General features: G+C 42.8%; 3 protein-coding genes across 15 annotated transcripts; 1 reads left to right on the top strand and 2 right to left on the bottom strand.

The window, feature by feature from the left end:
- Positions 1–61,161: 61,161 nt before the first annotated feature.
- On the top strand, positions 61,162–152,536 carry CDC42BPB (CDC42 binding protein kinase beta). Of its 8 annotated transcripts, none has more exons than XM_030239678.2 (37): positions 61,162–61,501; positions 89,775–89,866; positions 102,179–102,262; positions 105,831–105,926; positions 110,232–110,380; positions 112,344–112,437; positions 113,739–113,939; positions 114,801–115,049; positions 116,005–116,084; positions 117,062–117,228; positions 117,318–117,437; positions 119,279–119,412; positions 121,100–121,342; positions 122,913–123,023; positions 123,476–123,720; positions 123,903–124,008; positions 124,516–124,640; positions 125,407–125,512; positions 127,068–127,216; positions 127,856–127,950; positions 128,038–128,117; positions 130,690–130,779; positions 131,218–131,292; positions 131,694–131,799; positions 134,197–134,333; positions 134,908–135,047; positions 136,597–136,678; positions 140,233–140,449; positions 140,836–140,898; positions 143,130–143,726; positions 146,665–146,762; positions 146,874–146,958; positions 147,108–147,225; positions 147,316–147,433; positions 148,528–148,636; positions 148,727–148,797; positions 150,803–152,536. In XM_030239678.2, exons 1-37 carry the CDS (start codon positions 61,324–61,326, stop codon positions 150,932–150,934), a joined length of 5,142 nt encoding a protein of 1,713 aa, XP_030095538.1. In that variant the 5' UTR covers positions 61,162–61,323; the 3' UTR covers positions 150,935–152,536. The 8 variants fall into 8 exon arrangements, 6 of the variants coding, with proteins under 6 accessions (XP_030095538.1, XP_030095537.1, XP_050831673.1 ...); XM_030239677.2 differs by having other exon boundaries at positions 147,105–147,225; XM_050975716.1 differs by having other exon boundaries at positions 131,203–131,292.
- A 5,774-nt stretch (positions 152,537–158,310) lies between these two features.
- On the bottom strand, positions 158,311–179,291 carry AMN (amnion associated transmembrane protein). 2 transcript variants are annotated; one of them, XM_009101729.4, is made up of 12 exons: positions 179,205–179,291; positions 177,117–177,235; positions 176,959–177,003; positions 167,684–167,771; positions 165,977–166,212; positions 164,322–164,459; positions 164,134–164,242; positions 162,999–163,081; positions 161,917–162,103; positions 161,001–161,175; positions 158,856–158,958; positions 158,311–158,602 (listed from the first exon to the last, which is right to left on the bottom strand). In XM_009101729.4, exons 1-12 carry the CDS (start codon positions 179,263–179,265, stop codon positions 158,507–158,509), a joined length of 1,440 nt encoding a protein of 479 aa, XP_009099977.2. In that variant the 5' UTR covers positions 179,266–179,291; the 3' UTR covers positions 158,311–158,506. The 2 variants fall into 2 exon arrangements, with proteins under 2 accessions (XP_009099977.2, XP_030096669.1); XM_030240809.2 differs by lacking the exon at positions 176,959–177,003.
- Positions 179,292–184,998: 5,707 nt separating this feature from the next.
- TRAF3 (TNF receptor associated factor 3) lies at positions 184,999–254,936 on the bottom strand. 5 transcript variants are annotated; one of them, XM_050975721.1, is made up of 14 exons: positions 254,825–254,936; positions 254,460–254,594; positions 253,800–253,855; positions 233,775–233,918; positions 219,131–219,387; positions 215,921–215,972; positions 213,596–213,700; positions 212,545–212,712; positions 208,189–208,269; positions 205,463–205,537; positions 203,590–203,682; positions 199,027–199,167; positions 193,976–194,150; positions 184,999–192,763 (listed from the first exon to the last, which is right to left on the bottom strand). In XM_050975721.1, exons 5-14 carry the CDS (start codon positions 219,370–219,372, stop codon positions 192,192–192,194), a joined length of 1,704 nt encoding a protein of 567 aa, XP_050831678.1. In that variant the 5' UTR covers positions 219,373–219,387; positions 233,775–233,918; positions 253,800–253,855; positions 254,460–254,594; positions 254,825–254,936; the 3' UTR covers positions 184,999–192,191. The 5 variants fall into 5 exon arrangements, with proteins under 5 accessions (XP_050831678.1, XP_030095578.1, XP_030095580.1 ...); XM_030239718.2 differs by lacking the exon at positions 233,775–233,918; XM_030239720.2 differs by lacking the exons at positions 233,775–233,918; positions 253,800–253,855.
- Between the last annotated feature and the right edge of the window lie 33,422 nt (positions 254,937–288,358).

Raw genomic sequence — 288,358 nt, 5'->3', positions numbered from 1 at the left:
GTCTCCTGGACAGAGTGCTTGGAAGTTGCTGGAAGGAACCTAGTTTTCCCACTGAGTCACTGAGTTTATGCTACATCTCATTTTGGTTTGATTTTTTTTTTTTTTTTTTTTTTTTTGCCTCAGTTGGCTATCACTAAAATGTGGGTGGTAACACCTTCTCCCAGAGGGGAAAGGTAAAAGAGCTGGGGGAAAACTCTGGAGCATATGATCAGAGACACCATAGAACAGCCCTGCATAGACAGGTGAAGTCAGGGCTGGGACAGAGTTTGGGCAGAATACACTAATACAACACTGAAAACCTGGAACTTGGTGAAGGAGAAAAAGAATATTGAAAATATGCTCCTTGAGTGAGCAGCATCCATCCTGTGCACCTCTGAGGCACAGCAAAGCCCATGTGCTCTTTAAATACACAAAGCCTTTCACCACATGAACAAGTGATCCAAAAGGAATTTGCAATTTTCTGTTCTGACTTCCCTGGCTTCCAAATGCCAGATTTTCACCTGCAAGAGGCTTCTCCTGCAGTAGCACTCTGAGTCTGCTTCCAACGTTACACACTGTGTTGAGAGGCAGCTCAGGTCCACCAGGACACATTATGCAGTTTGTCCCTGGTAGTGACACAGAGTCATGAGCACAAGCACAGAGCACAAACTGTGATGTGGGCGCTGCCACAAGGGGGGCTTGGGACATCGTGATCCCTCCTGCTGCAATGAGCAGCATGGGTGGGTGCTTGAGTGGGTGTGTGGAACTGCCTGGGGACAGAAAATGCTCCTGCACCTGCCAGCAAATGGCCCTGACCAGTGGTGCTGCTGTGATGCCACAGCCATTTCTGTGAATCAGCCAATCATTTCAAATGGTCTCTGTTCTAAAAAGGGAGCTCCCTCTGAGCCTAAAGAAACTCAGTTCATTTCAAGGGTGGCTGTATAAAAGCATGGCACAGTATTGGCTGGATGCCTCCATCGCACAGTAGTTGCTCAGATCTGAACTCCTGCTGACAAACAGCCTCTGTGCCTGCATCCCTGCAGGATCTGGGCATTGCTGTCCCTGTGCCCTGCAGACCTGGCACCCCACTAAACACTTCAGCCCAACTCTTAACTTTTAATAACAGAACCTAAGTAGGATCAAACACGTATTGCAGGGCTTGTTCTTCTGGCAGCAGTGCTCAGCAATTCAACACCTACCCTAAGGACAGTTATTGGCTGCTTTAAATCACTTTTGTCAAACAACTCAGGACACTTCTCAGTTCTGCTGAAGTTACCTGGCTTGAGGGGCCTCCTTCCTCCTCAGGAGTCTGGCCGAGCGCAAATTCCTCCATCACCGGCTCGCGGGTGTTCATCACCTCTGTCATGCTGGGAACATTAAAAGAGAATGGGACACCTCAGCTCTGAGCTTTGGCCCCACAGCTAATTTAACAAAAAGTATTGGCTTTTCATATTGGTTAAATACTTGTGCTACACTGTCCTTCCTGAACTGTCAAAAGAAATATTTCCTTGGCCTCCAGGCTAACTGTAGCTGCTGCATGTTATGATGCTGAGCAGGGCATCGACCCCAGCTGCCCCTGGAACAGCAGAGAGGACCCCCACAGAGTCCCAGAGGCATCATCTGGAAACTGGTGTCCTCCAATGTTATCAGCAATCAGTTTATTACTGATAGATGAGCTCAGAAATTGCATCTGTTGACCAAAAAAAGTAACTGGTAGAAATATAAGCCTTGAATTAAATTCTTATTCTGATTCTTCATAATGTTTTCAATATTTGCTCTTCCAGATGTCTCTTCCATTTAGTCATGAGCCAGCACTTCTATTTATGCTGTTAATTCCAGACACACCAGCTGTATTGGTGTCTAAGGACCAGATTTTCAGCAGTCTTTACTTGCCTGAGTGTTTGGAGAGGTGTTCGTGGGACTTCCAAATGCATCAGGGACTGTGTGGCACCTAAATCTCCTTCAAATCAGGGACTTAGGAACCTAAGGTGCCTATGTGCCCATTGAGCATCACCCTGTTCCACTTGGCACTGCAGGCAGTGGTGCTGGCCGTGGGGCTGGCCCGGTTCTGCTGGGCATGGCAGCATTCCAGAGCCAGAGCCAGAACCAGAGCAGAGCCAGAGCCAGGGCCAGGGCAGAGCCAGGGCAGAGCCAGGGCAGAGCCAGAGCCAGAGCAGAGCTAGAGCCAGAGCCAGAGCAGAGCCAGAGCCAGAGCCAGAGCCAGAGCCAGAGCCAGAGCCAGAGCAGAGCCAGAGCCAGAGCCAGAGCCAGAGCAGAGCCAGAGCCAGAGCAGAGCCAGAGCCAGAGCCACCGCCAGAGCCAGAGCCAGAGCCAGAGCCAGAGCAGAGCCAGAGCCAGAGCAGAGCCAGAGCCAGAGCAGAGCCAGAGCCAGAGCCAGAGCCAGAGCCAGAGCAGAGCCAGAGCCAGAGCCAGAGCCAGAGCAGAGCTAGAGCCAGAGCAGAGCCAGAGCCAGAGCCAGAGCCAGAGCCAGAGCAGAGCCAGAGCCAGAGCAGAGCTAGAGCCAGAGCCAGAGCCAGAGCCAGAGCCAGAGCAGAGCCAGAGTCCTCGCTGCAGAGCTCGGCCCAGCCAGGGACCGGGCAGCTGCAGGTTGGGATTTTCCTCCATTTGCCATTTATAAATACAGCATTGCATTGAAAAATCTGAGGATGCCTGAAATCTCCAGAATGCATATTAAGCGTGCAGGGGCAAACAGAGCCATGCTGAGCTGAAGGGGCCATGTTCATTTCAAATGTTAATACATCAGCCCTGGAGAGATTTGGAATGGGGCTTTCAGTCTCTTTAGCTGGCATTCATCAGGTAGTGTAGTTGGTGGCTGCTGGAGCCTCCTTCAGCATGCAGAATGAAGGCATCATCCATCAGGCTGCCCTGCCACCTGCCACAGCAAACACTCCTTCAGGCACGACTAAATGCTGCCATTAATTCTGGTCCTGCTGCACACACAAAAGCCTTCTTTGTAACTGCTGCACCTTCTGAGAAATGCCAACTAAAACATCTTAAGGTTAACTTGTTTCAGGCTTACATTACTAATTACTGGACACAACTAAATTTTACAATTACTAAAAAACCCTTCACAATGACTTTTATTAGCTGTAGCATGGAGCAGCATGATAGTGCAGAGACTTTCACTCCCACTGCATCACATTTAAGAAAAAGCATGGCAGAACCATGGACACTTGAGCTCAGCTGAGGACCAGGACCCAAGTCTGTAGACATTCATCAGCACAGGGAAAAGCTCTGAAGGGTCAGCCTTGGACCCAACCAACACTGAATTAATTCACACACTTCCTGGTGCATGCACAGAACAGGAAAGTAGAGCCAGGCTCTGAAATCCAGCAAAAGGCTGAACGAAACCCCTGATCTGAGCACGCTGCAGCTTACACAGCTTGAATCCTCCCAGAGCCATTGCACAGTAGAAGATGGACAGATTCTGCCTGCTAGGAAGAGGGTTTTGAGCTCCCAGCCCTTGCTTGGACCTGTACCACTCCCCAGGGACAGCACAAACCACCCAATCAGTACAATACATAGGTTTTCCGGACACATGCTTTTATTCCTGCAGCATCCAGCAGGTCATACCACTGGGCACCTATGGACAACAGCACCAAGGGAGCAGCAACCTGGAAATGGGAGACCCCTCCCAGCAGTGCTGACTGTGGGCCCTGCTCTGCCAGCTGTTCCTGACACCTTAGACAGCATTCAAAAGAACAGAGATGTGCCCTTAGACCAAAAGGAAAGTAGCACTCCCTCTGATATCTCCTCCCTCTGAATCACCACTGGTGATCATTCCATTCCTGCCTTTTTTCTCCACTCTGGCTCCAGTCTCTTCCTTGTTTCCAGAGGGGCCTTTTCACCCCTCCTGCTGCCCCTCTGGGAATGACCACACTAGGCAACAGCAGGACCATGCTCTCCCAGCCCAGGTCTTTGGGAAGAGCTGCTTTGTAGGGCTTTCACATCCTGTGTTAGCCAGAGCCAGCCGTGAGCCTGCAGGAGCACTGGGCCCACCACTCTGAGCATGTCTAAAATGAACATCTTTCTTTTTTGGGGTTCAGCACCCTAAGCCCAGCTGTCCTGGATTGCAGGGAAAAGGAAATGAGAAAGTGTGTGTCTAGATGGAAATAATCTTGGAGGCTTTGCGTGGGGTCAGTATTTATGAAGTCTTAGTCTTGGCAACCACAGAAAAGCCTCGCTCCACTGCTGTGTCCTGGGGGTTGATCCCTGCTAGCCAGCAGCAGACTCCTGCAGTCACTCATAGCTGGCTGGTTTATTTTAGCAGCCATTCAATACATTGCAAATGTTTAAATATTTCTCTGTCCTCATTCCATGGGAAATTAGAGATATACATCCACACATGTACTGTCAAATGTGTCATACGAGCTCAAAGATGTTAAGACCTCACGAAATTCTATTATTGAGCAATAATGGGCTCCGTGCTTCCCTAAGACCACAATATACCCTGCAGATTATTTGTAAATGACAAAGACAAATGATTTGGGCTAGAAAAATGGTGACAGTCCTGCCAGTGTTACAGCAGATGCCTCAGTGAATCAGCTCCCAAGCTGTTGAAGCCCAGGCCATTTCAGAAAATCTGTGCAACTTAAGGCTTTGATTGAATAGGACAGCAGAAGTGATTGTACTTGATGTGTTTCAGAATAGAACATGGGGCCATGCAATTGCCAAAATAATTAAGCTTTAACTGGAATAGATTAATTATTCCCAGTCTTCACTTTGAAACAGTGAAGGAAAACAGAAGAATCTATACGGGCTGTGAAAGCAATGATGTTTCTAACGAGCTTAACGAGCTCTTTAACAGTAAATGTAACTCGATGTAAAATAATTGAGAATGTCACTGCAAATCAGTTCACTGAAACTTCAAAATCACCTGTAGGACATCACTGAGTTGTTTATAAAGCCATACAATCTGAACAATGGGCTTGGTGGTGCTGCTTAGGGCTTTTCAAACTGTGCTAACATTTACGCACAGGACAATTTTTTGCTTTTCAGCCAGTATTGATGGAAAATATTAAGCCACTTTTAGCGCTGCTTTTACGTGAGATCTACTGACTGACACACAACAGAAAAGTGGCTGATTCAAACAATTATAAGAACTACAGCTCTTCAATTCAGTCTTGCATTCATTTTATGTATGGTAGATGCTGGTATCACCAATGACATACAGTAGCCATAGTGATGCAAAACAAGGCAATAAATAGCATTTACAAACAAAGGATAAATTCTGTTCTGGTGGATGAGTCATCTACTCTGAACCTTAAAATGCTCGTGTCAGTGAATTAAGAGATACATTACTTCCCCTAGTTTTAATTAAGCACAAATATACCAGTGGGGGAGGGGGGGGGGAAGTGAAATTTGTTCTTGCATTTCTATGAGAAAACAACATTTAGAGAAGATTATTTTAAATGCAGTGCTAAAGTGCTACAGTCCCAGGACCACACTATGCTGATCTTTTTCCAGGGGCATGGAGCAAAAGCACAGATCACTTTCTGCTGCTTGTGGTGGCACTAACAAGGTCAGTAACATACAGAGCAATATTTAGCCTGACAAGTGCTAAACCACCTCCCATGGGAAAGGCCTCAGAAACAATGCACACACTTTTATTTTAGGTTTTGAACAGAGGGCAAAACTGACCTGTGAAATTCATGGGGAAAAAACAGTATCTGAATGCAGACCAGCTTCAGGACTCAAAAATGTGCAGCACTTATGGAAAATAGGCAGGTCATGTGATGCAAGGAGTATTTCCTTAACAACAGGGGCACAAACACATCTTATAGGACAAGCTGAGCCATGGTTAGGAAGAGCTGTTACCTGAAGCAGGGATCAGTCTGGGGGATTCTCAAACATGCAGTGAACTGAGCCTGATCCTGCACTCACCTCCCCAGCCAGGACAGGCAGCAAAGGGGAAGCCAGCCAGAGCATGAGGCTCTGTGGAGGATAAGCAGCAAGTACAGGGCAATGACAGAAGACAGCACGTTACCTTCAATCACATCAACAGTGTCACTTCCAAAAACTGTCCTTGCTGCAGGCGTCTGCGCCGCTGAGGGAGTGTGGTGCAGACTCAGTCAAACCCTAGAAGTGCCTGGAAGAGACAACAGAGCAGAGTCAGAGCTGATGACCAGAGGGACAACGCTGGCAGGCACTGGTGTGAAAGAGTTCTGCTGAAAGCTTGCTGCAGAAAGTCCCACTGTGGAGGTCTGAATCATTTTCTGTGCGAGATGGGATTTGATCTTCATAGAGCACCTTCTGAATTATTTAATGTACCAAAGCCACCTAAAGCTAACTGAAACACCTCACAATCTGACTCTTTGTGATGCTAAACCTTACTCCTTAGTGTGAGTTACACAAAAACTGCTGAAACTTGGACACTCTGAAATCCTCCCATATAGAAATTGTATTGATAGTTGGAAAATTGGAAAATAAAAAATATATTCCCTAATATGGCAGGATCAGTTTGTTTAGTGAGAGACAGTTCTACTGATCAATACACAAAGAAGACAACATATGCTCAAAGAAGGATCCATTAACATTGCATTACTGCACAGTTCTTTTGGAAGCCACAGGGGAAGTGATTTTTTGAAAGATCTACTCCAATTTGAAGATAATATGTTGACTGGTATCAAGACAGGGAGCCTACTGAGCAGGGGTGAGGATCCCACCATTTCAAAGAGTGAATCACTGATTTCTGATGACTTCTCTGTCAGAAAGCCTTAGCTGATGAGCGTCAGGAGTTACAGTGTGTAAATATAGTCAGTATCTAGGCCAGAGATGATTTTCTGAGAAATTTGTTTAGCTCTACAGCTTTCCAAATATATATTCATGCCAGCCACAGCTATTTCCTTGGATGGGAAAACGGTGTTTTCAGTGAAGTTAATGGTACTAGTATATATATTTTATATCCTCCAGTGGTTTGGATTCCAGCCCAAATGATTAAACAAATCTACCTGCTCTGGAAGCCTTCCTACCAAGATTTATTACACTGGATTAACTGCACATTGATTTTATTCAAAAACAGTGACAGAGGGAAAATTGTGTATTGCATTCTGGAGTTTCTTCTCGTGCCACAGGCCATGCTTATTGAAAATTAGGGAAGCAGGAAATCACTTCTCTATTCCCAGGATTCAATCCAGAAGGTTTAATTCTCGTCTGGCAATTCTCCTTCCTAACCAATGATCAAACCAACATCAGGGTTTTAACATCTTTAATGTTTTGTCCCTTAAAAATTCATGACTACACTCAATGTTTGTCTCTTATAAAAACAAGGGAGCATCTGATACCATGCTATCCAATGCTCTGGGAAGATTTTTATCCCACTACCCATTACAAAGCTGCTGCTATTAAACCTATGAAAATTCAACTTGAATTTGTCTATCTTCAATGTCTCCTTCAGAAAAGACTGATTGTAATAAGAACAATTATTACACAGAGTAATTATTACACTGCCAATGAGAGGCAAAAAGGTGTAAGAGATAAGGAACCAGGCACCACATGGTCACTGGTTGGAATCCAAGCCAGGCCACTTCCTATTCAGAGTTATCTTCAGTTGACTGGTTAGTGGTATACAAGGACCCATACACTATGAATTAATTAAACCCACATCCATTGCTTTGCAGTCTCAGCAAAGGACTTCTGTATTCAATTGACCCAAGCCCCTCTCTGGTGTTTTGGGCAACTCTGTCCTATGGTGCATACAGTGGTGGACAGGGGATGTTAGCCCCTGCTGCTCAGCTACTTGAAACCTCTAATAAAAATTTAAAAAATCACTTCAGGACCACAGCATGGAAAATATCCTTTCTCCCAGTCACACAGCCATACCTAAAACCAGAAAATCTTCTTCCCAGTCAAGACTGTTGTAGAGTTTTGCGTTTCCTGTGTACAGAACTACCAGAATGCATTTACTCTCTGAAGAGAAAATACTCACTTCACCTGCCTAATAGATGTGATTACCTTCTGTGGCTGACAACAGAGGAAACATAAACTAAGCCTCTTCCTTCTGTGAGACTGCCTAATCTTTTAGAAACAAGGCACAGCTACTGAGACCATGCAAAGAGCTTTTACTGCAAAGGAAACCATCTGGAAATTACCCAAGTAAAGCCTTTTTCTGGTTATCTCTTTTGTCCCTTATTTTTACCCACTTTTGCTGCTTTCCAGCCTAGAGCCCATTTGCTCAATGCATTCTCTTCCAACCCATCCATCTTCTGCTACCAGAATAACTTGCCCTCCTTTGCCTCATCTTGATAACCAACCTCCTCTCTGGCTGCTGGAGCACCAACACAGCTGTACTGTCATTAATAGGAACCGAGTCAAGCCCCAAGTCTCAGAGACCAGTGGTACTGCCTTGGCCACCCCTGGTCTGGGCTTGCAGAGCCTGGCTGTACCTCCCAGCAAAGAGCAATTAATTTCGGTATTACTCCAATGAGCAGGTCATGTCTTTCTTCTTTAGGAGTCATAGCATCAAGCAAGGAAGTCCTGAGATGTTCCAAGCTTTCACTAGTGAGACCAAGGAATGCTTCTGTGGTGGCCTCTTTGCCCAGACCCAGGGCCCTCAGCTCACCCAAGGGGATGAGTCTCCACCTGTGCTGGTGGCATGGGTCACAAGCCCAGGCACTGAAAGGTGCTCTCTGGGCTTCTCTCCCACGTTGGAAAGCATCTGGAGCAAACTGCATTTTTGGAGCTTCTACAACCTGAGGGCACAGCCTGTTCCAGTGGGGTGGTCTCACCACCCCTGGGAGAGCAACTGGTGTCAGAGCAGATGCAGGATATTGGGCAGCAGCTCTGGTCAGCTGCAGTGTATGGGAAGCGCAGCCTGGCTGTCTCTCCTGAGGCTGCTCTCCATGGGGACAGAGGACTCCACCAGGCACAGCAGCAGAGTCCTCTCCTTGGGATAAATCCACCATGAATTGCAAAGTAGCTGTTTTTAAAGCAAGTGTGCTTTATCGGGCAAAACAGAAACAGGAACTGGGCCACAGGCTGCAATCCTAGCAGCCCACTTGATAAATGAGCATGTTTCGGAGGCTCTGAGCCCCAAACATTTCTCCCACAGACAGCAGCACCTCCAAAATCAGGGCACTTCTATTTAGAGATTCCTCCTACTCTGGAACATCATCCCTTCTCCCTGAGCTGCCCCAGAGCCGGAGACAACTGGGTGGCAAAGTGAGACCTGACCTCAGGATGCCAGGGCTGCTGCTAGATTAGCAGGGACTGCAAGACACCCTCTTCCCTTCCCAGGCTTCCCAAAGTAATCATTTCCCACTGAGCATTCATGGAAATATTATGATAACAGCCTAACAATACCACATTGAAGGTGCACCTTCTAACAAAGTGTAGATATGAGGCAGAAATTGGCCTTGAACCACAGCTCCATTTGCAAACCTGTCATTTTTCTGGCATGGAAGAAACAGGAGACCTCCCCTCTTTATTTCAGTGGGTCAATCCCAAGGGCTTTTCTAGCCCTGTACTTAAATTGTGCTGGATGGACCCCCCCCAAGGTGGCTCTGCAGCTCAGCCTCATGCCAGCAGGACGGAGCTCTGGGTGCAATCACAGCACACACGTGGCTCCCACTGACTCAGACACCTCCGCAAACAAACCCGGAGCTCAGCCTTGGGCTGCCAGCCCCACCTCCTGCCTCATCCCACCACAACCCCTGCATAAATGCAAACTATTCTTCATTCAAGGACTCGAGCCTTTGTGTGTGCTACAAAAAGAAACCCCTGCTATTGATTACAAAGAAAAGTGGGACAGGCAGTGCATAAGAATGGTGAGAGGTGGGAGAAGCAATGGTCTGCTGCTTGCATTTTGCAGAGTGGAAAATTTTGATGGGTCACAGGAAACCCCGCTCAGCAAGTCCCAATAAACAAACAGGTCAAAGGAGGTTTTTCCACCCAGAAGAAGAAAGGGTCCCTTATTCAGGCCACTCTGCTGCAGCAGAGCAGGCTGTCAGTTCATCCAAGGTGGAGGAGTGGGCACTCCATGACACAGCTACAGTTGCAGTGGTGGATGAAGCCATGAAGGGGCTGCTCACGTGGGACAAGAAGGTGCATGTCCCTGCAAGGAATGCCAGTTGACATTTTCCATGGCCAGATGTTTCTGTAGATCAAATTCCTCCATATCTCAGTCTTTTGTTAGTCCTAGGAGGATGGAACTATAGCTGAGAACCACGCAGGTGGCCTGGGCCATCCACAGGCAGGACCATACCCAATACCCTACTGAGGGTGGGACAACGACTTCAGCATCTCAGTACAACCCAAAACAAGCACTTACATCAGGGACACCCCACAGCCTTGCTTCCCTGACTGCACCTCAGCTCAGCTTTTGGATACTGCAGGTAGGAACTTGGACAGAGTCTTTGTTTCCCCTGGTTGCACGTTTGTAATGAAGGCACTTCATGAAGTGTTGTGGATTCCATGGGACTAGCAAAATGTAAATCACCGCATGGACCGCAGAAGATAAATGTATGAACTCCTATTTAAACCTCCCACTTCTTTTTGGATGCAAATCTCTTTCCTAAGCAACTGAGAGAAGTGAGATATGTGTCAGAGTCTGGAGATTAGAGATCTGTTCTGTTCCCTCGTTTCAGAAGCTCTTGTCTTCGGCCACCCACGCAGTACTTGAGTTCTGCTCTCCGCAGGCCAAAGCTGCCTTCCTCTCCCCGGCAGCGTGTGCTCCACAGAAGATGTCGATCTCTCTCAGGAAGCAGAGAGATGAAACGGCTCTCGAAGTGGAGGAGCCGAGGCATTTCAGCATGAGACACAGCACGTAGTTTGGGAGAGAGAAAAGGGGTAGGAGGCTGCTATTTCCAGACCATGCTGCCTCTCACCGCTAACTTTGTGGCAAGCTGCAGTTTTTCCTGTTCCTGCTCCAAAGAAACTCCTGGGGTAAGTATCACCCTTGGGAATTTCTCAGACACTCATCTGTGGACTCACAACACTACAAAACACAGGCTTGCAAAGAGCCAGTGCTGGCAGATGACTCTAACTCAGCCTCCTCGGCTCCTGGTATTGCACAATCAGCCATTGGGGAGCCACTGTTCTTCTGACATCCTCGGATCCTGGAGCACCATTGCTACACACAAACCTCAACTTCCAGCTTGCTGTAGCTGCCCAAGTTCCTGCTGGCCCTCTTGGCAAAAAGGAGCTAAAAACTAGATTCATTAATGGTCAAAGAAGAAGTAAAAAGAACTAAAATGTTCCTGTGTTTAACAATTTTTAAAGCAAACTCATGATTTGGGCAACGTTCAACTCAAAGTTTTTTCAAATTATTTTTGCTATGCTGCTTGCTATGGGTACTTCCTTGGTGGATTCTTCCTTTTGCTTTTTCTTTTCCCCTGGCTGTTTTAAAGCAGCTCATTTATTTCAGCTCTTTGATCTCAGCACTAAACTACTTGAACTTCCTCATGGAAGATGCCACAAGGGATAGGTACAGCAGGAGGGGGTCGGGGCAGCCAGACAGGATGCTTGGAGATGGGGACAGGGAGCAGCCAGCCAGGAACCATTTGTAGAGCAGTGGAAGGAGGAAGAGGTAGAGCAGATGGGAAGAATGACTAAGCCAGCTCCTCTGAATGCTGGTAGACCTCAATATCATGGAAATCTCCACAGAGCCCTCATGGAACTGTGTGCCAAGAGAAAGTTTGGATTTATTTTTTTAACATCAGATTTGTAGCTAATTGATGTGAGAGGAACTCATTAGGAAAACACCCCATCAAAAGCAGAGATAAGCCTCAACAAGCTGTTAAATGTTTTAGAGGTATCTCTTCTGGTACTTGCTGTGCAAATATTCTCATCTGAGAACTTGCTTTTGGGATCAGGAACACCTGTATTGAGCATAGGCTTTAATTTCCCACAACTTACAAAGCCAGCACCTTACAAGTAACTATATTGTTCATTTTAACTCAGAGTAATCCTTACTAAAGGTTTTTAGAAGGAAATGGTTTTGTTTCTGGGATCTGCTCTGGAAGATGATGATTCTCTCATCCCTAATACTTCATGCCACAGTTGTCCCTCACCTTGCAACACCCATGGGAATCAGTGACAGATTAAAATTGGCTTCATGTGCTTCTTTCTACCATTCCCTAGGTATTTTTAGGTAGTTCTGAATTCAAGCAAGGGAGTGGGGGAAAAACATCTTAGAGCATCAACATAGAGTACATGATTCTCAGATAGAAATGTCATGGGAAATGGGTTGCAAAATGTTTGATGTCTTTTTGGCACCGTGAAAGAATACTCTGGATAGTCTATCACTGGGCTCATTTCTAGGCAACACAGTAGGGTAAGGGTTAGGTGCAGTCAGATAGAAAAGTATTTACTTAAGAGACAAATTAGTTATTTCCTTGTAACTTTGGGAAAATTAGAATACAGTGCTATCAGTGTTATAACCTGATATAATATTGAGCATTTAGTTAAGGCAAACAAAGCAAAAGTGGTAAGATTTTATAAAAACAAGCAAACGAAAACCCACCAGAGACTCCTAAGAGAACAAAGACAATGAAGTGGCTATTAATAGTCCTTCTTGGAAATTACCAGCACAACCACAGGTGTCACGATATCACAACCTAACACCAGAGATGCAGCTGGTTTTGTCCACAAATTAAAACTCCATCACCTCAATTGAATTTCCAAGCATGGGAAGCTGCCCTAGCCCAAGATGGAGGATATGAGAACACTATGTCCTACCACAGTAAGAATGGGGAAGATGGAGGGTAAGGACAACACACAGCAAACAATAAAGAAATCACTAAAAACCAAAAAACTCAGTATGCCTTTTTTTTAATGAGTCATTAACACTGAAAGCAGATATGCATTAACAAGACTGTGAGTCTTCCTTCCAATCAATTAATATTCACTTTCTTAATCTAGAGGTCTACTAAGTATTTGCACAGAGGCAGTTTATGTGTGTGCATGTCAGAGACTGAACTCAGCTGAAAATTCAGGTTACATCTTACACAAGCTGCAGTGGTCTCAACGGAGGAGCTGGACTTGGACTATTTTCTTCTAGTCCTATGGGGACATGGGCACTAGGGGGTAGAACACTGTGGGATTAGTTAATGCACACTTATGAGAGAAGGGGATTATCCTGCTGGACCACAGCTTCTTCCAGCACTGGCATCTGCTCTGCAGGGGACTGGTCATGCTCTTCCCCAAGGAGAGGTGGTCCCAGACCCTGAGGACTTGCAATCAAAGAGGGACAAAGACTGAGATGAAATTTTAAGGACCTGTTGGTATCAATCAGTCTGCTTCATTCTAGCTGAATGTTATTGGTTGGCAGCTTTCCTGGGGTTTGCAATAAAGCCTTCCCCTGAAGACTGAAAATTCAGGAAATTGATTATTTTACAGAATTTTCCAAAGAATGTGCATGTTTAAGAAGCAAAAGGAAGGGCTGTTGCTGAGGCAGATACTGGTCTCCTTGAAGTCCTGGCAGAGGTCTTCCTCCTTGAATGGCATAGGATCAAGGCTTCCCTGACCAACTTCTCCTAAATAGAAATGGTTAAATGGGCTCAAACACAGGGGCATAATTTCAGAAATGAGAGAGAGAGAGCCTGTGACACTCTGGGGTTGGTACCTGATCTATGCAAAAGCCTGTTGCTTAATACAAAGAGATCATTGTGAGAAGGGAGGGAAAGTAGTAACTATATTTGCACATTATTTCTTCTGCTGAAGCAATGTACCAAAGACGCTGGAGGAAATTCCACCTGATTGACAAATTGTCAGGCTAGAATGGGAAAGTGACAAAACCGGGTCAAGTTATTCCCTGTTTGCTTGTTTTCTCTTTGTAATCATAATGTTGACTCTGCAAACATGTTTTTTAAATGGCATATTAATTATCCAAATCCTGAGCTGTGAGCTGGATTCTTTTCTGGGCAAAAAATTTGTTGCTCATTAAAACTAAGAGAAGGAAAACACTGGCTTGAGCCTAGCTGTGCGTAGGCAGAATTTCCCCACTTCACCTTCCTTCATAGGCTACTCATAAGGAGGCATTGTGCTGTGAGCCAGGCAGGCTGCAGGGCAGGTGTGAACACCAACCCTGGATCCTTCAGTAAGATGTGAACCCACAGCCTGAAGGGCTTCATTGCTGTACTGTCTGTACAACTGCAGTAAAGATCTCAGTCAGGAAAAGACTAATGGAAACAAATTTCTCACTGTGTGTTGCTTATTGTGGTTGGAGGGGTTAATGCTATGTCCAGGCTAACCCAACTCCCCTCCACAACTGTAGCCATATTCAGAGATGCACAAACACGGCTCTGTCCCAGATGAAAAGAAAATTTCTGTGGTATGTTCATTTGGCAGATGGAAAATACTCTCACCCCTTGCTCTGAGTGAAACATAGTCCTCATTTACAGAGCAAAGTAGGTTCTTTCATTCTCTAAAAGTAATCGTATGTGTGGTATTTGCTACCTGATGGGAAACGCAGGATTTCAGTGTTCACTTCAGCTCGGCTGCAAGCAAAAGCATCGTCTTAAACTTGTGCTTTGTTAGTCGCTTCCTCGCCTCAAAAGTTGTCTTGGGAAAAAAAAAAGGCATAAACAAATAGCTGAGGCGATCGCAGCCCACAAACCAACAACTCCCTCAGCGCTGTGCTCATTCATCAGGATTCCTTCACACAGCCCTTTCGGCTGCCGAACGAGTTGGGTGGTGTTTTTGTAAACGAGAACCCTTTTTCTCCGTGAATTCTCCGTAACACCCTTTACTCGAACAAACAAGCATGTGGAGAAACAAGCTGCGGCAGAGGCGCGTGTTCCGCTTTTCCCTCTCTCCCCGTTACCCCGCGGCCGCCCGTGGGACTGGAGCGCTTCTCCCCGCTCCGCGCTCCCCGCTGCACGGCCCCGCAGCGCTCCGACCCGCGGCACCGTGCTCCGAGGCTCCCGTGCCCCGCACAGACCGGACCCGCACCGCACTGATCCGCACGGTACCGACCCGACCCAACCCGTACCACACAGACCTGCACACACCCGACCCGCATGGCTCCGACCCGACCTGCACCGCACTGACCCGCACGGCACCGACCCGACTCGCACGGCACAGTCCCGCACCGCACAGACCCGCACACATCCAACTCGCACGGCACCGACCCGACCCGCACGGCTCCGACCCGACCTGCACCGCACTGACCCGCACGGCACCGACCCGACTCGCACGGCACAGACCCGCACCGCACAGACCCGCACACATCCGACTCGCACGGCACCGACCCGACCCGCAAGGCTCCGACCCGGACCTGCACCGCACTGACCCGCACGGCACTGACCCGCACGGCACTGACCCGCGCGGCACCGACCCGACCCGACCCGACCCGACCCTCACGGCACGGACCCGCACACACCCGACCCGCCACCTCTGCGCCCACTCCGGTCGCCGGCTCTGCCACGGGCGCGCTGCCCGGGTCCCGGGGAGCTGCTCCCGGCCGCGGCGGGGCTGCGAGCGGGGCACTCACAGGTGGCAGCTCTCACCCTCTCCGCACCCCCCGAGCCCGCCAGAGACCCCCGGCCTGGCTCACCGGCGCGGCAGGAGAGGCGAGGCAGGCGGCAGCCGCCCGCCGCCCATGCACGGCGGCAGAGGGGAGCCGGCAGCTCCGTCAGCGCGTCCGCATCCTCCCGGGCCGGGCGCTGGCACCGCCGCCGCGGCACCTCCCCGCCCGCAGACCGGCCCCGCCGCCGCCAGCGCGGGAAAACCACTCCCCCGGCAGCGCCGGCGGGGCGGCGCGCAGGCACGGCCCGGCCCGGCCGCCCCGCGGGGAGGGGGCACTTTCCGCGGGCACGTGTGGGTACCGCACGGCCTCACCCACCCCCGAGCCCCGCACGGTGCCGGGGTCACACAGCGCGCCAGGCGTGGGACGGAGGTCCCGGAGGGGTCACTCCCCCGGAGCAGTTCTCCCTCTCCCCTTGCTTTGCTCACGGCTGTCCCGAGCCTTCCCTGCAGCAGTCCTTGCTGAGAAAACGTCGAATGCGGAAAGCACAAAATTTTTGGGGTTCTTTTTGGAAGGGTTCTTTTTTTTTGCGGGGAGCGGGCACTCCACACCGAAGTGAGTTTCCCATCTGCATCCCCGACCCGTGGCAGGGACATGCTCTGCGGTGCGCAGCATCCCACCACCTTGTCCCGAGGGGCTGCGGAGCTGGGGCTGGCAGGCAGTCTGTGCCAGGGCTGGGATAAGGGGCTCCCCCCTGCCAGGGGCTCACTGCAGACAGGCTGTCAGGAGACATCTGCAGCTCTGCATGTATTGGTTATGCTGGTGAAAGAGGCAAAAAACACACGCAGTGGCAAAAGTCACACTAGTGGCAACAGTCTGGGGAGCAGTGGTGGAGGAATGTGGATGTACAAAGAACCCATGTCTGTGGCTTCAGCCTGCAGACGTGCAGCCCCTGGGGTCCCCTCTTTGCCAGGCTCAAAGGAGGGACATGCACCCTGGCTGCTGGAACAGGCCTTTCCTTAAGTGCCTTTTTCCCTAGACTGATGCTTCCAGCACAAGCACACAAGAGCTCGATGGAGCACAGGAACTCTGCAAGGGAGATGGGTGTCAACGAGAGGAGACCTTCCAGCATTTGTTTTATAGGAGGTCCTGAAAAATGACCCTATCAAGGAGGTATCCTATCAGGGAAAGTATCCCTTGTGCAGTGCAGTGTTGGGTGGGACAGGGCAGGATCCAGACCTGGGGCTGGACAAGCTGTTCCACCGGTCTCCAGAGAAACTGCTGCTACTGTTTCTGCCACCTGTATCTAAGGGCACCAGAATCTTGCAGGGAGGTCGGTGGGGAGAGTGCAATCCCTCCAAGGGACTTTTCCCCTGCTTTCACCTACTCTCCATGAGCAAGTTCCTGCCTATGCATTTTCCCAAGCTGCTTCACCATGAGCTGCAAAAGGCAAGGTGGAGAACAGAGACAGGCAGTGACTACTGTCAAGGAAAACAATGGTTTAAAGCTATTTTGAGCTTTGTGGAAACAATTTATTTTGGTTTTGTGGACCTAAAGACGAGCAAGCTTCTGTCTCCAACACAGGATCTGTTTAGTCTTGAGCGCCAGATAAGCCTCAGAGGCTGCACCCAGCCTGGTGGGCACTGTGAGACATTCTGTCTTCTGTTGGCCCCCACAGTGATCTGTAGAGTGTTGTGGAGCTCAAGATGCGTCTGTGGAGCTAGAGTAAACATTCAGAAGCAACTAACATCTGCCTGGTGCTCTCCAAGACAGCTTTGGAGTTTTATTTCCAACCCTTGAGGTCTCAAGCGGGAAATTCACTTTGTTCCATGGGCAAATTGATCAGACTCCAGTTGGGAAAGCAGATGATATGGGTGGAATATCCTCTGTGTGGGCTCCTGGAAGTCCCATAATGGTAGTTTCTGAAGCCTACTGCAGTTTCTAAAATAGGCTGTATGGCAAAGGCGCTCTTGATGATGAACAGGATAAGTGCCAGTCAACCAGTGTTATTCCTGTGTAACTGATCTAAACATTACACAGACCGAATTTAATTTCATGATTAGTTATGCCAGGAGACCACAAGTATTGGATAGGTGCCTTTGTTAAATGAATCTCATGGAAATAATTACTGGCTCCAAGAGAAGGGGGCTGCATTTTCAGATGCAGATACAACTGGGAGGTGTGGGAAGGACACTCATCCTGCACACCAAATCCAGATGAAAACCCATGGCCAAGATGCTTGGTGAGAAGTGCCAATGCTGAGGCCAAGGATGGCACCCCATGCATGTCCCCACCTCTGGGATCTTGGGAAAAGGATCTGTACAAGCCCCCATGTGCTAGAACTGCTGCATAAGAGGTGTCCCTGCCTTGAGCCTTAGCCAAAATCGGACTTGTTTTTATGGCCAAAGACAAGCAGGCTGGACATGCAATTTCCAGAGCTGGATGTCTGCAGCAACACTTGTACACAGGTGTGTCCATTTTCCTATGCAGCTCTCACCTTGCTTCTTCAGGGCTTGTGTCCTGCTGTTTCCACATGCCTTGATAAGTCAGTGCATCAGCTGAGCAGAGGCAACTGCCCATCTACACTGCATCTATACAATATGCATCTCTTACCATAAACCTTTTCTGCCATAGAATAAAAGGAACCAATTTCTTTTGCCTTTGTTGTAGGGAAATGTCAGACTACAGGGACAGCTGGCTCAGCTGAAGTGAAGGAGTCAGATGAATATGCATGATGCTAAGGCATTATTAACCTTGTGAATTTAATGTTGGAAATTTGACCTTTCTCCTCCCACCTCTCCCCCATTTGTGGATCGCTGTCCATGCTGGACACACCTCTCGTTGGGAATTGAGAGATGTCACACTGTGTTGTTCACTGTGCATGTCAGCACGTGAGTGCTCTGAGACAATTAATCACTCCAGTCCTGATTGAAAATTCTCAGTCCTTCAATTTTCTGGATGCATTTGACTGAGTAACATCCTTGCAGAGACAGGGGAAAGAAGAGTTTCCAATTAATTTGCAGATATTTGATTATTTTAAAAGCTGTTTTTGTGAAGCACCTCATAATGCATAAGGTTGCATGGCTCCATATCATGAAGGAAAACCCAGGCAGCACAGCTTTTCAGTCCAAACAGGCATAAACAAGCTGGCCAATGACAGGCTCAGCTCACACAAATCAGGCAGCAGCTAAAGGGATCAATTCTCACCTGATACAAGGCTGTTTGGGTCAGAGAATCTGGTCATGCTGGGGCTCTCTTTGAAGCAGGGGACCTGAGGTATATTAACTTGCACTGAGCATGGGAATCAAAGAGGCTTCAGTTGCCAGGGCTCTTTGGGCTTCAGGCTGGAGAAATAATAAAGGATCACATAAAGCATTCTGATATTAAACAGCAAAAAACTTACTGTAAGGAAAAGCGTTACTTTGTATTAAAACACCTGCTGTTCCTTGGCTGCAGAAATTCTGCTTACATCCTTTTCCCATCCTCCCTTATATGCTTTCCCCCTCCTCAAGCTTCACTCACTGATATGCTTTCGAGGCCACACATCTTCATTCCTTGCTGCTGTGCAGGGAATGTGGCCCTGCCTATCCCAATATGGGTGTGCTGTACTGCAGGGGTTGCTGGTGCAAAGATTGCTGTAACAAGAGGCCTCCCACTATAATACAAATGTCCATTTAAATTCTTATGCTAAATGTTGGCTATCATAATGAGCTACTTTGTATTACAGTACTGGCTTAATTTCCTTCTCTGAATTTGGTCCCTTCTGATGCTGGAGCAAGGTTTTATCTGCTTGAATCACTGCATCATCATCAGATGTGGTCTATAGGCACCGACTGTCCTCCAACAGCCCATCTCCTCACCTGGAGGCTGTAGTAAGGGGTATGGTTGCCATGGCGGTGGCAAGACAATTAAAATGGCTTTATAGTCAGCTGAAGGTACTGACTGTTTCCAGGATACTATATATCCTAATCAATCTCAGCTCCAACAGACCTTGCAGCAAAGCCAGATCCAATGACAGCAGTTGGTGGCGTTTAATTTTTTTTCTTTCTCCTCCAGCCCCCTAGGGTTAGCTTTCCTGCATGGGTTTGTAGCTGCAGTTCAAGGTGAAAAAAAACCTCCATCATTTCTGGCTGTGGTATGTTTTGTCCTGCAGCCTTTGACTGGGGCCATGCAGCACAGAAAATGTGTGAAGTTACCACCATCCTTCTGAACTCCTGACCTGCCAGAAGCTGAACTGGCTGCTTTGCATTGCCCGATGTGGGTGCTGCCTTTGTGATGAGTGCAGGGAATAAGGGATCTCTTTGTGGAAGGCTCCTCCTAACAGGCTGTGCTTCTCCCCTTGCCAGGCCATTCCCTGTGGGTGGTGGGGGCTGGAAGCAATATGTTGGAAGTCACACTGTATCCCAACAGCTTGGGATTCAGAGCTGTCAAGCAGTGGCTCATTGTTAGCACAACTTCTTCCAGAATGCCAGAAAAAGAAAAGGAGACTTGAAACTTTTTATGACCTGCTGACACATGAGTCTGGTAGGAAACTGACTGTGAATCTGGAGAAGTAGTGGAGGGGTTTGGAAACCTGCTGCTGCTGCTCCTTACAGGGCTGTGTTTTCCTACAGGTAGCAATGGAGCCAGAGGGCTCCTCCAATTTACATCTGGTTGTTCCAGCTGGCTTACATGGATCAATTTTGTGGTGTAGGTGCTGCCCTGTGCTTGGTCAGCACTTCTTGGGAGTGTATAGTATTTTTGTGAGGGGTTTTTGTATTTTTGCCATGGTTCAAGAAAAGTTGAATTCCCATTTTAGAGAGTTTCTGACCTACGTGAGCCCTGAGGAGACTGTGTAGTCCCAGGTAGGAGGCTGGGCCAGCTGTGCCCTGCAAGTCTGGATGAGTTTGCCATGTGAGAATACAGGATGGCACAAAATGCCACTCCTGATTGCTGCTACTAAGAAAACTTAGCTCAGGGCTGCTCTGTGTGGCACTGGGCATTTCCCCTAGTGCAGGTGCTACAGTGGGTTTCAATTTCAGGGCTATTCTGCACTTTGTGGTGACACTGTCTGGCTCTGTTCTTAACTTTTTCTTGTATCCTCACATACAAACCAAACGCTTAAAGCCTCAACAACTATCAGCATTAAAATAAAATTAGCTTGAATCTAACTTGGGTTTATGGCCCTGCTTAAACCTTCTAGAGTTGTGATCCGTGTTTTGGAAGCTGTGATGTCTTTACAATCAGTCAATCAATCAATCAATCAACCAGTCAATCAATCCCATGCCATCAATGACTGTAATGCATTTGCTTTAGATAATCAGATTCTGCACAAATCTTCTGAATTTCTAGCATGCCCATAGATTTTCTAGCTCTGCACTCTGTTGGGATTCACCTGATCCTTCCAGCTGGAAGAGTCTACCAACAGCCTCCACTTCACAGAGGGGACCCTCCACCCAGGCCACCACTCTTGGCATCTGCTGAAACAACAGATTTGGAAGCATTAGCCTGCTCCATTAGGCTCCAGGTCAGAGGGTCAGTGAAAGTCTCCAAGATATACCAAAAACCTTGTCTGGAGACTCTCTCTCCCTTAACGAGCCTGCTACCTTCAACACTTACTCAGTGACCAAAGACAATAGCTTGAAACACCCCTAATTTCCAAAGATAAGCAATGTAGTAAATGAAAAGTTGCAGGTTTCCTTAAAGGCTCTGTTTGAACATATTTTTTCCATGACTCCCCTTCACACCATTAGGTCTTTCTGGCAGCTCATTTTGGATGATTTTGTTTCAAAATATGTTTAGAAGCTTAGGTTCTAACAAAGGATAATAATTGCCCAAGTAACAATAAACTTAACCAACCACCCAAGGAGTTGGAATGATTTACAGCTTTCAAAGGAGCTGATGCTAGCTTGCCTTTTGTCTTTCTACTTAATGCCTCTCTAATATTCTTCTCTGGACACAATGCCTTTATGAACTGTTTTTTCTCCATCTTTTTTTTTTCTTCAATAGATTGCCAAGTCCCTCCACCACCTAATTCTCTGCATACAAAAGAAGATTTAATATCCTCTAAATGACTATAAAGAACAAATCTACCAGATGGCAGACTTCATTGCTCAAGGGGGATGCGGGCTGCTTCTCTTGGAGAAGCATTTCAATGTGGTTTCAAAAGAGAGAGTCATTAGATGTATTCATATTTTCCTTAATGGGATGCTGTGATGTAACTCAGGAAAGGTATAAGAAGAGGGAAATACATTTTGTGATCCAACAGAGGAAACAAGTGGAGCTACATGAGATGCCTTGTTGCTAATTTCTTGAATCTCTCTGAGAAACATGTTGACTGTGATCTTGAGCATCTCTGCAAAACTTTTGAGATGCTATGTATGATTTTACAAACTCAAAGAAAAGTTTAAGAATGTTACTAGCATTCAAAGACTTCTTCTCCAGATTTAAAACAAGGATGTTGCTGACATATAATCAATGCTCCTCAGGAAGAAACTGTTCTGCTTCATTCTCTTTCCATTTTTCCTATTTCAGAAGCTGACAAGATTAGTTGATTAAAAGGACTTCTTTAAGAACAAATGTTTGCATCTCACTTATTTTCCAAGTATTTGGCTGAATAATTCATCTGACACATAGCTAAATCATTTTTCTTTGCAGATTATCTGAGAAGAGATCACAATATTTATGTATGGACCTATTTCTCAGACTTCTTTGCTAAATAATTTATTGGAATAATCTGTGCTTTGTGTCTTATTTGTGTCCAGTTCTTTGGAAGATGATGGCATTCTGATGATGTGATGTGTTTCTGTTCCCAAGTGGGTGAGTGTAACTTTCTGGAATTATTTTATGATGTAAGTGGCTGTTATTATAAGTCTGAAATGTGTTTTCATGCTAAATTCACACTTGGTGAGTATTCCTTCCAGAAAATGTGTTCCCTAGGATAACTGTGGAAAGCAAACACAAAAAAAGGAAGGAAAGCAGTCAAAGCAAATCCATAAAAAGATTCAGATGCACAGAAATGTGTTTGCAGGACACACTTATCTCTGCTGTGAAGCAATGTGATAAAGGAGACCTCAGATTTACAAGGCAGAGATGGTTTTATGCCAACCAGCTACATATCCTGTGTGGAAAGTTTGAATGGTGATCTGCAACCAGGCCTGCTACCAAACAAATGTGACCCACGGTCACATTTGTCCTCTTTGGAATGTAGGTTACACAGCAAAGTACCAAGCACAGCAAAGTGTAGCATTACACATCAAATGAAAGAGAAAAGATAAAAATGGCATATTAATGGGGAGGCCACAATCTTGGTATTAAGGGTGAAGAAAATAGGGTATTTTATGTGTCTCCAAACTGACACAGTAGCCTGTCGTAACAGCCACTACCTGATACTTGAAAGCAAGAGAAAAAATTTCCATCATGATTTAGTGATCAGCTTTCACGCTGAATTTGGAGATCTGATCTCCTTATCTTCGCAAGTGCTACTGGGAGACCTGCTTGGTAACAAGAAAAGAATTCAATCTAACAACAGCCCATTCATCCTGCTGTGTCAGGCAAAACCCAAGCCTTTATCTAGAATATTAATTCTCTACAGACCTTTCCTTCAAGTCGTATTTGCTGTGCACTGGAATGTATTTTAGCATAGCCAAAGAGAGGCTTTCCTGTCACAGAAATTCAGTTGAATTGTGTTTCTCCCCACCAAGAAAAAGTAGATTCAAATAATATTCTTGTCACAATATAGTCATATAGCTCCATGGGGAAAATCAACTATTCTGGATTTAATCCCAGCTACTAATCGGGAAGACAGCTTGCAGTTTTCTCCCCCTCTGGTACCCACATATATTTCTAGATTTTAATGATGTCTTTGGGCCATCTATAGAAAAGACATTAACCGTTTTAGATCTTTTGCCATGTCTATACAGGGATGGTATTTTTCAGTACATAAATATGTACACTGTACACTCTATGTCAAACTCCCTGGTGCATCCTACTTATTACAGTCTAAAGTGCTTCTCTTGACAACCCTTGTGCATATGCTGTTTTCTTGGTACTTGGGAGATATCCTGAGGTTCAGTGGTCCCTTCCTCTATTCTGTACTCTACAAATTTACTGGCAGTAATTTGTGGGATGCCTTTCCAAAACTACAGGAATACTGGTCTGGAGGCGTAAGTGTATTAAACGGCCGAACTCCCGTGATTCACATCCTTCCCTGATACCCATTAATGTTCCTGGCACCATTTTCAAATTACTGTTTGGCAGATGGAGGACATGCTGCTAAGTGCTGTGATTATGAGATTCATTAATATGGACAGAATTATGCACATGCATTTGTATTTGGGCAGGCAGAAGAATTTACATCTGAGGTTTCCAAAGACACTGGATACTGAGGTGATACACTGCAGGAAACGATACCAGAAGATGAGATAAAATTTTGTGGAGAAGTTACATGAAGCTGTTTTGCTAGATGAAATTTTTGTTTTGGGGATCACCTAGGCAGCAACAACTGGTGAGAATAGGTAGTGGTTCAGAACTGGATGGTCACTGGCAGTGGCAAAGCTTTTGGATGACAAAGACCAATTAGATCTGTAAGCAGAGCCCAGAGCTACAGGAGAGGAGCGTGAATGTGTCCATCCAAATGGGCAACCACCATTATCTCTGGGATCTTACTGCCGATCAGGAGCTCACCAGCCAGGCTTGGGAGATCAGCTACACAAATGTCACAGGGATTGAAATGGGGAGATTTCTACTCTGTCATGTTAAAAGCCTGGAAATGTGCAAGAGTTGGAGCTGGCTTTAAGGGTTGTAAATGACAGACACACATACCTGATCTTTTCCAGCACGACCAAGTATTTTCCATGGATTTTCAGAGGCTGACTGATCACTTTAAAATATTCACTGAGAGTAATGGGAAGTGGAAAGGTCTGTGATGCTGTGTCGTTGCAAAAAACAGGTCTGGGTGCTGGAATGGAGAGGGTCTATTTGCTTCTAGAGATATGAACATTATAACTCTTCTTGTTCTGGGCATCTGGATTCAGTGTATGCTCTGTTTCCCTGGCCAAGGAGGCTCTTTGTTGGTGGTTTCAGCATGAAGGAAGAATTATTTAGCTTTGTGCAGAGTGGCTGCAGATGATCACTGGCATGTACTTCAGGAAGATGGATAGGAGGGAGGTGGTACTTCATGAGAAGGGTGGGTGTTTCTCATCATGATGTGCTTCATGTGATAAGTGCCTGCAGTTTTTTTTGCACATCCATAAGAAGATTTCCTGAAGGAAATGTTGGAGGAGGAATGTGAGTGGGAGCAGGAGGAAGAAATTTAATGTTTTAGGCAGATGGGGAAAGCAAAATGACCAAAATAATCATGACCACAACATACTGGGTTTTTGGTGTGCTGAGGACAGAGAGTGATTTTTGGCCTATGAATGCATTGTAACCAGGGAAATGTCTTGCTCTTTGGAGTATTGATTGTGTGTGGGCATGATCTGTCATTTAGGGGTTGATCTGGATCTACGTGACCTTTTCCAGTCAAATGCACCAAAATTAATTTGAGTGATGAAAGTAATATATGATGTGTTGAATAAAACCTCAAAGAGTGCAATGAGGAAGCACACAAACAGAACAGCTGCAAGTGAGATGCCTGGCTGGACTGAGGACATACAAGATCACAGAAAAGTGCCAAAGTGGGGCTGGCAGTAATGACAGCCCAAGGGTGGCATGTGCCCTGGATTTCCATGGGATTCTCCATGCCAAATCATATCTCCCCAGGTGTTTGTCTGCACTGCCCATCCTTTCAGGGTACCTCATTCCCATTCTTTGGCAGCACCTCAGGAAGGGCCGTCGCCCTACTGTCTCTCTAGCCCCTCTGCTGGAATGCATTCTGCTGGGATGCCCTGGTAGAGATTTTCTCACTTTTTTTTTCCTATTCAGATACCTGTCAGCCTAGCTGTACAGGATAATGCTTCTTTCCACACAGGTTGCATGCTACAAGTGCTAAGGGACATGATAAAACATCTAAGTGCTTATTGTCCATTCCCAGTTTCCATGGCAACCATGATAAAATGTTTCTTTTCCCACATTTCAGGAATGTCATTCATCTCCTTTCTTCCCACTCCTCAGTTCCCTTCAGGAGGAGGCAATGCTCCCTCTGCTTCCTCAAGGACAGACAGCAGCGGCAAAGGCTCAGTGCTGCCCACACCCCCACATCTCCAGGACAGATGTGACAGGGCATGGGGCAGCACTGGGTACCCGGTACATCGCTGTGTCCCAAACTCTCAAGGACCAAACAGGTCTTGTCTGAAGATGCAATAGTCAGTCCAGGACCACACCAAGAGCCAGCTTAGCCCTCCTTGTACCTGCAGGTGTGAAAAGGGGAAGCCAGCTCTCTCACAAAGGAGCACCTTTGCCTTGCAGGGGTGTGCTGTGCCATTTGGGCTTTGATTTCCCCTATAAAGGACCTACAGAGCAGCACAAGTGCACTTCAGCTTAACTGAGCTTCCCAGAGGTCTTCCTAAGCACTTCACAGCACCCTAAAATCTGCCTGCACCTTGGTCAGCCTTGGGAGCTCTGTTGCAGGATCTCAGTGCTGACGGCTCATCTTCTTAATCAGCTGAGTGGAACAATGAGTTGGAGAGCCTTTTCTAGAGAGTTTTTCTGCCTGGGATGTACTACTGTTATACACATACTGGTTTCACAGTGTGCTTAACTGTTCAATCAATGTGTTGTTGGTCCCTGACCCCTGCGTTGTGTGAGCTGCTGCAGGTGTGCTGAGCTGAGCAAACTGCTGGCCACGTGGGAATGGGATGTGAGGGTAGCAAGCCTGGATAACAGCTACAGGGTGGTGATAGGAAGCAGAAAACCTGAAAGTCTTGGCTGACATCATTTTGAGTTGTGCAATGCATTTGGTGTCTTCTCAGTTAACAAAGAGAAAATGCCCTGAAGTTGCACCAGGAAGAGGTTTAGACTGGATATTAGGAAACATTTCTCACTGAAAGGGTGGTCAAGCACTGGAAAGTGGTGGAGTCTCCATCTCTGGAAGTGTTCAAAAACCATGGGGTGTGGTACTTGGAGGCATGGCTTAGTGAACACAGTGGTGATGGGTTAATGGGGGGGACTCAATGATCTTATAGGTCTTTTCCAGCCTTAATGATTTTGGGATTCTGCGTACAGCAGGAAAGAGGGTTGAATGTGAAATGAATGAAATAAGGAGTCAATACCTGGAGAACAGAGGTTTTATGTATTATCCTAGTATTTGAATACATATTATATAGTTTACATGTCTTTATACTTATCTGCTACTGGAGGCTGTCTCTGTAGCATGTTTGATGAAGCTCTTCTCAAGGCATTTGAGTGCACTGCTCAAATCTGGTGGGTCTCTGCCCTTCACTGGCTCCCTCTGCTAATGTCCACCTTAGCAGATGCTGGAGGTAAATTTTGTCTTGTTCCTCACTGAAAACAGGGTAGTCTGGGAAAACAGTCTGTTCCACCACTGTCCTTAACTTGTTCAGCACACTGATAATGTCAGGGAAGATACCTACAGAAATATAGTCCAGCCCCTCATAAGCTGAATAAAGAGTGGGACCACTGCCTGCCTGCCTGCCAGAGAGGTCTTGCCTTCCTGCAGCACTGCACTGGCTCCAGGCCTCTTATTGTGCTTCTCTCCAGATGGAGACTGAATGTGCAGCTCTGGAGAGGCAGCCTCCTCAGGCCCCTGCAGGGTGCTGAGGGTGGCTGTGAGTGCTGCTAAACCAACATGCTGCTCTCAAGCACTAGGAAGTGACAGCAGCAGAGAACTGGCACCCAGGCAAGGTGTCACTGAAGCTGTGCTGTGCCCACATGGTACCAAGGAGGTCAGTCTGATAAGGAGCAATCACTTGGCTAATATGATTGGAAACATAGCATAGATGGCAGTGTTAGTACCAGAGATGGCTGAAGATCAAGAATTCTGGTTCACCCAAAAGGAACATTTTCTTCCTTCTCCCTCCCTCTGAGTTTTAGGAAATTGGGGCCAGACCCTTAACCTCAAGGCTTCTTAGCCAGGAAAAGACTTTCCAAATACATCTTTCTGATTCCCCAGTTTGCAGCACCCCCAGCCCAGGGATTTTAGGGATCCAGAGGAAAGCACCCCAGAGCCTTGGCTGAACCTAACTCATTCTATATGAGACCTTCAAGTCCTGACGAAAGCAGCTGCTGGCCTGGAACTTTGCTGGAAAGTTTCCAGCCAACTGGAATGAGTTGAAATGAGCCTTCAGGAGTCCTAGACACCAAATGGCTTCACTGGGAAGTCAACCAGCACCTGTTCATGGAGGTTTCTTATGGGTCCTTTGGTATGAGCAAAAGGCCCCAGGTGCTGGCCATCATTTATGCTCTTTAGTCATTGTTTTCCTCCCTGTCCTGGTGCCAGTCAGTGCCCTGGCATGGCAAGGAGGGCAGTATGCACAAGGACTGTTCCCAAATATGAGGCGGGGGGAACAGACTGCACCAGTTTCAGCACTATCCTCCCCATACAGTGCCATATTTTTCCACAGCCCTGTTTTCACAGAAATAAAATATCACCCTGCTCAACTGAAAAACTATTTCAGACACTTAGAAGTGGAGGAAAAAGTTAAATAAAAAGATAATTCTAAGAATACTGTATTAAGGCCATAGGGACAACACAGGGGTGAGATGAGACCCAGAATCAGACATACCATGGGCTGGAAATGGCTGATCTCTGCTACTTGGCTTCAGAAGCAGAGAAAGGTCCCTGTTTTGATTTCATATTCATTTCAGACCTAGACCAGCCAGCAAATTTGGTATGGAAGTGAACAGCATGAGAACATCAGGCACTTCTTGCGCAAACTAACTTAGTCCCTCTGGTGTAACATTTCCTTAATAAAGGTTTTGTGGAAGCAACAGGAGGTAGAGGTGTTGTTTTGCTTGCATAACAGGCTCATAAGGGTGCCCAGGATGAAGTATGCTACATTAGAGGTTCTTCAAATTGCCAAGATGAGCAAAATCCTGAGAGGAGCACAGCTCTTCTGTATGTATTGGTGGTCATTTCAGCGATGCTGTTATAGACAGTCCATAATTTGCCTGCTTCCTAGCTGTGGGACATTTACTACATGGATTTATCCCATAGATGTTCAGTGTACAGAGTGGGGAGTGGGTGTGATCCACGGTTGGAGGATATTAACTAATATTAGTTTGGATTTTCCCTCCTCTAGTTGACAAGTAGTTCATTGGAAATGAGCCCAAGATCCCAAGATTTACTGAATGAAAGGTATTAGGAAAAGGATTTTAAGAAAAGGGCTAAAGAAGGGGTTGGTTACACAACTAATTCCACATCATAGCCATGAGCATCTAATCTATCTCCCAGCCATTCCTATTACATCTAAATAGACCTGCTGTAATGAAGCATTGAGAGGTGAAAGAGAGGTTTAATATACTACTCTGTCGCTGCTGAAGGTATCACTTACAATTTGATGGAGGTCACACAGGAAAATAAGCATGGTTGTCTCAGTTGATTCTTCAGGGTATGTCCAATGCTGAATTTTCCTGACATCTGCAGATTTTGCATTTGTTAGAAAGCTGCATAAATGATGTTGACAGAGGAGATTGTAATGAAACTGTTATGCAGGCAAAACAACACATTTGTACCTCTTGCTTTTATTTAACACTGGACCCTTTTTACCTGGGGTTTAACATTCTGGTGTGATCTGTTTTCCCCCTGTCAGATAAAGCAAAGTAATAGCTATCCAGGGGCCAGTGAAATATATGAATGGGGCTGAGTTGGAAAGGGCAGCCCTACAGATATGCTGGACTGGACCAATGAACAAGGTGAGCAGATTAGGCTATATAAATATTTAATGAACTATAATTAGGACTAGCATGGCCTTGCTCCCAAGGTTCATTATTATACATGCACATGGCAGAAAAGCAACTAATCATGATCTTTCTCCACTTGCTTTTTCCTATGTTTTTAACAGAGTGTTTTTCACTCCTTAAGGTGTTCCTGGCTGGCACTGCCTGCCTAGGAGGGGAGAGGAGATTTGTCATGGCTTTCTGTGAGACCAGGAAAAAATCCCAGAAAACTTTCATAAAAAAGCAAGGGGGTGATGTTTTCTCCCACCCAGGCATCACCTTGTGCTGTTGGGATATGGGGCAAGGAAGCAGAGGTTTCCCTGCATGGTGAAAGCTCTCATCCAAAGCCCAGCAGGACTTGAGGAGCCCTTGCTGAGGACACCCTCATCCAGTGTCACAGTCACACAAACACCCTCCTCCTGTTGGGATGACTCCAGCTCATCCTTGGCTTCAAGACCATGTATTTGCAGCTCCAAGGCTCAGCTGTCACAACTGTCCTGGAGGCATGCAATCTCCCAAGCTACAAACACTGCAGTTGATACAAAGCACAATATCCTATTTGCTTAGCAACACACGTTTCCATGAACACCTTACACCATGAGGCTTGCTGTTGTCCCAATGCTCTTTAACTGAGCCTAATGCAAAGTCTCCTCCTGGGATGGAGGTCACAGAGACACAAGGGCCAGTGGGACAGCCATCCTGGGTGTTATGCTCCTTTCAGTGCAGCTGGAGCTCACCACCACCAGTCACTGAAGGAGAGTTGCCTTCTCCTCCAGGACAGCACTGAGTTGTCTTCCCCAGAAGAAGAGGATCAATGAGTGTCAGAGGTTCTTTCCACATTGCCCACAAACAGACCCTGATGTTGGATGAGGAACACACCATAAATTCTGTCTGCAGCTTCCATCCCATGCAGGGTTGCCCTTGGTGGGGACCAGCCTCTGCAGGGTTGGTGGTGTGGGTCAGGGCTCAAGGCATACACACACCCCACATTTTTAGACCTGCAGCTTTTCCAGACATAGCATTTTAATTATCTGTTTGTGCCCCTTCCCACCATGCACCCAGCTCAGTTTGGATGACATTTCCATTGAGAAAGACTTACTGGTCATCTGACCCAAGAGAAAGACAGAAAGAAGGAGGTGGAGTGGAAGGGAACGTGTTCCCAGAGAGTTGGGAAGCTGGTGAGCACACCTGGGTTGCACTGGCCAGCAGCTTGCACTCAGGTACACTTCTCTGGAAGTAGCCACAGAGCAAGAAAACTCACATACAAGCACAGGAGAGAAAAAAAAAAAAAAAAAGAAAAGAAAAAAAAAAAAGGAAAACAAGAAAGGAAAAAAGGTTGTTTGCTGCCCTACTCTTCCCTGTGGCTAAATTAATTAGGTCTTACTCTTGCCGTCTGTATGCCGGCAGTACTCCTACAGCACTGACTTTAATAGGAGTGCAGATTGCAGGATCAGGCCCACGGTGTCTTGGAAAAGATGAATAATAATCACTACATGGAGAAATACTGCAGTTTGCAACTCAAAGAACACTTTAAATCTGCTTAGCAATTTGTAACGCCCACAGTAGCACACTGTGTAAAGCTGCAGTTATGAGACAAATCACTTTTCCATTAAGCACGGCTCCAGGACGTTCCTTATGGCAGCACACAGGGAGCAGGGAGAGATGGAGGGGAGGGGAATGCTGTGCATGAGGTGGTGCAAGAAGCCAAGAGGTTTGCTTTTTCCAGCAGCAGCTGTGTTATCCCTTTACGGTTATTTTCTGGGCTTGCAGCAATTAATCCCCACACAGCCTGATTCCAATGTCCATCCATCTGCAGACCGTTGTGCCGCCTCTCACATCTAACCATCCCTCAGTACTGATGACTTTCCTTCAACAGCGAGCCTGGAAACAGCAAATTATATGAATTTTTTCAAATTACAGTATTTTTCCCAGATCTCAATGTTGTTTGATGAAGTCTGACCTGGCCACCCAATGTTCTGCCAGCAGTTATCTGACCTCACCTCTGCCTGAAACATCACTCTGCCAAGCCAAAACACAACAGTGGAGCTATGAAAGCTCATTTTAAGGGCCTTCCTCTTTCTTAAGCCTTTGAAATCCTGCTGATCTTCTGGAGGCAGAGAACATCTCCAGATGCAATGTGTCCTCATTTGACTCAGGGCTGTTTCACACTAGCAGGAGGCACAGAGCTGCTTGGGATGGGAGTAAGTGGCAGGTCCCAGTCTTGGCCACCACAAACTGTTTTAACTGGTAGATATAACCCACCCTAGCCATCTCTGATCCCATGTCCCCAAACTCCCCCACACTGTCCAGTTATAATTCAGTTAGTACCAGATGATGACAAAAAGCACCAGCAGAGACAGCACCTGAATCACAATCATCAGTGGCAGGAAGCCACTTGCAACAAATTCTTCACCAAAGGCTTGGGCAGGGCTGGCTCTGAAGTGCCATGAGAGCAGAGAGGCCTGCTGAGCACAGATCTCTACTGAGAAAAAAGACCTTGGACACACTGGAAATAAAAGTGTGGTTTGAAATGCAGGGAGAAGGAGGACAATGAGCTATCCTGAAGCATCTACACAAAAGTACAATGACATTTAAGCCTGTCTAGGCCAGTGAGGAGGTCCAGGCAGACTGGGGAATTAGACAAAACAGCCAGGGTCTCAGTGCAAGCTTTTATCTCATTCTTAGAGAAGGTGTTTGGAGACCTTGAATGAGAAAAAAGGGTAGCAAGATAAACAGAGCAGGCAGCTGAATCCCTCAAGATTTTAAAACAATGATCAAAGGAAAATGCAAATGAGAAACCTGCCCCCAGAAAGTCAGAGGAAAACGATTCACAGCTCAGTGGTGGGAATCAGGTATTAGAAGAGGTATTTCAGCTCCTCCAGGGAATCCAGCCTGTCCCACACCCAGAAAGCATGGTTGTGCTGTAGGGAGAACACAGGCAAGCCTTAACAGATCAGCCAAGTTTCCTTCTGCCTGGATTACGGAAAATGCTGCAAGTCCCAAGTGGTGGATGTAGGATGGCATGGAAAATAAGATATTATATGTAAAGGAAAAAATATTCCTGGCAAGGATGGTTAGATGATGAAACAGAAGTCAAACTTCCCCAGTTTTCTCTCAGACTGGGGTCAGCGCTGCCATTGTGAATGTGAGGGATTTCACCTGCCGCTGAACAATGCATCTCCGCTTCCAACAGAGCAAAAGAACCTCTCTACTTCTTGCAAGCAGTCAGATATTTTTACTTTACATCCCAGCTCAAGACAAGTTTTACTGCTGGGTTTGGGTAGTGATGGGGAGAAGCAAGAAGGTTTCATACACTCAAGGTCTCTTTGCAGACTTCATCCTGCCAGCCTCAGGAGTGTTTGGCCATAATGTGTTTCAAGAGTAAGCCCTAGGTCATGAACCCTGTAGCCCTGACTCAGAGCAGAAGCTAGGCAAATAAAAATTAAAATAAACCCAAAAAATAAAAGTGGAAAAGAAAAATCACACACAGATTCACAGAATTACTATGTTGGAAGAGACCTTCAAGATCATCAAGTCCAACCCAGCCCTAACACCTCAACTAAACCATGGCACCGAGTGCCACATCTAGTCTTTTTTTAAACACATCCAGGATGGTGATGCCACCACCTCCCAGGGCAGACAATTCCAGCACTAATTCCAGTAATCCCATGACACAGACTAGTTCTCAGTGACACCAGTGGCAACATCTGATTTCAAGCTGGTTGTGACTTGGTTATTGAAGCATGGCCAGGGTGCCTTACCTTGCAGTTGTCAGTCACTCAGGGCTAAATACTCCAAACACATCACACCTGATCATTACTTCTTCAGAAGTACCTTGAAGTTTCCCTATAGGACAAAGAGTCTACAGAACTGAATACCATGCACACAAAACACACTGCCTCCCTCCATCATCATAGTGAAATTTTCCATCTCTTTTCCCCCTTGACCCACATTTTTGTAGTAGAGTCAGTGCTTTTAAATGAAGGAAACAAAACGAGGAGCAGCTGTTTGATGGCTACTGAATGGCCTGGGATGGCAGCAGCAGCCTGAGCTGAGAAGGATTAATGGGCAACATGCGCACGAGGAGGTCAGAGGTGGCACATAAATGCCATTTATCAGAGAGTTACAGAAATAAAGGAATGAATCACATTGCTTGCATCACTATAGATGAGGTATAAATAGAGTTAATCAGCACTGAAAGTATATTAACTCAAGGAGAATTATTCATGCACTGCAGGTGTTTTCCCAATCTCTGTCCATGGAAGTAATAAGTGGGAGAAGCAATTGGTGTCCAGCCCATCTCTAGCCAGCAGCTATTGCCCCTTCTGGACTGAATTAATCTTCCAAATTGCTATGCTGCTTTACAACACATATTTCAACATAATGATCTTTTACTTATTATTATTTTTGGGAGCTTGTGAGTTATAGAGATTGATAGCATCCTTTGCAAAAGAAATAATGAACCCAAGGGGAACTGATAATTCATTGAACTTTTGAACTGCCTCCGAGTCACCTCTCCGGGACTTGAAAATTATGATGTATTATTTATTCAGCCCTGGCTGTGCCTCTCTCAGTGTGGTAGGAAGCTTTGGGAGAGTAATAACACCACATGCCTGTACACTTTCCCTCAACACTTGCTAGACAGAGCCTGCTACTAATTTGCCTTTCAACAGTGGCTGCATTTTACCTTTGTAGCCACTTATTAAAATGACACTTTCTGTGTGTCGGTTTCAGTGCAGACTCAAGAGTCTCCCTCTCTCTGGCCAGCTGAGCTGCTGCTCCCCATCTGCGGCACAGGAGGCGTTTGAGAGCCCTCACAGGGAGGTTCACAGGCACTGCTGTCCTCCCTGCTCCCTGGGCTAGCACCCTCTCTTCCCACAGACTTCAGCAATGCAAGAACAGATCCCCAAATAAGTGGAGGTACCTGCTCTGGGTTCAGATCTCCCCCTAAAAGGTGCTCAGCTCTGTAACCAGACTCAGCAAAGGCTTAAACAAAGGCTTATCACAAGCATGTGCTCACCTTCCTTGGGAGCTTAGAGCTCAAAGGATCATCCCTGGGCAATTCCAAGCCCCATTTATTTCCCATTGAAGTTATGAGGTGAAGACTTCAGCGGGTGCTGAGAAAGCAGCTTTCATCCACACCATCACTGCTGAGTTTTCTCACCCTGTCCTCCTCATCCTCCCTTCACGGTGTCAGGGAAGATGCCGGCTTTAGGAAGGCTGACGGGACCATCCCCAACCCTTTGGGCCCTGCACCGGGAGCGGGGCCATGGCCACGGGCCTGAGATGGCGCCACTCTGCCATGGCAAAAGCCCGTTTCTCTGAACTCCTGGAGCACAGCAGCAGGAGGAAGAGGGGCGAGCACCAGAGACATTCACCTGTGTCCCGTATGTCAGGTTTAGCTTTGACGGCAAAGCTTACCTACAAAATCTCTCCCTGAGGTATTCACGTGGGTAAAGGTGCTGTTAACCCTTCGAGGGCGGCGCAGGCCGCGGCTGGCGCGGTGCGGCGCAACCGCCCCGGATCCCCCGCGGAGCCTCCGCGAACCCTCCCCGGGCACACTCTGGGCTCGGCGGTGGAGGAGCCGCCTTTGCTTTTCTCCTGGCTCCCTCTCGTGGGCCTTCCCGAGCAGCGCAGCTCCGGCCGCCTCGCAGCGCCTGCCTCGGAGCGCCCGGGCCCCGCTGCCCTCCCGGCCGTGTGCAGCCTCGGGTGCGTGGGTACACAAGCGGAGTCTGGGCTGGGGCCCACGGCTGCCAGGCAAAAGGGAGCAGTTTGGGTTTTTGCTGACTTCACAGCTGTGTTCATGTTCCCAGCTCTCGGGGTCTCTAGTTAGTCAGAGTGACCCCCAGATAAGTTAGAAAGTCTCTTTTCCCAGCCCAGCGGTCGAAGAAAGAGCCAGAGCTCTTCATTTCTCGGTCTCACGGTTGTTCATTGTTTCTTATCTATAAGATAAGAAAATTTTTTTTCTTCTGTCCAGCAGAGGTCCGCTCAGCAAGACAGTCAGAGGCACTCTGCCCGCCTCCGGGTGGTGTTATCTTTTTATACTAAAAACTACGTGTACAATATTTGCAATTGCTTTCCAATACCTATCACCTATGTTAGACAGTGAGCTTCTACTCCAAACCAATCTAAAAGTGCCAGCATCACAGCAGAAGATGGAGGCTAAGAAGGAGAAAGGCTGGACATGCCCGCATCCCTCCATCTTGCCCCCTGAACCCGCATTCTAAAAATTTCAAAAATCTATTTTTCACTCCATGATACATTCACTATCATTCTACTTAAACTTTCATGGCTTGTAATTCTTCATATAAGGTTAGTAATTGTTTTTTCCAAGGGCTAAATCAAAGGCGCAGGGGTCTTGGGCTCTGTGCCAAGGTCTCTGAGCCCCCTGGGCAGGGGCTTGAGTCCTCCAGGGCAGCCAGAGGATTCCAACACCCAGCAAGAGGGGTTTAATGCTCCTGCCTTCATGACTTAGCACTAGTTTTAGGGACAGATGTGCTTTCTCCCAAGCAAAAAGATCGTTCATAGTCATCCCTTCTCTGCCTTTTGCTGAACTCCCTCAAGCTGAATTCTACAGTAACTGTATTGCTGGATATGTGGCTGCAATTCCTTTTGCTGGTGCTACCCATGGGATTGAGCCTGCTTGCCCCTGTGGCATCCTCCATCTACCCTGCAACCTGGTTTAAATCTTCATCTATGTCTTCAGCTTGCAGCACTTTCAGAGAGCTGTCACCTTCCTCCTTCTTCCCAGCCTGTCTGCAAGCTCCTCTGGCCCTTCTTCACCCCAGCTTTCACCTCTTTTCACCAGCCATGACCCTATGCCTGCTTGGCAGCCCTTTCCCCTCTCTTGCTTCTCTCTAGATGCCTTTCAAACTGTTCTCTGCCAGGGCACTGTCAGCACTGCTGTCTGCTTCTGCCAGCTGACCTCTTCTTTTCATCCCTGTGAAGGCACACCACCTGAAAATTGCCTCCTCTCTTTTTTTTTTTTCCCCTCGTGTTTCAGTCCCAGCTGTATCCCTTACTCCATAGCTCATTCTGAGACACAGAGAGTGACAAGCCATGCCACCCAAAGCATGGGTGAGGATCAGGATATCCCTGCAGCTCCAGGGCTGTGAATTAGGGTCTGATGCTTTGCTGAATGATCTCAGGCAGGTAACTTAACATTCCCATGCCTTTCTTTCCCCCTTTCATCTGTTCTCTGTATTTCAAACATAAGTTGCCCAGTGCAGGACAATTTCTTAATAATCTCTCGGTGGTAATGTGTCAGATTCAAAGAAGTTCTGGTTTTGAAAAATTGAAATCTAAGGCCTGATAAAATTTGAATCTAAGGCCTGATAACATGAATAATATTACAGCATTTAGCACTTCTGAAACAGTTCTTTGCCAAATGAATATTGTGGAATTGAAGGGATGCTTTCTAGTCTTTTAAACACCCACAAGTCTGCAGCTGCCTCCAGGCCAATTTATTTCAATTCCACCTCATTTTCCTGTGAGATACTCCATGAGATTTAGTGACAGTATGTGACAAAGGAGCTAGAAAACGTTTTGGTGTAGAACAGCCACTGGGCCATCCAATATGCTTGATGTGCTTTATTCAGAGACATGTCATTAGGTATTGAAAATTTATGGAGAATTATACCACTTGGCAATGTGTCTGCCTTTCCCTTTTCACTGGTTGGGTTCCTTTGGGCTTACTGGAGCATTTAGCAAGGAGGAGCTTGCCCTGACAATTGATCCAAGAGCTCCTCTGCCTCATGGTACAAAGAGTGTAAGTGAAGTGGAAAGCACATATTCTTTTTCTGTGAGAATCACTGTTTACTTGTCACTTTCTCAGAAAATTTTGCAAGGATTGCATGTGTTAGAAATGTCTGAAGGCTTTGGAAAACAAAGCAAAGCTATTTTGAAATGGTATCATTCAGACTGGAGGGTTTTTCCATTATGATGGAACTTCGGTATTAGATAGTAAGGTAGTTCACAGCTGAGAGAGAAAATAAAGTTTAGAGTCCCTTTGGTCTGGTCATCCAGGTCTCAGTAACATCAACTGCACATGAGTTGTCCTGGTACCATTCAATATTTTGGGTTGGGACTGTTAAAGTCCATCTAGTCTATCTAGTCTATCTAGTCCTAGCCCCTGCAATGAGCAGGGACATCTTCAAGTAGATCAGGCTGCTCAGAGCCCTGTCTAACCTGACCTGGAATGTTTCCAGGAATGGGGCATCTACCACCTCTCTGGGCAACCTGTTCAATTGTTTCACCAACCTGACTGTTAAAAAGGAGACAATACAAGGTGCTGGACAGAGGGCAGCAAAAGCATACCTTTCCAACCACCCTAAAGAACAATCAAAGAGGTGCAGGAGGTAAGAGAGGTGAACAGAAAGACTCAGCTTTCTTTCATAGTCCCTTGGTGCTAGGCCTTTTTCTCCAGCAGATTCTTAAGCACCACTGGCACCACCAAGGAGAGCTGACTTCAGGCAGCACAGCACCAGCCACTGCCCAGCCACTGCCATGTGCAAACCCTTTCCACTTGAAGCAGGGCTGGGATGCCTCCCATCTCTCATGAGATGCCATCATGAGGTGGGAAAGAAGACCCTGCTCCTGCTGTCAGTGCCACCTGTGTGATAGAGTGCCTCACCTGTGTGAGGCATGTTCTCAGTGCTGATGGCATGGGGTCCAGCACAGAGCTGGCCATGTTAGGGGGCTCAGGCTACCACCTTAAAGCAGCAGTTTGGCTCCCATGGAGTCCAGCTACCAGATTCCCACTGCAGTCTGCAAACTCTGGATTTGACCCTTGCTGGAACAAATGCACTGAGGCACAGCCCCTTGCAAGGCCAGCAGCTGCCAAACCCATTTCCTTGCCCTTGTTCCCAATGCTCACCATCCCCTCTCAGAGCCCTGTGTGGCTCAGACATAACAGAAGGTGTGTGACATTTGTTTGCCAGCATTTTCCAGAGACAGCACCTACTGTGACTGCCACCTCCATCCTGGCAGCTTGCAAGCCCCTTCCTGACACATTCTTTTATCAGAAGGTTAAATGCTGGTCAGTGCAGTTAAAATTTGGGATGTGCTGCTAAATGAAGCAGCATTTGTTCTCTGTCTGCCACTCCCCATCTCTTTGTCTTCAGTAGGAATTATTTAATGCCCAGGAGCAGCAATGAGGGACTGGGTGTTGGTTTCACAGCTGGAGAAAGGCCGCTGCCTAGGCTGAGCTCTGCCTTTTGATTCCCTTGCTGTTGGATCTATTTTTATTCCAGATGAGCAGATATTCTCTTGATGTATAATAGAAATGAGTGAAGACATAGTTCTTACCCTAGGATCAGTCTCTATGAATTCGGTTTTTGATCAGCAGATGAAGGGGCAGACAGGAGGTGAAGAAGGGGACATCACAGGACCATAAGGGTCCTGAGGAAGCCCACCCATCTTTGTGCTGGTTCCATCAGCATGGGAAGGGCAGGGATTTTGACTCTACTCATCAAAGGTGAAGGCAAGTAAATTAAATTCATTAATTTCTAATTTGGGCAGTAAGTTTACTCATTCCCCACCAGGAGCCTGGAGCCCCAGGCAGGGTAAAGTGCTCACTTTTATTCACCACTCTAGCACTGATCCTGGTTCAAAGACAGCTTACTTTTAGGTTTTTTTCTCTTCATTTTTCAACTTTATATTACATAAAATGGCTGAACAAAGTCCTGTACCCTGGAGAGGAAACCAGCTGTACTTCAGGGAGACGCAAGCTCATGCCTTCCTTGCCTCACAGCTGCAGGACTTTGTCTATGGCTGTGCACTGAGACCCCCCCTTGGTCGTACCTCTGAACCTACTGAGTGTGCATGCCACCTTCACTGCACCTTGGGGGCTCCTTGGTGGGTCATGGGGGTGAAGTGCTGTGCAAACACCCTCCAAGGGTGGTGTGCAAAACTCCTTCCACACCAGGTACTTTGGGACAGAGGACTTCAAATGCAACAAAGCAGAAGGCAGCAGCAAAACCATCCCCTTTGCTGCCCATGGTTAAACTCCTCCCCATTCATCCTCTTTAGAAAATTTTGAACATGACTTAAGAGAGACCTCTGCATTCTGATTTGGGAAGGGATTCCTCGTAGCTGCTGAGGGGGGAAAACAAAAGTTGTAACCACAAGCAGCAGGAGACCACAAATCAATATTGCCTACCCAGGGGAAGCAGAATGGCCAGGGGGGACAAAGCAGGGTGAATGACTTTAAGACAGAGCCTGGGGTCTGATTGGAGGAAGGTTTCTGAACTGAGAGGGAAAGTGGCATGACTTTGGTGTTATGCCAATCTTATGATGCAACATGAAAGTTACCTTTCCTTCCTTTTGAAACTGACTTTTTCTTAATTATTTGCAAAGGGAAGATAGGGAAAGTAAACAGTTTTGGCTTACATCTGGCAAGCTGCAAAGCTGAACCATTATATCTATAAATGCAGGGCTACTTAGGGGAGCTGGTGGCTGCAAGCTCGGTGCCCTGCTCATCCCCACAGCCAGGCTTGTGCTCACTTGTCAGCTTGCACAAAACCAGGAGTGGCATGGTGACTTGGTCTGCAGCAAACCTGAGTGCTGGAAGCTCTGACACTCCCCAGGGACTCAGGGCTGCTGACTTAGAGGAGCTTTTGCTGTTAGTCAGATTGGAGAAGTCCAGTCACAGGCAGCAATGTGGCATCTTATTGCTCAATTAATTAATCTTGTTTGTTAACTCTTACAGAGGGAGAAAGATCCTGGAAGGACATAGTGTCTGACAGGCAGGGAGCAGCCAGAAGCCCTGCCAACACAATTCCTGCTGCTGCAGTTACAGCACAGGGCTGTGGTTAACATCCCCATCACGGTTAGAGGGCATGGTTATGGTCTTCTGCTGCAGCAAGCAGAATCTTCAGCACTAAATTTGGATTTAAGGGAGGGGAGAATGGCACTTTGGAAAGAGGGTTCTGGCTGGAAATGATGGTGAAATACTACCACAAGCTCCTGTCCCCTCCCTGGGCTGCTGCTGCTGGGGTGATTTATGAGCTGGTTTATGGACTGAGACATGCAGGAGTGATTGCCTGTTCCTCTGCAGTGCAACACAGGCTGCAGCCAGCATCAGCTAAAGCACTGCTATGCAGTCCCCACAGCTGGGAAGAGATAGACCCCCACTCCTGACCCCCAAGAGACCCACCCTGGGGTCCTCCTCCAGGATAACATCCAGTCCAGCAGGCACAGCAGTCATACCCTGGCTTCTCACAGCTAGTCAGGGCTTGAAAAATCATATTCACAAGGCATCTGCAATATTCAAGGGTCAGAACTGCTCCTTTATAAATCAAGTGCAGCTACTAGCTACATCTTCCCAATCAGAGTTCCCAGGGAAAAAAACGGCTTTTTGTCTGGAATTAATGTTTGAGAGTTTGCTTTATAGTTCTAAGTCAATATCTTTAAATGCTTTGCAAAAGAGCAATGGAAGAGAAAAGCTCTGCAAACTGGCCATGCATATTAAAAGCCTCATCCTTCAGCAGTCTAAAGCCAAGTAATAATCCACTCAGCTCTCACTTATTTCAAGCTTGCATTGCTTTTAAAACAAAATCATCAGAATACTTGGAGGCATTAGACAGTCCAGTATCTCTGACTGAACAGGTCACAACCTGCAAACTTTCTTAAGGCCCCGTGTGTGGCTGATGTGAACATTCCCCACCTCCTGTCACTGTGCAGGGCTGTGTGCTGGGATTGGAGTCTGTGTGGGGCAAGGACAGCTTATGGGATCAGATCAGTGGCATTTTGTTCTGGTCTTGCTTTGCCACAATAAACACAATCATTACAATCAGCGTTATCACCCTAGCTATTTATTATTGTTATTTGATTTACAATGATAATTTGCATTATTGCATGAGAGCTTCTTTCTATTCCAAGCAGCCACATTGGATCAGGAAGATGTATTGGCAGTCAGGCTGCCCATTTGAACCGACTCCCTCTTGCTAGCAATGGCAGTGCCAGTCCAGCTGCCTGCCTGCTGAAGACACCAGCATTTTCCTCAGCTGTGTGTTTCCTCACTTCACTTATTCAGTAAACAGATTTTCACCAGAAAGCCAAGGAACAAGTAGGCTCCCACCTGAGCCTATTGCAGTTGCACAAATGTGAATGGACAGACACAGCAAAGCCATGGCAAAAACCAGGGAGTTGGCTGGGACAGGTACAGTCCCCAGGCCGGGAGAGCTGGAGGAACAGAGATTTCTTCACCCTGGCTGCGTGAGGGCTGAAAGAAGGGAGGGAGAGGAGAGAAGCCTGGCTCAGGGCAGTGGGGTTTGGCTCATAGCGCCGCTGCTGTTGGGGCAAGGGGAGAGGGATGAGAGATGACACCATCCCTTTGCTTACCTCGTTTCTTTGAAAGGGCAGCTGATGAGAGAACTGCGACGAACATTTGTCTGTAACTTTATCACTGGTTTCCATGGAAAATATTGTGTCACAGGGGAGTTTATGAATTCAAGGCAGGAAAAAGCTAAAGGACCAAAGAACCTGGGTAACAGGACTGGGAAAAGGCAGGTCAGGGACTGTGCCTGTACCTTTACCAGTGGGCTGTGCACGTGGTCATCATACTTGTACACTCATACCCCAAGCTGCACTGCTGCCACAGACAAACAGGGTTTCCAGCAGGCTACAATGACAAGGCCATGAGTTATTTTCATAAATCCACACCCTTGCAAGGGTCTCTCCCCCAGATCACCCCTTGGGCTCCCAGCACCTCCCTCAGGAAGCCCGGTGCCCCAGCAGCCCGGCACGGCTCCGGGCCCGTGTCACTAGAGGGCACTCGGGTTATTTTTTCCACCGAGCCTTGACTATTAATATTCATAACATGCACCGCGCTCTAGGGGTGGGTTGGCAATATTCTCTTATGGCAGCAGAGGGTTTTTTTCAGCTGTTTTGCAGGGAGCGGGAGCGACCACAAAGGCAGCTGCTGTTTTCCATGGGGATGCCACAGGGTCTGCCGGCAACGCCGGGACAGGGGCGTGCGAGGCGTGGGCTGCTGCGGCCGCCACGCGTGGGAGCGCGTCCTGCCGCACCTCCAGGTAGTGCTGGGGAGAGATGGGTCCTGGGAGCGCGTCCTGCCGCACCTCCAGGTAGTGCTGGGGAGAGGTGGGTCCTGGGACCGCGTCCTGCCGCACCTCCAGGTAGTGCTGGGGAGAGATGGGTCCTGGGACCGCGTCCTGCCGCACCTCCAGGTGGTGCTGGGGAGAGATGGGTCCTGGGACCGCGTCCTGCCGCACCTCCAGGTGGTGATGGGCTAGAGATGGCCTCGCAGGGTGTTCCATGAAAATGAGCACTCCCAGCCTTCCGGAGCTCCAAATAAAATAAGAGTACATCTGAAGCTAGATGCCCAGCGAAGGATGAACTGGCATCATGGGCCTTTGTTTTCAGCCTCTGCAGCAGATTGCAATGCAGCAGTGAATACTAGGGGCCTAGAAAGGATCCTGCAGAAAGAGATGAGAGTTGTGATCTGCATAGACCAAGGGGTTGCACTTGGTGCCTTGTTTGGATGGGCTTTTTTCCTCTATTTTGACCTGACACTAAGGCTCCTGATGTCCTGTCCTGACTCTGGTGTCCCCAGCAGAGCAGAGGACCCAGCCACTGCCCACACACATGGGGCACAACTCCAGGGATTAAGGCTGTGAGAGAGGGCCATGGAGGGTCACGGCTCCTGGGTTCCCAGCTGATCAGATCCTCCCTGACTCAGGGATACACAACCTGTAGCAGATTCCCTGATGCCTCCTCCACCAAAGGCTGGAAACAAAGCTTTTGCCTTCCTGCCGGGTGCTGGAGCTTGCACACTGCTGTCACAGAGGGGTGGGTCTCACTGTGACCCTCCAGCCTTCCCAGCAGCAAAGCACATGCCTCGCCTCTGATGAAGCACATTTCTCTCTCACAAACCACACCTCATTAACAGTAATTCTTTCTAAGCTGTAACTGCCATTCAAATCGAAGTAGAGTATTTTCCCTTATTTACTGCCACTTTATTTGTGCTGGAGTAGCAGCTAGAGGCTCTGATTGGGACCCCCTCGTGCAAGACATAATGAAAAGATGGTCCCTGCCCCAAAGAGCTTCCGGTTTAATTACAGAATGAGCGACAACAGATGGATGCCCCATACAGACAGGGAGGAGCACAAGGTAACAGGGAGACAATTATGATTAGCTTAATAACCCACGGTCACAGTACAGCAGCTGCCTGCCATTCTCACTAATTGTCACTCCAATTGTTACGAAACAACTCTTGCAGTTTAATCTCAAATTGTTCTCTGTCTTCCAGGGGGAGAAAACCCAGATATTTTCCAACACCTTGTGCCTCACCGCTCTACAGAACTGCCCCACCAGCCCTGAGAATGCAGGACACGTGTCCCCAGCAATTGTGCTTTTAAAGGTCATCCCTGCCCCTCTTTGCTTCCCACATGGCCCTGAGACATGACAGCTGTTCCTGTCCCCTCCACTCCTATCCCTAAAATGGGTGGAGGAGCTACAAAGAACAGCACCAGCAGGAGTGCAGACAGAGCACCATGCACCCAGCTCACACAGGAGCAAGCAGCAGGAGGAATTCTTGCTGCTGGAGGTCTGGCACTGTCCAAACATAGCCTGAGGGTCTAGCTCACCTTTCTGTTTTTCTCAGCTTTTCTCACCACCGTGACTCAGCTACACGTAAGTCCTCACTCCCAGCATCCCTCCTATGCTCTAACACTGTGGCTGTTGCAGTGTAAGAACAAATTGCTACCTTTTGTGATTGAACTAATCATCACAATTTAAGTTGTATTTAATTGAAAACTACTCCCCTCTGTATCTCTCTTGACTAGGTATTTTCTATGTATTTCTGTATATTTTCTTCTATTTTCTTCTTTCTGTATATTTTCTTCTTCACTGACTTCATCAGTGTTTTTATGTCTACTTCCAGATTTTGACTATTTGGATTCATGTTTGAAATATTTCCAGGAATCTGGCTTGTGTCAGACACAAATACACATGCACTTATTGCAGGACTCCTCCATGCCCAAAGAGAAGTAGGGGGCACACTGGCCACCCAGATTGGATTTCTGCTCTGACTGAGCCCTAGTCAAACAGAGAGAGTCTCAGGAGACTGAGGCTGCTCCTAAGCTCAGGCCCCACCAGGCACAGCTCCCTGCCTCCCCCATTTCTACAGCCACCAACCATCATCCCTTCATGTGCACAGGCATGAATCCTTGCAAGGTGAGCTGGGCATGAGGTGACTTGGATCATCCCATCTCTCTTCTCCACATCTGCACATCTTACCTCAGACTTGAAAAAACAGCCTACAGTGCCTGCTGGGTTACACCCTGGCCCTCAAGCATCTCCACTGGAGTGGGGTCATGAGCTCATGTGGCCATGCCAGCTCTCAGTAGTGTCTCCTAAGGAGGAGCAGAGCTGTGAGCATTGCCCTTGCTGGCTGCAGTGGTCACTGTGTTACAGGGACCTCAACCCAGCTTGCTTTAAGCTTTGGTTTCCTCTGCAGCTCTCCTCAGGCTGAAGTAGAAGATACCTGTATAGAAAGCATGGCCCTGGGAGGGAGGATGCACTGGTCTGCACCACAAAGGGCATGGCCCCAAGCTCTCCAGGGCTCAGGGGATTCCTGCAGCACCAAACTTGCTGCTGCAGTGTGGCAAAGTGACAGCCAGCAGTGAGGAACAGAGGCTGGGCTGGCATCTCCTCAAAGACTTCTCCAAAACAGGACCATAAGGCTCTTCCAGCCAACAGAGCCCATGGGGAGCCAGGAGAGGCTCTGGTGGCTGGGCCAGTCTGGGCTTGGCAGTGAGCAGTGGGCTGCAGCCCACCCCCGTGTGCCAGCACAGTGTGGCAGCCACACACACCAAAACTGCTGGCTGCCAGCACTCTGCTGCGGCTTGCTGTGCCACAGGCCTGGAGATAAGGGGGCTGACAATTTACCAGGTATGAAGAAGCCTGGCCAGCTTTGAGGGAACTAAGTGGGAGCACTCCCTTAAAGCAAAGGTTAAGTTCATGAGTGGGCAGCTGCTGGGCAGGCCTGGCTATGTCCTGCCTGTAAAAGCCATTTCAGGGTACTCCATCCACTTTGCAGTGTTCTAAAAGCAAGAAATAAGTTGCTTGAGCCTTCAAGTGACTCAGATCACTCTGCGTCCTTGGATTCTCACATCAGGTCAAGCGTGAATTAATTGTACTTGCTGCTTTCCTAGATATATTGCTTTTGTTGGAACAGCAAACTGCCAGGTTTACTAGCAAGCTGAAGAAAATCTCTGAGATTGGGTTTATATTTTTATCCCGAGCATTAATAACTTGTTATTTATTCCACTATTATTAAAAAAAAATTATTAAAGTATGCAAAGATTTTATGGCAGCTCCTGCTGAGTCATTTCAAAGTGGAAAAACTCCTTCACTAAAAATTAGCCCATAACATTTGTTAGCTAGGTTATCTGGGGTTACATTCCTTTCCTTTTCCTACCTGGTAACTATTGACATGACAAGTACAAGCAAGGTACAAGACAAAGGGTAAATGTAAATTTAAAATAAAACCTTCTGTGTTGAAAGGTGGGAACTGTGTTCCAATCAATCTGCTGCTACTGTTTTCCTTCCGTTGAAGTGGATATAAGTCAGGGAAAAGGAAAATGCCACAGAATGTGGTGATGTGCTTGCTGCAGCCCAGGCTGCTGAACGAGGTATCTCAGGGCCTTAAAGACCTTGAGATTTGGAAATGATTTGCTGGCATATTTTGCACCATATGTCCCCGCAGTTGAAGTACCTACAAAGTGTACTTGAGCAATGATATGCTGCCAGGATGAAGGCTGGTGTTCCTCAGCCTTTCAGCAGCTCTGCTGAGGGAAATTATTACAGAACCTGCAGAATCTGTTGATTTTTCCTTGTGTTGGGATTGCTGGTTGAACTTGCCAACCAGCCCAGTAAAAAAGGTGAAAGTCATCAGAGGCAAATAAAGGCAAGTCAGTGTAGAATTTGCAGAGTTCAAAAATCCTTGAACCAATCCTGTCAGTGAGACAATATTCCATAAATTGCAGTCAAAAAAAAAATGCAGTCAAATAGAGCTGAGGGGGGGAACCCAATTTAAACATGTATTAGGAAGAAAATACTGTTATTTCTGAAGGATGCAGTAATCTGTTTGAGACAGGTCTTGGTAAATCAGTGCTTCAGTGCCTTATTTGCAATGATGAGACAGATGATGTGAAAGGATAAGAAGTCTTGCATAACTAATTCACTGCAATATTTCAGAGCTGTTAGTGGGATGATAGTAAGAGAAAACAGAGAAGACATTTTGTGCCAAGATTTTTAAAAGCACTTCATAAAGAGAAAAGTTAAAGATTAATTGACTTCTGGCTGTGGTATGATAATGCAGTAAAGCACTGAGTTAGACAGACAACTGGCTTAAAAGCAGCTTATGATGGGAGGCTAGGACGTGAGCACCAGCAAGCATTTGATTTTAAGACTTTAATTATCTGTAATGTCTTGTATTTTTAAATGGCTAGGTTGGGATATTGAAATATTAGTTACAAAATTTGCAGGTTAAGACAACAGTCGGATTTAATAAGCAGGAAGGGAGTTGGTATGTGTGCAATACAGCTCTGCTCTGAAAGGTGACTGTGAAAATTACAGACTGGAATTTTTTTAACATGGCTCTATTTCATGGAAAGGCAAATGATAGTTTCATAACCACCTGCTCTGCAAACTGAATGGGAGATCCTTGAATGTCAGTAGGTATATTTGCAGAGTTGGGTGCTTCTCAAAGTGAATCAGGGCATCAGTCTCTGACCTGAAGCCAATAAAGGAGCGATGGGTTTTAAAGTTGATGACCAATGTGAAACAATACATCAGGGAGAGGTGCCAAGTTGCAAACAGCACTGTCATGCAATACACTGCCAAGTATTTCTGAGTCCTATTCAGAAAAGTTTTGAGCTCATCAGCATTGTGTGTCACTGCAATAAGACTGGGAGAAATAATGCTGTTGCTGGGGGTACAGAATGCAGAATCTCTGCCATATGGCCTGTGGTAGGTGCATTTTGCTGAGACTACAGCACAACCCAAATGCAGTAGTTCCACAAATGTTGGTTTAGGACTTGTGTTACATTGCATGAGCCATGGTAGGTTTCAATTCTGCTTTTCCATTTAAGGAATCTTTAGGATGAAGTAAACATATGCTTCATTCAGGGGAGGCTGCTCAGGAATTCAGCTGTTCTGGGTAGTGTGGTTTTGTCTGGGTAGTGTTTGAGGCTCAGTGACAAGTGTTGAGAGACAGAGAAGAAACTCACAGGCCATCCAGAAAGAGTCACAAGAAGATATATTAATAGCATAGCCTCAGTAGTCAGGAAGAGAGTACCTGCCTTGTATGTCCCTGTGTCTGTCCAGCCTGAATCCAGAGAGCTGCTCATTTGGATCAGGGTACTGACTGAAGCCTTCAGGGATGTCAGCAGCAACACTGACTTGGACTGTCTTGAGTCCTGTGTTTGGGAAGGCCTGGCTAGTTCCCTGGCATGAGGGGTCTGACTCTTTTGAGCATCACAGTTACATTTTTACAAGCCTTAAAGAGCAGCTTCTGATGTTCCCACACTCTTGTTTTCCTCCCTTCTCCAAACTGGGCATGCAATTCAGGTCATAGTCAACCCTTCTATTATTGTTTCAATCCCCCAAGCCAGTAAAAATAGCTTGTAAATGCTTTCATGTTATCTCTACCACCCATTTTTTAGTAATTCTGCAGGAACACTGAGCCCTGCTCCCTTGTTGAGCCTGAGCCTTCCAAGTAAGTGTCTTTTGCATCTTTTCTTTTTCTTTTCTTTTTTTTTTCCAAAATCTTGCTGCAAACAGCTCAGCTATCTGGAAAATGGCCCCTTACTCTTCACCTTTGCCCACTTCTCTGTTAAGAACCTCATTAAAGTGTTCCTCTGCCTTCCTGCAAGTTGAATTCTTTAGAACTAAAGGCTTCCATTTTTCTTCTTTATCAGACTCACTCCCACTTCCTATCTTCCTTTCACTGCCACTTTTATAAAATGCTCACATGCTGTTAGGACTCCTACTCTGCCCCATCATGTCCAGAAAGCCACAAAAGAAATATCTTTTGCCTCATCCTGTCAGCTTTTTGTACCCACTTTCAGCAGTATCATATGGCTCTGCAAGAGGTTGAGCTGGATTTTGAATGCAAACAATCAGTCACACAGCACATTAATCCTCAGATGCATTTGTGTCATCCTCCCCATGGTGGGTGTATCTTGTAGATACCAGGATCTTTCACAACTCTCATACAGCACTCTATCAAACCTTCAAGTTCTTAGTATTTCTGTGATGTCCCTTTCTGGATTTGTGTTTCTCAAAGCTTCTGGGGTATTTCTATGGCCGTTCTGCATCTACTTCTTCATCATGCAGGTATTTATGCTATCAGCATTCTTACAAGTCACTGTCAGAACTCCTCAGGAGCCTGGTGTTCCAGGTTTCTGATTTCCTTAGCAACCGTCTCCTGGTTCTGTGTCTGGTGCTCTCCCTGCACTAGTACCTATGGAACCTGATTTCTACCAAATTTGGCAAAAGCATAGAAATGGCAAAGATATTGTCATCCTGCAAGTTCTCTGTCAATGGGTGATTTAACAGAGGAGGGTGAGAAGGCTGCACTTTGACCCTCCCAGAGAGAAAGGCAAGACTGCCTCCAGGCCTTACTTACTGGGTCTGGCAAACAACACAGCCAGGATCCTTGTGGCACTCTGTTGAGAACCCACAGAAGGCAGGTAGGAAACAGAAAGGGGGCTGCAAATACTGACATGAATGAGAAGGAAGTGGTAAACACTTTGGCATACTACAGGGCTGGAGGAAAGAGGCATGTGAAGCATGGGTGGGAAAGGCAGGTAGAGGCCTGAGTGCTGGACACAGAGCAGTTCTGAGGGTGCTGCTATGGAAACACACAGAATGAGTAGAAGAGTGATGGTTAGTGCACAGGGCACAGATCCACTGGGAAAAGGTTCCTTTGTTCTGCAGCTTGTGAACACTCTCCATCCTGGGTCACTACTGACAAATGCAATGACAAGATAAACAGTGACCTGATCTCTGGAGTTCTGCATCATATCTCTAGGTGTGGCACTCTTAGAAGATCTCATCCCTTGTAGTTATTCACAGCCCCAGGACTCTTTGAACATGTGATTGGTTTCTTCCTCTATTTTAGCACTTAGTTCTCTTGCCCATTTCTTATGACAAATTTGACAAAACCAGCATGTATCTGGGCAGTTCTTCGTGGACTGTTCCTGTTTTTTTCATCATTCACTTCTGCAGTGACTACTGACAAAGCAGATACCATGCTCCCATTTTTATCCTGAAACAGCAAATTTATTCACTGAGGGCTTCGAAACTGGTGACTGCTAATAACCCAGGCTCATCATAATACATGCTCACTCTGCATATCCAGCTGGCTTGCTTCTCCTACAAAACAGTGGCTTTGCTCATTTTTAAATGAGAGTGTTCCAGCTCTCTCAACTTTTGCATGGCTGTGATATTCCTCTGGTTGCAATTTTGTATTTTGGGGGATGGCCTAACTGCATAGGATCAAAACATTTCACATTCCAAGATCCACTTGAACATATTGTTGTTAGGTGATTCCCCAATATGTGTCTGAGTTTCATACAAATCAGGGTTTTTACAGGATAAATGTTCAGCATATGCCCAGCCTACAGTCTAAGGAACCAGGCTTCTTCACCTGACCACTCTCATTGGTGATAAGCAAAGGAGCCTGCAAACAAAAGCTACTGAAGGATTAGCTGTGTGCCTATGGGAATACTAAAGTTCTTCTGCAGGGTCATACACTAGCTAGAAAGGGCCATTAAAACACCATTAGAGCTCATACTTTGTGCTGAATGAGGCCCACAGCCCTGCCTCAGGGTAGTGAAAATGAAGCAGACCTTCACTGGAGCCTCAGGAGTTTTCTCAAGGGGAAAGGCAGCAGGCAGAAGGAGATGCAGGCAGAACAGGACAAGCTGTAAACTTGCAGTGCATCTGGGTCTAACCTGAGCTGCAGCCTGGTGGCTGCATGCCAACTGCATTAAAATCATGTAAGGATTTAGGCTGGAAAAGATCTTTCATTTCATCAAGTCCAGCTGTAAACCTAACACTGCCAAGTCCACCAGTGTCAAGGCCTGTCCCACACAGACAGAACAGCTACTCACAGCCAGGAGGGAGATGGTCACTCTGACCAGGCTGTGTCTCACCAGCCAGGCACATTGGATACGAGAGCCTGCCTAAATGCCATCAGGGACCAAATCCTGGAATAGCTGTCCAGCCAGGGCTCAGAGTGGCTCAGATCTTGGGTTGCTGCCCCAAATTCCTGTGTGCACCTCCAGCCAGTGGTATCCTCATGCTTTGGTAGGAGTCCAGCAGGACCCCACAACAGGAGCTGCACACCACCTTGCTCAGTGGTGGCTGCTCCAGGAGGAGGCTTTCACAGTAGTAACACACCAGATGGTTTTGGGGCATGGGTGGACACAACTAATGAGGACCTCGAAGGGTAAATCCATCAGTTAGCTTAGTGCACTCTTTGTCACATTCAGAGGAGAGACCTGTCAGCCCTGCTGAGCAGTGTCTCTGCAGGTTCCCTAACTGTGAGCCCTGGCTGATATCACCTCCCTTCTGCACAAAGCCCATTTGCCCCAGAAAAAAAGGCAAGTACATAAATCAGCAGCGCTTCCCTGTGGCACAGCAGGCCGAAGGTATCCTGGGTTGTGTTGGGAGGAATGTTGCCAGCAGGGAGAGGGAGGTGATCCTCTCTGCTCAGCCCTGGTGAGGCCCAGCTGAGCACTATGTCTAGCTCTGGGCTCCCAGTACAAGGCAGACATGGACACAGTGGAGAGTCCAGGGAGGGAACACTACAATGATTAAGAGACTGGACCATCTCTCTGATGGGGAAAGGCTGAGAGCCTGTTCAACCTGGAAAAGAGAATGCTCAAGGGGACCTTACCAATGTGTAATAAAATAAAAACCTGAAGTAAGAGTGCAAAGAGAATGGAGCCAGACTGTTTTCAGTGGTGTCCACTGACAGGACAGGAGGCAGTGGGCAGTGGGAAACCTGAGACTTTCCATGTGAACCTTCAGAAAAACTTTTTCTCCCTGAGGGTGACTGAGAACTGGCACAGGTTGCTCAGGGAGATTCAGGAGTCTCCACCCCTGGAAATATTCTCTCACCCTTATAGATACTGCCCTGGGGCTCTAGGTAGCCCTGCTTGAGAGGGAGTGGGATCAGATGACCTCCAGAGGTCCCTTCCAACCCCAACCACTCTGTGATTCAGTAACAGAAACAGTGAAGAGCATGTGTAACACCTGGACTTTTAAAAAAGGTGACTTCAACTTTCTACTATGACAATGAGTGATTACATTTGGAAGCTGTCCCTGAGATTCTGCTTGAGCTGAAGCCCGCTGTGAGTACTTTGCATTTACTGGTAGAAACTACACCCAGGTGGATGGTTCAGAGAACAAATGTATTTAAATTAGGCATGTGGATTTGCATCTTAATCATGTTATCATGATTAAGTAGTACCTCAGCGTTACCTGAGGCAACCATAGACAACACACCTAAATGAAACCTGAAACAGTCAAAGCCCTTCTGCTTTACATATGTCAGTGCAGATTTTCACATCTGCAGGGCAAATCATAGATTGGCAAGCAGCATTTTAATGATTGAAAGAGACAGCCTTGTCCGGGACAGGCCCCAATTAACTTCAGTAACGATGAATGCTTGAAATAATGTATCCTGTTCCTGGACCATCACAAAATTAAATTTAGGCCTTGTCCTACTCCTAACATAATCAATAACAAAACCTCAGGATCAGATGGATGTCAGTGGATTTCCATGAAGTTATGACCGATTCTATCAGCCCTGGGGAGTTTAGTTATTGACAGAGTGAGTCTGTGCAATTTGCTATTGACTCCAATGAAGTCATGGCAATTTACTGTAGCTGAGGATCTACCACCCCCCACCACCTGCTTAATATCAAGAACAAAAGCACTATCCATTTAGAATGAAATAGCATAGCATAACATGAATAGAATAGAATAGAATAGAATAGAATAGAATAGAATAGAATAGAATAGAATAGAATAGAATAGAATAGAATAGAATAGTTTCAGTCTGTTAGGAAGAGACCTATAGTGATCCAAGCCCTTTCTAGTGTTTGACCACCCTCTCAGTAAAGAAATGCTTCCTAATGTCCAGTCTAAACCTCCCTGATGTAGCTTTGAACCACGTGTTATGTCACTGGATCTCAAAGAGAAGAGACCAGCATCTCCTTCTCCACTTCCCCTTCTCAGGAAGCTGTGGAAAGCAATGAGATCACCCCACAGCCTCCTTTTCTGCAAACTAGACAGGTCCAAAGTTCTTAGCCACTCCTCACAGCACATTCCTTCCAGCCCTTTCACCAGCTTTGTTGCCCTCCTCTGCATGCATTCAAGGTCCTCATACCCTTCTTAAATTATGGGGACCAGAATAGCACAAAATATTCAAGAAGATCCTCTCAGAAAGAGAGATCACAACTTCATGCTCTTCTGCATTGCCTAGCCTGAGCCTCTCAGCCTGTGACAATGGCCACTTCAATTTTAGAAAAGTCCCCATTTCTCCATCAAAGCTAAGACACAGAACAAGTGATAACCACAGCAGCTGCCTCCTACACCATACATCTGCTCTCATATCTCATGTCAGGGAAACAGCTCTTGAACCCCAGGCTCCTTAGGGAATCCTTTCTTGCTGTTCCTCCTATGGTGTATGCTGGTCAGAAGACCTCCTCACATGCAACTATGGACTCCTAGCACCATGTGGTAATCACTGCCTGGTCTTTTACCTCAGAAAACAGGGCTTTGGTAAGACATTTGTGATGCCATAAAATGGATTTTTGACACTGTCACACACTCTAGCAGACACAGCCTCTACCCCCATGTTAGTGGGAATTGCACCCACACCTGCAACATGGTGTTTGGTCTTGTCTGGGAAGCTGAAATCCAAACTGAAGCAGCTCATCACAAATTGAATTTTCAGAACTTCAGGTTGCTCTAAAATGTGGGGAACCTCTCAACACTATATGGAGAAAGCTAAAAAGAGAACAAGACTAAAGAGTTGGGGCTGCAGATGACTTTATAATGCCAGGAGTGGTTGAGGGCTGGCAATTACAGAGCAGGCTGGCAACCTGTGTGGGACCAGCAGTTGTCCTCTCCTTCACTGGAGAGCCAGCCTTGCTGCTACTCATTCTGAAGTCAGGTGAATGGCCTACTAGGGGCATTGCCAGTCACCATACAGCCCCCATCTCCAAATTAGCAGATGCATGTCCAGCTCTTCAGGATCCTCCCTGGCTTTTTGTCTTGTCTTCTCCTTGATTCCTTCATAGACTTCTGAAAACTTGAGGTGTGTGCCATTGGAGGATGAGTAACTCATCACTCTACTCAAAAAGAAGGGGATCAACATGGGGAATGTCAGAGAGCCAGCTCTCAGCAGAGATGTAGGAAGTGGGTAAATCCAATATTTCTGGTGGGTGGTGTGCTGGTGGTGTCTGGGAGTAGGGGAGCCAGGCAGGGGTAGCACTCACCCTTGCCTGCAGTGCTGTGAAGTCCAGGTCTCTCTTGAAGTGCTGTCAGTGTTGTTACAAATCTTTGTAATTGCAAACATGTGAGATGAGATGGGGGCCTTTAGCACAGCCCCGTGCTGTGGAGGGGTAACTCTGCAGATCCACACTGAGTGCCTCTGGATGTGCAATGGTGCAGTCAAGATCAGCCTGAAGCTTGGCTGAAATCTTTATTCAGAGCAAATGAAGAGGAGCAAAATGTCTTCTTTGCACATTGTCAGAAAAATCACTTTGGTTTTGGATGAGGTTTTATCGAACAGAAAGTGAGAATTATCAGGAGCAGTCTTTCAGGATATTTGATGCTGATGCTGGTACTGTTATTTTTTCACTGTCCCTGGATACTGTGAATTTTGGTCCCACCTTTGTTTTTCTGAACAGTGCTCAGAAATTTATAATAAAGAACCATCAGCTGGGAATGGCTTGCCAGGTCATCATTACTGAAGAAGTAAAAGCATTTTTCTGCACAGTGTCTCCTGCTGCTTTTAGGGCAGTGTACAACTGCATTTCTCCTGCCTGCTATTTAGGTTCTGCCTGTATCTTGGAAAGAGATTGGAATATTTTCTGATTTCAACTTCTCATTACCACAAAATTATTATCTATGGATTGTCCATTGTGGAGAGGGAACCAGGGAAGAGAGTACAATAGAACTTGCTCTTTATTTTGATTACACATTTTCTGAAAAATCAAAGAGCACTTTGTCAGAGAAGAATGAAGTATGTATTAAAGTAACATTACTTAAAATGCAAAAATATTTCATTCAAAGCAGATTAGTTCTATTCCTTTTAGAGAGACTTAGTTGTGTTTATCTCCATGGGAACACTACTATTAAAGTCAGTGACAGATTTTTAAAGGTTCAAGAGAGAAGATGGGAGAAGTTTTATTTTTCATCTCCTATCATTCCTCTCAAGACATAAAAAAATTACTAAAATGCAGTATTAATTTAAAATGTGGTATGAATAACACTGCTACTCTCAGCAACCCAGAAGAACTAATCCTACAGATTAGTTAAGAAAAAGGAACATATTTCCTATATATTAATTGCACATATCACCTAAAACTCCCCTTATTCTCTACAATTAACAGTACAACTGTCAGCTTGGTTGAACCATGGTGCCAGAGCATCTAGCAAAAAACAAAAAAGCCCACAAAACAAAATCAGATAATCTTAGTCTAGCGTCAACCCAGGCGCAAAAAATTGCCTCCAGCAACAATGCTTTTCACACTTTGTACAAAGATCGATCTGACCAAGTCTGGCAGATGTGAAGTTGCAGTAACAAACACTATTAAATGACAAAATGGCAGCTGTACAGAGAGCAAGACATGGTGCTGTGACTTGCAAGACATCTTAATTGTTGAGAAGTATTTAGGGGGTTTTAACATCATCTCTGTGCCACTGCTTCCACCTTCTTGGGAGATCCATGAAGAACTACGAGCCTAAGGAGGGTTTTATGTTTTGTTTTGTCACTCTTTCAACACTGCCATGTGCCTAAACAGATTGGATCATTAAGCCAGTGTTTTCCTTAGGATACTGTGGACTTGAAATCAGAATTGAAATAAAAATGAGCTGTTGTCTTGCCTAAACGTGGTGATGACATTCTGTTCCAGATGTCCACGACAATGACCTCATCTAAACTCATAGTTCTCTACACTTCAGTCTTTTTCAGACAAATACTAGGAGGGAAAAAAAAAACAAAAACCAAGACAGAAAAGAACAAGTGATCTCATAATGATTTTGATGTAAGCAGCTGCCCACTTCAGTTAATGCTGCACTCAAAGTGTGAATGGAATGGGAAGCTTTTTAATTTGATGGGATCCATTTCAGGCTCCTCAAGTTAAACTGCCTGTAAGGAGGACACAGAGATCAGTAAGACCAATGGCTTCCTGAAACACCAGCAGACAGGCAAGATCCCTTCTTTCAGGGGAACTTATATGGGCATAAATTATTGAGTAAGACAACTATATGAGCATGAAAAAATAGATAAAATTATGTGTTTGGGAACCTGCTGCAGCTAGACTGGGGGAACTGAGGGGTTAGCATGGTTCCTTTGCTTATTAAAGAGCTATGCTCCCTAAGTCCTGTAAAGCAAACCAGGCAGAAGTGACACTATCCCTAAAAGTCTCTACTAATTCACCTAATAAATTTTTGCTTCTTTGTTTTTTGTTCTCTTTAAGGAAGCATGCAGCAAGTACAAAATCTTTTCACAGCCTAGTTTGCTTCACTTTCAGTCGAAATATTGGGTTATACCATCACTAAAATCTAGATGCTTACAAGAGCAAAACAGAAGCACTGCCAACAAATGCACCCAATGGCAGAACACACTTAACAGGAGGTCACTTGCCAAGCAGTTTTGTTGCTCTCCTTTTTTTTTTTTTTTTCTAATTTATATTATGGGAAAGCATTTTAGTGAGAATTGGAAATGACCGGACTCTCAGCCTTTCCCAGCACTTTGCTGTGAACAACTGCCCGTTCTTTCCTCCCACTTCACTCATCATCATGTGCAAAGGGAAGAGCATTAGTGAAACTCAGATATTGCATTACCAGAGAGCTGAAACAGACAGAGCTCCCTGCAAGCTGAAGCACAGTTCTAGCATTCACCAACAAAAGAGCAGAGACTATTTCTTCTTTGAGAAATTTCCTATGTACTTGCTATCATGGCTAACAAACCAGTGGTGACTTTGCTGTTGTTTTTAATATTGACTGCATTAGCTCAATGTTCAGGCTTACATGGTGCAATGTCATCAAAGACAGCCCCCACTGATAGATTATTTTTGGCTCCCAGTATAGATGACAGCTGTATATTTACACTGCGTTTGGCAAGAAGGGATTTTTTAGAATGTTGCCAAATACAAACAGAGCTGGAAAGGTGACAGTTTCTAAAAAATAATTCCAGGAAGGAAAGTCCATGATAACAACAAGATACAAAGCAGTCGTGTGACTTTTAGACATACTTAACTCTTTCTATATTCTACCTTTGGAACTCATTACTATGAGCTTTCTCTGATTTTAATTTAATTATATTTTGCATTCTGGATCCTTAGAAAACTTCTCCCTTGCTGCACATTAGTCATCGTCTCTCTCAGTTAAAAATTTTATCTAATTTCCTTAATGAATAGAATATATTTAGGTCTTCTAGCTAGGTTTTCTAGCTATTTAGACTCCCCTTTGTTTCTTACTATAAAAACAATTTAGACAAAAATCAAATAAAATATTGTAACTTGAGGCTTTTTTCCTTTTTCTAGAATTATCTGTCTGAATGTAACAAAGGAGATAGCTGCAACTTCTTCACTTTTTATTTTTAGCATGGTGTTTCCCTAGTTAATGAGCTATGCTTGCAATTTCTGTCCATACTCTCTATTTCTTCATTTTCCTAAATTCCAAAATGATCTGTGGGTGGATTTTCCTGAAGTCATAAAGCAGTGACACAGCTATTTCCTGTTGCCATCAAAATTCTGTAACAGAATTTCTCCCTCTACAAGTTACTAAGTTACTTGGAGTACAGCCACCAAAAAAAAAAACCAAAAAAAAATCACAACCCAACAAAAACAAAACCAACAACCAAACAAACAAAAAAGTAAACAAAAAACACCTAAGTTGATTGAGTTCATTGGATTCATAAAAACTTTTTTGTAGCCACATGGATTTTGTGCCTTCAGTTCTGCAGATCTACAATGATTGCAGATAAGTGAGAAAACTGAGAACCTGTTCACTTGCCAAAAAAACCCAAAAAACCCCTAAACAAACAAACAAACAAAACCCTTAAAATTTTAAAAACAGATCTGTTCCAGAAAAAGTGGCTGTATTTTTCCACTTAAATATGCCATAGGAAAAAGGAACTGGTAAGATGGATCATTTAGTTCATTTTAGCCAGATCACATTTATTTTTAGCCTTTGGAATTGGCACAGATGAGTAACAGAAGCAGAATACCTTCAGCTACATTTCCAAGTTTACATACAATTCCTAGTAGGAATACCAAATGTCACCTTTTAGCTCAAGAGAGTTTTTTGTAGCTGAAACCCTTGCTGTTAAGACCCAGAATTATTTACAATGCACACAGCTTTTAACTCTTTGCAAGGGTTTTTAAAAACAAATTTCACCTAATTTTGCAATACCTACAGTATCGCTCATAAATAATCCTGCACGTGCTGCTCTGATGTGCTAAAGCTTCCATAGCTGTTAAAGCCGGGTTCAACATCATCTGTCACCCATCTGTCCTTCTCCCAGCACTGGACCCAGCTCTTCCCTGCTACTGGTGCAATTTAGGAGTAGCTCCCGAAACCCCTGAATTCTGCTAATGCAAACCAGACTGAGGATACTGGAAACAACAGAGCAGAGCGGTTGGTAGGTGGAGATGGCTATTTCTTCACCGAGCTGCAATCTCCTTTATCTCTTCCTTGCTGAAGGAGGTGATGATAATCACCACCTGCAGGAACAGATAAGAAGGGCAAAGACAGATATTGTAACAGGATCTTTAAAATTCTGTTCTCCCTGGCCGTTACTCTCATCAACTGCGTGAAAATTACTCTCCAAAGTGGTAATAAGCTGAAAATGTTAGGCTCTCTTTTTAAATAAAGGAACAGCATCACAAGAACAATTGTGATTGTTAAAATACCAAGGCTCCTCTAAATGAATGTATCTGTGATATGACACAGTATGAGGTCAGATGAAGCAACTGTAACCAAGGAGGAACACCTCGAGAGAACAATGAAAACTTCGAGATCTGCTGCAAAATACTTTTTTTTCAAATGGATGTTTGCAGAAGGAAGTACAAAAAGATAGAAGTTTTTCAGGAAAAACAAAAGATTTTTGTTTTTCAGGAAAAACAAAACTATTTTAGTCTACTGTGGGTTTTCTTTGTTTTAAAATTATAGGTTCTCTGTGTGATTCATAGGATCTTCTATCAACTTGCATTTTTAAAAATTAACAGGTCCCAACACGCCTGTATCTTCTTGACCCAGGTACTAGGTCCAAATGCAGAGGATGGTATTATTATGAACTGAGTAGCTTTCAAATGTAACAGATATCTGCTGCCAAAGAGATATCAAACATTCCTGAGGGCCAAGGGATCCTAGGAACAGGTATTTCTGTAATCAGCTGCTGTTCCTCTGTGTCACATGGTCTGCTCCACAATAAATATCCCATCGCTCTGCTGAGCTGTGCTCCCGACCCTTGGGAAAGGGCAGCTCCCCGTGTGCAGCTCGGCTTGGGTTTGGCCTCGCTATTGGCCCTGGAGGTGACAGATGGGACCGTACAGGTCTTTCGGCAGTGACTGCCATGTCACGTCTGACCATGAACAAAGCCCAGTCTGGCTCCTGCTGCCGGAGGCAGGCTGTTCCCAGCCCAGACACAGCCAGCGCTCGGCTGCCTCCTTTCCGGTGCGATGGTTTCTAACGCACAGCACTTCAGCTACCTGCCGGGGGAGACAGGCAAGGAAATAGCATCCTTGCCAGTTCAGCTTTGCATCAGGACCTGACTGGCTACATTCCTGCAGAAGTAAACTCCCATCCCAAGCTACTCAGCATCTTGCCTTGAGGTGCTGTAGCTTCCAGAGAGAACAGTTCTCAGAATAAGCTGTGATGGGAAAAAAAGCAGTGCTGAGGAAAGGTTTGAGTGCCTTACACCCAGCTCCCTGCTCCTTCAAGGGATCAAGGGCAGCAGCTGTGAACACACAGGGCTCTTTTTGCCCAGGCTAGTTGCTGCTGGGAAATAAAGTCCAGTCACCAGGGAGGTTCTAAAAGGCATAAAAAGCCACAGCTTCCAGACACCATGTCCTGCTGCAAAGCCATGCCTACCCTACCAGTCCCATTGAGGCAAGACACAGAGCAGGGAATATGAACAAGGTTGGGAAAGAGAAGGCCCCACTCCAGGTGTGGTCAGAGAATTCTCCCAGTGGCCACAGCATCCAGTGAAGACCTGTAGGGCTGGTGGCCCTGGGGTCACCACATCCTCCACGGGAACCCATGGTCTGGCATGGCCAGGTGTGGGGCTGGGGGCTCAGGCAGGCTGCCTGGTCCTCAGGGCCAAGCATGGGGATGGGAACTTTGCCCTGCAGCCCTGTCGGGATGGCACAGGCCAGGGCACACACACTGGACACAGATGTTGTCCATGAAATGGGAATCATTATTTGGTGTGCAACACTCCAAGAATTTCACACTTGAGAGAGACATTGATTATTTATTTCAGGGTTGTGCAAGCCTGGGGGCTCAGTGTTATTGCACAAATCAAGCACAAGCCACCAGAGTTTCTGCACCATTATTCAAAACAGAAATTCAGAGTTAGCAACTTCCGAAGCTCAGCCCCTCTACTAGGACTGTTTAGTTATTTCCATAAAAGTTGCATAACTCCAGCTAACACTGAGCTACACATGCTCAGAGAAAGAGTCTTCATCCGGGCAGGAGTATTTCTGACCTGTAGGTGTGATCTTTAGTATTACACTTAATCGTTCACCAATAGGATACTTGGACCTAAAGTATTTTACCCAAGTTAGCAATGGAGCCCCTTGAGCAGGTCCAGTGGAAAACAGGAAGGATAACTGGGGGACTGGAGCATCTCTCTTATGAGGAAAGGCTGAGGGAGCAGGTCCTGTTCAGCCTCAAGAAAACCTGAGGAGGGACCCCATCAATGTCCACAAGTATCTGAAAGGAGGGTGGCAAGAGGATGGAGCCAGGCTCTTCTTGGTGGTGCTGAGCAACAGAACAAGAGGCAATGGGCAAAAGCACACAGATGCACAGGAAGTTCCACCTGAACATGAGGAAGAACTTCACTGTGCAGTGACCACACACTGCAACAGGTTGTCCAGAGAAGGTGTGGAGTCTCCCTCGCAAGAGCCATCTGGATGCCATCCCGTGCCATGTGCTCTGGGGTGACTCTGCTCGAGCAGGGAGGCTGGACAAGACTCCCCATTGTGGTCCCAGACCCATTCCAAGAGCCTGTGATTCTCTGCACGTAAACAGACACCAACAACACCATGAAGCTCGCTAGAGCCAGCAGGTGAGGGAGGGATGCTGCCTGTGCCACTGACTAGGGCTCCTTCGTCGTGCTTGAAAGCACACACAGATCTGACACCAAAGAACCTCCTGACTGGGGATAACACACAGACACACAAACACGAAAGTGCCGACGCAGACGCGCAGCCCACACCGCCCCTCACACTCTCCGCGGCGAATCTGCCGCTACGGGGCGCCGCCCGGCCCAACCTTCCTGCGCGCGGCCCTGCCCACGTCGGAGCGCGCGGGCGCCGCGCGGTGGGCGTGGCCGGAGGCGCTCCGAGGGACGCACCGGGCCCGGGGAGGAGGAGCGGGATCAGCAGCGGGATCGGCCCTTCCCCGCCGCCGGGGCGAGGCCGCAGCGGAGCGGGGCGGGGGGTGGCCGGGTCCGGCCCATGGACCGTCCGTGCCCGACGCGGAGCCCGTGGAAGGAGCCGCTCGGCCGCGGGAGGCGGCACGGGGCGGCTGAGAGCGGCTGAGCCCCGGGGCCTTCGCTTCGCCCCCTCCCGTCCGCGCCCCGCGCCCGCCGCCCGAGCGGCACCATGTCGGCCAAGGTGCGGCTGAAGCGGCTGGAGCAGCTGGTGCTGGACGGGCCGCAGCGGCACGACAGCGTGCTGAGCGTGGAGACCCTGCTCGACCTCCTGGTCGGCGTCTATGCCGAGTGCAGCCGCGACTCGCCGCTCCGCCGCGACCGATACGTGTCCGACTTCCTCGAGTGGGGTGAGCCCGGGCGGGGGCCGCTGGACCGGGTGGCGGGGGCTGCGCGCGGTGCCCGGTGAGGGGCGGCGGGCTGGCCGGGGGCGGCCCGGCCCCGCAGTGCGCTCCCACCGCCGCTCCCGGCAGCGGCCGGAGACGCCGCCCCTGGATGCGGCGCCTCCCTGGGGAACACCCCCGCCGCCAGCCGGGCCTTGACCCTCCAGGTCTCCTCCCTCGGTCCCGGGCGAACCGCTTGGCAGCCGGCAGCAGGAGCAGCAGCGGAGTGTCCTTGGCCTGAAATCGTGCTCGGCTTAGCCTGAAACGTCAGGCTAATCCAGTGCTCCTCGGAGGGTTTCCTACCTGGGGGAGGGGAGAGCACCAGGCTCAGGCTTTGAAATGTTGCTCTGGTGCCGGCTCCTTGCTTTAGTGAGGGCGTGTGTGTGTGTGTGTGTGGCTCGAAGAAACAACAGTTCCCGTTCATCATGCTGTCTTTTAATTTGGGCATGCCCCCCAAGGACAGAGTATTTCTAGGCAGCCTTTCTAAGAGCTTTGTTTAATGGTTCCCTACTGTTAAGCAGCCTGATAACGAGAGACCTCCAATAGTCCGGAGCATGCTGACAAAAGAAGATGTGGATACTTTTGATGGCACTTAGGATAAAAGTTTTCCATCCAATGTTGGTTAGTTAAGGCTCTTGACTAGAGGTATGTGGAGAGTAGAGATCCTTCCCTGCTGCATGTCTAAATGAATTTATGTTAAGACGGCCATGGTGGCTGACTGGTTTATTCAGCTGAGTAAGTTATGAATAATAATGTATGACGAAGGTGACTTAACTTCTCCATGGAATAAGAATTGGAGGGGAGGGAGGAATGATCATTGCTCACGAGAAGGTTGCCCCGTTTATCAGCTGTTCCATGCATGTACAGTTAATTAGGCTTTAAAAGAGCACTCTTAAAAATTCAAAAAACAACAAAAATCCCCCAACCAACAAAACAAAGGATATCCTAAGGGAGAGGGAGGGGCAGATTTACTTCAGTAAATGCAAATGTGTGTCTTTAGCACTAGAGACCAGAGCACCAACATGAAGGGACAGCTGGTTCTCCTTAATTTCTGTGGGGACCACCACTCTTTGTCATACACTAACAAACTAAGAGGATTCACTTCCTGGACTCTTCTATTGACGTCAGTAATGCGATTGCCAACTGAATAATTAACCACTTTATCACATCTGCCCCGCAAGGCTGCAGCCTGGGGAACATTGATTATTTGTTTTGTCATGGGAGCTTTGTATGTCTTCTGCAAAGAACATTCAGCCTTTTTGTTTTCATGCTGATGGCTTAAAGGAGTGAGCACCAACAAATAGTTAAGTGTGATAGATCAGACTGCAGCATACTTTGAAAACTGAAGTTGGAAGGATTTGGGGCAGGCCAGAGAATGATATGCTTTTTCTATAGCGCTGCTGGTGGTTGTGTCTTACTGATTGATCCCAGCGTTGTCATTTTTTGTGTCATGGAGAGGCCGATTATCCAATTGTTTATAAAATCGCTTCTTTTAATTCTATTTATTGTGTTCACTGAATGTGAAAAGGTTACTGACTTGATGAAAAGTATAGCTTGCAATAAAAACAGTGTGTAGGTTTTACTGCAGTGTGGGATTACCCTGGTATAACAAAGTGCCTATTCAATAAATAATTGAAATGTATGTGAGCTACCATCTGGTGCTGCAGAGTAGGGATAAAAGTTTATAATCCAGACTCTTGATGGTAAGGGGGTGGACCTAAGTCTGGACTGTATATTTGTGTTCCATCAACAAGGGATACCCTTAAAACCAATTACAGTTGATACTGTGTGTTCCTTCCTTTCCTTCAAGCTGTTAAAAACAAGTAAGTGCCAGCAATGAGACACCTTTTATCTGTGTCCCAATGCCCTCACAGTGTGTTTCCACTGACAAGGAACTTGTTTCTGCCTCCAGCTAATAAGGAAAATATCATGCCAAACATGCTAATCTTCCTTATGTCATGATGTGTCTTAATTACAGCCTGATTTGCTGTTAGAAGATATTCTGGATTAATGTGCACAAGTTTTCTGTGCTGTTATGTGTCTGTAGAAGCATCAGAGTGTAGTTAAATATTTGGGATATACTTTGAAGATCAGTGTTTCTTTATCAACTGGAGACAGAAGGAATTTCCTTTTGACAAAATGGAGACTTAGCACTGACAATGGAAATAAGCTGCATAGGTATTAAATTTGAATTAAGATGAGCTATATAACAAACATTTTTTTACAATTGTGATTTTAAAACTGGGTGTGAGGTATCACACCTGTAAAATTCCCTGGAAATGATTCAGCGTGGTTAATGCATTTGCTTGTCTTCTTAATTGGCTAGAGAAAATGGAGTTCAGGCGTGGTAGTTGAGGCAGGGATTTTTTCTGGCTGTGGGGTGCAGAGGAGAATGTGTAGTTGCTGAATATGGGTATCTCAGCTTTCTGACAGCATGGTGCTGCTCATACTCTGTAGTTGATGGATGCTGGAGAAATGGGGAGTCCAGAAAATTAAGCCCCATGTTAATCTTGCAAGACTTAGGCCACCTCCTCTCTATTCAACATCTGCGGAAGCCTTGCACCTTACCTGTGGAGGCTGGTAAACTCCGTATGGTGCATCCCATTGCTTCTGTCCTATTAATTCCTCTGCTGCTTCCTGGTAGTCCTGCCACAGGCTTACATCTTCTTCCTATTTGCTAACCATAGAAGAGCTCAGGGTGTGGTCCTTTGCCTTGAGGCAGCTTGTGGCTTCCATTGCTTTACAAATCTTGTAAGAATCTGCCATTTTAACCTTGTCAATTATAGCTTTCCCATGGTGAATGGAGCTTTCAAACAGACTGTTCTTTCCCTATACTGGATGTATAATACACATATCTTTATGCCAAGTGTCTTTGGAGGAGAGCTAGCTGAACTGCAAGTGAGGAGTTCAAAGTTCTTTTCTTCTAGTTATTTTTAATTATAACTTCTGTTGAATAAGCTTGCACCCAGTTGGTTATCACTGTTTATATAATAGATATTGAAATAATGCTCAGTATTCTTAGGAATTGAATCCAAGTCTGTTAGGTAACAGACCCATGTCTACATGTTCAGAAAGAACTTCCCAAATCTGTGCTTAGTGTCTTTTAAACTGGTGCTGCATCTGCTGCTCCTAGAGGGAGAAATAGCGAGGAGTCCTGTTTATTCTAGTTGGCTTTGCTCATTCCTGTCTGAAAGTGGGACTACCTGAAGCTATCAGCAGGCACCAAGGAGGCTGCCTGGACTTTGGACTTACCTGATGGACTATGGGTGCTGCAGTGTGTATTGTCCATGCACTGCAGAGGGATGTCCCAAGAGACTTTTCCTGCAGAAAATGCTGTCCCTTGTTTACTCTGACAAGGAGAAGTACAAGAGTGCTGGAGCAGCACAGTCACAGCTCAGGTGTCTGCACCACCTGTCCTTCAGCTTTCAGGTACAGCATGTTCCTCCCCATGGAGCCTCTTGTTCTCTCATACTGAGCCATCTGAGTCTTGCATAACCCTGTGCTAGAGTGGCTGCTTGCAGGGCACCTTGCTGGCTGGCATCACTTCTGTGCTGGTTTGACATCACCTGGTTTTTCAGGAGTTATCTTAGCAGGCTGTGACTGGTGCTCACTGCCCCTTCCTTCCAGTCACCAGGGACTGGTGCAACTGGCTTCACCAAACTTCTGGCAGTTTTGGACAGCTGCTTGTCACAGTTTGCAGCCAGTAGTTAAACACATTCAGAGGAGAGTCTCAGGAATGGGCCTTATTTGTATTCAAAATGATTCTGGTGCTGCACAGCCTCTCTTGCTTCAGCCTTTGTTTCTTCTGACCCTGTTCCATTCTGCTGGCCTGCTACAGAGGGCAAGGTGGCATGTGTCCCCATACACTTCATTCAGTGTTGTCTCACTCCCAGACTCTGTACTGGCTGGTTCTCACTGTGGCAGCACCTCAAACCCCATATCAGAGTAGTTTAGTAGTTTGTTGTTTTTGTTTGACACAGGCTCACAAAACACTTCTGTGGAATTTCTCCTCATTTGTTATGACCTGTCAGTTTGAATGCTGACTTATCTTCTGTGTTCTCAGTTTATGCAAGGTCTGCTACCCAGCTAGAGAGGTGTTCTGCTTTTGGATGGTGGTGGTGGAGTTTTTTGTCTCTGTGTTTGTTTTTATTTTTTCCTGAGAGGAACTCTAAGGATGCTGAAGCTGTGAGGAACATGAAGAAGATGCAGATGATTAGCACAAGTAGGCCAGCTTGGCACTTGCTGCTGAGCTCTTGAAGACAGTCTGGCATAATAGACAGTGGATGCTGTTGTAGTAACATCAGTATATTCCTAGTGTGGACTGGAGGAGAGAAAAAATGTACACACAGAGTGCTCAAAGCAACCTCTAGCCTAGCCCTGAATTGCCACTTTTGGGTATTTATTTCTTACACTTGAGTATGGACCATAGATGGAAAAAATCATGCACAGAACATTGACTGAGAAGGGCTGCTGTGCTGGTGCAGTGATTCACGAGTTTAGGTCACTGTTGGGACTGGTGTTTCGGGTTTGGATCTGGCCATTTGGAGGGGATCTGTGAGCTCTGCAAGTTGAGTCCGAGGCCTAGTCTTTCCTCCTTTCATTTCTGCCTAAAGAGTCACCTTTACCTTTCAGATAAAAAAATACCTAATTAGGTTATCCCTTCTAATTAGGGAAGGGATAACCTTGCAGGGTGGCCTTTCTGTCAGAGCAGTGTAGAGCCTGTTCTCTCAGCCTGAGAGCAGTTGTGTTCAGAAGTGTACATGTGAGCCTGAGAAAGTGTCTTTCCAGCCTGCACTAGAGGATCTTCTAAACTAGCTACAGGGTTGACCTAGTCCTGTGTACAGGTTCTGCTGTATTAGAAAAAGTACTGGCTAAGGGCAGGGGCACAATATGTGGCAAGTGTGCTGCTGGCATAGGAGGCAGAACTATCCTCAAGTATTTTTGAGATGACCTCAGAGCTGATGGACTTTTAGGGTTGCTTATGAGGATCCATTGGTCTTTTGGGGTTACACCAGGAAAAACTGTCACTTGATAACACGTCATATCTCTTGACTTGAGGGCTTAAACTCCTCTCTTCCTTCCCTTTGGCACTCCTCTCCTTCCCCTGCTTGCAGAAATACACATAAAAATTCAGGAAGGGGCCTCGGGATCTGCCAGCTCATATAACGTCCTTCTCTGTGCAGGCAGAAGCTGTGCAGTGAGAGATAAGCCTGTTGGGCATGTGTGTGAAGTGACAGTGGTTGGATAATGAAGACAGCTGATGAACAAGAAAACTGAATTTCAGGTTTTGGCTAAGTCTCCTCTACATTATCCTCTATTCACTGAAGCCTGTTACAATTCCTTATACCAGAGCTAGTGGCAGGAGGGTGGTGTGCACTGAGGGCCCACTGGGGCAGGGTACAGCTACAGGTGCCTTGCAGATGTTCTGGAGAGGTGATGACCACAGGGTTTTTTGTGCAGTGTGGATGCAGCTAGAACTCTTCCCTGCTCCTGAATGCTTTCCTGTGGTCATAGATGGGGCACCATAGCTTGGATCACCTTCTGTAAAAAGGTCATGATGGTCATCTGGCACCATAGTGTGACCCTGGCTGCTGAATCCCAGTTTCCTGCATTCTCTGCTTTGATGAAACTGGTTTTGTTCTCTTCAAGGATTGTATGTTTTGGCTACTTCAGCATGAATTAATCCTAACTGCCATGTTAGCTTTGACAGCATTGTAGTCAGGACTAGTGACATGAGGGCATGTGGTTAAAATCCCGCTGCTGTATGATGCTGGACTCTTTACAGGACATCTGTTTTAATCTGTTATTTTTAGAATGAGACAGTATCCTTTAATGACTTTTTCTGTAAAACTTCATGCTGTGAAGCATTGGGACTGAATGTTGCAGTCATGGTTTAGTAGTGGCAAAGTAACAGGGTCTGGAGGATGAGGCCCATTGGCATGTGCTGTTAAAGTGACAGATGGCCTGGGTGAAGATTGTCTTTTGTCCTATAGAAGGAAGTCAGTATTGCTTTTCTCCTGTGGATGAGGGTGCTAATAAACAGCTCCAGTCTTTAGTAAGGGCTTGAGGAATTATGTGGTGTATTGAAGGCTGTGATCTATATTTTGCATTTAAATTTTGTTTATCTATGAAAACTCAGAAGGGGGTAAATAAGCTACTGATAAGTTTGTCTTCAGACAGGAAAATGTGTGCAGCTAGTAGTTTCTAGATGGTACATGATAAAGTGTAAGATTATAATGCAGAAGTAAGATTTCGTAAGCATCCATAAATGTAACTTTTTTTCTGTCTTGTTTCACTTGCAAATCTAAATTATTTTCATATTGAGTTTTCACAGATAATATTAAGATAAAATATTTTGCAAAAAAAAGACTCAATTTACATCCTTAAAACTTGCATGGTTGTCAGAGTTAAACACTATCAGTGGAAATGTCTTGAAAGTCAGTTGAGTCAACAGATCTAGTACAATGAACTTTTTTATCAAATTAAGTTGAACTAATCTATTTTTGCAAACAATTAATGTGTGGGAAGGAGTCAGTTTCTTCCACACCTACGAGAACAAATGACTTTAATTGTATGAATCAGAACTGAAAATACTTGTTTCATTGGCTTTTTTTAGCAAGTTACTTCTACTTTATGGTTGAATATTAATATTTTAGGTTTTAGGAATGTTGATCTGTAATTGAGATTAGCTGGAATGTTAAACTACAGATTCTTTAAATTTATAAAAAATTACACTTTTCCCCTTACATGTAATTTGAGGCAATTAATGCAAGCTGGTTTAAGATGGGTATTACAAAAAGGAAGAATTATAATACTTAATAATTGCAAATTTATCTGTGTCATTAACAGAATGCAGTGCCTAGGATTATGAAAAATTTATGGGTTCATCTTTTTCATTACCAAAGTTTGAAAAAATTAGAAGGACAATGTACCACAAATAAACTGCTTAGAAAACTAGAAGGGACTTGTTAAAGCTTTTTAATGTATTTTTGCTTTTGATAATACTTTAAATAGAGTTGACATTTGTTTCCTAAGTCTCATAAGGTACACTTGAGAGTTCCAATGTATTCTTCATTTACCAAAGGGCTTGTATCATGATCACTGTTATATCCCACTGAAGTGCTAGGGGGCTTTGCATTTTATTTATTTTTTAAATTTTTTTTAAGAATTTAATTTAAAATATTCTCCAGGTCTGAGAATTTTTATGTACATTTGCTCTGTGGTTCAATGTGCTCTGTTCAGTTTTTAGCTGTCTCCTAACACTAAAAGCTTCCAGCCTATTTTTCTCATCAGCATATGCAGACTGCCAGAATGCAGGCTTTCATTTATAAAGATCTTGTTCACTATAATGAATGTAGCTTTCTTCAGTAGGAAACTACACACTGTTTTCTTAAGCCCTGCTTTTGCATAGACCTCAGTAATCATGTCTGAAGATATACTTAGAGTGCATTCAGATTAAGTGTGTGCATCCATCATTTCCAGCTGAGGCCTTAGGCATCCTGAAGTGCCTGAGATCTTAATTTCTATCATTCATGTCATCAGGGTCTTAACACTGAAACGTGTTATTACTTAACCATGGCCTAAAGCTTCAAATGTGATTAGTTCTTCTGGATACCCGACCTAAGACATCTATAAAGGAGTCTGAGCTTTAGAAAGTGGTGGGGATATTTTTACCAAGTAGTAAGACATTGAAACTGTGTGGAATTTATTAATCAGATGTGCATGAGTTAAGTCTGAGGTATAGTTCTTAATTTAAGTGCAGTGCCATTGAGGGGTAAATATGTTCTCCCCAAAAGGCTGAGAAGAGGACAGAAGCAGCACTAATTTTAAACATATCCCAAATTCTCTTCATAATTTATAATTGTTCTCCAACATGAAAATAAACATGGATAATTGCTTTGTGACGTCCTGCTTGGAATATTTATGCCAGTTTAGTGTGTCGTCTTGCTTGGAATATTTATGCCAGTTTTATGAGATGTTCATGCTCAGACTTTTGGAAAAGTCAATACAAAATTCTGTCTGGACTTTTAATTTAGCTTAAACGTGAGTTATGTTGTTCTAATTGTCATCAAAAGATTTGATGAAAGGTGAAGTAACAAGTAAAATGACACCTGTTTTAAACTTGTTTGAGTAGGTATATAGAAGTCAGTCTTAAAGAAGTGTTGCAGCAATTCTGGCAATATTGTACATTTATTTGGGACTGTGTAGTTCATGAAATGTGGATTAATTCTTTTTACAGGAGGTATGACTTTACCTAAAGCACAGCAATCACTATAGAGGTATAGGGGGTTGTCTATTATGATTTCCCTGCCAGTAATGGTCCCTTAGCCTAAGAACTAAACTGTATGCCTTTGAAATCTCTGTCCTTATCTGAGGGAGGACAAGGTTTCTAGTAATTGCATGGTAATACTCATGGGACATCTGGAATCTTTTTCCCACTCTTGAGGAATTCCTCTGTCCCTGGTTCCCCCCACTACTTCTTAAAGAGATTTGGTGTGTACCTTGGGAGTGGGTAGGGGTTGTCTGCATTGCCTTGCACACCTTAGGATTGCTGATGTTTTAACGTGGCCTCTATGATATTCATTTTGCACATCTTTCCTCAAAAGCTGGCTTCTTCATGGAGCTTTTCTACGTGCTGCCAGCCTTACTGCTGCCCATGTGACTTGGATTATCAATACAGGAAGCTGGAATGTTCTGAGTGCCTTTTATTTTAGTGTAATTAAGGCAGAGTAGAAACAGCAGGAGGGTGACTCCAGGCATGAAGATCCTATTATATCATTTTGAAATATGTTCCCAAAGGTTTGCTTTTTAAGATGCATGTTTAGTCTTTACATTTAGCTCTTTTTCTGATAGGATTAGTTGGGTTGTCATGTGTTTTTGTTCCCTCCACCTCCATTTCTGTGTATCATGACTGCATGGCTGTGGTCTGTCTCTAATGAGCCCTGAGAGATGGTCACCCAGTGTGCAAGCTCTGCAGGCTTTGTTCTTCAGGCTTCTATTTTTTGGACTCTGGATCCAAAGGACAAAAAGCAAATTTTTCCTGTTGTTAGGTGTTTTTCCTTTAGTCAGGTGTACTTGAGTAAGATGTTTGTATTAAAATTTTTGAATTAAGGATTTAGGTTTTTATGTCTAGTCTGTGATTGCTTACATTATGTCAGCATGAAATAGGAATGTAATATCTGACCACATTTTCTTTCTTTTTAGTTTGTATGCTCTTTAAGCCAAGGAGGGAATCTCATTCTGTTCTCCCTATCAGTGGCTACTTTTAGGGTGGCATTGTTGCCCTGGAATGCTCTCAAGTTACACATTTTCAAGGAAAAGACATTTTTGTGATTCAGAACCATGGGATTTCCTCCAGGAGGCTGTGAGAAGAAAAGTTTTACACATACAAGAATCTAAAAGTGATCTAGACATCATAGTGGAATAACTGATAGATGTTGGGTTGGAAGTGCAGAGTGAAGGATGGAGCCTGTGGTATTTAATATTTCTGCCTTTAATGGGTAATAAGTATTTTTCCTAAACTCGCAGAGCAGATGGTCTGAGAAGTTGCAGTTCAGCTGTGTCACAGGGAAGAAGCACACACATTTTCCTTCCAGACCAGCCTACTTGTAGTAAAACACCTTAGGTCATGTGGCATCATATCACTGCATAGAGGAGTTAAGTTTGACTGTGTTAACTTACTCTATGTAATTGAAGATTTCCATTACCAGTTAGTTCAGCCTTTAGTTTCCTGAACAGTTGATATTTAAGTTGGGAATAATGTCAATATATACACAGCTGTTTTTAAACTGTGGTTCTTCTGGCCTGGTACTCCAGATAACCTGGGACAACATAGTGTGGGGATGCCTCACTGGAGGCTGTATCAGACCCACAGATTGTCTTTATCTTACCCTAGAAGTATTTACTGGTTATTAAGGCAACTGAACTCTGGTAATCAGTGTGTGTTTACTACTGTGGGCCAGCAGGATTTACTGGATTGGATGCAGTGCTGTACCAACAGGGCTATACTGGGCAGGCTTGACCCTGGCAGGCATGACCTAGTCAGGTTTACATCTGTGGCTAGAAATAATCAATCCTTGTGCATCTTGAAGTTGACTCTGATGTGAATTGTGAAGATAAAAGCCCTGACATTTTGTGAAGGAGGGAAGTGGGAGATTTTTAATTAAGAAAATTAAAAGCTATTTGCGAAGAAGTTTTTACTGCCCTTAGGAAAGGGCTTTGCAGTAATTTTCATCCATGTTAAAGGTATGTATGTATTTGAGTGGCTCAGACCGGGAGAAGTTGCCCTGGTTTATCCTGACAGAACCAAAGCTGTATGTAGGTTATCTAGTTATTGACTTCCTGTTCTTGTGGGTAGTGTTAAACATCATAAAGATTGTATTTAATGTTTCAGGCAGGCTTTGAAGGTGAGGATAGCAGATACTACATTCCATATTCTGCCTTTTGTATATAGCATTATACTTCCCTCAGACTGTGAAACATCACAAAATTCAGCATGACATGCAAAGTCTTGCTATGTGCAGCTGGAAAAGTTGGGAATGACCATCTAGACAGCCTTACAAAAAAGGATTTGTGGATCCTGGTAAACATTAGTTGAAAAAGTCAGGGATGTATCATTGTAGAAATGGAAGCTGCCTGTGTATAGGACTGCATCTGGAGAGTGTAGCCAGCAGGCTGAGGGAAGTAGTTGTTATTCTCTTTACACTACTCTTCCAAGGCCACTTCTCTTGTACTGTGTCTAGTTCAGAGCTTCCCAGTAGAGAAGAACCACTGGGAAGCTGAAGTGACTAGGAGTAAACCACTGATGTGGCTGAGGGCCTGAAGAACGTGAGATGCGACAAAAGCCTGAGATGCCGGGAGACAGTAAATCTCATCATTAGCCTCCACTGCCACACGTGTGGTATGGGAGAACAGAGGGTCAGATGCTTCCTGGGTGCATTGCCAAGAAGGACAAACAGTGGACACAGGCTATGGCAAGGAGGATTCTGACTCTTTGTGAGAGAAAAATGAAGGTACTCCTCCTGAGCATGGTCTTGCACTGGAAGAGTCACCCAGAAAGATGAAAGGCTCTTTATCCTGGCAACAAACCTCAGCTGGACAAGGCCTTTGTCACATGATTGAACTTTGATGTTATCTCAGCTTTGAGTAATTTGGGTGGATTCTGATGTCCAGAAGTCCCTTCCAAACTAAGTTTACTCTGAGGTTCAGTATATTTTTTCTCGAGTTAACGAGTATATTTAACATCATGGCTGTTCTAATAGTAAATAGTTGTTCTTCATACTTCTCCGAATGAAAAGCAATATGTGAAGTAGCATCTTCTTCTTGTTGTAGATAAAGTAGCTAACATAACTTGTTTTTTGATAGTCTCAGGTGGTCACCTTGGTTGGCTGGCATTTTACCACAGTCTGACCATAAGTATTGACAAGCTTATAACTAGGCTTGTAAATGAAGGGACACTAAACTTTGTTCGTGTTGTTCTTCCATGTATTTAAAGAAAGCACCAGTTTCCTTGTTCCTGGCAGTGAATTTGCCAGAACAGGTTTTAAGAACTTTGAACCTATATTTTATGTTTAGTGCTGTCTCTCAAGTGTGGTTTCCTTATGTCTAGTTAGCCTTGATAGCACTTGGATATTTTAAAGCATTCCTCTGTGGAGTTGTCAGAAGAGCCTGCCCTCCCTGCATGACTGCAAGCCTGAATCATCCTTTATGAAAAGTACAGGTTTAGTTGTTGTACTAGATATGTTCTCATATCACAAAGGATCTCTATCTAGTAGAGCTCCTAATATGCTTATATCAGACACTATAAGGAGTCTAGGTAAGGAGTTGCTAACAACAGGGTGAAACAAATGTTCCTCATAAGAGGAAGATGTATTGGGAGATACTAGCTGGGGTTTTTTGTTTTCTCTGTAAACTGAGAACTCATACGATTTACATGAAGTTGGACTTGCTTTAATGCTGTTATTCTTGATTCATGATAGTAGACTCAGCTAACCAAAATGCACAACAATTCCAGTGTTTCAAAATTATATTGGCATACGGAAGTGCTATCAATGATGAGGGTAACAATGTACAAATGGGACAAAACCTAAGAAATGAATCCTTTAGTGCTGTTCTGTATTTAAAAGGTATCAAAGTGGCACTTTCCATACAGTGAATACAAATCTGTGTCTTTGAGTATTTTGCTTACAGCAAAACCCTTGCAAAATAATAACATTCTTCAAAATTCCTACATTCCTAAGTGCCTGAAAGTCTGGTAAATACCCTTCTCAGAGAACATACATTGTCAGCTACGTCATGAAGGCATTCATTGAGAGCACTATATAATGTAATGGTCCACTGCCCCTCTGGGGCAAGGACTGTGTCTGTCTGTGTCTGAGCAGTTGATAACATGTGTTCATTTTTCAGAAGAAACTTTTCTAACATGTGTTCATTTTTCAGAAGAAACCTTTCTCAAAGTGTTGTGTAGTTGTTTCAAATGCTCTGGTGCTTGCATGCTGTGGAGTTACCTTGGGAGAAAAAGAAAACATTGAAATAATGGCAATGATTTTTTTTGTAGACTGAGTCTTGCTGCTTAAAACTACTGCGAAATACCATTCTCCACTAATGCCCAAATTTCCTCTTTCATTTAATTGTTCACACTCTTCACTTTTCAATTCTTACTTATTCTATACTTTCATTTCTTATTTAGGGAAGGCACTTTGCCGTGATGTCTTCAAAGCAGCAGTACACACTTGTGCACACATGGCAGCAGTGATCTTTTGTGTCAGTGGCTGTAATATGTCATTGTGCACATTGTAATGATAGCTCTTTTCTTCAAGTATATGCTTGGTGACTGCAGAATAAATAATACAGACCTTACTGGAATATGTGCTCCAGTAATTCACCTTCAGATCTCTGTGGGTGACAGCTGGTGAAAGATAATGGATTATCTTTCTGCAAGAGGAAAGCATGGGCAAGACCTACTTCTTAGATCAATCTCCTTGCCCTCATCTCTTCCTCCCCCTCATGTCCCATATAACACTTAAGAACCTGTGCTCTCCATTTTTTGAGGGACTTGGGTGGAGATTGCTTGTTATCACTTTTGTGTTTAAAAAATAATAAAAAAAATTAATTGGCAAGGAAATAAATTTAGCTGTGCATAACAATTCATGGAAGAGGAAATCAACACTGTCTGCTTGTAATCTTTTAACACATATCCAGAAATAGATTGTTGGAGAGTCATAGTATTTGTTTTAAAATTTATAATATTGGAATAAAAAATAAGCAGATCTGTGAATTAGAAAGGAGTGGAAAAAAACATTATTTAAAGTCCAAAATGTTGGTCAATATACTACAAAAATTGGTCAAGCCAGATGTCTTTTACCTGGTGCTTCTAGAAGTTCCTGTACTTTAAAGTAAACTTTAGGTTGAGATTTTTAATTAAAATGTCTGTTGAAAAAATATTTGAAGGAGAGATGGAACTGGTGGTAGTCAGGGAAAAACTTCTCACATGAAATAAAGATTCTTACTAGACTTGGGGTTTTGAGTTGTTCAAGTATGTTCACATAAGAAAGGTGAGATTCCTAAGTGACTTCTTTGTTCCTTAAAAATACATTCTTTAGAGAGTGGCTCTTCAGAAGTGTAATTCCTTAAATTTTGGTTTCATGTAATACAGTTGTAAGTGCTCCTGTTTTCTTTCTTTCCTTTAAAATACAGCTGAATAGTCAGTCGGGAGTGAGTTTTTGCCAGCAACTGCATAAGCTACTCTGCTATTGTAAAATTTCTTTAAACAATTAGGTACATTTTTGTTCCTGTGTAAGAATAATGAGTGATGCAGTCTGAGCATAGTAACAGACATAGTGACAAAGTGACCCTTGCTGCTCATGCAGATAATGCAGTGGAGTAGTTTAACACATGACTGTTCCTTCTTTTTTATCATGACTGATACTTGTTTTGAAAGACTTACGGACCTAGGTTTTTGTTGTTTTGTCTTTTTTTTTAAATGATGCTTTTGTGGACTTGTTTTAAAATTTAAATTATATAGGAAACAAGAGTTAAACATAAAGAAATTTTTATAAAAGTGAAATTTTGGGGCTGTTAAAGTATAAACAGTCGGACAGTTGCCAGAAGTATAGTCTTCAAGGCTTTTTAACTCCTTTCTAGACAATTTGATGAACAAAAAAGCAAGTTTTATAAGCAGTCATCTTCCCCCGCAGTGCTGTGGGGTATTTGTGTCTTGCAGACCATTGCCACAGACCTGCACTGTGTGTACCTGCTCATGAGAACCAGAGTGAAGCTGTATGTTAAAGACCTTGAATCTACCAAGAGGTTTTTTTATAAATGTCGTGTCCTTGCTTGGTTCACAGTGGCAGTCCAAAGATGTAATAATGCATTACTGAGAACATTTTTCATGAGGCTGAAAAAAAAAAAAGAGCCCTAAGTGACAAATATATTGAGTATCTTATGTAAAAGAAAAAAAAAATGACAGTTCTTCCAGACTTTTACATTAGAGAATGCCAAAGAAGTTTATGGAAGAAAAGGATTACATAGCCTCAGCTCCACAATACTAGTATCAAAAATGAACCTAGCTTGTCTGAAGTACAGTATCAGTGATGAAGAGTTTGACAGTCTTTATAAGATTGTGGTTTGGGACTGAATGTGTTTTTAAAGTGAATTGATGCAAGTGGAAAATATTACTGAAGAGCTAAAACAATCATGAAATGGGTAAAGTACCCAAGGTTTACTTAGATGACACTGGAGACAAATTAGTAAAGGAAAATATTAAATTCTGTATGGGAAAAGAAAAAGGAATGGGGTATAACTAAAATGATGTGTAAGACAGTATAAGGGCAAGCATTTGGCTTTTATCTGTGTAAATATTGGCTCAATGTCTATAGTAGTTTGCAGTTGCATTGAAGTAGATTAAAACATTTTGTAGATTGACTGAAATTCCTTGAGGTTTTTTTGTGGTCACCTCTTCTGCTTGTGGGCACCTCAGAAGCTGAGTGCTACGTTGGAAGATTTCTGGAAATAAGTTAATGCATCTTAAGTGGTTCCTGCTCTGGTAATGGGAACTTGAACAAGCACATCTGCACCAGTAGGGTTTTCCAGCTCCATCTGTACTGGCATGCAGGTGCTCACCCTGGTGCTGCATAGGAGCTTCCAAATGTTTGGTTGTTATTTCCAAGTATGAGGAAAGAAAAAGGTTGGAAGCCAACAGAATGGAGCCTGAGGTATAGATGAAAACTTGAGATTGCCAGCCTACTACAAGCTTGTTGTGAATGTCTTAGTACTTGATTTTCTGTTTTGAAATCAACACACCTGTCTAGATGGACTATAAATGAGGAAGAAAAAAATTCTCTGCTCAAATGTGTGGAAATAAATCTTAAAGCCAGAGGATCATGGATGTAGTGTTTATTAAACATAGATGGCATGTGGATAATGTTACACCTTAAGTGGGGAGTGTACAAAACTGAAAACTTATGTTTAAAGCAACAAGCTTAAAACCAGAATGCTTTAAGAGACTGCACCTGATATAGAAACTTTCTGGGATGTTCCTCACTTCATACGCCTATCTTGAAAAGCTGAGGAGCAAGACATGGAGGTGAGACGTGGTATTTGCAATTGTGAGTGCAGTGATTGAACACATTTTTGTTCCCTATTGGCTTTAAGAATATGTCAGAAAGAGGAAGCAGCTAGAACCCAGGGACCTTGGCCTGCTGTTGATCATGCTGGAGTGTGCAGTAATGGGAGGTATGATCTGGACTGGAATGGTAGTGTGGAGGATATAAGATTCCAGGAGCCTGTGAGAGCTTTGGGAATGCCTAGAAGCATGTCCATTAAACAGCATGTCATGTGGGCTGGCAGTCTGTTGAGAGCTTTCCTAAAAATCATGAACCAGAAGCTGGATTTAAGAATTTCTGAAAGATACCATGGTGAAGATGTTAAGAAAAGATGGGCTATAAATACTAAACAAAACCAAAACTGTTCTTTGATACACAAAATACTGAGATAAGGGGAAGGAGCTTATTCAGTGTACTGTACATAAATTACCAAAAATTTGGGTAGGAGAGGATGATAAAAATACAGAATGAGGGGGAGAGATGAAGGAAGAACTTCATCCTGCCTGTACTAGAGAAAGCTGAATTTATAATGCTTGGAGACTTGGAAATGTCTCTAGGAAGAGGCTTGGGGTTCTATTTTTAGTTTTCTGTTCCATATGCTTTGCATACACATGTGATGTTAAAGCTCTTTAGTCATGTTCTAATTCAGTTAAATTTTAAAAATTCACTCTTTACTGTTCCAAGATTTGCCTCCCCTAACAATGACTTTTTGATTTGAAGAAGAGTTTAAAAATTTGAACCTGTATAAACTGTCATATGTCTAAAATTCTAGATTGTCATTTATCCAGAATGTTTTGTTTCATGAATATTCACTGTGTGTTAAAAAACCAAACCCTGTTTTAAATGGATTTTTTTTCTTTTTTAAAAAAATTTAATAGCAGATGTAATGGTCCTGGTCAGTTTGAAACTTCAGAATACTTCGTGATGCTTGAAAGCTAATAACTGATAGCTGGTAAATGGGCAGTATTCTAAAACAGAATTCTGCGGGCTTCTTGGTTTATTTCATTGGTAATTATATTTTTTGGCTTTTTTTTTTAAAGCCATATGCACTTAAGAAAATATGTACTGCTAATGATCCATTATCATACAGTTTGACTCTATTTTTTGAAAGCTGCATCTAAGGCCAGGGGTGGGATTTTCTCAGCTTTCCTGTAAATTCTCCCCACTCTTAGTAAAAATTTAGACCTTCTTTATCCATTTCAAATTTTAACTGTATTATGTGGAAATCCTGGAAATAGATATAGACAAATTTTAAAATATGCTGAGGCAAAATTAGACATTAAGGAAAAGTTGCACAGTGAAATTAGAAGCATGTTGCCTTATCTGGGTGAAGTTTTCATCACACATTGGAAGGCTGAGAGATGTATTTCTCTTCCCTTTCGACTCTCTTTGCATCTGTCTGAGCAAGTAATTTGTCAGGAAGCATCGTGATATGCCCTCTGGAGATATGTTTACCTTCTGAGTACCCCCAAACCCCAGTGATTTTTCTGTTGCAGGCAGCTGACCATGCTGCTGATGCCCTGCTTGCCCTGAGTTTTGTTGGTAGTGACCTTTGGCACTTGAAGTCAGTGAAAATAGTGCTGCTGTAAGTGGTCTTCTTCTTGCTTGTTGCCAGCCAGTGGTATTGGAATGAGTAGTGCAAGACAGAATAGCTTTGGCTATAGATTCTTGGTCTAGAGGGGAAAGTGAACAAGAGTTATAAATCCTGAGAGTATTTATAATAACAAAAAACTCACTCTGAGCTGTCCGGTATAATGCGTAGCAAATCTTAGCATGGGACTTGTTAGTATTCTCTGCAGATTTAAAGACAGTTCCTCTCTTCTCTGCTTCTGAGTAGCTTGAGCTGCTCCAAAGATTCTTGTGCCTGGTTACAGTAATTGCTTGTCGCATGTCTTCGTGGCCTTTTCCTACGGCAAAGATCTGACTTTCAGTGACCTTTTAATTAGATCTCAGGCTCCAGGCGAGTTTTGAAACAGGGTGAGTAATGTCTGAGAAAATGTCCTCCTGCCCGCTGCCATTTAGAAGGAAGTGAAGAGAAAGATGTGCCACACCTGTTCTTAAAGTAGCTGTTGCTACCTGAACTCTTAAAATTGAAAAACAGCTCAAGGTATTTATGTGTGTAGTGTTGCAGCCTTGAATCGTAAAAAAAAAAAAAAAAAGTCAGGTGCAGTTCTGTAGCACTGTAAGCTCACCTAATTGTTCCATCCCCTTAGCCTTGTATTTCCTAGTTGATGGTGCTGATCGGGTTGGGAACTGAAGTTCAGGCAAGAGGTAATTGTCATTTGGCTGTGCTTCCTTATCCAGCTTTCCATGGAGCCCCCTGCTAGCAGCAGGGCAGGCCAGCTCTGCAGCAGCTGGACGCGGTCCGGGCCGGCCTGGGCAGCTCCTCACAGCCGACAGCGGCTTCGGGAGGAACGCTCCGCTCCTTAACCCTCCCTGCTTCTGCTGGCATAGCAGCCTCTCCCGACCCTTGATGATTCAATTTCTTCAACTACAGGGTGATAGATGTGTTATGTGTCTTGGTAGCTTGGGATCCTGTTGGTTTAGTCAGTAGAATCAGGTCAGTGAGGTGAGGCCAGCTGGGTTTGTTGGAGCTGATGGGAGGGAGCAGATCCATGGAACTGCCACTCTGGTCACAGCGATCCACTACAGTTGGGCCACTGAACTGCTTTTCTCTAAATTTATAAGCAGAGAAAAGGGATGCATCATAAGGCTGATTTCACTCCTGTTACTGTAAGTGCATTTGTGTAGGGTGCTTTGGCAAGAAGAACTGACTAGAAACCTAAGCTATATCAATAAAGGAGGTGGCATGTGGTAACTGGTAGTTACAGGTAACTACCAGTGTAAAGTGTAAATTGTTTTATTACATAATGCACATATTGTGTTTATAGTGACTTGAGAGAAAATTTTGTGAATATCTGGAGAAAAAAACCCATGCATTTACTGTAAGTGATTGGTAAAACAGCTATATTTGCTTTCCTGTTAAGTTTTACTTCTAAGATGAAGTAAAGCATGCAGTCAGGAACTAGAACTTTGCTCATACATTGATGATGTAAGTGGTGGCTTAATTAATGTAAGTGTATGTATGCTTATATCAGCACAATGTGGTCATCAGATTGGAGTTGTTTTATTTCTTAGGATGTGCAAGAGGTACTGGGTCTGATGAAACACTGTTTTATCCTATGTTATTGAAATGCTGGTGAGCTCAGATTTGAGATTTTCTTAATATCTACTTTGGAACCATCTGAAAAATACAAAATTTTTTCTGAGTTGTAATTCTCAGGCAATTCTACAAAAAAATTACTAACTATGCTGTTGAGATTGTTCATCATGCAGTAAAACAAGTGGATTTTAGCAATATTTACGGTGTTTTTATGGAATAAAAGAAATGGAATCATTGAAATTTTACTGTTTGGAACTAATGATTCATGTAAACCCCCTGAAACAATTTTTCCATTACTGATGTGCTTCACTGTCTGTCATTTGCTGTGGCTTAAATGGCCTCTCCAATACCTGTAAAATCTGGCCCTGAACTGGGAGTATAGAAAAACTGAGGCACAAATAAAGCTAAATTAAACAGATAGTGCATTCTGTGGTGTAGCCACTTCCATGGTTTCTATGCTCCACACCACATTCACCTCAATTCTGAAAGCTATTTTGCCCTTCTGCACCCTTGTCCTGCTCCCTGCCTTGGGCTGGGACTCCAGTGTCACAGCTGTATGGGAGTCCCATTGGATGAATGGTGTGGTGGGAGGGGGTGGTGTAGGATAGACAAACTAACTTTTGCCTGTTCCTTGTTTGACATACCACATGAAGGCTGATGATCCAAACAATAGACTAGAGCATGGTGAAAAGGAATAAGGAGGAGCTCCTTCAGGAGTAGAATTAATTTCCTGGATTTAAGTTGTCGTGTAGCTCCCTATTCAGTTGTTTCAAATATCTGGGATGTCAGACAGTCCCAAGGCAAATCTGTATATGGCTTGATGTACATATGTCTTCCAGGCTGGGTACTATCCTCTTAAGGAAAGTAAAAGGACTGAAGATTGGGCTTATGAAGGCATTGGATATCAACAGTTATATAACAGCAGAAAAGTTCCTTTACTGTGGAATGGTAATCTTTTCTTTGCAGATGGTTAGCAAGACTTAAGAGGAAGGAAAGTACCATCTTTGAAAACCTTGCAAAATTTGAGTAGAAGCAAGATCCATTTGTTTTGGTCTCTGCAGAAAGCACCAACTTGCAGATATTGTTGGACTTCTGCTCAGTTTTTTAGTCTGTGATGGTTCTAAGGCTGAAGAGGCTGATGGACCACCAGGGAGTCCATGGTTGGTATGTAGTTTGATGAAAGAGTTGGGAATCTTAGGGAAAACCATAGGAAAAGGTTAGAGAAGCATGCCTTTTCCTCTCCCAAACAAATGTGGCAAGTTGGAAAGAGGTATGAAAAACTGGACTGCCAAGTGCAGTCAGGAGCACTGTTTCTCAAAGGGCTTTCTTCATTCTCCCATGAGAGTTAGGCTGGAATTTATTCTCAAATTGCTGGGTGTTTTCTGAAATGCCTTTATAAGTACTTATAAAGGTGCAGGTCTTCTTGTCTAGTCTTTCTTCCTGCTTAAAAAAGTCTGTGTCCTGACAGTGGTATCCTTAAATATTACATTTTGTGAAGCTTCACCAGGTTTTTGTGCACAGTAATTCACTTATGGCTTTCCCAAAGTCAATGCTACTTACAGTCACATTCTTTTTCAGTGTTAACATTGTTAACTACTAACAGTTTCATCTTCCAAGATCAGCTAAAATATTAAATAAAAAATAAGAGAAGCCCTGCATGAATTTGTTCTAGAAACCAAGGAGTAATTCCCTAAATTCAGATAATTCAGTGACAGTAACATGAACAAAATAAGAAACTGGGCAGTGAGCTTCACCCTCTGATACCGATGCAAGCCTCCTCTCCTTGTACTTGCATCCCTTGTAGTACTAGCACACACCATGGCCTGATTGGCACGTGGCTTTTATTTTACCTGTTATTTTTCCTTTGGCAAAGAAAGGTCTTGCATATATATGAGTAAAGCAAATAGTCATTTGGTGTGTTTCTTCAGGTGTGTCAGCCAACCATTACTTCCTCTCACCTGCTAGAACTGTTTCTGTAAAGTTCTCAAAGACACACGGTGGCCTTGGCAGGAGTTAAACTGGCAATGTGTTTTGTCACTTGGACTACTGGAAACCATCTCTGTGTTCCTCAGTGTTTGTACAAACCTCGAGTATTATCTTGGATGTCCTTTCATTGTAAGCACGGAAAGCAGTGGATGGGCTGGGCAGGCAGATAGCCAGCTATTAAGTGTTTGTGGTAACATTCATCAGCGAGCTGGCATATTGCTGCTGATTGAGTCCTTCTGTGTGGCACTTGCTTTTGGGGCTTGCCACACAAAAAGAATAACAGTGAACACAGATGATGTTTTGAGGTAAATGCCATGCTCTTCTGCTGGCAAATTTAGCAACACTAATAGGATCAACATCAGAACTACTACTTGATATTTTTCTTGAAAGCATTTCCCAGTGCCATTAGCCTTTAGCTTGGTGATAAATTTTTCATGCAGTTATCACAGAGTAGTGTACAAATGCCAAATGCCAGAATCAGTTCTTCTGTAACTGATAAAGCTGGAGCAAGATGCAGAAGCTACAAACACTCGGTTTAGGCCTAAAATTAATGTTTTTATCCTTTTAAACCTTTGAGGGGTTTTGCATGTAATTATTGAATCCAAATGTTACCAAATTCATAGTTCTGTTAAGTGTCAGCACAGTGTCTGATTGAAGGTGCTCAGATGCTCTTTTATGTATGTCAGAAAACTTTCATGAAATGAAGCAAAATCCATAACTGGCTGCAAATGGATACCTCTGTGCAACAGTTCTTCAGAAAGCTTGAAGGCTTTTTAAGCATTTTTATTCCAAATAAAGACTAACAATTTGACATTTAACTTAATAATTGGTTACCATCTTCTGTCTTGAAAAATCAGCCTCAAGAAGATTCAGACTTTCTTGCTATTGTGTCATGTATGTGTTTCTACTGGCATTTTTGTAAATGCCAGTGATACTGTTATAAGAGAACAGTACCAGCCACTGTAAAACTGGCTGGCCTTGTTCAGGGAATGAAGAGGATTCTGACAGTGTGTGAAGCAGTGTTGGAGCAACAGGCTGTTCTGCAAGGTCTACAGGGCCTGTAAGAGGTAACCAGGTTGTGCTGCTCTGGTTTTAAAGCCAGTGGAGTTTGTGTCGTTGTAGTGATAACCAAGAGTCTTGCACTACTGCATTGGTGCAGTGGATGTTAATGACTGATGAAGAATTGGATCATTGGGCAAGAGGCAGACAAAGTCAAATCTGTGTATGTATGCTGTAAAAACAGGAGGGAGGGCATGGCAAAAGCCAAAGGCCCAGCAGCAAATGTGTCACCTTGACTTGTAAACAGCAGAACTTTGGTGAAGTTTGTCTTCCTGTAAATTTGTATTTATCAACTTTACTAGGCTCAATGGAATAACTGCCTGCCCTTCCCACTGCATGAGCTTCTCTCTTCTGCTGCACACTTCCTTTCTTCCCTCTTCTGTGCAGTATTGTCCTACTGTCCCTGCATGACTGTGGACAGTGAGGTATGTCTGCTTTGCACCTGGGTGTGTGCTGGCTGCCAGCTGAGCAGATTACTGCTTTATTCCTGCTGCCACCTTCCCTTAGCAGAGGTTATACCATGGGTGTCTTCTATTCACTGCCATTTTAGAAATAAAACTTGTAGCAACTTTGTCTCTTTGGACAACTTCAGAGAAATTTGGTAAAGGGGTTATGAAGGGACTTTATTGAGATCGTACTGGGAGAGAGAAATGGCTTCAGAATGCTCAACATTGTGATCACGCATACCTTATTTCCTTAGGAAACCAGACTGAAAAAAAGCATTCACAGAGGTAGACAGTAAGAGGAAACAGGCCAGCACAGGAAAAGGGAAGCAAGGATCTATATTTGGAAAAATTAAAACTGGAGTCAGCATAGGATGGAAGAATAAAAAAATTTGCATTTCTAAAATACAGGGGAAATTTCACAATCTGATACAAGAGGATTGTACTTCTTTAAAACTCAAGTGTGGGTTGTAACAGGTATTTATCACCTTAGTAAGCAGGTTGGGGCTACCTGGGTGTGGGTATCTCCCAAGACATGTATACAAGCACTAACTTGTTAAACCTGCCAGCCTGCTGTTTTAGTAGCAATATCATAGGAGTGCTGTTTCTTTGAAAAGGGTGCACAAAGGGCACACACATTACTTGATTTCTAGAATGTAAGTTGAGGGATGGCTGAGGGAAATGGTAAAATTTGCTGCTCTTTCATGTTCTTCCTCCAAAGAAAACATCTTAAATAAAAATACTGGATCTGCCTGGTGGGCGTATGGTTCTGCAGACAGTTATCTGCGTCATTTTGTTTTTCCCTGACATTAATATTTTGCAATTCACATAGTTTCCTACCACAATGTTTTGTAGAGGGAATGAGGAGATAAAGGGAGCATGGTGGCAGATGAACTTGTGTTTGACCAGACAGTTTGGACATACCTTCAGGGTAGATCCACCTGAATGTTGTTATCGTGTTATATAATGACTTAAACCCCAAATCACTTACAGCATCAACTGTGAAACTATCTGGTGTAGGCAGTCTGTTATATAAATAGATTGTCCACAGAGCCCATGGAGTCTCCATCCTTGGAAGTTTTTGAAACCTGACCAGGCAGAACCATGAGTTACCTGGTCTGAAATCAGTATTGACTGTGATTTGAGCAGGAGATTGGATTAAAGACCAGCCTATCCCTTTCAACCTGAATTGTAAGTCTGTATTATTTTCTTGCCATAGTCACATTTAAAACTTGGAGCTGCCAGTGATACAAAACATCAGGTGTTCTTGGACATTTGGCAGCTTCAGCTAAGTGATTTTTGTGAATTTCTGGAAATCTGTATTGCCCAACAAAATTTGGACGAGTCCTTAGTAACTCCACCACCAAAGCAGCAGTGATCATAATCCAGCGGGTTGTCTTTTGCCCATTGCAGTGTAAGGGTTTTAGCTTTTGTGATTCCAGATGGTAAATTATTGACATAAATTTAATGATCCAGAGCATGAACAGAAAGTAGAAATTCAAAACATACCTTGACACTTCTCATTTTTAATTACATTGCATGTGGGAAGAGTTGACTTATTATTTTTTGAGGGTGATGTTGACAACACTGGCATCCTTCCCTAACCTGCTTTAAGAAATGAGAGAAAATGTGACATATGAGGCCAGCATGCACACATTCCTGGGGTAGCAGTGAAGAGTGCCCAGTCTGCTGTGTCAGATCATCTCTGCTGGCACTTCCTGCAGCTTTCAGTCATTCTGAAACTGCCTCCATATATTTTCTATTAGATGGCATAATACACATTGACTGCAGTGTAGATGCACCAGCTCTCAAACCTATATCACAGACCTATTTACCTGTGACTAAAGCACTTAAATTATGTTTAGAAATTATTAAAATTTATGTTTTATTTTTTTGTGTAAGCAAAATATCCTAATCCCATCTATGAGTTGAAGAAGAGAATATGATCAGAATAGAATTGGTGTGTGGAGAATTATGTCTTTCACATGTACCCTGGTTTTCAATGAGGAAATAAATGCTGGCATTTCACTTCTCAATATGAATCAAAACATCAACTGTTACTGTTTTGTATTATTTTCTTCAGAGCATACATTACTTGGCTTCTGAAAATTGGTTGTTTGGGTTTGGTTTTTTTCCTTGCCTGGTGTTATAGAAAACACCCTTCTTCCAAACAAGATTAAGTACAATAATGCAAAATCAGCTTGAGAGAAAAGGCAGTGGTGCATACAAAGATACTGCTCACAGAATGTCTATCCCAAATTCTTATTACATCCTCACAGTCATGAATAAACAAACTCTTGGAATTACTTGCAGCTAATGTTACCCTGACAACAGTGTGTGTATATAACAAAATTCAGTAATCACTGCCAACAAAACCCCTAGTACAGCTAATGCTCCTGTTTGCCAGGATGAAATATTTTCATTAAGGATTAAATCAACTCCAGATCATAAGTTCTGCCTTCAGTATTAGGATCAAAAGTAATTATTCATTCCAGTATATGGAGGTAAGTTTGGTTTGAGTTCCCTGTTTTTTAAATAGTGGTATGTAAAAGGAAGAAGCTGTACCTCTCTTTACCATTTAGGTAGTGATAAATCACTTGGCATTGTTCTGGCAAGCAGAGTCTGTCTCTGATGCTTTTTGGTGCAAGTGTCTCCTCACTCAATTTTGCCAGTTTTGTGCATGCTACTGATCAGCATATTTGCAGTTGAGGAACAGCAGCCTCCTGGGACAATTGCAGGAATGCAAATTGGAAATATTTTTTGATTTAACTTACTAAGAAATAGAAATTGTGGAATCTAGTACTTAAATGCAGCAGTTTACATCCTGGTGTAAACAGGGTTCTACTTCAAAGTGCCAATAAAGTATATATCAGTTTAAATAAATTACTGGTCTGTTGCCTCCTCTGAGCTCTGATCTGTTCTGTAACTGCTCTTGTAGTCTCTGTGATCATTAGATTCTCTTGGCACCCAGTTTTATTTTCAAGTTATATTTACTTCTAAGGAATCTTAGATGCCTTGACAAAGACTCAGGATATTTCCAGTTCAGGGGAAGTCCTGCCAAGTTTAAAATTTTTCTGTACCTTCAGATGTTCATGTTTGGTGCTTTCTAAGACAGAGACTACTGAAGCTGCAGTATTTCTGAACACCAACACTACTAAATACTACAAGCAAACATTAGTTAAGTGCACAAATGGTTTGTAAAAACAGTAACTTCCTTCTAGGAGTGAATATTTCTTTTTATTTACATATGTTAAACCAGTGATTTTATTAACTAGTACTTCAGTTGACCAATTGAGTTGGAAGAAGCAGGACCAACCTAGGACTCTTGTAGATTTTATCAGAAATGTTGGTCAAGAAAATGAGGGCTGCTCATCCTTCCTTCTTCAAGAATACAATTTCTAGAAAATGGCAATAATGCCCTTCCCTATTTCTTCTGTTTACTGAAACTTAATTATGTGCTCTGCTCAATATGTATTTATTAATATTAAAATACAAATCAAATCAAATTAACTTGCTCTTATACACATTTACACAACTTTACACATTTCTAAACTGAATTCCAGTTTCAGTGGTGTGAAGTTTGATGCACTTCCAAGTGAGTGCACTTCCAAATTTCCAAGAAATGTGTAGATTAAATAAGAAAATATTTTGTCACCAGTCAGCAGAAATGTAAGATATAAGTTTTTTGGGGTTTTTTTTTTGTTTTGTTTTTTGTTTTGTTTTGGGTTTGTTTTTTTGGTTTTTTTTTTTTTTTTGAGTGTACAGGACAGCTTGAACTTACAGGTTTGTGTCTCCTGGCTTTGAAAGTTTCTCGTGATCAATTTACAGCAGCAGAGCTTTTAATACTTAAAGCAATTCTTTTATTGCCCAGAGAAGTTGTGGATGCTCCATCCTGGAAGGGTTCAAGGCCAGGTTGGATGGGACTCTGAACAACCTGGGCTAGTGGAAGGTGTGCTTGCCCATGGCAAAGGGATTGGGACTAGATGATCTTAAAGGTCCCTTCCGACCCAAATCATTCTGTGATTCTCTAGTTTGGATATTCTGTTTACTTAGTAGAATTATTGCTAAAATATGCTATTTATTTTTAAAAAAAGTTGTTATTGGGTTAGTGTCCTTCAGAAATAAATACCAGATTTCATTTCCCCTTGAATTTTAGTAACAGAAGCTGTTGTTCTGCAAGATTAGTTCAATGCCCAGCATTCTGCAGTAGCAAACCCTTAATAGGGGAACTTGCATGTTTATTTCTTGTCTGCAGTTGTGTTTCCTCCATCTGTGTTCATTTGATGGGAAGAAGGTGAGAGAACCTTGCAGAACAGTTGATAATACCAGTGCTGACAGATGTGTTCTGTGCTTGTACAGGTGTCTGACTGGACTGGTACAGATCTCTAACTGGTTTGAGGCAGTGGTGCTGGGGAGGTTCAGTGGAAGTTGTTTTGAGTTTGAGGTAATAGTCTCAGTGACCTTGTGGTGAGGAAAGCGTGATTGGCATTTCTGCCCAGCTGAAATAGGGAGTCTAGCAGAAAATCTAGCAGGATCTCATTCTTTAAATTTCATACTTTGGATAGATAAGAAACTCTCAGTGAAAGAGGTATTACTTCTGGAGGAAGACTTTTCAGTAACACTCTCCTGAATACAAAGCAGCAGCATGAGTGTTCTTCAGTACAGCTCTTTCTTCATTATTTTAGCAGTTAATGGTGTTTTTGCTGAGAGGTTTTCAGGCATTCTTGGTTAGACTTCATAATGAAATTTTCAGTCTCTAGTTCAGACTTCTGTATCTCTGTGTGGTTGTAAGGTTTGATTTCTTTGTGTTAGCATCTGAAATACGCTGTTAAGGTAGTGACCCCTCTTGCAGGAATTCTGTTTGGCTTATAACTTACTAGCTTAATCATAATGTAAGGTGAGGTAAAACAGGAGTCTGGGCTGAATTACAAGTAGTAGTTCTGTGATATTTTATTCAGTTGCAGATAAGAAAAAATACATGTATTGGAACACTTTGGTCTTTTTAGTCTAACAGTGTTTGTGATGAGGTGAAGAGCAGCAATCTTTTTGTGCTTAGTTTGAAGAGTAAACTGCTGCTGTGCTTGTGCAAACTCATCCTTGTGCAGTTTGCTTGCACTTAGACCACTGTTTTTCATTATTGATCTGGTCTTCAGAGTCATGACTTGTAACAAAGTCTGAGTCATCACTTGTAACATTCTACCTAAATAGTAATCCAATAGTAATAGAAATAAATAGAATATTCTGAATGGGATCTGGAGAGGAGAAAATTGATGGATCTACAGGTATAGTGGAATTTAGCAGCCAAATATTTTGAGAAATGTGGGTTCACCAGAACAAAATAAGTGTAAGTTAGTTAATCACTGGACATCTTTTTAGACTGCAGCCCTTCACTTCTTGGTCTGTTTGAGATCTGGTGAATGTTGCTTAGCAGAAAAGACAGTTCAAAGTAAAAACCTTAAATTAGCCACAAATCTTGTGGGTAATGGTTTCACTGCTGTTGAGTAGAGACAGCTATCTCTTTAGACTGGGATTTTAAAGCCTTAGTTGGTACTAGCTGAAATAAAAAGTAAAGCTGCACTCCACTTAGAAGAGAATTAATCTAGTGCCTACAGGGTAGGACAGATTGTCCATAGGGTTTAGCAGTAATGAATGAGCTCTCCCTTTCACGTGGTCCTTCACTGATTCACAGAACCTTAAAGAAAGGGAGGGAAATCCTTCTGAAAGACTACTTTGCTCTATAGTCTTACTAGCAGCAAGGCAGAGCCATTCATGCGATTCAACTTCTAAAAAAATGTTAATTGGTAATTAAATAGTGTAATTAGCTTTTTTCCCCCCCTGTAGTTTTAATAGTTGAAAATCTGCTATTGCTGCGGGTATACAATGAATATTTTTGACCTCCAGTTTATGGGTTGGCTTGCGATGTTTCCCTTTGTAATTGACTTTTCTTTCTCTCTTTTTTTTTTTTTTTTTTTTTTTTTGTTAAACAGCAAAACCATTTACAAAATTGGTAAAGGAAATGCAACTCCATCGAGATGACTTTGAAATTATAAAAGTGATCGGAAGAGGTGCATTTGGAGAGGTAAGAGATTTTAACTTTCAGTTGTAATAATAAAACTTTCATTGTTTGTGCATCTGATTTCTTGTTACAGTTGACCTTAGGACAAAAGTTTCACACAGATGTGCTAAAATACTTCCAGTTGTGGGATATAGCTAGGTACCTAATGCAAGGTACCTTTGAAGCAGGTTATTCAGTGTCCAGGTGTGCCATTTCTGGGACTGGCTTTCTGACTTCAGTGTAGCCAAACAAGTGTCTCTTGGATGTGTGTATGAGTGGGGTGGTCCCACCTAGCAGCTGCACAGCTGAAATTGGGATCCCTTCTCCACTTGCCATATGTACTGCTCACTGCTGCTCTAATTTAACACAGAGCTGGGCTGCTTCTATGGTAGGAGCGTGGAGGCTGCTCCACCCATCTGCCTGTCTGTGTAGCAATCTGGTAATGCAGAAAGACGCATTTGGCTGCCTCAAAGGCTGCTCCCTGTCATCTTTGAAGATCAAAGGCTGCTGGATCTGTTTTTTGGACAGCAAGTTGAATCATGCTGGGATGATAGGAACGCCTTGTGTTTTGAGGACTCGCCAGTCCCAGGACCCTGGACTGAAGCTTTACTTCTTAATATATTTGATGAAAGTCTCATCAATCACACAAGCCTGGTAGGGCTTGCCACTGGCAAAAGCATTCACAGACAGCAGGCATGGGATACCCGAGGCTTCTGGAGGACCTCAAAGACAACCTTTTCAGCATTTAAGAACAGGTAACTAAAGTCATAGCTGTCAGCAAAACAGGTTATTAACTAGATAATTTCTAGAAGTAAAAACCCCTTCTGTTTCTTTCAGGAAACCTTTTTGAAGTAGTGCCACACTAAAGTGAAATGCAGAGACTGCCATTAGAGGCTGACTTCAGCCCATGAGCACTCAGCTGCACCTTCTGCTGCCTGTGGCTAAGGAGAAGCTTCGTGATCCCCATGTCCTGTTGTCTCCACAGAGAGGAGGACACTGCCATGCCAGGCATTCCTTCGAAGTGTGGTGTGCTCTGGACACCCCAAACTCTTTCATGTAGGGTTTGAATGTGGGACAGGGGTAGCAAAGGGCAACCACAAACTCAGCTAGAGAAACACCAGGACCCTACTTGACAGAAAACAACGAGGTTTCTGTGTGCACACTTCACTGTGGTGGGTGAAGTAATGACTTTATATCCACATAATTTTAAGCTACTTCAGAAACTGCTTTTGCGAAAAGTGGACACCTAAGACAGAAATTAATGTTTCAAGAATATTTTTCCATGTGTACCATCATTTAATAATGTAGTAACATGTAGTTTGCATGTAATCATCATGAACACTGATGCTGAAGGAAGTGGAGCATTTTAATAAAATGTCCAGATCAGCAATAACATCTTGCCCTGTAAGACAAAAGTTTGCTTTCTAGTGGATGTTGAATGCAATATTTGTTACAAAAAAGGAAGTGTTATCTGAGAGTAATGGAAATACTGCATGAAAATCACTTACTTTATTTGAGTGATTCACTTGAGTATTATTTGAAGATAAATTTTAGAGAAAAAAAGTTACTGTAAAAAGTTTGTCAGGAAAAAGCAATAATTGGGAATATATTGGTTAGTCTAAGGGAGGACTGAGAGCTACAAACTTAGTCCAGAAAAGAAGTCTAAGGAGGAAGGTTTATGAGTAGATAAAAGGCCTAAAGAATCAAGACAGTAGTGGGTACCTGTCTGTCTCTCTGTTAAGGTTTTTTTTTAAGCAGTGGCACAGTTTTGAATGCCCCCACCTTCTGCATGAGAATTTTACTCTCCATGAGCTGGGTTTCTTCTGGAGGAAACTAACCAGAACTTCCATTCCACGTGTGCACCAAATGGCCTTTTGGATCCAAGGAGTGCATAAGAATCAATCACTGGGTTTGGCTCTCCTAACAGCTTCAAAGCATGTTTGGTCCAGGAAATCAGGGTAGATACAGTCAGAAACAAAATTCCTGAGCTGCATACAGTATAGATGGGAAGGCTCAGCACAGGATACTTTGATGTTATTCTGCTCTTGCTGTGCCAAATGACTTGCTATAGTGACTGTGACCACTGATATCTAAAGAATTTTAGATTAGCATTTTGGCAGTTTGTCTTTTGGCAGGATTAGAAAAGGTTTCTGGATCTTTTCAGAACTAGACTTGTGATTGCTTTGGCTATCAAGAATGGGAGCCCTTTATAGTGACTTGCAGATGGAGTCAGTGTTGGGAATGCCTTCCCACAGTACAATATTCAAGGAAGGCTTGTTTTCCATAGTGCTTTTTCTGTTCTTTTTCAAAAGATGCTCTTCTCTACTTAAAGCATTGACCAGCTGGAAATCTCAGTACAGCAGAACATGAAGTTTTTATATGCATTTCAAGAGACTTGAGTTTATATTTGCTGGGATGACCTTTCTTAGCTTTGGATCAAAGTCTTAAGGTGCATGAAAGATACAAATGCTGAGTGGAAACTTGTGTTAATAGTGTTTGGAGTGCCAGAATCAACAATGTGTTTCATACTCTTTCATTTGGAAAAGCATGGAACTTTACGAAAGCAATTCACACATCCCATCCCCCCCCAGTGGAAATGAAATTTCACAGAAGTGAAATGAGAAGGTATCTTAATTTCATCCTTCTGTTGGAGCTGAGTGCTTGCAGAGTCAGTGGTGTCAGTTAACTGTCAATATCACATCTTGTTCATCTCTTATCTAGAAAAGTTTTAATTTATAGTTGCAGCAGCTTGAAACTTTTGATCAGTTTAAATTATACAGGAATCATTGATTTTAAGTTTGTTATACTTTAATCCCTCTTGCCACAGAATATTTTGTGCTTTTTGCTTATGAAAGAATCCTTTGACCCTTGTATATACCACACTGCTATAACTGCCAGATTTATAGGTATTATAAAATAGTAATTATGTAAAGGTTGGCATTCCATAATAAGAAAGTGAAATGTAGTTTCTTGAAAGGAACTGGTGGCATCTAACTTGTATAAAACAACACTTGAGAAAGCTGAATGGAGGAGTTGTGAGTAATTTTTCCATAATACTTTCATACATACATGGGAACTATGTTGGAAATTACTTGATGGGCTTTATGTGCTAAAAATACATTTTAAGAATAACTCTAAAATATTTGTTTAAATGTATAAAGAAATTATTCAGAATTAAACTAAACATATTCCTGTTAGAATGAAGAAGTTTAATTTAAATACTGAACAGCTAAACATGGTAGACTTCAAAATAGATGAAAATTACATTCCATTCTTTTCAGTTTTGCTTCTTTGGACTTTTTGGAGAATGCCAGGGGCTTTATTCTTCCGAAAGAACTTTTGCATAAATCAGTAGCTTTGAAGAAATACAGTTCAAACAAAATAAAAGCATGATATTAGTTATTAGTCAGGATCAGTGGTCAATTTTTGCCAGAAAAGATGTAAGCCAAGGAAGGAAACGTGGTATTTGACCAAAGAGAGGATTGAGAGCACATGGGAGCTTTTATCCCTGTGAATACAACTGCAAAATCAGTATCTGAGGCAGATTGATATAATCACCAGAACACATCTGTGTTGGCATGTCAGTACCTTTTTCTTTCTTTCTCCTTTGCAGAACTCACCTTGGTTCTTTACACTTTTTCCAGCAATATGAGAACAAAACCCAATGCAAAACCACCTTAATGAAAGTTTTTGTAGCATGGCATGTCTGAGAAAGCAAGAGAAAAATGTTTCTTAAATTGTTATTATGTTAGGGGAGAAACAGCTTAGCTTAGAGCCTAGAAATTTCCTCTCTAGCCACCTGGACTTCTCCTTTCACATAAAGGAAGCCAGCCACTTTGCAGTCAGGGAGAACTGAATGTCTGAATATTCTTTACAGCAGCATGTAAGCTTCTGACTCAGGAAGTCACTGGCTTGAGAATGTCATTTATTTTTTTCAGAAGTTTCATAGTTAGGAAGAAATAGTTAATTAGTTAGTTAAACTTCTAACTAACTTCTAACTAAGTTAGTTAGAAGTTTATTGTTAAAACCTGTAACATGTTTTACATGGTTTTTGAGTGTGTGACAGAATAGTTTATAATTTGAAATGCTGGAAGGAGGATAAAGTGCTCATAGTTCTTCCTCATCTCCTAGGCTGTAGTTGCCTGGGTATATACCCATACCCAGCTGGGCAGAGCATTTTCGTGAGTGCCCCAGTGTTGCTTTTAGCTTTTCATTTTCTGGGTCATACAGGCAGGTAACTCATTTACAGAAGGACAGCTTCCACAAGGAACAATAATAATAAGTGAAAAGCCCCCTGAAATAAATTCAGAAGTAAAATGGTTTTCTGTTATCTTAGTTCTGGTTTCTGTGAATAAAATGACTGTAGAAGTCTGTGTTTGTAGACAAGAAAGAGTATTTTGTGTAGCATGAAGTATTTTGCAAGCTACACAGAAAATACACAAACTACACAAGAGTGAAAATCACTTTTGCAAACTATACAGAAGTGAAAATACAGTCTTTAGGAGATTTAAGGAACAGCATAGAATGCAAAACTCTTTCAGATTTTCAGCCTTTAGAAAACCACACCAAAACAACAAAGAAACCAAAAAGCAGTCGAGCTGTGGTTTGAAGTTTGCCTGTGCCTGACTATTCCTTTCATCTAGAAACACCATGGACCGTTACTTGAAATGAAACGATGTCCTGAGAACCCGTGCTTGGTGGGATTGTGCTTACTGGGAGACTCAGGCCAGCCTGAGAAGTGCTTCCTGTGTGCTTGGTGTTTGGCTGCACATGCCAAATGAACTAGGGGCAATTGTGCTTACGGCAAGCAGGCTGAGAAGGATAGGAAGAGGACCTTGTATATGGGGACTGTGGTTCTAAACACTTGCATGTGCTTCTTTGTAAGGTTCATCAGCCCTCAATAATGTGCTTGTATGTCTTTAAGGTCCTATGTCCTCATTTTGTGTAAATGACCATTTAGGCAAGCTGCTGTAGATCAACACGCTCCAGTCAAAGAACAGTTGATGAAGGAAGAGTGAGTCAAAATGTACCTTGTTTGAGAACTCAGATTGTATAACGTGGCTGACACCTCCTGGAAATTTGGCAGTGTGGGACTGAAACAATTGTCTTCCTTCCCTTGTTTGTTAGCAAGGATTTCTTGAATGAGCAATACTTACTGTGGTTCCAGCAGAAGGGTGGAACTGCTTGGTCTTGCTTAGCTCAAAAATAACTAAAACTCTTAATGTGCCCCACCTAAGTATTACTGTTCTGGATGGATTAGAAATACCTTCTCATGTAAATGCTGTTGTGCACAGACTTGATCTGTGTAGTGTTTGGTAATAATACGTCACCTCAACTCGGGATGCTTAGTCACAGTCTCAGCTGGGATCAACAGACAGAAAAATGTGTTTCCAGAAGAGAATAATAGCTGACAGAGAATAAGGCTGATCCCCTGTGTACCACAGTTCTGATCACTGATGTGGTTTCTAATGAGAGAGGTACTGGCTGAGGTTGCAGTGAGAGTCAGAAGTGAATATGTAAAACCAGACCTTCCCGTGGTCAGTCGTGCTCTGCAGTGAGAGGCAGAGCTCTTTGTGCCCTCTCCATCTTGTAATCACAGCTGTAGGGTACTGAGTTCAGTGTTTTGATGTACTTCTAGAAATTTACCTGGGGCACAGGGAGCCTATGGACTGCAATTAAGGCTGTCTCACCTATTCAGAAGCTTCGGTGGTTGCTGTCAGGTGCCCAGCAGAGACTGTACCTTCCTGCACTGTAGATTAACAGAATTCCAAAGTATTGCACACACATATGACACTTTTCATTCAACTATTCAAAGAGTCAAAGCATTCAGAATACGGTGCAAAAGAAGTATTTAATTAGCTCTGCTTTTCTTTAATATGCTCTTCATGAAAAAAGAAAATTAAATCAAAGCAAGCTATTTTCTGCTTGGAAATGGATGAATAAAGAAGCTGCTTTGTTTTGAAAATGCTTCAAAAGAGCTGGTTGCTATCTCAGTCCTCCCCAGCTCCGTGTGTGTTTGTGTGGCAGCACCAAGTAACTATGGAGACAGGCAGGTTGCAAGGAGCCAGAGACACACACAGTTCATTGTGGTGCTGCTGTGCGAGCAGACATTTGTCTCTGCAAACCCCCTGATCCTGAGGAGCAGCTTAGGTGCTATTTGGGGCCTTTATTCTTCTTCAGAGTCTTTCTGGCTGGGACTTGTAAAGGATTTCTTATTTGCACAACATGAAGATATACACTGCATACTCAAAAAAAAATCTGATTTTGCTTTGGAAATCTGCACCATGGCATATGAACTCTATCAAAAGACACTCTGGTTTTTAAATTTATATGTAAAACAGACATAAAAAAAAACTGGTAGAGCAGCCCAGACCAGTTTTTCCTCGAAGATACAGTATTAAAACTGTCAACTAATGAGCTCTATATCAAAGACTTTTTCCTATCTGAAAGTGTCAGGAGGATAAAGTAGTTGCTGCAGTGTTTTTGCAGTAGCTGGTGTGCAGGGTATCAATAGCATGAGACAGAAATAGTAGAGTAAATGTGGCATGCACAAGCTTTAGCCAAAGGAAATGAATGTAATATTCAATTATAAATCTGGTAATAAGACATTACGGGTAAATTGTTTACATCTGAAATGACATTTTGTCTCTTCTCCCAGTTGAAAGGCTTGACTAAAATCTCTCCTCAAATGTCTAAAGCCTTTCCAAGTTCCCATCAAAGGTTAATTCATGGTATTTTACACTGTTTTATCCATGTAATTTTATTGTCTGTTAGACTAAGGAGATCTTTTATCATCCACTTTTATTGATGCCCTTCCTTCCAATTTTATTTTTAGATAGATTCATAGAATGGTTTTGGTTGTAAGGGGCTTTAAAGATAATCTCGTTCCAGCCCCTTTGCCATGGGCCAAGGGTATGTTGCACTAGACCAGGTTGGTCTGAACCCCATCCACCTTGAATAATAACAATAATGTATTCTTTATTTTTTCTTTTTTTAGCAAGTAAGGCTTTTTCTATTCCCACACTAGCATGAGAGGCTCTTTAGTTTCTTGATCACCTCAACTGTCCTCTTTCACACCTGCTCCACATAAAGTTTATTTTCCTGAGGTGTGGCTCTGTGTGGAGTTTCCAGTGAGTTTGTATTGCAAGGCAGTAATGTTTACCCATCCCCAGTGGTGTGTATCTGCCTGAGAATTCCAGATTCAGTTTGCCTTTTTTCTTAACTACCTGCCATTATGAGCTGTTTGCACAAGTATTATCACCTATAAGTCTGTGTTCCTCTTCTTTTCAGCTGAGGACATTTTGCAGTCCAGTTTCACCTTATTCCTGTAAGTCCAGTCCTTAAAGATAAGTTTTATCTGAAAGTTTAAGGTGCCTGAGCATGAATAGTGTCCTAGTTGAGGTTTTTTTTGTCTTTGCTTTGAAATTAATGGCAGCATGATTTTTAAGAAGGATTTGTTAGTTGTCTTAATTGTTTTCTGGAAAGCCAGTCTTATATTTAAATGATTTCTGCACTTTATTGCACCATACTTACCATTTACATAAAATAAAAATTGTAACTTGATGCTGCTTACTAATGCTGATCATGTCACTCAGAGGGCACAGTACAGTGCTGGGAAGTTCTGTCTTGTCTGTAGAGGATGACTTGGCTCAGATTTGCACCCTGTAGATTTCATTTTCACCTGGGAAAGGTGGAACTTGGCCTGGGATGGCTTTGCACAGTGCAGTCCTAAATGTCAGTATTGAAAGGGTTTTGAAGATCAAAACATAGCAAAATACTCCTATAAAACAATTCAAGAAGGAAAATACTAACTCTTGCTGAAGTCTAGAAAGCTACTTTAGCTATATTGGTTCTTTATTTTATTTTGTTGCACTACAAGTGAAACAGAGCTTTGAGACACAAAATACGGCAAAGAAATGGATGGCAGAAGCAATACAAATCTGCTGGGGTGTTGTGGCTTCTAGCTACTATAGATGGATCTCAGTTACACTTTAGCCCCACTTGTCATACTTTTTTTTTTTTTACAGAAATATGTAGAAAGTTGGTTGATGTGCAGCCACTAGGATTCATTAGGCTTTCTGAAATCCTTAAGGAAACATACTTGAGCTTTATTGCAGTTTTCCTGTTGCCTCAGTCTTGAGCATGAGAAGTCATGGTGATGCTAAAAAATCAGATGGTAATCAATCCATACAGACTGGAAGGGGAATTGCAGTGCTGGGGGAGCCCTTGCACCTGCAATTTTTTCTTATCATATTTTTAAGACTTAATAAAACAGAATCACCTAAATATCTACCAGACTATTTTGTGATTGTTGAGCATTTGCCGCCCCCCCCCCCCCCCCCCGATTCTGCATTCCAGCCTGGCATTATGAGATGCAAATTGGGAATGAGTTTTAATTTCCTTAGTTTGACACAGGTGATAGTTCTGGGCCAAAGGTGTGTGGATTGGTTAGCCCATGTCCCACCCCTTTGGCCAGGTAGAGAGATGTAGGAAAAAAACTCAAGGACAGAGCAAAGCTGAATCCTCACACTTTCCAGAGGCTGAGGGTTCAGGGAGTCCCCAGCCCACCCCTCTAACTCAGGGGTCAGTAGTCACTGAGGCCCACACTGCAGTGTGTGTTACTCAGGTATTAAGTATGTCCGTATTTAAGTACTTTCTGAATACTCAGATGGCCACAGCAGCCTGTGGCTGAGTTCCAGAACTTTTTGTGACAATAATACTTCCTTAATTTTTTTTTTTAATTTGATGCTTTTCAATGTCTGTGTTATGAGAAACAGTAAATTATTGTTCTCTGTTCATGTTCTCCATGACATTGGTGGTTTCCTGTGTCTGTCATAGCTGTTACCTCTTCCAAGCTTGGAATGTTTTAGATTATTAAATCTTCTTCTTGAGAAGCTGTTTTATCATACCTCTGCTTGTACATTTTTTCCTTGCATTATTCTTAGCATACTTCTTTATTTTTAACTTTTAATACAGTGTAAATTGTATTAGGCTTAGAAACAGAGAGTGAAAAACCAATATTAAATCCTAGTTTGTGCATAACAAAAGCACTTGTTCAGTCACTAAACTTTTAAACTCTGAAGATGAAAACAATGCTTTTGTTCTCAAAGCAGGCATTTGTAGCAGTGTACAAATCCATGTCCTTTGGAATACCTCTGAACACCAGCTGAATGGTTTTTCCTTAGGTTAGTAGATGTGATGGATCGGTATGTAGGATAAAAACCATCATATTTAAAACCAGACATCTTGCATGCTTTGCACAATTGCAGTATAAGAGGCCTCTGTTTGATCTCACAAAGTGGTCAATGTGGTTATTGTAACTGAATTTGAGGTATGCCAGAGAAGGAAGAATTAATATAAAAATAAGAAAAAACAACTCCACTGCAATGTCTCAGAAGGAGACAAAAGTAAACTTAGAAATGCTGCCACCTGATGAGGAAAGTAAAAGAAAGGTAACTCAAGGAAACGCTGAGGTATTTTATGGAAGAAAGGATCTTTTCCAATATTGTAACAGTATTCTTCCTTATAATAGCACTGAGTTTATTAGGGAATAATTTTATTTGTGCTTCCCTGTTTCAGTTCAAATATCAGTGAAGTTTGGGTTGTGCTTTTCTGTTTGTTTTCCTTAAAAAAAAAATCCTAATTATTTAATTGGTTGAGGAGTCAGGTCTAGTCAGGCAAAAATTCTATTGGTTCTGGGAGATATCTTCAGCAGTCCTAAGATTTCTTTCCAGAGGTAAAATTCACGGGGAATTACCTAATTTGCTGTGTGGTTCAATTAATTTTTCTGCTGACGTGAGAAGCTGTCCCACTGTCACCCTTATAAATAAAGCAGCAGTGTGTTTACTGGTGCCATAACTTGATAACCACTTAATGTGAAAATATGAGTCAACTTTCTTTTTATGAACTATACTTTCTCTTCCACAGAAGACAATTATCTTCCTCCAGAAAGTTTAAATTGGTCTTTTTAAAGCAGTCTTTTCAGTTGAAAATAAATAGCACTAATATAGTTAGTGACTGGGGAATTGCTAAATAAGCCCTACAGATTTGGCATCCTTTCTTCTTTTGCTTTCTTCTTTTTCCAGGCCTGTTTCATTTGCCACTTTGTTCTAACATTTACACAGCTCCTCAGCTGTGCCTGCCCTCTGTGATGCCAGGCTTCCATCGCTCTTCAGCGCTTGAGCACGCTCCCAACTTGTGATATCCTGCAGTGCCTTTGGACAGTAATGGCCTTAGATGAAGTGCAGTAGATGCTTACCTGGGTTCTGATTTGTGCACTGTGTTTGTACTCAAATGGCTGAGCAGTTCTAGTGTTGTGGTGTTATGAAACTTGAATGTTGTTACACCAGGGCTCACAGAGCTGCGCTTGCAAATTGCATCTGCTGCAGAGCGTTGGTTCATTCCTCTGCAGCAGGTAACCTTGGTGCTGCTCTGTCCCTGCACTGGAGGTGTGGGCATTTCCTGAGTCACCATATTCTCTCTGGAACAGTTTAAAAAGTGTAGTGGGTAATGTCAGCATCTTGCAGTTTCTCAAAGATTTAATGCACTGTTTGACTTACAGTGTGCCTTCAGCTGGATCGGGGTAATGACCCAGTTAAGTGTATGGAGAGAGGTTTTTACAATGACTATTAACTGTGATGAAAAGTGGAGAAAGGCTGTTTACATTTAAGGCCATTACAGAAGGTCAGCTGGACAGTTTCATATGTGCCAAGGAACCTCGTGTGTTTGGTTTGAGACTTTCTTGTCTTGCTCATCCTTCCCCTGCAGCATGAGCAGTGGGAGGTGTTTGTAGGCCAGGAGACACTGGGATTGCAATGTAGCTCTGGATATTCTACTTCACTTAGAGGAGCTGCTTCTTAGTGCTGTACCTTTCCCAGCTGTGTCCAGGGCCAGATTCCCATGTCTTTCCTGCAGTGGGTACATTTTATCAGAGCTGTGTGTCTGTTATGTGGCTGTGCAGGTGTGTGCAAGGTTCTGTCACCCACTATGTGACCTGGTGAGTGGAGCTTCACTCTCTGAGGGGGAGAGGGCTGACTGCAGGCTGTACTGCAGGCTGAGATGTCTGTGTAAATGTGAATATCCTGTTCTTGTGTTACTGGAGAAGCAGTGGTTTCCCTGACCCTCACTTGGAACTTCTTTACTGGTAAGGTGCAGGATGATACTACATTTCCCTCTTCCCTCCTCAAGACTTAAAACTTTATAATGTTGCTCTGCTTGATGCACTACTCCAACCTTTTTTTATAGTCAGCAGCTTCTTAAAGCTGCTGTAACTGAATCCTTGCTAGATAAGAGTTTTTAAACAACAGAAGAGGTGAGGTGATGTCATTTCTTTTCAAACAGCTATTCAGAGCTGTGTTGGAAGCAATGAAAGCTGGTTGGTTTTCTGCTTCTGAAATAGAGATGAGCTGAGAAGCAGTAGAAATAGCAGTAGAAATATTCAAGCAGTCCATGTATAGTCCTGTGGAATTGTTGCTGTGTTAGTCATGATGCCTGTTTTTCTGTTGCCAACTGGAAGAACTTTGTGGAAATTATGGCGTTACCACAAGAAGAATTAGTTTTGGTCTTTGAGAATACATTGACTTTGGTCAATGACAGTACATTTTCTTGGTCAAAATAAAGTCTTTGCATTCCTAAGCCTTGAAGTTTTTGTATTCTTGTTTTTTTCTTCCATTTACAGCTGTGTGCAGAACTACTGTTCATAATAGATCAGTGTAAGCAAGTCTAATACACAGCATGCATAGTAAAATGCTGTAAGCAAAATAGTGAATAAATAAATGATTTTTTTTCCTTTTAAAATATCTGCATAAGGTACAGAAAAGCATGCTAATTTGCAAATATCTTTCAAGTTTCTGAGACCTGAAATGTGAAAACAAATTAGTCAAATGTAGTGTGTTTCTATTGACAGCAGCCTTTCTTGTTTTCTCATGCTGCCCTTTTAAATGTTGCCCCACTGGCTGCAGGCATGACTACAAGCCCCACTTGTTTTTGGGAAACAATGCAGCTTTACTGCACATCTTCATATGAAAAGCTTCATGCTCCTCCTGTATCATCCCCCATGTACTTCATCATGAGCTCTTGACCACACAGGGTGCATCAAGCACATAGTAGTAATGTTGGAGGAATACAGAAAGAGCAAAGACTCAGACTGCAGTTCATCAATGTGTCAGTTGATCACTGGTGACTCCTTAGTAACTTATTTTATGGATTTGTGAAATTAAACTGTTTGAAAACTATGTTTCTCTGACCATGCTTTTGTGTGAGTATTGATCTCTTTAAATATTGTATTTTTCTGACCATGCTCCTGTTAAAGATAAAATTAATATCTTAATTTTTCAGGTTGCAGTTGTTAAAATGAAGTGTACAGAGCGCATTTATGCAATGAAAATTCTAAATAAATGGGAAATGCTTAAAAGGGCAGAGGTAAGTAATATGGTTTTTTAACACAGAGAATTTTTAAAATTACATTAGGAAGATTATATTGAAGTTCTTCTAGATTAAGAAGAATTTTTTCATGAGTATAGGAGCTTCGTTCTTTTCTCTTTTTTTTTTTTTCCTTAAGCTGTTTTAATGCAATCAAGTCTGACAGTCCCTTCCAGGCATCTGTTGTTCTCAGCATTACTGTGTATTCATTTACCAGACAGTCTGCCCTAGTTCTTACCCTGAATTTATTGGCGAGATTTTTGTTTACAGTAAAGGCAAGTTAAAGAATACATGAAAGCTGAGATTGGTGCTACTACGACATTCACAGCTGTATACAAAAATGTTATGAAAAAGGTCTTTCTTCCATTCAGAAAACATCCATTAAGGAGCTTTGCATCCTACAATTTGTAACAGGATTTATATAACTAGTAAAACCATAACTAACTATTTTGGAATCAGATTCAGATTGTAAAACAAAATGTGTGAAGAAGATAAATCTGTTTAAGAAGTGTTTTGGTGAAAGGAGGTGTACACTGTCACAACAAATTCTGTAAATGTGAAGCCAAATGGGTACTTCACACATTAGGAAAAGAATACTGAGAATGCACAGTGGGAAGCAGCTTTCTAGGATAGGTATTTCTAGGATATATACTCCTCCATGGTAGAGGAAAACCTTGTGGCACACACAAGTATTATGTAAGTTAGCAGATAAATGAGCAGTAGATTTGAAGAGAAAATACATGTATTGCATCAGGACTTGCAGCAGTTCTGTTAAGGGGCAAACAATAGCAGTTTTGCTGAGGTCTGAGCTTGCTGACCCTTCCCTGTCCCATTCTTCTGTCCCCTTCCTGACACCTCCTCCCCCCAGCCTGCCCTTCCTAGTCACTCCCTTCCTTTCAGTGAGTCAGTGCCAGGCCTTTTCCTGTGACAAAATCTCCTCCCTCTTGTTAAGCCCCTCTTCACCACTGCCTTTGCCTGATTTAGTCACAGTCTGTCCATCCATCCATCCATGCACTCCTTTAGAGGCGGCAGCAGCCGCCGTCACCCGGCTCTCCTTTGAGCTGTCAGGAGATTTCACACCCCGGGCTGTGCTGCATCAGCAGTTCTGCATTAAGCCTTGCCCTGGAGGAGGGAAATTCGCTGCCTTTTCTATGCAGATTTCAGCTGTTAATTCATTGGTCAGAATAGAATTGTTTTAAACACAAATATTTGCAGGGGTCTCCCAAACTCAAATGGAACTACAGCTATGCTGCCTTACTTCAGTCATTTTTAAAGTGATTTCCTTAAGTGGCCTAAGTAGATGCAGCTTTTGCATGTAGAGAAGACAGCTGTTTACAAATTGTGTTCTAATCATGCAACTAACTCGTCTTATCCTCTCAGGCAGGCATGAAGGATGTATAATGAGCAATAGTTTTCCCAATACAAACTTAGGCAAAGTAACAGTCAAAAAAATTTTTCTCTCTGCTGATTTTCCCCATCTACAAAGGACAATAAAGGAACTGTCTTCTCTGCAGGACCACTTTGTCTTTTCCTGATCAGTTTGCTTGCTTGATTTGGCTTTTCTGGATAAGCAGGACGTTATAACCTGCATATCAAGTTTATGCAACATCTGGGTGGTAAAAATTTCCCAAATGTGGTAAAACCTGTTAGTTTTTAAAATGAAGCCTGCAAGAATGCAGTAACCTCTTAAATGGAGTGTTCCACTGAAAAAGCAAACTTCGAGTATTTTATCAACCCACCTCACCTATTATATAAAAATATTATTATGAGTGGGTTAAGAAGCACGTTGTGACAGTGGTTTATTTTTGTTGTGTATGACATAAAATGTAGCAAGAAGTTAGCAAAATACTGCTTATTCATGTACTAGTTGCAGAAAAAAAACCCTGTATGGTTGGAAGCCACTAAAATAAAAGAAAGGTTGGTGAATATCACCTGACATCCATAAATGGGTTGGAAGCAAAAATAGGCATGCCTTTTATGCTGATAAGGACCATTTGTATTCGTTGTTCTCACAGCAAAATACAAAGTCATTAGTGTATTACTGTTGACAGTTCCAAATAAGTCCTGACTGGCTGATTAGGTAGCCTGTCATGCTTTTTCAAGTCACGTCTCAAGGCCTTTTAAGCTAGTGTAAGCAGAGGAGGAGAATTTTATGCTCTGAATTCATGATGCAGTGTTCAGCAGCATTACGGGGTTTTCAGTGTTCATGACATTCCCTTGCTATTTGAGGTTGCACAGTGAACTGGATCAGGGACTGATGTCTTCAAAAATAAACAAACTAGTTCTGTGTGTTGGCAGCCTCCTCATATCGTGGTGCCAGGAGAGCTGAGAAGTGCAGTGCTCTGGTGCTGTGGGAAGGGGATGGGATTACTTGGAGCTGCTGTAGCTGCCAGCCTTTTTTGCAGAGCGCTGCTTTGGCCTTGCATTCATAAACCGTTAAACCACTCAGTTGGCATTTAATTACAATTTACTTCTCCTTGCACCAGTGATTACTAATTTACAATATGACCACAGCATGGTCTTCTTCAGTAAAATGGTAGATTGAATTTTGCTTCCTTTGAGGGGAAAATAGTTGGAGATACATTTGTAAGGTGCAGTCAGTTTATGGTAAGGCTTGGGCTTCTCAGGAACATTTCCATAGTACATTTTTTAAGACATTTGAAGAAGTGGCAATGACCAAAAAAAAAAAAAAAAATCGGTTCTTTTCTAGAACCCAAACACTTCAATCTGTAGCTGTCAAATATCCTGATAATGCCTCTCTGGATTGAGAGTAGTGGAAGAGTCCCAAGGTCTGTTTCATGATAGTTCTGATCCAATAAAAACATTAATATATTTTTATTGGGGAGAACTCTCTTGAAGTTTATGAAAGTTGGTTTTATGTAAAGATGCTGAGAAAACCTGTTACACAGAGCTTGCTTCTATGAAGTGTTGCAGTGTGCTGTTTGAAGTTGGGGAAGGGTTATTGAAAATGGAAATGTATTATGCTGGACAAAGATAAGACAGAAATAGTAAAATCTGCTTATTTCCCGTAGTGTATTAGCAGTGTCTGGAACTGGGACTGTACTGTAAAAAAAGTATACATGAAACTGTATTCATAAAAGTCTTTATCAGAAGACTCAGACTTACTTTCTTAGAGCCATTATCTTTCTGCTGCAGATGGTAGTGACAAGTTATTATTTTCTGACTTTTAAAAATGTTTTGTAAAACAAAGATTTAGCATTGGCTTGTGGGCTTTTTGGTGTTGGGGGCTGTTGTGTGTTGGTGTGGAGTTTTGTGGAGTTTTTTGGGATTTTGTGGTGGGGGGGGTTGAAGGGAGGTTGGGGGGGTTTCATTGGAGTTTTGGGTTTGGTTTTGTTTTTGAAAGTCGCAGTCAGGATTAGAGTGACTGAATGCCTAAAACCTGCAGAGATTCTCTGGCATGTCACTTGTGTAGACTGAATTCCAATGAATAGAGACCTCTGTTCAGTAATTTGAAATAATCCCATAAAACATCCATATATATTCATCCTGTGAAAACTACTTGTTGATGTTGACAGTGGCTTTTCTTCCCCCTTCTCTCTTCCTTTAGACAGCTTGCTTCCGAGAGGAGAGAAATGTCTTGGTGAATGGAGATTGTCAATGGATTACTACATTGCACTATGCCTTTCAAGATGAGAACTATTTGGTATGTTTGATTCATCAGTAAATAAAAGCTCTGGGTTGTGAAAGAACTTTATTTTTGGTATATTTAAAAAATTTTAGTGCCTTAAATTTGTCCACCTCATGCCTCACAGCAGTGTTTCAACATTCTTGTTTTCTCCTTGAAGCAAAACTTCAAAGACTGTAACTTCAGGAGAGTGAGAAAGTTGTGAAGGACTGTAGTATATAGAGATTTAGTTAAGCATCTTAAATTAACTAATCTCCTCTTGCATAAAAAATACCATGTTCAAATTTAGTATTTTGGATAAGGTTGCAGTTAAGTAATCTGAGATGTGTTAACTCTGTGAATGTAAGAAATATTTTATTTTAAACTTTAATAATGTCTTTTAAAGATTTTGTTTTAAACTGGCAAAAATAATTTAAAAGTTTGGTATTTAAAAATCCTTAGGGGAAAACATAGCCTATTTCTTGAAAGTATTTCTATAAAATATGTCTTTAAATCAGCAGATTGGTCATCTCAGTAATTTGGGAGACTTTAGCAAACGCTTATAAAGAAAATCTGTACTCCTGTGACATTTCTTTATGATGGTTACTACAACTGTGTCATACAAACCTGTTTACTTGAGTCACAGAATACAGCAGAGTACTGCTTAGGAGCAAAGTCAGTAAAGCCCCAATATTCTGCAATACACTGAACCATACAGCTTCCCTGTGGCTACTTCAGGCTGGGTTTGCAAACCTACTGTTTCTGTAACATCTGACATAGCTGTAGTGAGAAAGTTTTCATCTTCTTAACACTTTAGTAGCATGGTAACAAGTCATGAATATAAATAAGAAAAAATGTGTTTTTAAAAGGCTGCCAAAGAGTTCAGGAAGTAAGCAAGAGTTAGTAAATGCTTAAACATTTCCACAGATGCTGAGACAAAACACATTATTTTGTCATGTTTGGAGTATTTTTAGAATAACAAGCACATAGTAGGAAAATAAGCAGTCACATCTTAGGCCCTCATTTACAGGCTATTTCCATTGAATGGAGATGTGATAGGTCCAGATTTTCAATCTCTGACAGTTTAGTTGTCTCTAGCACTGCCTCATGATTTCAGATCAGCTTGGAGTTTCAAATTCCCACAGAAGCAACCTTCAGTCTTGCATAAAAAGCATCCTATTTTGTATTTCCAAGTAGCTTGTAAGAATGGAACTACCTAAGGAAAAATTGTTAGCTGTGTGAGATAACAAGCAATAGCAAAGACAGCACAGAGGGGGAATCTTTTCCCAAAGTTCCCAGAGGTTTTTAGATATTGAAGTTTTGCTTGACAGCAGAATGTAGACATCTAATTTAAGATCCAGTATCTAAGAAGGCAACAGTTCTGCCTGGCAGCCAAAGTCAGCAGATTCCCAGCTTGCCTGAGGTCTGCTCCTGCATGTGCTAAGGTGCTGCCTTCCAATTTGGTCTGTTACTCAGAAACCATCTCCTGTAAGTGTCTGGTGCTCACAGATGGAGTGGATCCACATCTCAGTCACCATTGTAAATGATGCATGAAGAAAAGGTGAAACACATCAAGAAATCAATTCATCCAAAAAGCTGGACAGAAGGTTCTCTTCCATCCCATCTAGTACTTGTCCAGGGGCTAAGAGATCTCTGTTCAATTCTCTTTGGAGCTTGAAGAAGTTTATAGCTACATTTTTGCTCATCCTGGAGAGTGCTGCCTTGTTACAGAGCCTGGACAGACTTATTTTACTTTTTAGCTGTGCTGCTCATCCATGCTCATTCATGGCAGAATGAAATACAAAGCTGAGAACAAAACAAGAACAGACAACAGAGTTTGGTTTTCCAAACTGGTCCTCTGCAAGAGAAGTCTCTAAGTTCCAGTATTTTCTCCCAGTGATGTTTGTGCATTAAATCTAGTGATTCTTAAATGCAAAACCACACAAGCTAACCCTGAGCAGAGGGAGAGCCTTGTGTCTTCTCCCACCTAGTGCTCTGCCTCCTCTGGCTGCATGATAAAGGGTTCAGAATGAGACAAAGTAAGATACTAACATAGAAAAGTAGTACCTGCCTTTGGAGAGTCTAAAAGCACTTAGTTATATTCTGTGCCTTTAGTATCAATAGAGCATTTGATAATGCAGAACTTCTATTTAAGCAAGAAATACAAAATTCTATGTAATACATTTGTTCTGGAGTTCATTTTCTGGTTCTTCTCTTGTAGTTTTGAAATCTTTCAAGTAAATGCATCATGCATTACTGTTTTCTAAACAGCCAATTCTTAAATGGCATTACATGGGAATGCTGCATAGCTTTTTTCTGGCTCTTAAAAAGCTTTCATAAGAGACAGCCTATGTCAAGATGGGTTAAATCAGCCTTTGGTGATTTAGCTGAAGCAAATATGATGTAAGTGAAACATAGTCCATGAATATTGAAAATTTGCATGGAACTTGAAGCTCTCCATCTCTTCCAGATTCAAATATCTTAATTTTCTTTGCCAGTCTCATTCATGAAAAAGGGCATATGTGTATTTCCCTGCTGTCAGCCTCTCAAAGGCTTCTGGGTGCTTATGAGAGTATTTTGATATCCTTTTTTCCTTTGATTCCTAACTACTCTCACTGTTCAGTGTAGTCACTTCTCTGGAAGAAATGTACTACTGCAAGATTTCAGCATCAGAGTAGCTTTTATTTTAACCCCATAAGAAGGGAGAAGCACCTCTTGGCAAGCAGATAATTTTGAATTGAAAGATTAATAAAGTTCTGCTTCCTCAAAGATGAAGTATCACCATCTTTCTGTGATCCAAGTGCCTTCCTTCATGGGTCACGTGAGTTCTTGTTGAGTTATAAATGCTTTGGGAGCTGACAGAAGTGCATTACCCTGTCTCTGACAGAGAAGATATTTCACTTTCCACAGAAGGCTCTGTAAAGCCTCTTTGCCTTGAATTTGAGAGAAAATACTTCAAGATAATATCCCTTTTAGAAGACTGATGGTTTCTGTCTGTAGCATTTTGTTTTCAAACCTAAGTGTTGTGTGTGTACAGTGTTCAGTACATATTCAAAGTTCCATGGAGCAATACCCACAGATTGATTTCAACATAAATGATGCAACTTGCTTATCAGACTAAGCAGTAATTTGAATAAAATAGAGAAAAATATCAAAACTTGTGGCTTTTGGAGTAGCTCTTTTAATCCAAAAGATAGTGAGGAAAGGGCTAGTATTGCACTTCATGTTCTTTGCATTTCTGTCTTCTTTTATTTGTTTCCCTCATGGAAGATGAATCTGTGGCAGGGACAGTGGATTCTAAGTCCTTTTACTTTGAGGAGAAAAATAAGATGATGGCTTTGAAAACTTAATTCCAAAATAAGCCAAGTTAGTCTTAAAACCACATATCAAATCATCTTGGGAAGCATAGAACAAAATGGCTCAAGACTGGTAGTACTAGATAAAGTCATTATACTTGAAGTGATGGTCTGGATTTAGGTGGATATTGCTAAGAAAAACCTCAAACACAATCCTTGTTTTGTGGTATGAGAAACAAATAGCATGCCTGGGTCCTTTTCTTTCATGTCACCCTATCAGTATTGGTCCTTTCCATGGACAGGATGGTGACTGACTGGCCTAGGAGGCTGTTTACTTTTTCACTGAAATACATTCAAAAGCACACCAATGTTTGACTTTTAAATTTCCCACTTTAGTGCCTCTGGCTTGACAGTGCTTTTGGCTTGTTATGGGCATCCATGTATAGTATAGTAATGTATAGTGTCATCAGACTCCTGCCAGCTGTGTTATGCATCCATGATGTGGATTGTGCCAGGATGAGAATTTGAAGATGTTGATGTGATAAGTGCCACTTCAGGAGCAACAAGTAGTATTGAAATGGTACCATAACTACAAAAGTAATAAAATGTATATTTTAGAATAAGCTGCATCAAATATTGATTTTAACTATACTTTTTTTCCCTTTCATCATCTTCTGGAAATTTTCAGTTTAAGAGTTGATAGCATACATCAGTTTTGGTGATATGAGATAATTTTCTTTGTGATACTAGTTAAGACAGAAATAAATTCATCCTGGTTTACTTCTTTGTTGTCATATTTTGTTTGGGTTTTTTTATTATAGGAACTATATGCTGATGTGCCTTTCTTACTGTGATTAATAAAGGAATATGATACCTTTTTGTACTAAGTAAATAAAAGTAAAACAGAAGACCACCAATTCTGACTGCTTTCCACAGGCACAGAAAAAATAGTGAAAGGATTTTTTTCAGGGGTTAAGTGATGAACTTTAATTTTTTTTTCTTGCCAGCTGTCTCTCAGTACTTGATTGCTTTATTTCTCTATTTTCAGTATCTAGTGATGGACTACTATGTTGGTGGTGACTTGCTGACACTTCTCAGTAAGTTTGAAGACAAGCTTCCTGAAGATATGGCTAGGTTCTACATTGGTGAAATGGTGCTTGCTATACATTCCATACATGAGCTGCATTATGTGCACAGGTAAAATACCTTTTCATTTGGCAAAAAATACAAATACAGTTATATGAAGTTAATCCCAAATTTATTGCTATGTACAAAAATGCACACAGTGGCCAAAAGCAAACTAATGTAGATACATGCTTACTTTATGCTGTATAATAGCTGTATAAGCTACTTTATTTTAAATATCAAGTTTTGATGGATTGGTATTCCAATCCAAAAGCAGTGACATTTATCTGACTAACCTTTTAAAGTCTGTTCTATTTTTAATCAGGGCTCTTTACTTATTCTCAATTCACTTAATAAATATTTATCTGCCTTTGTCCAAGCAACCTATAAGTTTGAAGCAGTTTGAAATGGTTTGAACTTTCTACAGATGTTTAGACATTCTGCAAAATTTATGCACAGTAAGCCCATGATAACATCAGTGCATCTACTTACCTGAGATCGTCCTCTAACAGGTTTTCTGATGGGGGGGCATGTGCTGGTCTAATTGTTTTTGCACACAAGATGTGTATTCTGAATCAATGGCTACCATCAAGTAAGTTTGGATTGTGGTTGGTAATAGCTGTAGAGTTAAAGTTCAAAAAGCATCAGGGATTCTCAGCTGTAGTGCTTTGAACTCTTCTGTTTGCATTTTGATTGCTGTTCTAAAAATTGAAAAGATGTTTAAACTCTCTAAAACTCTTGTGAGTAAATGTGGGCAATATTTGGGGATTTAAAAATGTTACAGCCTCAAAGAAGTTCACCAGAGGCACCATTGCACCAATTTCCAAGGAAGGTGGCCTGACTTACTGAGCAGCTACATCTTTTCACAGGGCTGAGTGCAGGTCTATTGTGGCAATAGGAGTGTGTGGCTCTGTGGCCAGAACACGTGCTTTGAACAGGATGTGTGCCAATGCCCAAGAAATTACTGCTTGGCAACTGGAATGGATGAGGAGGAACCATGATTGCACTGGAGAGGGTTTCAAGGACTCTTTAAGGGCTTATACCACCTGTTAGCTGCAGATAGGAGACAGTGGAGCTCAGAGAGGAGGCATTAAGCCTTTCTGAACAGCAGTACTGGTCCCTGAGGCAAGTGAGAGCTGCATGCCAAGCAGAGATTGGCTCATGCAGCAAGAGCCACTGAGAGCAGTGTTCTTTAAAAAACAAACAAATTAGTGTATAATTGTATATTAGTTTTTATAGTCCTCTGCAACTACTGAGCTTGACTTGTGGTTGTGGAATGTCGACAATATCTGGAACTGAAATGTATGGAATAAGTTTAACAATGCAGGATTACTAATTATTTTTTGAGGAATCATAGTGACATAGTCCAATTTTCTCAGCACATATTTTTGTGTATTATGACAAGTAAATACACATTTAACATTTAAGTTCATGTAGACAGGCATAGATTAGCATTTATTATTTTGTATTAATACTGCTAATGAGCAGCAGTATTAGTGACATTTCAGTAATTAATTTCAGCGCATTAGCCTTTGGTTAAAAAAGGTTAATTCAAGTTTGCGTTGGAAGAATGTATCAAGTTGGCAGGCTTTTTACAAATATGAGGACCCTTTGTTAAATCTGTAATGTTTTTTCTCACAAATGTCAAGTGTGAAACTGGAATTCAGCACCTTAAAACTCAGCCATTGTCAGCTTCCACATCTATGTAGCAAGGTGTATTAGAGCACCTTATTTTTGTCTACTCCTGGTAATTCTATTCTCCTTCTCAAAGACTAAACTGAAGGTGTTATGTAGTTTTTAAGTTTTTCAACACATGTAGTAGCATTTGGAACTTCACATTTGAAAAGAAATGCAGGTTTTATGGTGCAAGAAAACTAGTGGCTTTAAGGTTGGTCAGGGGAGAGAGTCATAAATAGTACCAAAAAGAGTTTACATCATTGGGTAAGATTTTGTGTTATTTTGATGCAAGATTAATCTCTACAAGCAGAGCTAATACTATATATTTAAATCCTTTCACTTCTATCTGTTATAACAGGGACATAAAGCCTGATAATGTTCTTTTGGACATGAATGGCCACATACGACTGGCAGACTTTGGGTCCTGTCTGAAAATGAGTGAAGATGGCACAGTATGTATGAAGCTACATTTATTTGGGTTGCTGATAGTGGGACCTTCTGAGTGAGTTGCTGGTTTTAAAGAGGTTAGACATCATCAGGGATGTGATAGATTGTGAACTTTCTGACACACTAAAAATTGAGGGTGCAGTATAACTCAACGTACTTAAATGCATTTTTTAAATCTTTCATCTCCTTATTTTACAGGCTGTTAACTTTTCAAGTTATCCTTTGCTATATTTTTCTGGTTTTCACTTTTCCTTCTAATGACCATTTGAGTCCAAGGGGGTAGGGTGAGTCACCATCCTTGTAGGTATCAAAAAGATGTGTGGATGTGGTATTTGGGCACACAATTTAGGTGGACTTGTCAGTGCTCAGTTAACAGCTGGATCTAATGATCTTAAAGGTCTTTTCCAACCTAAATGATTGTCTTGATTCTGCAATTAGTAAGCAGTTTGTTTTATATGCCTTTGACAAATGTAACAGCAACATGATGGTAATTGGCCATCTTGTGCAGCAGATTGGATTTACCTCTAAAAGCTGAATTGCTAGTGACAGGTTTTGTTTGTTTTGCCTCATTTAGGGCACTTCAGGGGTGCCAGTCCTGCCAAAGTATGGCATGCAGCATCATACACTGGTTTTGGCACAAACTCCCATCTTGTTGATGCTCTTTAGTCATAAAATGCCTGTCAAAGCTTTACCATAAAAAATGTAAAATGAAAGAGCTGGTAGAATTGAGAACATATTCCTAGAGATTAGTCTGTCCTGATAGTCAGGGCTTCCCTACTACTTGTGCCCAGAGTAATTTCTCCACCTTATTCCTGTGATACATCCAGTTGCACATTAGGCAATAAACATTTGACTGATTTCTGACTTAATAAAACTTACCCAGGAAATTTGTTCTATGATCTTCCAATGAAACTATCAAATTCAGGAGTAGGACCTGATCTCCCTACGTACTCATTTTTCATTTCAACTTCTGGGCAGCAAATTGCAGTTTTAAAATATAAACAGACACAAAGGAAAAATATATTTTGTCTTTCTGCTTTCACAGTATCTATGATTATTTTGGGTTTCTACTCTGTTCAGAATAAAATATATCTACTGATTTTATGTAGCAGTAGAATGGAACTTAATCTTTGCAGTCTTTATTACTTTCTTAATACTTCCTTTCTTCTGTTGCTGTGAATATATGAATCTCTTCCTTCTCCAGCACCATGTCGTGGTGTCTCTGTCAGGAATACTAGTGTTTGAGTAAAACAGTTGCTGAGAGAAACTGGAAACTTAGGAGAATTATGTTTGCCTTATTTTTAAGGTACAGTCATCAGTAGCAGTGGGTACTCCTGACTACATCTCTCCTGAGATTCTGCAAGCAATGGAAGATGGAATGGGGAAATATGGGCCTGAGTGTGACTGGTGGTCCCTGGGTGTCTGCATGTATGAAATGCTGTATGGTGAAACACCCTTCTATGCAGAGTCACTAGTGGAAACCTATGGGAAGATTATGAATCATGAAGTAAGAGCTGTATTAAATCTCTTGTGGTTCTGAGTTTACAGAGAATCTTAGCACTTACGGATATCGAAGTAAAGGTTGTTTGCTTTTTCACAGTGTTTTAGATTGATGCTGGGTAGGTTTGTTGGTTCAGGTTTTAGGAAGTTTGCTTCTCTGAGCTGCAGAAATTTAATTCTTTGACAAATTGAAATTTTTCTCTAAATGCTGATTTTCTTGTTGGAAAATCACACAAAATCATCACAAATCAAAATTAAAATTACTCCGATTTCTTCAGTCTAGAGTAATTTCAGTTGTTAGTGGTAATTACAATTTTTAGACCTTATGTTTATTTATGAATAGAAATATTTTCTAAATATAGATTATATTTTGGTAAGAAATACAGGTATTTGACCTATATATTAGAAAAATACATTCTTAAACATGACAACATAAAGGACTGACTAACATCATGGGGTTTTAAGAGTTGAAATTAATTTAATCTCCAGGAGATCAATGGATCTCTGACTAAGAATACTGGTCTGTCTTTATTGTATGATCTTTAATATATTATAGTATGTAAAAATCCTGGTGTGTCTTAAAAAAAATTTTCTTTTACTAGCAGAGTTATTGTAATCACAGATCAAACAGGTCTGTTTCAAAGAAATTGAAAAACGATTTCTTGTACTTGAAATCCAATTTAAGACAAAAAGTCTGTCATTGAATGTATTGAATTGTGCTCTGTCATTGCTCATTGTAACTAGAACAATATTTGACTATTCATTTCCAGTTTTATTGGTGTAGTTTAATGGTTTTTTTGAAACTACAGTTGTAAATTTTGGAATTAATTCCTTCTTTAAAAATTTCTCTGTTTGTTTTGTTTTCTAGGAACGATTTCAGTTTCCATCCCATGTTACAGATGTATCTGAAGAAGCAAAAGATCTTATTCAGAGACTTATCTGCAGCAGGGAGCGTAGGCTGGGACAGAATGGAATAGAGGATTTTAAGTCTCATGCATTTTTTGAAGGACTTAATTGGGATAACATCCGAAACCTAGAAGCACCTTACATTCCAGAAGTCAGCAGTCCTTCTGACACCTCAAACTTTGATGTAGATGATGATGTACTAAGAAATCCAGTGAGTCTTTGTTTTTAGATACTACTAACAGAAGTATGCATCTTTGCTGCACTGTAAGGTAGTAGTGAGAACTTTCGTCAAAATAAAGAGATGAAAAATAAGTCACTCCAAATGTGAAAAATACAAGTTTTTCATCTCTTGGCATTTTGTATTACCAGAAATCATGAGCTGCCTTTTAAAATGGTAGCACTTGCCAGACTGCATTACTGTTACATGGTTAAAGTTAAAACATGTTTAGGTAGGGAAAAAAACCTCTTAGTTGCCCTTTCTGCTTATCTTAACAGGGATCTAGTATTTGGATTTATGCTTTTTCAAAGGTGAAAAAAAAATCTGCCTTTACAAATACACATGTATTCTCTGTGTGGCTTGCAAGCACAGCAGTCCAAGTGAGAGGACTCATCCTGCTACTTCTCCACTGATTTAAGAAGCAGGAGGCTGGTTCTTGGAGTAGGGAACACTGGTGTTGCACTCCTCCATTTCTGTTTCTTGTAGTTTACAAATGGTTCAGGAGGAATAGAGAGCTTTTGTGGTAATTTTTTCACCGGTTTGTATTTCAAGAAATTAGGAGCTTTTGGCACGTTTTTTGATTGCATGCCTGACAGTAACTAAAACACTAAGACTAACAGCATGCATTTTGGCACCAGGTCACTTTTAATTAGGAACTTGAAATTTAGGGTTTCTTTTTACTGGCTTCATTGTGCTTTGAACTTGTTGAAATGCTGCCCTTTCAAGTGCCAGTTCAAGAGGCTCCGAAATTCAAGTCGTTCTATTAGGCGACCTAATCTGAAATAAAGCTTGTCCAGAGGCAGTGGAGCATAACTGCCAATTGTCAGTTGGTGTATTAAGAAAAATCTTTCCATTAGCTGTGTCTCTTTTAGCTGTTGAGGCTCAATGAAATGCCTTTCACTCTGTATGAGTTCTCTCTTGGGTTTTCATGCACATTGTTTTCATGCAGGAAGTGGTGCCACCAAGTTCTCATACAGGCTTTTCTGGATTGCATTTGCCATTCGTTGGGTTTACATACACAACGGACAGGTAAGCAAAGGATATGTTTTATAAGGGAATCTTGTTTCCCAAAGGCAGCTGATTCCTGGGAATTCTCATTTTTATAAACATAGAAAGGTTGATGTACATAGGTGTATATGCAGCCCAAGTTTTATTCCTTGTTTGGTTTTTTTGCAAATGTCTGAACATATTTTGATTCTGTTTGCCAAGATTAGGAACTTTTCTATTTAATATTTTATGCATTTGAAATGAAAGAAAGTCAAAGGACTTGCAGTTCCTGCATTGAGAGGCTGAAAGCAAGTCTTGTCCATGCTGGACATCTGCCAGGCACTGTTCAGGATTATCTCATTGCTCCACTGTCCTGCTGGTAGACCAAGGTAACATAGAGGGTTCTGAGCATGGACAAAGTGGCTCAATTTGCATAACTTTGAAATGGCCTCCATCTGACTTCAGAGATCTCTCAAACATATGCTTGTCTCTGATCTTAGGGTATTCTGACCTGTTTGATATTCTGTTAATTCTCTTTGCTGGGTTTTGTTGCCCCATGAACCCAAAACATGTGTGTCATCCTGTTCACAGTGAGCTCATGTGAAACATTAACTTAAATCCATCTTTGCCATGCTTTAAGTTAAACTAAACTTTTGGGGTTGTCCCTCAGCTATCTGAGTGCAGGTACACTTGAAGGCAGCTACCTGCTTCCATTTCTGCCAGGTACCTGTAACCTTTGGCATGGGAGAGTTAACATTTTCAGTCATTTAGGCAGTTTGTGAAGTCAAGGTATATCTGCATCATTGAAGTCCTGCATGCAGGTATCTTAATTCTACAGCAGCATGTACAGTATCTAGGGAGTAATAACTTTAGCCTGAGAATTGTCTCTACAGTAACAATTACTGCACTAATTGTACTTGTAAATTTAAGGTGCATATTTGATGGAATCCCAGCATGTCCCAGCTATAGACTGCTGTGAGTATTTATTAAAATGTCCTAACTTATGTATTTCTTTTCAGCTCTTTATCTGATAGAGGCACTTTAAAGAGTGTGCTGCAGTCTGACACTGTAACCAAAGATGCGGATGTACAGCGAGACTTAAAGAACACATCACAAATAGAAAGCTATGAAAAGAAAATACGGAAATTAGAGCAAGAAAAGCAGGATTTGAACAGAAAACTGCAAGGTCAGTGGTTTATTTTTGTTTGGACTCTTAGTTCTGCTCATTGGAATATATTCTATTGAAAATCTTTTCCTTTCTTTTTGGGTTTTAAGAATCTACACAGACAGTGCAGAACCTCCAAGGTCCTGTGTGTGTTACAGTCAATACGAGCCGTGATAAGGAGATTAAAAAACTAAATGAAGAAATTGAACGGTTGAAGAACAAATTAACAGGTAAGCCTCTGGCATGGTAATTATAGTAATGCAATTTATTTTGCAATAAGTAGAATTAATGTTTTCAGCTATTTAAATAACAAAGGGTGTTTAAAAGCTTTGTTCAATATTAAGAGGCATTTCAGTTTTTTCCAGATGAGTGCTTAACTAGTTCTTCCACTTGCTTGGCTTGATAACACATACTAGAATGGGAAGTCCAGAGTGTGATGAATTGTGTGGATGGATTTAGTTAAATATTTTGTGTGATATTTGTTTCCCTAAAAATCTCAGGAGATCCTGTTCTCTTACTCCTCCATTTGGGGAGGAGTATTGTGTTGGAGAGGTCTTACTTGGAGGCAGGTGTAAGAGACAGGAGATAGATGTCTGGTTGCTCTTTAGTAACATAAAGGAATAGATGGGGGATGTTTAATAGTAGTTCACATTTCAATATTTCTGAGCTTCTGCTCCCTTTGTGTTTCTGTGTTTGGTGATGCATTAATTAGGAAGCACTGAGCATTGCAGAAAAACAAATACTGGCATCTGTCCTGAGGGAAGACTGACTCACCCATATCACTGAAAATCTGTTGCTTGACAATGCTGTTAGTTTATCCATGCAAACCTCCTGTTAGCACCTAATTTTTAAGTGGGAATCAGTGATAAACAAAATGGTAGTTTTGAATCCTAATGACTTGGCTGAGAGTTTTATAGAGGCCTGTATAGTGTGAGTTCAGATGCTAAGTTGCTGATGCTGATTTTTTTTTTTTTAGAATATCTTTTCCTGGTTTCGTTTGACAATATACCTTTTTTGTAGGTGTATGCACTGCAAAAATCAGCTCTGTTCTCCTACACAGATTATCTTCCCAAAAAAAGCTAATTTTGTGTGTTCTGAACTTAGGTTTGAGTCACAGTAGTTAGGTTTGCAAAAACTTCTCTGTTTTTGCAAAGGGTTCAGGTTTATCTAGTTCTTCTACCAATGATGTCCTGTTAAATATAAATTCTAACAGTACGTTCTTATTTTAAAGGAGGGTCATTGGTTCATGTAGGGTGGGAGGAAGTTTGTTCTGAAGTGAGGAAAGGAACAATACTTCAAGCATTATAACAGTGCTTGGGATCCTGAATACTTAGGTCCATTTTCCTGTTCTGCCATAGATACCAGTGGAACTTGAGTGAGACAGTTATTCCCTGTGAAATTTCTTACGTATTTGTTTAGTAGAAGCGATAATTAAAACCAAATAGAGAATGGCAGCTCATTTTTTTTAAATTGGTAAGACTGAGCAGGAGTATATAAAGGTGGCTTTGATGGGTGTTATGCACTTAAAACCAGTAATTTCAAATCAAATTTGTTTCTTTGTCATTGAAAGTAGAGTGAGAACAAGCTGCCAGGAGTATGGTCAGTCAGGTCTCCAGGTTACTTTGTACAGGATGGTATTTCTTTCACAAACTATTCATTAGTTCTTATCTAGAAAATAAATAGTCCTTGCTTGTCTTGCTGGATGCACTAATGACTGTTGCCTTTTTGTTGCATAAGGAAAACTGTTTAGGAAACACATTACTAGAACTGGAATTGGAACATTTAAAGTCTATTTTATGATTTTCTAGGACTAGAAGTTACATTCCTCAAAAACAAAACAAAGCCTTCTGCTAAGGCTTTTCCCCTTAGAGATCACAATCTTTGGGGCTGAGGAAAATAAAATTATTTTGAGGTATCAAGATCTCAAAGTTACTTTAAACAGTCTAAAATGGTGGGAATACGAAAGAAGTTGATTTTCCAAGCAAAGTGATGCCAATTTGCATGAGTAATGTGGCTTGTGTTATTGGTGTTAATTTGGGACCAGTTGCCTTTAATATGCATTAATCTACAGATATAAGTAAACTGGAAGCACAGCTTGCGGATGCAGTGGCTTTTCGGCAAGAACATGAAGACTCCATACACAAGTTGAAAGGACTAGAAAAGCAGTGCAGAGTACTGAGGCAAGAAAAGGAGGATCTTCATAAGGTACTGATCCAAAGATAGATACTTTTTTAAATGGTTTTGTAAAGTAGTTCTAGAACAGTTACTTTGTGATTGCAATTTTAGTGTTTTAAATGCTGCTTTTTAAAATGATGCAGAGAATGTTAGGGAACCTGTTCAGCAGTGCAGTAGCTTTCCAAAGTACCACACTTGTATTTTTTGGAAGTTGATGGGCTTCTTATTTCAAATGTATTCTGCTAGATGAAACAAACACCTAAAGAATGGTTTTAATTAAGCTGTTTATTAATTCTTAACTGGTTCAGTAGAAGTCTGAGGCAATCAAGAGAGACTTCAGACTGAAGCCTTGGGATGACTTGTTAAGGGATCAGAAACACAAGTATTATTCTCCTCTATTCTTCCAGTTTCAGGGAATGATGAGGAAAGAGAGAGACCCAGCAGATACCTGGCTGGTGTCCCTGGCAGAATTAGGGTTTTTTCAACATAAGTCAGTTCACATGACACCAGGGCCTGCTGGTGACATTTGGGGTACACCTGTCTATTTAGGAGAAAAGGATCTTTGCACAGAAGTTAGCAGATCTTATTAAAAGAGCCCATTTACCTTTTTTTTATACCAAAAGATTAATTATTGCTTAAGGTTAATGATGACTTTTATGTAATCATGGAGTTTATTTGCTGCTGTGTAAATTAACTCTTTGTTTGCTTCCTGAAATTTAGCAGTGTTTCAGTTTTAAGTCAACAACATATTTGTAGTAAAATGAATAGGGATTTCTATATACTACCTACCACTTTCAATAATAGTAAAAAAAGCTGCCTATATTGGAATAACTAGTTTTAGAAGTCTACCAGCCATATTGTTCCTGAGCATTCATATGGATCCAAAAGTAATCCATGGGCCAGAATTTCTGGGCTGTTTCTACATTAGAATTTAACAGTCTCTCTTCTGCCTGTTAATCACCAGTAGGGATTATTTGCCAGAGTGTATAAGTAGCAGAGAAGGTGGATCTTCTAGTCTGAGCACATGCTTTTTGGGAGTTTAATCTTCCTGCAATGCTCCTACTAATAGCAGAAATTTTTAGAATTCCCTTGTAAAGGATACATTTATTTTGTTGTGTCATTCTGCTCTTTTTCTTATTTTTTCGTCCAACTCTCAATGATTTTATGTCAAACATTCCATTTGTATTTTAATCCTGTTAATTTTAGTGAACTACTTTCCGTAAAGAAAACCGCTTTTATACTTTCAATTAAGGTATTAAGAGTTTCACAATTTGTTTTAAGGAATCTTCCTCAGTTTTCTGAAAAATCTCACATTTGCTGCAGCCCCTCAGTGCTGCTACAATGTATTTGATGTTGCTCCTGAATCTCCTGTCTTCTGAAGCATTCCTTTAAACAAGGTTACAAATGTGCAGGTACATGGTGGTAATGTAAAATCAAGTTATTTGGAAGTGAGGTGACCTTGTGTAGTCACATTTATAAGAAAGACTTGTGGGATACCAAAGGTAGCTTTGGAGCTGCCACACTAGAAGCAAAGTAGTGGCTGTCTTCGTATGTCACTGCAGCTGCTTAGCTAAAAAATTGTGTAAATTAAGAATTAGAAATCTTTAGTAGTTACATGAGGTGATCAAAACAAGCTTATGCAGGTCCAGTTCCTTTTTTCTTGGAAAGAATATTTGGAGTTCAAATTACTCTTTTTTTTTTTTTTTTTTGAAACCAGCAACTGGTAGAAGCCTCAGAGAGATTAAAGATGCAGTCCAAGGAGCTGAGGGATGCCCACCAACAAAGGAAGCTGGCTGTGCAGGAGTTCTCTGAGCTCAGTGAGAGGATGGGGGACCTGCGCTCCCAAAAGCAGAAGCTGTCCCGGCAACTTCGCGACAAAGAGGAGGAGCTGGAAGTGAGCATGCAGAGAATCGATGCCCTGCGCCAGGATGTCCGAAAATCAGAGAAGATGAGAAAAGAGGTAGCTTGATAAAATAGAAATAAAATAGCTAGCACTCATGTGTTTCAGCTGCTGCTTACCCTGTACCTCCTGGGTGATTGCATGGAAAAATTGGGAATGTCTTCTGGGGATTTTCGTGGGTTTTTATTTGCACTCAGACTGATTTGAATCTTGAGGAAAGTATTCTTGCTATATGCCCAGTTTATTAGTTCTGGTGTTTGGATTCTTGTAGAATCTTGACTCGCAGTCAGCTTGAAGCCTATAAAGCTCAGTGAATCTCTTCATGTGCTCTGAGGTTGGAGTTTTCTGACTTCACTGTTTTTTTGACTGAATGTTTCTCTTCAGCTGAAATGAGGAATAGTGATACAAAACTAAAGACGTGGTTTTCCTTCCTCTGTAGTTAAGTCCTTGTAAGAGTATCTGTAATATCTTTAAGCAAGCTAATTTCCAATTAGTATTCTAGGCAGTTTATGGTTTTCCATGAGATTAAGTGGATAGCCAGAAGAGAGCATAAGAAAAAATTTCTGTGGTTAATCTGGAGTGTTTTAATCACTGAAAAATCATAATGTTTTCTGTATGCTCTGGGTGAAAGAGAAGAGAAATTCAAGAGCTCTATAAGCATTGCTAGAAAACTTCTGGCAAATTGAAGGGTAGTCTATGAAAATGTAGTAGATAATGAAGTTTCTAAGACTTGTCCATGAACAAGATATGATAGTCAGCTAGGAATTGATGAATTGGTGTGGCATCTCATCTCTAGACCAGAGTGCAGCAGGCATTCAAGTGTTGTTGCTAATGCAGTTAAATACTTTCATGCAGAGCTTTAAAAATCTCCTGTCTTTGTTCTTAAAAATTCCCCTCTACTCCCTTTCATAACAGTTGTATCAATCTTCTATTCAGAGCACAGTCTAGAAGTTCATTATCTTGTCCCACAGTTCTAAGTACAATCCTTTTAAAAACAACTTTGCTAGTTTAATTTGAACATAGAAAAACAAATCTTACTCTTCCTGTCAGGGTTTGAAACTGTGCTGCTATTGCTTGAATTCCAGCAGTTGCCTTAGTTTCCACTAAATCTAAATTGTCATTCTGATAAGCTTTCTGAAGTCAATAAATGGATGATCAAGCTTATTTTGTTCCATAATTACAAAGTAAAAATATTCAGTGTTCATATTTAAAGTGTTTTGGTGTAATTTGGTTTAAAGGTTGATATTTTTATGCTGCCTTACTTAGATACTGAGCTTTGGAGCTGACCTGTAAATGTGGGAGACTTTTCTCTTTCTCAGCTGCAGTGTCTTCCTAGTGTCATTTCCTTCTCTTTTCTGTAATAGAAGCTGTGCAGTTATCCCTGAATGGGTTTGATGTAGTTCACATCAGTACAAAGAGTCATAAAATAATAGTTCTCTGCATGTGACAGATGGATGCCTGAATCACTGAAGGCAAAACAATTATCATGACATTCTGAGATGGTTGTTATAGTGGTGTAACTTAAAATAGAAATAAGTAAAACTGGCTGCTAGGCCGTATGGAAGAAAGGAAATGAATGATCCAAATAGTGTTATCTTGTGTTGAAATGCCCTAAAATTACTTTTTACAGCTGGAAGCCCAACTTGAAGAAGTCGTAGCAGAAGCATCAAAAGAACGCAAGCTCCGTGAGCACAGTGAGGTTTTCTCCAAACAACTGGAAAATGAACTGGAAGCTCTAAAGGTTACATGGTTTTTGACAAATATTTATTCATGGCCTTGAAGCTGCAATAGTTTGGCTTACTCAACTGTTGATACCAGTGGGAGACTTAAAAACTACATCATTACTAGAAATCTGACCTAACCCATCCAGATTTATTTGCCTTTTTGCTTGAAAGGCTTTAATTGCTGGATACTAATGTCTTGAAAATGCTCAGTTTATATAATTTCTAAGCAGCTAGTAAACCAATGTGATCCAAATTTGTTACCTCTGCAAGCCATTTCAACCCCTTATTTGGGTCATGTAAGCAGAGCAGTCATTTATAATGCTTGGGGACATGCTCCTTTTAAATCACTCAGTGCCCAAATAAACATTTTTCCAAAGGACCACTGACTGAACAATTCTGACTTTTAAGAATATACTCAAAATAAAAAGATGATAGCTTCTCCTTGATGGCTTCTCCTCTTGTTTTACAGTTGAAGCAGGGAGGCCGGGCAGCTGGTGCCACACTGGAACATCAGCAAGAGCTTTCCAAAGTTAAGTCTGAGCTGGAAAAGAAAATCTTATTTTATGAAGAGGAGTTGGTCCGACGAGAAGCATCACATGTTTTGGAAGTAAAAAATGTGAAAAAGGAAGTACATGATTCAGAGAGCCATCAGCTTGCGCTCCAGAAAGAGATCATGATATTAAAGGATAAATTAGAGAAAACAAAGCGAGAGAGGTAAGCTTTTGGGCATGCTTCCCTCACTATGGCTTTCTTTTTGTTGTGTGTATGTATTGCATTGCACGGGTGCCTGTGCAGGCTGGTATTTCACCCTAACTTTGTTTATTCCTTTTTGAAAATCCCAGTCTATAGGTTCAGCAATGTGACAGTGTGTTTCTATTTCTTGCCCTTCTCTTTAGGCACAGTGAAATGGAGGAAGCAGTAGGTACAATGAAGGAGAAATATGAGCGTGAAAGATCTATGCTCTTGGAAGATAACAAAAAACTAACAACAGAAAATGAGAGGGTAATTATTTCAGGAAACATATAATTCTTACTTCATTAGTCTCTGTTGAAGTAGTCTACTCACTGATCAGAACAGGATCTGTAAGTATTCAGGCACTATCTGAATTTTTAAAACTTCATTTTTGCCGTATAAATATTAGAGATTTGGCTACATAGTAACTTTAGCATCTTGCTACTCTGCTCTTTGGGGGATTGGTTCCCCCAGTTAAGAGGACACCGCCCTTGTTGATTCTTCATGAAGTCTGCAAAGAGAGGAAATCATTGACACACACTGTCTTCCTTCCTGGTGATTTACAGTTAAATCTTATTTCTCTCTACACTTGCTTTTTTGTTTTCCTTTGTTTTAAATTATTTTCTGTGAACTGATAGTTTCACAAAAAGGAAGCCCATCCAGATAGCCCAGGGTGGTCTTGTTTGTTCAGGTTCTAAAGGTGTGTAGTAGGCATACACATATATAAAAAGTCTGAAACTGACCTAAGTCACATGTGAACCGAATCTCTTGTTTCAGCTCTGCTCCTTTGTGGACAAGCTAACAGCACAGAACAGACAGCTGGAAGATGAGCTCCAAGATCTAGCAGCAAAGAAAGAGTCTGTTGCTCACTGGGAAGCTCAGATTGCAGAAATCATTCAATGGTATGTGCTGGTTAGAGATCCAGATATGGCCACTTTCAACTTCTGAAATACTGCTTGACTTTTTTTTTTTTTTTTTTTTTTTTTTTTTTTTTTAACATATAGCTAGGCCTCGTCTGTGTCCGAGACCAGCAAAAGCATGGTACTTCTGAGTGCTGATTTTGTTAAAATTGCCAGATGCCACTGAAACAAGTACAAAGCAGAGTCAGGGTGTCATCTTTTTTCAGTCTCTAAAGTGATTTTTAAATCATCTAATTTGGAATATTTTCATAAATTAATTCAGGAAGGTGGTCAGGATTCAAAAGATCAGCATTAACATACAGAACCTCACTAGCTGTGTTAGACAAGCCCTTAGTACTTCTACTCTTCTCCCCTGTATAATTCACTGTTCTAGCAAGCTGTGTGCAAGAATTTCAGCGTGCAAAACAAAAAGGACTGGAAGGTAGCCCTTATAAAAACTGACCAAGTAATATGCAGATAATTTTCATAGAACAGCGAATCTCTGCAGAACTCTTGCTAATGGAAAAAGGGAGGTTTCAGTTTCCCTAGCAACTGCCACAATCAAGAAAATCAGATAAAAGAAAAATTTAAGGCAGGCAATCTGGGATGTATTCAGTTTTCTGTTGCTGGGAGAGTTTTGCCTGCTCTGTTCATTCCTGTTATGTCCCTAAACAGCCCAGCACAGACACTCTGATAATTTGGTGGTACAGTATTTGGTGCTGTGAGCTGTGAAACTGCTAAGTTACGGGTTTTTGTAATTGCACAACAGGGTAAGTGATGAGAAGGATGCTCGTGGCTATCTCCAAGCATTAGCTTCCAAGATGACAGAAGAACTGGAGTCGCTGAGAAGTTCCAGTCTGGGGTCACGAACACTGGTAAGGAAATAGGAAACATTCAGGATATTCTGGGCATGTCTGAGAAGCTACATTTTTGTACCGTAAGATAATTAATCCTCTGCTCTGCTTTATAGTTTTTAGCTACTGCTTGCAAATCCAGCTAGGTAATCTGATCAGAATTTGATCATTACAGGGGGCAGTGGTTTCATACTAATATGTGCCACCACAGATATTAAACACTGCAGAGGAGAAAAGAAGCAATAACTTAAACCTTCAAAGCGGAGTACAGAAATATAACTTACCATCTTATGCACAACTGAATAATTGCTGTTACAGTGAGACAACAAAGTTTTCTTCTGTGAAAAAATACTATCTGGCATATACCAATAGAAACTAGGGACACACACAGAATGTGTCTTTATTTACATGCAGAACAATGAGACCTTTGTGCCATAATTTTCCCACACAGTAGTAACATGAATTCCCCAAAATTTAATAGAAGAGCTCTCATAAAGGAGTATGGTTTCAAAGAGAAAAAACTTGCATAAGGAAGGAAGAGCCATTTGCAGCTTGGCATGGGAGCCCACATCCCCACTAATGCCAATCACCAGTCTGCCATCCAGAACCCATCTGCTGCTGGTTTATGCTCATGAGAAATTACTCACCCCTTCCAAACCTATGAATATGAGAGAATAAGAGAAAGTTTTATTTCTGTGAGCTGACATTTGTTTGCATCATCAGGAGACTGTATTATAATATAGAGAGGTTTAACGGGAAGAAAGATTGGATCAAATGCAGTTTGCATTTTTATCTTAGCTTCTGCCAGAATAAAGAACACTGTCGGTTCTTTATATTATAACTAAGGCAGTTGCTTCTCAACATAAAAACTGCTTCTCAGTTTTCATGACTATTATTTACAAGTTCATCTATTATTCGAGAGGTATTCATTAGGGAATATCAAAAATGTAGTCCTCACTGAAAAATGTCTGGAAAAGCTCAGAGTGTTAGCTTTTGGGGTAGTAGGGAGGAATTGCGTGGTGCGTGCTGGAGTATAGCATATGTTAGATATATAGTAGCATATATAGTATAGGCTACTTAACAAGCCTAAGACTTGCTTAGGCAAATGTTCCAGGTATCTTGGGCATCTCAAGATGCCCAAAAATTCTTTCTTCCTTTTTTTCTTCTCATGGTTTTGCTACTCTTGGTATGTTTTATGTTAGTATGTTTTACATTAAATGTTGACACTTACCTTTGAAAGTCTGTTATATCACTGCACAAGTTTTACGCTCAGTTCTAGATTGGACAGTGAAAACTAGTCATTTCCAGTGGGTTCTGTCTGACTCCCATGCTCAGTGATCCAGCATTTTGGTTTCCACCATACTGTGTTAGTTGTGTAACCAATAATAAAATCCCTCATTACTTCATTTTTGTGTCTGAAAATTGTCCTTACTAATTTTCATGCAGCAGGTGTGCTGTCCATAACTGATTAAAAGAGCATTCTCTGAACCAGTGTGAAAGCTAATTTATGTCTTTGGGCAAGAACAGAAATCTCCTTAGCCAGCTGATAGTAATACTCAGTAACTTACTGCAACAGGATCCCCTTTGGAAGGTGCGCCGCAGTCAGAAGTTGGATATGTCAGCAAGGCTGGAATTACAGTCAGCCCTTGATGCAGAGATTCGTGCCAAACAACTGGTTCAAGAAGAGCTACGGAAAGTTAAAGATGCAAACATATCTTTTGAAAGGTAATGAGGGTTTTGGTTCTGTTTGAGGATTAATGTGCTGATCTAAACTGCTGATTAGAATAGCAGCAACTTCCTTCAAATGGCTTCTTGTGCCTGGATATTGGACTCTGTCAGAAGGATCCCATTCTACAGACTACACATTTCTTACATAGTCAAATGGGAACTGTAAAAATTCCTTCAAGTAAACACTTCACTGCTATAGTAAGTTAAAATATTGGGCATCTGAGGGAAAAAAAAGATGTAAGAGCAAATTCAAAACAAATTCACTACCATTTCTTCAACTAACTGGAGAGCTAGATGTGTCCTTGGGAATTAAAAGTCAAAGTACTGTTAGAATAATTTTGTTTGGCAGATACTTGCAGTGATAGCTGAAGTCTTAAGTTCTAAATATCTGTAATGAGTTATCTGTTTAGAGGAAAAATAAAATTACTAATCCTCAAAAAAATCACTTAAAAAAACCCCAGTCCCCTTCAAAAAACCCAGCATAACCCCCCCAAAATCACAAACAAACAAACAAAATGGCCTTTTCTGGAAGTCTGAGATGTAGGACCAGAAATTAATAACTGAAATTAATGTGTACTGGCATTCCTGCCTATGAGACATTTCAGATTACATTTGAATCATATTTTTTTACTTTAGTAAATTAAAGGAATCAGAAGCAAAAAATAGAGAACTGTTGGAAGAGATGGAAGGTTTGAAGAAAAAAATGGAAGAAAAATACAGAACAGATTCAGGTAATTAAATTTACTGTGTTCTAACAGAGTTCTAACACAACCTGTGATGTTGCCTTTTAACTAAGCCTGTTCTGCTTTTGGTTTTAGGTCTCAAACTTCCAGACTTTCAAGATTCCATTTTTGACTATTTCAACACCTCTCCTCTTGCACGTGATTTGACTTTCAGAGTGAGTTATTACATAAAATAACTACAAAATGAGATAACAGAAATATATTTTTAATATGTAAAAGTATATTTTAGGCACTGTATGGCAGATTGGTATCTTGCATATTAGCCAAATCAGCATGGCACAGAATTGGCTGCCCAGTAGTTGTCAGTTTGCTTGGCATTTTGTAGAGAAGCTGGCACCTCTGGGAAATATTCTCAGAAGTTCACTTTCATTATTTCCCGTTCTAGGTTCTTTGCTTAGGTTAATCTCAAACATTTGCTAAATGGAATATATTCAGAGTTTTTTTGGAAATGCTGGCACACCCTGTTAGTTACAAATAAGGAATTAAATGCTTTGCAGTTGGAAGATGCTGATTATTACAAGGAAAAGTGTTCACACAGTTCAAGGAGTGCTTAAACAGATTTGTAGAATTTTTGGCTCCAGATCTTAATGGAGTGGTTAGAGGAGAAGGAGCTGGGAAGAGAATCAGAGGACCCACAGATGTTGTAATAATAATTTTATCATGACACACCCTGTGATCCTTAGAAAACTAATCATTCAAATCACAGCTCCAAGTAGGCGTTTCACTTTAAATGATTTGTGCATTCCCTGAGGAAGCAGCTGTTAAATGCAACATTGAATCACATTTCCTTACTTCATGAACTCTTGATCCTTGAAGATTTTTCTGGGTTTTTTTTTAAATTTTGTTTTGCAAAGCATAGACAGTTTAGGATAAAACCAAGGGCTTGAACTGAAACAGTCTGTTGATGAAGTGGAGTTAAAGGGGTTCAGGTAAAAACCTTATCAGTCTGGTTAGATTTTCTATCTGAGATGTCTACTCTCTCTTTTTTATTTTTATTTTTCGGTTTTTTTTATTGTCACTGTTGCTAAAAACAAAAAAGCCTGTGGACATGCTGTGATATTTTCATACAGTTTGTATATTTGCTGTTCCCAGTCACAAAACACCTATGCTGCCTTTCTGTTGAAGCAGGAAGATGTGCTCTATGGGTGGCAAGGAGGGAAGAGAGAGAAGCATGATACATGCTACTTTCTCAATACTAGCTTTTACCTACTGACCTTGATATTTTAAAACACTGTTTTAAAAAGTACAAGATAGATGTAAAACAGAAACATGTAAAATATCAAGCCCATAAGTAAATGAGGTTCCATTCTATGGATCCTGAAATAAATAAATATTCTCTATGGAAATGCAGGTGGCATTTCCTGATTAATTACATTAAAATTGCTGATACCGTGCTTAATAACTTACATTAACTTTTTTTTTTCTCACATGTACTCATAAAGATATTTTGTATCATCTGCTTTGGGGTTAATTTAGTTTGAATGAGTTTAATTTGGCCATATAAAATTTTATTTAGCTAGTCAACTAATATTCTATCTGAAGTTTTCCTGTGGGTGATAAGCGATCGTTTTTATCCCTCGTATCTGTTACAACAAAGGATTCTGTTTCTTCTTCGTCTACATCTTCTCTGCTAGCCTTTTGGGAAGAAGTAAGTTTTTGCTAGTAGTTTTGTGTCCTTATTTTGTTGTGACCTGTCTTAGTAAGAATGGCCCTCTAAAACTAGATATTTTGCTTCCTTAATTTCTCTGTAACTTAATACACTAAACGTCTTTGAGGCTTACTGTTTTATACTTTGATTATTTATATAGCTAAAGCTGAATCACATAATATTTTGAAATTGTTCATATTACATAATCGTGCAATTTGATCTTAAATAGCCCAGCCCTTCCAATCAATTTGGAACAAAACAAAAATAACAAGTATCTGAACAAATTGAGTGAGCTAACTGGAGATGTCTTCCTGTCTAAACTGGCTGGGAAGTGAGTGATTCATTACTTGTTGCCTTTAGTGCTAATTACATCATTGATGTGAAGTCTAATCTCATGTTTGTTAATCACAGTTTTCATGATGTCCTGAGAGTACAGTAATACAGAATCCTACTTCCACACCCAGCTGCTTTAGCTCTGCAATTGTAGCATACTTCCCCCTTGTGCTGGCAATTAGTAGTTGCTAATTTAAGTGTGAAATTAATAGATGGCTTGTAATGGATGCTAGCTTTAAATGTTAGTGAAATATAAGACACTGTGATTAATTAAATATGATTCTTTTAATGACAGAGGCAAATCATTCTTAAACTACTTTTTAAAAGATTGAGTACTACTACTTTAAGATTTTTTCTTCTGGCAGACTTGCTGGCTTCTGTATGCTAGAAAACTCCTAGTGTAGTAAGCTTCCATGAAAAATCAGCTATTTTAGGGATGATTGCCAAGCTACTCAAACATCATTCCATACCTGCAAGCAAGAGATTAGACACAGCCTTGCTGGGAAGAATACAGCTGTTAGAGCATTTATGCTGTCTACTATGAGATTTTGCATTTCAGTACTTCCAGCTTTTCCATCAGGTGTCAGGGTTTGTTTTGAGGAATGATCTTTTTTCAGAGTGGATGTTAAGTGTATGTGTACTTCATATAGAAATCAGCACCGAGGTCTTGTTTCCATTTTGTTGACACAAGGACACTTCATCAGATATGTTGTATCTAATCTAACATGTTTGCTGTCCTTTTGCAGACCAGCTCTATTAGTGAGCAGGAAATGCAGGGTCCCAAGTCAGAGGTTTCACCATCTACTTCAGTTGTACCTGCAGAGCAGCAACAAGAAGTAAGAGACCCGTTATTTTAGCCTGAAGACTAATTCACCAGAAAGTCTCTCTGTCTTGTTCATGATAAATACATACTGCAGCATTCATTATGAGGAAGCAGGATTGAATGCTGCATGTTTGCAATGTCTCAGTGTTAATTGCACCTGCTTTGAGGACAGTTGCAAATGAAACCTTTTCGCTGGCTTTGTGTATGTTGATGTACCTCATTTTCATGTTTTCTGTATTGCTGCTTGTTTGTTAGTGTGCAGGCTTTCCTGTGAGTGCTTTAAAACACAATCTGTTTCTATGAAATCAGAATGGCAATGTTTACAATGATTAAATTTTTGATGATTTTCAAAAAAGGAAAAAAAAAATCAGAACAATAAGCTTTGCCACCCCAATTTTGAAACAAATTCTTGCAGCCTTATTTTGCTCAATTACAGTTTCTTGTGATTCAGGAACCAATTCGGCTTCAGAGGATGCCTGCTGCTCCTTCCCCCACCATTCAGTCCATTTCTCTAGCTGTACCAAAGGTAGGGGGACTGTGCTAACCTTATTCTAAAGAACAAAGGAAAAAAAATATCATTTATAAATTATCCCTTTGTGTTCTCTTGTCCTGTTTGGGTTTGTCGTGTGTGTGTTTTTGTTAGGTCTGTGTTTTTAATCAAATGCTTCCACATGCACATCAGTGGGTTTTGTTTTGTTGGAGGGGATGACAAAACATGATTATAGTTTTGGGTCTGAGTGTCTTTTGGAGCTGGAAATAAAACTGTTCCTCTTGTCTTGCAGCACCTGCTACAAGATGCACTTACATAAAAGAAGCCCAGGCTTCATAATGTACACACTATATATACCGGAGGGTGGTGGAGGGAGGTGCTTGCATTACTCAAGTCCAGAAAATGATGATTTTTTTAATCCTGAATGTATCTTTCAGCCTAAAGCTCACCAGCTCAATATCAAGTCGTTCACAAGCCCCACTCAGTGTAGTCATTGCACCTCTCTCATGGTGGGATTAGTTCGACAAGGTTATGCCTGTGACGGTGAGTTGGTGAAACTTTTTGTAAATTTTTAGCAAGCCCCTCAAAAAAGCATCCCAATGTATTTTAAGACAACCATTTCTTTGCGGGGGGAATGAAAGAAGGGATGGCTGCTACTGGATGATTTTCCTTTCTGTTGCATCACAGCATATTCCTGAAGTCTCTTTAGAAGAATGATGATGTATGATGAAATGTGGTTTCCTTGTATATTGTTAATTAATTCTATTACTATTCGTGCTGTTATTGTGCAGGGGAGGGGGTAGGGAAAATAGGACTGGTTTCTTTTGTTGTACTAGAGAAAACTGCAGGAATGATCTGGTAACATGAATCTGATGATGTCTGTTTAATGCTATTCTGTTCATAAACCCCATATGCTGGGAGGACTGTATGCTCTATTATTTGTCCTGTAGCCTGTCTTGCTGTCCATTAGTTTTATTTAAAATGCTTCCTCTGATGCATGAATCACTGCTGAATTCCATGTTCAAGTATATGGAGGTATTTTCATTTGAAACTATTTACTGTATATTGATTAGACGCATGAGCTCAGTTAAATAGGCCTCAAATTCATGTAGTATACATACTACAGTATAAATAACTTTATTTCTGTGCCCAGCTTAGTTCTTGCTAGTGGCAGCCTCTCCACTGACACCCTCTGTATCACATGTAGATTGCCTCATCTGCCCTTCAGGGCTTTTTTCCTGGCAGATCTTCTGGTGGCAGTTCTTCCCCAGGAGAGCCTATCACTCTGCCAGCACTTGCCCTGGGGCTGCCTTTTGTCTTCTGTTGCTGACAGTTCTGAGCTCTTGTTTTGCATCTCTTCTTGCAAGCTTGAAACTGTCTTTTTCCTTTAGTGCAGCTATCGGCTTCACTCTTCTTTTGTCTTGTGTATTTTGATTAAGCTCTGCATTGTTAGTTTTCCATTTTGCCTCATCTACAGCAGTTCTTGATTGCTACAGAGAAAACTAAAATCAGATTGATATAAAAATAGAGATGACTCCAATACAACAAAACTTTGCCAAACGTTCCCCTCTCAATCACTTGCGTTTCCCAATTCCTCCTCTTTCTAATCCTGGAGACTATGGTAAAATAAAGCTACACTTACAGAAGACTGGAACTGACTCTATCCTGTGGATTTTCCCTATTCTATAACTGGTGTACCTTGATATCCACAGTCCCAAATAATCATGATGCCTCCTCAAAGAGCTGAGTCTATTACCTGATCTTGAGGAGCAGCTACAGTGCTTTGTGGGTATGACTGTTTGGTAACCCCTGCCCTCCTGGGAGCAGACAGTAGCTGAAAGAACAAGCCAGGTAACCTGATATGGGCTGCCCCCTCTGCTGTCTCTTCTCTCAAGCATCATGAGGAGGTTTGTTGCCCTGTCTGTGGCTGTAGCAGAAGCAGACTGGTTCCAGGTTTTTTGGAATCCTTTGAAACTTCATAATTACAGAACAAGATGTACCTAGGATATCTGCCAGATTCCCACTTCTGAGAATATGGTTAGGAGGAAACACAGGACAGCTCAGAGTGTCGTGCCCCTCTCCTCCTGCCTTCTCAAGCCTACTGGTAGAAACAGGGTGGTTGGGACAAACAAAGCAAAATCTCAGTGGAAGGATCTCACCCCTAAGCTGTGGGTCAGATGATATAACACATTAACTCATTCCACAGTTCTTGTAGTCTGTCTCATGTGAAATGGCATGTATTATGAGGTTATTCTGTGTACTGCTTCTGTGTGAAGTGCTCTGTAGACAAGACCTAGAGACCTCTGTCCCTCACTGGTGCAGCACAAAGTGGTGCAAATGGTAAGAAAGCATTCAATGCTAGTTTGCCCCTTATTTGAATTTACTGGAACTCTGGGCAATAGGTATACATGGCTCTTTCATCATGCAGTATTTCAGTTCTTGTCCCTGGTTTCTACTTTCTTTATGCTTTATTAATGTCTGTATCTTGTGTTTAGTAGTTTAACCCTTTCTATTTTTTGACCAGTTTAGTTTTACTTTGTCTTTGCAGTGTTCTTGCATACATGGATCAAATAGTGCTAAACACCTATTAGCACTACCCTGTAATTTTTATTCCTTCTTTATTAATACTGTTTCTCTTCTGTGACTGGGTTAGATGGTGCTTAACACACCAGCAAGGCTGCCCAACTAGTTTTCCTTTAAATGTGGACTCAGTTCCTGCCCTTTTTGAATATAATAGGCTAAAAAGAGGAAATAAAAGCACTTTGGAGAGTCTCATACAATATCTAGGTGTGTTCACTTCTTCAGCATAGTGAGCTATTGCAATATTTGACTGCCAGTTTCAGTGTGATTAATTAATTTGCTGAGTGTAGACTATGTTAATCACCTGTTATGATTGACTCATACACATATTTCACTGTGAATTTTCTCTTTTGTACTTAGTGTGTTCATTTGCATGCCATGTTTCCTGCAAGGATAGTGCACCTCAGGTCTGCCCTATACCCCCTGAACAAGCCAAAAGGCCTCTTGGAGTAGATGTGCAAAGAGGAATAGGAACAGCCTACAAAGGTTATGTCAAGGTAACAAGTCTTTTCTTCTTGGACAAGAGAGGAATACTTAACTTCACTTACAGCTCTACAGCTTGGAACCGCTAAGTATGTTTAAACACATCTCCTAATAGTGCTAAAGCCTAAAGGCTCTGTGTGCCATCTCTGTAACTCATTGAACCTTCATTGCTTTAGATGTGGGAGAAACACTTGCTTTTACTACAAGAGCTGAAGGTCAGTAGATTAGTAGCTGCAGTGTTCATAAGCACCAGGGGAAAAAAAATAGTTTAAGAAAGAATTTCTGTCATTTTTGATGTAAGCATAATACAAAAGTTAAACTGTCCTACCATTTTGGCATTTGTGGAATATCCAAACCTAATATCTTTATACAAGTCTTCATATATTTTTAAAGCTGTAACAAGGAATGGTTGAACTTAAAAGAGGAAAAATGATTGCTTCATTGCTTGGTATTTTTCATCCTGTTTTGAAGGACAAGTAGAATATACTCTAAGTCCATTGATCTAAGTATAAGCTTTACTGAATGTCCTGCTTTCTGTGGATTCTGCATGTGCTTACACATAATAAGCAATCAATTATTTACCTGCAGGTCCCAAAGCCTACAGGAGTTAAGAAAGGGTGGCAGAGGGCTTATGCAGTTGTCTGTGACTGTAAGCTGTTCTTATATGATGTGCCTGAAGGAAAATCCACCCAGCCTGGAGTTGTGGCAAGTCAAGTCTTGGATCTCAGGTTTGTATTGTTACAGCAGAGTACAAATCCTCTCTACTTTTTGTTAACAGGAGTGTTTATTCCTAGTACACAAGAAATTAGAAGATTTTGAGAGCTCTGGCCTAAGAAGATTGATGTATTGTGTACCTAAACTGCAGCTGAGTTTAGGCTGATGAAGTTGGCTCAGCAAGAAATTACTTTAGTGACTTTACAGTCACTCACACTGCAATCACCAGTATTCACAGCATTGGCATGCTTCTTCCTAGAATTCCATTTGCACCTGTAAAAAGCAAGTGTATATTGGTAGATTGCTTTTCCCATGCACTCTGACCTCAGCATTGAGTCACAGATCATCCCATAGCCAATAAGTATTCAGGAATGTTAGAAAAATTGAAGTAGTCTGCAGAAAAGCATCAACTAATTTCCACTGCAAATGGCTCTGACCCTGCCTTTTAACAGGAGTTATTACTTCAAGGGGAACCATCTGAACCAGTGAACACTGTCTACCAAATATCTGAGACTTAAGTTGATCAGAGTAACTAAGGAAGTTCTTTTATTTCAATTTATGGAAATATCAAGAAAGTGTAATACCTTTTAATGTTACAGCACCTTTGTACCTGTGTTAAATTTAAAGTTTCCATTCACAAGCACCTTGATTTATATTTTTTCCAGACAGCAGTACCATGGGGTTAAAGCAGTACTGCTGTGCTGTTCTCACACTCACTGGGAGCTGTCAGTGTCAGCTCTCTGACATGCTGGCAGTGGGAGCAGGAACGTGGAAGTATTGCAAATAGCAGCATTCCCATCAGTACATTGCTTGGAGCAACTCAGCCAGATACCATACCAACTGTCCCATGCTTTATCTGCTTGTTGTAGCTGCCCCTTTGAGGCTGTCATCTGAGGGTTCTCAGATGTTTTTAATAGATGTTAACCACCACAGTTATGAATTCTAGCAAGTTTCAGACATTAGTGTCATCTTTGCACCAAAATTGGCAATTACAGTGATCAACTTGGTCAAATTCAGTTTGAAAAGGCTAGTGCAGACAAGCCCTCTGGGGTGGAGCACTCTAAAATGCAAAAGTTGTTCTGATGTCTGTTTATTTTACTGTAATAGAGAATAAAATCTAGCTGTTTTGAAAACCCTTATTTGAAACCCACAAACTATAATTATGTTGCCAAGAGCTTTTTATGTGATTTTTCTTTTTTTCCAAAGGCCCCTCTCTTGCTACACATTGAGGTATGAATTATTCATTTCTAATGTGTCTCTGGGCTGGAAGAGCAATATTCTTGCTTCTAATTGTAGAGTAGGTGTGGTTGGGACACCAAAACTACACAAAGCCACCCCGCTTACCTCAGGTGGACTGAGGAACACATTCCTGATGCTGTAGAGACATAACTGAGGCTTGGGAGCTGTTTGGGTCAAGGATGGTTAGAGCATAACCAAGCAGTTGTGACCTCTGTGCAGTGTTAGGAGATTGCAGCCTATTGAAACTGGTGATACCAGTTAGATTTTGCTCAGTGATCTGTGTGTTTGCTTCTGTGTGATGCTCTTGTTCTCTTTTCTCACTAGAGATGAAGATTTTTGTGTGAGCTCTGTCCTAGCGTCAGATGTAATACACGCAACCCGGAAAGACATCCCGTGTATATTCAGGGTATGGCTGTGCACTGCCTCTTACAGAAATACCTGTTAAATAGCACTGCTTTGTTTTGATAGTGGCATATACTGTCCATATCTAATGCTGATTAAGTTATGTAGAAGTGTAAGAATTTACAAGGGCTGCTGACATATGCACAAGAACAATATGGTGCCCCTGTTATAACTGAACTGTAAAGAACAAAGTGTTGTATTTGCAGGGACCCCCGTGGCAGAGAGGAATGATGAATCTGACTCCATGTTCTCAGAAGGCTAATTTATTATTTTATGATGCTATATTATATTAAAGAATACTATACTAAAGAATACAGAAAGGATACTTTCAGAATGCTAAAAAGATAATGATGAAAACTCATGACCCTCTCCAGAGTCCTGATGCAGCTTGGCACCTGATTGGCCAATGAGTGAAAACACTCACATTAGAAACCAATGAAACAATCTCCAAACACATTCCACATGAGCAAAAACAATGGAGAAACAAATGAGACAATTGTTGTTTTCATTTTCTCTGAGGCTTCTCACCTTCCCAGGAGAAAAATCCTGGGCAAAGGGATTTTTCAGAAAATACGAATATTAACAAAGTTCTCCTTTTTTAGCTGCTTCATTGTATATGAAGTTTGTCACTTTTTATTTTCCTGATTATAATTCAGTATATTTTCCCTCTTTTTCCATTGGTATTACCAGATTGTGTTTTATCATTCTTTAGGAACCAATGCTGTAACAGATTATTCTGAAACTGATCTAGTTTCCTTAATTTCATATTTAAGTATAGGAGAAAAAAATTAAATAAGAGAAATAATGAACTAAGCTTTAATATCCCCTTTAGTGTGTTTAGTTTAAAAACTAAATACAGCATTCAATCTATCTGAATGCTGTATTTAGTTTTTAACAACAGAAACTTCATTCCTGTGCTTTGTGTGAATCATATTAAATCTGGGGTTCTAAAATTTAGAAAAGAATACATTAGTAGCCAGTATCTATAGTCCCTTACATTTGAATACAGAAACTCATTGTTTTCAGCATCTCTGATCATCACCCATTTAGATTCAAGTGAGGAAAACATGGAAAGCAAAGAGCTGTCAGTCAGTTGCAGTCCCTATCATTTGGTCCTTCAGGATTTTACCTGGGAATTGTCTTTGCTACTTGTCTGTCCCTGTGTCTCTGCTTTTCTGCTTTTTTTGTAAAAATACTTTCTGCAGTGAATTTTCATACTTTGGTTTATTACTACCTTTACCTTAAGTTTCCTCTTGTTTGTATTTTGGTTTTTGGGTTTTTTGTTTCCCATCTGCCTGCTCTCTTCTTAAATTAGTAAACATGGATTACTGTAGGAAAGGACATCTGAGGAGAGAAAATATGCTGTGCAGAATGATGGTTCATTCATTTAAGAACAAGGCGTCCATACAGTTCAGCCTGCCTGACTTGCTGCTCTAATTTCTGCCTGCAGTTTTTAACTGAAAGGCTATCTAAATAATAAAAATCATTTTTGCCAAATATCTCTCTGTGAAAATACTTGTGTGGATATACATGACCAAATATCTCCATGGTTTGATCAGATTATCCCCTGCTAAAGAGATGTGATGAATTAACTGGAAGCTTGATGTGTGAATATATGTAGGGGATCAGAGAAGGTGCTGAGCAGTTCTGTGTCCTTCTTTAAAAGCAGGAATTTCTGAAACTGGAAACCACTAAACCTGATTGGGAGAGTCTCATCTCAATTTAATTTAGTTCTAGATCTGCTTCTTGCTGACACAGTCACATAGAGTAGCTTGTACAGAACAGTTTAAACTTTTAATTCACATAATTTGTGTAAAAATGTGGTCCTTCTTTTGTATGTGTCATTGCATATAACACATGGTGATATTGGTAGCCTATAAAAGACAGATTTTCATTTATTTTGGATATTCTACCAGCAGAAAACAATGCCCAGCAAATTCTATTCTACAAATAGAATGCTGCCAAAAACATGTTCCCACCTCTGACTCCCAGTGAATTTAAGAAGGGTAAGAATTTGTCTCAGATTCAAACATTTCTCCTTGGTAACCAGTTTTTAAAGCTGGATGTTGGGCCACGCTGACATTCAGACACCAGTTTTAAGTTCTGCCATCGATTCACATTTCTAATAATAGTGTAGGAGTTGGCTGTAGTGGAGTGCTCCCACAGCTTAGCAGTCCAAGTTAAGAAGCCTTGAGTTTCATAGCAAATAATGGATTTTTATAGATGAATAATACAACATATATTATGACCAACTGCTCACTTTTTCCCTTGCATTTGACTATATATAAGTTGACATCTTCAAAAGATTGAGGAGTAATACATGGTGGTACTTCAAATGGAAAACCATTGCTGGAAGCTGGGGTTTTTATTGTTTTCTAAACATTATGCCTCCATCTGTCTTTAAAATATTAGTGCTTAGTTACAGCTTTGACAGGAGCAAACCTTTATGTAGAGTAGTAAGAGCTATGAGCAGTTGCAACTACTCAGTTCTTTCCCTACCTCCCTTCACCTCCACCTTCATCTTACTTCTGAACTTCTGTCTTTGACATCCTGTTGTCCCAAGTTTACTTTCAGATCTATTTTATCTTCAAGATGAGTGGTACTGTTTCATTCATTCCTGGAAATGTGTGTTGCATTACCACAGCATCCATCCTTACAATGATTTTCTTATAACAGCATGTAGGCTGAAGGTCTGATATTCCATGTTACACCCTTCAGATTTGCACTTTTACATCTTTTGTTGCTTTTTTCCTGTTCAGCTGTTGTTACTCAGAGTCTGTGGTGAGGGCTGATCCTGGCTGTTGGCCTGTTTGTCTGTGGCTGAAAGCACAGTTCCTATGATACCATAAACTCTTCAGTCTCCTCATGCAGTACAAAACCCCAAAATAATAAGTATTACTGCATGCATTCTTCAGGCAACAGAAGTTCCTGGATAGTTTTTCTATGTAGAACACATTCTGCTTTGAGATCTATGGGATGATTTAACTGAAAATTCAGTGAAGCCATTGTGATTTTCTTTTAACACAGGGACGTGGGAGAATGCAGTTCTTCAGTCTCAAGTATTGCTTTCCTCCAGAGCTTTGAGTGCAGATATGATGTGCTCTTCCCCTGGACAAATATTTGCAAAATTAGATAACAAATTCAAAATCTGCAACTGATGATAGCAATGCCTTTGGGTTTAAAAGCATCTGGTTCACAAAGCATGTGTGTCACTCTCAGTAAATTATGGGTGGGTGGGATCAGGACAAACAATGGTTCAGAGCAGGAAGGAGCCTTTAACTGCCATGTATTGATTATTGTAGCATTCCCTGCCCATATGTTGGGATTCAGAATGTTTAAGCAAGGCTGAATACTTTCAGACAGAGCCACTGTGGCTTGTGCAGTGGTTGTGTTTTGGTAGTTTTCTTGAAGCACTGTGGCTGTATTAGCTGTGTTGGGTATGCCCCTTGGGTACATCATTCCATTGCCATGAGAAAGTGTAGTTTATTTTCACAGTTCTGTGTGATAAAAAGGGCTTTTATTACTCTAACTAATTACACTGTCTCTGTCTGTTTAAAGGTGACAGCTTCTCTCTTAGGTTTGCCTTCAAAGTCTTGTTCTCTACTGATCCTGACGGAAAATGAGAATGAAAAGAGAAAGTGGGTTGGAATCCTAGAAGGGTTGCAGTCTATCCTGCACAAAAACAGGCTGAGGAACCAGGTTGTGCATATTCCACAAGAAGCCTATGACAGTACACTGCCTCTTATTAAAGCAAGTTTAGCTGCTGCTATTGTAGGTATGTTTGATTTAACTTTTATCAGTGTATGAAGGTGGTTGGAACTCTTAGATGGGCTTTTATAATGAGAGCACTGACATCTTGAAATAAATTCCTCAGCTGAATTCCTTGATAGGAATTTAAAAACGGGCAAAAAATGCTAATCTTGCATTGATATTCAGGTTTCTTCATCCACTTGGAGTAAATAATACTGTTGAGTTGTTCAGCAGGTTGTTTTAGCAACATGGTACTTAGCATGCTTTTGACAGACTGTGTGAACTCCAGCAAAATTGATTTGCTGGTGAAAATCTGTTTGTGCAGAAATTTTTTCAGCTGTTCAAAGCAAACAGCCTGTTTTAAAGATAAGACCAAGCTTAGCTGAATTAATGGCCTTTTTTCCCCCTTAGATCGAGATAGAATAGCAATTGGCTCAGAAGAAGGACTGTATGTGATAGAGGTGACCCGTGATGGTAAGTCAGACCATAATGCATGCAGTAATTACATACAAAATAATGAGCTCCATAACTTTTAGTGCTGCTGTAATATAGGTTGCACAAGAGCCTTTCATGTATAGTCAGTACTAAGCACTCAGTTAATTGATGAGAAGGAAAAGTGAATGTGAGGTATAAGCACTAATTTGGTCATTATTGTTACATTCAGGTGACTGGCTGAAATTAAAGGGATGAGTTACTGGGCATATCCTGACACATTCTCACCTTAGCTGTGTTCTCACAGCAGGTATCAAAATGCTTCAGCACACAGAGCATGTACAGCACACACAAAGTTTGTAGACTTCCCTTTAAAACCTCCATGTCTTATCTGTTTCTTCCAGTAATTTGACAACTACTCACATTCTCTTGAAGACCAATGGTGTCAAGAGCAAATGTCTTGGGGTGCTAGTCTTGTCAGTGATTTTCTCAATTCCTTTTTCTGTGTAACTTAGTTTGTGGCTATTTGAAAGTTGGATTTTACTCATGCTAAAGCTTGCATTTCAGTGTAAAATAAAACAGTGAATACAGGTTTTTAAAGACTTACTTGACTTCCAAAATTAAATTATATCAGGGATCTGGTTTTGGGTCAAAAGAAAATTCTTCTTGTTTAGAATAAGACATTGCCCAATTCCAGGAGAAACTGCTTTATACATGGAGACAGCAGATATTTAGAATTCTTTTTAGCAGTAATGAATGCCATTCCTTTGAGTAAACTTCCAGTGGTCACCATTCTTTAAGTAGTTAGATATAAACATAACTTGAGATGCAAATAATTCCAGGAATTCCAGTACAGCTTGCATAAAAGAAAGTTGTAAATTTAATTTGAAAGGTCATTTCCTAAAGGAACAATTATCTGCATCACCATGTTATATGCAAATGTGAAAATTAATTATCAGGTTTGGTTTTAAGTTAAGAGATGTTTAGCAGCAGTTTTCTATGGCCAGTTCTATGTGTTAATAGCATTTTTGTAAATCATAATCTGTTTTTCATTTTATGGCAGTTGTAATTTTTAGTGTTAATTAACTGCCAGCTGTTTATAGCAAAGGTCTTTGGTTAGAATATTGCTTAATTCTTGACAAATAAGCTGGAGTTGGAGCTAGGAAGGAAACTATTTCTCTGTGGTAAAGCCAGTTATTTCCTAGAGAATTTCTTCAGGCATTTCATCTATTTATTCAGGTGAGGGTACACCACAGCTGCACTTTGTGATTTAAACAGCCAAATTCTTATTGCCAAGTTTAAAGAGTTAGGTAACTTTGGCTACATTACTCAGCTGTTACTGAAAAAAGGCAAAGAATTTCCAGTGAAGAGTTTGGTGTTGTTTTTTTTTTTAACTACAATTCACAAATATTTTTAAAGCATTCAGCTAGCAGAAAAATTAAAGCTACAATTTAATTTCATTGGTTTATGCTTATTAAGTTTCCTACTTTAGAATTGCTCTTCTTTTGTACCTCATTAAATACTCACTGCATTCTTGAAAGTTCTTGTATAGCCAAGATCCCCAAAGAGCACACATTGTACCTAACCCACTTAGCTGCCTCTAACCCTGCTTTAAAAAAATGCATAAACTGCAAAACTCCCCATGGGCAGCCTGACTAGTCCTTGTTCTGAAAGGGTTTTCCTGGTGCCTGTCATGAGCCTCTCTTCTTATCCTTTCCCCATCACAAAGAGTTTTTTTTCTCTTCCCATATGTGTGTTTAACATCCCCTTACTGTACTGCTTTTGTACCTGGCTGAGAGATCTGCCAACAGTACAGCGTTTTGTCTCCTCACTTTATCAGGATTAAATACTTTATATTTCTTGTCTTTGTATTCTGCTAATTTGGTCTTCCTCCAAAATTTACTGAAGATGCTGATGTTTCCCTGGAGGTGGGACCCACTTCTGAAGATGCAGCATCTTTCACTGTACAGATGGTACTGATACAATTATATAAAGAAATGTCTTTGTTTATCCTACATGGTTAAGCAGCATTTTCCCACAAAGTGTAGTTGAGATTTTTTTTTATGAATAGAGAGGGTTGCAGGAACGCTTTGTTTCATTGTTTGCTCTGAGAATTAATAACAGAGAATCAAACATGTGCAATAAGTGCTCTTCCTCACCTGGTACATGTCTGGGTTTAGATTAATTTTCAGGCATCACTATGTAGCACTGCAGTGTATCTGGGCCTGGTGATTTTCCTGTATAACTTAGGGCAGCTCTTGTTTCCTTTGCAGTGATAGTCCGAGCTGCTGACTGCAAGAAGGTGTACCAGATAGAGCTTGTTCCCAAAGAAAAAATCATCATCCTCATCTGTGGTCGGAACCATCACGTCCACCTTTACCCCTGGGCCTCTCTGGATGGGTCAGAAGGGAACTTTGACATTAAGCTTGCAGAAACTAAAGGCTGCCAATTGATTACAACTGGAACACTAAAGAAGAGCTCTTCTACTTGTTTGTTTGTGGCTGTCAAACGACAGGTTTTTTGCTATGAAATTCACAGAACTAAACCTTTTCACAAAAAATTCAGTGAAATTCAGGCTCCAGGAATTGTACAGTGGATGACAGTGTTCAAGGACAAGCTCTGTGTTGGCTACCAGTCTGGGTTCTCTCTGTTGACCATCCAGGGAGATGGACAGTCTATAAACCTGGTAAATCCTAATGACCCCTCGCTTATCTTCCTCTCCCAGCAGTCTTTTGATGCCCTTTGTGCTGTGGAGCTCAGTAATGAGGAATACCTGCTTTGCTTCAGCCATATGGGAGTTTACGTCGATTCGCAAGGTCGAAGGTCACGCATGCAGGAACTAATGTGGCCTGCAACTCCTGTTGCCTGTAGTATGTATATGTTTTTCTGTTGCCATATCCCTGTTGCTGCTTTACTTGTCAAAAAAATACTCAGCATTGTATTCAATTTTGCTTCAGTTTGTCTTTGAGTATCAAATTTAAGTTTTGGTGAGTTAACAGACACATGGTTCTTCCTGGTGGTAGTTTTGGACTTGGAGATCCTGGATGCTGCAAGAAATGCTCTGTTTTATTACAGGACACAGAAGAATAAATAGTAGAATGCAAAATAATTTTTAGAGAAAGTAGTCCTGGATGCAGGACAGTGCACTACCTGTCTATGAAATTCTATAAAGATTTTTGTTCACCTAGAGAGCATAAATGTCCAGTTGCCTGTAGGGTGTCTTCTGTGTACTGTATTCAAATTACAGTAGAAAGCTGAAGAAGAAATGTAACTGCAAGTTACATTTCTTCTCCATTTACAAGAAGGTTTATAAAGGTAATAAGAGGTAAAAATTTTCTCCTTTTGGTTTTAATTTTAGGGAGACAATATCCAAAAATAGTATAGGTGGAGAGTAATATTTGAACCAGTCTGCTTGTTTCAGGAGCATTGGTTATCAGCTTGGTAGAACAGAGGCACATGCAGAGCATTTTTCAACATTCAATAGTCAAAGGCAGGTGATGATAAATCTGGTATTTCTATTTGAAGCTCAAATAGCAATTAAAATTTTTTTGAATGATTGAAGGCAATAAATAGCTTTTTGTTTAAGTAGTACAGCAAGGAGTTAGGTGGATGTTGGTTTGATCAGGCCAGGCCCTAATAGGAATGTGTTTAATTGTATTTGATTTGAACTGAAATTGTTTGCTTACTTTACTCTGACCTAGTTCTGTACAGAAGTCTGAAGCAAAGTCCCAAGAAAACAATGTAGTGGCAAATTTACTTTAAAACACTATTAGCTAAAACTAATGTTTCCTTTCCCTTAATCAGCTTTACAGTTTTTTGCATTTCAGCAAACTAGACTTGCTAGTTAATGGTTTTGTCTATTATTATTAGAAGTGTTCTTACTGTAAACTATTTTATAACATTCTTGTATGTGCAATCCTGAGTGGTACTGGCCTAGGGCTGTTTTTGTAGAAAGAGCAACATTTTCTGCTGCCAAAGGAAACTTAATTACTTCCCTTTTCATTAGATTTGTCCTCACTCCTCAGTCCTAGTGTCTGTCACTAGTGATGGTGGGTTTTTTTAACTACCCCATTAGGAGGTTGTAAAATTACAGATTGATTTGGGCTGGAAGGGATCTTAAAGATCACCTAGTTCTAACTCCCCTGCCATGGGCAGGGACACCTTCTATTAAACCAATTTCCTCAAAGCTCCATCCAACCTGACCTTGAACACTAGCATGGATGGAGCAGCTTCTTCCACACCTTCCATGAGCAACCACCCCCAGAATAAAGAATTTCTCCCTACTATCTAGTCTAAACCCATTCTCAGTTTAAAGCCATTTCTCCTGTCATATCACTCCATGCCCTTGTAAAAAGTCCCTCTCCAGCTCCCTTGTAGCCTCTTTAGGAGGTGTAACCTCCTTGTAACCTCTTTTTGGGAGGTGCTGTGAGGTCTCCCCAGTCTTCTCTTTTCCAGGCTGAGAACAGCCCCAGTTCTCTCAGCCAGTCTTCGTAGGAGAGACCAACAAAGTGGGAGTGATTGTGCTTTGGTAAACACCATGTTGTAGAGAGGTTTGGGGCTAAAACAGAGAATTTGTGTCTGGGGCATTCAGTGCCCTGAGCCCAGGAGGGGGCAGGGTGAGCACTAGCCCAGCTCTGTTACCCCAGCTGGCCCATCAGGGTTACCCCTGCACCAGCCTGGTGCTGGTGTCCTTGGATCCTGTGCAGCCTGGTGCAAAGCCTTGGAGCCAGCTGGTCTGGAGGCTGGAGCCTGGGCCAGCCCAGTGCAGCTCTCTGGGAACCACTTCAGACCTGGTCAAGCTATCAGCTGTGACTGGCACGTGCCAGCCTTGGCTGCAGGTGGTGTTTCTGCCTGATGCTCGCTTCTCCCTCTTGATTTGAACATCCATGCCAGCTAAGACCACATGTAATAGATGCTTGACCATAAATCCCTTTTGTGTTACATTTTTATGATAGCTGTCCAAGGCATTCTTTTAATGAATTTAAAAAATAGCACCACAACTGTGCTTCAGTTCTTCTAAGAAGATTCCGTGATGTGTTTAGTGTCCTACTGGGTTATTTTCATTTTGTTTATTGAAGCATCTTCTCTCTATTAAATCCCTTAAGTTACTAGTAACTGCTTTTTACATCAGGAGACAGTCTTTACATGAGCAGAAGCATGTTGATACAAAGCTCTAGAGATCTCTGCTTTTCGTTTGACCTAAAATAAACTTGTCTGCTGATGCCTTTTATGCTTTGAAAAAAAAAAGTTGAAAAGAGAAAATGAGTTACAGGCTTTAAGCATTGTGACATTTTTCTGTCGACTTGATGAAAGTAACCCATACATGAATATCTAAAGCTAGAAAATTGTAAGCAAAAGAGGAAGGAAATTGAGAGCAGATCTGCATCATGAGTTCATGACCCAGCTCACAGATGGTGGCGTTCTCATTCAGCAGATGTATAGTTAGTTTGCTGCTTCTGAAGTGAAGTAATCCATAGCAAAGCTAGCTGCTCAGTTCCTACCACCTAGCAAATTTGTATGCATGTGAAAACTTCAGATGCCATTTTGCAATTTCATGAAATGGCAATGTGAAGTTTTAAAAAATACTGAAAGGGTCAAATTTAAATATTTCCATAATGCTGGTAATGGTCATTAGCAAATCTATTCTCACAAAAAAATCTGTTTGAAACTGGGGCTTTGAAAATGTGGTTAAAAATGGATCTTGCACATAGTGGAAAAGTTGTAACTGTGTAAATCTGCTCAAATGTCTGTCAGTTCTACACTACTAAAATGACATTAGGGTTTTCTGTTTGTTTTCAATCAATGCAGGTTGCAATTCTTCATATGTAACAGTGTATAGCGAGTATGGTGTTGATGTGTTTGATGTTAACACTATGGAATGGGTCCAGACTATTGGCCTGCGAAGGGTAAGTAATTTTCTTTGAATATTGAACTTAATTGGGTTACTTTCAAATGAGGTGTTTCTTCAGAGTGTATGCTAGACTTGAGGTAATTCTCTGTCTCCTTCCTCAAAACAGATCAGACCATTAAACATGGATGGCACACTGAACCTCCTTAACTGTGAGCCACCAAGGTTAATATATTTCAAGAACAAGTTTTCAGGTGAGTCCCGAACAAGGGGAGAAATGGGGAACTCATTCCAACTGGTTAGTTTTCACCATGTTACCTTTGCACTAGATGAAATTTGCGTTGAATATGTCTAGGTCAGCCTGTACCTCTTTAAGTGAAATTGCTTTGTGCTGTTACAGCAGGAGCTGGCCTCAGTGTACCAGAAACCTCTGACAATAGCAAGAAGCAAATGCTCCGGACCAGGAGCAAAAGAAGATTCGTATTCAAGGTTCCCGAGGAAGAGCGGTTACAGCAAAGGAGGTTTGTAAATTTATAAAAAATAACTGAATATACATGATGAAATGCAGAGACTGGGAATGCTAATAGTAAAAATCATTTTGTTTTTTTTAGGGAAATGCTTAGAGACCCTGAGCTAAGGTCAAAGATGATTTCTAACCCAACGAATTTCAACCACGTGGCTCACATGGGACCAGGAGATGGGATGCAGGTCCTCATGGACCTCCCACTGGTAAAATACATTTATAAGGGAGGGATACATATGTGCATTTGTTCTTGCTCACAAAAGCTGTGAAGATGAGCTGGATGGGCTCAAGTATTATCCCTGTACCGAATTCTTCTTTAAATCCTTTTGAGAAAGGTGAACCTTCCTACTGTGCAATGCTTCTAAATCCTGTGGAAGGAAATATTGTTAGCTGACTTATGAATGAGACACTGAAAGACAGATATCACTGCCAGGAGCTTGCTAGTAGTTTTGTATATAATCAATCTCTCCTCCTCCTTTTTCTTGTTTGTCTTAAAATGACAGAATGAGTTTCCTTTCCCCTCATCCTCTCAACATTCTGCTCTTGGTATCACCCCCAACAGGCTTTGAGCACGTCTGTCACATGAGCCCTATCTCTGCTGAAATCTCTCTCCAGAGTGACCATTCCTCACTGCAAGGCTCCCTTCTGCTTTCTTCCTCTTCCTGTCCCTCCTCTGCTTCCCTAGCAAGGGTAGGAGTAGCTACAAACTGTTAGGAACTGGAATATGGTATGCTTGTGGCACTTCAACAATTCTAGAGCAATAACAAGGGGAAAAAAACTAATGCTGGAGGTAACTAAAATACATGTGATTTGCAGTGCTTTATAGCATTAATTTTATTTTGTATTTAACTAATACAGCATTTTATGAGCTATTTTAGTGTCAAATATACAAGAGGAAGATGTGAAGATGCACTTTTATATTCTGTGTGTACCCTCCATTCTAGAGCTGTTAGTCAGGCTTTCTCTTGTCTTTCTCAGATAGCCCAGATGTGGGTCAGGCATTTGTCATTTCAGCAGGAGGAGGAAGGAAAGCAGAGATGTTAGTACAGTCCCTGCCCCTTCATAGAGGGTTTGCTGGCTGACAGGTTCCAGTGGCTGCTATGGGGCTTAGTTCTTTCTCTGTCTTTCTCAGGGTTTGTGTCTGTTACTGAAAATATGTGGATGTGGTCAAGTAAGTTCAGTTTTTCTACCAACACTGGGTTGTAATAGCTTCAAAAGCACAGTAAAGTTTTCATGAGTAACAACTTCTTCTTGGATAGCTTTTGTTGCTGGCTAACAAGGTGTTTCATTTACACTGTAGAGTGTCCTACCTCCTGCCCAGGATGAAAAATCCTGTCCGTCTTCAGCTAACCTGTCACGGCAGCAGCAGCAGCAGAGAAACAAAACCTACATCTCATGGCCCTCATCAAGTAAGGCTGGGACAAGCTGCTCACTTCTGAGCTGTAATCTGTGATGTCAACAGGAGCTGTAAATTGTCTTTTGTCCTTTCCTCTCTGCAGGTGGCAGTGATGTGGGAGCAGCCATGCCTTCCCGAAGTATGTCCGACCCTGACCAGGAGTTTGACAAAGAGGTAAAACAGCTTCTGTACATGGAGACCAACAATATCCTGTTGATAGAGATTGTTCTCTTTTTCCAGTAAATTACATTCCCAAGGAAATACTTCCTAGAGATGTTTATGGAGATGTTTTCTTTCCACAAGTGTTTTTCCCAGCAGAAGTTAGATATGCTAGCACAAAGGCAATGCTGTGAAAAGATCTTCTTCTGGTGATATTTTAAGAATTGTAATGTCTTCGATTAAGCTTTATAGGCAACAGAAATTTGACTAATTGATGAAATGTCCTCAAAGCTCCTAAAAATGTTCTCTGGGATATTAGCATAGAATAGCAAAGTAATATGACTAGTTAAGTAATTTTCTGTGCTGCCTTAAGGAAGACTTTTTGTCATGTAACTTGAGAAAAAATCAAATTTATAATACATAAAACTGTTTTTAGCAAGAATAAGAGTATGTGCCAGTAGTCACCAAACTTAAAATGTCTTGGCTCTACAAAACTGATGTTCCTGAATCTAAATAGAGAAGATACATGACTTTGTATCTGTGATTTATCATATGTTTTCTTCTAAGCTTTGCTAAAGCACTGTCTGTGCAAGGAAGGTGTTAGGAATTATTCCTGGAAAGCAAAGTCCCTGATTAAGATGTTTTTTAGTGCTTTTTAGTACCCAGCTGCAGGCCTATATAATGCTCTGAATTTTGAAGCATGTTTTTGTGAAGCCAGACTTTTGCTGGATGCCTTAGCACGCACAAAGTCCAGAGTTCTGATCACACCTGTGGTCTGACTTCTTTTGTAACCTTCAGTTAGCCATTAAAAGCACATGAAAGTGGGGATCTCTAAACACAGGTATTTTTGAAACAGTCTTGGTTTTCAAAGGTGGTTATGATGGACTGTGTTAGTTATTCTGCTCACCCTTCCCAAACTCCATTATATTCTCTGCTCTATTGGTAATTGTTTTTTGTAGGCATGACTAATGAGAGATTCGAAAGGGAATTTTTACAATGTTTTCACTTTTTGGTAGCTCTTACAATTTCTTATGACTTCTTAAATTAAAAAAAATAGTAGTTTGAAACTGGAAAGAGGCTCTAATAATACCTTTTGGCTTTATACTATTTCCCCCATGGCTTTTGACTTTATGAACCGGATCATGTTAGGATAATCTTGTTATAGATTATCTTATTTTTGTTCAAGCCATGCAAAATCTTCTGAACAGCATTCTTGAAGGATGTTACCTTTCAATCTATTTGCTAAGTATATATTTGTCTTTCTTGAAAATAACTTGCTGCAGTGGTAGCAGGTTTTTTTGTGCAGTATTTCATTAGCTGTGAATCTGTGCAGTGCTCAGAATTGTAACACACCAAAATAGTGGGAAACTTGCCAGCCATCCTGTTGAAGTGAGACCAGCCTGTGAAGGCAAATATCCAACGACTAATCTCATACTGGGGAAATAACTGTGGAGAGTCTTTATTAGATATTGACGTAGGATGTACCCACTAAGTGTATTCTGTTTCCAGATCTCCAGCCAGATTCTTGGCAGCCTTCACTTGTTTGTCAGGCACTTCACAGGCTTTTTGCTGTTTTGTAAACAGTTCATAATTCTTGTTTCCTTCCTCCTCACCAAACTGGAGATGATTTGACCATAGTTTTGATATGTTTACATGGGCAGATAAAGCTACTCCTGGGCTATAAAAAATGCCTAAAAATTTCAGGCTGGTAAATTCTGAACAGTGTACAGAGAGATGTATTCCATCAGGAAAGCTTTGCAATGGCTAAAGGATAGGAGCCAGAGATGTAGCAATTTCCACATACTTTACCATAATTCCTGTGGCATCTGAGGTCACCTTTGGGATTGCACTAGAGCCTGTTGATGGTAGTGGAAGTAATTGCTTGAATGTTTAACCATGGAATGAATCTAATGCACACTGCTTCGTAGGTGTTGCTCTCCCTCATTTTTGAGTGCCTTTGAAAGCTTTTGAGTGTAAAGACTTCAAGTAAACATAATTCTTTAATGTTTCTCGTTAACAGCCTGATTCAGACTCCACCAAACACTCTACTCCATCGAACAGCTCAAATCCAAGTGGTCCCCCAAGTCCCAACTCTCCTCATAGGAATCAGCTTACGCTGGATGGACTGGACCAGTCGACCTGTGACGCGTAACGCCACCGCTCCCGCCACCGCCGCTCCTGTCACCCACTGCTCCACGGCGTTCAACAGCAGGGCAAAGCGTCTCAGATGCTAGTGCCAAGACTGACACAGACTCTCTAGTGTTGTACAAGAATAATTATATATCCAGATTGTAGATACAAACTATGGAAATGAAGAAAATTCTTTACTAATAGCGATTGAGCTTTTTATGCAGAATTGTTCACTGCTCGGTTACGGTTGATTCCTTTCTGCACAGCTGTGACAGTTTTATTGCATAGGAGCATTTAAGGCCACCAGTAAATAGTCTTATTCTTATGGTGAAAGAGAAATAGAGTTACTGATAATGTTGCTACAATATCAGGAATATTATTTTTCTATAGAATGATGTAATGTCTGATTAGCAGGAAATCCTTTTAGACAGAATTTGGACCTCTAAATAGGAAATGTGAGCAGGGCTAGTTACATCCTCAGATGAATACACTTTTCCCTTTTTCCTGTAACTGTTTTTTTCCTAAATCTTAAGGAGAATGGTAGGAAGCTGTAGGTCGTTTCCAACACCAGTAGAGTCACCAGAAAGTTAAAGAAAAGCTGGTTATAGTTTTGTGGCCTTTTAATTCATTTAGCCATTACATATACAGCTGCATAACTGTCTTTCTATCTTTCTACCAACTTTTTAGTCTTGTACATAGGACTACTGACAGTTATCTCTTTACCCATTCCCTGCTTTTAGTCCTCATCAGTCATTAGTCAGGGCTTTTAAAATACTGCTGTGAAAAAGATTTTACTCCCAGTTCCTGCCTTTCTCCTCCTGAGAAGTTGTTTCTCCTGGGTTTTTGGTGTAAGGACACACTATGCTGTTTAGCTAGCAAGCCTTCTTGTGGACACATTGCCCTCGGAGTCTGCTTGACCCAGGGACTGTATCGCACTAAAACATCAGTCTGTTCATTGGTTACCAAAGTGGAACGTGAAGGATGTGTAACTGGGGGTGCTGCTTTTCTCATTAATTGTATCCTCACCTGCATGAAGACCCCATGATTATTAATCAAGTATTGATCATGTAGAAAAATGCACAACACACTCCTGTATATTTTGCGATGGCCCACGTGCGGTGATGTTTTGCGTGTATATTTAATCTCATGCTTCCATGTATTATACATTTAGTACTCAAAGATTTGTGACCATGTTTCATTAAAAGCTTGTAATTAATTCAGTGGCTGGCATATCCAGTTTGTCATTGTCACACTAGTGTGCCTTCTGTGCCAATTTTATGACAGTTGGATGTCACTTATTTAAAATTCAGTTTTAAATGGGCTAATGATATACCAATGGCTAATGTTCTTTTCTGAAACACTGTATAGGACGTGCACTTATCTTTAGTTTAAAATGAGTGTTCTAGTCAACATTTAATCCTGTTACATTAAGTGTTCGACAGTACTTGCTCTTTTTCTCAGATTCTTGATAAAGGGGCTCAGTTAGAGCTGGACACTACTGCTTTGGGGGTTTTCTGGTTTTTACTTTTTTAATGTAAGTCTAAGTCTTTGTAATTATTGAATTGTGAGAACATTTTTGAACAATTTACATGTCAATAAAGCAGAAGAGGGAGGTTTTAAAGTTTATAGTCGTCTGTCTTGACATCTGAAAACAATCTACCACTAACTCTTGCTTCAGTCTCATGGTAAATTCACTTCGTTCACACGGACATTTGACATAAACTGAAGGTGTTTTGGAGCTCCCAAAGCACTACAAGAAAGGTGCATTTTGCTGAAGGTGAGTGAGTGTTCAGGAGCCATGGAGGTCCTTTTGGTGGAATACAACGCTGAAATTTTGTGCCCTTGGTTTTGTTTTACTGTTGTCATGTCGTTGATTTACTGGCCCTATTAATTCATTTTTAATTATTTATATGACTCGTTACTTACAGCTGAAGCATGGCAAGGAGGCTGCAGGGTCTATTCATGCATCTTAAGTACCATCAAACAATAAATATATTTCACTTGTCAAAGCAGTACTCCCAAGGAAAGGCTTAGGAACATTTCAAGGATTGGTGTGTGAATGGTGCAGCCCCTCATACAGGGGTTTTTTCAAAGCTCTTCTCATGCTCTGGTAATTGAGCACCATAGAGCCCACTGTAGCTAGACAGTGCCAACATCTCCTCTAGGGTGTCCTAAGTAAGCATCCCTCATCCCTTATGGAGTGCCAAGTGTTCCTGAATTGCTTCTTTGTTTGTCTTACCCCTCACAGGAAAGGCCAAGCTGGGTGTTTTGGACCCTGCTGTTCTTGCCTGACCAAAGCTACCTGGGCAGGCTGGGATGGGTTGGCTTGGGAAAGTGCACCTACACTCTGCCCTGGGATGGGGTGATAGCTGACAGGAGATCTGAGGGCTGTGTGCTGGAAGCCTTCTCACAAGTATTCATGCTAATCAGCCTTTGACTTTTAAAAAGCATTTCTGCTCTTGAGCTGATTTTTCTCTGCACAGTGAGGGCTTGGGATGACAACAAAGTCTTTAATTATGGGGGTATTAAATCATAGCACTCGGCAGTGCCAGGGCTTGGTTATAATTTAAGCAGGAGAACGTTTCTAGAAAAATTAATTAATTGCTCATATGAATACATTATTCTTTTTTTTTTCCTGCTTAACTCTGGCCAGGCAGAATTCCTTCCCAAGTCCTCCACCACAGCCCTTTGCAGATCATCCCTTCCCGTATGGATTTTGATTCTAGTTACCTAAAGAGTCCTCTTGAGCCCTCAGGAAAATTTTCATAAATGCAGGAATTCAGGTGAAATGATTCTCTGACAATGCACTTTCTTATCCCTGGAGGCTACCCGTCTAGGACTGAAAGTGAGGAATTGAGCTGTGCAAGGAATGAGGGTAATTTGGTGTCTGCCTGCTTCTCTGCTCATTCCATTTTCGCAGAGGTATGACATCAAGTCCTGAAGCTGAAGTGGTGGGTGTACCACTCACTGGAACAATTGGTCACTTCTAGCACAGATCTTTTCCCCAAGAAGCGGAGTATTTTGGAATACATCCTGCTATCACTTGCCACCCAAGAACTAAACTCATGTGCCACCATCTCTGTCTACAGAACAGGTGTGCTGAGAATAAACAGCTTCCTAAGTAGGTGCAATCTGCTGGAGAGGGGGTTGCATAAATGCTGGTTTTAACTTTGCAGGGTAAGTGCTTAACACAGCTAAGTCACAGGGAGGGCACTTCAGTGTGGAAATGCTGGAGGTGCTGCAGGCACCCTTGTTCTGCACAGCACCAGATTGGCATCCCTGGGAGAAAGCAGATGTGTGAAAACCTTTAGAGCCGGCACTGGTCGCCTGAAGCACTGAGAAGCAGGAAAGTGTTTGAGGGAGGAGATGACTGTGGGAAGTGAACTGCACCTTGAGGTGCAGTTAAGAGACATGTTAGAGAATGGAAGGTGTTCTATCATGACCAGAACCCTTGTCGTGCTGAGTTTAGCTCATTTTGAAACAAAAAGAACACATGGCGTTCTTGCATGCCAGGCTACTGGAGCATCTTGTGTTCCAGTTTGCACCATCTGCTCTGGATGAAGCGACTCTGGCAGCAGAAGGGAGGAGGACAGTCCAAAAATCAGTTTTCAGCTGCCCAACCCTTGCCTTCCCCTGCTGTGGCAGCAGCTCTGGTCAACCTTCTGTTTGATTGCACCCCTGTAAATGTGGCTCCCCTCTCAGCTTCCCCTCAACATTCCTCTCTGGCAGCTTCGGGGCTCCTGGCAGCTCATGGGATCGAGAGCTGCCACCCTTGCCCCTTCCTGCGGGGGTGAGAGCTGCTCTGGTGTCCGGGGCTCGGCACTGGCAGGGCAGCACGTGGGGCTGGAGGGGCTCTGCTTGAGGGGAGGGGGTTCCACGGGCACAGGACCACGTCAGGAAGACAGGAGGCAAGGCACGGTGCCAGCATGATCTCAGTGCTTGCAAGATGTCCTAAACATGGTTTTGGGAAAAGGGGGTGATGATGAGACCAGGTATCAGCTGCAGGCCTGGTGTGGGATGCCCAGGAAAGCCAAAGGCTGGCAAGAGCAGGTCCCAGCGGTGCCTGATGCTCAGGCCAGTGTTGCCGGCAGGGTTAGCTGAGGACAGGAGCAGAAGACAGCAGGACGTGCTCAGCCAGCGGGAGCTGCAGTGCTGTGCTCCAGCCAGAGGAGGAACATGGACTAAGGAATAAGCCCCTTCTCTGTCCTTGCAGCAAATATTTTCCCTGCTCCCCAATAAGCTGCAGCACTTTTTTGTCATCTGACTGCACAGGTTCATGCAGGTTTATTGATGCTTTCTCATAGATAAAACCCTCAGATTTTTTTCAGCCTCGCCTCCTTTGCTGTTTCTTACGCAGTCCCTGCTCTGCAGTCCCGCGAGGACGAGCAGTGCAGAGCCCTGCATGCTGATGGACACGGCCGGAGCTGCCACCCCGCAGTGCCTTGGCCAGATCCTGCACTCCGGTGAGACCAGTCCCTGCCAAATGCCCTCCTGCCACTGCTACCTCCTGCTGAAAGAGACATAAAAAACCACATTCATTGAGCCAAGTCTGTCTTTAGGCTCAGGGATATTTTGAGGACTCTGCCACAATCTGGGTTTGTGCACAACTTCTGTGAGCGGCTGAATCGTGCAAAGCGAAGGCACAGTGTCCATTAATAGTGTGCAGGTTGCTTTTTCTTTTGACACCCTAGGAAGCAATGACTCCTGAGATCTTGCTATTAACACTAATGCATTTTGAATTAGTCTGTCACAGTGGGGGACCCCTGACACTCAGGACCAGAAGCAAAACAAAGCCATCAGGTGCCCAGACCTGCCGTGCACAGCCTCGGTGACATAAACCACCCATTTAATGTGCTGCTACCAAGGATGTCTGTGAATTAAATTCCTTGTTTAGGCAGGATCCCAGGAGACACTTATGTACCAAACCCCTTTGCTCTGCCCTGCCTGCACCACCGGCTCTGTGTGTGTGTCGGTGAGTAGCAGTCATGGATACAATCACGGATACAGCTGTTCTTCCAGCAGCCCTCATCCCGACATCACAAACTGACTCTGATGCTTCATTTCATTTCTGCAGAGCTCCCCCCCTCCCTGCGGCGCGTTCTGTACGAGCGAGCGAGTGGCTCCTGAAGGAAAAGTACAGACTGTGCTCTACTCGTGCACTGACAAAAATTGATCTCTGCATTAATTAAAGCCTCTATTGTAAGTGACCTCGAGCTGCTTATGCATTTTAAAAATGAAACTTCGCCAACAGCAAATTCGTACACGTAGGGGTGACCAGGTGGAGGTTCCTGCCACGGGCTGCTCTGCCTCCCCCTGTGTCAGTGATGTGTCCCAGGAGGGTGTCCAACTCCACAAGCTGTCCAATACCCCAGCCTGTGGCTCACCCTCAAATCCCTGTGTGACCAGGCAGGACACAGAGCTGACATCCTCAGCCACTTGCAGAGGAAGAACACCATCTTGACACCATCTTGTGCAATGGTCCTGCTGCTAACAGGTTTTCTTTTCTCTCTTTCAGCCTGTGGCCATGGGATGCTCTTGCCTTTCCCCTTCTGCACAGGTTGTGGGGAGGCAGCCATCAACACCCCTCCCAATTCTCAGATCACAATTCACACTCACAATGAGCAAGGCCCAAAAACAGCCAAGGAGGGAAGAAATTCACTCTGAGGTGGGGACTCCCTGTGGGTCACCCTTGAGCCCCTTCCTTGTGTGGGCAGTGTTGGTGTGATGGGCTGCCTGATGCAGTGGCCTCCAGCATGCAGCACTGCATTGGCCCTAGAAAGAAAATTCCTCTGTGTGTGTTTGTATTTGAAGGCTTGTGGGCTGGAGTCACCTGCAATGAACGGATGTGAAAGAGGAAAAGAACACAAAAAGGCCCCCACAGCAGAAAGAAGGGATGTAGCTGCTGGAGGATGTGGCTGCTCTCACAGGCACCATGGTAACACCACGGCTGCTGAGCTGCACAGAGCCCTGGCCTTGCAGGGCTTTCTGGCCCTGGGGGGTCAGCAGGGGGGCTTGGACCAGGGATCCACCTTGGGCTCATGTCACCGGAGTGAGCTGAGTTCTCGGCTACTGTCCCTGGGTCACTGCTCCCCACAGTGATGCACTGGTTGTAGGACCATGAGATGGTGGGGATTGGGTATTCCCCACATCAGCTGCTGCAGGCTGATGGCATCCTCTGCTTTTTGACTTGCCCCGTGACCATTTCACCCAGCAACAAGTGCCTGACAGAGGCAGCAGAAACTCCTGCCCAGGCAAGCTGCTTTTCAGCCCAGTACTGCTGGAGGAGCCCCCTCAGGAGAGGTGAAACCCCAAGGGGTGTGTGGCCTGAGCACAGGACTGCTCCTGGCTCTGCCCCACTTGCAAATGCACTGCAGCACCCAGGAGCTCAGAGAGGCCTTGTTCACTGCTTGCCTTGAGCTTCTGTCCTGCCTGTTTCCAGAGGGCAGGGCTGCTCCCACGACCACATACTGCCTGTTACCTTTCGTCAGGGCTCTGATGCACCTAATGATGAATTCCCAGCCATTTGAGAAGGGATTATGTCTTCCAGAGACTAGAACAAAATATTATAAACTTAAAATAGCTGCTTCCTTATGGAATATGCCAACAAGCCCTACTGAATACTCAGCAGAGTGTAAATTTGCATCCATTTGCATACATATCCATAACTTCCACCTCACCCATCAGCCCTGCTCCATAAAGATGCACTGCCTGACATTGTGGGCAGATGATGGTGTTTGACACAGGCCAGAGCTAATGAGGCCCCCCAGTGCCACTGCCCCAATCCTCATCAGAGATTGGCTGGTGTGACTGTGCCCAGCCCTCAGTTCCTGCCTGCATCCCTCCCCAGGGACCCCGGCATCAAACTTCCTTCCCCTTCTACCATGAGAAGACTTTCTCACCTCGAGGAATAACAGAATAAACCCCAAATGGTCCAAGAGGGTTTCTTACCTATCAGTCCAGGCACAGGAGGAAGGAGCATGCTCCAGAAGCCTCCCTGGGGAGGGAATTGTTTCATCAGGACTGCACCTCACCAGCACCCAGTGGACAGGAGTGAGAGGAGGAATGGGGACCCTGAGCAGAGATCCCAGTACCGAGCACACTACTGGAAAGCAAAACAACCTTCCAGCTAAGGGGTCCAGGCCCTGAAGGCTCTGGGTCATATTTTGAAATGTGTCTGAGCATTGAATTTCTGTCATGCATCCAGGGACGCTTCCTTCCACCTGGTGTGTGCACTGGAGCAAATCCAGCACAGTGCTGGTTAAAGCATGGTGTGCTGAGCTAGACCCCAACTTCTCTGGATACCATCTGAGACCCAAATCTCAATGTAAAACCATCTAAAAAGAACCGACACCTGCAAAATACAGTTTAAAACGCAGAAGTAAGACCAGGGAGGCCATGTCCATGTGACTGAGTCCCAACAGTGAAGGTTTGCTATGGTTTCCTTCACTGCACAGACACTTTTATTCAGGTGGGAGCTGCTTCTGGCTTGAATCCCACCAGGAGTGATGTGAGGGGCTGTGAGGGGCTATGAGGGCAGGAGAGGTAGTGATACCGCCAAGGGAGTGGGGTCTGCCCCCAGCATGAGTCCACACCATTAGGTCTCTGTCTCACTTGCATTGTACAGAGGGTTGAGGTAGAAGACCTGGAGATCTTTGGATGCCACTTCTCCAAGGTCAGCATCTGGAGGCTCCTGCAACAGCAAGGGAGGAAAAACATGCAATGGGGAAGAGGAGCAAAACCCTTGGGCAAAACCTACCCGGGACTGAGTCCCTGCAGCAGCCGAGAGGCTGGTGACCTCAGGGAGAACAGGAATGTCCCACAAACCCCTCCTGGCCTGGGGAAAGCAGGACCCCTCTCAGGTTACTCCAAGAGGCTTTCAAGACTGTCACAGCAGCCAGCAGCTCCTGCCCATGCCCCGAGCACCCCTGGCAGGGGTGACTCACCACGCTGAACACGGGGTTGTCGAAGCCTTGGTCACTGGCTGGTGCAGGGGACGCTGGCTCCTCCATCCTCTCCCAGGGGTGCTGTGGGCGCAGGGCAGGCAACCTAGGGGACAGCTGGGCATCACCATCCACATCCCTCCCAGCCCTGCAGCTCCCCCAGCTGAAACCCAGCATCCTTAAGAGGTGGATGGGGAATTAAGCAGGGGCAAAATGTCAGGCTGTTAATGAAATGGCATATTTGTACCCCTTCCCAGGGAAAAGCAGCTGTATCCAGCAGAAATCATTCAGCCTGGAGATCTGGGACCTGCATTCTGGAGGGAGGAGTTTGCAGAGGCAGACAACTCTAGCACAGGCTTCACTTAGGAGCAACCATTCCTTCCTTGTGGCCTAAATGAATTGCCACCTGTTCCCACTGTAATCTTAACAAGTATTAATTACTTTTATCATTACTTTTATCACATTATCATTTTTTCATCTTAATCACCATCACTACTTGTATTATTTTCTTCACTACTTTTATCTAAGGGTCCCAGTCACTGAGCACTCCCCTGCACTGGGCACCTGCTGCAGGTGGGCTCAGCAGCAGGTCCATGCACATCACCTCAGGAGCTCTGAGGGAAGCTCTGCCAGGCCCCTTTTGGTGGAAATAAGGAGGACCTCCAGCACAAGTGGGACAGGCCCTGGGCATGTGTTCAGTTCTGTCTCCTGGAGCCATCCAAAACTCCTTCCTGCTGCTGACAGAGCTGGTTTCAAAGGCCTGTCCAGCATCCAAATAAGCATCAGTGAAACATAAATCATCAAGTAGCAATTATGGGTCTGGGAGTTTTATTTAGAAATTAAATGAAGGCATGGGTTTACTGCTAGGAAATATCATGTCAGCACGTGTCGAGCAGCAGGGCAAGTGCTCCTGGTCAGGGCCACTGCTGCACAGTGAGAAAATCCCAGTGGAGGAGGCAGGAGGGAACAAACAACCTGACTTGTGAGCCTGTGACACAGCAGCCCCAGCACCAGGGAGCTCAGCACCCCCTGGCAGACACAGGTGCACTTTGTGCATGCAAATTTAAGCGATTCCTGGCCCCCTATCAACTGTGTAAAGTCAACCCCACTTGCCCGCACCTGGGTACCCTGCAAAACCCTCCAGAAGTGGAGGGTGCATGTGGGAGGAGCAGAGGTGGGTGTCCCAAGCACTTGCCGTGGGCACTGCTGGGATGCCCGAACCGCAGCCAGGCCCCATATCCAAGCTGTGAGGGGAAAATGGTGATGGAGAAGTGGTATTTCTGACTAGCTCCCAGCTGTAGTGCAGTCAGGTGCACCCTCCAGCCCTCCCCTGGGACCTGCACTCCGTACTCCGTGCTGTGTGAACAAGCAATGCACCAGAAGCTGCACTTGCTCTTGGATGCTCTCTCTCTTTAATGGTTATGAAGCTGTGGGACAAGTGTTTTGCATTATTTTGATGCATTTCTATTGAGCTGCTGGCAGGTTCAGTCCTCCCCTCCCCAGCAGGGCCGCAAACTAATGGTGCCAAGGAACAGGAGATGTCACCAGGCACCATGACTAGGCTGTGCAGAGCTCTGGCCGAGCTGCAGCAGCCCTGCTCCCGCCCAAGCACACTGCACCCTGCCAAGAGGCAGCTCCTCCTGGTCGTGGAGGAGAATGAAGCAACAGTCCAAGAGTACAGAAATGCCTTTCAACCACCTCACCTGCATAAAACCAGGAGGAGTAAGGACAAGTTTTAAACTGACACAGGGCAGGTTTAGATTAGATACTGGGAACAAACTCTTTACTGTCAGGGCGGTGAGGCCCTGGCACAGGCTGCCCAGAGAAGCTGTGGATGTTCCATCCCTGGAAGTGTTTAAGGCCAGGCTGGTTGGGGCTCTCAGAAACCTGCTCTAGTGGAAGGTGTCACTGCCTATGGCAGGAGTTTGGAACTAGATGATCTTTGAGGTCCTTCCAACCCAAACCATGCTGTGGTTCTGTGAAAAGTAATGTTTGAGATAGCAGGGTGCCAGGGCATGCCCCTCTCCATGGGAGCTCTGGGCAGCACCGTGTGCCCTGTGTGCCAGGCTGGAAGGACAGCCTGGCTGGCAGCTGCTCCCAGGCAGAGGCAGCCTGAATATCTGCTGCTGGCAGAAGCCCCATCCTTACCTCAACTTTCCCTTTCTGTAGAGAAAGAGGATCCCTCCAAGGAACAGGAGACTGAAGAGCAGCCCCATGACTGTCCCTGCTGTGATCCTGCTCACTAGGTGGCTCCCCACCTGCCCGCTGGCAGTGCTGCCAGTGGCCACTTCCATTTTGCCACTTGAAATGCCAAGAGCTTCACCTAGGAAGAAATAGGGATGAGGACTGTACAAGGGAACACATCCCCACACCCATGGCAGAGGGAGCCTTCAGCTGGATCGGGTCCTGCCTGCCTGGTTGATCCCCCTTCCCTGGGAACAGGGATGGGATTCACAGGTGGATTGACTCAATGGGGACAAGCCCCTGTGGGTCTGCCACCCACACAGTGACCACCAGGTCCCCCGGCTGTGACCTGTGTGCCCATCAGCATCTGCCAGCTTCCATTGTCTGCCTCCACAAAGCAACATTCTGGCTGCAGAGCAGCTCTGCAGACAGGGGACCTGGGGGCCCTGGCAGGCACCCAGCAGGTTGTGGTCAGATGTGGCATAGAAGCACACTGGTATCCCAGGCTGCAGGATTGTCAGCAGGGCAAGGGAGTTGACCCTTCCACTCTGCTCTGCCCTGGTGAGCACAGCTGGAACACTGAGCCAGGCTCTTCTCAGAAGCTCCCAGTGACAGGGCAAGAGGCAATGGACAGATACTGAATATGGTAAATTCCACTTAAATACCTATATTTGTCTAAGTATTTGTATATAAAAAACTGCTTTACTGCAAAGATGGTCAGTTGTGGAGACAGGCTGCGGAGAGATGCTATCAAATCTGCCTCCTCAGAGACATTCAAACCCCACTGGCCATGTGGGCTGCTGGCAGGGAATACAAAGCTCTGGCCAGCCATGGGTCTGGGTGTCCCTGCAGGGGACCTGCTAGGAGGACAGGGGGTTACCATGCTGTGCTATGTTCTGCATGATGTCTGCTGCCAGCTGCTCCGCAGCGGTGCCCGCCTGCACTCCTGCTCTGTCATCAATCAACACGATCTGGATGAGAGGAGCGGCGCTTCGGGACACGATGCCCAGGAAGGTCTGTGCTTTGTACACCTTGGATATGGCCATCTGCACGCCAGCATATTTGGGCTTCCCAAAACACAAGGAGACACGTAAAGCCAGTGAGAGGGTAGGCACAAATCAGTCACATCTTCAGACAGCCATGATGGGTGCAGCTGCAAGGCCCACCTGAACCTTCCTGTGAGCCCCACCACAGAGCTGCCATCCCTGTCACGGCAGTGCCACTGCATTTCCCACAGGAGAGGCCTGTATGTCCCCTCTCTCCCAAGCTGTGACCAGCACCCAGCATGCAATGAGACCCCCACGCAATGGAGGAGAGCATGCTGAGAAAGCAATTTCATGTATCACACCCATTAAAAGCTGTATTAAGACGTGTGGCTGTAAGGAGGGCAGGCAGACAGCTTTCAGCTGAGGATCAATAGAGCAATACCCTGGTATCGAACCTCCCAGTGCAACGCAGAGCACACGTCCTCCCCCGGCAGCCTCTGGCAAAGAGGAGGGATGTCATGCTGTGTCTGACAAGCAGCAGCATGAAGTGATGCTTTGTAGAGCATCTGAGAGCTGGCCAGTGCCAGGGAATGCCCTGCTGCAGGTTTGCACCATCCCAGCTGTGTGTGCTGAGCTCCCATGGGACCTAGACCTGCTTTCCTCTGTTTCCCAGAGCAGGGTTGCCAGCAAGCCCCCCTGCATCCTTCCCCATTGCAAGCCAGCAGCTCTTCCTGCCCTGAGCTCAGCAGATGGTGGGGCTGTAGTGGGGAGCAAGGACCCAGCTCCCACAGCAAGCAGGCACATCCAAGAGGTTACACAGGGAGCGTGGGCCCTGCAAGGTGGTAGGGAGTGAGCTGCACCCCTGGCACTGCTGGGACCACATGCCCCAGACAGTCCCAGAGCCATCAAGTCAGCAGCAGATGTGGCCAGTGGCTTGTGATTTCATTAGCCCCTCCCAATCTGACAGGCTCCGTACCTGGCTCAGCAACTCTTGGATCAATTTGTCCTGGTACTTCTGCAGGTCAAAATCAGGAGTGAAATCCAGATCAATGGTGGCCCCTGCAGCCAGAAAACAGATAGACATCAAACTCACCATGTGTGGGCAGAGAGCAGCCACAGCAGCACAGCTCTGACTGCCACGATATGCACTGGGGACCCTCTGGTACCCTGTGCAACTGCTCTGGCTGGGCCCAGAGAGAAACCTCCCCTGCTGTTTTTTTGTCAGCTGGGTTTGATGAAAGGCTTTTGACTTTCCAACATATTCTGGAGAGAAGCTTTCCCTGGAAAGTTTGCTCATACTTATCCGTCTGGGAAGCTCTTCATGCCCCTGGTTTTGGGGCCATGAGGCTGTGGTGCAGCAGCACTACCCTGGCTTTGGGGGGAAGGCTGAGAGGAGGGAACACCTGTGCTCCCTGCACCACTGCACTGCAGTAATGGAGACAAATATTTTCCTGGGAAAAAATACAATTAAGCATTTGCTGAAATTTTAAATTGTCCTAAAGACTGTAAGGGACTATGCTTTCAGGAGCACGCTGGAGAAACATATGGTGCCATTTTAATGAATTTGGTATGACATACCAAATATTGGATGCCAAGTATCCAGGTACAGTTGTGCATGAAAAATTGCCCCTAGCAACATTTCATGCAGATTAATGGAGGAGCACCCATTGCAGAGAGAACGCTGTCAATCTGCATGCTTTTATTTTAAATGAAATTAAACATGCTAGCTGTTGGGAAGCTGACATTACAGTGGAAAAGGTTGCATTTCTTCTGTGTGTTTTCAGCTGCATAAACTCAGCAGAGCCCTATTAGCTTGACGAGCTGTGACATCCTGACAGGATAAACTAGAAGCAGGGATAAAGGGCTACGACTCAGAACATGCTCCCAAAAGCCAGAAGCTCTTCAGAGAGACATGCTGGGAAGGTGGCACAATGGGATCTGCACATGGGACCCACAGATGGGACCCCTGGCAACAGTGATACAGCAAAACTCCAGCTTACAAACAGCAGCAAGCACTCCCTGCACCCAACTTTCCTCCATGGAGCCAGGGGAAGCAGGCTGGGGCAGCTGGCATGGCAGGGAGGAGGAATAGGGCCGTGTCCCCCACTCACCACAGACCCCACAGCAGTGGCCAAGGGGCTGCAAAGGGCTCTGGCACGCTGGCTCTGGGCACTGCCTTCCTGAGTCCCCGAGCAGGGCTGCGCAGATGCGGGGGCCATCCTAAAGGAGAGCAGGGCAGCGTCAGTCCTTGCCCCACAAACTGCACTGGAGCCCCCAAAATGGGAAAGGGAAAACTCACCAGGGCGTTCCCACAGGCACAGCCAGACTTATCAGGACAGCCAGTGCCTGTCACCTGGAGAGTGCCATTGCCATGAAACTGCAGCGGGGCAGAGGGACCCCCCAGGTACCCAGCCCAGGATGATGGGGTGTTCAGCTCCTGTGCAGGGAAGAGCAGCAAAGCAGGTGAGTATCCCAGGATGGGTCCCAGTGCTGGCCCCAGGCACCCAGCCATGCTGCTGGGACACCTGGTGTCACATCTGATGGCCAACACTGGAAAGCCCCACTGGAGGCAGTGATGCAGCAGGAAAACCCTGCCAATGCATCGATTCCATCTTTTCCCCTGGACCAACAGAAAAACTCTCTCAAACAAAAAACAATGACAATGAGATGGATAGCCCTTTTCTTCTTTTGCTTTCCATCTTTCTGCTGGCTCAGAAAATTCAAGTTACCAGCTTTTCACTACTGGGAAGAAGGGGGCTGGGGCTGGGTCTGAACTGTTTTCCTTCTATCTGGGAAGAATTTCTACACGCTTGGCATTAGCAAAGGCTGAGCTGGACTAACCAGCCTCATCCTGCCAAGTCACCGGTGATTCCCTCACCCACTCTCTTCCACAGGAAGTGTCTCCATGCTCTGGCACAACAGGTAGATTTCTCAGGCCCTGGGGTGAAAATAGTCATCAGAAAGCACAGAGTAGCCTGGCTACAAAGGGATACAGAAGCTCATAAAGTCAGTTCTTAGAAAATATGCTATGATCATAAAAAGCACCTTCTCCTTCCGTCTCATCGCTCAGCAGCCCATGCCCTGAGGGACAGCCAGCAGTGGTACCTGGGTGGGATGACGTGCTGTGGGGTAGTCTGAAGCATCAGCATGGCCAGCATCACTCTGAGTACCCAAGAACATCCACCTCTGCATCCCTGGGGCTACGTGGGCCTGGGGTGAGTTCCACTGGGGTGCTGCCTTGTTCAGACTCGCCTGCACCCGCCTGGGCACCGACTGAGTCTATTATTCAAAAAGCAGCTACCTAATGCCTGGCCCTGAAATGGCAGATCCCAGCCAGCGCAGCAGCAGAAATAATAAATAACTTATGAAACGCCTGCCGCATCTCCCGCTCCTGGAAGGAGCCTGTGTTTACCGCTGCAGCGCCTGTGATCTTCTGCTCCTCCGACCAGGAGGGACAGGGCTCGTGGGGAGCCTGATTCCCGGGCTGAGGCACAGCAGGCTGCCAGCGCGTCTATAATTATCCCTCCAATCAATTAAAGAGCAGTGCTGAAGCAAAGCTGGGAGATGATCACTGGGCCACAGGCCATGTTAAGGTCGGGGGCAGGAGGGAAGTGTCCCCAGAGAGTCCCTGAGCAGCACGGCTGCAGACACGTGCCTGGGAATGGAGTGACCCCTGGGAGCAACAGAAGCTGCCATTTGCTGATGGTTTGACCCGTGCATATTGGCCCTTTTTTAAACATTTATAGTGAGACAGCCTGCACTCCCACACTGCGGGGAGGGAGCCAATAACAAACTGGTTGATGCAAAAAGCCATGGAGGCCATCCACAGCAGCAGCAGCAGCTCATGAAGCTGCAGCCCCGCGGGTGTGCCCCATCTCCCTGTGCAGTGCTGCTCCCCCTCACGGGGCTGTGCTGAGAAGGTGTAGAGCCAGTTTCTCTTCCTCCCCACCTCACCTGGCCCATGACAGAGATGCTGCGGAGGTGAATCACGGGCTGCGATGAGTCGGTGTTTACCCGGAAGGAGGTTTCGGGCTGGAAGATAACATCATCGTAGCGGCACGGGACGCGCTCCTCATGCACAGAGAAGAGGGGCCCGCCGGGCCTGAGCTCTCCGCTGGGAAGGACATCCTGCCACAGCGTGGGGTCGAACCACGCACGGTGCTCAGTGTCAGCGAATCTTGCTGTCCCACCTGGAAAAGGGACAGAAAAGGCTGAGCACGACCCCAGCTGAAATCCAAAGCCCCAACAGATGCATCTGGGCTGGTAAAACCAGGCACTGTCTGGCCTGAAGTGAAGGATCTCACCCAAGGGCTGGCCCTGGCATCCCCCTCATGGGCACCCACTTCAGGCATTTCCCAGAGCTTGGCAAAGCTTCCCAGAACTCAGGGCTGGGGCCTCAGCCCAAATCCCACATCTGCCTGCAGGCTTCCAGCCCCAGATCCCACAGGATATTTTTTTCCCCATTTTTTAAAGATCATCCTTAAGGAGAATGTTAAGGAGGAAAACATCTGCCTGATTGCTGAGTAACAGCTAAATCTGATAAAAATGGGTATGATAATTCATGTCCCAGTTTCCCAGCAGCCTGGCAGTCTGAAGAAATGTGACAGGCCCTATTCCCTGTAGCAGGTAACCCCAAAGCCAGTGCTCAATTTACCTATCAATTATTTAACCATTAACCATTTCCCTGCTGGCAGAGTCTTATCATGCAGTGCCCCAATTCCTTCTCTCCCTTTCCGGCAGCTGAACCTTTACCAATTCAGCCAGCATGCAAGTACTTAGTGACTGAATTATTTGCATTCATTTTGAAATCATGCTTTAGAGAAGTCCATTTGTGAAAGTTGTCCCAGAAACACCAGCTGATTTCAGGAGAGTAGTGCATGGTCAGCAGGAAAAGCCCTGTGCCAAGCACAGATGCTAGAGCATCCCTGCTGGGGGGCAAACAGCCCCAAAACAAAAAAAATATAGGGATGAAGGATTTCAGAGTGGCTCCAGACAGTCTTAAGATACAATCCTTCCTCTGGGGAGACTGATTTAGACTTTTTCTCTCTTTTTTCTCTTTTTTTTTTTTTTTTCTTCTATTCAGAGAGCAGGCACGGATGCTCTGCTTGAATACTTCCTTCCCTGTAGAGGAACTAAAAAGTTACTCATCACTGAAAGCATGGGGCAGTTCTTAAGCAAGCAAAATACACCTCCCTAGAAAATAGCTTTCAGATAAAAGCAGGCACCAATGACACAAGGCTGCTGTCTCAGCCATGGGCTGGGGAGGGGAGGATGCCTGTGTGGGGCCAAAGGCCAGCTTGCTGTGATGGCCATGGTTTGGCTCACCAATGTGTAACTCCTAATTGGTTTTCTTTAGAAACACCATGGCAGAGAAAATAAGGGCTTTGATGTGGCTACATGCTTAATAGGCACGGGAAAATACAAACAATATTTGCCTCCCTGCTACAACTTCAAAGGCTTCACTACTATAATTACCTTTCAAGAAGACAGGTGATCTAGGAGGAAAAAACGATCTGATGTGAGGGAGGTCATCAAAGAAAAGGTAAGTATTGAAGAGGAGTGATTCACTTTGCTCTGAGGTAGGACCTTTGTAGAGATATTTGGGCTGAATTTACATGATTCATCCCAGGCTGATGGGTGCCTGATTTGGGCGCAAAATACCTGAGTCACAGCCTGGATCCCAGCTGCCATCGAAAGCTGTGAAGGCTGCACCAGCTGCCAGCAGGAACTCTCCATTCAGGGGCAGGTACTAGATGAAGGATGCAGAGTGTTACTGTTCTGCTGCCAGCCACCCAGGCTTGTTACCAAATAACACTGCTAATTGTTAGGCTGCCTTTTAGAGTCTCCAAGGCACTTAACGGTTATCTGGAGCTACCCTTACTGTGCCCCATGTACAGGAAAGCATCAGCTCCTGGTTTAATGGATGGAGATTCTGTAATGGGGAGAGGCAGTATGATGTTATCTTCCATAACACAGAAAAGCATTCAGAGGAGCAAGAACAGGAAAAAGCAAAATAAGTTTCTTCCTCCTCTCATACCCACTCGCAGCCACTCAGGAATGGATTTCTGTATGGTTGGTACACCAAGAAAAACCCAACCCTACTCTGCAAGTGCCAGATGCCCCCTCACTTAAAGGGTTCCCACCTCCAGGGGCTGTGCTTGCCCCACAAAATATAAATTCGCAAGCATGCCCAGGCTATGCTTGGTACAGTGTCAGGTAGTGAATTTGTACTGAGCACAAGCTAAGGGAAATGCACAGTAGCATTTGGAGCAGCTTGCCATAGCCAGACTCTCTTCTTGTTGGGTAGGACATCACCAGCTGGTAATCAGGGTCACAGTACTGACCTGGCTTCAGCCTGAAGGGCCCACCCATTCACAAACCTCAACAGGCACAGCTCCGTCATGGGAACCCTTCCAGCAAGAAACTTGGCCACCTGGGTCACCAGCCAGCACTGCTAACTCTGGGACTGGCCCTGGCAAATGATCGATTCAGGCAACTCATCTACAGCAAACAGGTTATTCAGCCCAGCCCATCTTATTTTACATTTAGAAATTGCAGAGGGAAAGTCATGGTTTCTTCCAATATTTTAGAGTTACTGATGCTCAAGGCATTCTTCTCTAATTTGGTCTATCCAGTGTTTTAGCATCACTCCCAATAGCAGCTGAAAGCCCTCCAGGACTGAGCTATGACAATGTCCTGAGCTCAGGCAGAAAAAGTTAAATGGGATTTTAAGGTTTCATCTACTTAACTGGTCTTTAAATATGTATGTAGGTTAAAGAAAGCAAGACTTATGACTGACTGCTGCATGGTGACCATGACAGCTCTCTGTCCCTGGCCAGTCTTGCTTGAGGATGTTCAGTCCCACTCAGATGACACCATGGGGAAGGGATAGGGGAGGTGGACAAGGCAAAAAGCTCATCACCCCCAAACTGTAGGTGGACACCTGTTAAGAAGTTTAGTGCCTTGTTGATGCAGTGCTTTGAAAGCCTTAGCCCTGGCGCTTCTCTCTTGGCTCAGGAACCATGAGAAGCCAGGATAGAGAGTAGAGGGTGGCTGTCACCAAGAAGAGTCCACAGTGCTCATCTGCACCATCTGCTGTGGACCCAGCAATGCCATACATTGGGCTGGACAAGAGGGGATGACACTGGGAATAACTGACGTTGGGGCAACACATGCCCCAAGGGTGTGCGCTCTTCCCCGCAGCCAGGAAAAAGCCTTTGCCCATGGACACTGCTCCATCAGAGCAGATGGCAGGACACAGTTTCTGTCCTGCCATCAGGTTCTCTGAATTTCTATTACTTTTGAGTAAGGAAATTTGTCCAATAACAAAGCACTGAAAAAGGCTGAAAGGTCTGCCAGAATACAAAAGGCATCATGTCCTTTAGCTGCCATCAAAAAAAAGCCATCAAAAAGCCATCAAAACATGTCTGCTTTGAGGCTCAGTGCCCTCAGTTCAAGTGCCCTGGCTTGTTTTCCTGTGAGCTCAGGCAGGAGCGGGCGATGGGACATTTTGGAACAGTCAAGTGCCACCCATGCTCAGGTCAGTGCCAGCAGCACTGCCAGCCCAATCTCTTTTTCCAGGCTGGCTGGGCCATTGCAGCCCCTGGGCGCTGCCTCTTGCCCGGTTTGCAGGCTGGCCCCTGCAGCCAGCTGTGCACAGCAAGGCCAGGCAGGAAGGGAGGCCAGCTGGCTGCTGGGGCCATCTGAGCTGCTCAGCGTGGGGCTTTGGATGGGATGCAGCAGATCCTTTCACCAGCACAGGGTACCAGCTCTTCACTGCAGTCAGCTCTGGGCACTCTGCATGTGCTTGGGAGGGCAAGCAGGTCTGGATGGGCCAGCAGGACACAGCATCCATTCTACTCAAGAGGAGGGCTGGGAGAAATGTCTCATGCCAAATCTGCCCCATGCCTGCAGCGCCTGTGCTCTGGAGACATCGGCCTCTGAGCTCTCTGGACAAGATGCAGCCAGCCACCAGAGGAGATTCCCTTCACTGCTGAGGCCAAAATCCCAGGCTGGCTGGACTTCCAGAGGAAGCTGCTCATGTGGGTGTCAGTGTGGCAGGGAAATGAGAGTGAGCGCACACCATGTCCCTTCACACCCTGGGATTACCCAAACACTGCAGGCACCAGCACTGGAATTAAAATGCAACACAACACGATGCAAGATGGGACAGAGTCACCTCATCTCCACAAACATAAAGTTCAGGAAGAGCTCTGTACTTCTGCTTTGTCACAGGAATTTCTGGGGCCGGGCCCTGCACTATGGCTCCCTGCCCACTGAGACAGCAGTGCTGCACATCCACTACCAGCCCTGCCTGAGATTCTCACCACTGGGCAGCATTTCAGGAGTGTCTCCATCATCCAGTAGATCTTTGTAAATAATTTGCTCTTTCTTTTTTCCTAACATAAGTTAAGCATCTCAGCTCACTCCAGAGGACAAATAGAGACTCTGGTTGGGCAGTGGTTTTCTACCTTTGGGAGTTTAGTATGGAAATTGAATACAGGTTGGGCCACTTTCCAAGTACATTTTGAACTGAGCAATGACAGGTACCAGCGGACCAAAGCCAAAAAGCTGGCAGTTTCATCTGCTTTCCCTTCCTTCTGCCAACATGTACTTCAGAACCATTAATACAGTGAGTGTTTAGAGTCCCATTAGTCATTTTCGATCCCTGATACAGGTAAATCACTTATCTCCTCAGTTATCATTATCAAGTGTAATGACAAATGAAATCCAGTCATCATTTTTCTTACCAAAGCCAGGGAAAAAAAAAAAAGAGGAAATACCCCACGTTGCTCTTGGACCAGCCCCAGCATTGCACTACCAGAAGGAATCTGCTCCCCCAATGCATAAGTGAAAAAGAAACTAACCTCCAAAATGGGAAATAAAAAATAGCAAAGTCCTGAGAGACAGCTTTCCAATCAGGCCTCCAATTGGAACCAGTCTCTGGCACATCCTTGAGTCACAAGCATCAGGCTGAGATGACTGACAGGAGCACTTTGACTGGCATGTCACCATCATCAGACCAGGAAAAATGCAGCACATGTGCTTTAACCTGTGTGAACAAGTGACTTGTTCAAGTGAACAAGTGACTTGTCAAGACTTGTGACTGCAGCCAGGTCTTCCCCCAGCCTTGCTTTATTTGCAGCATCAATGCATTTGAATTCCTTGCTTGGATGAGATGGTGCCACCATCCCCATCACTCAACACTAAGACTGCCTGGGCACACTGAGCTCCACAATGCTGCACCCACAGTTGCACCAGCAGGCAGGTCAGCAGCCATTAGCCCCCAGCTACATTCCCTTGCCTGGCACCCAGCCCAGGAGCAGCTTTGGCCCTGGTGCTGCTGGTCCAGTGATGAAAAACATCACAGGGATAGGATGCAGGTGGGCTATGGCTCCAACACAGACTGCTATAACCCACCACAAGCAATAATGCACAAGGGAAATAATTTCCATTTCATCTTTCCCAGTACAGCCCTGCTGGGGCAGTGGCAGCAGCAGGCAGCAGCAGATGGGTGGGCCCTGCCCATTCTGCCCACAGGTGGGAACAGCAGGGATTTTCCCAGTGTCTGCTGGGGCTGGAGGTCTCAGCACAGCTGGTGGTGGTCCCTGGGTGATATCCAGCTGTTGGCTGATACCCCAGAAAGGCACAGGGCCAGGATCACCACAGGTGAATCCCTCTGACAACTCTGGAGCATTGCCAGGGGCTCACTTGCAGCCCAGTATTTCTTGGGTTCATTACTGAGGCTTCATTTATTCACCTTCTGGTCCAGGTGAAGCTTTCACCTGCACCCTCAGGACAGTGTCCTTCCCCTCAGCCACACATGTCACCCCACACCCCTAGTTTGCTGCCAGAGCCAGCCTGTTCCTGCCACAGCCCTCGATCCCACAACAGCTAGTCCAGGTCCCCAGCAAGGCAGGATGACCTCCTCCCACCCCAAGACCTCTGCGTGAGGGTCCCTGCTGCTGGAGCAGCACCTTGCTGTCCAAAGACCTCCCTGCCCAGGCACACAGTCTCATGAGGAATGGGGCTTTACCTTCCCAAGGAAACCAGGCTAGAACTGCAGCCTGTATCCCCACAAAGCCCATGCTCGTTCAGGCTGGTGCAGCACGCCTGGGGCACGGAGGCTGGTGTTGCTGTCCATGGGCCCCATCAGCAGTGGTAGGGGATGTCCACAGCCCTGATCAGACCCCAGCAATAGCTCACCCCTCTGCTTCTGACCCAGAGCAGGCAGGAGCACAGGCACAGGAGTGACGTGCCAGGGTGTATAGTCATTTCAGTGTCATCCCCTGCAAGCTAACGAGGTGCTTGGCTGCTCTCCCTGGCCAGCAGCAGCAGCACAGCCGCGCTGTCATTAATTCCAGAGCCGGCTCCCCTGCTGGGTCTGCTCATCACGTTTCAGGTTGTGTTTCAGCACACGGGCTCCCCACAGCAGGTGGGGCCTTGCCACCACATCCCCTGGCACAGGGGTGGCCTGACACATCAGGTTCCCAACACATCACGGTCCTCCCTGTCCCTACAGAGAAGCCACAGCTCCTGGCCATGCCACACAGCTGCTGCCTGGTACGGCCCCTGCCAAATGACCCCACAGGCCCAGTGAAAGCCATGGGACAATAAAACACAAACAAAAGACCCAAAAAGCCCACTAACTTGATTGCAGATGGCCAGTACAGACTTCTAGCTGAACAGGTCTCAACAGCGTACGAAAATCAGGTGTCACAGGGATATGGGAAGCCCCCTGGGTAGCTGAAGACATTGAGCTCTGGATGCAGAGGACACAAGAGAGGCTTAAAGCCATTTGCCAAATCTATTTCAGATTAGTTAAGCTCCTTTTCCTGAACTTTCCTCTACAGACAAGGTCAGAGAAAGCCAGGAAGAGGCTTGAGGTGTGGGCAGAGGGGCCATGCCCAGCAGAGAAGGGATGGCAGACGGTTCATGGAGCAGCTTCCCAGCCAGACAGGCTCCAGCATCCGCTACAGCCCAGGATGCTGGCAAGCTGCTCTGCTCATCAGACTTTAGTAACTCCTCCTGCTGGAAACCAGCCTGAAATGAGCAAATAGACTCAGGGAGATGAGTGTAAATGGCTGTTTTACCAAACCCCTTTCCTGCATGCACCTTCATTGTAAACGCTGACACAGAAAAGACTGCAGGATTCCATCTTGGAATTATGTGCTGGCACACATTCCCCTGAAATTTTTTATCTTCATCTTAGGGGAAGGAAAAACAATCCCTTTTCTGGTTCTCTCATTACCCCACTGTCTGTGAAGAGGTGGGGGAGGGAGCACTGGTGCCTGGGACTAGCGCGAACTGTGGCAATTCATTAGAGCCGGTGCCCCTGGAGAGCAATTGGCATTTCAAGATCAATCTCTGCCAGGAACCGAGCAGGAGCATCCTGCAGCAAAGCCGAGTACATTCTGCTCTCGCAATTAGGCAGCTAAAAATATAAGGCTGGGGGAGGTGTCCCTGGTCAGACCCCAGTGCCACTCTGAACCCTTGCCCAGTCTTGCAGCCCCTCGTGGGGCAGGCAGGGAGGGGATACGGACAGATGCCACCCCACAACAGAGCTCGGGGATGGGGCAGAGCTGGAAAGGTGATGTCAGGGCTGCTGAGTAACCCCAGCCAGGGTCCTGACCCTGAGGTTGAGCAAGGCTGCTCTGCCCATGTGAATAAACCCGACTCCTGACACCTCGAAAACAGAAGCAGCAGCATCCATCCCTGGCCCACATGCCAGTGCTGGCCAGCTCAGGCACAAACTGCACCAGAGCTGGTGTTACTGGGGCAAACACCAGGCTCACTGCTGCAGCCATGCTCTGGCCTGACTCCTTTTGGAAGCACAGACATAGCCAGAGGGTCCACTCCCTCTCAGGAGTCTTTCTCCCCCATCGGGAGACAAACAAAGCCAACTTCTGCCTTGCCCTAGAGCACACCTGCCAGGCATCATCACCTCCATTTCCATCTTTTCTGCACATTTAGTCTCAGGCACCTCCAAAAGCTGGCTAAATACTGATCTGCATCTTTAGGCAGCTAAACACCATAGAAAATCCAGCCTAATCACAACAGTTATGCATCAAAGCCACTTACGCTTTAAGCAGGATTTGGATTTAATGTGTGACTGAATTAGGGATCCATTTGAAACTTAAGTAACTGCTGAGCTGGGTGCTAGGTGCGTGAGCTCTGTGACAGCCTTCTCCCAAGAAAGCATGTCTCAGCACTTGGCTAGTGCCCACATGGGATGGATGGGGAGGGGAGCTGGAAAACTGACCATACAGAAGTGAGCTTTTACATAAACATCTAGGAGAGGAGCGATGGTGACACATGAGGACTGCCTGGCACTACACTCAGCTGTAGAGTTGGGGTGGGAGATCTCATGCTGTCCCTCCACATCAGCACCAAGCACTACACTTGCCACAGCAGGCACTTATCTTCATGAAAGTCACTGAGAGCCTAATCCCTCCTCAGCCATGAATTTCCTTCTATGGTACTACAGCAAACAACATTCTGCTTTTGTTTTTTGGGTTTTTTTTTTTTTTGGCCAAAGGCTGTATAGCATCTCCATGGCGACTCTAAAGCTTAATGTATTCTTGCTGATTTAAGTGATTAATGCTCCAGCGCGCGTGGCTGGCAGCCGAACAGGTGCAGCCCAGCCTCCCTGCAAAAATCCTCATGACCAATTCATTTTTTAACCAGCTGGTTGCCAAATTTCATGCCATTTGGCATGAGTGGCAGCCTAACTCAGGTGGTGGGTTTCATTCCTTTTTCATCCCTAACCTTGGCAGTCCCTGTGTCACCTGGTGACAGCAGAGCATGGCAGTGAACAGGAGGGAAGTGCCTGAGCTGAAATTACAAAGAAATATCAACCACCTCACTAAGAGACATGCTGGGACAGTTCACAGGGAATGGCTGGGGCAGTGATGCTCAGAAGGAAGGTGTGAGCTGCAATACAGGTTATAGGCAGGGCAGTGCAATTCAGTGCAGGAGGAGGATGGTGCCCTCACAGCCCATGTGATGCTGCATTCCCTCATGGATCTGCCTAGCAGTCCTCCCCACCCACACAGCAGTGGGACTACAAAATTCACTGTAACCCTGGAGCCTGTGCAGCTGCCTGCCAGGAGCAGGGGCCCAGAGAAACCCCAAGGCAGCAGAGGGTCTCCAGGGGCTCCTGCCAGCACTCTGAATCCTCTGACAGGGACAGGCTAGGGGTCACTGGGGCACCTTGACCCATCCCTCAGTTGCAATAGGAGCCATCCTCCCGAGCAGGGGGCAGGGATGTTGGTTTGTGTTGTGCAAAGGCTGTGTGGATCTCTCTCTCCCCAGGCTGCTCAGCTCTGCTCTCCAGCTTGGCTGCACGAGGCTCAGCTGTAATGAATGACACTGCTCTGCAATTATGCACTTTGCAGGCCTCTGATGAAAGTACTTTAGAAATATTATACATTCATCTGTAAGTAAAATAAAATCTATTGGAGTGGTATTTTGCTCTTTTCTTCTCTGGGTAAATTCCACATCATTTATTACATTATACTTGTATGTATTTCCCCAGTACATTCTTTCCTTCAAAAATTCATATTTAAAATGCCATATAAATAAAGTATCTTTTCCAAATATTTGTAGAGGGATTACACGTGGCACATGGCGTTATCAAAGCATCAAAACTATTAGTGGCGTAGACAGCCTGAACAAATTACACCACATAAATTTCAAGAGCTTCTTCAAATTTAATGGCCAATAAAAGAGCAAAGCTGCCCTAAAACCAAAAGAGGAACTTCATCAACAAGCTCATCAGGTCTGGAGAAGGAGGTTTTCCAAACAGGATCCAGCCCATCTCTTCTTGTCCCAGCACTGAGAGAGGGCTCACTGGTGACCCATCCCCCACTGGCAGGTTGGGGCAGTGAGTTTGCTTTTCCCTTTAATTCCTCCCTGTTAAATTTTACCCTCCAAACCACAGAGACTGAGAGCCCATGTTTCTATGGCTGCCTGTCAGCCTGCTCTGGGGCAGAGTTCCTCATGTGGGGCAAAACCAGGTTGCTCAGAAACCCCCTCCAATTTGAGCCTCCCCCTCAATCTTACATCACTCAACACACACATTTCAGCAGGGTGTTGTGCCCATCCTGCCACAGGTAGACTGATCATACCACAGAAAAATATAAAACCCAATGGCACTTGAAAGAAAATTTCTCAAGCAACATTTTGGGATTTCCCAGAACAGTTTGTTTTCATTTCAAGATATTTTGATGTCAGCTTCACTTAGCTTCTGCCCAAGGCTAGTGCCTGCTCTGTCAGCAATGCTGTGGGTTGGTGCTCCTCAGCCAACTACTGCTAAGCTCTCCATCACATGCAGGAGGGTTTTATCCCTCCTTTGAGGAGAAAAAAATCAATTTCTTTCAAATGAAATTGGATTTTGCTGTACACTCTCTCATCTACCCCAAATAAAAAACAAAACAAAACAAAAAACAAACAAGCAAACAACAAAACAAAACCAACCAACCAAAACAAGCAGAAATGGGCTTTTTGGTTCTATGGTACAGAGAAACCCAGGCTACTGTAAGACTCCTGCTCCTTTCCTCAGCTGAGGCATCCTTGGTCTGGTTGGATCATAGAGAACAGCGTCAAAGTCCATGGAATGACTTTATATTGACAGTTGAAATTCTTTACTGTGAGGGTGATGAGACACTGGCACAGGTTGCCCAGAGAAGCTGTGGATGCCCCATCCCTGGAAGGGTTCAGGGCTGGGTTGGACAGGACTTTGAGCAACCTGGCCTGCTGGAAGGTGTTCCTGTCCATGGCAGGGAGTTGGGACTGCTGACCTTTAAGGTCCCTTCCAAGCCAAACCATTTTATGATTCTGTGGAGAGGGGGACAGGGGAATGTGCCACCAGGCAGAGCTCCAGGGCTGGCCCTGCCCTTGCCCACCCTCGTGCACCTCTGCCCACCATGCCTTACCATGTCTGTCAGCGCATGGGGGGACCCGACGAAGACTGAGACAACCTGTAAGAAAAGCAAGAATAAAGTGTGCTTTGCCCTGTCAGGTAAAGGAGCTTTTCCAATGCCTGATGGTGTTTTGTGAAAACAAAAATAAAATAAATTTAAAATGTCTATACCTTGTCCTTCTCAAAGTGAACCACATCCCTGGCGCAGGGGACTCTGCCTTTATCCCAGTTGGAGGTGGTTTCAAAATTGGTGTTGGGGATCCACTGCTTGTACACGGCAGCGGTGGTAGCTGGGACAGAACAGAAAAACCAGTTTAACACAGTCCATGAGAGGCTGGGAGCCTGCTCTGGGATGTGCTTTAGGATGGCTTGGCATTTATAGGTCAGATTTGGGGATTTTCTACACAAGAGCAGCTCCTGCATTGTCCCAGCTGAGCATCCACAGCCCTTCTCTACACGAGGGATTTTTTTTGGCTGGGTGATGGTTTTAGCCACCCAGACAGGAAGAGAAGCAAGGGACCAACACTCAGCAAGCAGACAGAAGGCAGGGAAGTGTCCTGCAGGCAAAGGGTAAGAATAACAGACCTGGTAGTTAAGCAGTCCTTGCAGGGGGTTTAGTTGTCACTCAGACTAATAAACAGGTAAAGATTCCTCAGTCTTCTGTTTCCAGAAGGTACAGAGTGGACATGCAGAGCTCTGATACCACTAAGACAGAGCAAGAGAAGAAAGGGCATTTGCTGTGAGACATGTAGCACAAGTACAGGCTGGTTTCATGTGTTTGGAGACGGAGAGGGAAGATTCAGTGGGGTACTTCAGCCTGAGGCATAAACATGTTGGGAAACAGGGTTCTTCTCCTTGAGGTTTCCTAGGACAGTGGCAGTCCTGCCCTTGGGGCCCCACAGGGATGAGCCTGCTGGCAGGGAGAGGACATGGCAGAGGGGGTTTTCACTCTGACCTCTCTGTTTGCACAAGCACAGCAGAGCAGCCTCCCGACCTGACATTGCCCAGGCTTGGCTGGGGGATGCATGTTCAGCTAAAGATGAGCGAATCTCCAGAAGCCTGAATTAAATGGCTTCAGGCAAGTGAGTATGAGACACAGAAGAGAAAATGATGAAAACCACCCTACTTTTGCGCTTTAAATGGATCATCTTTTCTGTAGGAGAAAGACCCACAAACTTACAAAATATGTAGAAAGCAAGTGGAAGGGACTGGAGCACTGGACAGGGAACGCGGGCTCAGCCCGGGGTGGGAGGGAGTTCTCAGTGACTCTAGGGCTGCACTAAGCCTGGGCCCGGCTCCTCCGAACGATGGGAGCGATGTGGCTGCAGAGGCTCTATCAGCACACAGGGATCACCTTGAGGTGTAATTTGCGCTGTTTTACTCTGCCAGGGGCTGTGCCAAGACCGCTGGCTGTGGTAGTCGTCTCCAGATGAACAGGAAACGATGTATTTTTAACTAGAATGAAAGTCCTGGAGCCCCGGTGCGACCGCGGAGGGGCTCCTCCCTCACGCCGGGCGGCGGGCGCCTGAGGGAGCCCTCATGCAGAGCGAACACACCCGTACCGTGTCCTCTGTAAAACCCTCCGAGAGGGAATAAAACATTATCGGTGGTAAGAACTGTGGCCGAGCAGCTGCTCGCAGTGTTGTGGGCATAAACACCTTCCTAGCTCAGAGCAGAAAAGAGCTTCAGAAGGAAAAAAAGCCCCCAGACAGCAATGGCAAGTTGTTCCGTCCTTGCTGCGGTTCCCTCGTGTCCCTGCCGGCGGGGAGCTGGGGAATGGAGAGGTCGGGACTGCAGCAAAGGCTCGGCCAGCCCCATCGCACAAAGCCTCACGTCCCATAGGCCGAGCGAGCTCTCAGCCGGGCCCACCCTGGACACGGCTCCTCCGGCCGCAGGTTAATCCCTTTGCCCCGTGCATTCCTTCACCCTCCCCAGCCCTGCAAGTATCAGTGTGCTATTTAATCGGCCTTGTCTCCCGGGAAGCGCAGTCCTCGAACACCAATGGTACATGCATATTCAACAGGGAGCGTGTCCTGCAGCGCAGCGCTACTGACTTCAAATGAGAGGCTCAGCAGGCTCCGCACGGCTACCCCAGCCTCGGTATCTGCTTGCCTTCCCCGTGTCCGGCTGGAAATGCCTCCTCCCGTCTGCCTGCCCGGTATGTGGGAGTGACAGAGCCTGCAGAGCACACGCGAAACGCGGAGGTCGCCCAGCGGTCACCCCTGCTAGCCACGCCGGCCGGGCCCTGCGCGTACTCACCCAGGAGCTGCAGGATGCCCAGGAAAAAGAGCAGGCGCTTCATTCCGCAGTCGGCTGCCATCCCTCGGCTCCGCGATCCCTGCCCAGCTGGACCTTGCACCCTCCCGGGCACGTGATGGGCTCAGCCCAGAGAGGCTGCAGGGAGCACGGAGTTCACCACAATTGGAGGCAGGCTTCCCCCAGCCTTGCTCAGTCCCAGAAGGTCACCTCCGTTCCCAGTCTCCCTGTTTCCTTGGAACCCGTTGGGAATCTAAGAGAGCCACCGAGGAAGCAGTTGGGGAGGCAGGAGTGGGGCTCCGCCAGCTTGGCTCACCAGACCTCGCCGCCACGCACCCCTCAGCCATCCAGGTCCAGCTGGGGGCTATCGGGGTGAACACGCTGCGTGCACATCCCACTGTCCCCTGCTGAACAGCGGCTACCTCCTAATTACTAATAATAGCCTCCATGTATTTTCAATTAGCTCGCTTGGAAGGGAGCAGCTCCCAGCCACGATTCGTAATTGCACTTTGGCCACCAGCTGATTTGGTCATTAGCCCGCAGCGCCAGCACAGCCCCATGCTGCTCCTGTGGCGGCTGCTGGCAGCGGCACCGGTGCATGGGGATGCAGCAGGAGGGGGGACTGCACCATCCCTGTCGTCTGCCGCAGCATGGAGCAGTGCTGCGTGCCGTCCAGGCCCAGGTCTTTACCAAGGGTGTGTTAGGAGCAGAAAAGGGAGCGGGGAGAGCATGGATGGTGGCAGAGGCTGATGCCAAGGAAAGAGCTGTGGGGCTCAGCTGCCCTTCAGCTGACACTGGTACCAGCAGGGCAAGGAGGACAGAAGATTGGTGAATGCAGGGCTTCACTAGAGGCCAGGAGGAGACTGGAGAAGTTCTTAGAAGGGTCATCCAGTGGAAGGGACACAGACCACAAGAAGCTCTCCCCTGACATCTGCAAGGATTTACGAGTGCAGGAGTGGGAAGCGAACCATCCCCATCCCACCATTCATACTCCCCCTGCTTCCTAACTTCCAGCTTGGCAGACAGACTGAGGTGCCAGGAGAGAAAGCTCCTTAGAACTGCAGCTCTAAGCTTGGGCATCAGCCAAAACACAGTCAGCACTTTCTACCCAGGGAGCTTAATGCTGAGAGATGTCCTCGAGGTGAAAGGCTCCTGCACTCTAATTACCACTCACAAATCTCTCCTAGGGGACTCTCAGGGTGAATGCTGGCTGCAGTGAGATGTCCTGTATTTTAATAGAGGGAGGAAAAATTATAAATCATGGATACTTGGCAATTAGAGCTTGGAGAAAGGACTGCAGTGAGCAGAGGGCAGGTGCATGCTTGTCTATGGCCTCAGCATCCTGCAGTGCAGCCAGGATGGGACAAGCTGCTCATGGGACTCTGTGCAGAGAGCAGTGCCACAGCCCCTGAAACCCACGGTGCTGGGATGTGCTCCACACCCTTCGTTTTCCTTTCTGTACTCTGCAGCTGCTGCTTCTCAGTGCTGCTTGTGCCACCAAAGTTGATACTTGATTTTAAATGAGCTGGAACTCATCTGGCAGGCAGGCAGATGTCAAAAATCCCCAATCTGCCTGTGAAACTCTGCTCAAGGATGAACAGCCCCTGCTCCAGCATTAGGGTTGTAGGGCAAGGTAGAAGAATGACAGAAATTCCAGCAAAAGTTATTGCTGGGGCCAGGTGCTCACTGCTGCAGTGCTGAATAACCCAGTCAGAATAACCCAGCCCTCACTGCAGGTCTCTCCCCATGGCTGGAGCACACTCCTTTCTATTCCAGTTTTTGTTGTTGCTACTGTCCCAAGATGCTGCTGAGCCTCAGGACCAGACAGCACAGCAGAAGGCTGCACAGGAGCAAGGTTTGGGTCAGGTGGTTTCAGGGAGAGTGAAACAAAGTTGAAAGGAAGGAGAAATCAGTCCCCCAAAATTAAAGCCGCTGCCCTAACGGAGAGAGCAGCACATTTCACTCATTGCTGCCTGCCCCACCTTCTGCTCCCCCGTGCTGGCTGCCCACAATGCCCCTGGGGGGCAAGAACATTACCACAGCACTCAGTGGATGCTTGACCTTCCCAGCATTGAGTTATAAACAGGCATCAAAGCCAAAAACACTGTTCCGCTTAGAAAGCCAGCAGAGCCACCTCCTAAACCCTTCAGGGATGTCCAGCACCTCTCAGAATTTCCCTGTTGTACAACTGCATCTCTCCTCACTGCTTAGAAGTTGTATCCTACAACACAAGGGACTTTCCTTAGCATGAGCGCTCAGACCCAGCACTTTGCATCTGGAAAGGGAGCTCAGGGCTGAGCACAAAGCAGTGATCCAAGGTGGATGACTGCCCCCCACAAGCACATACTTCCTGCAGCCCTCTAAGCAACCAAGCAGCAATAGCAGAAAGTCATTAAGTGCATGGCAAAATTACTCTGTGGTAACTGTATTACATGCTATGGCCTCAGAGAGAGGGGAAAAGGCAGAGGTGTGCGAAAAACTGGCTCCAAACCCCCAGTGCTGAAGCCACCTCCTGTGGGAGCCAGGTTGTACCCAGGCATACAATGTTTGCCAGTCTCCTTGGCACAGTGCAGCATTGCTGAAGGTTTGAACATGAAACTCAGTTTAAATAAATGAGGATAAATGGCCTGGCAGGTGACAGCCCCTCTAGCTGTTTTCTATCTCACGGCTGCCCTTAAAGCAGGCAGCCCCTAGCATCAACCAGAGAAAATCCCCATGTGAGATTTTCTTTTATTTAAGGAATAGATAGTCTTGGGTGCAACAGCACCATCTATACTGCCAGAACCAATATCTGGTGGCAGAGGAGCTGTGTGTGCTGCTGGGAGAGGCATGGCCTCATTTCAGGGCAGGTCAGGAGCTGAAGCTGTATGTACAATCAGTCTGTGGAGTTAAATCCCTCTTTGCGGCTCCACACCAATTCAGCAAGAGGAACTCACCCAGCTTACAGGCCTCCAGCAGCCACACAGTCACCTTACCCTCAGGGCAACAAGGCAGGAGGAGTCACTGGAGGGGATCACATTTGATCTCAGAGCTACCTGGAAGCCACACTTCAACTAACTTCTTGTAGTGTGAAGCAGGGGAACAAGAGCTTCCCGTTAGGGGTGTCCACAAGGAGCAGCTACAGAGTGAGATCTGTGGGGATGTAGGAATGTGAGCAACCAGGTTTGCTTCTCAGCCCTGAGCCCAGGCCAAGTTAACACTGGAACCAGCCCACTCCATCCAACCCTGTGCATGGCTGGGATTTCCTTTTATCCTCGGAAAACTGAGCGTCTTTCACCAGCCATCACTACCTACCCCAGGGACAACTGCTAAAGGGGCCACAGCTGGGGACAGGCTCAGACCTCATCTGTGTTCCTGTGGGCTGATGGCACAGGGTATGCCAAGGCAGATGCCACTTCTACCTACCAGGTAGAAATACCTGGTAGAAATCCAAGTAATCTCTGCAAAGCTTCTGCGTTGGCGCCAAACAGCCATCGAGTGTCCACAGCAGTGTCTGCAGACAGCTCTCACCTCCACTCACACAGCCATGCTGCCAAAACACAGCTGCAACCAAACCAGCTGTGCCCAAACATTGCTTAACCCAAGGTGCAACCTGCGAGGTGGAAGTCAGTTCCTGAGGTCTCTTCTGTGTTTGCCAGCCCAGCTAGTGGGAATTCAGTTCCTGGCTTGGGCCATTCCCCATTCTTGTGAGCCTGCAGAACACACCAGATCACGTGCTGAGGTCCAGTGCTTACTGCCAAAAACCCTTTTGAAGGAGCAAGAGATCTGAGTGGGCTCAGCTTACCCAGGTGCCACATTTGTCAAGGGGGGTAGGGAAGATACTTGGGTTTTACCTGTTTTGGCCAAACAACAAGCCAGACACATTACTCAACAGGAACAGCCTCCAGGGCTCAATCCAGGCATGCAGGAGGGAACCACACAACTGACTCATGGAATAACTGGCTTTGAGGAAGGTTGGGGGAAATCACCTATTTCACCACTTGTTTTGATCACTGGCTATTTCCCCATTTCTTAGACAATTCCAGGACTTGGTCACATCAAAGCAAACAAGGAGCAGGATACACAGGACTGAATATTTTGAAAATCTCTGACTTCTTACCAGACAGCAAGCAAACCCAAGGTTTGAAACTCTTGAAAACTTCCCAAAAACTTTTTTAAAAACCCCTGCAGTTCTTCCAAAAGATGGCCCTAGCAGCAGGTCCAGGCTCTGGCAGTGTTCCTGTCAGCCAGCACCTTCTGTAGCCCAGGAGCTCCTCACCCTGCTCTCCCTGGCTGTTTGGTGCTCCCAGAGCTGGCACTCTGCTTCTGTCACCTTGAGTACTGGATGGCCACCGGGGAAAGCACCCCACAAAGCTGACAGCCACCTTCTGGGACCTGGCATGAAGGAGAAACCTTTTATAAAGCTTCACTGGAGCTAGGAAGGGCACCACGTGTCATTTCAATTATGATTCTTTGCTGGGGGAGGAGCAGGGAGGAGAGGAGAGAATTAGAGAGAAGCATTTACCTTCACGTTTAAAGCAATTTGTTTCCTCTCTGCTTATCCTGCTGCTCTGTAATGATGGAAGTGTCACATCTGAGCAGCAAGCTCCCCAATTTGGGAGGAGGAGACTCCTCTCCAGAGGACTCTGCTGGAAGGTAACCCACTTCATTAAGACAAGGAAGCTCACCACCCCTTCACCCTCCTCAGCAGAGATATGAAGAGCTTCAGGCAATGCAGCCTCAAGTGCCAACACCGGGAGTGCAAGTGGAAAAGCTGATGAGCAGGACAGCAGAGGCCAGAGCATCCAGAGTGACACAGTGACTGCTCTCAGCAGCAAAGGGAACATCCACCTCAGCATGTCCTGCACAAAGTGACAATGGCAGTTCTTAGCCACCCTCCCCTTTCACCATGCCCACCTGCCTGCATTTGCCATTTCTCTGGCCTCCTCATTTTATCAAGAGACAGCACTCAGCTGCCCAGCACTTTCAGAGAGCCTGTTCCAAACACTGGTATGGGCTGGCCAGGTCGTTCTCACATTCCAGGCCAGCAAGGAGATGGGGCTTTTGCCAAGGCACTGCAGTCTTGTGTCTGAGCACAGGCAGGACATTCCTGCATTGCTAAACCCAGAACTGCCCCTGCAGCGTTGGGAAGGAAGGGAAACCGAAATTTCAGTAAGAGAGGGGTGAGACCATAGGGAAGAAACAACAGTGTGGTGCTCGGTAGAAGTTGCATGCTTCATACAAAACCCCAGGGGATCAGGGTTTTCATCCCTAGGCTGAATCTGAAACGTGGTGGAAATATTTCTCCACACATTCCAGAACTGCCTGGTGTTTTTACAGACTGCATCATGTTCTGTGACTGTGCACACACCTGGCATGGGGTTCTGAGCTGAGAAGAGTCACAAATGACACAACAGAAGAAAAAATGAGAAATCTACATCTTTAGACATTTAAGCTATGCTTCAGCTCTCCTTTCCCACACCTCTTTGCGAAAGCAGTGTACCACAAATGTATGAAAAGCCATTCCATTTATTTCTACTCTCTTTGCACAAGCGCTCTCAACTCTGATGTTAGGATGAACACCATAACCTGGTTTATCAGCAGAGTTAGCACATGGAAAATAGGATTCTGACAGAAGTTAGGAAGTTACCTGGGCAGAGGATGGGAAATGCCACAGTCAAGCTCTGTTGGGTGTGTGAGCACAAAGCACAGAACTGACATGCAGTGGGCTCATAGAGGAGCAATGAAGGATGCACCCTGGCCATCTGCAAGTCAACAGCAGTCATTCAAATTCAACACTCCAGGTTTTTTTAAAAAATATGATTTCCTACTTGTTTATTTTTCCTTTAATAACACAGTTTAGCATTTCAGAGTTCAGCATTCTACACTCTTACACACTGTCCTTGTTTATTAGCATTTAAACACAAAAAGACAGCAAGACCTCCAAACACAAATAAATACAAAAACACAATATACAGTAAACTGAAATACAACATATAATAATGCTATTGGGAAATTAAGACATGTTGCTAATTCCTTTTTTTTATTATTATTTTAACAACATGGTTATTGCTGAGCAATAAATTATACATTTTAAAATTGTTTTTCCCCCCTAAAAGAAAAGGACGAGAACAACTGGTTACCAGATCACTTGCACTGTATCCTTACAGCTATTGATAATTAAGACAGGCAGAATATACACAATCAAATGAGGCTGGCCTTCTTTGGTCTTTGTTTTTGATCATAAAACTGAACACAAGTGTACCGTTCACTGAAGAGTATGAGATTAAAGAAATGGATACACAAGTTTCAAACACATTAATTTGTACATTATTCTTAATCACTGATGTCTTTTCCATAGATAGTTCTCACAGAATTTCTTGGAAACAAATGTCAGGTTTAGTTTTCCCGATTTTTATGTTGTTCCATACATCTTAAAGGTTATCCTACTTGTCTAAGAGAAATGGACCTACATTTAGCCCATCATCTCCTAATGGGGTATTTTTTCACAGCTCTCTAGTCACCACTAATTCATTGGAGTTTTATACCTTGTAGAAAAAATCCTGAACTTCCCGATTTTTTTTTCTAGAAAACTGAAAAAAAAAAGTATTAACCGAACAACAGCGATAAGAAAAACAAAACAGGTGGATTACACAATGCATCAGCAACGATGGAAGCTTGTACCTTCCCATTCCACAAGTACAGATTACACAACTCTCTGCCAGTGATGCAGGTCATAGTTGGAAGATGTGTCCTTTCAGGTGCGAGCTATATTCAAATACAAAGCTCGGAACACTATGCAGGAAAATGACCTTTACGAATGGTAATGCTGGTTTATCTCAGTAACCCTTAGACAGAGTCAAATTTTATCACTACGCATCGCACTGCCAGCAATGGAGCGTGTGAACACCGGCATTGCTAAGAAGTTAAAAAGTCCTTGCAGAACTGGCAACCAAATTAAAAGCTTAGTTCCAAAGGACCAAAAACACAAACACCACATAGAGACAACAAACCCTCCCCTGAATGGGTAGGTTAGTAAGCCACAGAGTCAGGATCCAGATTTGAATTCCACATCAAATCTGGGATGTTTGAATCCAGGGTTTTGGTTCAGGTGCTTCTCTGTGAAATTCAGAACTTATTTGAACCCTAAGGAACTAATCCTAACTTGGAGGGGAAATAATGAAAAAACACAGCCTAATATCTACGCTGACATCATGAAATGGAAGACAGAAGCTGCAGTCTTGACCATGTATTAGAAGAGAAACAGGAATAGTCAGATCCCTTATGCATTGTATAATTCTACTCTTCTAAATCTTAAGAGGATGTCCCTGAATCAGCAGTCCAAAGTTTTCCACAACTTTCCTATCTGGTGCTTCTCTGCAAAGGCCTGGATTAAGAGGCAAGAAAGAACAATAAAAGCCCTCCAGATTTTGGTTTACAGAAAAAGGGAGAAAGCCCCACAAGGAAGAAATGGTCAGTCACACTGACTGATAGAACAGAGATGAACCCACTTCACTGTACAATGGTATTCTCCCTCCTTAGTTAAGAGGAGCATCAAACGAGACTGGTTTTGTTGGACGATTCTGAACAGACAGAGCAGGACACAGTTTGCTGCTGTTACTGACACGGACATGCTGTGCTGGCCTTCACTCTGCACGTCTGGGCCACCACGTATGTACAACCCCAAATCACGACAGCTTGTATGTTTAATTCTAGCCCTTACTGTCCTGATGTGGGTCTTCAGGGTATGTCAACTTATTTTCCAGTTCCTTTAAGGGACAAATATATTAAAAGAGTAAAACCTCATGATTCAGAGATAACACTAGGGAACTGGAACCTCTCATTCAGTCCTGGCTCCAGGAGATTCCTTTTGTGAAACTGGGCAAATCACATCTCATCCTTGATTTCCTTGTTCCAAAAAAGAGAAATAGCATTTGCTATACACAGTATTAAAAACTCAGATTAAACTGCCAAACCAATCATTTTTATTGCAGTAGCTTTGACTTCTAGGTCAACCAGAATATCAAGGTATTGACTGAACAGGACAGAAATTCCAGGGAAGAGGTCCAGATGCTTTTTATCACTTTTTGTTCCAAATTAGAGGAAATAATTTGCAATCAGAAAGTTGCCCATTACTATAGTTGTTTAAAATACAGGAATCTCCAAATTATCAGAGCATGAGGAAGAACATGTATCTTAAATTACAATTCAGAGTCTTCAGAAAAGCTAAACAAAGTGTTTGCTACATACAGGTCTTCAAACCTGAAAGACATGAATCAAAGTTTGCCCTTAGCCAAGATCCTCCTTTAGCAGCAACAAGTTATATTTGCACCAAGTGATCAAGTATAACTTGGAGGAAAGGGTTTTGTTTCATCACTTCTACATAAAGAAAAGACTTTGCATATTTATGTGCATGCATGTCTGTGTGTATATGTATGTACCTATACACAAAGAAGTAATTTACAGAGCAGAATCTAAGAGATTAGGTATGCAACCCAAGAATTTTCCTCCTCACCTATCTGTATATTTGCATAGTTAAATCATATCAAAGGCATCAAGACTGCAGTCATGTTTTTCACTCTTCTGCAGTGCAGGCAACATTCCTTGTCACTCCCTACACGCTTCTCTGTCTTGGACCAAAAAGCACCAGTGTTTTAAAAACTGAACAAAATATCAACAGATACCCTGCACTGTTGGTGAAATGCCTATCCCAGGTGATGGAATACAAATACAAATAGGTGGTAGCTTTTAAACTTCAGCTCAGCAAGCCAAAATTATGGCAAGCTGAGGAAACAGAAGCGATACAACCACAGCCTAACATTCATGGGTTCAACACTTAAATCCCAGCTAACATAAATCTCTATTACCTTTGCATTTGAGAAATTCACCAGGCACAGAAACAGGCACATATCTTCATCTTTCCTTTTCCAAGTAGAAAACACCACAAGAAAAGGAAATAAACTGCATTTCATTTTTTTAAATGTTTTAAAAAATCTAACGTGTTTTTTCCATCAAAAGTATGCCTCCCACCATTCCCTTTTCCTATTGCACATTCTCTTTGTGAAGAGCAACATTTACAGTACAAGGCTGAAATCAACATTGCATATTGTAAGTCAGCAGTTGAAGGTGTACCATGTAGACAGTAACTGAAACAAGACCCCAATTAATTAGCTCAGAGAAGCAATGCAGACATGGTCATGCATCATAATTGCAGGTTGGTCTTTAAACACCCAAATAGTTTCATCCTGCTTAGGATTCAAGACTTTGTAGGTAACAGGTGCACTCACTCTGTGCTGAAGAGTGTACACAAAGGGCAATATCCAGATTGTCACACACTGGAATCTCCCTAGAGGAAGCTGGAAACAAAGAGGTTTTTACACAACTTGGAGCGTCACCGTGAAGAAAGAACACCAGCAAGAGACTTCAGCTGTGTGCTGCTAAGAATTACTACTAAGTAGAGGACAATATGGTTCCACTGAACAAACTCTGTTCAAAGTAATGCAAATACTCTGGGACCCCCTTGCAACAGTGGCAGCCCCCAGGGGTTTGCCAGGATTCAAGAGTATACGTGGGGGCAGGGTGATGTCCCACAAATCACTTTAAACAGACAGTCCCTAGAAAACTTCGGATATCTCAGTCAGGAACAAAGAGAAAAAGGATAAAGGGCATTTCAGCGATGAGAGAAACAGTTAAATAACTTAAAAGTGTTGAGTAAAGCACCAGGTATCTTTTTCCTTTCAACTTAGAGAATATACAGTGGCCTTGTTTTCACAAAATGCTACATACTCCTTGCTGGAAAGCAGAGGAAACCGATTTCTATGTACACAGTAAGAACTCTACAGAGATGGCCTGTGAGTTCTGTGGAGAAAGGGGTGTTACAGTCAAGGCTTCAGGTATTCCACAGCAGGCGGTGTCTACATTTGTGTAGCAAGATCCTGGATTTCACAGTACGCAGGGTTGGCAAACTGGAAATTCTCTGGCAGCTTCATGTAGTTTTAAAAAATAAGTGCAGTAGGCCTCCGTTTTATTAACTGTGATAAAAAGCACATATGCAAAAATATTTTTATATTGATAGCACATTACTGCATTATAAAAGCTGCCCAAGTGAAGCTGAAGATTCTGGCAGCTGGTGCTTTTGGCACTTGGGAGATGTGGAAAGCAGCATAGAGATCTGTGAAATACAACAGTGACTGATGTTTCTGCTACAGTGATCGGCATTTAGATAGTTAGCAGTGTTCGTATTTAAACTTCTCTCTGAAGTTTCTGAGTCAATATCCCACCAAGACGAGATATTCAGATCTCTTAAAGCTACTAGTTTAGGCTGTGTGCAGACTCAGGAAGACTTCCCTATTGGTTTACACATTCACATGTTTCAAAGTCCTCTTTCAATCACCAAGGCTGGAAATGCTTTTTTTCCTCCTCTTTTAAAGAGCTTGGATTTAGAAGCGCAATTCTGTCACAGAAGTTGGAAACTGTAGTCACAAATCTGCAGAATATGCCGGGCCCTGCTTATACTCAAAATCTCCTCCAAGTCCCAGATTGAAACAGGATATAAACTGTTTTGTGATGGCCAAACGGTTTCATTTAATTTTACAAGACATGCATTAGCAATGGGAGGAGAGTCCTTTGGACATTTCCACTTGGGAATCCTGTTTTCAGTAAAATTCTGTGATGCACAAACACAAAAGCTCAGCTGCCTACATTCACAATTATTAAAATGACACGAGTTGAGCGAACCTTCGCCCTAAAGCGTAAGTGATGGGTTTACTTATGCAGCCTGCATAAAACTGCAAGTGCCATACAGTGATATCTAGAGATATAGATGCAGGTATATCTATAGATATTTATCTCTTGTGCAGAACATCCTCCTTCCATGCTAGAAATTAAATGCTAGCACGTGCCTCCATATTTGAGCTTGCACCTGTTGACATCCACGTACCATAGAGGGAGTACAGTACCCGGACAATGGAAGGCAAGAAAAGGAAGACAAGTTGCTGCCTACTGTCAGGACAGTCAGCAGCAGGCAGTATTCTAGCAGGTGCCTGGAAAACCCATGAAGACCACTTAGCATGCATTGTATATCCATAAATACTTCTTGCAGGCACTGTGTGTGAAGGCACAGCCAAAAAAGACAACAGCAAACACAAGCTGAAATACAAAGGCATGAATTCAACTGCACCTTAGACAAAAATTGTGACTATGCTTCAAAAAAGCAGAAAACTGATACAGCCTGACATTAAAGGCTGAGATGCAATAGGTTTTTTCAAGCCCACGAAGGCTGAAAACACAGTGGTGCAAGCCCGCTGTGCTTAAGCAGGATTTTAAAGAGCACCACAGTCAGGCTGTGTCTCTGGACTTGCTTGTCATAGGCTATTAAATAGAAGCAGATGAACACAGCAGGTTGCAATCAGCATGTTTCAGGGCTAGCAAATGCTTTTCACTACAGTTGAGGCTGTTACAAGAAAGAAGCCCATGCATTCCCCATTAGGATGCTCGTATGCTATGAGAAGCTGCCACGAGCATCCATATTCACAGCCCCAGAGTTCTCAGATGGATTAGTTTCAAGTGATGCCACCTTACAGCCACAGGCATTAGAGGAAAAATGTCGCCTGCCCTCACAGTGGCCATGGAGACTGTCTAGTCCAAGCTCCATAGGAGCACTGAGCATAACGTTTTGGCACCTCAATGGGATGGATTCCACCATGGCCAAGTCATAGAAGCTGCAGAAGCCAAAGGAGTGGGCTTTGGCTTCTGTTTCGTACATTGCAAGGTACCTAAGGGCTCTGAAGACAAGGCTAAACATTATGCCTGAAGTCCAATTAAACTACCATTTCAGATATCAGAATTAATCTGAATAAAAAGCTATGGTTTATAAGCAGCACAGCACATCTAAGGCACATGTATGCATGCAAGCCACCATCACTGTATTAAGACATTGCTGGTTTGTCTTGAAGCAATGGCTGCTAGTACAGAACAAACATAGAGGCTTTTTTCAGCACTAATCCTCCTCCCCAATACTGAAAATACTATATACTGCTGACAGGATAATGTGCAACATATATAGCTTGATTGGAAAGCATGGGGCAGAACTTTAAAAAATGTACAGGATTCCGTTTAGAACTCCAAAGTTCAACAAATGCCCTATTTTAGGGTGAAAACAATTATAAATCTGATAATGATGCACAGCATCCATGAGTGATTTTTCCTTAATTTTGAAATAGTGTCATTAACTACGACATATATTGTAGGTTTACATTTCTAAAGAGAAATAACAGAATTGAATAGATTTTTTTTCCTATCACAAGTGATAACCAGTGTTTGATATCTTCTATTTTTTCTTCCAAGAAATATCAGTCTATTAACAGTTTTAAAATAAAATGTTTTCTGTAACAATAGAACTTTAAATAAAAATATGATTTTGATTCAGATACTTTTGAGAAGACATGGATACTTTTCCAAGATCTTCTGACAAAGTAATTATTAAAACAGAGACCAGATGAGGCCTTAAAAAGACAATATACTATATTTCAGACAAGATTGCACCTCAGTTTTTCAAAGAATATCATAATTGCAACATTATTTCATCATCTTTTAACATGCTGACAATTTCCAGCTAGCCCACATGTGAAGGGTTTTTCTTGTATTCTAGCTTAAAAGAAATAAAAGTCAGTAATTGATTCAGCACATACTGTATATGTCTTTTCACCTCCAATTGACTAGATCATTAATAAGTTAAAAAAAATCCTCTCTGACCATAATCACTATCCTGATGAAGGATAAGTGATTCGTCAGAGCTCAAGTGTTGCTAGTTCTATTAAAAAATATACCATGGCATGATTTCTTAATGTGTTGCTACTTTCGCAATTGGACCCTATGCAGTTATGCCTTCAAACTCTTCCATCTGTTCCACAAGGTGGTTCTGTGAGCTTTAGGACCTCTGATTGAAGACAAACTGATATAAAACCCCCAAACGGAGTTGCCTTCTGTTTAATCCGCCTCCCCCAGTGTATGTCAGGGGTCTGGTAGATCCGATGTATCCACTATGACTTTAATAAAAATAGTATCATCTTTAATATACGTTCCATTCTCTAGAACAGTTTGAGCCACAAAGACTGGGCAGCCAGATGCAATGTTCATTTCTCCAGTTGGCTTCTTGAAACTGCTGCTGTTCGGATCTGGCTTGAAAGCATCTCCCAAGTGGCGTCGAGACGGTCCCTGATCCATAAGCATGAGAGTCACTTTCTGTTTGAAGGGCCAAGGAAGCAAAGCATCATATTCTCCACGCATGATGACAAAAAACAGAGACAAGTGCGTCCCCTTTCCCATGCCATCCCCATTCAGGTAAACTCTAGCACACATCTTGTAGCCAAAGTATCCAGTATAAAAGGGTTGGCTGTACAGGGACAGTGTCTTCCCCATGACAGCTTCTTGCTTCCGACGTTTATAGTCTCGGATTTTCCAAATCAACACCCCGTTGTAACTGGCGGTTTCCAGGACCTGGAAGCGCAGGTCCATGTCAGCCAGCCGGATGTCGTGAACGCTCAGCATCTGATCATGCCTGCTCAGCTGGGTCTCCAGCAGGCCTGGCAGAAACAGAAAGGATGGGGGTGAGAAACCTGCTGCTTATTAAAGACTGTAAAAAACAATCACCAGTGCTGCTACTGTGTAGGAAAACACTGTCCTCCTTGAGAACCAAAGTGCATTTGGCCACTGATGAAGCAATTTCTACAGGCTCTAATTATTTGCTGGCTGCTATCTAGGTTAGCTGAGATTTTTATAAATGTGGGTGTTAATGGTACATGCAGTAAAAGTCAAGTATTCAAATCACCTAACAGATTTTTCCTGGTCACTAAACAGTATAACTAGAGGCTTCCATTTTTTGAAAGGAGACTTGGTGGTATTATCTGCAGATAGCTATTTAGCAGGTAAGACCTTGGATGCAGTTACACATCCTATGTAATCCCTCTGAAATTCAGAAGCATTCCTGATCACTCAAAACATTCTTTTTAAACACTATTTGTCTCAGAAACACAGTGCTGTTACAATGGAAAGTTCTTCACTAAAAACCCAAAAAATTTAAGCTTACATCTGTATCACATGGTCATTTATTTAGTTTGGAGGGAGGGCTATGTTTTCTGTGTCCCCTTTCCCTTTCATGTTACTCTTTTGTTACTAGCAAAATTGGCCAACTCACAATACTGAAAAGCAGATGAATTCATAAGACAGGTTTATCTTATATAGGTCTATTTAAATGTTCTTTGTCACAATTATTTAAATGCTTGCATGTGATCTAAACTGTCCTGCTGAATTCCAGTCTTTATTCAGCAGTATAATAACCTTATTCTTATGCAGATCTCAGTTTTCTTAGGATCAAATATACCTGTCTAACAGAATCAGGATGGGTGGTTTCAGGTGGATAACCATACTGATCCATTCACAGGGGAGAGGAGCAGTAAAAAATGTCAATTCTATAGACTATATTTAAAGAGGACTATATTTAAAGAGGTTGCTGAAAGCTATTAGCTATCAAAGATCAATTGAGAAACTGTTTATAATGAGCTAACGATGCAGTCAAGACAAGAGTCGATAAAACAAAAGAGAAAACAATAATCAAGCCTAAGAAAAAGCATGGAAGCAATGCCACACCATCAACAAATGAAATTCACAATCTCCTACTCCAAAATCAGAAGAATCAGCATTATTGATGTTTCCATATAAAAGTCACAATGGGAGTGCCACTCAAGGGACACAGTTTTCCTCTCAACAGCACTGCAGCCCATTGTGCTCACACTCACTTGTATTCCGAGCTCCTTGCCCTGCAGTTTTATCAACACTTTCCAGCTCAGTCACTCTGTTCTGGAGGGATTCCACGCTGCTCTTCATGCTGTCAGCCTCCTCCCAGTTCTGTCGGAAGGGACGGATTTCTTTGTCCAGTTCTTTGAGTTTCTCTGCTTGACTGTCTATCACTCGCTTTACAAAATAATAGCATACGAGTTAAAATAACACAAAGACATTTATTTATTAAACAAAGATTTTATGTTGGTAATAAGACTGAATTCCAATATAAACAATTTTTGCTTTTGTCTAGTATCTTAATAACATGAACCTTGAAAATGTAAATAGCCCAGGTGTTTATGAAATGCTTAAAAAATACTTAGTGCTGCACAGATAGAATACTATCAGAATTAGCAATAGCCTTATTTTAAAAAAGGGACTTGTTAGCATGTACCTTTTGTCTAAGGTAGTTTGATTTTTTGGGTTTTTTTAAGCCTTTCAATATAAGAACAAATTTCTAAATGTCTCTACATTGGTATTGTGGGCTGATACCTGTTGGGTTTCATGTGACAGTACATAAGCAACAAAGTATGGGCACAGCTTCCCATGGTGTGGATCAAATGGCTGCCCATGAGCACAGGTTTTTATTGGTTTACAGCAAAATAACTAATGCCTCCAGGAAAACATCATTATTCTTGCACACATGGAACACAAGTACACACATGTGCAAGCTCCCAGCTCACATAAATCAGTCATCAAAGCCTGAGTTATTATGTGCCCACAACCATATCAGAAGCCCACAAGACTGTAGGCAAAATGACCACTTCTGTCCCCTTAAGTACCTTTAAAATTCCCACTCTTACTTCCTAAATTCAATAACCCATGTATTTTGAAGGTATTTTCTGTTGAGTCTTTTTAAGAAAAAAAAAAAAAATAGCCCAGCAAGATTTGGAAAGGCATGAAATATAACACTCAAGAAAGAAATAGACAGAAAAGCCAGTATTCTCTTAAAGAGGGACATTGCAAGCACCTCAGTATATTAAAATATAAAGAACATATTTCCCAGTCTGTCTCAAATCTGATGCAAGAAATACACAGCACTTCACATTATCACAGCTAATTTGGACTAGCAGGAATTTTAGCCAGAACCCTGTAATCAGTTGTGAAGTTCAAATGATAACAAAAATATCTGAAAGAAGAAACTACTTTTGCTACCACCTACAGTTAAATTCCAAATCTAACTTTACAGCTTTATAGTTTTATCATCATACAGAGCCAACAAATGTGAAAATGATTTTTCATTTCTTCACAAAAATAAAGTGGCAGTTGAGTACAAAACAAGAAAATAAATTTCTTTTGCATTTGCCTTTTGGTTGGCCATGTGGATTCAGTGTTCCCCACTGATGGGGAAAACCCTTCTGCCCTTTGAGCCATTTGCTTTTAATCACGTGGTTTCAGTTATACTGAAAGTCTGTAACATTAATTGAAGGTTGTCAATTTGATGAGCCAGCTAGCAACATCAGGTTCTAGGAGTCTTATTTTTTGTCTCAAAACAACTGAGCAATCTAACATCTTTCAGGATTAACTATTTATTTCTATGTGCCTGTTTTAAAACAAGTTATGTATCTCTCACTTCCAGAATTAGGGCTTTGTGAAGGAAAGCTGTTCACTGAATGATAAATGCCAGGAGTATAGGCCCAGTAAATATATGAGGCAGCTTGCCTGGACTTAGGAAAAACCACCTACCAACACAGTCACACCCTCCCAGCTGGGCTGATGGTAATCAGACAGTAGAGATGGGAAGGGCTGTTAGCCATATAAATAAGGAAACATACCACAGCATGGCCTGACTGCATGTTGAGAGTAGAACCAAAGAATTTGGCCACTAGCTCAGAGTTAACATGCAAAAGTAACTCAAAATATGCCCAAGTCTGGTATTTTTCCTTTACTCATACCAAACGTGAACTTTCCAAGGCAAGAACACTAACGTGGCTGGGGTTTGCACAGTGCCTCACAGCTTGCACCAGTTTGGACTAACACAGCATCAAACAAAATAAATGATCACATTTTTACATGAAAGGGGAAGTGCTAAACATGCAGCACAATTGTAAGCTCTTCTTTTGGGAGAAGTTTACCCGAAGTTGTTATTAGGGACCCATTTCTCTCCATGAACCTGTGCAATGTTCCACCTTTGAACATTCATAACCAATTCTGGTTTAACTGCTTCTGTTTCACATTGGCAAATATGTAGCATTTTATCTACTGTACCTTGACATGAGAATTCAAGATATATAAAATAATCAGAAATAAGACTTCTATTTAATTTTTAAAATGCAGTGGGATCTCTATCTTTTTACCCTCCAGGGAGTCAACCTCCCTCCTGCTGGGAGATACTGATGTACTAAATCTGAATTTAATGCAGCAGTGGAGATTTTCACTCTAATTATTCCATTAGAAAGCACACAGATGTCTCACACTGTACTCATAAATTTTCAAGTAGATATCAATTTTCTGCATGCACTTTTCATTCTAGCAACTGACCTCTCCGGATCATTAATTCCGAGTTATGTGCTTGGCAAACCATTGTGAGCTCCTTTTGATGTTGATTTTCATATAGGGTTCTCTTTAGTATTTCTACCAACTTCCAGAATTTTAGCACTGTACTTACTGAAAGAATTTCAGAAAATGTCATGAGGAACTGAAGAGCTGTTATGACCTTTCCATTGCAACTGAAAGGGTGAAACTGAAAAGCTAAAGAGCACACTAGAAAGGTACTGCTGGACTTGGAAAAGAAGTCACGTGTCCTTCTCCTCTGAAGGAAGGTATTACTCATCAAATCATTTTATCTTCATGAGGACACTGTTTCTTTTGTCCCTCAGTACCTCACTTCCCCACCCTGCTTACAATGGGATTACTCACATCATGCTTCCATTTCCATATGGAAGACTGGACACTGCATGTGAAAGTTCCTCTCCACATGACAGCATCCAAAAAAAGTATCACACACCCTTGGTAAAAACACTTTCCCTACAGACCTATATATCAAAAACTCATCTGAAAACAAAACATCTCTAGGCTGAGATTCCTGCCAGTGTCCAGACTCCCTTGATGCATTTACACTGGTTGTGTCAGATGCCTCACAGTGTAGATGATGCTCAGTGATGCTGCTGCCACTACCCAGCCAAAAAGGTCACCTGACAGCCAATACTGGAACTGTACTAGACATCAGGAGTATTTGTAGGTCTTGGGGGACTAAGCAAATATCCCTTGCTCAGACCTGAACTGGTTAGTGCAGTATCTGTGCCTCCCAGGTAACCACAGCTGCTCAACACAACCCAGGGAAAAAATGGCTCACAAAAGGTAACTAATTCCTTCCACTCCTGGTGGGCAACAGAAAGAGGCAGATCAGGAAAAAACAAATTGAGGCATGTTTCCAGGATACCCTTAACAATCAGACTGAAGCAGGAAATTCCACTAAGTGGAAGGAAACAGGTTGGAATAGCATTGAAATACAGTTTGACTTAAAATAACTAAATTGAAATAGCTGGCAAGAGGAAGTAAAGAACAGGAGGGAAAAAAAAAAAAAGAAAAAAGAGCAAAACATTTTTCTCCAGTACTTATTACCACCACAAAGCCACTTGTTGGAATTTGCTGCTTTGTAGTGGTTTGGGGTTTTCTTTTTTCCTAAACCAATCACTCGAAAATTGATTTTGCTAACACGTACAGCTCGAGGAAAAAGATATTGCAATCTGTCATTTAAGACAATAATGAAAAACTCTGCTCTATGTTTTTTCCATTTCCACTCTCACTGCTGGCCATTGAGACAGCATGTGTAAGAACTACAGGCTTACAAATTAACTTACCTCCTGGTAGATTCAATCAGCAATATCAGTACATACAAGGATTAGCTCCCCAGTGTCAGAATGCAATATTGCAGGCAGGCAGCCATATCCCAGACTATCATCAGACAAGTAACAATGACTAAGGCAGGCTGAGCTGGTTACTAAGTGGGCAGGCCATGGAAAGAAATTACTGCTATAAGGAAAAATGTTGCAGTTGCCAAACTTGAAGGTTTCCTTATAAACCATCATCAAGGGTCTCCAGGCCCTGAGCTCCTGAATGTGCCACCCTTTGAATTTTAGCCACACACTGGTTTGAATACCTTTAACATTCTTGAGTTATCAACATTTGCAATTTATACGTGAAGTGAATAGTAAGTGAAAAAGACAATTTTATTTCCATTCCTTTAAGGTGGATGCTACAACAAGTATCTGATATTCTAACAGCAGACATATTACATTAATGTGTAAATGATACCTCCACAAATGCTTGCTAAATACCTCCTGAGGTTTCCCTTATTGTGGTTAGTATCATGCAAGCTAATACAAATTCCCAGAACCCACATTCCAAGTCAGCTTTGAATACAAAGCAAGGAATTTCAGCTTGGGCTAACCACCATGCTAGGGCATCCTGAGGATTTCTAGTTTCATACTGGCATGTATGGCCAGGTCATTCAAAACACAGTACATGAAACTCAAACCTATCAGCAAAGGAATAACTAGAAAAAATTTCCTCAGAAGGACAACAGAAATCTGGATTTTTAAAAAGTGCATTCAAATGCATTATGCGATGTTTGAATTAAATCACACCAGACTGATCTCACTCATTATTCGTTTTTTTTCTAATACCAGCAAGTAGAAAAGGAATATATGTAATATTCAGCAATTTTAAGATGCTAATTTTGTCCTTCAGTGGGACTTCCTTAAGCAGTTGCTTTAAGTAAAAAAAAGATTATTCTTTATATAAGATTTCTATTTTGTTTTCAATCTTTCCCCTTTTTAAACTTTTGTTTTGTTTTGTTTTATTGCCTACAGTCTAGGCAATTGCAGTGGCTTAGTGAAGTATCTTACCCTGTTAAACACAATACACCAGAAAAAATATCGGAAAGGCTCTCCAATAATGTAAAATATCTCCCCCCCTTTTAATTAGACCATCTCACTTCACAAGTGTAAAGCACAGAACAGAAGCTACTGCCATTTCTGCTTTAATGGGGAGAGTCTGTATTTCTTACCTGTAAATGAAGTATTTTAGATTCATTATTCCGCAGCATTTCCTTCTGTCTTTCAATTTCTATTTCAAAGCTACAAATCTGATTATGTAAAGTTTGTATACTCTTGTTCTTTTCCAAACTTTCATTCTGGAGCAAGGCCACCTGGAAAAAATTCTACAATTACTCCTGCCAAAGTCGATCAAAATACTAAATTAGCTGTATTATTTTAAAACTATCTTAAACACATGAAAGGGATAAGATCCTAATAAAATCTCTCTCCATGGATTGCAAATAAATAAATAAAACCCAACCTTCTGATAGCTATTTTTGCACTTGCAACGTATGGGGCATTGGTATAACTTTGGCTTAAGAAAGTGCAAGTGGGACACAAAACCAGCAAAGAACTTGTGTCTAAATGTAACATTTTCTTTATTCACTTGTTGTTTAATGGCTTGGTTTCCTGGTTTCCACCAACTGACTTGGGAGTTGCTTGGAGTTTGGAAGAAACAACTTAATTTACTCTGAACTGGTGTTAAGAACTCGAGCCATGCACAAAAGGGACACCAGAGACAAGCTGAGCTGGCTGGATCAGGGAACACTAATCTTCTTCACCTACTCCAATCTGTCCTGACCTATAGCAAATTTAAGGAAAAATGTCTGCATGGGACTGACTTGGCTTAAAAGAACGTGATGGCGATGAAAACTCTTGAAATGAATGAATATAGAAGGGATCCATGCATTTGAAGGACAATCCAATGGTGCCTACTAGTAGAAAACACCAAAGAACTACAGGCTGTGAGCTGTATTCTCTCTCTGTACTGACATTTTATGAATTTATTCATTAGTGACTCATTCTGTTTTTAAAACATGAGCCTTGTTAAAAGAATATCATATTATATATCTCCTTGGGGATGAAAGTAATACAGTAAATATTTTCTGTCACACTGCTCTGTGCCTGTTCATTAATGTGGTTTGGAGAAGGGGGCTGCTTGGTGGTGGTGCATTGCTTTTTTTGAGAAATGCAGTTTTCCCCCAGGCAAGATCATTCAGCAGCAAAAATGTAGAAAACAAACACTTGGCACAAGATGATGTTTGGACATGCCCTGACTATTCCACAGATAGATCTTCCAACAGATATGACACAGCACCATTTCAGACCCAAAAAATCTTGATAAATGTTTCACATCAAGACCAATTACTTGGATGTTTCATGTTCTCAAAAAATCTACTCCTGGCCTCTATTACAGGTGCTAGTTTGAGGTTAAGCCATATTCACCTCTGATGTGGGTGCCACTGCAGAATTCCATCCACCTAACTGCCCTCTAATCAGACACCATCACCAAATCCCTTATGTGTCACTGCATTCCTAGCAGAACCCAGCGTGTTTGAATAGGTAATTCAACTCAAATCTCTGAACCAGCCTAAACTAGAAAAAGGACTGTCAAAGTCCACAGGCATTCAGCAAGTTCTTTAGAAGGGGCCCAAAAATAGAGATACCATAATATATGTGTGGGTATCTACTTTTCAATGTAGTACAGTACAGTAGGTGTGCACATACACACGTAGGTTGGTTCTGCACTTTATACACAGAAAAACTGGTAAAAGAAACTCAACAGAAATGAGACAAAGCTAAGTTTGTCAGTGCAGAGAGAGAAGCAATATTGAGACTGAAGGAATGCCTAGGTACCAGAACAAATTTAAATTTCAACCAGTACCTCTGCCTCCCAGATATTTAAGATCTGCTTGGGTGGATGCTTCATTTTTTTACATCCTCCATTTCCTTAATGAATCAGAGTTCTTTAGTTAATTGTGATCTTTACATTTCCCTTTTCTCACTGTTTCCTCCCCAGGCCTTCCAATCACAAGGCAGTTATGGTCTGGGTCACTAAGCATTGCATTTCCATTTTTGTACAAGTTATAAAACATGAGCCTGTTTTGTACTGAGATTTTTCCATGCAGCTTTACAGAATACAAGAAAAGCAGAATTATGTCCTGCAGTCCTTAATCATACAGAACTGTCATTGCTAAGTCAGCAATTGTAGTTTGGCTGATTTGTGAATAAAAAAAAATATTTAACACTAAATAGTTTCTCAGCTATAGTTTCAGCATAAGTCTTTGGAACTTCAGTATAAAAAAGGGTGAAGGAAACACAGCATCTAATTACAAATTGCATCAGCTTCCTTTACTTAGTTGGCATATTTGAAATATTCCTAGGAAAAAGCACACTCTTATTCAGTAATTTTGCAAATTAAGCTGTTGCTTATTGTTGCTTACTAAAGAAGAATGTAAAAAACTGTATGCCACAAGAAACTGTATTCAAACAGATTCCATATTTAAGTCTCATATTAAAAAAGAAAAAAATTATACCAGTTTTCTGTAAGAATGTGATGAAGCCACAGAATTACATTCAACTTATTATTTCCAACATCACAAAACTGTGGGAGTTCAGTCTGCAATTCTACACCATCAGAGAGGGGAAAAAAGCACTGAATTTTAATTCCCCCCACAAAGTTTTGATTCAAGATTTTACATCTGACCTTCTCTAACCACTCTTTGCCACCAGCACCATTCAATACCAAACTCCTAACTTAACACAAGCTTTGCAGCTCTGAAGACTTCCAGTTTGCCTACTCCACGTGCACTATTAAAGAATGTGGTGACTGGGAGGAGAGAACCCCTCCACAAAGAGGACCCCAAATGAAATCTTGACCCTATACAAACTAAGAAGATTTCCACTGGCTTCATCAGGGCTAAGATTTCTGAGATACCCATCAGCCAAGTTGACTTGGCACTGTTGTTCTTCAGTGCATTGATTAATTTTTTCCTCAAAGAAGAGCACAGCAATGAAGTTACAAATCATTTTGTTACCCTTCCCTAGAATAAAGTCACTGACATATGACATGTGGTTAGCTATTCTGGTAACTTGGCACTGGCTTGGGATTTCCAGTGATTCAACTCTTTATTATGAATAGGAAGAAGTCTATAAAGCAGGAAGTAAAAAGAAAAAAAATGGACATATGATGATAAGCAGTTATGTCCTAAATGAAAGTTGAAACAAAAGTCAAGCATAAAACAGTAGTGAAGTGTATCATCTCTAATGTCTGTAGGAGACAAACATAGAACCACTGGGCATTTTTTAAATGACAAAGCACCTCTCAGGACACTGAGAAAAGGCAGAACATGATCTATTCTGCAAGTCACAGGGAACGTGGGTTTTTTCCTATGATGTGAAATAAACTGTGTAGTTTTCATCAGACTAATGAAAAACGAACTAAGGATATGAATCTGTATCTCTCAAAACTGAAAAATGTAAAGTTCCTACATTGACAAAGTTTCAGATGCAAAAGCAAACTTAAGTAATGTTATGGATCCTCAAACTAAGACCTACCTATACATGTAGAAAAATTCTGTCTAAAAAATCTGTATTAGAACTCTGCCAGGTCCAATGATTTCCTTAAGAGGCTTCAAGTTCAAAACCAAGCAGTTCAGGAACAACCATGCTGGGGGCAAAAAACATATTACAGTGTTCCAGTTAATGTCTGCTTTAAAACTACAATTCCTGAAGCTGCATGACCTTGCTGGAGACCCAGGCAGAAGAGATCTCTGTAGGTCAAGAAGGGAATGTGCTTTCTAGATCGAGTTTGCTCGTTATCTAGCTTGTGATCTGCTCTGAGATGACAGAAATCATATCCCAAGTGCCACTAAGCTTGCACTGCTACTTGTGAACTCATTTGAGAAAAGTCTGAAGGGGGCTCCTCACTCTTGTGCTGACATTTGTAGAATACTTTGGTAATTCTGGGATCTTCTTTCCCCTATAAATACAGAAACATCAGTTTGATGTTGAAAGTTTTTGTAAGACTTTTTCAAAAGGATTTAAGAAAACAGCAATTTGTTCTGAAATTGTGCATTTTTTGAATCAAAGGCTTGAATTTCATTCGCAGAACATGTGGTTAAGTCATTCAAGCTTATTCACAAGATCATAGCTGATACAACTCCCAGCATCTCCCAAATCCCAAACAATTTAAAACCTGGAGTCCCAAGGAAACACTGCAACATGAACTTCATGCTGGTCTATTACTAAAGCAGACATCATCATGCCCATGAGTTACAGTATATTTAATTTAATTAATCTGTGCAGGTCTTTAAGTTTGGAGAGCAAGAATAAAAATAAATAAAATAAATAACCAGTTTATTACACACTTCTGAAGTTACATCAGGAAAAATGATGAGGTAGCAAATATACAGCTCATAGCGCTGCCATGGCTTTCTGAACTCTCTGTTCTGTAAGAAGGCAGCTCAGAGAGGAAATATAATAGTGGACTGTTTCTTTATCTGAAGAAAGTGTTTTAATTAAGTTATCAATGAGGAAAATTGTCCATGGAGTTGCGAAGCCAAGTTTCTCACAGCATTTCATTATATAACAAAGGTACAAAGATTATGCTAAATGGCTTGGTAGATTTTGGAGCCTACAGTGCTTTAGCTGTAATGTTGAACAGCTGTAAAACAGGGAAAAAAGCGCTTCTTCCAGTACTTTTGTATGATTTAAAGAAGTCAATGAAAATTAGAAGTGAGTAGAAGATATACCTTATTTTCTAGAGCATTGCTCCACTCTTTCAATAAGTTAACATGCTGCACTGCTGAGCTGGCTTCATGTGCTTTAATTTGTTGGTTTGTTCCCTGTGACAACAAAGAATTTATACATTTTAGCCAATTCCACTTTTAAACCTACAAAGAAAGAGTATATAAAGACATCGAACCAACACTACATATTTTGGTTCACAGGTGCTTGTTGCAGAACTGTAGAGAGGAGGGAAATCTACTTGGGAATTTACAAAAATCAGGAATACATTTAATATAGCAAGTGTTTCATACAACTGCTATGTATCTCCATCCAGTGTGCTTGATAACTCAGAAACAATAAAGATGAACAAGATTTACAAAATGAGTTTTATTTTAGAGTCTTTTGTGTAGCTTAGAACTAAACAAAGCACAATAAAACCCTTGAGTCATATAAAATCTGAAACTTCCAATTCCACTAACTGTAGTTTAAAACTTCTGTTCCATTTCATGAACAACTTTATAAGCATTACATTTTCCTTCAGCTGAATATTAAAAACAAATATTTAAGATAAATTTATTACTTGAAACTGCCAGCTTTATAAACTACACTGAGTTATTACAATGCCTCTTTTGTCACGTTCAAGATGTTACCATGATTGTTCTGTGATACTCAGGTACACTGCCTCTGCACAACCTATAAGTGCTGTTACAAATAATCACTATATAGTTTACAGAACACACATAGATTATATACAGAGTACATAAGATGCAGACCACATTACTTCATTTGTACTGTGCTGCTTACACCTACTTCATTAAGTGCTTTGCAATGCAGAGAATATTAGCTTTGGTGGTAGATAGTGCTGCAAAGCAACTGAAAGGGTTTCAATGATCCTCAAGGTATGTACTCTATATAAAGTACTAAAAATATATATGTGGATATATGTACATATATGCACACATATACATACATAAAATGAATGGCAATACGTACAACATAACAGTGGGCAGGGTTACAGCATTGATCAGCTCTACCACTAAGAGCATTACTGTTAACACTTAAAAAGATGAATGCTCTTTATTTAAGGACCTGGAAATACCTGCAGGACATCATCTATAGAGATGTGTTGCTCCTCAGTGAGTCCTTGTCCTTTTAAATAGCCATGGGCTAACAAAAGAATCATTCTATCAGATAAATGCCATTTTTTCTTGTCAGTGGTTTCTGAAAGGTACTGACTAATATTTTCACTACATAAGCATCCAAATTCCCCAGGATTTGTGGTAAGGGAAGCAGAATATTGGAAGAAACTGGAATAATACTACTGAAACTAAACTCTCAGGTTTTACTTTATTTTTTTAATATTGCAGGGATTGCCAGGATTAAAACCTAAAACTTTTTTAAAAAATAAATTTCATGCTTTGATTATACACCTGTGTGCACACAGACATATTAATGCACATAAAATACATGTTTTAAGTGTGCTAACCTACATGTAATCTCAATTAAAAATATTAAGACACACAAATGAGAGAAAATATAAACATACTTAGTTCAAGAAAATGCTTTCATAGAAACAACTGAAGTTACTAGTCGATTCTCTGAAGAACTAAGGAGACTTTACTCTTATCCTAAGTTAACAAGTTCTTCAAATGGTTCATACTCCTATTTCAACAAGATACAGCTAACAACTGAACTCACAAACCACTGCAGGAATGTGTGGGCTTTTCATGTTGTTTATTTTTAAAATGCAAAACCAAACATCTCCTGTATAATCACTTGGTGCAACTGGATGATTTTCTTAACTGAAACTAGAGAAGTCCAGAACTTTCATGTCAAAGAATTAGGTTCTATTTGCAGACTTTCATCAATTGGGAAGTATAATTGTTATATACTGACCTGAAAAGTGCAGCCATAACGCTTAAAACTACAGGTACTTGGGGCATTAATACATTCTGACAAATGTGCATTCAACTGCAATAGGAAAAAAATGTGAGTTTTGGCAAAAAGACTTTTGCATGATAACATAAAGGGCAGAGGTTATCAGGTTTGTATTGTGTGCCATTTGCAGAACATACAACACACATGTGTATATTTTCTCCAGTCTGATCTCAAGTGCTAATTCTGTATATACACATATGTAAACCACACACACATGCCAATACAGTATACAGTGTGATACATTTAATATACAGTGAAACTTCTACCAAAGACTATTTCAATAGGCAACCCAATTTAAAAAAACCCAAAACAAACAGAAAGAACATACTCTATAATTATTTTATTTCATTTGACTTTAGCGAATGGCTCATCTTTTTTCAAAAAGTGATTTTTTTTTTTACCAGCGCTCTGAGCAAGTCTTAAGATCAGTTTCACTGTAGTAAAGTACATTTTTTTTCTAATCCTAATTTCACAAGGAACCAACTTTTCAAAACATAACATGCAATTCTCCATGCCTAAATTTAACAGTTAAATTACACAAAAAAGACTAAACAAGTACTGCAAGAAACAGACAAAGAGTTTTAGAATAGGTACAGTTAAGTAACTTCAAAAAAAATGCAGTACACAGGATTAAAACTGATTAGTAAAATGCCTGCATTTTTCACAGATTGAGATTTAGTCCAATATCTTGGATTATTACAAGCACAGACCACTTCTCATTTAAAAGTAAACCAATTCACAGAAGCATATACATATACATGGACAGCAGCAGCACAGATGGCAGCAGCTGGATGCAAACTGCCTAAAAGTTGGAGCAGAGAGACATTTTTGGAAAGGACAGCCTAACAAACACTCTCCTTTCAAAAACAGAGTCTGCAGTTTGTATTTCCCACAAAGCAGACAGGAGCCAGAGCCTGGCTCCTCAGCTGGCATCACTCTTTTGGGCTGCAGAATCTCATCTGAAATTCCCACACCTTAAGCCCCACATGACTCAGCTCATCCACCCCCCTGGAAAGAAGTGGTGAATAAACACTGCTCTCACTGTGTAGCTCTGGAACAGACAAAGAAGCTTTAAAATCTCTTACTGAGATGCCATCAGTCACTTATCTCTGATTCACAACTATTGCATTCTAAACACTACCTGCAGAAATTCACAGTATCATTTCAAAAGACATGTAGTGGAGAAAAAAAAAATGAAGTAAAAAAGGGACATGTGGTCTAACAGGTTTTACAAGAACGCCACGTTTTTCAACTTCTGAAAACCAGAAGTCTGCCAAGGAGTTATGAATTAAACATGAAAATTGCCTTTTATTCTACACTAAGATATCCACTTGTATACTACAGAATTTTCTCAAACTGTTAGGCAGGCATTTTCCCATTTTCTGCATTAGACTTCTTGTCCCTAATCATGCAACCAAGAAATACATCCATTTTCACAGTATTAGAAAAAAAAAAATTAAGCAACATACAGCAACAGATGATGCAGGGCAAAGGGCTGTTTAAAGTTCTGTTTCTACCCATGGTTTCAAACCCCATTCTGACTCTGTATGCAACAACCCAGCCCTCACAAGCACTCAGACACACCTCTTCTGAAAGTAACTGCTGAAGTTGGTTTAAGAATAAGCCAAAGTGCTCCAGAACCAGGATCTAATCTTGGCAGTAAGCACTGGTAGGAGTGGCCAGTATATGTATTTTCTCTTTTCTTAACAGCTCAATTTCTCTTAATAAATACAGTATTTATCATATATTTTGTATTTCATTATCTCGACGGAAAAGACTGCATTAAACTTTGGCAGGAGTCTTATGTGCCTTCTGCACTCTGCCACAATTAATAATTTACAAGTGCAACTGAAAAATTGTATGAATCCAGCTTGGGAAGTAAGTAGCAGAGGAAAGAGAAAAGCTCATCCTCAGATCAGAAACTTCACTTTCCTTAAAAGAGTCTTACTGAGTGCTGAAGACTTCAGTAAGTTCTTCTCTATCCTTGGCAAGTAAGTTCTACTTTAAAGGAAAAATTAGGTACCTCAGTTTTGACAGATGCTACTTTTATCTTTTCATGTACAAGAACATGGATCTCTTCAAAGCCAGGTCTAATTTTTTTTTCATCTACATATTACTGGAAGCTTCTACACATCAGGGGAAACTTTAGTGCATTGTTGCATCTGCTGTTGGAGTGTTGTACTCAACCTTAATCTTACACCATTTCTCTAAGTATCAGTTACTATTTTCCCCCTAAAATTTAATAGAAATTTAAGTTTTTCCACGAAATTACACATCTGTATGATTTTTGTAGTCTTTACTAACTCTTGTCAATGTGGACCGAATTTTAATTGTGCATTTTTCTTTTAATATAAACTAACTACCCCAAGATGCTGCTCTGTGGTGCTGAAACAAGGGAAGGGCAGGGGGAGGGCTAGTAAAAACAAAAGCAAGAAGGACATGCGCTAATCTTGGACAAGCCAAGTGTAATAATGACTCAAAATTAAGAAATTGTTTCTTTTTTAATAGTTTTTCAAGAAATAATTAAAAATATTTGAGTGTTATCACACTTAACTGTGTGGTAGAAAAAGCTTTTCCTTAGATCTCACATTTTAACAAGGAAATGGCTTCTGGCAAAATTCTTGCGAGATCTTACTAAAGACATTCTTTAATTTTTCAGCACAACACTGGGCATGACTTCTTACCTCGCTCCTCATGAGTGTTTTAACACTACATTTATGAGGACATGAAACCATGACACATGGGCAGTCTGTATCTTCATGTTTCTACAGAGGAAAAAAGCAAACAAACCACAAATCAGACCTTACTCTTTAATTAAGGAACGACTTACCTGCAAAGAAAAGCATCCTACAATAATTAAAAATCCCACAAGATTTTTTCAATGTTATTCCCAGCTGCACAGTTACAGAACTGCAATTGCTCAAACATAATTTTATACTTTTGATGGAGGTGTTGATATCCTGAAGCAAAACCAAGGGTTTCCTTGTGTTCTCCCATGCAAAACTATTTGTTTACCATTTTATTGGTTTTACTTCACACAATGGAACAGTAGTCAAAGTCAAGTTTTAATCCCCAGCAATCACTCACAAAATTGGGCATCTTTAAGAGAAAGCAGAACCAGTCTAGATGTTCTTTATAGTGAAGGTATATACTGCATGGAAAAGTTCATCAGAAATGCACAGTGCCCACTCTCAGAGATTCTCTTTCCTATGCATGGATATTCCCTTCCAATTCTTTTCTAATTTTGATGATTGCCAAACACCTGATCCTAAGACTCACTGTTAGACATCACAATGCTGGGCAGGGATTTTAACCTGAACCCAGATGACAAGTATCTCAGCATAGCTGTCAAACCCTACCACCCCAGTGAGGGAAGAAAGTCAGGCCCAAGAAAACTGAATTTACATTTCCTCTTCATTTTCTCAACAAAATGAAAAATCCGTTTCTCGTCAAGTGACACGTCCCATTCAACTTGAAACACACTGCTTCATTTCTGGTACTTAAGAAAAGCAAAGGAAACAAAGCTCTAGATTTATAAACCTGTTTGAAAGGGAAGAACAAATAGTATGTCCTTTTTGCCCAGTAACCAGGTGTATTTTTTGAAACAAAACCAAGATGTAAAGGAGATCTGATCTCCAAGATGTGAAAGGCCTTGGTCAGAATTCTGGCATAAACCTGCCACTATCTGAAGTTGTGTATCTCCTCCTTTCAGAGCAGGCCATCAGATGCTGTCCTGAGCCATCTACCCTGCCATGCTCCCCATTCACACTCACTCACTTGGGCTGTGGCACAGTCCCAGGGACAGGGACCAGGCAACCCTCAGCTGCTCCTCAGCCAGAGAGCTGGGACAGTTCAGTCCCAGCTCTCTGGCTGAGGAGAGACCACCTTCAGTCCATCCCCACCAGGGTACCCAGCCAGGAGCAGTGCCAACCCCTCTCCTCAGAGCAGCCTGTCAGCGTGACAGCAATGCTCTTCTGACAAGAGGAGCCCCAAAGCACCACTCCTGGTCAGAGTCAAGAGCTGGACCTGGGCCTCTCATTCTGAACATACCCAGAATTGTGCTGAAGGGAGACATCTCACACAACCATGTGGCTTTAGGAGCCTGATGCCCTACACATGTCCTTATTTATCACCTACAAACCCAGACAAGTAATACTCCCTTCTAATGTTCATTTCCTAATTTTAATTCCCTGACCCTCTTCCCTAACCTACCCAAACCATCTGACAAAGGCTGTGACACTGAGTCTTGGTTCATGATAAGAAGGCAACATGCAACTTCTCAGCATTCTCTCCTGGTTGCCTCCTTGCTCTGCATCCCAATGTCCACCCACTGAAGCCAAGGCAAGCCTCTCCAGAGACTTCAGGATATATCAGAGTAACCCCAGGCCAGAACTCTCTCCCTCCTAGTCTCAATTCACCCAGTTGAGTACATAAAGCCAAACACCAAACCCAGCACAAACCACAGGTGATAGATAGCACATGCAGGGCTCCCAGCACAGGTGAGGGCAGGGCAGGATATTAACACAGCTCCCAAAGACCCAGTGCCACATTAGGAACATGTCTGGCTCCAGAGCAGTGACAGGGAGCAAGGGACAATGTCTGGGGTCATCCCCAACATTATCCCAGTCAGCTCAGCTGTATTTCAGACCATGGGGAAGAGCCCAGACTGTCCTGGCAGGGTCTGGTTTATGGCCAGGGTTTCAGGGAGGAGCCCAGGCACAAAACAGTGCTGTCCTTGCAGATCCCTGTCACACTACTGCTGTGTTAGTATCAGTGTTACAGGACAAGCATTTCCAAGTAGCTTTGTGGATTATACACAGAAAAATACAATAAGAAGCATTTCATACTACTCATTTCCATTTTAACAATGCACCATCTTTATCTATCAGGAGGTAGAGGATGGGAAAGGTGGGTTTGTGACAAAAAGAAAACCTGAATTTTTAGATGGTTTGAACAAAGGACATTAGAAGACAAAGTCACCAAGTGAGCATGCAGGCAAGACAAACACAATCTAAAAAAGCTTTCTACCAACACTGTTAACTTGTTGGAGTCTGCCTCCAACAACGGGGATTTCCTACCCCACCGGTCACGGGATTCTATGAAGACATGAACCACATGTTCTCCAGTAAATTTTTTTTGTTTCCATTTGCATACCTTTTTTCTCAGTCTGCTCCCCCTACCTCCGTTTTCAGTTCAAGTCACTGAGGCCAGCTTCAGTCATTATTACATTAGAGAAAATTCTAGGCTACAGAACCCAGAGATGAATTCAAGCTCATCTCTAAAAATCCAGTTTTGTCAACAGGGTGACAAAACTCAAATGAGAAGTAAAAATAAACCTTAAAGGGGCCTACAGAAGGCCAGAGGGGGACTTTTTTTACAGAGGCATATAGAGATAGGACAAGGGAAAAGGGCTTTAAGCTGATGGAGGGCAGATTTAAATTAGATATTAGGAAGTTCTACTGTGAGGGTCATGAGGCACTGGAAGAGATTTTCCAGAGAAATAGTGAATGGTTAGTTCCTGGAAGAATTCAAGGCCATGTTGGATCTGGTTTTGAGCAACCTGGTCGAGTGGAATCTCTCCCTGCCCACAGCAGAAGGGTTAGAACAAGAATGATCTTAAAGGTACCTTCCAAGTCAAACCATTCTGTGATTCTGAGATTCAAACATACAGTGTCATTAAGCTTCTGATTCCTATTACTAAAGTATAGTGAGATAACATTTTATCAGGCCACAACAAAGAAGCCCATCTGCATTTCTATAACCACTGAACTTTTAAAAATCTAGGAAAAAGCCCCAAAAATATCAGCTAATCAGATTGCAGAACATAGTTAAAATTCACTGTTTCTGTGTTAAGACACCACACATTTTTTAATATCACTTTTTGCCTCATGCCAATCCCCAGCTAATCATAATTCTGGGAGAACAGCATCCATACTCTACTTAAATACACTTCACCTCTGTATCAGAATGTACAAGAATAAATACAGGGCAGACCTTAATTTTTTCTGTGTATTTTCATGTCTCAGCACTTTATTCTAGGTAAGGCACAGTTATTGAACTACCAGCCCCTGCAAGTGTGCACTCAAATAACAGAACCAAATCTAAACCAGGACTTGTCAAGTTTCTTTTTGTAACATCTCCAAGCAAAGAACACTTCTCATCATTGTCAGACTTTACCTAACAAACACCACACAGGAACACAAATGAGAATAAAATTTCATCACTCTTACTGTAGTAAGAAGGTGTGAGATCCAAGACTATCAAACTACTAAAACTACGTAGACAGAATTTAAAAAAGAATATTTAAAAAAGAATATTTAAAATCATACCAAGATAGATTCAGCATAATATCTTTCCATGTGAAATAACATAAACACAGTCAAGTTAAAATTCTATGTGTAATGTAAGCATGACTTGCTCAACCTCTGCTCTGTAATTCTAACCCTCAATATGCTGCCTATCAGCCAAGTTACTCTGATGCCAAGAACAGCAGTAACTCATCCTAGGCCTGTCATGTACCACTGCTGGTTATGCCAAGGTAAAATTTGCTTTTACAGTCTTCCTTTCCTCTTATAAGACAGAATTGGTTTTACACTCTTCCCTTCTTCCCCTAACAGATCACACAGTACCCAAGCAGGATTACACAGAAGATGCTATTTTTCCAGTCAATTGCAATGCTTATGCTTTTCTTGCACAATATTTTGATTGTTATTATAGCAATTGCATTTATTATCTAAATCGTAAAAAAATCGAAAAATCACAGCAAAATTAACTTCAGTATCAATACCAGGCAGTGGATCTGAACTTTTTAAAATGCAGTATTTGAACATCAGAATAAAGAAAATATTTCCTATTCAATGCACTTTTTTTTTTTCCCAGGAAAAAGACATGCTTTGAAAGTCACCTATTTTCTTTTTTGAATTATTAATTCTGGCTGAGGGGCCAAAGTTCTTTTGCCAGCTACAGAGGACAAGAAGAGCTGTTATTATTCTACATTAATGTAGGGAATCTTGATGTATATATACAAGAAAATACTGCACCTGCAACATAATCATTGGGACTTGGCTTTTACAGTATTTACAGGTTGTTTCCCGGTATTTACAGGTCTTCTCTACATGGTCTGGCAAATCTTTTCTCAGTATTTTTTCTTTGCAATCAGCACGAGGACATGGAAGTTCTTCAAACTGACAATCAGTCCTCAAATGCATCTGAAAGATTAAAAAAAGTCAATCCAGTTAAGTTTTGTGCATGTCTCCCATCCTTTGGAGACATCCAACATTAAATGACTTCAGAACCAAAGTAAGGAGAGTTATTTTGTGAACTGCATCACACAAGAGCAAACACTGACAAATCTACTGAGGAATACATTTCTGACTGTACAGACCCTTTACTTGAACAGCTGATCTCACTGCATTACAGATGTACATGAGCTACTCCTACACCAAAAGCATTCTAACACAGCACAAAATTCTACACAGGCTATTTAAAGAAAAAGTAAGCACTCTTTTTAAAGGTATATTATTCCACATAAACACAGATGCTGCTTTAAGTTGTTTAGGTACCTGAGCTTGCTCACTCAAAGCAAGAATCTACACATCTCACTGCAAACTGCTGTGCAGCCACACCATACAACTGTTGAATTGCTGAATTACTGCTATCTCATGCCTTCACCAAAACAGCTACAGCTTATTTTACACAACTCTGGAGAAGCCAAAGGTTTAATTTTATGCATAAACACCACATGAGAGGATTAAGATAAATAAAACCACACCAAAATAGAAAACAAATTTCTCACATTTGTCAAGTACACATTAAGATTCTTCACTATTCTATTTGTCCTTCCAGTTCTCATTTGGTTCATACTTTTGTATTTCCAAGCTTTAGTGCCAAACAAGCTCATGATTTTTTATAATTTCTTACAGTTTATAAAAAAGCTGAGTTTTAAAACAGTTTAAATTCATCGTAACATTTCTAAATCCCATTAACCACCAGGGAGAGTAAGTTAAGAAATTGACTGTGATTTTAATTTGTAAGAATTTTTTCATCATTCTTTAACTCAAAAGAAAGCTTATGACTCTTAGATTAACTTACCAATAATTGACCCAAAGACAGCTGTTCCTTACAGCCCTTGTTTTCATTCCTGCAGTATATCTGAAGGGCAAGTAGTTCTCTCCTGCAACAATTATCTTTAAATACCTGAAAAATCAAAAATTGCTTTATTTTAGAAACTGAAAACCAGTCAAGGATATGCAAGTTCAAACAAAGTAGAAGCCATGCAATTCAGCTACAGCAGTGTCATTCAATTCTAGCTTTATGTGCCAGAAATAAAATTCTGTTTTTCTAGAATGTGAACAAAACTGAGGTTCCTCCACTGTGAAGCAGCTCAATGAAAGAATATTTGGACAGATACTCTACTACTGTTTCAGCTGAACTGTAAATCTAATAAAGGAACAAATTTGCTTTTTGCTTGCCAATATTAGGCCTGCACAAGCTAGAACTCTCTCCACTGTCTGGGGAGCTGCTGTATTAGGCACAACACCATAGAACAAAAGAGACTCAAAGCACAGTAGTTTGGAGAGGAAGCATTTCATGGATGATGGTCCCAAAATTACCAGACTGGATGGCTGGAATACCTACCTGCATTTCAGTGGTAAAATTACAGATATTTTCTAAGGTTTTGGAGGGAAGGAGGTTTTTTATTTCACAGATAAGCAGGCTTTATCTATCTCTCCATTTTAATGTTTATAAGCACTTTCAGTGTTTTTTGTCCACAACAAAACTGGAAGAAGTTACAAATAGAGAGGCTGGGGCTTGAGTTTTACCCTATAAGAGACAACACAACTGAACTGTCAAGGAGCCAAAGTACAGCAGGCAGGAACTAGAGAGAAATGAAAACTGAAAGCCATTACTGCTATTTTAAAATCCAAAACCAGAGATAAACTTCTAATTGCTTTTCAACTGCTTTAATAGCCATTAAGAAATACCTCAAGAACCAAGCCCAACCTATGACTGCTTTTCTGATAAACAGACTCCTGTGATAATGTGCACACTGCAGCACTCCTGTAATTATGGAATGGTTCTGCATGCTAACACTTAACCAAGAATTATAATCCACCTGCCCACAGTGACTATGAACCTATCCCTAGTATCAGTGAAGAAGGGAACACTGCAATCACTCTCATCTGATCCCATCTGACACAGGTCACTGATTTCTATTTACTTTTCAGAAGCGTGTGGGAAGTTTAATGAATCAACAAGTCTCATTTAAATAATCAATTGGCTATGCTGCAGTATCTCTTCCAAAGTAATTCACAGGGTCAGTATGCAGAGTTTTGCTGACTGAAGATAAGGTAAGAAGTCAACCTTTAAAGTTTTTCAAAGAGTTAAAGCATTTCTGTGATTTAGGACTTTGGCATTCTATGGGAAGAGAGGTGTCCAGTTTCATTGAAAAACACTGATTTGCACAGTTAGTCTAACAGGCATTTGGTATACACTGGCCTTCTTGTCCTGTTTTAAAGATACTTGAAGTTTCTTAACAAATGTACATATTTATGTATATTGAGAGCCAGAAAGTCAGAGGTATAAGAACAAATAAATTAGGCATCACAAGTCTGAGCTCCTGGAGAGTCCATCCCTGTCAAAATCAAATTACACTGAGCACTGTTGAGAGAACTGTTTTGGATTAAAACAAAGAGACAATAATGTACCCATCAACCCTTTCTTCAAAATGGTTACAAACTCAAGAATTCATTTAGGCAAGAAAGACTACTAGCACAAATAATTTACTGAACACTTTATTTACTGAACACTTTAGCAATAATGTCAAACCACATAAACCATGTACTAAGCCAAGAAGCTTTTCTACCTTCAACGTTTCAAAGGCAGCAAAAAGTTTTGATGTGAATAACAGCGTAGAGGGTATCACTGAAATAGCTTATACCTATAAAAAAGAATCTGACCCATTACCATTACTGTGACTCCCCACTGTCCCAGTTCCAGAGGGGTTCATTGAACACCACGTGGCAAAAGAGAGGAGTGAAACAGCAGCCAGTGGTCTAGAGCCAAATCAGTGTTCACCTAGACCTGTCACATCCCTGCATCTACAGGAGAGGGAATATTTCTTATCATCCTCTTGACTGATGGGAGGACAAGTGCAATGTGTTGCTGCAGCTCCCAACTATGAGTACAAGATGTGACATCTGTCTGGACCTTTTGGGATGAAGCTGATGAATTTTCTACCATGAGGTTAACAGGAAAAATGAGCCAGCTACCTCTATAAAATGCATGGCTTAGGTTTTATGACAAACCTACTTTTTTAGGCAGCTTATTAGGTTTATGAAATAATTACCACATAACAGTAACAACATGTGTATGCCACACAGTTCAATACTCTTGAATAAGAAATTATTTTAATACCTTATCTTTTACTATGCTTTCTTGACACGCTGTACATTTTGGACTAGAAGATCTGAAGAGAAAAGAGAAGAAAAAACTATTTTAGCTGATCTGAACTTTTGTAGTACAAAAATTTCCATTTATGAGGCACTTCATTTTGATTATTCAATATATTCTACAACCATTAAAAGTGGATATAGTTCATTATAAGGAAAAAATACAACATTATTTCAATAAACTTGAACACTTGAGTTTTCAGTGGAAAGTATCTGGCATTCCCAAAGAAGTAAAATCACCACAATGTCTCCACACAACTGCACAGTGGTTTTCAAGTTGGCAAAACTCATTCCTTTTTTTCAGTCTGCACCTGATCCAAAATTGTAGTCATTTTTCAATCTGTGAAAACAGGCATACTGTCTCTTTAATTATTGTTTTCCAAACAACACCTAATGAAAATTTACTTTCTCTGATAGTAAATTATGCATCCTTTTAGGGTAAAAAAGTATTTATGTCCATGTCCGTCAAGTCTGTTCTGGTTTAAGCAACCATTATAGATGCTTGCTGCCTCCTCTATCTGAAATACTGCCTTGTAGCTGTCTTAGTAAACTAATTATTAAACCTGTGACCTTTTGGACAACAGGAAGAATCAGGAGCAGGGCAGACTGTGATGAGAAACTGGAGTGCAGAAAACCTGAGTTTCTACAGCTGTTTCTGACTCTGACCTGCCAAGTGTTGTAGTGTAAACCCCTTAGGATCATAGAATGGATTGGGTTGAAGAGAGCAAAGCTCATCTGGTTCCACTGCCCTGCCATGGAGAGGAACATCTTCCACCAGAGCAGGCTGCTTCGTTTGAGGTGGAGTCGTCATCCCTGGATGTGGCTCTCGGTGCCATGGTTTAGTTCAGGTGTTAGGGCTGGGCTGGGCTGGACTCCAAGATCTTGAAGGCCTCTTCCACCTAGTGATTCTGTGATTCTGTTCCTTTTTAGCTCCTTTTCCCCACATAAAATGGGAATAGTCAAAATGATCTCCCTTGTAAAGCACCGAGACGAAAAGCACCAGATAAAAGCTGTGTGAATTCTTCCATGAAGCAACTCACTGACAGGCTGTGGCTGCTAGCAGCAGTGCAAATCAATGTAAAAGGCTGAAAAAGTTCAATTATGTTATATATTCTGCATGGTTATTTCAAATCATCTCACTGGCTTCTGCTCTTCAAACCAACCATTTTGTGTCTCATCATATTTCTGAGCATCTTAAGTACCTCGAAGCTTCAATACCTGTAATGCTTTTCATAAGTCAGGAAAAAAAAAAAGTAATCTAAACTACATCAGGGCATATAGTGTTTAATACAATGTCATGCTTTCCTTGCTCTTACTGAATTCACTCAAGCATCCTACTTGCTTTTTCAAACTACTCTTGCATACTGAGCAGACATCTTTACTGCTTTATCTCCACTAACTCCAAATTCCTTGTCCTCAAACAACCCTGGAACAGAAGTTGCTAGCATACAATTACTGTGTTTGTGTATGCAGCAGTGTATCAACACTGAATGAAAAAATTTTGTGCCAAATACAGGACCAACATAAACCCATTTTACTCTCAATTTTATGGCATGCTTTTTTATTAAAAAAAAAATAAAGGGGTGGATGTAAATTTTATTTTAATAAAGGATTTGTTTACAACAAGCACTTAAATAAATTGAAATAACTCAATGGCCTTAAGCACGTGTTCTTTTCAGTAACAGACTGGTTGGAAAGTCAGGAAGATAAAATTACACATATTCTAGCTACACTGTAATAAGCACATGTGCATGTCTCACAGCAGGGAAGGAAAACTGCCCAGACTCTAGCAATGCCAGAATTGTTACTGCTTAGATTGTCAAGGATCTGCTCTGCCAACCTGTTCACATCCAAGCGTGGCAGGTGTTTGGTTTTTTGCAGTCACTCTTATTAACCTTGTAAGAGTCTTCCAAAAACACATACTGAATAAGAAATAACTGCATTTCTTAAATACCACACCTCACTTCACACTGTGTATCAAAAGAAAAGTTGGTGGGGTTTTTTGTTGTTGTTTTTAGTTTGAAATGCTACAGGCACAAAACCTGCAGGAGTGCATTAGTGAGCTATGGACCCTTGTGTTTGCCCAGTACAGAGATTACTCTTTATCAGGAGACTGAGTATTGTAATAACTTCCATACTCTTGCCATGCTGCATGTAGCCTTGACTTAGATATGTAAGTATTAGATATCAGATTACAGTATTTCCATGTGACATATAAACCAGCATCTAGAGTCAGAGTGCTCACAAAAAGTAAACAGATCACCAAGGATTCCAAAGTCAAATGCTTTGATAGTAGTCCAGTATGCAACATTCATCATTTCTGCTTTTCCAGTAGTAAATTAACACATTTGGTGCTTATGTACCCCAGGAGACTGAAGTGTGCTGAATGGTCTACAAACATTACACAAAGTTTTGAAATCACATTACTGAATACAACCAGCAGTAATGCACCAAAGTAGAGAGGCAAAGAAATCTACTGTTGCACAGGCACTTAAAACCCAGATACTCCCTGAATGATTGCACTTTTATTCTTATCTAGACTGGGAAAGACTGCACCTCTCAGCATTCATTTTACATCTCTATCATTCACTCACCTCTTTGCACTGTGGCCCAAACACCTCAGTAGTAGAGATGCTAGCCTTGCTGACCCTCCTGCAGTCCACAGGTCACACAAGTCCCCTAACAAACAGCTGGAAGGGCTACAGGGAAACTGCTCCACAAGCAGGTACATTTATCCAAGGGCCCCACCATCCATTCTGAGGCTGGGTCCACAGCCAGGTTAGGCAGCACCACCCCAAGCAATGCGTACAAGCTCACTTCCTCACACAGACAATTTACTGTGTGTATTTGACACCAGATTACCCAAGTCAGAAGTCTTGTGAAACAGCTACTCCACTTGGGCTCCACAGGGAATGAAATTCTCACCTAACACATTTGTACACAGGATTTCACCACCTTAACAACTGTCCCAACAATACTGATGGAAAACCCAGTTGTCTTATTCTGACCCAGAGTAGATCAAAAATGTTTGCACCAGCACACAAGTAACAAATACGCAAGCAAGAAACAGTGGAAGGCTCAACATACTCTTAAAGCTGCAATGGTGTTCACAGTAATGTCAGTAGTTCACAATATCTAAAGGTATCAACATGCTCTACCAGAACATACAACATACCTCAGCAAGGCATTCATGCAGGTTTCACAGAACCTGTGTCCACATTCAGTCTGTTTAGGATTGCATAAGATGAGGTGACATTTTTCACATTTGTACTTATCTTCCACGGCATTCACAAATTTCTCTTTGTAGCCACCTTGTTCTGGAACATAGATGGATGCTGATGGACTGCGGTCAGGATTGGCTCTCTGCTGTACCATTTCTACAGATAAAGGGGGTTCTGACTTCTTACTGGGGTCCATGCTCTAAGATAGTTTCTGTGAATCAAAAGTGAGAAAAACTGAGAAATGAGGACCTTTTTTCGATTTAAATAAAACAAACAGAGCATCTGAGAGATTGCATAAAATCAGAAAGCATCAAGAACAGGTCTGTGTCCACACATCACGTGAACATATACTATACATACATTATACATATATTTACATACATTACTGCCTGAGTTTATTTCACTTAGCAAATTTGTAAAATAGTCTACAAATTCAAAGGCTCCAGAAAGCAACGAATTAAAACCTGCTCTAGAAAATGAAGTGTTAATTATGGCCATCAGTCTGGAAATACATAAGGAATTCTTTCATATCTTTCTCTCTCTTGCTCTGAAAAGTATTTCTTAATGTTGAAGTCCAACCATTAGGGGCAGCAAGAGGTGTGATGAGGAAGGTTTTCTGGTACAGTACTGCATGTGGTTCTGCTCAAATGCTACTGCAAAAGCACACAACCACCAAGGTCCTACACAGGGTACCCAGAGCCTGCCTAGCTCCTGCCCACTTTTCCTGTCTATCCCTTTGCAATAGCATAGTGTAAGACACCCTCCTTTAAGTCTGCTTCACAACACCACAAAACAGCTTTACACATTAGATACTCCCCAACCTTTTCATGGCACATTTACACCTGAAGAGAGCAGCTGAGCAAAGTCTAACTGACAGCAGAGAAGGGCCTATGTAACATGGCCATTTGATTAATTTACCAGGGCTAAGCACAACTGACAGGTAGCTGAGGAAATAATTAATCTAGCTGAAGAGTAAATTACAGTACCTATTATCTTGGACAATCCATCTTCTAGGTCAGCATACAAACAGCAGAGCAACAGAGGAATAATACCCCTTAATATTTTAAGTTTTAAAATGTGTTTTCAGTCATTTCCTAGCTAATCTCGTAGTCAAGCAAATATAAGTGCTGTTAGAAAGGCTCAGCAAATCCAGGAAAAAGCACAGTTGGAGGAAGCAGGATGAAGAAATGAGGCTCTGTTCACTTCTCAAAGTACGTCCACAAATGCCACAAAGGGAGTCAAATGCCTCACATTCCAAATACACAAACCCTCTTGTACACAGTTTCTGTGGTATCTTACCTTCCCTTGCTAAGGCCAAAACCACACATTTGTAATGAAACATTTTCACTTGTAGGTAATTTCTGCATCTGGAATTTTGGTACAGAAGTCTCCATGCAAACTAAATGGGTACAGAATTTTCTTTGATTTCTGATGCCATTATTTACAGAAACAAAAGACAAAATCATTGTGATGCAATGCTGAGGCCATTTCATGTTTTTAACAACACCACCTGAGCAAGGGTAGAGGTGCTGAGGTGCTGAGTGAAGAATTCTCACTTCATTGCCCCCTTGCCCAGGGGAAAGCCTCTCTGATGTCCATCAAACTCAGAGAGAGCCCAAGGAACCCATTCTCATAACTCGGCACACAGACCCAGTGACTGTCTTATTCTAAACCAACAAAACAACACAAACATACAACAAATAAAAAGGGGAAAAAAGAAAGAAAAAACCCCAACAGGTTATATGAACTGAAAAGCTATTATAAATTCTGATCCATAATTTGAATTAATGTTAGTCTATTCCTTGTCTGCTTTTCAAAGAGTGCAGAGACCGATGTCTTGACAGAACAATATGTGAAAGAACCAAAAAGTCTGTGCTGGACTGAAAGTGACTCACACTTTTCATTAATGAGGAAATTCAGATTATTTCAGACCTTAGCTAGAGTTTCACCAGCAAGCATAAAAACCCAGCAGGTCATAATGACACTGAAGAGGCAACTCAAGATTGTAACCAGCACAAAAGAAATGAGATTGATGTTGAGAACATGATTCAGACAAGGAGGTTCACAGAAGTGCCATGAATGAGAAAGGAAAGCAGCTCACAAAGGTGGTCTAAATTTAAAGACTGCCGAAGGCATGAGTGCAGCTGCTGTACATCAGTGACTGGACATGTGGAAATAGAGTCATGAGCTTAGGACCTGACACTTTTCTGTGGCTGTAAGAGAAAAGATTAGCAAGAGATGGAAAAAAGTGGAACTCCTTAAGTGTTCAGACTGCTGAAACTTAGCTACCTAGGGACTTGCTTCCTATGTCTGATTGGAAAAGCTTCATTTGGCACTTGCAGTTTAGGAATCTGTAAATGTCTCAGTTCCTTGATTTATAAGTATTAATACCTCTTTCTCCTGTGCAGCTGTATATTTTTTTTTAAATCATATTCAAGACCTCCACTATTCTGGCAACTCTTGAAGTCAAAGGCCAACTTCAAGCATGTTGATTTGTAGGAACAACACAGGAAACATTACTTTCCTTAAAATGACAGAAGAAACAAGGCATGGCCTCCTTCTAACCCACAAAAAATACAGAAAAAGAGGCACTAAAAGAGATGCTGAAAGGAGAATTGTCAAGTCAAGAGAGCACAAAGTTCCCAAACTTCCAAGTCACAGTCCACAACTACTGAATGTCTACTTCCCCATTAAGTTTCTTCTGAACAAAAAGAAGCTAAAGATGACTGGAGATGTGAAGTCTTCCAAAAGCATGATTTCTTCAAGGAAATGGAATAATTAGTCACAAGGAGGCAGGCAGGGGTGACAGGAGAATATTCAAGACTTAACACAGACAGCACTGAATGCCAAATGAGCAGCAGGTGAGAGTTTCACAGAGATCCAAAACTGCTCCAGGCTGGACTGTCAGCTGTCAAGAGAGATTTCACACCAGAATAAAGTGCACAGGACTCCACTTTTGGAACTGACATCTTGGATATCTTGTCACAGAAAAGAAGCAGAAAGCACACTGACAAATAAAACATACTATGGGACATGCTTAAAAGATTTGTTTGTCTTGGGTTTTCTATTTATTTTATGAAGATGTATGTCAGACCAGAAAAGCTAAACAAGCTCAGCAATAGAGCAGCCAGACTGGTGAGGAATTCTCTTCCACAATACTCTGAATGCCAGCATTTTCTTGTGCAGCAAAACTGGGAAGCCATTCATGAAGTACTATCATAAAATACAACAGAGCATTGAGCCTGCAAGACCACCACAACCTTATTACAATGAACAAGCTGATTTTAACATGGGGATGGGGAGAAGTGAGGTCTGTCTGTATGCACAGAGCTTTGCCTTTATGCATATTAGTTACATGCTCCTACCCTGCATGTGGGATCAGTGAACACAAGCACAGAAAATACAAACATTTCAGCTGCCACCCTTTTGGAAACAGCATTCTGTTATGACTTCCATGCCACTACAGGGTGTCAGCTGCAATGGCTTCTCTTCCTTTGCAGGAACCTTTAATAGCAGGACTTGGATTATTCCCCCACAATCATGTTTCAAACTGCCAACAAGAAGCAATTTGAAGTCACACCTCAGTAAGGTACTCTGCACTTATGGCAGTGAAGTTAACATAAGAGAGCAGGGAGAAGAGCCTAGCTAGGGCATCCAAGATGGGCCAGTTCTGGTGAGGGCCTCTGATTCTTAAAGGATGGCAAGGTGCCATCCAGCCAAAGACTCTGGCTCTTGTTCAGCAAGCTAAATCTTGGTGACTAATTAATCACCAGCTAGTTCTTACATTCCAGTATCTTATCTGTGGGAAAAGATTATCACAATAAAAGTATATGACTTTCAGAAGTCTTAAAACTGTTAAACCCTGGACAATCACTTTTCAGGACAGATAAGCACATAAAAAAAGAGGTACAGTCACCAAGGTTGCTTCTGTCCACTGTTGCTTGTCTTTCAGCCACCTCTCCTGCAGCCAGCATCTGCTAATATTCACACTTGAATGGACAGTGTTGTGGCCATCAGATGGGTGACACTGTGACACTGCTTGCTCCAGTCTGGTCACTACTCTTGTTCAATGCAAGTGGAAATCAAACAACTGAGGCTGAGCCCCAGCTGATACTTCAAGCTGTATGTACTGCAGTGAAGATCAGAACAATTTGTTGGTGCTTAACTAATACTACTATCAGTACAGAAACCTAGAAACTGGAAGCAAAAGTGAGTTTACTCACTAAGTTGTTCTGAGAATTAGGAAGCACAGGAATTCCCCAACAAAAGGCATTTTGCTCTTTCCTTATTCAAGCAAGTGTTGTTCTCACTGCACAAAGACAAAACATCCTAAAAATCTGCACTTGTGTTCTGTATTAGCACATATCTTTATGATTTGTTCTTAGGGAATAAAGCCAGTTTGTGACACTGAAATACAATAAAGCTTCTATAAAAATTAAAAATAAATTTGCATCCTAACAAAAACAGAAAAAAATAACTCTTATATAAATCTAAAACACTCCTTAAAATTTGATTGTATGAGGAACCTAGAAGGCTCTGCATGAAGACAGTTTCAGTATTCTGACAATATGAAGCAAATAAGCTTTTGCCACAGCTTTAAAATTCAAAAAGAGCAAAAAGCTATTAGAAATAAATGTTTTCATTACAGTACTTGGAAGAGAATAATGCATGACACTGTTTAATGTGGTTATTACTACAGGACAGCAAAGCTTTTTGATCAAATTACAATTTGCACTGAGAACAGGAGTTCCTCAAACAGAACAGCACTGCATGCACAATATCTAAATTAAGCTCTGAAAGAGAAACAAAGTGGGACAGGGAGCTTAAGATCAGAGCAGAAAAGTAACCTTTCCTCTTCAAAAAATTTTTGTATCTAAAATGTGTAAAACACACAAACTTCAGCATCTCATCCTAACTAGGTCTTTTTTTTTTTTTTTTGGGTAGCCTGAGGTATAATTTTTCAGTCTAGCTTTTAATGAGATAAGGGACTGTGATTGTGCTGTCTCTCTTCTCAATCTTCCAAAACCACATTGGAACCAACTGGACAGTGTTTCCATGAAAATGAACAGCTATGAGGGAAACAGAAAGAGAAACTTAATGCAGTGTCCCAGTGAGCAAGAGGCCAAAAAAGGGCACCCCCATGGTCTATCAGTCAATGAGTGCACACATACACAAACCAGACAGGAACACCTGCTCCCTCCTGTCCCACCAAGCTTCATGGCCTCAGTCTCCTCCTGTACCATAAAAACAGGGGTGGGCTGGAGATTAAGGGGTTTTTGTTGTTTTATTGCCTTTTTTTTAGGTTGGGTTTTGTTTGGGGTTTTTTTTTTTGAGGAAGGGGGAGTAGGGGTAAAAAAAAAAAAAGGATGTAGAGCACAGATTAGTAGGAAAACAAACTTCATCTGTTTCACTGCTCTTCAAAGAATTTTCTTCCATACTCCACCGGATATCTTCAGAGAGACACGTAACCAGGTACCAGGAAAGGGATTTCCAGATCTTCCATCTTTCCAACTCACTTGCTTTCTATCATCAAGAATTATTGCTTCAAGTTAGCACACAGAAACCTTTATCTTAAAATTAAATTATTAAAACAATCTGAACTTCTCTGTCTTATATTTCAGTATTTTATAGGTTATAATAAATTCCTAGAACATAGTGAAAAGAATGTCCATCTTTCTTTCACCATTTTTAGACAAGTCTTCTGAGTTGGTTCTGCTTCCGAGTGCCATTAAAATACGCAACACATATTGGCATACTCTGATGTCTTGTTAAAACAGTAATGCAAGCTGAAAGCAGTATATTGGTGACAACATATTATCAGTTTACTCAGGGCACACATGTCAAAAATATTAAAATAAGGCTGCCATGGAAATCTTTACTCTGGAGCTCTCAAGCATGAAGGGGTCCAGCTGCAGAGTATCATTCTCACAACACCCACCACACCTCAGCCTGGCCTTCCAGCAAAACCCCACTGCTGAGTCTGGGAGGGACACTGAAAAACAGATAAATAAAATGCAAATGGCTTGAATCACTCCAAAGAAAGACTGAGGCCATGACTGAGGCAGCACTGGAGTGCCAGGTTTGAAAGCAGACAATCATCCAGATTTGTTTTGTGCGAGGTCAGAGGTCTTGGCATGTCCACTTCTGCTGTTTGCACAGGGGAACTACTGACATTTATTTTTACCTCCATTTTTCATCATGGAAGTGCTATTTATTATTTCTCCAGAGCATAGATAGATAGATAGATAGAGAGATGACCAACTAACCAGAGGTTTAGGTATTTCCAGGACATGTTCTGAGAGAATATTCTGAGGAGGGTAAAGAAGGGCTGCTAAGTGACACACACTGATACAACTTTATACAGTGAGAAATATGAGACCACTCCTCACCTTCTTTTATATTTACACTCAAGTACTAAGTTTAATTCCTATACAGAAATTAAAGCACTGTTGATATTTAAAACTTTTTTTTCTCTGTGCTAAAACAAATAGGCTATTTTAACTACTCCAAACTTTTCCCTACAATTTCATAAAAATGCACCTTCCTTGCTGTGAAAAAGACCTGGACATCATACATATAGTAGAACAGATGAAGACCAACAGGAAAAATCAGATATAAGCAAGTAGGCCAAACATTTGAAAACACAGAGATGATGTACACTGAGTATTCTCCACACAGGAAGCTTCTGCCACTTGCAAACTCTCCAGAGCCACTCATCAGTGCAGTATCCCAGCTGCTGAGCTTGGAAGGCACCTCTGGAGGTCATCCAGCCCAACCTCCTGTTCAGAGGAGACCATCTTCAAAGTCAGGTCAGGTCCACTGCTGAGTTTTCAAAACTCCCTGGGTGAAGAAACTGCAACCTCTCCCAGCACTTAACACCACCCTGTCAGGAGTTTTTATCACATCATAATTGCTGCAATATTCTTAGGCAGCAAAAAGGCCTGTTCTGATACTTGAACTGCTATGATCTCAAGCAATTAAATCATATTTCACCACAATCTCCACAGGCTCTAGCCTGTAGAAATTATTGAACAAATAGGAAAACTATTTTTGATTTGGAAGGTACAGGCTATTCCTTTTTTTCCTATCTGACCTAGAAAATCAGAAGCATAATCAAAAGATGCTGTCATGATATTCTTGCAAAAGAACAACCATGTGTGTCACTTTAATCAAAAACATTGTCTATTTCCCATGTTCTAGTTTAGCCTGCAAGATGACTGAAGAGCTGAAAATAAAAGGTAAGTTATGTTTTACATTGTTTTATTCTTTTAACTTATCTATTTCCTTGGCTGTATTTCTTTCAAAAACAAGTCTACACAGCCATGTGAAGTGTCTTAGAAGATTAAACAAAACAGAATTCCCATCCAAGGGACCTCAATTTAGCAAGTCTGCTGGAGTATGATGTCATGAAAAGAGCTCTAACACATACTCCCTCCTGCTCAGTGTAACAAACTTCTGATTCTAAATAAAGGACAGATTTGGAAAGTAATTACGCCAGCACTAAGAGGTTAGTTTAGTAATATTTATAAGTAATAACACAGTATTAACATAGTTCAGAATGCCCAAGAAGCCAGGGACTGACACTTTGGGGAGCTATTAAAAATATGCTGAATACAATTAACATTTAGTCAAACACATATTTCACCAGATGAGAGAAAAGAAAAAACCACACCTTTTAAAGGGCTTAAATTTTATCTATTAAAAGACAGCAGAAAAGGTAAGTCAGTGCAATTAAGGAAAGCTGATTTTTATGTGACACTATGTTCAACTCTTGCTTTTTTGTAAGTTTCCAGCATTCCTTTGAATCATGACACATGGGCTGGCAAAACAGCTTTAAGATTCAGCCTGAGGCAGCAGTAAAAATAAAGTGTTTGTATTTTGACTTACACTTGCTATCTACAGCTCTCAGTAATTACTTCCTAATCTCACTAGGCTACCAAAATACAATATAAAGTCATCTGCAGTGCAAGAAATCAAAAGCATCTTTTAAAAATCAAAAGACCTCTTAAGCTTTGAAAGCCTGGGTCACAAGACAACAGATAAGAGAAATGCTGTCCAAGCTCACAATGAGTATTCTTCTGCATTTCCAATTCAGGTTCCTGTACATTTCCTCTTTTCTCTCATGCACACCTAGACAAAGCTTTTGCATTTCATCTATGAAGTTAACCCCCAGCTGTGATCTGTATTTCTATACCAGGCTTTTAGTAGAAGCAGATAAAGAACAGGAAAGATCAAAAGATAATCAGATGATCACAGAACAAAGTACACTTTAATCTCTTCCTCTGCTGTTTAGGGGAAGTCCATGATTGAGATACATATGACAGTCCTATGTGGGGGAAGTGGCTGAACACTATGAATTTTTGATTTTTTTTAACTTCTGGCTCTGTTTACAAAGGAAACTTTTTATCTTCCACAAAAGAAATATACTCAGATAAAATATTCACAGAAACGCCATGAAAATCATATTTGGAATTCAAGATACTTTTGACTTTCAAAATGGTTTTACATGTGCTTTGAAGAGAGAACTAGGAAAAACCAGTTTATATTTGCATTTGAAGTACTCTGTTTTTATGGAAAGCTATTTCCATCAATCCAGATTTCCTCCAATTCCTGTTTTACAGCAGGTCTACTGCTTCCTTTACTTTTGCTGCAAGCACACAAGTCTTTGGTTCACATGATACAAGTGTCAAATCACAGACACCCAAAAGCCCAACTGCTCACTATGATTCCCACTTCTGCCTGCTGTGACTGGGCAACAACAAACGCCAGCAAGGATCAACAAGGGTAAAGGCAAAGACCATGTCCCAGTCATTCTCATCCTGGCATGCAGTCCTAGAAAATCACGGCTCATCCTCTAGTGACCTAGTCTAGTGCCCTTTTCCTCCCAAGGTGTGCCTTCAAGAAAAATCTGCTGCATGAATAATCAGTAACAACTTGCTTATAAATTATAGCAACTTAAGTCTCTTCATCTCTGAAATCATCATGAAGGAATCAAAAAGTTACTGCAGTCAACTTTACTTTTGTAAAATTACTTTTGTGTCAACTTTTCTTTGTTCTTAAACCAAGACCTATTGATCAATGCTATTCTTTTACTTTCTTTTACTCTTTGTTAGTCAAAGAGATCCTCACCTTCAAATCTAACAAAATTTCAAGTCTATCAGAACAGCAGAAGATATTCCTCAAATCAGTCTACCTATCTACACTGCTGTCTGCCAAGTGCATGAAGAATATTTCTGCATTGCCAATTCCTGATAGAGTGCATCTGTGCTGTCTCTTAATGAATCCAGCCATGAAATCTCAGCAGAGGTAAAAAAATAAGATAGGTGTACCTCATCTGCTACAATTAGAAGAAAGTATGTGAAGGCAAAGGTGTCAGAGACCAGCAAATAAAAAGAAAAAATCCAAAGCACTTCAAGAAGCTTATTATAAATAATTACTGCAAAACTGCCTTCTCAAGAATGCCTATAAAATACAACTTAATTAATTTTAAAATGCAGCTCATCTTTAACAAAAATAGTCCTCCCAGGAAATTCTGAACACAGCAGCGTTTAGAGGAATCTGGTAAATGAAAGAAAAATGCAACTTCAAGTATGGCTCGGCACTTTTTGAACTCAACACTGAAATGAAGTGTTGTGCAACTAGAAACAACCGTACCAGAAAACTTAAAACCACAGTATCTCACTTCCACATGAAGTTCTTTCCACTCTAACTAAAGTAAGTTTTCTAAGCCTACATCCAAAACTCAAAAAAAATCTATCTAACCTGTCTTTCATGGAAATTAACTCACTCTCCTAAAATATTTCCTGCTCTTCCATTTTATCCCAGTGAACATGGCATACTATGAACACAGGTAAGAAAGAAATACTTTTTTACACGGTCCTAAATACTAACCAAACTCTTGAAATTAACACAGCTTGTGACATCATCAGAATATTTTATTGAACAATAAACTGCATGGAAGACATTTATTCATGCACAGAATTCAACCTCTCACTAATCCTGAGTGAAATTTCCCACCATTTGAGATGATGTCTTCAGCTTTGTCTGAATCCATTGCTTCTTAATCAGGAAGAAAAAGGAAAACGAGAGTAACAGTAATGCTCTTTTCATTTACCTATATTTTATTGTTTATCAGAATGTAAGGGGTAAAAAACCATTGTCCACTTATTTAATGAAGTGATAGCAGGTTTGACCTCAGTGATTTCAATGTCTACACTGTACACTTCACTGTTAAGATTGTATCATCTATGACCAACTTCTTGGAGTTTGGGAAAAAAGTGGGAGTTTAAGATTTTTATATTAGCTGGAAAACAAACAAACAAACAAAAACAACAACGAAACCATATTTGCAAACAATCTGGAAGAAGGAAAAAAATACATTAAAAAAATTTAAAGCCCTCTAAACCACTTGTGCTAGAATTTCTAGTTATACTAAAAATTTCTAGCTATACTAGAAATTTCAGTTTCTACAGCTCTAGTAAAAAAAAGTGTTACTGAAGTCGAGTTTTCAGGAGAAAGTCACAGACCCTTTACCCAGACTTGTCATAGTATTCATAATCCCAACTTCACATTCACTGCTATCTAAAGCATTTCTTACCTTTATTAAGGTGTTCATGGAGAAAGCTGTCCTTTCCCTACCTGGAAATTTAGATTCACAAAACACGTTTCCCAGCAATGTAAGAAAGGAAGGAGCAAGGTGCTTCCTTCCTCCTGTAGTAAACACAGACTTTAGGAATGTGCTACTGGAAGCCAAGTGCACATAAGACACAAATACCTGCTGGTGCATGACAGTGTTCATTATTCCAACTGTAAAGTGTCATTAAAATACTCTTTTACCTGGAACCTGCATGCAATTTCCTCGTTTCTCCTAGTTTCTACTTCTTCTTGTGATTACTTTGCCAGCTAACAAACTATAGTATTATTTTGTCTTGCCAACCTTAAATGTTTTACTCACTGCCTGCAGGTTTACACCAACTGCAGTTCTGGATGTTTCAGATCCATAAATATCAGTGACATCTTGAGAACAAGACACCTCTACAGCCCTGGGTCAGACAGGACACTACTAAGGACCAATAAACCCCAGGTCCCTTTGAAGGTTTCCCTTGTACTGGATTAAGAGAATTAACAAAACTCAATGAGGATGTTATCCCTTTACAACATACCTAGTGTGGAGATTGTAAAAGTAACTTAAAAATTTTTCTGACTGAACTTCACATCACTACGCAGAACATAGTGTTTATCACTGTTACATGGCCAAAAAAGTTTAACACAAGCAATAGCAACCTTTCAAAGAAACTTCTGATAAAATTGTACAGCACTGCTGCTGCTTCAGAACCTCATTAAAAGTGGTGCATTCCACACCATCCACAAGGCCTTAAAGAGATATGTCTTCAGATTTGGAATATGAAGTTGACAGTTTTAGCTGAAAATTCTTTTTGCATGCTTATCGCCTGAGGGCTTCTTTAGTTAACATTAATGAAATCATGTTCACTTCTACCAAATAAATACTTAATAAAGCAATTCTGTTTAATGTATTAATGGCAATCTAACCTTTAAACATGCACTTTTATTTTTCAAAATTCAAACCTGAAAGCCTCCAGGTGCTACTCTAGAAACTAAATGAGAATACTCAGATTCCTTGGAAAATTTATGCTCATAAAGAATTATCTGCTTGTTATAAAGATTCACATAGGCACAGCTTAGATATGCAGAACGGAAAGAATAATTTACAAATGGAGCAAATGCCAGATTTAAAAGTATGCAGAGGACACTCACTGGTAGAGTAAGGGGTTTACATCCTAAGATTAGAGCTTATAGGATCTTGCACTGCTAATGACACTTCAGAGGAAAGAGAGCTGATTCCCACTTCCTGCAAATAACTTGTATCTAGGCAATGAAGCTTCCAATATTACAGCAGTGGTTTGTATTTTTTTCGATTCTACAGAATTCCTACATGATTTTAAGACTTCATCACTTTATTTCTCTCTAAACTGTATAATAAGCAAAACATTGTTTACCTTTTATAGCATCCCTGGCCTGATGTGTTCCACATCAGCAGGAAGTATTATTTCTGGACTCTTCTAGCAAGATTTGTCACCACTCTAAACCCTTCTAGAAGGCTGGATAAAAAGAAACAACTTGCCCACATTTCTTAAGAGTCATAAGAGATTCTTTTTTTTAACATGATACTTTCCAACTCAACTGTACACTGATGCTTTGTTATCTTAGGAAGCAATTTCAGGACCTGAAAACACTAGGTGTAATATTAAAGACAAACCTACATCTCTCTGTATAAGGAGAACTACCACCTTAACATTATAAATGCTTCTGAGAAGAATCCTTTCTTCAACCTGCTTCACACTGTTTTGGAAGTTCTTTTATGGCTGCCTTTAGAAGATCCCAAAGGAGTGTCAAACTTAATCCAATTCAGAATATATATAAATGCACTTCCTGCAATATAGCATAAGGTCACAAAATACATTAAGAATGTTGTAACACTGATCTATCAAGCCAGGCTCATACCAGTTCCTGGAACTCTTTTCCATCATTATACAGCATCTGCAATACACTAGTGGATAGGCAAGAGGGAAAAAAAGAAGGGGGGAAAAGGCAGCTCCGAATATTCTGTTAAGCATGTGTCATGGATTTCTATTTCCTCTACACATCTGCTAAATCTACAAGCAATTATTTTGAGGCCAAGACCAGCAAATTCTTCAGTGAGTTCTTCAGTGTTATCTCAGTGAGTTCTACAGGTCAGACAAGAATCATTTTGACTTTTTTGTCAAAAAGTGGGTTTTCTTTGTCTTGGGGTTTTTAAAAACAATTTTCCATTTTTCAAGACAGTTATTCAGGGTGAAAAAAAGAAAATCATTAAATTAGGTATATGTAAACTAATACTGCATTTTTATCTTTAAATGGTCATACTACTTTTCTAATTTATTCTCCTGACAGCTGTGCTGGTGATAGCGGAGATTAGTTACAGTGAAGGCTACTCCACTTTGGAACAAGAATGAGCTTTGTTGTCAATCCAAACAGCCTCTGTGTCTCAGTGAAATAAGGGACTTCATCAGTGCACTAACACAAGACATAGGGCTGGCAACAGCTGTAATTAAGGCAAATCCATGGTATCTTAAGTTCAGCTGAGAGAGGACAATCCTAAGTTTCTCTCACTTCCCACAAGAAAATTTTACATCTTTAATGATATGCCATCACCCCGTTTTTTAAAACCATCTCCAGATAATTTTTTTAGAAGTGGCCTAAGCCAAATGTAATAGGCACATAAGAGATCCTCTCTCTTCGTACGAACTTTTTGTACTCATACTCTTCCCTTTACATAGCCCCTTTTTTCTTTCATCTGCTCAGTTTTGACCAGTAATTCCAATCAAGTTCTCCACTACCCCATTCAAGGGGTGGAGAACCATTCAATTACTTTGATGCTTAAAAAAAAAAAAAAAAAAAAATATCAACAACACAGATGCCAGGAGAATATATTGTAAAAATCTATTTTTCATCCTATCAGCAGTGCAATGATGAATTGCTGAAAGGATTGCACATGAAAATTCAGACCAAGGTCATCAAAATAACTGCTCACTCTCACAAAAGACCATATTCCATTTCTGAAGTAGAGGAGGAAATTTTATGTGCGTGACTAGAATTAAAACCAAAGGAAAACAGATTTCCAAGCACCTACTTCACAGCATTAGTAAGACGGCTTAGATAAAATGTTCTCTTCTACCCAAACACTCATGCTTTAGGAGAAGAAAAAAAATTATTATATCCTTAATAAATGCAACAGCAATTTGTCTCCTAACCAGTACCTAGCAAGCTCATGAAGTCTGGATTGAGTACAGCCCAGTTCAGCCATGCACTCAAACACAAGACAAAAGAAACCTTTGAGAGAAAGTATATCAATCTGTAATTCCAAATAAATCTCCTTCTGAGTTTACCCAATGCTGTCAGTTTTTCGTGTTTGACAAATGTGAGAACGTTCCTAGCAGCCAAAAAAACCCTTACATTAAAAAAAAAATGGATTTTACCATATCAGAGCCACAGAAAGCAGTAGCAGTGCCACCAAAGAACAAGCCATATATGTGAATACAATTTCAGGTAATACACAAGTCAAGTTACAAGCATTAGAAGTTTAAAGGTGAGTGTCCAAACTCACAGTAACACAATTCCATTAAATTTATGTATTTTCTTAGGCTCTAACCTTTAGAAAAGCTTCAACTTAAGAACAGGTTACAGGACCCTTTCCCATTTAAATACCTCTTCAGTACCTCAGATGCTGCCAGAATGGCATAAAGGCTGAAATCCTTTACAGTTCTTGCCCAGCCTTTGTTCTTACTGCTTTTTCTAACCTCTTCCATAATTACCTGCTAACAGGTAAACTCCTATCTGTCTGGAAAATATATGTTCCTTCTCATGTAACAATTCTCCTTCAGAGACAACAGAAGAGACTAGAATATTAAAACCAGAGCTGTTAGCTTAAATAAAAGCTCTTGATTTCCAAAGTCCATGCAGCAGCTTTCTTGATCAAATCTGTATACTTCTCCTTTTCCCACACCTCCCCCAAATTTGGAAGACTCTCTGATTGCTTACATTTCCTTCGTTTTATTTGAATCTCATTTGATCCGCAGCTTGAGCAGAAAGAAGAATAGGCTTTCTCAATGCTCTGATAGGGCTCTCTTTACTCCTGCCAATAAAGGGAGCTTTGCTACAGTCTGCCTGGTTTCTTTCTTTGCCCTGAAGAAAGAAAGAGTTTGAGTTACATTACCTTCATTCAAAAACACTGTAACAGGCTTCTCAGAATCCATCAAGTTACTTCTTTCGTTTCATTAGACCATCAAACTAATTCTTAATGATTAACTTTAAAAATAACCTATACGTAAGATATATAACAAAGAACAGCACACAAAACATAGCAACATGATTTTTAAACTATTGTTTTCTTCTCCTCCACTATTGCTCACAAATGACTCAACAAAACAGCATTAAAAGAGGGCATGCACAGTTAAAATCACAGCTATAATTTCTTGCTTTCACACACACACAAAAACTTCTCCACCCAGATACACTGCAGGTCATTACAGACTGAAAACTCTTCAAAGCAGTGCCATTTTCTTGGAAAGTGTGATAAATTCCATTTGAAAACACCAGCTCAATTCTGGGAAAGTAATTAAGTGTTCTGCACAGCAAAACACCCCACAACAATATTCCAAGAGGTCATTACAAGTAAGCACCTTTGTTTGGGGAAGTTTGTTTGATCCTGGAATTTTTATATGAACAGAGAAAAAGAAGAAAATGGTCCAAAAGATAATTGATACAGATCTTCATCAATATCTATGCATTCTTAAACGTGACAGTAAAGTTCAACAAATGCTACCACAATGCCCAGGTCACCGCCACACAAAGCCTGACATCCCCACGGCCTCTCTCACCCTTACACGTCAAGGCCAAATTTTGTGAGCGCGCAGCAGCAGCCTCACCTGGCTAGGTACGCTACAGAGCCAAAGCACATTTCACAGGAATTTCACAGGAATTTCAGCCACTCAGCTCTTGTCAGTGAACTTTGCACCCACCTAGCCCAGAGTGCAGGAGGGCGCTGTGGCCAAGCCGGGCTACTCCGCGGTGCCAGGGCAGCGACGCTCCCGGGCGGGCCGGGGCAGGCCGGCGGCGAGGGCCCGGCCGGGCAGCGCGCTCCCCGCCGTCATCCTGCACACAGCCGGGGACAGGATCGGCCTCAGCAGTCACAGTCACACAGACGGGCTCAGCAGTCACACAGCTCGGTCTCAGCAGTCACACAGCCGGCTACGGAAGGTCACAGTGTCACAGAAATGCTTACCTGGCCCTACACGCGCCAGGCTTTCGCTCCCCTTGCCACAGCTGAAGTGCGGGACTTTGTACCACGAGACCAAGATAGCACTTAGCCACAAAGGAGGAATGCCACGAACTTGCATGCCTATCAAACAGGGGGTTTCGTGGCTTTCTGGTTTTTTTTGATCTTGGTCATGTGTTACAATTCACCTTTGGTCCTCAGGAAGTGGAAAGGAAAGGCTACTGCTGCTAACAAAGTAGCGGCAATGCTACTTTGGACCACAGTCATAGTAAGTAATGCGCTAATGAGTGGTTACAGGTTCTGGCAAAACACACACAGGCCAATGAAAGCTCAATATGGCTCATTCTAGAAACACAGTACCTGGAAAAAGAGCCCAGCACTGAGATTTACAGAAAACTCCAAGAATAAATGCTTACTCAAACAAAAAGATGTGCAACTGCATGCTTTCCCCACCAAAACAGTATATAAATTACAAGCCAGCCCATTATATCTACAGGTGCCATGACAGCAGTACAAATTTCTGTACTAAACACTTACATATTAACTCAGCAAAAAACTGAAGTTCTAAAACTCTTAGCTCTGATATTGACTTCAGACACCATCATATCAATGACCCTGGGCCACTGCACCTTTGTATTCTTAGGTATAAATACGAATTAAGTGCAGGGAGCTTTGCACTTTCAGCCTCTCCTTTCCCTCCCAAGACACCAACCAACCCCTTCCAAACCACAGAGAATTAAGGTGCCTCCAAAGTTTCACTCTTACTAAACAAGTGCACTCCACAGCTGAACAGCAGCATTAGGACAGTGCTATGCCCTTAAAAATCTGGCATGAAAAAAAATAAAATCCAGAGACATTGGTAAGACATAGAAAGGATTGGGGATTTAGCTCCTAAGATTAACATAAAAAAAGGAACATTCTCAGAACAATTGAAAATAATTGATCTTGGAAATAATTCCGTATTATATTGGAAAACCAAAGTGAAACTGACTAAAAATGAATCTTTTAATACTAATGAAGTACACACAACTGTTTCTCAACTTGAATACACTAGATAATTCAAGGAAATTACAACAAAGAATTTCAATGAATTACAAGCAATAAAAAAGGCAATCAAAACTTTTACTTTCCAACAAGCACAGTTATTGTTGCATGCTACAACATATAGAAATTACTTCCATTATCCTTTATATGTTAGTCAACAAAAAGTACCTTACCTTATTCTCCACTGTCTGAGCACAGAGGATTAAAAACAATGTATTAGGCAGAAACTGCAGGTGTTTTGTATGAAGAAGAAAACCCAAATCACTGCATCAATAAGCTTAGTGCCTGTCCAGCATGCCATGCACACTCTAGGGACATTTAATGGAAACTCATCCACATTCTTTTTTTGTGAGCTTCCAGACTTCTGAATTTGAAACCCAACAGCAGCTGATCATTATCTCCTCCAAAATGCAGATCTCAGCAACACCACACTGCAAGAGGAGCCACCACAGCTTGATTTTCCCTCCTAGTAATTCCCTCCTTGCCAACTACTGCACTGCAGTCTTTCTGAGGGCTGTGCAAAATGCAGTCGGGGAGGGTTGAAAGAGCCCAGCAAAGAAACACAGCTTCAGCAAAGTTCTTCCAAATCATCTCATGACTTCCTAGTCGTGGGCTGAAAGGCAGAAACTGCAGAGTTTGGTGGGATCACTTAACATTTTCTCTGCTGCTCCTTCTCATGTTCCTGCCTGCTTTTTATTTTGTTTTTCACAGGATAATTTGAGAATAGCCCTTTGTGGAAAAACTGGAGTCAATGAGAGAAAAATAAACAATTTTGTTATAATAAAGCTACCTTTAATTTTCATAACTAATATTTTAAGGGATTAAAATCAAAATGTCTTGTAAGGTTTAGGATGTTTTGGTGTTTTCTCAGTTCAGAGAAGGGGGAAACACTGGTGGATTTTTTTTGCTTTGGTTGTTAAATTGGGGAGTTTAGTCAATTAACTACTTAGCACTTGGATGCTTTCCCTATACAATTAAAACGGCCGTGATTACACAACAGCAGTATTTGTGAGACAAGTGCCCAGCAGGGGCATTTGTAATTATTCCCCAAGTGTTCCACAACAGCAGCAAAAGAATGCATCCAAATATTAAAGAAGCTTTCACAGAGCAGTGGGGTTGGAAGGGATATCTGGAGATCATCCAGGCCAGTCTCCTCTGCCCAGGCAGGGTCAGGCAAAGCTGCCCAGCACAGCCACCCATCGGGTTTTGAGGATTTGTAGAGTGACTTTACCACCACACTGGGCAGCCTGTTGCAGTGCTTGAGCACACCCCCAGCCAAAAGCTTTTCTGGTATTCAGATGGAATTGTATCCTTTTTTATTCTTAATTTATGCCCACTGCCTCTCTGGACACTGGAAGTCTAATCTCTAATTTGAGTTACCTCCATCCCCCCCCACAGCTGTGTTTAAGAGCAAAGGGAGCAGCAAGGAGCCCTCGGTGTCAATCAGCCAGTTGTTGGCTCATTTGAAACAATAGACTCATCACTGCTTTCCACCCCTCTTCCTTCTGCATCCTGCAGAGCCAGGCTCCAGGCCAGATCTTTTAGCTCATCCCATCTGCCTACCATCAGCAACCTATTATTCCTGGAGATCCAGGTTCTCCTTGGGGGAGCATCTTGCACAGTCTCCTCTGGAACATTAGGCAGGGCTGAGCACCTGCTGGCAATGAGATGGAAAGCTCAGAACCCTCCACAGCCCTCTGGCACCTCCCCACCTCCAGGAGCCCCCAGGAGAGGGGCAGTACCAGCAATCAGAGCATGTTATATGGGCATGAGCAGAAAGGAAATGGGAGAGTTTGGAGGGAGATGCATCCTTTGGGGGTTTGGCTCAAAGCAGTGCTAAGGCTGGCTGGTTTTAGGAGCATGTTTGAAGGTTTTCTTTTCCCTTTTAAAAGGCCAGTTTAATGGGCAGCATAGGTATAGAGTCAGATACAATGAAAACAACAACTGCCCACTCGCCCACCAACAGATGGAGATTAATTTCTTGAAGCTGTGCACAAGTCCTTTGCTTACTCTTTGCAGGGGTTCCTGAGTTCCCATGCACTGAAACAGCAACTTTACAATTTTTGTTCTAACATGGCTTAGTTAACATTGACATTCCTGTAGTGGATAATATACACCCAATTTAGGCTCCCAAACAAAGTTTCAGTTAGTTTTATTTTCAATTTTTATCTATTGAAAAGAATTTACCACTAAAGGTCATCTTCAGCTTCAAATCCCTTCCTTGGTTTGTAGACCACATGACATACAAACATTTTAAAAACATGATCACAAATTTGAAAAGGGGAAAGAGAGGCCTGTTGGCTTTGAAACAGAAGAACAAAATCAGAAAAGCTATTAGAGACTTTCTACGTGACTTAATGCACTTCTGTTTATTTCTATTCTCCTTTATTGAGGAACAGATCCCCCTTCTCTGATCTTACCTGGGCACCTACCAAGTTCCCATCTCTTCATATGTATTACCTTGTATAATAGGACTCCAGTCTTAAGCTGGGAACTGTCAAAAGTGAAAAAGTAACTAGAAATAAGGAACACAAAAACAATTATATCTTGATAAAGTTGGGAAGAAGAAGGACTAAAAATATCCCTTTCCCCTAAAAACCAAACATAAATAGGAAAATAAGATCTTTAATTATTTTTTTGGTTTCTGCAGTTAGTCTAAGACTAGCACCTTAACACTTCTTAATCTGTTTTGCTTCAGGACAATGAAAATTACTTCAAGACAGCCATGTGTAGCCTAGTTGCTTTCTGGCAGGCATTCACATACCAGCACAGAGGCACACAAGATTTCTTAGGAAAATGCCACCAAACACCTAGCACCAACTTAGAAGACATGGCCAAGGGAAAAAAAAAATCTTACAGAAAGATAGCAAGCCTGCTTCATAAACTGTTCATGGTCCTGTGTGGGAAAGTAAATGAGAAAGAGAAAAGTGTTCAACTATTCCAGCAGACTGCTTCCTTTTCCTGCATCCCTCAGATGCTACTTCTAGATCACAACCTAAAAAGGACTTGTTATACTGTTATGTAAACCTACAAAAAGAACTTATTGTGACAAGAACATGAACTTCTGTATATAAACACCATCATTAATTCACATCATTTATTACCACCAAGAAGTTCTTAGTCACAGTGCTTAACATACGGTCTAGTAATAGTGTAGCAAAAAGCTTAATTTTTATCCCTTTCCACAGAGAATTTTGAAAGAGCCTCTCTACCTTCCTGCTTTATAAAGCTGTACCTGTTCCAAGGAAAAAGCCCCAGACTAGTCCCAGAGCATCAGCTGCTGCTCCTCTGCAAAGACACAACCCCCAGCACTCACCTGAAGGACTGAAGAATTTCCTATGTTCACTTCAAGAGGCTGAAAGGAGCACATTTCACTTCTTCTATCCATTCCTAATTTATAGCTTAAACTGAAGGCAAACAGGACTAACTTTTTTTTTTAGAAGCATAATTTCTTTTTCAACTCCAGAAAAAGTAGAGTGGAACAAGGAAGGAAAGCACAACCCCAAACATATTTAAGGTACTGTTCTAAAGGATTCAGGACATTTTCTCTTGCAAGTAAGGTTAAATGTAGTTTTCCAAATTAGGCTGTGGCTGCCTGAGGAAGCTGGTTACCACCTATGAGTTCTAATTGTATTTTTAATCTATTTGAAATCAAACATCTGAGGGGAAGATTTTTTTGTGAAATAGAGATAATTTGCTTACCTTCCTTGCAAGTACAACTCATGAAACAAAAAAACCCAGCCTCCATATACTATCATGCAACTTAAGTCCACCAGGCAGAATGCAGAACTTGCCAAAAAGTTCATTCTGATTGTGTGCAAGGCACACAACGAGACAGAACAGTGCTACAAGAGGGTTTGTTTACAGAAATGAGAATGAAACCTCTTCTGACTTTTGAGGTAACACCTTCATTCATAACTAAACCAAACCCAGGCACTGAAGACGATTTGTTAAATAAATATCATCAAATCAAAGATGTGAAAATGCAGAGGAGAATGAGGCACTTTATGGTGTCATGCAATGATACCAATACTAAAAAAATAAAAACCAACCCAAAAATCCCACCAAAAAAACCCCCAACTCACACAACTGTCATGAGGTTTCTCAACATACATATTAAAAACATACACAGCAGAAGAATCGTTCCTACCTACCTGTTTACATGAAAAAAATTCCCAACACAAACCCCAGTGACACACAAGCCTGCAGTCTGTGCTCCGATAGATTAATATATTGTTTCCCACTGCTGAGAGCTGGTCTTGATTCAGTTAAAGCCTAAGCACTCAGGCTTTCCTGCTGGGAAACAAACAAGTCAAGTCGGTTTCAAGCATCTCCTATTAATACACAGAAACAATTCTCACAAGCCTGAAGGCAAAAAAAGAAAAATAGTAGGTAAAGGCTGCACTAAACCATAACAAACTACATCAAGTCAAAAAGCTGCACTGAAACCTATTAGTTCACTAGAAAATTCATTACAAAAGTCTGTTTACTTCATGGAGGAAGCCATCAGTGAGTCAGTATCTACAAGAATGTTTTACATAATGGGAAAATTTTTATTGGCCAGAGGTTCACAGTGTTCTTAAATTTCCAGAAACTGCAGATCTAAAGATACTTCTGTTAACCTAAACCAAAACCAAGAAAAGAAACTATCTGAGATGACACTCCATTTCACAACACAGCTTTACTGCTCGCTCTTCAACCTTCTCAGCACAGGAAAGACACTCTGATATCAAAGGATGGAAATGTGAACCCTGGAAACAGAGGTAGCTTTTAGACTACCACCAAATGGCATTAAAACATATTAGCCAGCATAAAATCTTGGTTAGCACACTGTTGCCATTTCTGAGCTGTGACACTAAGAACTGAAGTAGTTTAAGGAACCAGTTTTACTCTTGTAGAAAATTAGTGATCCAGTCAGAAGGTATTTACAAGAAAGCATGATACCATCTTAGTTCTTCCATTTTCACTTTACTTGTAAAAGCTAATTAGAGAGCCAAGAATCATTAGTCAATAATGAACTCAAAGGAGTTCCTTCCTTCTTTCAACAAGGAAAACTTGCTGCAACACCACTGCAGCAGAAAATCCAGTTTACTCAAACTAAAGTAGCTTGAATGAAAAAATCCTTCCTCAGTTTTAAGAGGGCTGATAACAGTTTAAGGATTATATTTAAAAACCAAAGAGTAAATTCAAAACATTCCACAGGTTACATTATCCCTCTTAATCTGCTAAAAATTACCAATTTAAAAATGTAAATTATATTTTAGTTGCGGCTTTTAAAATATTTTGAATGATACTTAATAGTAAGCATTTTCATCACACAACTTTTTGGAAGTTGGAAACTGAATAAGTATTTTTTAATTAATGTAACAGATCATGCACGCACAAGTATCAGGATTAGAGTTCTAAAAGAGACAAAATTACAAAGCTGCTCATAAACTAAAGCCCACGTGTTAAATTTCAAAAGTACAGAGATCACATTTGTTTTAGTACTGGAGTAGTATAATTCTATTACCATGACAGTGCAAAATAGCTTTCTTAGCAGGCCACAAAGCGTTCAGAGGGACACAGGATCAGAAGCTCAAATTCAGAAAATTAAGTTCATATTCAGCCAACCCTTAATGCTGGCACTCCATAATGCAATATATCAACAACTGTTTCTATAGTTCATATTCTTTTATCTGCTTTTGGTGATGCAAATCCTTTCTAAAGTATTCTGTTCTACTGAAACATTCTCACCCCCCACAGTACATCAAGACATCCCATCTCATTTTTCTTCTCATAAACAATTTACCTATGTATTTGCCAGCAAAAGCCATGTTGATGGTAACAGAAGAACCAAAGAGAAAGGTCTTGTGACTCAAGTAACTCTATGCTTCTTTTTAAATTTAAACCTAGTGATGGGGGCTGCCTCCATTGCCCAACAGAACTAACCTGTAATTATGGAGGAAGACAAAAAAGCACATGCAGAACAGAAAACAGAAAGCATGTTCCTTTCTGTTATCTGCTGAGGCACCCATTCATCTGAAGGCCCAAATTCTAAGGCTGTAACATGCAGGTCAAGAGCAGCAATGCTGCTGTACTGCTCAAGTACAAAGCAGTATGTGGTAATTACCAAAGCATGCTCTTGGGTCCTCAGCACAGTTCCCCATGTGTCCATCAGCTCACATGGAGAACAAACAGCAGCACAGCTCTGTTTCCTGGGTTAATGAACACTGCTCCTCACCTGCAACCAGACTCTTCTGGCCAGTCTTGACAGTGCTGTACTTACATGGACTTCACCATCTTTATCCACACACAGGTGTAAGACCTCACCCTCCATGAACTGGCAGGCTGCACTCCTGACTGGCCTTACTAAAAAACTACAGCCAGAAAAATATTGGCTTTGTGGGCTGCCTCAGGCCTTCCATTCAAATCTCAAGAGCAAGCACAGCTCTTCCTACAATGTTAAACATCTGGAAATCATACTGGAGCAAGCTTAATCTGCTACTTTGCAAGATGGCCCTACAGAGTTCAGAACCCTTGGAGCTACTCTTACAAGCTAAGGTAACACCATAAAACCCATTGCCTTGATTCAGATAGGAACATAATGGCAGAGAAGCTTCAGTAATTCTTTTCTAATGCTGTACCTCCACATGGTACAGGGAAGAATCTCAGTACAGTAATCTGAAACACAAAACCCACAGTACAAATTAGAAAAAACTCCAAATAAAACAAACTAATCACACAAGAAATAAAACACTAATAAAAAACCTGGAGCAGAGATAAAGAATGAATTAGAAAAAAAAATCCTTGCAGCAGCAACAAACAGCTGTGTTCCAGCCTACAGAACAGTCCCTGCTCTAGGCCTCTAGTGAATAAGAAAAAGGAGAGGATGAAAGCAGGCAGAACAGCACTCCACACCTGAAAGACTCCTAATTCTGTAATGGACACTTGTGTCTTTCTAGTATGCCTGCAGACAGTGCTCTGCCCTGCATGGCATACCAGCTCCTCAGACATCACACCTCCAGTCCAGCTACCCCCAAGTCTGAGCACACACTGGAGACAACCCCGAAGCCTTCTGTGTTTAGACAGCCACCAGAAACAGCTACATCTGGGCAGGCTGCAGGCAGTGGTCACTGGTTTACCACGTGAACACTCCAACACCTATTCCCCCGTGCATTTCTCCCTCATTTGGTTCTATCAGTTAACATAATGCTGAAAATTCATCAGCCTCATTTCAATTCTCACACTGCCTGCTTTTCCAAAGTTAGTTTGGATTGTCTAACTAGTTCTGCCACAGCCACAACAAAGCTGTGATACTGTCAAATAGGACTGATTGACCACAGTGGGTATCTGCAGGAAGAATGACCCCAAGTCACTGCTTACCCTATTAGTGAAAACAGATTAATAGCCTACATCATCTTAGAACAATGGAAGCTGAACTCTTCTGTATTAATTTACAGCCATTGTACACTAGCATCTTTACTCTTGCAGTGAATATCTGGGTAAGTAGGGTAGCTGTAAGGAAACACCACACAAAAGTCACTTGTATGACTTTCTAAAGCTTTCTTAAAAATATTTCTATTTACAGGAAAATGAGTAGAGACCAGAAGAACAGAGAGACATCAGTTTAAGGAATGCATCATATGGACTCAGGGAGCTCTAACAGGGAATAAGGCCATACAGAACATTATTAAAACACTCATTAAATGCTCTTATTTCTATCTTATTTAATGTATGGAATACTTGGCAATAGGCTCTGATGCTTGAGCCCTGGTAACTGACTACAACATAAAAATATTGGTACATCTTTATTTGGCCTTCCCACCTTTTCCTTGAAATTTACTATGCTTGCGGTAGTGGAAAAAAAAACCTCAAAAACCAAAACAAGAGAAAACCAAACCCAAACCTAAAATCATTACAAAATCATGGTTTTTACAGTTCACTTCACATCATCACATAATAGAGAACTCATGCTCAGCAGTGATTTAAACTAGGTTTAAAGGTAGGAAGTGAGTTCCAGTACTCTGCAGCTCTGGGCCTGCTCTGAGTGATGAAGATACATGATTTCATTTTGGTGCCACTAACAGCATCAAGCCTGACACATTGCATCTAGTCTTGACATCAGGCTCTAGCATTTCATTTAATAACTCAGGACAGCCATCCATTTTTATTATCAAGAGCTTTCCTGTACATCAATAAATTCCTGCCCAGGCGCAAGGGACTTGTAATCATTTCTCAAAAGATACCTGTGCAAATAAAATCCTTCATTTATGCAAAATCTCCTGTTTGATCATTCATTTACTAGTTTTTTCTTTTTTATTTTAAGCAGAAATATACCATCCCACTCATTTTTGGTGGGCATATCACAACCCTGCTCTTATCACTCCCCCTAGGCCTCCCCTCACTACCTTCTTCACCTAAAAATAAACAAGACACAACATCAATACACTACAATATGTTGTCACTTCTTCCCTGCCCTGACTACATCCTCTCTGATCAACATGACAGTGGGATATGCTGTTGGATGCCATTTTGGCTGCAGGAGCAACAATTATTCCTCAATCTGGAGTCGAAGCACAGCAAAATGCAGTGACAAATCCTTTTAATTGCCAAATCTTAGCCTGTAAACAGAGTCAGTCTCCTAACCACTTGAAAGTCAAGGCAGGAAGGAGGAAGCAAGGCTGGGTTTTGTTAATTTTTATGTATCTACTAAGACAGTGCAGAATACTATTAGCCTTCTCTCCATGCACCATCCTGGACAGTGTCAGAATCAAGGCTTTCTATTCAAGGTGACCAAGCACAATTTTTTTTCCTTCCTGATTGGTTTCCACCTTCAGCTTTGGCCTCACTCACCAAACCAATCACAAAACCAAGGAATGACAAGTTCACATTTGATAGGACGTCGTATGGCTGGACATCACAGCTGCCATCTTCTAATTGCCCCTTTAAGGGTTATTATCAGCCAGCTCAAAGTTATTATTAGCAAACTGATAAAACACTAATGGCCAAGTTCTCTCACACAACAATTTGTTAATTTTTCCACTTATCACACTAAGTTATTCCAAAATAAATTATTAAGATCAAGAAGAATCATCCCCCTGCCTATTATTTGAACCTGTTATATTAGTTACTGTTTTATTTTGAGGAACTAATAGCATCTGACAATCACACATTTTAATCCTGGCCAAGGTTAGAAAGCCAACCAAGATTTTTGCAAATTTCTCTATTTCTCTTTGAAAACCAAAAGAGAGCATGTGACACCCACTGGCTCTCTCACACCACTTCAACAGCTGTTAAACCCAGGTCAAGACTGTTAAGCTAGGTTTCCAGCTGCTAGAACTGAAATTATTTAAACTTTCTAACTCTAAGAAGTGGATTTTTGCTATGCTACGTCTTCTTCAAAAGAAAGAAAATAGGATTAGTCTCAGTTTCTTATGAAAAAATGCATCTCCTGCATTTCTTGCTCGGTGCTTTATAATGCTACTAAATGTTTTTTGCTAGCTGGCTATAGCTACCTTGATTCTGTAAATCACACTAAAAATACTTCTACCTGCACGCAAAGAGAACCCAATGTGACTAACCTGATTGCTCTTGGCCAACACCATTTCTAAAAATTAAGTTTGGGTTTTTTTTTTACTTACAGCCCTGTAGTGTGGGAGAATTCAGAGACCTCAGCAACCTCATTCTGTTATCTTTGAAGCAACCCTACCAGCAAGGAGTACTTGACAAATTCACTTTTAATTTATTTCGTATCTCATCTCTAACTACTGCAGAGACAAGGGTCTAATCACAGGTGCTTGGCACAATCCCAGATGTCAAGTCCTGTGTAGAACTGGCAGATAAAAGAGTTTAGCCATATCTCATACTTTTTGAGCATCAACTTCACACCACAGGGGACAACCTACAGCAGTTAAGGTGGTACAGTGCTTCTGTGTGTAGGCACCATCTTTGTTCCCTTAGGTTTTTCTAAAGTCAGTAGTCAGTCAGGGCTTAGGCAAAGAAATACCATCATGATGTGTTTAAGTTACAACACAGCTCTTTAAAATGAAATGCTAGTAGACAGGGTAAAAGAGATCATAGGAACTCAAAGGATTCACAAGAGCTGTAATAGTCTAATTAATTTTGGGATTTTTAAATCAAGTATTTCTTGAGACTGCAGTTCTTTAATGCTACAGTATCCCCATCTACATGGCAGCAGAGTATGAACATAATGGAGTCAACACTTGCACAGATAAGAGCTACAACAGAGGCAGCTGCTAAAATCTGAATCACCCACACAAAATGCATATGATTGATTCCTTCCATACCTCCTTCCTATGATGACAGCCTGTCTTTTTAGTATTTTATCTAATCACTTCAAACTGAAAAAACCCCATACCTTAGCAAGTATTCCTGCCTTTGAAAAGTTTATTAAAATAAAGAGAAGACCTTAAAAAGAAAAATACAGACATGGAAATAGTTCTAGGCAGAAGCCTGCTTCTGTTGGGTATATAAATATTTCAATCCCAGCAGCACCACCTAATGGAGAGCTCACCAATTTTCCCCCTTCTTTAACATGACAAATATTTGAGTTTGGAGGTGTTAACAACTAGTACTTTAGCACATGGCCTAATTATTATCCTATAAAATCTGATTAGCTACAAGAGAAGCCAAACCATTTCTCCATAGACAATCACAGTCCTTTTTTCTGCACACACCCACGTCACATTCATACAGAAATTTCTTAAGTACACAAGACCTTTGTTTAACCAGGAGATAAGATTTTAGGAAGACTTTAGTTAGAAACTTTTAAAAAACCCCAAACAACAATAACTGTGCAGCAGTTCCAGCTACCTTAGGCATGTTTCAACTTGCCCTCAGAAAGGAAAACAGAGATGTCACTACCTCTGAAGTGTACAGAACACTGACAAACCCCAACCTAAGATGATGTTATGAAGTTATGCATTCCCAGACATGTTCAGTATGCAATTCTGCTACAACACACTCTATGGGAGATGTGCAGCAATTTATTGTAAGCATCAATAAAGTGTGCAGCATGATGCCTGCTGTAAACATCCATCATTTATCTCTTGCCAACAGACATGACAGAACTTAGGTATAACTGGACACATAAGAAGTCGATTTTTCTTCACTGCCTTTTGTCCTCCGTGTTCATTTTATAAATCACAACACTGTAAGTAAGGGTTCAACTACATTGAACTTTTCCAATTAACTCAGCACATGGACACTTGTTCTGGAATCACTGCCTTTTTATGTATGGCTCAGAGGAGTCAAAGTCTGTCTGCCCAAGCTCATCTCAGAACAGCAGAACAGTCAACTAATATACTGAGAGTTCATACTAAAAAAAAAAAAAAAAACCAAACAAACAAAAACACCACCAAAATCTCAGTCATTAATTCTGCAAAATTACAGCCTCATACTTTGGCTATATGTACTAAAAGCTTTATTTACACAAACAGGATAATTCCAAGCTTCTTCCTCATTTATTTTGAGAGAGTCTCCTCTGCAAAAATATACAGAATGCAGTGGGTAGATATTTATTTGCTTGTCCTAAATCTGTCTTTAAAAAGCAAACAAAAGCACACACAAAACCAACCAAACAAACAAAAAAAATTCCAACACAACAACAATAAAAAAATCCCAAACATCAACCAAACGACCAAAAGAGTAAATCCCCCAAAACTCCCTCATGATCTTACTGGCTAAAATACTGAAAGCTGCATGTCTAAATAATCTCTTTCAAAATGAAAGTGCAGTTCTCAGGAATTTGCAAGAATGAAAGAGGAATAGGGGAAATTTATGGTGCCAACTAGTGAAAAATATCTGATGAAATTCAACACTCAAATAATTATAAACTTGTTTTAACTTCCTAGAGATTGCAAGAGAATTCTGCTGTCCATGCTCAAAACCACAATGCTACAAAAACCACCTGCCAAACAGTATGAGCAACTCAACAGCAATATCCACTAGCTGAACTACAGCGGAGGATTCATTGGCATTTCCATCACATATTGACACCATGGGTGAGTAGTGAGATGCATTTGCTAATCTGAACTATAGCATGCTCAGGTTCTGTAGATAGAAACATGATTCAACTCCTGACAGAGAACAGGATACTACTGACTTCAAGGGATACTGCATGCCATTAATTTCAAATGAAGTTAGCACAAATCCTTTGTTCCCCGCTCCCCACCAAAATACTAAATTGGAGAATGCAAAGAAAATACTACTGCATCAAAGGGGTCCAAAACTACTAGAAAGGCACACATGCAACTCAGCAGTCTTCATTTATTTAGGTATCCAACCTCCTCCTACTCAAACTGCCACATTTTGAGAACATGGCATTTTACAACCACAGGGACTTTTACCTTCATCTACTGAATATGGAACTGGTATCCTAACCAAGTTCAACCACAACAGCTGTAATGATAAAAAACATTCCCAAGCACAACATCCTTGAGATGAACAGAAAAGAGGACAGTGCCAAGAATGGAATAAGAGCAAGTGTAGAATCACAGACCTATACGCTTCAGACAACAGTAGGGTACACTGTAGGGTATCTTTGGTGACCTGGAAGAGAAGAGCATGTTAATTCACCCAGAGTGGGAGGTGGGGCAGAGAGGGAATCACAGAAGCAGGTAGCTACAGAGAGGTCAAAGAAAAGTGGATTCTGCAGACAGAAATTACTTGCCAGAGTGTGAAAATAGGCACAATCCTGGAAACAGGTATTTCAAGAAAAAAAAGAATTATGTAAATGGAAGTAAAGAGGAGAATGCAGCTACTTTGCTCAAGTGCAGGGACAAGACCTCCTTGGAATAAAAGTCATCTGTTAGCAACTCCAAAATTGTGAGAAATCTGATTGAAAGCAGGTCAAAATAAGTCACTTCTAAGAATCAGAAGGACCAGCTGGAGAAATTAAGAGCAGTTATACTGTTTGGACAAACATGATGGAAGAAAAGCACAGCACAGACAAGAGCAATCCATTGGTAACTGAAGAGCTTAAATGCAGGAAGAGGAGTCACTTGGGATGGTTTAAAGGAGATTAAAACAAGAACAAGTTAAATGAAAATTATGAAGTTGTACTTCCTGTGCAAAAATCAAGACTTACATCTGCGAGTCATTAATTTACAAGCCTCAACACACAAAGCAACCCACTCTCACAAGGTTCCTCTCTGTGGAAAGATACAGAGTGGGCAGAGTCAATCTGGTGCAGCACACAAGATCTTCATTATAAAAACCTCTAATAATTGCTGTAATTATCTCTCTCTCACATGTACAGAGTTGAGGTTACAAAACAAAATCCATTCACATTGCTAAAATTTGGTTTATGAGCTGAGCTTTGCTGTGGCAAAGTAGCACAAGTACCATGCGAGCTGGCTCCATAAAATAAATTTTAAAAATGTTACTTTTCTAGAACATTTAAAGGAGTAAGCCAGGAACAAATACAAGCACAGGTACAACAACCACTGAAAAAATTCTGTGCTGTACACTCAGCTTCATAGAGCACCCCATGATTGCTGTGGGCATCAATGGAAGAGCAAAGCAAGTGCTGTGCTGTTTCCTGTCCCACGATGCTGATGGTGCAGGATGGCACAGCTCTGCAGAGTCAGGACTGGATGCCTCCACTCAGCACTTGTAATTCACTCACTTTATCAACAGATGACGCTTGCACTGCCCTGCTGGGTCTTAGCACCTCATCATTTTTATGTCCTCAGATCATAGGAAAGTACCACTATTCCCATGTTATTACAGACTGGGAAAATGGTCTGGATATGGAGCAAGAAGCTAGACACAAAAGAAGCCACTCGCTGCATCAAAGCTATTTGCAGAACCCCAATCAGCTACCACCTAAACCTGAACAACACCCAAGTTTCTCTTTTCTTTCCCAGCACATATTCCAGACTTAAGAAAACATCCTGACAAGGCTGATAACCTCAGGAAGAACATCAAGTTCAAATGCATGAGAAAACAATAAACAAAACAACAGTGGATGAAGCATCAGCAGACTCATCCTGCTAATCCTAACAAAAGTCCTAACCACTTGACTGAGACATCATGCTTCCTCTCACTCTGTTTCTTAGGCACACTCAGTTTTGATTTTTCCTGGCATGGCAAAAAGTTTCAAGAGAAGGAAGTGACACTACTCTCAACTGGCCTGTGGTTTGATGATGAGAATACTCCCCAGGGAAGTAGGAAACTTGGACTGGAATCCCCCTTCTGCCCCTGGGACTCGGACATGATGTCACATCACTCAGCACTGCAACATCAAAGCCCCTTGTTGGTTTGGCCCTAACTGAAAGGCCTAAGTACACACATCTACAGGAATGACAGAAAACCAAAGGTCTCCTGGTTTTACACTGGCACCTGCAGTGGACCATCTTCTCTTTCTTGACAGATGTCAAAGCTTGCAAGAACTAAGTGGCAGCCAGGAAGGCACTTATCTTACATAGCATCCGCAACACAATTTTCAAGACAGATGAAATTCAAATTACATGTTTTCCTAGACAACTAAGAAAGCTGTAAAGACTCATGGCATTTTGAGCTTGTCTTCCGTGTACATATCTTACTTTATCTACAAAAATATGTTTTTCACATTAATGCAGAAACCCAAACATGAGACAAAAGTCCAGTATTACTCCAAATGTTAAATTTTTCTAATTATGAGCTACCATACAGTCATCACTAAAACATGTAAAATGGAAGATTCATGACTTCTTTCACAAATATTTTTGAGAAGCGTTTACTATTTGTGCATGAAAATATTCACTTTAGAGCATTTAAATTACTACAGAATTAGTAGCAAATTTTGTCATGGCAAATAATCTACAGAATGTTTCCTCTACACATTAAAGAAAACTATTTTAAAAATTTTATGAAACTGTATAAAATAATACCAGAACTATGAAATATTCCAACTTAAGGCATTCCTGCTATGCCCACTGAGGTTCTAATGCCAGCAAAAATTCAAATCTTGATGTCCAAGTACACAACACCCCAAATTTCAGTAGAAGGAGTGAGCAGGGGATGCAATCCATCACACACACGTAATACTGAATTTCTGCACACACAAACATGTTGAGACTTTGCTTCCAAGGCTGCCTTGACTGGATGAACAGCAGAACTTGAAATTCTACTGAAATCACATTTTATACATACAGAGCAAAGCAGCAGGGAAGAACAACAGCATGGAAATCAAAGGCTTAACATTTTTTGGGGGGTGGAGAGGATTAGTGACCTACAGTTGTTGTATATAATTTTAGAGACACTCGCCCTGTTAATCTAGTTACAAAGCAACAGTCAGTAGCAATTTGAAGTCACGGTGGCAATGATATTTTTGTGAGGGCTCCAGAAGAGAAGATCTATGTGAAGAAAACAAACAACCCCTCAAAGAGTATGCAAATATCTCTCCCTCTCTCACACACATATGGAATTCTCAATACCAAATCACCTTTTGCTTGACTTTCTCCTTAAGTTCTAAGATGTTTCCAGTGGATACTTTCCTTACTTCCTTTAGATATTCTGAGACCCTTTTTGCATTTATTTCCTTTTCTCTTCTTTTCCATTACAAAAAGAGAGAGAGAACACATCTTCCTACACTGTGGGTACCTAATGATAGCTCATTATAAGGTGATTCCCTTTTTCTCCCAATTCTTTAGTCCCTCCTCCTGCCGCAAGAAAAAAGACCAAAAAAATGAAACGTTTGTGATTTGTCAAAACTAAATATACTCACCTTAAATTATCCATTTATGAGGGCATGGCATTCCAGAATAGGAAACCAATTATATTGTCTCTGCCAGCCCTTTACTACTGTAGTTTCTAAAGCACCACTTCATCACCACAGGTTAAAAAGTTTAAGATAAAACCTGGGGCAAGTACAGCACTCCCTCATGTGCTACAATCACACCTTTATTCTGCTGCACAAAACCACACAACTCTCTCTCCCCAGGCTTCTTTTCCCCATATTTCATTTTGAAATCTCCAATTTCTCCCACCACTTCTGGTGTTCCTGAGCCAGACACCAAAAATTCAAGGAGGTTTCAAATACAAGCATTCTATTCAGAAAGTATCCACAGCTTAAAACAAACAAACAAACACACTCAAACTCAAGCCTTGGCAATTCTTTAAAGGAACTGTGCACCAGTATACAGATATCTGAAACCAGTGTGTAATGAGCAATCTTCACACATCATAAGATGCAGCACCTTCAACTAAGAAACACTATCATAATAAAAAACTCCAATAAAATCCAGTAACTACATCATCTAAGAGATCAGAATGCTGTAATTTTACAGTATCTATTCATACAAGGCCAGTTTAGGATGTTGGAGTAGATTTAAGTCATTCCTATTTTTAAACTGCCTTTTCACTTGAAGAAGATCTATGATCAGCTGCTTATCAATCAAAAATCAAGGTTTTCGGCTTTTTGTATTTTCAGTATTGCCATATCTTCTATAGAACAGTTGGACTTCAGTACCAAGAAGCCATTCCTCTTCTCTTCTTAAGTGCTCATTATGGATAAGAACCATGTAAAGACCTAAAATACAACATGATCCCAAGATCATTTAAAAGACAAACTGTATTAACATGGACTAGTAAGACTTCATAAATAATCTTTGGTCACTGATGCTGATGCATCAACAGTAAATATGCTTACACGATACTCAAATTCTCTGAATCCATGCAAGAATGGTTTCTCAAAATTGGTATCATCAAACTTAATTACAGGAGGACTTCAGGAGAGCCTAAAGACTGAGTCATTTAGTACCCCCTTTGGATTAGAATTAATTTGCATTGATACTGAATGCACTTTATGATTCTATACTCTAGGTCCAGCTATTATCAGAAGCAACTCACCAAGTCATATTTCAGTAAAACACCTACCATTCTTGTGCTGGAACAACCCAACTTTTAAAACCCCCTAGTGCTGCCTGCTTGCAATGCCCAAGCTCACGATACATCAATGTTTCCGTTACCAAGCTCTATGACAAGGGGTTTCCCAGTGCAGCCATAAAAAACTGATTCCGTCCAAATGTTCAAGTATTTCTCACCTTAAATGAATAGCCCTCTCCCTAATCACCACAAATAGCATTTAGATCTCAATCCATATGCGGTATGAGCCAATGGCTCATTTAAAAGGAAAACATGCAGTATATGGTATGGTCTTTCCAGTTCTCAACAACCATCAGTGCAGCCTTTTAATCCAGGCTTCTAGGCAAGAAAATAGCCATTTTAAATGCAGATTTTTACTAACTACTTCAAATTATACTATTTCATCTGCCTAAACTAGATGCTGCTAGTACACCTTTGCATCATGCACTATACTCCTTTCCAGCCTATAAATGCACAACCAGATTAGTGCTCAATAATGCTACGTGCATCCTATGGGGCAAATCTGCAAGGAAAAACACACCGTTCTACTCAAGAAATAGAAAACACATAAATTACAATATAAAGTATATAAGGCTCAGATCTCAACAAGCTAGAGAAGTCACAGACCCAGAGACAGCATATTTCAAATTGTATCACTGGAACTTCCCACATTTTACTACTACAGAAACAGCAAAAGATGAAAGATGCCCTAATGTGTGGTAAAGATCCACGCGGAGGAGCACACACAGTCTGTCGCGTCACACACAAGCTCTGATCGGCAGAACATGAGATTATGCCTCTTAACATTAATACAATTTCTCCTGGCTTTCTACAGGTAATTCAGATCTCAGGCACTCAAAAGACACAAATAAATCAAGACGTAAATGCCTTACCTTCCTATTTTACAAGCCACTGCAGTTCTCAGATTATGAGTCAGTCATAGGTTAATCTGCAGAAGAATGACTCAGTATAAACTTTTAAACATTCATGATTTTTTTTTCCTAACCTACAACACGGCGATTCATTCAACGCGCTAAAACGCGGCGTCGCGAATCAGCGCATGAAATGAATGGCGTGAAAACAAAACACTTTTCTCTCCGCTCACGGCAGGCAGACGGGGATAGCGCAGCGCCGGTGCAGGCAGGCGGACTTTGCGAAAATACAACTCCTTGCGCGCCGATGAGGGGCAGCTCCGGCGGGTCCGGGTGCAGCCCCATGGCCGGGGAGCGGCGGGGGCTCCGCCGCAGCGGCAGCCGGGGGGACGCGCAGACGGGACCGCGCTCCGCGCCAGGCGCGGCGCTGCCGGCAATGCCCCTTTAAAGGCCGTCGGCCCGCCCCCAGCACTGCATATGGAGGGAGCCAGGAGCGAGCGAGCCTTCTGCATTCAAACGACACATCAAACGCCGCAAGCGCCGCCGCGGCTCCCGGCTCCGCTCCGGCCTCGCCTCCCTCCGCTCTCCGCACAGGCACACGCACCGCGGGGAGCGGGGCAGAGAGCGAGAGGAGCAGAGGAGGGAAGGGGGAGGCAGGAATAAGTAAGCGAAAAGGGGCACCTGCAAAGCCCTGGAGTGCGAGTGCGTCCGGGCAGGAGAGTCCGCGCCGCTCCGCCGCAGGCTGATCTATCGCCGGGCACCGGCCGCCGCCGAGGTCCCGGCACGGGCTGCGGGTGCAGCGCGCTCGGCCCCTGCCTGGCAGCAGATGCCTCGGTCAGCGCTCAGTGCCCCCGCCGGAGTGCCCCCGGCTCCCGCCGCCCGCCCGGCCCCGTCCCCCTGCCCGGAGCGCCCGAGCGCGGGCAGGCGAGCGCGGCCGGTGCCGGAGCCCCGCGCGGGAGCCGCCGCCACGGCGGCAGCTACGCTCCCGCCCTCCCTCCTCCTCCTTCTCCGCCGCCCAGCCGAGCCGAGCCCCGCGGCCGCCCTACCTGCGAGCGTGTGCGGGGAACGGGGCGGCGGGCGGCAGCTGGAGCCGGGCGAAGGCGACCGCCAGCCCGGCGGAAAGTCCCGACCGCTGTGCGCCGTCTCCCCCCGCCCCGCACTTCCTCTCCCGCCCGCTCGGGCTGGAAATCCCCGGCGAAGCCCGCTGCTCTGCCGGCTCCTCCCAATTACCGAGGGCGGGCCCGGCTCAGCCGCTCAGCGCGCAGGCGACAGCCGGGGGCCGGGCTTGCCCTGGCCGCTGGCCCCGGCTGCACCTGATGCTGCTGTCACCCCCCCTCCCGCGGGCACGACTCGGGCAAAGGGGCCCCGTGCCTGGGGAAGGAGGCGCGGGCTGGGCTGCGGGGGACGGCGCGTCCCGCTCCGGGCCGGCGTGGTGCCGGTGGAGCCGTGGGGGCTCGGCCGGAGGGCGGGCGCTGCTGCTGGGTGCTGGGGGAAGGAAGGGCGCGGGGGATGGCGCCGGGACGCGGGGCTCCGGGAGAGCCGCTCGCTTTCCCTGCCTATCCCGAGGGAGGTGCAGCAGCCCCGCTCAAAGAGGCGCCTCGAACATAATAGCGTTTATTAAACAAAGAAAATGCCACTGGGAAGAATGGGAGGGAGCGAAAACAGCAGTTGGGAGCGGGAGAAGGGTCTGGAAGAGACCAGGAAAGAGCAGCGAGCCAGAGCCGCTCGCCCCCGGGACAGGCCAGTCGGGGCGTCCCGGCAGCCGCCGGCCGTAGGTGCCAGCCCCGCGTCCCGGCGGCGGGCAGGGGGTGCGGGGTGTTCCCTGCCTGGCGCACCGGGGGTGCGAGAAGCACCCGCGTCCCCTCCGCAGGCGACCGGGGAAAGGGGGCGGCGCTGGCAGCCCACAGAACCTGTCGCTCCCGGCAGCCAGGTGTAATAAATGCCTGCGTCGTGCTCCGCTAGCTCCGCAGCGTGTCCCGACCGGGGCATGTGTTCCGCCAGTACCGGCGGTCACGCTTTTACACGGGGCATCGTTGGCTGTCGTGGCTTGTCGTGTCTCCGCCGCCTCACCGGGCTGCGGGCAGAGAGGGAGGGAGGGGGAGAGGCGGCTCTGGCGCAGAAGAGGCGCGGGGGCTCAGCCGGAGCCGGGAGTGCCCAGCCGGAGCTGGGGATGGGGGCTTAGTCGGACCCTTGGTCCGTGGTGGTCTGGAGGAGTTGCCCCACAGGGGCCTTCGGAGCCCCGGGTGCAGCGATGGGGCTGGCAGCCGGGAGAGCCGCAGCTCTAAGGAATTTGCAGAGCTGAACACGGAGAAATGTGTGGTGTTTGGCTAATTTCAGTGGGATGAGGTCACCGTCCTTTTTGGACGTTGTTTATCGAGGGATCACTAGGGAGGAACAGTTGGATGCGTGATCCTGAACGGACAAGCTTTGCGTCATAGTTGCCGCTTGCAGCATCTCCGCGCGTCCCGAAATCCATCCTGACCCTCCTCGCTCTTCATATCCCCCGGCTCTCCGTGCCGCCCACGCCACGCTGCCCTGCAAACCTAAACATCTCTAGCTCCGGCGCTGTCCTCACCAGCCGCTAAATCACGAAGCCTGGCCGCACTGCTAATTCCCTCCTGTGCGCTGTTTTTCTCCTCATCCCACTTCTCTGCTTTCTCCCTTTCCTCCTCTCTCCCGCCTTTGCTGCTGTCCCCAGTCAAAGGCTGGCTTAGCTGTCAAGACAACTGCGGCTTTTGAAACGATGCCGTGAACCTGCCATCAGAAAGACAGTTTCAGACGGATGTCTTACATGTTCTCATCACTTGTTCAAGACTGCTTGGCTCTGGACCAGCAGAAAGGATTGTGCACCAAGCCAGGATTTCTCCAGAAGCAGGGCTGCAAATAAGTTTCTATCAGAGACGAGCCTGCAATTTCCTCCTTTGCCACTCTTTTTGCTGTTGTATATGTGTCCTCTTGTTTTGCCCTAAAAAAAAAGAAAAGAAAAAATGGAGAAAACATAATAGGATTTCAGTGTCTGTAGCTCTAGCAGCTATGCTGATGTATTCTTCCCCAAAGACAGAAAACAAATTCTTATACCATTTAAAGATGTCAGAAGCCTTTCCACATTAAAAAAATGTCTGTTGACGAAGGGATAAAGTGATGATTTGATGAAATACTTAGCATTTCAATTGCTATGGTGTTTTTTTTTTCCTTTTTCCATATTGTGACTCCAAAATTTTAGAGATCTCTAATACAATTATTACAGCAAGATATGTCACCAGTGTTTAGTCTTTAATTGGTTTGGAATTCTGTGTTATAAGCAGTGTTTTCTCTGGGGCTTAAAGTGTTGTCTCAAGGCTGCTGTGATATGCTGAACACTTCTGCTTGGCAGTATTATTTAGAATATAGTTGTTGGAGGGGTAGCTACTTGAAACAGCAGAAATGATAGTAAAGATCATGGAGTAGCTCTGAATTTTAGAAAATTGTTTGAAGAAGTAAAATAATAGTGCATTACAATGGAAAATCACCTGAGAGGAAAGAATTAAAAAAATCCACTGAGAGAAGAGTGATAATCCCTTACAAACTTGGACAGGGATACTTATCCCCCAAAACTATTTGGAAGACGTAGAAGAGCAAATGGCATGTGATGATGGGAAACTAATTTCTCAGCTACAGACTGGAAGGTACCACTGGGAACTGGTAGGGCTTAAATGTTCTGGAGTGTTGTAGAAACTCGACTTCTCAAGCAAACAGTCCATGAGAGAGGATGCTATTTTAGGACTGGTATTAATAAGCAGCAAGGACCTTGTAGAAGGCCAGAGTGTTGAAACTGATCATGAACTGAGTGATCACAAACTAATCCAGCTGAAGTTAAATTGCAAGAGAAACAAATGCAGATATTTGACTAAGACTTGGGATTGCAGAACAGCAAACTTGGAGGAATGGGGAAAAATTCCTGAGGTTGACATGATGGATGAACCCAACGATGATTTTTACATAGAGATATTGGAAGAAGCAGCAAATAACAATTGCCAAAGCAAGGATTTGTTCAAGGTTTAAAAGGCTAGAAGCAATACCCTGTGCCTAAAACAGGATAGTGAAAGAAGGAGGGTGGTGATGCTGGTAGCCTTGTGTTCTACTGCTCTGATCTTACTTTGGGGGTGAGTTCCGCCATGAGAAAATGACTGTGAGCTGCCAGCAGGATGGCTATGGAAAAGACTCACTTGAGTCTGTGATGCACAAAGCATGGTATTTTTAGTAGAGAGAGGGAAGTATTAATATGGCTTTACACAGTAGAGCTGAGGAACCTACTTTGGAAAATTGCATCCAGTTCTGGTGACTTAGGGTCAGAAAAGATTGACTCAGGTTGCCACAGGTGCAGAAGAGCAATACTGGGGTGGCAAGGAGCAGAGTATCTGTGTTCTTGAATGGGAGCTGCAAGCAAGCAGACTTAGCTTCCTCAACTGGCCAAATTAAGCCAAAATAGTGTGATCCAGGCAGTAAGTAGCAAGGAGAGTACCATTTAAATTTAAGGATTCTGTTAGAACAGTGATGCATGGTCATAAATTGGTCATGAGTATACTTAGATTGAAAAGCTTTCTAACCATTCCAAGAGCAAACAAACAGGACTCCAGGAACAAACACCTACATGGTTTTAAATCAGGGCATGATGCTTTGTTGTGTCCAAAGGGGATCTGAGGACACTGAGCTGCTGACCTTTGACATTGTGCTGTAATCATTCCAGAGTTTCAGGCCTACTTCTGGTCCTCTGCCCCATCTACATTTGGCTTGTGAGGTTTTTTTCAACAGCCTCTGAGGCACTGGAAATTAGTCAGAGACAGGATGTAGAAAGGGCTGGTGACATTAAGTCATCAGGTGGTTTGTGGTGGATCTTGCTCACAGGCATACTGTGATTGCCAGATTTGTGTCACCACAAAACCTTTTCCCTCAGGTGAGCCTGGCAAAGGGCTGTATTGTGTTTCCCTGGCCACCTTCTGGGGAGAATCTTCTGGGAGATCTGTTTGGTAAATATCTTGTTGCATGGGTACTGGTTATAGTCTTCTCTGATATTGTGCTTGAGAGGTTTAGCCTTTTTTTTACTGCAGCTCTTAATTCTATTACCTCTTACCAAAAAGAGTTTGGTGACTCTTGATTAGTGGGGATGCAGAAAAGTTATTGCTCTGAGATCTCCTAAACAAAATGGCCATTATGTGTTTGTAGAGGGGAGATCATTCCCAGTCCTGTCTTCCCAGAGGTGGCATCAACAGGTTATTTTTAATTCTGAAAGTAAACCTGAGAGAGGGAAAGAGAAAGAGGGCAGCAAACCATTGTTTCTTGTGTGAATTTGCTTATTGCAATTAACAGTCATTCAGCTGAACATTTGTAAGTAATTTGTAATTTGGAATGGTACAGTACTTCCTTATTAACCTGCTGGTTCAGGTGCAATTTGGCACTGCTTCTGTATGGAATGCTAACTCTTAAATGTCGTGGTTTGTGTGCTTCACATGGCTTCTCCACAGTTTCTGCTGAAGGTGGTTATGACTTTTTTTCTAATCAATACCTATTGTGGATCTGAGCAACACTTAGCAGGAGCCATTTTCTACATTTCTGGCACTAAGGCAGTTTCTTGACTTGCAGCTTCCTCATCCTTTGCTCTGCATTGAAGATGCTCATTAACAGAATAATAAAATCATTAAATTTATATTCTTTTTTATTGCTGAAGCAATGCCCAAGAGGACCTGTGTCGTGGGAATACACATTCATTTATTGCATCCCATACATGAGACAGGGGTTCCTCAGAGTTTATTTCAACTGCTACTAGGCAATAATGTCTAATGTGATAGCCCATTTGTTTAGGGAAAAAAAATTCCCCTGCCCAAGCTATGATTTTCTACTTTAATTTCCTAAAAATTGATGGTTTTCCAAATGATAAGCATTCAAGGTGAAACATTTCCCAGTTCTTCCAGAAGTAAGTTATATATGCCTTTCATTTGCTATGTAACATTTTTCTTTCGAGTTAGTTTTAATTCCCAAGTCAACTTATAGAGCTACTTGACAAGGAATATTAGTATGGCATAACACAACTGTGTCTCAGAAATCTTAGGGCCTTCTTACTCTCTTTTTGAGACTATTAAAAATATATTGAGGTCCCCAGGCTCCCTTGTTATCAACACTACTATTGTGCCCATGCCAAACTGACTTTGGAGTCAAATGAAATTTTGGAGGGCATGTCAGTGGGTTCCCAAAGAGGCCTGCAAAGTGCTTCATGTGAACTCTAAGCTGTGCCTGGAAAAAGAGACAAGATACAGCTCCACAGCAGGGAGTTACTAGAGCACAGCAATGCCTCAGCCATGCATCTGCCTCTCAGTATGGCTGCAAAATCAGAGCTGTGGTGGGAAGAGTGCAAACTCAGCAAGATCAGCTCTCCACCATATGGAGATTTCCCTGTGACAGCTGAATCTGAATTTAACTGATAAAAGCATCTTAAAGGGTGCTTTGTGCCTTCAGAGCAGCACAAAGAAGCTTTATCAGGAAGAAGGATTTGGTCCAAAAGATTTCTCCAGACATAAAGTGTCAGTTATTATGCTAGTTTGTAACTAGCAACTGCAAGGACTCTGTTGAAACCTGGCAGAGTAAAAGGCTGACATGAAAATAACAGCTGTATTGATTTCTTCAGATGCCCTCATTTTCTGGATGAAACATCTTTAGGTTATCCTGATATTCTTAGGATATTTTGTCCATCAAGAATCTCAGAATCTAATCATACAAGAGAAAAAGCCTTACCTAACATTGTCAGAAAGACCAGGTGGGTATATTTGCTGAGAGTCTTTCACTACTGTAGAAATTGTTACAGGCTCTTCTTCAGTAATCAATAGTAGCTCTTTCTTAGAGTGATGTAACTACTTTTGCTTTCACCTTTTCTGCATGTAGTCATGGGAACACCAAAAAACCTGTGAAAATCAGGCTTAGGAATAATTGGAGCATTTGAGATGATTGGGAAGTGGTCACTGTATCATAATTTTCCTGGCTGCCAGCTTGGCTGTGTGCCTTACCCCCAGTGCTGTGAGAGCATCAGAACAGGTCTGAGAGGCTTTTTCACTCTTCCTTTTATTGACAATGCTCTAGGTAGTTCTAAAGGGATATTTCAGAGTATTCTGGAGGGTGGTTTGAGCCTCTGGAGGTTCTTTTGTTGTGAGTAAACTGTCGATAAAAGGTGCATTTCCAAAGCCTGAAGTATTCTGCTCTGAATTCATGTGCAGCCTGACCCAGGCAGACCAGCCAGACTTCAGTACTGAAGAGATTACACAGGATGGAACCTCTGTGTTTGCTTCCCTGGCAGATTCCTGAAGAGTGTCCAGTCAGGAGAATCACCTCAGAATATAAAGAACAGATGTTCTAGAAGCCTAGAGGAAAACACTTCTCTTGTCACAGTGGTTTCCTTTGTCTCAGCATACATCCAGCCCTCTAGTGGATCCACACTTGTGGGATTCAGGATGTGCACACCTGTATGACAGCAGAAAGTCCTCCTCTCTGGCTTTTTACCTTACAGCCTGTAGTCCCTTGTTGATGTGCCTCTTGTGACTCCACAGTTTTTCCCACTGCTCTTAGCAATTCTCTCACCTTGAATAGGAAAATGGTAATTCAGATTTACAGTTTCCCAGGTACCATTCATTCTGTCTCATGATAGCATGCATAAAATGAGGGAACTAGAGAAGCAATAATTATCCAGCTGTTCGTCTGAAGACACCTCTGAGCTGGATTCTATTTATCCACCTGGGTCTTGAGAGTTAGGAGACATCAGCATACTCACTGGGTGATATTTAGAATGATTTCACTTTCATCTATAATTTTTTATCACAGGGGTTGGGGAGGTTTCCAACCTCTGCACATGAACAAAATGACTAAAAGTGCTCCAGGTGGTATTGGGAAGAGAGTGGCTGTCTTGGGATGAAAACAACTGGCTGTCTTAGCAACCCCCACATACTGCAATGTTAAAACCCAAGGGCAGGTATCTAGTTTAAATGGATCTTCAGGGAAGCATGATTGTATTCAAATATTTTCCTTGCTTTGATATGGAGTTCCAGCATTCTCCATATCAAATATGCTCAATTTTCAAGTTAAAAAAGTAAAATCCAAGTGCTCTCAGGGCAATTTCAGCCTAGCCCCTGTGAATCAAACTTCCCTTCTTCTCCCTTCTTACTAGTTATGATGAATGCTCTGCAAGCCACATTACACCCTAATCAGCATTTGCATAATCTTTACTATCTCTGTGATTGCAATGTGAGGGGGTTATATATAAGCTAGACAGTAATTAACAAGAGCTAGAAAGAACCCAGTTCCAATGATTAGCATGAGGCAGCAATGATTCAAGAGCTGTGAGTCTTTCATGTGCAGCATTTGAAAGAGAGCTACCCTGCTAAGGGAACTACTTTGAGTTTCTTAATCAGGAGGGACTATTCAGATTTTTGGGTGCACCTGTTGGATACTGTGTCTTCAGTTATTGTATAGAGTCTTCTACAATCCCACTGCAGAGGTACTGGGGGATAAGAGCCAAGTCCTGTTAGCACCAACCCACACAAGAGCCATGTCCACCAGAGAAGTAGCCCTTCCTGCTCTTCCAGATGCTGAAAGACCTGTGGTGGAAGTGGTGAAATCCCAGCTAAGATTCTGCAAAGGTCTGAGCTAGGAGTATTAGAAAAATTCCCTTGGAGCCTTCAGATGATTGGAAAGGAGTGAGCCTGACAAAACTGGCTGGAATATTTTCCTCAGTAAATATATGAGCTCCTTCTCTCAGCAGGGGTCATCTGCAGAGGCCAGGGGATGTGTCTCAGTCACAGGCATCTCCCAGCTGACAAATGGGCAGAGGAGGGTGACACTTTGCTGTAGATGCCCTTGAAACTCAGAAAGGTTGCTTAGACTGCAGCTCCACAAAGAACTCTTGGAGCAGCAGAAAATTCAGGGATAGATCAGCTTACAGGACAAACTTAGTAATCTGCTGCCAGTGTAGAAAACAAGGATTCCTTTCAAATCAAAATGAATTTTGCATTTATTTGTTCATAAGAACAGATAACAATAGAACAGGACCTGTTGTCAAACTGCAGGCAAGCCCAGACACTCTTGTAATTTTAGCAGATGGAGCTGAAGGAGCCCCAGAATATTCTAAGGACAACCTTCTCACTTTAATAATAGCAGGCAAATGTTGTCAGTGGGTTTGAGGACAAGGAGCTGCTGTGTTCAGCCTCAAACAGAACAGCTGAACTCTCAGTTCCTCAGGGAGCTGAGACAATGGGACTTCACCATTCCCTAGGTCACACCACAGCAGTTCCCAGGTCCTTCAGTTCTTCATCCTTCCTAGTTTGTATCCCAGAGAGATAAAAGCCTTTTTCTGATCCTGTGCTACTTTCCTGAGTTCAGTCCTCAGTGGCTGCTCCAGCTGCTAAGAAAAATGCTTTCCCACCCTGAATTAAATGCTCATCATTTGCAGGCAGATGTGACTTAAAATGCACAAAGTCTTATGTCATCTTTGCACTGAATTAAAAGCCACAAAAAGCAAATACTTCTTTGGCCTCACTCTTACCTGGGGAATGCTAATTTGTCTTTGTGCCATTGCTGCAGTCTGACACCAACATAATTCAGAGCAGAAGGAGGCTCCGAACCTCTCTTGGGCTGTTTAAGATGCTACACAGTCATAAAACCAAAGCTCAGTATCCCTCCCTCCTCCAGCTTCCCCAGGGATCAGGAAACATTCTGGTCTGAGGTCCAAAGTGGAAAGCACTCACTGGTGGTGTTTGCACTCACTTTTTGGAGTTACTCCCAATCCATACTGTGGTAACATTGTCAGCTCAGCTGAGAACAGAACTATTTTTCATTAGCTGGGCCTCCCATTTCAGTGGCTATGGAGAGAGAAGGTTGCAATCTGCATCTTTCCCTGCAGAAAGAGAAGTTATTTCCAATGGTATTGCTGCTAAAATATAGCTTTGCATCTTTTATAGACCTCAGGAAGTTCTTTATTTATAAGAAGGGCATTTCTAAATCTCAGACACATCTGAGGAACTACAAATTGCCAATTCTCACAATCTTTATTGTAAGTTTTGTGATATTTGAGGCTTTTTCCTCAAAGTACCATCTCTTGGAATGATGTGATTATGTAAAAGTTCCCATTTTTCTTTCATTTAAACAAAAAGGCAGTAATTTTCCTGCTCTCGTGGTTATAGACAGAAGCATAAAAATATAAACTGAGCACACTGCAAAGGCTGAGGAATCAGAAGGCAAAGCAAAATTAAATGAACATATATTCTCTCCTAGACATTATAACTAGAAGTCCCTTTCTTACTTTTTTTAAAAGATCCGACTCATTATTTTTAAATTATTCAGCTTGGCAATACCATATAGATTCATTATGCTCTTGGATAAAATTCTTTGTCACGCTAAAGACTAAACTGAGCCAAGAGTAACATCACTATAAACAATTACATGTATTGTCTATTCTCAGCTTTTTGAAAACATCATCTACCCTTTACAAAAACTCTGTAACACAATGAAGACTAAAGCTTTCATCTAGGCAGGCTCCAGTATATGACAAATATAAAAATTGAAAGGCACAATGGAAACAGAAGCTAATAAAACCTGAAATAGGTGAGATTTATTTCTTTAAAGTCTCACTTTTCTCATACCCACCGGACCACTGTCTGTTCTGGGTTACACCAGGGTAAACCCAGAGTAAATCCAGCAAAATAATCTGACTTTATTGTTCACAACTTATATATTTTGCAGTGAATTGATATCAGTTCTGCTAAGTGTATTTGTCATTCCATTTCTACTTCCACCACTTATATCAAAATCTAGTAACAGCAATGTGACTGGGGGACTGAGGAAGCACTAATATTGAGCCTGTGTGTGCAACTTCATCTTGTCTGATATCCCTTCTGCCCTGCTTCTGAATGTGTATTCTGAAGCCCTTAATGGTGCAATCATATTTTTTCCACAGGATCTGATCCTCTCTCAGTAAGAGACCATTCTGATGAGGTTTGGACATGAAGCATGCAGCAAGAGGGACTCCTGCCTTCCAGATCTTTATCTCATTTATCCTTAAAGAGGAGAAACCAAGCCCTAGAGAAAGCAGGTGAAAAGTGTGTATTTGCACACTCAGCTAGTAAGGAATTCGGGATTGCAAAGAGTTTAACATGCTGTGCTTCAAACACCTTCAATGAGAAGGAGAAAGCATGCAGCCTGCAGAAGAAACACTATCCAGGAGTCCTACTTGCAGTCCTCTAATTCATAATCAGAAGGTGTTGTCCATCCATTATGCTACCAGAATGCTGTTGGCAAGGTCTTTGCTTGGATAGATGCACCATATAATCAAAGTTGAAAGACGAATAATGAAATTTATTTCTAAAACCCCACCTAACTTCTCCCAAAAATAACAGAACAAAGTGAAACCCTTGCCAAGATGGTATGAAGATCAATTGAGTGTTTGTGAAGCCCTCAAGAGCAGCAGTGATGAGTACTAGAGAGAAAATTTTAGGACTTGAGCTAGCACATCACTGACAAAAAGTAAGAGAAATAGAGGTTACTCTCAAATCCTCCAAAGCCAAGAGTACTTATCCCTCAAACCCTCTTTTAAAATCCTGTTTACTGCCTAAGAGAATCATCCAGCTGGGATTCAAAGGGCAGAAAAAAGTATGTACCAGAGAAAAACAAATATATAGCACCCTTACTTAGGAGGAAACAGATGGCTTTTCAAACAAGCCTGGATAACACAAAATAAATATGTAGGGCACCACACATTAAATGCTGCAGATAAAACAAAATTACTAAGAGGTCCTCTGTCCATCTTGTAGATAAAAGAAATTCAAGTTCTTCAGAAAGAACAGAATCCCACTAAGGACTGCATCATAACACTGTCTTTATTCTGACATGTTTCTGAGTCATCTGAATTTCTGAATCACCTGAACTTCAACCTCATTGTCACTTGTTCATGTGGATTTCTATTTTGGGTTGAGGGCAAGGAGAGTGACGACTGTTTTTTCTTTTTTTTTCCCTTTTTTTTTTTTTTAATTGTGTCATCCAGAGTAATTCATATTCTCATGCTCAGATAGAGGAGACTCTTTACATCCACTCCACAGACTTCTACTCCTTGACCTAAGAGAGAGCTGCTCACAGAGCAAGCCTGGTGCTCTGGAGGAAGAGCTCCTCTCCTGCCACCACAGCATCACTGCTGTTTAACCACAGCAGAACAGTGAGGCTCAGCAGCCTGGATGCTTTTCCATGCCCTGATGGGGGGTGTTGCACATCTTGATGGCCATCCCCTAAAAGGGACCTTACTTCCTCTGATGCTGCTCATTGTTCCTGTTGTTTTAACTTCACTCTCCATTTCTCAGGGATCCTGTCCTCATCCCAGTCTTTCTCTCATTATAACCTCCAACTCCTGATTTTCCATCCAAGTACTGGTCTCTTTCTACACTGTCAATGCCTTTGCACCAAAGACCAGCCATCTTTTAATCATGTTCATTCCTTTTTTTTCTCCCTTGCACTTGTACAATTTCCCTTTCCCTTTATACCTCTGTCACCTCTAAGCCTGTGCCCCACACCAGCTATCATTGTGACACCTTTGCCAAAATAAACACCCAGGGGTGTTTGTTGGAGACAACCATGCTGCAATCTGAACCCTTGTTGCAAATGAAAACTACAAATAACACAAAGTGTAGAAACACAATAAAAACCATGCAGGAGCAAGAGATAGTACGTTTGTCTGTTGATTCAAGTTCACAGTTTCATTGTCCATCATGCAGTGCACTTCACCTGCACATTTTAAGATATTTATAGGAGAGTCCAGGAAGCCTGAAATCTGTCTAGAACTGCAGGGTTCAAGAATCAAGAATTTTAAAATGCTGAAGAAAGCAAAGGAAGTGGGCTAATTTGGCTTGACACAATTTTTTTTCTGCAACAGTAGGCTTGGTTTTACAGCCCAAATGGAATGGGAATGTTCTGGTGAGGATATTTATTGAACAGGAAGTAAATCCAGACTCAGTCCATTCTATACCCTTTAAAATTAGGCAAAAAATACAAAAATCCCCAGACTTACCATGGCATAGCCAAAGGCCTTTTCTCATTGAAGAAAGTCAAGGAAAACAGCTTTGAAAATCTAAAAGTCACTTAATTTCTAAAGAAAGAGAGGAAAAAAAGACAACACCAGATGATTTTACCATGAAGCATTAAAAGACCCAGATGCAAGTGAAAGGGTCCCAGTAAATACAGCATAACCTGAAGCCTTCCAAGGGATAGCAATAACACACTTAATAACCAGTGTCAAATTCTTGTGCCCTTGGAGTATTCCAGTAATAACTGGAATAAGACTGATTTTTGTCTCTAATCTTATACTTCTCGTTTCCCACAGTTCAGAGAAACCCTGCTGTCTGGAATAAAGTTCTGAGAAGACAAAGACTGAACAAGTCTTGGCATGACTAGCTAAATTAATAGGGATGGCCTGGGATGCTGAGACTCAGAGATAGGTGCTGTAATATCTGGAACAATTATTCTCTCCTTTGTTGTCCCTCAAGAATCTCTAATTAGTTCATGCAACAGATAAAAGCTTTGAAAGGTCTTTGGGATCCTCCCTTGTAGCAGAGTTCCAGCTCTGCCTCAATGCTCTGCTGATCAACAGGAGGTGAAAGGATCTCTTTGTCAAGTGCTCCAACCCCTGCCTCTCGTGTCATCTCCAGCAGCTGACACAGAAACAGCACAAACAACAGCCTAACACAATAAAGCAAAGTTTCAGGCATCAAGCTGCAGTTTGAATTCTGAAAGGAGACGGGCTCTGCCTGGTGCTGTGCAGTCAGATGGCTCTCCCATGAGAAGGGATGGATTTAGAGCTTTGGTCAGGTGGCCTCTTGCAAATGTAACTGTGGCAGTGTAAGGAATGTCCTTGACCTTCAGCTGCAACTGCTGGCCTCAAAACTGTTGCTCTCTCTTAGCAGGGCTGGCAGAGTTGCCATAACTGGCCTGCCTCAGAGGTGGGCTGGTCCAGCCTTGCCCTGGGGCAGGTGAGGAGTGCTCAGGTGAGCTGCTGGGGTGTGACAATGGCAACCCCGGGCAGGGATGTGACCAACTCAAACAGCTGAAGGGATGATCATGTCTTAAACTGATGCAGTTTCTTCTAAAGTGGTAATGTATACCCAAGGGTGTCTCCTCTTTTCAGTGCCTCCTAGTTTTGGTAACTGGCATCTCAGTGTAGTGGTTTTGGGGATCTTCTTCTGATGTTACCTTGCCATCTCCATGCACTGAGGGGCAAGGGGTCTGCCACAGACCTGCAGATTCTCCTGGGGCTGGTGTGCAACAATGTTCTAATTACCCCATCAGTAGGGCAATCCACCCTTTACAGCAAGAAAATGCATTAGCAACTCAAGGGCACTACTAAAAGACAGGAAGGAGGCCACAAGGAATTTTTTCCCTGTACCAATCTCACTACAAAGTTGGTCAAGTTTAGCCAAGAGTCACTTGTATCAAAAGAGAATATTCTTTAACTGAAGTTAATTGTAACTCTTAAATGATGATCCAAATAATAACTTGAAATGAATCTTTACAGAATGAAACCAATAGCAGCAGAAAGGCTTGGAGATGCCAAAAGGAGCCTGCCCAGTCTTTAGGGTTCCCAGACATGCACAAAGCCAGCAGGCTGCCTTTTAAACCTTGAATGTCTTCACTGTCAACTGACTTTGCCCTCTCTTCTGCCTCCCTCCCTCATCATCACTATGGTGACTACTGTATCGCAGCCTTTGAAACTCTCTCTTTCTCTCCCTTATTCATTCTTCTTCCTTTAGCATTCCTTTTCCTTTTGACCCAATCCTGCCCTTTCAATGATAGGATCAGCTCTGGACTGAGGCTGAAGTCATCCCAGCTGTCCAGCCTGTCCCTGCTGCGTGCTTGTCTCATTGCTCATCAATCATCTCCTGAACTACCTCGGTTTGCCAAGCAACATTTTAAGGCAAACTGAAATAAGCAGCAGTTCACCTTGAAGCACACACTCCCAACCGTGACAGCCAAAGGACTGACTGACAAGCAGCTGTACAACAAAGGGGGGGAACAGATGTCCTAAGGTAAACTTTCCCTTCTCTTAAAACAGTCTCCTCTGTAATACAGGTAATGAATGCTCATCCATCTTCCCCTTATTGATTTAATCTTATGTCAAACCTACCTTTTCACATATTCTGGAAGAGACCCTGTTTCCCTCCACGTGTCACCCACCATCACGTAGCGCAGCGACTGGCAGGAGCAGGGCTGGGGACGAGAACGAGCTGTGCTGCTTCTGATGCAAGGCACAGTCCCAGAGGCTCAAATGTGCTAACTCAACTTCAGCTTGGCAAATGAAGTCCGAGGCTTCAGGCAGAGCATCTCAGCCCTGTGTGCCCCCCTTAATGCATTGGAAGGGAGAGAAAGTATTAAAAGCATCAGATATGTGAAGGATCAAGTACAACTGTTATTTTAACGTGACTTGCTCCCTTTCACATTTTCTACCGATTTCCTATAGAAATAAACCTTATGAGATCAGCTGGGAAATGCACATCTCTCACCCTTCAATCTTCTTTCCCCCATTAGCCAATTTCAAGAGCACTTAATAGAAAGTACAGTCCTTCAAGCTTAAATTAATTTTTACAGGATTTATAAAAAATAGTGGCCAGGAAGCAGAGACCATGGTTTGGACTTTCCCAAGCTGACCTCTAATGATTTTGCTCCTGTCACTCTATTTCTAGAATATCACTTTGCTTTAAAATCCTTGGGTGGGGGGGAGGGAGTGGGGTGGCAGGGGTGAATTATGTGTGGAATGTTGTAAGGGCAAAGCAAAGGGGAAGCACAGTGCCATGGTGAGTACAACAGTGCATCAACCAACACCATCCACAACAGCCACTGTGGTGCTGTTCAGGGAAGGCCAAAGACAGGATCCTCACAGCCTCCTTGGGCAGCATGCCATGGACAGGCATAGGAGTAAGAGGGGAATAGGGCAGGATATTGCAATGCCAGAATCAGTGTGAAAAAGCCAGGAAGCCTCATGTAGCTGTGTAACTGTGTCACACTGGTGGGACCAACAAGCTTCTCCTGAGCAGCCCACCTTGTGGTCCAGTCAAGGACTCACCCAAGCCTGGCCTAAAGGTCTGAAGTCTGACTTAATATGAGCCATAAAAGGCTACTGTAGATTAGGGATATGTCATCCAGGAAATGTCTAAATATAGCTTTACATGAAATGAACAGGGGGTGCTGACAATGACTGCCACGAATGCGCGACCTTAGGATAAGGATGAAAAATTAATCAATTAAAAATGTATAATAAGAGATAGCAGCCACTGAGGAAGTGCACTGCACAGTGCAAAGGGCTGATTGAATACCAGGGAGCAGCTGTGGCTCAGTTCTTCCACCTTTAACTGCTGTGTCATGTAAGCCCTGGTACCAGTGTTAGGAACTGTCCCCCGTGTCGAGCGCTGGGGTGAGCCCTGTGCTGCCTAGAGCTGTGGGAAAGAGCTGCACAGTGCCAGGCAGCAGGAAAAGAACATTCCCTAGCTGGATTGTGGGCACTGGATGGATGGTCAACAGTGGAGATGGGCTGTTGGTGGGTGCTAACTCTGGAGCACAGCAAGTTCTGGAGAGTGTTGTGGTTAATGGGATGTGGGAGACCTTGAGAGCTCAGTGATTGTGGAGGAGTGGGGTGAGGCATTGCCCTGTTTCCCTGGAGCTCCCCATGTGCTGGGAGTTGTTACTGCTCAACCACAGCCCTGCTGTTATTTATGCTGTCAGCTCACACAGCCCCTCAAAGAGAAGGTTCAAGTCAGGGGAAGGGATGGGTTAAAAAGGAGGAGGAAATGACAAGACAATCTCAAGAGAAACCTGGAGCAGCAGAAAAACACAGAGGCTGTAAATGCAGAGATGATGGAAAGGAGGATGAAAGGCTGAAGGCAGCAGAGCAGCCATGGGGAGGTCAGGAAGGCAGAGTGGCTGAAGAACATGGAAGTTGCAGGGCATGACATGCGTTATGCTTTATGCAGAGATAACAGTAGATTTGAGTATAATTAACTTAAAAGTCAATACTGCCCTTTCCATGATAGGAACATAGATCTGCAGAGAAACAGGCTTCATTATTTTTCCTGCTCACAGGATGACCTACTCCCAGGGAAAGTCACTCTCTGACTGCCTCTTGTAAGGTACCAGAGGTGACAACAACTGTCCATTTTGGCAAAAAGGGAAAAGGTTATTTTAAATGGGCCACAGGAGATGTTGTTCTCCTTTGTTTCTCCAGAGCTAAAATTAAAGATAAGAGCACACAAATGGAGGGCAAGAAGGAAGAGGTGCAGAAACAGAAAAGACAGCAGCTGTTGTGGGGCTGACTCTTCCCCTCCATCTCATTGTGAAAGAAAGGGCACAGCTCCCACCCTTACCGTTTCCTCTGAGATGATTGGTACCAGCATTGGGCTGATCAGGGCACTGCTCAGCCTTCCTGAGCACCCTTGCAGCACTCTAACAAAAATGCAATCTTGGCTGCCTAATCCACACTCTGAAACAGGGGCACAAGCAGACAAAGAGGAAACAGGGAGAGGGAAGAAAGAAAATGAGAAACTGAAACCCAACAATGAACATATTGGCTAGATCCTTTCCTTTAATTCCCCTAACTACATAGCTTTCCTAAGATGAAGTAGATTACACCCATTTTAATAACTTAGTTGTTTCTGGGGTTTGAGGAATGCTTGGGCAGGGCAGATCTGAGAGTTAACAACCTCCCCAGAAATGTTTACTTCACCTAGTGCCCACTGCAAGCCCAATATGGGCAGAAATTTACCTCACTCATTATTTAGCCTTTATTAATGACCTCTTAGCTTGCCATGTGAATCTACAGAACCCTGAGTCCATGGCAACAGGCCTTTTGTGCTAATCAATTCTGTGTTTTTTTAATAATTTCATTACCTTTATTTTTTTTTTTAAATCTTGTGGAAGGGACTGAGTTCAGCCCTGGGTAACCCCAAATACCTTATACCTATTGATTTTCATATTTTACACCTCTCCCTATTCAACCACAGTTAGTTCTGCTATAATTTAATGCTGTGGACTCTTACAACTGCTGCATTTAGAAGCACCCAAGAAAGTCCCCACTGCCCATGGCTTGAGCCTGTGTTTGGGGCATTTGTTCAAGGTGGTTTTGTATGATAGGCTGAGGGTCACAGCTGCCAACTCCTCTCTCCCTGCCTTTCGGTGGTGTCAGTCCCACCTCAGCCATCCCAGCACAAACACTTTCTAAGAGTACAAATGCAAGGAAAAATAAGTTGTTAAAATATTGACCCTGCAGTATGGAGTGAAGCAGAGAGTCTCCTGAGAAATCCTCCTCTGCTGCATTTTATTAAACAAAAATAACCTGCAGAGGCCAGCGAATCGAATAATTGCCCAGGCCCCAGTGAAGAGATTTGATTTTTATTGTACTCTTGCCTCTTTCCTGTGAAGGAAGGAGGATTCAAACACCTCCCCAGGTGGACAGGGGAGTCTGAGCAGGGCCCAATGTCCAGGTGAGGCAGCTGACAATGAGGGATGGTGCTGGGGCTGGTGGGGGAGAAGGGTCAGGAGCAAAGAAAACCAGACAGGCTTTCTGCAGCACTCAGTGACACACCTGCATGAAGTCATCCAAAGGACTGATCCTCCAGGACATTTCATACATCTTAACTTTATTCCAACAGAACTGAAACAGAGATAAATAGACATTTGCCCCCACCCCCTGTAAATTTTCATGAGTCAGCTAGGTCTTTGTTTTGCTTTGGATCCATCATTTTTCATAACAACCTGGTCATTGCTCCAAGAGGTGCCTCAGAGCTGAAGGACTGTCAAAGCTGAGGAGCAGAGGTAGGCAAGGATCACACCAGCCCAAGAACTGAACCAGCAGTCCTTGACAAAATGAAATCATTACCTAATACTTTTTAATGCATTCTTTTCAAAGTGTAGAGTCCAAGAATTAAATAAAAGTTGTTGCATTTTCTGAGGTCTCCCAATGAAGGGAGGAATGATGAATCTGACTCCAAGTTCTCAGAAGGCTAATTTATTATTTTATGATACTATATTATATTAAAGAATACTATAATAATATATTAAAGAATACTATACTAAACTATACTAAAGAATACAGACAGGATACAGACAGAAAGCTAAAAGATATTAAAGAAAAATTGTGACTCTGTGCTCAGAGTCTGACCAAGCTTGGCCCCTGATTGGCCAATAAGTAAAAACAATTCACATGAAACCAATGAAACAACCACCTGTTGGATAAACAATCAGCAAACCACATTCCAAAGCAGCAAAACACAGGAGAAGCAAATGAAATAACACTGTTTTCCTTTTTCTCTGAGGCTTCTCATCTTCTCAGGAGAGAAATCTTGGCAAAGTGATTTTCCCAGGAAATATGACGGTGACAAAAGTTATCTAGAGACTAAAGTATTTGTATTGGTCTCTCTAGATTCTCCCCAAACTCCCAGAGGTGATGCCTGTGATACTGGGAGTTCAATGCCAACACTCACAGAAAGACCCCAGCCCCTTTCAGTTCATTTCTTGCTCTTCCATGGAAATATCCACTCTAAGTCCCTTCCCTTCTCACCCCTCAGGCAGACTCATCTGCATATTAACTTTGGAAGGTTACTTTAGGGAAATTATTCAACACTGTGCTGTATTTGGGATGTTCAGGATTTTGCAGTGAGGGCTGGCCCGTTCCTTTACTAAATAAGGAGTCGTCAGCATGTTTTCAAACTACTCAAACATCAACACAACCTGAAGTGGTCCTTTCTCACACATCAGTGGCCAGACCAAGCCCAGAGCTGCAGCTGCCAAGGAAAGCATGGCAGCTACCTCCTTCTTGGTCATCAGTAAAAATAACAGATCACAAGGCAAGGCCCAGGCATGATTTGTGCCACTAACATTCAAAATGAACAACTGCTTGTGGGTCACTAAATGCTCTTCTTTTTATCTATTTAATTTACTTATTTCTCAGGTTATTACCAAATCTTTTTAGCCTTCACACACAAGAGTTGCAAGAGGAATTTTCATTTAGGTGACAGATAGAAGGAATATCCCTGGGAGAGCTGGGAAGCCCATGCTTCTACAAACACAATTTGGCACATGGGTTTCCACGGGCCAGCGCTCCTTGAGACTGTGTGAGCAGTGTCTGGGGAAGCTGAGACACTGCAAAAGAGCAGCTTTCCTCCTGGACATGTAGTGTTTCCAATAAAAGGATGTTCTGTTCTCTGCCACCTCTAAAAACAACACTGTTTCTGTCATCTCCAGGTTTGTTTTGCTACGTCTGATATTTTTAAATTGTTTATTAAAGCACTGCTGCTCTAATTGGCTGTTTGTAATAGCATGAGATGTGTGCTGCTGCCTCGAGCCAAGAGCCAGAAGGCTTCTCCCATCCCACTGACCTTGCCAGGCCCCTGTGGCTCACAGAAAACCCCTTGCCAGTCACCCAGCACTGAACCTCCTTCATGTGATTCCATGCAACCCCAGCTGGGGTGAAAGCGCTGTGAGAAGGTGCCTCAGAGCCTGAAATCATGCACAATATCACCTTGCTTTAATTTCGCCATAATTATCAAAATTTTCCTTCAAATCCTATTGCAACCATAACATAGAAAGGGTTTGTGTAAAAGTCTCCTCTCCTCACTGCATTTACCAGAATCATGATGCTGCAGGACCACTGCACTGGAAACTGTTATAAGGAAAACTCATTAAATTTCATTGCAGAAGTGATCAAATATGAAATGTATAGAGCAAAATAATTTCAAGGAAAGATCTCAAAGAACCCATTTCAGGAAAATGAAAATGCAGCTGTTTCCATCTGGAAACTGAAGAGAGGACTGTGCTTATGTGGTTACAATGCTAAAACAAATACTAATAAAACATGGAAATCATCTTTGCAATAGTTAAATGAAGTCATTGCTAATTAAGTGGCTACACAAAATACACTAAACAAAAACAATATTAAAATACAATATTAAGACATAAATACACAAAAGGGCAATTCTAAATTAAGTCAACTCTTTGCTTAATGCAATTCTTATAAAAATCACACTTTTCCAGAAGGATACCTAATTCCCAGCATGTGATTTTTCTCTGCACCAGGCTATACAGTAAGAATGGATAAATGGTTGTTTAGACAGTTTAATTAATGCTCCATATCTCACATCCACAGATAAGTGTTTGGGACTCGTGGTCTCCAGCAATGTGAACAAGCTGCCAGGTCTCATTTCAGTCTTTCTTCCTGTCACCCTGCATGGTCCAAAGTCACTTCTGCAGAGGAATGGGTGATGTTGATGCCCCCCACCCCACGCTTTCCCCAGACCCAAAAGCAAATAACATGCCATGAAGCCTGTGTCACCTTTCTCTCCACTACTGCCCTTCCCCCCGGAGGAGATGGGCATTACCTGCCTTACCCCAGAGATGGCAGGGCTTGTGTCTGAGCCCATCACCCACCCACAGCAAAGGGACTGAAGGGACAGGGAATGCACACGCCAGGTGCCACACAAAACAAAACTGGAGGCCAGTGGGAGAAATATGAGCTAGAGAAAAGGATGGAGGAGGCAAAAGTTGAGGAAAGGAAAGTGAAACTAAGAAAAGTATTTACTCCTCTTGAGGAGGAGGCACTTGCCCCTGGAAAAGTCCTTATTAGACAAAGCCTTCCTTCTGTTTCCAAATTCCTCATGCAGAACTGCAGACAAGAAAAATTTTCCTCCTGTCCTTGACAAAACAAATTGGGATGTGCCCTATAAGAAAAGCTGCTGAAGGAAAGGCAGCATTGGCACAAGAACAAATGGGTCTGAGCTGGCCACAAATGCGTTTAGGGTGGCAGTGAGAAGCTGGTGGCTCTGGGGTGGGAAAGGACAGGAGCCTAATTAAGTGTGGAAAGGAGTGTGATACATTCATTAAAGGGATTATGGAGTGTGATCACCTCCAAAGGCAGGCAACTTGTCTCAATGGTACCCAAGACGCCACCTCTGTTCCCAAATCCCACTGGACTTTCTTTGCCTCACTTTTGCCAACCTCTCACACTTTCATGGACCCACACTTTCAGCACCACGTTTCAGGAACAAAGGTCCAAAGCACCAAAAAATGTGGATGCTATTAATGCAGTGCCACACAATTTTATACTCTTACACAGGTAAGACCAACTCTTTCATTTAGAAATACAGGGCCTACCAAGGACTGCAAGAGTACATACAGATCCATCCCAAAATAATGCTTTCTGTATATTTCAGGAATGAGCCTTAACTATACTTAGGATAAGGAATTTGTCTTCATGTGATGAGCGTGACCTCATCTTCTACAAAGGGAGAGGTTGTGAGAAAGCAGACACTCCTCTCATCTGCAAGGTCCAAATCACCAGTATATTTCATATATTTAAAGTACTGATCTGGAACCCATTGCCATAGTGTCTGGGTGCCTCATAGTCTGCCTAAAAATAAACAAATATCAGTTACCCAACTGGGTGACTCATAATCATACACGAGCCCCTTCCAGTGTGAGCAGATTGGCTGGTTAATTAACTTGAAATCTGACTAACAGATGATCCTAATATTATCCTCAAACTACCATCAAACCACTCAGTATGTGTAAAAGGGTCAAAGTGCACAAAGCTAGTAAACTAATTGCCTCTTCCCTTGTACATCATGTGCTAGGAAAAATCCCCTGTTCTCATCCCAGAATTCATCCTTATTGACAAGAAACGCTCAGAGCTCTTTCTGTTCCACATTCAAAATATGGGCAGAAGGGCAGGTTTTCATCATGGTATCAGAGAAAACACCTCACCAAGGCACGAACCCAGCAAAAAATTCAATCCGCTCTTGAAATACTCCGTGCAATGCTCATATATTGTGTTGTTGATGCTTCTGATAACTTAACCTCACCTTCCATGCCCTCCACACTCCTAAAAAATGCACAGTCTATTGAGAGAATCCTTCTGAATCTTGATCTCATGGGAAACATTTGTTCTAAATAACACAAGTATTTTTAAATGAAAATGTTTCTGAATGAGCAGAGCCCATTGCGATTCGGTAAGTGGCTAATTTCCTTCAGAGCTTTTTGGTTTTAAAAACTCCTGTCTTCCTATAGGTGTACACACACACAAGACTACATTAATAGATATAGAGAGATAGATATAGATATGTACAGGCATACATAAAAATATATAGGGCCACATGGAGCCCTCTTTGCCAAGCCAGACTCATCCCAGAGGGAGCTTTGCTGGCAAACACAGGAACCTTTGCTGTCCTTTGACTCAGCAGCAGCCCTCACAGCCAGCAACATTAGTTTAGTTACCACTCAAAAGTGCAGAAAAAAATATCTGGGCCTGATTTCCTTAGAAAGCTACCAAACTCAATTGTTCCAAGAAAAATAAAATTCGCCCTTGGGGGAAAAAAATAGAACAAAACAAAACAAAATAAAAAAAAATCCCACAACCAACCAAACGCATCTACAGATCTTGTGGCAGCTCTATGAAGTGTTACAATTGGCCACCTTTAAAAGAAAATTGAAGTTTAAAACCATGTCTTACTCCACATGCTGCTTGCTTTCCAGTCTAAACAACTCCTCTGGGCTGGAGCAGAAAGCAGGGGGGATCCTGAGAGACACTCCTTATCTATAATCATCACCTATAACTGTGTTTTCCTCTAGCTGGCTCTAGCATTTTCCTGGCTAAACCCCACCATTCACACGCAGGGAAGACTCTTTGGAAGTCAATACAGAACTGCAGCTCTAAAGTCATCCTGAATTGACTTTTTCAGCCTCCCTGCAGGTACCAGCCATGGCTGCTTTTTGTCATCCCTGCATTACATTGGCTTTGTTTGTACAAATGAGTGAAGTTCTTCCCCAGTGACTGATTTGAAGAGACTTATTACTACCAACAGCTGCAGGAACACTCTTTTTGCTCAAGACATAAAAAATGTGGAGTTTGGAGCCAAACAACCAGACAGGCAAAGTAAAGCACACTGAAGTAAATGAGCAGATTCTTACCAGATTCAGTGGGACCAGAAATTCACCCTTTCTCCTGGGGGCTGACAGGTGTGTGCAGTTGTGCCTTGGATTTGGGGTTTATTTCCAGCTCACACTCCCCATGTCCAACTGGGCAGCCCTGCAGCACTTGCACACAGCAGGATCAGGTGTAAAACCAGAGCTCACATCACAAAGAAGTCTTGTATCTCCAGCAATCCCAGCATTTTTCTGCTCAGAATTACATGCTGGCCAGCATGTTTAATGAATGAGGAAAACATCTGGTCTCATAACTGCTCCTGTGGGCTCCACAGAGCTGAACTGAGGCAACTCTTCTCAGCTAAATGTGCACGTACAATGCTCCTCTCGGTGCTGCTGCTTGAGTTTTCTATCAGCCTTCCAAAATGTGTGAAAACAAAGATAATTCAGGTTTTCACCTCACTCTATTGACTGTTTCAAAGTGATGTTCACCAGTGCCTACATAATTATCTAAGTGAGATAATACAGCAAACACCTTTCAAGCTGCAGGGCTGCACCAGTGGATGAGCTGTGCATATCATTTGTACTGTGAAAAATAGTGTAGAAGGAAGTAGGGATTTGTGCTCAGTTATCAATCAAAAGTTTTTTAGGGGTTCTGGGGGAGGTTTTTTATTTGGTTGGGTTTATTTTGGTTTGGGGTGGATTTTTTTTTTTTTTTTTTTTGGTAGGAGTTATAAAACTGCATGAGAACAAATGGAAAAATGTGTTGTGGAGGCAAAGACAATGCTCACCACAAACGACAACCCAAAGAAAAAAAAATAATTCCCAACTTGTGCTATGTGGGTTTTGTTTCAGGAATAATGATTAGCATGAATAGCATGAATATGCAGTTTTTCTGAACTGACAGGAGTTTGAACAAAAGCAAGAAAATCTTCATGGTGTGGGGTTTTTTTTCCATTTATTTTAAGATGCTTGTAAATGCCATGGGATATTTTCAGCCTGGTGTTAGGATTGTGGTAGAAAATGCAGACAGTTTCATGTGCTACACCTGGCCCTTTTCTCTCCACTGCATGCTTTTCTGGATATATAACTGCAGTTCCCTCTTGGGCTTCCTTCTTACTTTAGAAAAGATCTACACAGAGCTACAAGGGGAAAAAAAATAACTGATTTTACATTAAAGTAGCAGCAAAACCAATTACACAGTGGATGTGGTCAAATCTATCCAGTGAATACACGAGAAAAATAGAGACATTTTAATTCTTCTGAGTAAAAGCAGTGTGATGCTGAAACTGGAAACATCCTTTCCTCATTAGCAAAGGCTGCCAGTCTTTGCTGGGGGTCAGAGTCCTGTCTCTGTGAATGGGGATTTCTCACTGAACACAGGTACACACACCCCTGGTCATTGAGTGGGGTCTTTTTCTTCTTCCTATAAGTAAAGCAGGAGATGAAATAAGAAAGAAGATGGCACAAAACCAACAGATTACTTTAAAAGACATTCAGAATACAAGTTTTATTTCTGTCTGAACTAAGTCATTTGTGCCAATGCACTGTGTGCTGTGACCATTACACTGCAATAAAGGGAATTCTGCCGTGAATGTTACTAAAGGAAAATAGCTTCTATTGCAACTCCCACCTTGGGAATTGTGTCTGGATTTGTTTTTTGAATGGAGGGATTTTCTTCCTTGCTCTAATGTTCCAATGTAAAAAATACCTTCATCTCTTTTTTTATTTGTTTATTTTTAATTGATTTCAGTGCCTGAAAAGAAATGGGTCCCATTTGTTTGGGTGAAACCCTGTGGTGGGGTAACTCCCCATGCTTGGGGGGCTGCCTGTGCCAGTATCCTCAGGATAAGCCTTTCCTTTTGTTCCCTTTTGTGATTTGGTGACATTTTTTAACAGCCTGGGTTTGGCCCCTCTTGCCTTTGTGTCCTGAAGCAACAAGAGCAGTGAGCTCTGTCTTCAGAGGCTGCCTCAGTGCTCTCCAGCACACAGGGCTACACTCACCCATGCAGGGCACACAGGCTCTGGACCATTCCCACTCAGACTTTGCTCCAAATGGAAGCAATTTCCAGGTGCTACACATGGGTGGCTGAACCAGATCAGAAATAGGTTCTAAAGTCTGTAGAGACCTCACAACTGAAACAGCTTGGGACCAGGTTTTTGTCATGGTACCAGGGGCAGAGGGACTCAAAACACCTTGTGATCATGTGGTCATGAGGAAAGGACTATCCCCCAGCACTGCTGCTGTTTGGGGTCACTGATGGCAGGCAGATGGATTCCAAAACTCCTCTCCCAGGCCTGGACCCTGTGATTCAGTAACCAGCTGATGCTGCAGCAGCCGTGCCAGCCCCGTAAGCCCCAGAGGCATGTCCCCTCCATGCCAGCAGTGCATCTGTGTGACACCCAGCCCTGCCCTGCCTCTCTCATATCACAGCCCTGAAATACCTGCTGAGCACCACCAGCACCAGCAAGACCACGTCAGTTCCCACACTGGTTTACACCAGCAGCACAAACTCAGGCTTTGAGCACAATCCTGAGGTATTCTAGAACCTTGCCATCAGCAATGTCTAAGGCTCCCTCACCCAGTTATTCTACCAAAATTCAAGTGAGAAATTACAGCCCATCATCACCTCTCTTTCTGCCAATCCATCTACCAATCTTTCTGCCAATCCAAATTTGACTTTGTTAGCATCCTTCTCCAGGCATATTCAGGTTGTTGTTGTCTTTCTTCCCAGTAGACTTACACACCAAACTACCTTGCAGCTCCAGGTCAGGTTCAGGCAGGGGTCTCTCCAAACTCACTGTGCTGGGTTTTGGCACAGGCAGCCAAACCAGCCTGGTGAATTCCAGGGCTGTCTTGGTTTGTATCACCTGACTGCTCCTGTCCCAGGCCATCACTCCTGGTCAGCATCTCCAGGCTGTGTTACAAGGTTTATCCATGGGGGACCTCTGAAGAGCAGCTGCTCCCCTGTTCATCCCTCTCCTCCCAAAGCACCGTGGCATGACAAGGTCCAACACAGATGGAAAAGCTGCCCTGCCCTGGGCTTTAAATAAACCTTGAGTCTCAGTGTCATAGAGCCCTGCTTGGGATCTTCATACAGCAAAACAGACAAGGGCAATCAATCAAAGAAACAGGTAATACTGTGTACAGCCAAAAGTTTCATTTTCTACGAACAACAACTTAAAGGTGAAGCTTGGTTCTTACCAGCCACCCAGAGAAAGATGAATTGCTGTTCCTTCCTGTGTTAGGAGTGGTAACAGGTCTTCATACTCATGGAGCTTGGGGAGCTCACTATTTCTGAGATCCCTGAGATTTTGTCTCATTTGGTCAAACGAGTTAAAAATCTGAAGGGGACAGAGTGCTAATATGAGCACATGGTATCACTTGCCTAGTAGCCATTTAGCCTGAGTCACAAACACCTTTCCTGCAACTTCTGGTCTTCTGTGAGAGCTGAGGGACAGCAGGGCTTGTGCCACCTGGACCTTTCCTGGTGGGGAGTTTTCCCATGTGCTGAACAAGAGCACAGCAAAGTGTGTGTCACAGACCTCACCTGGGACATCTCTCTGTGGGCATGAATTCATCTCTGTTTTTTCCCTGCTGGCCCACTAACACCAGGGGGACAATTCACAACCAGGGACTCCCATTCACTGCTACACAAGAAGTAACATCCTGCAAAGTCTGGGGTGGTTCATTCAGGCTTCAAACCACCACCACAGGACCTCCTAGAGATACTCTGATAAAGCCCTTGGTCTCTGTGGCTTAGTGGTTCTCATGAATATAAAACTGCTCCCCTTTCCTGCTTTCAGTTTTCTGGCTCTCACAGTAAGAGCAGAGGTTCAAAAGGCATGCAGGACAGCACCCCAAAAACCTGAGGTTTGTTTCCTCATTTTTTGTTTCAGTAGCAGAAATCCATATGAATGTGCAAGTGGTTGGCTGATTCACGTTTTCACAAGGATGTCTTTTCCTTCCTGAGCATGCCCACCTTCCCCAGATATGGGTCACACCTCTCTGCAAACACCCTTAAGGAAATGCAGCTCATTGCAACCTCCTTCAGCTGGAATATCTCAGACTGGCTCTTAAGAGATAGCAAACAATGCCAGCAAAGTCCTTTTCAAGTGATACAACTGCATCAGCACTGGGACATTTGCCAGCACAGATATTTTCTGGCAACAGAAGAGTGAAAAGCCAACCAGCACAACAGCACTGGCAAAACAGCAGGACAGATCATTGCATCCCTGATAACAACCATCTCCTCTGTGCCCCTTCCCCTGGCCCATGTTCTCCCACCATCACTTACCCACGGTTTTGGGTCTGCCCAGGAAGGGGAGGGTTGCACTGCTGTCTTCTCATGTAAGCAAGCCCAAAGGGTCTGTGGGAGGTGTGGGCTGTCTGCTGCAAGACAATTCTTTCACTCATCACCTCGCTGAGCCCCTAACCTGACACCATCTCCTCAGATCTCATCTGACCACAAAGATTTTGTTTCAAAGGGGAAAGCTTTGAATGATCTCTGTGCAAGAAAAGACACCATGGTGGCACTGAGAGCTGCAGCACTGCTGCTTGGTCTGTGGGGCACTGCTAAAGGCACTGAAGAGCCAGCGTGGCTGCAGCCCTGTCACTTTAATGAGCAGGGAACTTCGTGGGGGGGTTGGGGCTATTTCATCAATAACATTTGCTCCCTGCCTCCAGCCTGTGAAAAAGGAGAGAAGTTCAGTTCTGGACTCTGCACTAATGCAACTGTAAAATTACAGTTTATAAAAAGCTCAGAAAGGGGAAGCTGAGGGGCTGTTTCAGCAGCAGCCATAGTCCAGCCTTGCTGCAGTGACCCAGGTGGGTTCCCCTGGTGAGGACACACTGACAGGGTTACATCTTCTGTCATGATGCTCTGGCAGAGCACAGAGCTCAGGGAGGCTTGGCACAGCCGGGATGCAACTTCCAGAGCTCTGCAGGCTCACACCTTGGCTCTCCTTTTAGCAGTCAGCACATGGTGCAGCCTGACAGTGCCTGGAAGGAGCCTGTGCCATACACGCATGCATGCAAGCAAACTGAGGAACAGGTAGGAAAACCAAAGTGTATGAAGTCACATCCCTGCTGGCATGCAGGTGAATCCTCATGACAGACTCTAATCCTTCTTGTTAACATACCTAAATTTCTTACTACCCTTCAGCAAGTTGATGCTATATGGACAAAATGCCACAATCAACGTATAAGTTGGCAGGCACAGCAAATTGAAAAGGCTTTGAATAATGTTGTTCCAATTCCTAGCTTGAAAGCTTATAGCTTACAAACAACATACCATGTAATAACACTGTGTATTGATTTCATTAAATAATAGCATCGGGTGGGGGGGAAATTGCTCTGAATAGCAGCTTTTAGGAAAATCACTTTACAGTCCCTAGCATCTGATAAAAAACAGAGCTAGCAATCGAGACCAAGGAGAGAAAGAGCTGAATCAGAGGCCCTCGGGATGCAGTGCCAGTCTCTGCTGCAAGGGTGTGGGAATCCTGCAGCAAATTTTACTAATTCTCCTCCAGCCCTGCAGCAGCAGCAGCAGCAGCAGCAGCAGCAGCGTGTGACTGCAACGCCCCAGCCCCGCTCGGCCCCGCGTCCCAAGGAGCGCCGCTGGAATCCTGCAGGGCCAGGCACAGCACCAACCCTCCTGAGCAGCTGGCACAGCTGGGCTTGGGCTGGCACAGCTCATTCTGCCAGGATAAAACACTTCAAACTCAAAGGGGAGAGGTTTAGATCAGGTGTTAGGAGGAAATTCTTCACTGTGACGGTGGTGAGGCACCACAGGTTACCCAGAGAAGATGGGGCTGCTCCAGCCTGAAGTGTTGAAGCCCAGGTTGGACGGGGCTTTGAGAAACCTGGAAAGGTGCTCTTTAGGGTCCCTTCCAACCCAAGCCATTCCATGATTCTATAATTTGGGTAGGGGCTAGAGCAGCACTGGTGGGGTTTTACCAGGACAACTAGACCAGACTATCAGCAAAAGGCAAAGCTGTCTAGGTGCAGGTGCTGGTCATCTGCCAAAGTGAATTTCTGTCAGATAAATGCACCCAACAACTCCTCTGCTCCCCTTACCCCATACGAGGCCTAGTAGGAAAAAGCTGCCTAGTGCATATCCAAGAGGCATTTTCCATCACTTCTATCTCCATTACCTGCTGGATCTCATAAACACTTCCAGCTGGTCTGGCTCTGTGGGGGTAAGGCCAGAGCCTGGCCTCCAGTAAGACAAGTGGGAAAAGCCTCAAAAATTGACAAATTAGTTCACGCTCAGAGCAGCACAAACTGTGTTGGGTCTGTGAGGCAGCCGTTTAACCTCACCATTAAGCTTCCATCAGGTGACACCAGTGCCCCTGCCAGGGTGGATCCCAGTTAATTGGGCTTGTCACCTCCCCATCCCTGGCTCCTCTCATTCAGAGCAGTCTGTAAAGGCACACAGACCATGCCAGCCAGAAGCACACTATTAGTAGCACTAGCAGTGGCACTGTTATTATTAGCCAGTCTTGTATTTATTTTTCAGGAAGTTCTTCTGCTGGACTGCAGACCTGCCTGCAATGCTCTTCCAAGGGGGGGCTGGGAGGGCAGACTCCCCGGCACCAAACCCATCATTAATCTATTTTGAAAACAAGATTGTGTTTTCCAAATAGCACTGCATGACTCGCTCCCATTCTGCCAACACATTTTTATGGTGGTTTGGGATTTTTAGGGGGTTTCTTGGTGTTGGGGGAGGAGCTTAATGGCCGATAAGTGTCCTAGCCTGCTTGCTGCCAGCCCGGAATAGAGCCTGTGCTCCTCACCCTGGGCTGCTGGGGGAGTCAAGCCCTCCTGCATGGGGTGGAGAGCAAAGTCCTCTTCCCAGGCAGTGTCTGTAATCCATTCCAGCTGCAGGCGTGTCCAGTGCAATATGCAGCAGCATCACTGGCCCCGCACGAGTGCGGGGGTGCCAGCTCTGTCTGTCCCTGCTGGGGCGGAAGGTGAGGCTCGGTGAGAGGCAGCGTGTCAGAGCTGCTCCCAAGGGTTTACAGTGCCTGGGCACACAGCAGCGCTCCAGGGCCCGAGATTTGCCAGCACCTCAGCGAACAGCAGCTCAGGATGGCTCGGAAAGCTGGTTCGGTGTCCCAGCTGCTGCTGTTAAAGGAGATGAGCGCTGTCCCGGTGGGAAGAATTGAGCTGGCTGCCGGCAGGATGGGGAGGGACAGGCACTGACCATCGGCCGTGCAGTGCCAGCAGCATGGAAAGTGAAACCCGCGTTTTAGCTCATAGCCCCGGACCCCTTTGGGGAATTCCCAGCGTTCAAGAGCTGTTTGCTTCCTCCCGGGGTGCCCTCGGGAGCCTCGGGGCAATTACAAATGAGCGTGGTGAAGCACAAATCCTGGCTTCTCCCTGGGAGAGGGGGGCAGCTGGGTCTGCAGCGAGGGCTGGAGGAGCCCGGGGTGGGCTCCTGCTCCATCCCTGCCTCCAAGGCTTCCTGTGCCCTGGGAGCCCAGGGTGGGCTCCTGCTCCATCCCTGCCTCCAAGGCTTCCTGTGCCCTGGGAGCCCAGGGTGAGCTCCTGCTCCATCCCTGCCTCCAGCCTGCCCTAGTGTGGGTAACGCACCCCAGCAAGAGCTGGCAGGGGTGAGAGCACAGACCTACAGCTCAGGAAACAGAAGTTCTGCTTCCAGCAGCACCTTTGCCTCCGGATGATCCTGTATGAAGCTCCTGGCTCCCTGCCTCAGTTTCCCCTCTCTGTAGAGCGGGCTGGCAGCCACTCCTGGTGAGCTCTGAGACCGGCAGGGAGGGGGAGCCCTGCGAGAGCCATCACCCGGCTCTGCCCTGGAGAGAGGCAGGGAGAGGGAAGGGATGGGAAGATGTGCCAGCTCTGTAGCAGGAGCAGCAGAAAGGACCTTAGAACCTGGGTTTTTCACAACATTAATTTTAAAAAACGAGGAAAGGGAAGGGAAAGAAATTAAGAAAGTCAGGTGGGAAACAGGAAACCAGGTGGCTGGTGAAGTCACACAACTTGGGAAACTGAGGCAGAGACAAGCTTCACTTGGGAATCAATTCACTGAGAGTGAAAAGCTTTTTCAGCAGAGGCTCTCATCCACTCTTGAGACTTAGACATTCCTGGCAATGCGAATTCCATATGCTACTTCTAAATATTGCAGGAAGTCCCAGCTGCTGCAGGGAAAGGAGTCTTCCCCCCAGGACAGAGTCAGGCAGCTCAGGAGAACATGAATGTGCTGCAAAACCAATCTCTGAGAGAGGCTACTGGGTGCTTGGCTGATTTAGAAGAGCATTGTGCTTATTCATCTTTGTGCAGTGTCCCCTGTGATTGCACACGGCTGCGTGCAGTACTGGGGAAGTTGGGAGAAATTCAATTATATTGATTTACGGAAGAAAGAGACAATAACAAATGTAATGGGTAGTTGCTATTCCATATTTTATCGTGAGCCATTAAGACTTCGGGTTCTAATATCCTCTACCTTTAGGATGAAATTAAAACAATCATTTTCAGGATGAGGTGCTTCTCCAAGCAGAGCCTGGAGCTGCCAGCTAACCAAGTGTTGACACATATCAATCAAGCCCTCCTCAAATCTGAGTGCCCTCAGACACTTGCTGGAAACCAACTGGAGAAAGTTCCTCTCAGTAAAGGTGCTCCTTGGTACAAAAGATGCCAACCACCCATGTTGCACACCCAGTCATGGGCTGCATAAATACACAGAAGGAATCTGAGTCTGAGGAGGTCTCTGTTTAATGACCATGCTTCAAAGACCTACCTTCTACCTGCTGTTTAGGAAAGCAGAGTCTACAGCAGGGAAACTGAAAACTCAAAATTAAGCTGAAGCAAGCAGAGAATTGTACTGGTCTGTAGCATGTTCCAGCTCCCAATGACCAAAACCTGATTGGTTTTAGGGGAGACTTGGGAAAAAAAAAAAAAAAAGATTTTTTTGAGAGGGGTAACAAAACCAGTAACCCAGAACTTGAGGCTACCAGCTGAGAAATGCCTGGTATCTCCCACTGCTGGATACACCTATCACTAGAGGCAGCTTGATGTGCTGCTGCTCTGACACCAGCTGTGCTCCCTCAAGGAATAAACCCCTGAGCCTCTCCTAACCAGCCTTCCTCCTCTGCCTCACCTCTCATCAGGTTTGGCAGTAACACGATGGCCCAGATGGAAAACAAAGTGCAAATGATTCTCCAAAGCTCTTCCTTCTTCCAAGCATGGAGTGAAACCACCCCATGGATAGGTGTGCTGCCAGTGGAGGAGTTTTCCTCTCCAGCATTCAGGTTCTGCTGGGGACACACAGCCAGGCAGCTCCTGTGTCTTGCAATGGCTGAAAACCCTTGTTCTTTTTTATGGGCAAGGGCTAAAAGGCTGTTGAGACACATTCCAGCATTGTAATATTGTTCTGAATAGAAAACAATAGAATAAAACTCTGGTTTCATGAAGTAGAGCATATTTATGTTAATTGTGGTTTAGAAGCTCTGCTCAGGACTTGAGTGAGTGACCATTTGTTTACATCATCTTAAGCTACCACTGCATGCAGTTTATGGCAATTTAACAGAGTATTTATAGCCAAGGTTAATGATTTCCCTGCAGTTTTTCTTTGCTCCTTGCCACCACCTGACACCTTGAATGGCTCCTGCCCACCCACTGCCTGCACTGAGCAGCAATGTGCTGCCAAAACAGCAGTGAGGCTCTTGCAGCTCACTTCATCTCAGCTGAGTGATGGGAGCAACTTCTCTGACCCAAAGCACAGTCCCTGATGCTGTCAATGCTGAGGGCTTCCCAAAAGCCACCCCTAATAAACAGCACAGCAGCCTGCACACCCCTCAAGGCTCTGGGGAGGCTCTGGTGCAGCTCCCACAGGACATGAGGAAGACTCTGAAGGCACCCAGCCTTCCTCCAGTGAGCAGAGCAGGGTGCTGCTTCAGCTCACAGCTGTCTGGCTTTCCTCCAGGTGATGCTTGCTTGCTTTTCAAAAGCATCCACCCACAGCCAAGTCCTACCACAGGGGGTTTCCCCAGCACTGCCTTTCTGCACGAACCCCAGAGGCAGCTCATGCTCCAAAGGCAGGGCTGGGTGGAAAGTGACCCCCTGAGCCCTGCAGGGGGGCACTGCCCAGAGCTCTGCTCCTCAGACAACCTCCCAAGGGCTTGTGGTTTCCACCAGCCAAGTCCTCTCTCTGGATGGGGAGAGCCCAGAGAGCAGCTGCCTCCATCAGGCGGATGGATGGATGGATGGATGGATGGATGGATGGATGGATGGATGGATGGATGGATGGATGGATGGATGGATGGATGGATGGATGGATGGATGGATGGATGGATGGATGGATGGATGGGGGATGGATGGGTGGATGGATGGATGGATGGATGGATGGATGGATGGATGGATGGATGGATGGATGGATGGATGGATGGATGGATGGATGGATGGATGGATGGATGGATGGATGGATGGATGGATGGATGGATGGATGGATGGATGGATGGATGCTTCAGTGCCTCCCCCTCCTCAAGGATGCCCAGCCCCTGTAGGGCAGCTCACTGAGGGCTGTCTCTGTCCTATCCTGAGCCTGAAGCCCTCCCCTCACATACCTTCAGGCCATCTCTGGGGTGGGAGGACCTGATGGTTGGGTGGA

This window comes from Serinus canaria, chromosome 5, assembly GCF_022539315.1.
Source record: "Serinus canaria isolate serCan28SL12 chromosome 5, serCan2020, whole genome shotgun sequence".
NCBI classification, from domain to species: Eukaryota; Metazoa; Chordata; class Aves; order Passeriformes; family Fringillidae; genus Serinus; species Serinus canaria.
The sequence above is the reverse complement of the archived record's forward strand: the minus strand, read 5'-3'. Positions and strand labels throughout refer to the sequence as shown.

Bases quoted from the DNA above. Each gene is read 5' to 3' on its own strand.
- CDC42BPB (XM_030239676.2), top strand. From the start codon at position 61,324: ATGTCGGCCAAGGTGCGGCTGAAGCGGCTGGAGCAGCTGGTGCTGGAC. The intron at 123,024-123,475 runs GTTACATGGTTT...CTTGTTTTACAG, and splicing joins ATGAACTGGAAGCTCTAAAG to TTGAAGCAGGGAGGCCGGGC. The intron at 148,637-148,726 runs GTAAGGCTGGGA...TCCTCTCTGCAG, and splicing joins CATCTCATGGCCCTCATCAA to GTGGCAGTGATGTGGGAGCA.
- AMN (XM_009101729.4), bottom strand. From the start codon at position 179,265: ATGGCAGCCGACTGCGGAATGAAGCGCCTGCTCTTTTTCCTGGGCATC. The intron at 163,082-164,133 runs GTGAGTGGGGGA...TTCTGGCTGCAG, and splicing joins CCACTGCTGTGGGGTCTGTG to GGGCCACCATTGATCTGGAT. The intron at 158,959-161,000 runs GTAAGGATGGGG...GCTGTCCCCTAG, and splicing joins TACAGAAAGGGAAAGTTGAG to GTTGCCTGCCCTGCGCCCAC.
- TRAF3 (XM_050975721.1), bottom strand. From the start codon at position 219,372: ATGGACCCCAGTAAGAAGTCAGAACCCCCTTTATCTGTAGAAATGGTA. The intron at 213,701-215,920 runs GTATTAAAATAA...TTGATTTTTCAG, and splicing joins AAAGCATAGTAAAAGATAAG to GTATTTAAAGATAATTGTTG. The intron at 199,168-203,589 runs GTATATCTTCTA...AATTTTTTCCAG, and splicing joins GCAATGCTCTAGAAAATAAG to GTGGCCTTGCTCCAGAATGA.